Below are 262360 nucleotides of genomic sequence, written 5' to 3'. Positions count from 1 at the left end.
ACGGTATTGATTGGCTACACCTGCTTATTTTTCTCAGACAACTTATTTCTCTGATGGTAAAATGTGATTTTAAATGCAGGTTTTATTATTTGGAATTGGTAAATGAGTTTATCAGCTGCCTCACCTCCTAAGCATCAGTATCACTACATTTCAGCACGATTAAAAATAAATCTGTATGCCGATGCTCCTGCTTTCTACTCAAGGGAACAAGGCAAAGCTGCAGAGCAACACATGTGTTCAAAGCCTGGAGTTCACATTTGGGACAGTACTACAGACTCATTTCCCTCACCTTGAGGACTACACTGAGGCACTTCTGTTAGGAATGTTTCAACTTTGATTTAAGCCCTACCTTTTTTATTTTTTTTTTTTGATTTAAGCTGTACCAGGTGATGGAGGGGACTCCCACTAGTGGGCGGATGGATAATGTGCGCACCCCTGTGCTACCCCAAGGGCTTGGCTGAGGGGGAAGGCTTGGTGGCCTCGACATCCTAGTGCTTCAGCAGTTCTTGGCTGAGGCACTTGGGATACTTCAGGTGGCTGAGCTAGTGCCAACTGTTCCTGAGATAATCAAAGTGGGCCTCTCTGAACTTTCTCCTCAAATCTGCTGTGTTGTTTTTTTTTACTTTTTTCCTCGAGTACGTGGCACTCTGCTCCCTGGAAACCTTTAACAAAATTAGGCGTTGCACCTCCTTTGCACTCCACGCTTCTGAGATGCAAAGTATCTGGGAACATAACATACAGAGTTTACAGCCAGTGCTTTCAGACTATGGAGATAAAATTCTTTGTACGAGAAGCTACAGAAAGCACACAGTTACCAAATAATCATTAAAGACAGGGCTCTGTAACCATCTGTCAGTGCCACAAATAGGTAACTAAACCGCCCTTTCCAGAGGTGGCCATCTGAGCTGCAGGGTGAAGCACTGCTGAAGAGACTTGCAGCGTTAAGGTGTGTTTCATCTAGCCCAAACTGTGCAGACTAAAATTTCAGGGGGTAGTTTCTGCTGATTGTCTGGGCTCTGTCTCTATGCAAAAGAGAAACAATAGATGGGGAGGACATCATATCCAAAAATATTTGCTTGAGATATGTGGGGTGCATTCCTTCTTTCTTTCTGTAGCCAGGAAAGAGAGTGGAAACATTATTTAATTCTTATTGTCCTCTTTGCCTCCATTTTTAGGACATTTGTGGACTTTCATCTTCTGTAGTGACAGCCTGATACCTCCAATCATACAGTACATGAAAGAAGGTAGCATTTTTTCTTCATGTTTGCAGAATAGTGATCTACCTGCCCGGGGAGAGAGAGCATTAGCTATTTGCACTTCCTGTCCACAGAGTGGGAGAACTGTCTGAAGAGCTGATCCTTCGTGACTTTGAGGTCTGTCATGTCATCTTCAAGCTTTTCCGGCCAGCAAATCATGCTCTGCACAGTGCTTTCTAATGAACCTAGTTAGTAACCTGTTTAACTCCTTATTCTACTGGACTGAAGTACTGCTGTAGGCAGATTTGGGTCTACAAGTGATCAAATTTTACCAGTTTTACACAACTTCTTTGTTCTTTGTATGAACAACTTCTTGCTAGGAGATTTATCTTACATGCGTTCCTGTTTTAACACCACTTAATGTCCCCCTTAACCCACCAAAAGAACATAATGTTTTTTTGTAAATAATACCCAACTGTGCTCAGGATATCTCATTTTACTTTGTATTGTTCTCTGTTCTCAGAGAAGTCTCTCACCAAGGTTTGGACTCTGCAGATACTCTGGACACAGTTCTTGCAGAACTGGTTATGTCTTTTGTTCTGTAGCTGTTCCAAAACACCTTCGGCAACATGTGCTCTTTCACCTATTTTAACAATTTCTTATTTATTAGGTACGAATGCTCTGTTGCTCGTACGAATTACAGCCTGCACAGACATAGCTAAAGGCACTCCTGCCAAAATTGCAGGAAGGCTTATATCCTCCTGCTAACTTTTGCTAAAGCGAGTTGTCCATGACATCATTGTATGTCATTTGTTTTGGTTTGGTTTGGCTTGGCTTGGAGCTCTTCCAGGCCCAAAATGATGGCCCTAAAGCAAAATTTTTGATTATTTTTGATTTTTTTTTCTCAGTGTTTTCATGTTATGAAAATGAATTTAAGTGTTTTGTTTGTTTGTTTGTTTGTTTGTTTTGTTTGTTTGTTTGTTTGTTTGCTTTTTATCCAGGTACAACTCATGGACATATGTGGGAGAAGGTGTCGCCTATTGGTAATGATCCATGGAGTCTGCTGTCCCCAGAATTATAGCCTGGTTTATGGTCTGGTCAAATCACAGAATCACAGAATGGTTGAGGTCGGAAGGGACTCTGGAGGTCACCTGGTCTAACCCTCCTGCTCAAGCAGTGACACCTACAGTCATCTGCAACAGAGATCCTGGAAGTGCACTGAATGACAGCGAGGACAACGAAGGGCCTGATGAAGAGCCAACAGCTGTGTGAGCAATTCTATTTCTACCCAGAGCACCTGGAGGCTTCAGGAGCCCAAACAGCTGCTTGCTGCTTTGAGTCACTAGGAGCAAGCTAACACACTAAGAAGGAGCCCCGCTGTTGCTTCATTACTGTCTGATTAGAGCAATTACATTGGACAAAACAACTAAGGAGCAATTTAGAGATCTAAACATATGTGGATAGTGCCATATTAAATGCCCTAAGGCATCCTCCAGTGCCCTGACTGCAGTTGGAGAGTGAGGAAAGTCTCAGATATTTTAAGGACTTTTAAAATTGCCTGTGCTTAAACACCTCATTTGATCCCTTTTCTCAAAGTTAAATGAGCCCTGCTCTCAGCTCCGATTTACCTCAGGAATTTAATTGCTCTCCACTCCCCACACAGAGAGAACTGGAGAGAGAGACTCAGTTTACCTAAAATCTGATCCCCCACACTGGAGATGTCTATGCAGTGCTGAAGTTGAGCGTAAATGCTGGTTGATGACATTTATTACTCAGATTACAAGTATACTTAGTGATTATCCTATTTTTCACAGTCTACCCAAATAGAAAACTGGCGAACCTTAATCTCCTCCATTTTTTTTTTTTGGTGTTTTGTTTTGTGTTTGTTTGTATTTTTTTTTTCCTTCTCTTAAATGAGCAGACAAAATTACTAGCTTTTCAGCGTGCTTCTCCAGCTTGGGCTCCTTTTTATCCACAGTGGAAGTCCACTGCCTCCATTAAAGCTCTAAATTTCATGGCACTTACATCTGAGCCTCACTGCTCCAGGGGAGGTAGCTCTCACATTTTTAAAACCAGAATCTTGACTCCGTGCTGAAAGAGGCTGCAATCTTGTTGATTTGCAGTAGCGTGTATGTTGCTTGGTGAAAGAGATGAAGTCAAAGCGTCCATCCTACATTTCCCCATCCTTCGTTATAACCAATTTTCAAGTCCAGCTGGCTTACTTTGGTATCCCCGGAATTCGCCTTAATCAAACACGATGAGTATGAAACGTAGCACATTAAACAGCAGTTTCAGCTTCTGAGACAAGACATTGCCCAAACTTTACTACACCAGAAAGTTCCCTACCTAGGATCACGTGGAGCTGCAGTAATACTGCCGGTATAGCCGAGAGGTCAAACACCCTTCGAGCAGACGTCTGGGAGTGAGGACAGCCAGGTCCAGGTCTCTGCCCAGGACAAGCCAGTTCAGCTCTGTGGTTCACCTTACTGTACTGTAGGGTACTACTTCAAAACCAGGTATCCTTGAGACTTAATTTCAGATAAACCTATCATGAAGAATTCCACTGGTTGATACAATTTATTACTTTACTTAAATCTTATTTCTTTTAAGCTCTCTTACAACAACAATAAAAAAATAACTTCAAAAGTATTTATTCCTCTACTTTCTAGAGCTCAAACGCTTTTCCAGATAAGGAATAGATCAGGGCATTGATTTTGTATGAAAGACTTGATTTTATGGGCAATAGTATAATTCATTGAATGGCCTTTAGAGGGAAGCAGATCCAAAGAATCCATGGAGAAAGAGGAAAGGATTTTGCAAGAACAGACTGCGAGATCTTGGGAAACAGAACCAGAGTCTGAGACACTTTGCTTGTTCTCTTGGGCCCTGCTTAGTTCTGGTTCACATTTAAACACTTTTCACATTATTCTAGCCTGAAAGCTCTCATATAGCAAAAGAAGCCGGGGATAAGTTATCTTAATTTGCTTCTGTAAGGAGACCTTGCTGCTTTGTCGCTCTTCCTTTAGCCTTCAAACACTCCCTTGACAACAGGATTTAGGATTTGGGGATGCCAGAGAACCACAGTAGCACAGAGGGCACTGTCTGGGTAAAGCACTCTGCCCTTGCTTGGTCCTCTCCATGTCTGCGTGACATGTTGGCAGGGCACGAATGCCCCCGTGGGGCACAGTGCGCCTGTGTGCCACACTTCTGGCAGACCCGAGCTGTTGTTCTATGGGAGGAAAACAGATGTCCTATATATAGCCTGGAATGAAGTCATGAGTCTGAAGCAGTCTTAGAGAGAAGTTCATGCATTTCCAGCACATGCACTTCTAGATAAAGAATGTCCAAGCAATTAGCTCCAGCATCGGAGCTCTGACTGAAATTTCTGCAACTTCGTGGCTCAGTTTGGGCCACAGCAACTGTTCTCCACAAGACAAATTGCTCTGGAGCGTGCTCTGAGCAATCCCAAGCACCAGTCTGGCATGTTTTATTTCATGGTGTAGATGAAGCCTTACAGGCTCATGGAGAACTTGTAAAGTGGCAGAAACCTGGGAAAGGGCAAACTGTGCCAAAGAAGAAGAAAGACAAAAGCAAAAGCAAAACCAAACAACCCAACCCAGAAACATCAGGGAATTATAAATTCATACACTTCGATTGTTGGATTTTTTTTGGAACATGTAGTCAAGTAAACTATTTGTAAGTACTATTTGTAAGTAAACTACTTGTAAGACAATTAAAAGTCACATAAATGCCAGTACAGGTTAGTCATGTCAAACCAATCTTACTTCTTTCCTGACTAGAAGGCCTTCTGAAAAGAAGTCCATACTTAAATGTTGTGTACCTTGAGTTTTTTTGCACTTAAAAACTTGAGTTTTTTGCAGCATGAAGTTTGACAAAATCACCCTAAATTTGTGGCCTCAGACTCACTGAATCATCAGTGGCTTTCTGTCAGCGATGTCCTCAGAAGGGGTTTGCAGGGATCTGCCCTGAACGTGCTAGCCTTCGGTGGGTCCTTAACATAGCTAGCAGATACAAACTCTGTTACTGCCTGCAGCACTACAACACGAGCAATTGAAGCTATGTGCATGGAAAATAAAGTTTTCCCGATTTTGTTACATGACTTGCAAGGTTATTTTCAGACTTCTGCTCTTCTTCTTCTAGACTCTGCCTCTCTGAATGCAGATGCTGCCCCAGCCAACACATGCTACCTCGCTGCCCCTTGTCTCTGCCGCAGTCCTCAGGCTTATGAAAGAAGATGCTAACTGTATTACAAATGAGATATCATGCTCCAGAATTACATAAAACCAGGTTAATTACATCAGTCTTGGTGTATCCCTTTTCACCGATATTGTTGAGGGAAGCTGTAAGCAGATTAACGAGTGCTGGGTGTAAGTTTAAACTTTAATAACATGTGTTAACGTTCAGGGGTTATGTAAGAATGGTGTTTCAGAACAAAACATGTAAACAACATTTGATAATGTTTTATGTGTTGTAGAAACATTACCAGGTTTGTGTACCCCTACTTGTCTTAATCAAAATTGGACTGATCATCCTAGCACGACAATTTCATTTTTTTACCAGTGAGCTTTTGAATCTCTAGAAATATGAATTAAATTCATAGGGAAAAAAAAAAAAAAAAAAAGGCTCACATTCTCAGGCATTTCAAGGACAAAAGGATTAGCAAAACTTCTGCTCCTGCCAAGTAAAGTCCAGTTGAAAATGCCAGCATAAAGATCAAGAGGAACGTGAGAAAGAAGAAACACCTCTGCCTGGATAATGTGACACTTCCCTGTCCTCTTTGTCTGTAGGTGAGAAAGACCTTTTCTGCATGCCCAGTAATCTGGATTTGAGTAGTCAATCCTAGCTGTGGCTATTACAGTCTTTCCATTCTTGGTGGCAAGGAAGGAAGATAGATTCTTCAGACAGTAATGAGAAAAGCAATTGGGATAACAGTCAGCATTGTCTGTCAAGCAGAATTAGCCCACTCTTTTTTATGACTAATCTATTAAATATCTGATCACCTTCCAGCCACTCAATTAAAAATGACCTACAATTATTAATTCTAGGTATCACTTTTCTAGCATATACTCAAAATTTAGCTGAAAGTGAAGGCAAAGAGAAAAATGAATAAGGTTAACTCAGTGAGAGCACAACATAATTTAGCAAGTGGATCCCAAAATTAAATTTCATTTATTTATTTTTTTCCCTGAGGATAAAAATAAAATAAAAAATCACCCTACCACCAAAGCCAGTTCTTGATGCATTTACATGAAGTTCTTCCCCTAATGGTTGTTTCTTGGACTCTGGCTACAGCAGCAACTGACCATATAAAAGCTTCTGTTATAATCACTGTTAGTGAACAATGGTATACGAGTTACTAGCACAAAAGCAAGACATAAAATTAAAGAAATAGTCTATTTGTTCTTAGATATAACACAGAAGCTCAGATAAGTGGCCGACAAAAATTGTAGCTAAGATAGTTAGGACCGGGCTGGCTCCTACGCTGATGCCTATTTCCAGTGCTTGTAGATTAATTTCTCCGGATACACAACAAAAGAAGAGCACAGTGAGATACAAGAACTGTTCCAAAGGGGAAGTTCTAAACAGCTTTTTGGTAAATAGTTTTGAAATGATGCAATTTAGAGCACATTATCAATGAAGACTGCCATCTTTATCTCTTCCTCTGTTGTATCAGTTGAAAACATCCTTGAAAATTTTGGAGAGCTTCTGGGACAGCATGGGGCATCTCTACCACTGAGACTTCTTGGCTCCCTGGTTATTACTGGGAATCTCTATTATCAGAATTTCAGTCTTAATCTAATTATATTTATGCTCTCCGTGCATATTCTTCTCGGCCTTGGATGTGTTGTTCCAATAGTGTAAAAGTTAGGGACATCTTTCTCCCAGGAAATCTTTGTTGTCTTATGTCCTCCCCTCAAGAAACTCCATTAAAATCCAAACAGCCCCTTAGGTTTCTATAGGATCATGCCCTCCAAAGCCCCATGAACACTGTGGAGCAGGCAGGGACTGCTGAGCTCCCGGCCACCACTGCTGTGTAGGCTGCTTCCTACCCGGCAGTCACGTTGCTGCTAACGCTTCTGGCTCCCGTCTTATTTTTGGGTGTGGTCTGACTGGATATTTTGATCCTTTTCTTCAAGACACAGAATAACTATAAACTATAAAACGTTTCAGAAGGAGAGCCAGGGTGCTGCACTTTCTAGATTAGGACAGAAATAATTCCAAACTGGGAAATGCAGAGGTGACCGATGGAGAAACTCCCAGCATGCTGGAGGAACAGCTTAACAAAGAGCCTACAAACCCCACCAATCCAAAGGGCTTTTTCCTTTCACTTTTTGTAAAGCAACATGATCAAACAAGCTTGATCTTCTTCCCCCTCCTTCTTCCTCCTCCTTTGTGGCATAAACCTACCCGCTTCTTTTGAAGTTTACTCCCTAGATTATAAACTCTCGGGACACAGTCGGCCTTTCTTTTCTGTGTTTGCACAGTGCCAATTACAAGATGTACTCCTAGAAGCCAATAATAATAATTAATAATAAACATTTGTTCTGGTTTCATTAGTTCCTGATAAGAGCAAGCCAAGCACAATGCTTGTGTTTGGTTCCTTTGTGGAGCACTGTATGAGCAAGATGTAATCCTGAAAATATGCGAATACAGCAGCTGACCATCAGCTAATTCCAAAATCTTTGTAGTTTTAGGGTAATGATGGAAGTGGCACAGCCTTTCCAAGGCAAATACAGTATTGATCAATCTGATCATTCAAGAGAAAGAACACAATGTTATTGATGGAGGTAAAATATAAATATGAAATTCAGTAATAAACACGCTACTGTAAAAGGGAAGTAACATAAGATAAACTTGACTATTGGCTGGATCACCTATTCCCAATGAGGCTTCTACTTTTCCATGAGGAAACATGAAGTATCTCTGTCTTGAGGATATTCCACTAAAGAATTTACCTCTGAAGCTTGTTCCATAGTCATTGTTCAGTAGGATTTGATGGGTGTGCAGAGGTGATGGCCTGTCCCTTCTGTATACACGTGCTGAATGAATGTACTAAAGGCTGTTACTTTTAGGATTTGCTCTATTAAGGGACTTGCTAAGTATTTTCAGTTTGGGGGAGAGGTGTCTCATGGAAATAAATGCCCAGTGATCACACCTTGCTCAGAGATCTCTCTGTACTGCTTCTTTTAGGAATCCATGCTGCAATCTGAACTCAAATGTACAAGCAGCTCTTTGCTTTAATACTCATGTGCATCAAACACAGGCTGTGGCCAGACCCAATGTGGTGAATGATCGGTGTGCTGGCAGGAGATGTCTGCCCAGGGCTTGGTGTTTGCAGGGAAGGGGAGAGCCTTTCAGCTGTCCTAACAGCACAGCTGCCTGCAGCAGCATTGCTGAGACAGCAGCCTGGAGTTACGCAATGGCAGGCGTGGTTTTTACTTAACCAAAGTCATCTTAAGCCATTCTGTCCTGCGGTGCAGTTGCACTCTGTGTTATCACCCAGGCACTTGGCACAGATGTGTTGTTGGAGTTGTATCAGAGTAAGCAGTCATATCAGAGGCAGCTCCGCAGCTCCTCACAGGGCTCTTTGCCAGAAGGAGGTGATCATCAGCTGCACTTGGCACACAGGGCCCTGAAGCAGGACAGAGGTGGCTGCTGTTTCATTGAGCCATGGAATGGTTTGGGTTGGAAGGGGCCTTAAAGATCATCCAGCTCCACCCCCTGCCATGGGCAGGGACACCTCCCACCAGCCCAGGTTGCCCAAAGCCCCATCCAGCCTGGCCTTGAGCACCTCCAGGGATGGGGCACCCACAGCTTCTCTGGGCAGCCTGTGCCAGGGCCTCACTACCCACATGGTGAAGAATGTCCTTCCTTACATCTGATCTAAACCTGCCCTCTCTCAGTTTAAAGCCATTACCCCTAATCCTATCACTACACCCCCTGACAAAAAGTCCCTCCCCAGCTTTCATGACCTTGCACTTGGCCTTGTTGAACCTCATGAGGTGTGCACAGGCCCACCTCCCTGCAGCTTGTTGACTGCACCACACAGCTCGGGAGGGGAATGGCAACACTGGCATAGGGAAGCGTGTGAGGGGAGAACGGTGAGAGCCATGTCACACCTGTGAGACTTGATGTGCTTAGATGCACTCTAGGTAATGAAGAATCAGCCCCTACATCCCTTCAGGACCACATCCGCTACGCACAAGACCAGTTAGTCTGGGTACTTATCTAACTTTAGGCACCCAAAGCGTAATATTTTGGTCTGAGATAGCAGCTATTATGACACAAATGTTAACTAGATAAGAGGAGCTTCCTCACAACATTTTAAACTTTCTCCGCCCATTTTAAAAAGTCCTTCTTTGTTCTCACAAACTGCAGCCTGGTCGCGGTGCTGCAGCTGGTGGGCTCCTGTGCCCCGCTTTTCCCCTGCCAGCACTTGGGTCCTGTCTAACAGGCATCCCGAGGAGTGGGGTGGGAGCACTGGTTATGGAAGCAGCTTTTAAAAACTATACATGAAAATAGTTGTAAATAGTTATATATAAATAGTTAAAGTTATAAATAGTTACATGTAAACTTATATATGAAATTAGTTATTATAATATGAGCTAAACATAAGGATAACTGGGATAACTATGAACGTATCACTAATATCTTTTTTATTATTATTTTGGGACAAGAAAAAAAAGTAAAAGAGTTCAGGTTATTTGCATATTTTAGACCTAGTAAGGTACTATACTTAGGGTAACATGTTTGGGATAAGGCAGTCAAGTTGCTGCTATTATACTTCCCCTCCAATTTCTTCGTTATGAAATGTGTTTTCTGTAAATATTTCCTGATGTTTTCCTTTAAAAACTTTTGACAATGCTTTTTTAATAGGATGAAGTTCTGAGGGCTTGATTCAGCCTGAGCCTGGTGTAGCTCCATCAGAATTTGTGGAGTTTCCCTGGCATCAACACTGCAGCAATGTAGGAATGACTCAGGCTTTGAATTTCTTGGATTTTGCCACTAGGTACTTGGAACCAGCATTTCAAAAACTACTTTTAATAGCATCCGGAGATCCCCATTTACTTTCGAAGATACAATCTTCATCATCACATACTCTGGAACAGCACACTTGCATTCATGTTAGCAGCTTAATTATGCATCAATTACATGGGAGAATTTTAAACTAGATTTGCTGATCCTTTTGTTTCACGGATTTGACTAAAACATTCTGTTTATTTTGGTATCACTCTCACAGCTGGCATGACTGATTTATCTGATGACTAATTTATTTGACTCCAGCCCGAGTAATGCTGCCAACACTTCAACAAAGGGCTCCTTTGGACAGGGTTTATATTGTCTCAGTGCATTCCTATTAAATGCTTTATGAAAATGTCCATTGATTCCCCTGAGCGGCCTGCCAACTATATGGCTTTAAACAACTTCACCAGCCTTGATTAACCTTTTGGCCCACGGTAACTACTCCTCCACTGTCCTGGTATCAGTCTTTCAAGAAGGATGGCGTTATTTCTGCATGATGAAAACAAGCTGTGAGAGCCTGGGGGACAGCTTGAGTTTGGGTGTGCACATGCGCGCACACAGCGTGTTTTATGTAAGGCCATTCGGAAGAATAGGTGGCAGGCTTAGTTTCTGAAATAGCTGCTGTTCTCTCTGGCATGAGGGAGACCCAGGCTGCCAGCGAATGCCTGTCAGAAGCTTGTTTTCCATACTCATGCCCATCACCACAAGATGGCTAAAGAAGAACGTCGATTTCGCATCCTAGCTGTGTGGAAAAAGAGACAGTGACACACACTTTGCACATCAAGGATAGTTTGGGTCCCGCTCAGTTAAAGGTCTACTCAGTGAAGACCGAATACTGAGGGATGGAAAGGGGGTCCTCAATTTGAGGGGGCATTTTAATGGCTGCAGTGCTGTACCCCTGCAGCAGCTCGGGGTGAAGTCTTGCTTCCTTCGAGCAGTCTGCCTGTGACAAGGGAGGGACGTGAAATGTGCAAAAGGCATTGCAGCAGGAAAGGAGGAAATTGCACTTTTGTTTGGATTGAAAGGTGTGGGTATGAATTACATCCACCGGATCTGGGGTAGGGTAGGATTCACCAGCAGGTATCTGCTGAGTCAGGGTGGGAATCAGTCGAATTTCAAGTGCCTGAAGAAGCAGGAGAACATTTCCTCGACAGGGAAAAGGGAGAAATATGGGACCTACACCATTCAAGATTATTTATGAGTGAATCTTTGTTCTGTACACAAGATAGTAATCTCATGGCAAATCTCAGCTGTTATAGAGGACATTAAGCTTATTTGAAGCATTGCCTCTCCCTGCCAGCCTTGTTTGACTCTTCCGAGAGCTGGCCATTAGCTGGATGTTTTTGTTCAGATCCTAATCTACATGCTGTTTATATTTGATACAAGGAAGATACGTACAGCCTGAGTACTTCAAGCGTTTTGGCCTGTATTGCCTCCCTGTCTCCTCCAGTTCAGGCTGCTTCAGATACATTAGAAGAATATTTTTTGGCAATGAAAATAGCACAGAGAAATGACATAGAATAAATGTGAGTGTGCTGCCTTTGCTCAGGGCTGCAGATTACTCAGCAATATCTAGGCCAAATCAAAGCAACAAGTATGTTACACAGAACTATGTGTTCTACAAGCACAGGGGAAAAAGCCTACCCTGAATTCAGACAAAAAGTAGGAAATGTGCATAAAGAAAGTGCAGGAGGATTTAATATTATTAACCAACCTTTGCAGACCAGAAGTCCACTGAAAGACCTCTGTAGACCAACGGCTACCAACAAGTGGACCTTAGATAACTGATAAATCATCTTTTCTGAGCTAAAGCTTTCCAGCTAAGCAGGCTGCAAATGGGAGTCAGAGAGGGAAGAGGAAAGGACATTGCACTTCTGGTGACTTAAACAGACCACAGAGTACAAGGTTGAACTGGTTCAGGTAACCACAGGGTAACAAAATTAAGCTAAGGGTTAGATCTAGTCTGCTTGTAGACAGATGAAAAGGGACAGTTGTTTTTAGGGTACAATGCTGAAATTGATCATAATCTTCATAGCAACTCGGGCCCACCACTTCCTGTGGCATTGCCACTGGATAAGGGGAACTGATTCTTTTCTTCCTGTTTGCAGCCACTTTTTACGTATTTGAAGGTTATTTTCGTGCCTACACTCAGTTTAATCTTCTTTAGAGTAAACAATCTTAACTCTTCCAGTCTTTCTTCATAGGTCATGTTTTGTAAACCTTAGCGATTCTGGTTGAGCTTATCTGTGTTATTTCCAAGTGCTCTGCATGGTGCTTAAAGTGTAGTACCCAAACTGGACACAGTACTGCAGCAGAGGCTTCTGCCTGGGAGCAGAAACTCTCACATTGTAGAGACAGGCAGGCTCTTGCATTTTGATTTGTTTTATTTTATTTTATTTTATTTTAATTTAATTTTGCAGCAGCGTGCTATCTATATGACATGCTTTGCCTGACTCCTTACTGAGATGACCCTGGATATTGGAGTAATCCCTGTTGGTCCAGCTACACAGAACCAAGAGCTGGCCAGAAGCAGGTGGGATTGTTTTTAGTGCTGAGTTTCCATTAAGTTGTTTAGAGAGAAGAAGGTACATAATTTGAGGTAGAGAAAGGGTTAGATTATACAAACATTATTAGAGCAACTGCACTGGGTCAGACATGAGGCTGAACTGATTTACGAGCCTGTCTTTGCTAGTGGCATGAAGGAGACAGTAAGACTGCAAAGATGTTGAGAGAAGAAGAAAAAAAAAAACAAACAGGTCCATTTAGAAAATATTGCTATTGGTAGAACTGAGTGAAAGCAGATGTAACCCAGTGAACTTCAGACCTTAAAATAATGCTATTTCTTTCACTTACTGAGAAAAATGAGCAATGCCAGTGAGAAAATCTCTGGCTCTAAAAATCACTTTGCATGACTCATGTATAATAGAAATGAGTGTTTGGAAACAGACTTTTCCTTGTCATTCCTTCTTCTTTTAAAGCAATAACCAAGTGCTAAAAGACTTACATTTTCTAGTTCTTCTCCCTTGTTCACCAGTGCTTCCCCTTCAACATTCTTTGGGTTGAAATCTACAAGTTTTTGGAAATGATCTAATTTCTTCTGGTCAAGTGGTTAGCTTTTGCTGAGATAGCAGAGAGCTTGGCCCAATCTCTCCCATATTGAAGGTGGGGGCAAAAATGTCACCAGCAGCTCAGGGCAGAGCCTTTGCACCTCACAAACGTGCTTTTTGCTTTCCAGTAGCTTGTCTGCATGTTACCAGCTAAGAGCAGTGGGGAAGGGGGAGCAGTGATCTGAGTACACGTCCTTGCTAAGACAACTTCTGCCTCCAGCCTTCCTCCAGACATGGTCTCTGCCCTGAGCCCAGGCCAACTCCTCTGCTGTGCTTAGACAGCTCCTCTGGCACCAGCCTGGAGGGGGTGAATGTCCTGGAAATGGCCGTGCAGTGCAGGACTTCCCGTCGCAGGTGTACCATCACACCCACTGAGCTAAAATCCTGCACCCACAGCGTCAGGGACCCTAAGCACACTGGGGCCCATGCTGGTGCTACTTCGGGGGTGCCTATAACGGGCTTGCTCATGGTGGCTAGACACCCTGCAGCAGCTGTGACTGGGGCTCTGCTCTTTCTTCAGACAAAGCTACTGACCTTTTTTGTTTCCAGTGCCTCCTAATGATCTGCTTCCATTAAGCTGATGTATTTTGGGTGGCTGTGGTCTATTTGCTTTGTCAAGAGCTCCCTCCCTGCCCTCTGGCCCAGCAGTTCCACACTGGGCTCGCTTCCCTCGGCTGCAAGTGTTTTATCTCCTTGCAAATTGTTCCCAAGAATGAGGAGTGGGGCGAGTCTGGAGATGTACTTGCACACTCAGATCTTGCTGCTTGATTGCAAATCCTAGCAGATAGCTGAGAAAACCCGGCTGTGCCTTCATCTGCCCTGGGACTTCCCCTAAGCCTCCCCAGTAACCTCAGCAAGCACCACGCTGCAGCGCAGCTAGCGAGTGACCTGAGAAAGTGATCAAACATTTGCATATTACTGCAAACATAATAATAATAATAAAAACCTGTGGGACGTGTGATGGCGTGGTGTCTCTCTTATCAACAGGCTCCACAAAAGCTCCTTCTTTTGTTTATAAGGAACTATAGACCAGAGATGTCTGCTTCTGCAGACAGGAAGGGTGGGGGGGCGGGGGGAAACACCCCCACTTGTTTTCTGCTTTGAGCAAAAACATTTCTCTGAACCAAAGAAGGTAGCGAAGCCGCTTGGCAAACAGGCTCGTGTTAAGTACCTTGGCTAGAAATGTTTCCGCGTGTTCCTGTGCTGCAGGCGTGACAGCGCCCGGCTCCCCATGTGCTGAGGGGAAGGACTCCCCACCACACGCAGCCGGCCCCCTCGCAGCCCACCACGCCACATGTTTGAGTTCACCCAGGGGTGGTAGCCTCTGTCTGTGAGGAAGGATGCTGTTTCTGACCGCCTGTGTCTCCTGCTGCTTGTCTCCCTGAGCATACCGAGCACAGCCCCTCACGGGGGTCACCAGCACCAGCCAGGGTAAGAGAGCTTCACCCCTAGGAAGTGAGTTAGCGGAACCGCAGGTTGGGATATGGGTATGGTCTGGGCTTCCTCTGTGGCTTGCTATCAAGGTAAGAAAGGACAGGGAGCAATGAAAAGCTTGAGGTGCTGTCAAAAAGCATGACGGAGCTGTGGGGAGTACCTGGGTGCCACAGCAAAACTGGGCTCCAAAATCATGAACCCCAGGCCAAAGCACGGCTTTGGCAGTGCAGAAGATCCTAATGCAGAGACCCAAACAGCCATCGACCTTTTAGAGGTGAGTCCTCTCTTGTATCACAGTCTGGAAAGTGACCGAGAGGCACAGGGAAGCACAAGCACATGTGGAGAAGCACGGCCCTTTTGTTTCCTGCCATACCCTGGCACTGACCGTCACCATCTCCAACCATGCTGCCGTGGGTGAAGGCTGTACACAGCCTCCTGCTCCTCTAGGAACACGTGCTTACAGCCGTAGATTATTTCTTTGCCCTTGGCTACCTCGGCTTGGACCCCAGCTGGGCTCCCTGTGGCTCCTGGAGGATTTACCCCTCTCAGATACCTAACAGAGGCCTGCCCTCCACCCAGCCCTTCCTGGGCACTGTTAATATGGTGTTTCCTCTGTGGCCTTTGCTGCCAGACCCCAGGGTCAGCCAGAAACACCAAAGAAGCCCTGTGACGGAGATGCCCTTGGAAGAAGAGGGCTGAAGGGGATAAAACAAAGAGGATGAAGTCTGTGGTGCCAGCAGAGACCGTGCTGTAGCAAGCACGGATGTGCACAGACCCTAACAGAGCTGGGACAGCAGGGCACGAAGTCCTGGCTGCTGGCACTTGGCCAGGGCCACAGTACATCTGAGCTCCTGACTCAGCAGGAATTGACCCAAACCCTGGCCAGGGAGGAAAACTAATTCTCTGCCTTCGAGTTACATCCTGTCCCCGGCTCTGGTGAAGCTCTGGCTAGGACACTGGGTGGCTTCTGATCTGGTGTGTTATTTTTTTGGCCAGGTGGCATCACCTTGGCATGTCAACAAATCCCACCTCTGGCTACAGCTGATGTGGAGATCTTGTAGGTTGGCAAGATGATACCCAGTTTATCAGAAAAACTGAAGAAGCTTTGGCTTTTGCTCTTGCAGGGACCTTCGATCTGAAATTGGAGGTACTCATGAGGGTGAAAAGGCCTCTTGGGTCCCAGCCAGAAAAAAACAGGTCTGCTGGAAGGGGGACTGGGCCTTGCTGCACATGGAAGCACAAGAGTTATGACTTAATAAAAGCTGACACTTAAAAATACTGAATTTTTGTGAAGACTAAGCATGAACCACCATGTTTCTAGAGAGGATATTAAGTAATCATGAGATTAGAGGTTTTATGATAGCCACTGAGTAAAACAAAACTACTCGCAGCATGAAAACGTTGAAAGGTGGTGCAAATTAAAGTAAAATTGTCTGTTGCATTGGCTTTGCTGGGATATAATCATATAATTAGTTTTGTAAGCTGGAACATGGCCATTAAAAACATGCTATGGAAAAGCCAGATGCCATTAACTATTACTTAGTTGATTAAATTGCCTCTCTTCACCACTTTGTGAGATAACCACATCTGCTTTTAACAGCATGGCTGACTCTGGGCCCAGCATGTAGTGGGATGCTTGCATGGGGTGGGATGCCAGCCGTGGGCAGCTGCTTGGGTTTGCGGTGGGTTTGTAGCAGAGAAGCTGTTTGTGCCTTTGGAGAGGCTGTTTTTCCTGGTAGCCCAGCTAAGCACGGCGCTGAGATATGGGCAGTGAGTCACTTTCACTGTTTCTTAGTGGCTGAGGTCGGGTTTCTGCTTTTGCTGCTTCCAGGACGAAATATCAATAGAAAGGCTTTTATGTGATACTTTGTGTTATTGTTTATACATTCATTTGTGAAGAAGGAAAAGGCAGTCTCCAAATAAAAGAATATTTTGGCGGATTTCCATCTGCGGCAGAAACTTAGAACTTCTGAGCCCTCGTTTCCTTTGGAAATGCGGAGCAGTGTGCGTTGCCCTGAACACATTTACGGTGTCACGGAGTATAAGTCCAAGACATCCCTTTACATCTGACTGATAGCTGCAGAAAAATAGCCATACATCTTAGCTGGTGTTTCATGGATACAGAAATAATAGCGAGTATAAAGGTTGGTAGAGTAAACCCAATAGAAAAACAGCATGTATATATATACTATTGGGAAAACAAATTCCTAAGACTCATCAAATATTCAGTTTTGCTTCTCGTTTTGGCTGTAGGGTGTCAGACCTGGTCTTCAATACCTCTGCTTTTTACATTTTTTCCGATCCATTTTATTTAATTTAAAAGACGAATATCTAGGTGACCAAGTTATTTAAGGTAAGAGATGAACAAAAGGTTCTCAGGAGACCACATGTGGCTAAATTCAAGTACGTGCTGTGCTGAATTTAGGCCACAAATGTTTAATTTCTAGATTTCTTTAATATTTGGGTAGACAAAGGTGTCTCCCAGCATCCCATATAAAGCCACAGTAGTAGCAGAACAAGAATCTGGCTTTCCAGCTGTCTCTTCAGGCCAGCACATTTGCTCATCCCCTGTCAGTCCCGTGCACTGCATGAACATAGAAAGGCCACCTTGTGCTACAGGCCCATCCTACTTAGCCACCACCCTTGTTCCTGAGTGATCCTGCTCAGATAAATGCCAGCAGGTAGGGTCTGTACACCAACAGATTCTGGCAGATATCTGCTCAGATGATTATCTGTGCCATTAAGTGGCTCTTTTTGACGTCTCCTTCATTTTGCCTCATGCCTCTTGGTTCATTTCTCTCTGACAGAAAGACTGTGCTGGTTTGTTGTTAGTAGAGAAACTGGTGAAAGTTGGAATGCTTGGTGTTGTGACTTGAATTTTGTCTTGAATATATGTGTTTTTTAACACACCTCTGCCTCACCACCTGCACCCCAGGTCAGCAGAGCCATGAGCAGCTGCGTGGCTGCTCTGGAGAAGTGAGGCCATGGAGTGAAATGTGCAGAGTGGCGAAGAAAGTGTCCCTGCACACGGCGAAGCCCTGCTTTATGGCACAGCCATCAGAGTGATTTCCTGTGGTAGGAAATACATCCCGGGAGGGGAAGCCACGCAGAAGCACTGGGTTCCTGGTAACACCCCTGGTAACACCTCTGCTCCAAACCTTTGCTCTCATTCACGTCAGCGAGCCACCCGAGAGGATACAGTGACCAGCCTCGAGAGCATCATGGCATCCAGTCCAGGGAAGGGTTACAGGGAAAGCCAGGCACTGTAGGACTCGATGCATGTGGGCTGTGGAGAGGAATACCCCAAGCACAGCTCCATTGAAATGGCTGCACTCATCTGGCATCTTGCACTGGAAAACTATGTGTAAGTGCCATGAAACACAGAATAACACTGACACTCAGGAATTTTATACCCCTCTTGTCTCTGTAGAGATTTGTTTTCTCTACCAAATTGGCATTTAACTCACACCTGCCCAGCCAGCTCCATGTGGTGTCCACAGCAGAGATTTTTATGCACATAGATTTTATTATCTCTGCAGTTTCTGTTCTCCTCACTGTTGGCTGCACTCATTCCCACATGCCCAGTCCCAGGCTGCTCATTGCTCAGCCTCTCTCACCCCCTTTCCACTACTCCCTGTAAGTGTCATATGTGCTAGAAGGCTCCAGATTTTACATCTCAGCAATGTGAATTCCAAAACCAGAAGCTTTAATGGTTTGCAATGCAGTGTCTTCTCTCCCATCCATCTACCATGGCTATTTTTGCCAGGTTTCCTCTCCCCTCCTGCTGCAGGGACTTTCAAAAAGGAGATGAACTGCATCACCATGACTTCAAGTGAAGCTCTGGGTGTTGCATGATTGCCAAAAAATATAGAAGAGAATATGTGGAAAGAATGGGCCCTACAATCCCCAGTGCATGCTATAGGAAAGCTCCTTGCACCCACCTCAGTGCTCCCAAGGCAGGCCAGGGTAACAAACCTGTTTGAACAGAGGTATTTTAAGACATTGGCTGCAAACCAATTGCTGCAGAGACCTATTCATTTTGCAGTACACTCTCTGCTGCTATGTAGGAGTAATCAAAGAAAACTGAAAGCAAAGCAGAGATAGCAATCTATTCTGGCGTGTGTATTAGAAGATGAAAGAGCTTTGTTATTAATGCCCCAATAACAACCTTTGCATTCCCATCCCTGCACCAGCTGCATGGAAAATACGTTGGCAACTAGCAGCACTTCCCAGACTCCCCCGCTGACTTTCTGCAAATGAAGACCACATCTGGGGGACTGTCCCAGGCCAAATCCATCAGAATAAGGATAACTGAAGCACAAGAAGCACTGCTTTTGCACAGTTCTTGACAAAAGTGTGAAAGATGCTCAGCACCTTAACCTCTGCCCATGTACAGAGGTGGGAAGGTAGATGGCTCGTAGCACAAAAACACGACTGCAGAGATGCTGCCAAATTTCCAGGTATAAACAAGAGCTAAAAAGGAGTCTGTTCTGCAGGGCCTTATCTTCTCCTGGAATCCTGCAAATTTTAAAGCAGTATCAGCGTCTGTCCTATGTAAGCCAAGGGTCAGCTTTTCCTCCAAAACAGGCAGCTGGCTGTGAAATCCTCCAGTGCTTTCCACCTGGTCCCACACAGCCTGGCCCTGCAGGTCTTGGACCCTCTTTATGTATGTTTGTGGCTGCAGATCCCCCCCAGCAGGCACAGCTCTTTCCAGTCTGCCCCACAGCCCTGGACCATTCTGGTTCAACTAATTAGCCAGTGCCAGGCAGTCTTCATGGTAAATCACAGTAAACAGTGATTCATTGTGGTTTAGATTATTTTTCAGAGTTTATAGATTAAAATCTTAGAAACAAAAGGCTAGAAGAGAAAACAAAATTGGCAGCAGGATTCCTTCTGAACCACTTCAAAATCTCTATTCTTCAATGCCTCAGCTCTGAGATCCAAAAATCCAGGCTTCACAGAGCTGTTCTGGCTCTGCATGTTTCCTCTGGAACCTTCCACCTACAAGGAAGCCCTGGGCTTTGCTCTGGATCTACTGCTAAGCTGCTGCTGGAGATCCCTGAGGGCAAATGTCTTGGGTACTGGGCACAAGCTGCCTCCTCCTGTTCATACATGCTCTGCTCTGAGTGGCCCTACTGCATCCAAATCAATTCCTTGCCTTACTTGAAACCACCCGACCAAGGCCCATTATTTCTCAAGCCATCTCCTACCTAGGCTGAACTGTTTAACTCACTTTCTTACTTCACTTTGAGGGGAGATGCAGTAACACGCAATGCATAACAGATGTCCCAAGCCATTTGCTGTGTGTTATCACAACATCTTGGGACCTCTAGGGTGTTACCAGCTTTCTTTAGGGACACAGTGTGTTCAAAGCTATCTCACCTGACCCAGTTATCTAATGTCAGGACTGAGGACAGGAGCTTGGAAAGCGGCTTGCTGCCATGGAGGAGCAAGCAGTGAGAGTGGAGAACAAAGATTAAATGTCCTGTTGTTCTGGGTACATGAGAGTCTGTGCCGGAACAAACATTTCAGACAGTCCAAACACTGACCCTTCTGCCTAATGGGAAACAGAGAGTACCTTGGAAAAAAGCCATAAGCATCTGGGGGGAGTTGTGGCCATGTCTCACGATCTTCATTCCCAAATGTGAGGTCTTGATCCTTCTTTCTTTTCTTTTCTTTTCTTTTCTTTTCTTTTCTTTTCTTTTCTTTTCTTTTCTTTTCTTTTCTTTTCTTTTCTTTTCTTTTCTTTTCTTTTCTTTTCTTTTCTTTTTTCTTTTGTTTTGTTTTCTTTTCTTTTCTTGCTTTCTTGCTTTCTCTCTTTCTCTCTCTCTTTCTCTCTTTCTCTCTCTTTCTCTTTCTTTCTTTCTTTTTCTTTCTTTCTTTCTTTCTTTCTTTCTTTCTTTCTTTCTTTCTTTCTTTCTTTCTTTCTTTCTTTCTTTCTTTTTTTTCTCTCTCTCTCTCTCTCCCTCTCTCTCTCTTTCCCTTCCTTCCTTCCTTCCTTCCTTCCTTCCTTCCTTCCTTCCTTCCTTCCTTCCTTCCTTCCTTCCTTCCTTCCTTCCTTCCTTCCTTCCTTCCTTCCTTCCTTCCTTCCTTTCTTCCTCCCTCCCTCCCTCCCTCCCTCCCTCCCTTCCTCCCTTCCTTCCTTCCTTCCTTCCTTCCTTCCTTCCTTCCTTCCTTCCTTCCTTCCTTCCTTCCTTCCTTCCTTCCTTCCTTCCTTCCTTCCTTCCTTCCTTCCTTCCTTCCTTCCTTCCTTCCTTCCTTCCTTTCTTCCTCCCTCCCTCCCTCCCTCCCTCCCTCCCTTCCTCCCTTCCTTCCTTCCTTCCTTCCTTCCTTCCTTCCTTCCTTCCTTCCTTCCTTCCTTCCTTCCTTCCTTCCTTCCTTCCTTCCTTCCTTCCTTCCTTCCTTCCTTCCTTCCTTCCTTCCTTCCTTCCTTCTGTCTCACATTCCCTCCACACAACTTTGCCTGTGCAGTTCTGACCTTGTTTTCCTAAGCAGCCCATGTCCGGCACTCCCTGTGCAGCAGACCCTGCAGGAAGACAGCTCAGCCCGGCGAGCTGGGGTCTGGGGGAGCCGGGGGCTGAGAAGGAGCCGGGGCTGCGCCTGCAGCACCATGGAGAGAGGAGCAGAGGAGCACGACCGCGTCCCGCCAGGCAGCGAGCAGGGAAGGGAGCAAGGAGCAGGGAGCAGGGAGCAAAGCACGAAGCTGCAGCCCCAGCCCTCACCCCAGCCAAGCGAGGCTGCTCGGGGTACTGCTGCGACAGCAGTTGTCGTGTTTCAGCTTCCTTCCACCCCTTGGATGTGTCACATCATCATCATCATCATCATCACGCAGTGGCAGCTCTGTGTCTGCCTGCCTGCGTGGCCCAGAGGGCCTGGGCATCGTCCTTTTGGTACAGGCACTGCTTGCACCACTTGGCCCCGCTAAAACAAGCACCGGCAAGACCAAGAGACGTCAGCAGAAGATCTGAGGCTCACACAAGCAGAGGTTGAAGGAAGCACGTTTCTTCTGCTTTGTGGTACGCCTGCCTGGACGCATGGCACAGGGAGACAGAGAGCACAGAGGAGTCATGAAACAGTGCCGTAGGCTAGCGTGACAAATGCTGAGCTAATTATTTGGAGAAACACAGTAGCTGCCCCAGCTGATGAGGGAAGGAGGAAAGGGGACAAAACTGAAGAATTCTGGTGTATAGGAATTCAGGATGATAAGCACAAGAGGAAGGAGAAGAGAGGTGACTACCACCCATGGAGCACTGAGGAGCTAGTAGGAGACAGGGTGGGTAGAAACTCTGCCATAAAATTTGTATCTTATTGACGTCCTGGCTCCAATGGAGTTAGTGGCCTTAGTTCCCAGGCTCTCCCTTTGATGAAGGTACTTTGTGGGTCTTATTTACTGGTAAGGACTGAGAGGTTAATCAGAGGTTAGTGGTTTCATAAAGCACTATTCTCTCCGTTAGCTTTAGTTTATGGCATTAATTGACTGCATGAATTTATGCCTATGAGTGATGGTCACTTGGTTTTGATATATAGAAGTATATACAGAAGTATATATGGTGCACTGATAATCGCAATCAAGCTAACTGTGGAGACAATGTTCCCAGGTAATATTCAGCTTGAAGTTTGCTATATTTGTGTCAGATCTGGTGAATGACTTTGTTGCACACTTCTAAAGCAGTTGATTTAATGAAAGATATTGCCTCTTCCCACAAACATCACCATAAATGACTGTAGCTACAGCATATTTGTGCTACAGTGAATACTCCATACTCCTCCAGGATCTTTCATCCTCATGTTTCAGTCACTGCAGCTGATTACCCCGGCTGTACACGTACAAGTACATCCAGCAACAGCCCAGCTAGCTGGGGTACTCCTAGCCGTGTGGCTGTGTTAACTCAGGCTTCAAAAAACAAGAAGCCCTCAAGGTTTGTAGGTGGGCTGGGTTGTACACGCTGAGATCTTCTTGCCTTGGTTGTGCTCCTGTCAGCACAACTGGTCCTTTAGCTGAAAGCCAGTTCTGGAATATACCCGCTCACTGCCAAGGACAGCAGGGTGGTACTGCTCTGAGGAAGACCTTTGGAGTCTGTTTTGTTCTCGTTCTTCTTTTATTTTATTTTATTTTTTTCTAGGGGAAAAAATCTTAAAGCTTCATAGAGGTTGAATAGAAGCCTTTACTGCAAAAGACCCTGAAAAATGCAATCAAAACTTTGATGATCAAATGAATCTGTGTTGGAGTATCAGTGACCTATACTATTCACTACTTTTTTTTTTTTGGTGAGGCAGTATGGTAGCCTAAAGATGGGTAGGAGTGCAGCAGGAGCTTGTGTAACAGAGTTATCTTTGGCTGCAGGACAAATTGCAAGTAGATTCCATAAAATCATAAAGGTGCAGTACAAAAAAAAAATTATTTTGCCAGGCCTGCCTGAAGTCTCTAAGTCAATGATGATGATATATTGAGGGTCTGAGTACAGATGGTACTTCATTACTTCTTCAGTACGAGCATTTTATTGTTTTACAATGTAGGACAAAGTGAGAGTGCAAAGCTCTTTCCCTGTTGAACTCCTGTTTTCCTTGGATTACCAGGAGTTTATGTTTAGCAGGTTTTCCAAACAAAATACCTCAGTTTTTCCCAGTAGTGTTTATGCTACGTGTAACACTACCCTTTGCTACTGCCTGCGCTGGCAAGTTAAAATTAGACTTCCTAAATGTCAGTTCAGCTGCGTGCTACCCTCCTATTTTAACAAGCTCATGCTACTTTAATTTGCTGCGAATTTCTTGCCTATATTACCCAAAAGAGCAAATAAGCAAAATCTTACTCAGATGGTTAAGTATATATTTAAGGGGTATACACATACCGATGTGTAGTTTGTTTATTCAAGTTTCAGTCTGCCAGCGGTCAAAATAATAGTAACGATACAGAACACAAGTGGCAAATGGAGTGCAGCTGATAATTCTGAGAGCAGCTTTTGTATGAATTATAATAGCAATAATGGAAGTCTCTAGTTACCAAAGTACTTTACATTGCTTTAAACAAATTTGAAGATGTGTGCCTGAAAAGAATAATCACTGTTTTTTTCCTTTAAATCTCAGTAAAAATAATGCGTGAATTGTTATTTGCAAAGGGATAATATTTACATTTAAAGCAAAGGAGGTTTGAGTTTCTATGCCTTTTAGTTCCTGGTGACCAGCATTCTTGAAGCAACATACAGGTATTCTTATGCACACAGATCTCTCACGTGTGATTTGTGATGGTGTGGAGCAGAGCATAGTAAAACGTGTACAAAACTGATGCTGAGTTTTATGTCAAAATCCTCTGTAACATGTTGGAGTCAATCTGTGTACCCCAGCACGCAGCCTGATGTGGCAGGGGGTGAGAGGCAAGAGAAGGCGTGGGTCTGTAACCCCCTCACATTTCCATGTTTCCACGTGTGTGTGTGGGGTGTGTGTGTGCGTGCATGGCCCTGTTTGTGTATTATGGCAAAAACCATGGAACAACACATTTTGTGCCTCATTCACCCACTGATGGTTTGCATCTTACAATCATGCATCTTGGTGGTCTCATAAGAGCTTTGTATGGCTGGTTCTGTCTTGGACGGATTTCTGTTCTGTTTCCCTAAAATACCAGTGTCTTAGCCCATTTTTTTCCTACCCTAGCTTGACTTCCTCATGCTCACACACTGACTACATCCAGAAAAGAGCAGTCCCTCTCCCCTTGCCCTCAGATGTGGTTAGGCACAGTTTCACTGTGAACACTACTTTTCCTGTTGCCTCAGGGCTTAACAACAAATAGAAAACAAGAAGTTTAGAAAACTAAAGTTGAAATATTAGCCTGTGACACAGCGAGCACAGACACATGCCCTTAATTTCCAGCACGAATATTTGCATGGTATTCGCAGATGTAGTGCTTTGCTATCGAGTTTCCGTGCATATGAAGAAGTACTGACAGCTATCACAGATTTTACTATCTTTCCTCCTCTCCCCCCTCCCGTACAAGCAAGCAGCATACTTATTTTGCGTGGAAGTTAGTGCTGGAGGACAGTTTGGTCCATCTCTCTGCTAACAGTGGCTTGTTGCTGATAGTGTATTTACTGGCACTTTGTCCAGTACGCTTATCTCACGTTACCAACTGCACAGTAGAGCTTACTGTCTTTCCTGAAATACATATCACTTCTACAGAGTTGTTTCTGATATTCTGCCTGCACTACCCCTTACTTCCATTCGTAACAATGCTTTAATCACAATCTCTTGCAGAAGCCAAAATAATCTTTCTCTCCTCGGGCTCCTGTCTTGCAACGCACGTCACTCTCCACACGTTCCAGTTAAATTGCACGTACCTTCCACTTTGAAGATAGTAAGGTGAGGTCTGCAGTGAAAAGCACCCAGCGCGTTGCCTGCACAGTTCATCCAAAGGCCCTGGAAAACCCAGGTTGCGGTGATAACAGAAGATGCTCGGCTGGTGACCTTCCACTCATTCGATGCAGTAGCAGCAATCGCGGCCGCTAGCCCACAAAAACAAAATATAAAAGCTATGATCTGTATTCCTAGCATGTTTCTCTGTAACCCGGGGACTTAGTAATGCCACTGTGCGGAGAGGAAAGTACTTCAGTCATGTGAGTAAGCAAAAAGACATAACATAAGCAAATTATACTTGAACAAGTTCAGTAACACTTGCTACAGAAAGTTAATGTGGCTGAAAGAAATTGTCGCGCTTGAGTGATTTTGAGAAAGGCCTTAGGCATTACAAATGTTTAGAAAGAAAGACAAGGTACAACTTTATGGGAGCTAATTACCAGCACTTACTTACTAATTTCTAATTGTAAAAAATAATTAAAACGTTTTCATACTTTTTTCAATTATGGTATTCCAGTTAATGCTTAATTTTTAGTTAATTGGAAACCTACAAACATCGCATCTAGCAAAAAAAGTTCAGAGTCCAAACTGTACAGTGCTACTTAACAGATTACCATAACATTTTAGAAGGATCACACAACACTTGAACAACGCATTTTGAAAAGGCTGTGAAATTAATTCAGCCATAACTAGCCGCCATGCGAGCAGCTGTAAGACAGCAACGTCTTGGAGGCAGTGTCTGTGAATACAATTGTGGAATAACAAATCTGGAGCAAGAACAGAAATAGCAAGCGGTCCCTTTGCTGCAGTAGTGAGGAGAATTAACTTGAAGTAGCCTCCATCAAGTTTTCTTCTCTGGTCTCCAAAGAAAATTTACTGCTTCTTATAGTACATCTGCCCTGCTCGGTGAACATGGTGCAGGAACATCTGTCCTACCACTGACTGAGCTCCCGCAACCTCGTGCCATGAAGAATCCCCAAAGAATGCCACAGATTTAATAATGTGTCGTCCTTACAGTGGTAGGCACTGATTTTTAGCAGACCTATTCAGCCTGGGCTCAGCACCACACTGAAGCAGCTATTCTGCTTCCAGTTCCTGAGTAAACTCAGCTGACTCCTGTGGGCTCTGCACGTGGTTTCACAGACATATGTGGTCTTCAGGCTTCTGAGATGCCAACTTCTAGCTTTATTCTTGGCTGCCTTCATGCTCTGGCCCTTCTTGGCCTCCTTTCTTAAGAAGAAGCATATGTCTCCTCTCTCTGGTCTTACATTATGCCATTTGGTGACGTGCAATCACGCAGGGTATTGAGTATGCATCATCACTTTCAACAGTGACAGCAGTCTGTTTTTTTTTCCTCCTCAGATGCTTCTCATGTTGCTTTTTCCTTCTGCAACTGTGATAAATGCCACACCAAACTTTGGCATCTGAGCTTTTCTGTAGACTTCCCAAATCTCAAGCAAAGGTCACCAAGGATAATAAAACGTTGTTGATATTCTATGTAAAGACCAAGAGGAGTTCTAAAAAGACTCTTGTGTCTTTTGCTTGATACTTCCACTTCATTTATACTTCCCAAAAATATCGTTATACAGATCAGAGAATTACACTATGAGAAGGAATTTCTTTTCAGAGTAGTAAACCCACATCCCACACACCAGGTGCAAACAAAAAGATTTTTATTAACACGGCCAGCCTCAAATACATGGAAAGCGGTTTTGCTACACAGTGACACTACTATATAGCAGGTAATTTTAATGATGAGGACCATATTACACAGACAGCTATCATTTTCCCTTTGCTGTCAAATAATTCAGTGACATATTTGTCTTTTGGCAGGGGTTAACCTTCATAAAATCCTTCATATATCTTTTCACTAACTTTTTAAAAGGTATCAAGGAGAGCACAGAAGTGGGTCATATATATATATTCAATATTTGACCCATATATTAAATATTTGAAGTAGAGAGTTCCTGAGAGTTTTCTGAGAGTTAACATTACTTTATATTCAACCTCTGCCTTCCAATTTTACTTTTTTTTTTTTTTTTTTTTTGTCAAACCAGCTCTGTGACAGTGGTGTTGGCTGAATGCTTGGTGATCAGAGACATATTTTGCATCTGATACTGAATTCAGGCCCTATTCTGGACTTTTCCTGAGTGCTCTCTTGGCTGATCTGGAAAATCATGAGAAGCTGCTTGTTTGGGCTCAGAAACAAAAGGTGGCTGGGTACAAACACTGCCCCATCCCTCCCTGCTCTGCCTTTTGCACTGCACAGCAGTGAGCCTTAGCACTGTGGCCTGTGATGAGCTTATGGGGGCTCAGCAGGACAGAGCTCCCTGGTTGCTTCTTTGTGACATGGGCTAAAGAAAGTGATGCCTCCTCAGTAAGACCACCTTGTTTTAAACCACAGCCAAGCTAGGAAGGGGCTGTACATTTCTGCTTCTAGATGATTGTAATGCAAACTCCTAAGTCATTTTCCCTTCTCGCTCCTAGTTGATAGGCCTATAGCAAGGCCCTATCCAGAGCATTCAGTCAGGAGCATCGTGCTCATGGGACACTAAAAGTGACTCACTTGATCATAGAATCATAGAAATATAGAATAGTGGAAAGCACCAAGCACCACTTGAACTGCAGGCTATGTTTTTTAAGGCTTGAGGAGGACTTAGTGGTTTCTTGGCCTTTATCCCAATTCTAGTGGATGGCTTTGTGGAGCTCATGGTTAGAAGCACTTCACTGTGCATTGTTTCGGGGCAGTTACTGTGTAAGTGATGAATAAATTAAACAGATACTTAGGTGATAAGAAAGAAGTAAGCAGTCCTGTTTACAACCCTCATTTCTTCTATAAACTGTCAGGAAGTAAGTTAATCAGTCATTTAAGAAGTTCAAGGTAAAGTTGAAAATTAACCTGTTAATGGTGTTTTCCATTACATCAAAAACTTATTTTCTTTGTTACTGAACACACACAAGTTGGAAAACAGTTGATAGCTTAGTGAGTATTTAAATATGAAGTTTGGAAAGGGAAAGCATTGCTATAGGCCTTTCTTGAACCATTTTTCCAAAACTCCACAAAAGACACTACCTGATCATGTGATATATCACCAGCTCTGTTGCACGAGCACCGCGTGATACAGACTTTACTGCTGATAGCTCCTTTTGAAATCAGTCCAATCCCAGTTTTTAAATACAGCTGACACTTTTGCAGCAGGGCAAAGATGTTATTAATACCGGTAAGCTATAGCATGCATCTTATGATTTTTACTTCAGCCTATGTTAGCTGTCGTAACCTGCTTGCTGAATGAGTAAGTTGGCTGATACAGATCTGTCAGCTGACAATATATGGTTTCCTCATGAAGATGTACACACTTTGCTAAGCTGAATTAGTAGTGGGAATAGCTATGGTAAAATAAAAATAAAAGTAAATTAAAAAATAAAGGAAAAAAAAAAGAAGAAAAAGGAAAAAAAAAAAAAAAAAAAGAACTATATGCAATCCAGATGTCATCTTGATAATTGGTCCTGGGCTGTGTGGAGGGAGTTATGAGAGGACTAAACAACCATGGAGAAGTTGGACAAGCAGTAAGACAAGAATTTACAGGGACAGCGTAAGTGACTCAAGACTTGTGGGGAAGCTGAAGAAGTAAAAGCAGTGTATAAAGTGGTGAAGAAATCAAAAAGCCTGGAGGCATCAGTACATAATGTAGGCAATGGCTAAGTTCTATGGAAATATGTCTGGGATAATAACACAAACACAAAACTGGTTCCTGAGAACTGGCAGCAAAGTAAGAGATGGTGTTGAAAGTAGGAAGGGTGCGTTCCAGTTGAGCGCCCAATCCTCCCGTGTCTTCCAGATGGATGCACCCTAGAAACTCTGGGTAAACAAGGTAGATGGAAGAGGGTGAACGGGCACAAAATACAGAGGAGATTCAAGGAGCAATGAAATCACTGAAAATGGGAAAGTTGAGGAAGTAGACAATTTCACAGCTTGCTATAACAAAAGGACAACATCTAGTTACAGCAGTATGAAATAGTTTCAGTTTGAGACATTTGCTACTCACCTTATTGTTCACAAAGTGCTGGGTGACATACACAGCTAGAGAAGGTAATCTCAGAGTCTTATGCTCATTACAAATCTATTGTTTTTATTGAGCGTTGCAGACACAGATCAATAATATATGAATACAGGCCGAACAATGAGTGGATAGAGAGCAGCCCTGAGGAAAGGCCCTGGGACTGTTGGTTGATGAGAAGCTCAACATGAGCCGGCAATGTGTGCTTGCAGCCCAGAAAGCCAACCGTGTCCTGGGCTGCATCATAAGAGATGTAGCTAGCAGGTGGAAGGAGGCAATTCTCCCCCTCTACTTTGCTCATGAAAGACCATGCCTGGAGCACTGCATTCAGCTCTGGGGGCCCCAGCACAAGAAGGACATGGACATGTTAGAATGAGTACAGAGGAGGGCCACGAGAATGATCAGAGGGCTGGAACATCTCTCCTACAAGGACAGGCTGAGGGAGTTGGGGCTGTTTAGCCTAGAGAAGAGAAGTCTCCAAGGAGACCTTATGGTGGCCTTCCAGTACTTAAAGGGGGCTTACAGGAAAGCTGGGGAGGGACTCCTTGTCAGGGAATCTAGTGACAGCTAGGACAACAGGTTAACAGTTTAAAATTAAAAATATGTAGGTTTAGAATATATATAAAGAAGAAAATATTTACTCTGAGGGTGGTGAGGCCCTGGTACAGGTTGCCCGGAGAAGCTGTGGATGCCCCATCCCTGGAGGTGCTCAAGGCCAGGCTGGATGGGGCTTTGGGCAGCCTGGGCTGGTGGGAGGTGTCCCTGTCCATGGCAGGGGGATGGAATTAAATGATCTTTAAGGTCCCTTCCAACCCAAACCATTCTATGATTACAGTATAATACTATTATTCATTAGTACATTTGCTATATTGCTACAGTACAGAAAGAGAAATCTCATATGCTCATCACAGGGAGAATTGTTTTGAGAATATATAGGTACAGCAGGTAACCCAGTTCAGGATTTAGACTAACTTTAAATAAGATAGGTATATATACATTTAAGAATATACATGAATATGCATATCTGTAAATGTACATATCAAATATCCATATAGATAGAAACTATGCTTTATTACATTTTTAAGCATTTTATAGTTAATAGGCAAGCTACCAAGTCTTGTACATTACTTACATTATTACTTTATGAATATTTGAAAAGAATGGCTGGGATTTCAAACAATCGGTTTGAATTAGTGTTTGGTGGAAGAATAAAAATACACAGGATTAACCTTATTTTTTTTCATCATGTTCCTTACCTGGACATTAATGATAATAGATGAGCTGGGCAATATGACTGTTGGTCGATCTTGCATTAGTCTCCTTAGTTTATGCTGTTGACACTGAACATTAGCAAACATATTTGGATTAATGATATTTGCTATCTTTAAGTGTACTGTTATTGTTGGCCTACTCCAGCTAGACTTGCAGTGAGTAGCAGAAAGTCAAAATGGCTGTTGCATCTGTATAAAACTACAAAATGCAAAACACTGAAATGCAGCAAATTAGAAATTGTAGGACAAGTCATAAATTTGATCAGTGCTGCAAGCCAAGATGTAATTAAAAGTAACTGTGCTTTGCTGAGAACTTCTGAGCAGACATTGATGAAATGACGGGCTCGAGGAAGACATCGTGTTTTTCATAGAGTGAACTCATCAAATGAAGCTATTAGACTATTAGCACTATTAGAAGTGGTCTGTGCTACAGTATGTCGATGGCATTACTGAAATCAGTAGGATTAGACATAAACAAACATCAGGGTGCTGTGGACCCAAGTGTTCAATGCTTCAAGAGATGGCAAATGCAAAGTGAAATGACTGCAACACTGATGAAGAAGGAAGGAGACTAGAAAACAGGGAAATAGGATAGTGACAGAAATATTGCTTCAGATGAACATAAACACTGAAGAGAAACATCCCAATGCTGAAAAGAAACACATTAGTCTGTAATCCAAATGAACTCAACCTCAAGAAAACCCCTGTGAGGGCCCATGCCGGAGGTTTGGCTGCTGGGGCTTGGGGCCACCTCATGAACAGTGCAGCCATGCTCCCACCGGAGCTGTGGAGAGGCTTCCAGCCAGCATTGTGCTGTGGGAAGGCCACATCCAGGGTCCCTCCCCTCCCTGTGGGATCTGCTTTAAGCTGAGGCTCTGGGGCTTTGGCCCTGCTTGAACTGCTGCTCCTGCTGCCTCGCAGCCCAACCCGCACCGGGCCATGGGCCGCTGATCCGGACCTGGACCCTGTCCCTGGCCTGCTGGCACCATTTCCCAGCTTGACCTCGGACCTGCCCCATCACCAGGGGCCTGCCATGGATCACTGGGCTGTGTCTGACCCGGGTCACTGTCACCATGGACTATGGCTCCCCAGGCTGCCCTGCTCCCAGCTGGGGCTGTGGGACGGGCCCTGGCTGCTGGGCCCTTCCCTGCCTCCTCCCCATCCTGGGGAGCCGTGTCCTCAGAAGCCATTATCTAAATATCTGTGCATTAGCGGCCGAAATTACAGTAGGACTGACTAATCAGTAATCCTGACTATACATAGTTCACGATATCTGATTGCGTTAGTAGTTATGAATGAGTGCATTTAAAAGCATATGCAAATAATCGTTCCTTCCCGAGTGCTGTGTCACATCATTGAGTACGGGCACAGAGCAGGAAAAAAAAAAAAAAAAAAGCATAATGATAAGAATATACCAGAAGTAGGAGTGTAAATTTTTAAGATAAGTATCAACCACGTGAGTTCACCAATTATATTGAAATTGCATAAGATAGTTTGGCATAAAGTAATGATATGAAAATTAATGGTGCAAATGAGTTAATGGATGACTTTCCTAATACTCTGTTTTGCAGGTCCGAAGACATTTTAATGCCTTCACAATATTCCAGCTGATAATACAACTTTAAATAAAATTACAACACCTAATCAGATTGTGAAATTCTCTTTCTCCACATCTCCTCTTCAGCCTATCTCATAAGGAACGGTGCAAACCCCTCTCTTCCCCCTGCCAGCCTGCCATGGTACCAGCCCTCTGAGATGTTATCACTTCACATGGGATTTAGGCAAGAAGGAAAAAAAGGTTGTTGCTTTCCTGCAATGATTCCCCTTCCTACCTCCTTCAATGGGGTGCTTCCCATTCTGGTGTGGCAGGGAACCAGCCTTTCCACTGAATTACTGCATTTATTGGGCACCTGCCAGTGTGCAGCTCTGAAGACTTTTGCAATGCTGCTCAGTCATTCTTTTCCCAAAGGCAGTAGAAACGTATCTGCTCATAAGCACAGATATGTATACCTTTTGTCTTAAATAACCGAGATACTGAGTGTGATAGGCAAGTTCACTTGAGCAACACCAAACTCTCTTACTCACATAAGGCCCTTTACTACCTCTTTGACAATAAAGGCTAGGCAATTTCCACTAAAGCTGATGCACAAAACACAAAACTATGTATATACATTCAGGCATCAGTTCCTGTGACTGTCTCATACGATCCTGAAAGAAGAATTTGGTAGTTAAGCACTTTTATGTTGTTGAGAATTTATCTTCAGTAGGGCTATTAGCATTTTGCTTGTCACTGTTCACATCCAGTGTCAGTCTCCACTCTTCCTTTCAAATAAAAGCCTATTGCAATGCACAAGAAATCTTCCACCTCTTCACTTTTCAGGTCACAGTGCATTAGGCCAAGCTATGACACTGTCCAGACCCCAGGAGTATAAAACTGAAGAAAGCCAGTGTTGTTCACACACTCTTTCTGAATGTCTCAGCTCAGTGAGCCAATGTCATCAATCTTGCCAGGAGCAGCGAGGTGACTGAATACATCTGCCTCACAACTCCAAACAGACCAGGTGGAGAGCATGTGCGAGGAGCTAGAGGTGTGGCACAGCTCTTTGTTTGCTGGCATGTAAAGAGCTTGCCACCCAACTGGACTTATGCCCAGCGGCTACAGCTTGTTTCTTAAATCCACCCCCGCTGCTAATTAAAACCACATCCAGGCAGTCCATTGCCCATGACTCACACACCTGACTGGGAACCGCTAACCACATTAATGCCTCCCAGAATTGTCAGGAGCCAGTCAGGCATGATCACAGTGCTCCACGGGCTGAGCCCAGCTTCACCTGTCTTGTAAAAAACACCAGATGAATGCAGTGACGGGAAGCTACTCAGTGGGATCTTGACCTTGTTCAGCACTCTGTTGTTCATAGGGCAAGTTACTGAATAAAAGAGGAGTTGCTATGCTACATCTCCATCGCTTGTTACCTGTCCTCCATATGTATTGCTGATTCTTGGTACTGCAGTACCTTAAAGTCATCTCATACGTTAGTATGTCACAACCTGAATCAGATTTCAACTATTTCCCCTTTTTGCTGAAGCTAGTCTGACTACAGCCTATCTTTTGAGAAGGCATTTGCTTCTGATTTAATGGATGAAGCTGCTACTTTATCCATTGTAGGTTGATGTTACTGAGCAGTTTGCTCTGAGGGTGGTTTGTTCAATATTTAAATTCATCTATGGCATTCTCTGTCTCTTCTTTTGCTTATCAAACAGCCTCAGCATTGGCTAATCTGGAAATAATTTTATACTGGAGCAGAGTATAATTGACCCTCAGTTATGTTTTTCATAAACTGAACACATTAAGCCCTTTTAGTCTCTTGAGTGAAGCAACTTCTTTGACTTCCAGAAAATTTCTGGGGCTCTTTTCTGCATCTTTTCCAATTTTTAAGCATTCTTGTCAAATTATGGGCACCAAAATGCAAAGTTATAGTCTGCTATTTCCTGTCCCAGTGCCTTACTCTAGTTTTTATATCCAGAACAATCTCTTTAACTTTATTTTCCACAGCACTGCATTGGAAACTCATATTCAGTTATAACCCTTGGGTACTTTCTAAAGGCATGATTTTCCAGAACTGGAAATTGAGCAATCCCCCATGTGTTATTTAAAAATGACTGTTAAAATAAAACAATATTTGATGTTAACTATGTCAAAGACTTACTAATTTACGATCGTAAATGAAATACAGTAATTGATTTATTTTAAAATTTATTTTTAAAGTACAGAAAAGTCCTGGTAAAAGTACTAGTACTTGCAAATTAAGAAACAAGGTCATGTTAGACAAATCAGTTTTGCACAGGATCAACGTCTTTGGCATGGTAAATCCAGTCCAGTTGGAAATAACTAGTTGGATGACTTTTTGTTGTGGTTTAACCTGGCGGGCAGCTAAGCACCACACAGCTTTTCACTCACTTCCCCCTCAGTGGCATGCAGGAGAGAATCAAAAAAAAAGGAAAAGAGTTCAAGAACTCATGGGTTGAGATAAGAACAATTTAATAAGAAAGGGAAAAGAAAAAAAAAAGAATTTAAAAAAAAAAAAGATGCACAGTGCAATTGCTTGCCACCCCGCTGACTGATGCCCAGTCAGACCCCAGGCAGTGGCAGCCCCCCAGCCAACTCCCCTCGTTTTACTGCTGAGTGTGACACCGCACAGTATGGGACATCCCTCTGGGCAGCCTGGGCCAGCTGTCCTGGCTGTGTCCCCTCCCAGCTCCTGGTGCACCCCCAGCCTCCTCGCTGGCAGAGTAGCATGAGAAGCAGGAGTCCTTGGCTCTGTGCAAGCACTGCTCTGCAACAACTGAAACATCAGTGTGTTACCAGCATTATTCTCATCCTAAATCCAAAGCACGGCACCATACAAGCTACTAGGAAGAAAATTAACTTTATCCCAGCCAAAACCAGGACACCTTTAAACATTAAAACTTATTCTTTAAGATTTTAAACCTTGGAATCATGTCAGATGTACCCTTTTAGATTTACTGACCATCCTTTCCTGTTCTCTGCTATGTTTAATTCCACAGAAGCAGCCAGATGTGTCTCATGGTGCTTGAAAAACAGACTATTGTCATGCTCCCACAGTTTATCATGGGGAATACATGATTTACTTTTGTGTTGCTCTCTACTTTGGCAACCAGAGAAAAATAAGCAGCTTCTTGTGAAAATATATTTAATTGTTGCATACATTGCCTAGTGTTGGTAGTTTACTGTTATTATTACATTTGGCTGGGGAAAGGAAGGATGGAGGCAGGAAAAGGGAATGATATCACTGGGAAGCTCTTGCAAGAACAATTGAGAACTGACAGTTTTGTTGTTGAGAAGCTCTGGCAGGGATGAACATTTTGTATTCCTGTGCGGAGCTGACTTCTTAGAGGTTCAGGAGTACAGTGCATGCCAGAAGAGCTGTGCCTTCTCCCAGCTAGTTCTTGGCCCCGAGCTGAGGAAAATCTCCTCTCCATCTTCCCACCTCCTCCTTCCTGAAAGACAAGCAGGACCATGAGAGGGGAGGATTTGTATTGCCAACATTTATTGCTCCTGGACATCCTGAACCAAATCCTCACCCTGAGTGACTGGTATGATCAGCAGTACTCTTTGAGTCTGATGGAGCAGCACCATGGGGAAGAGCTTTGAAAACACTTCTATGGTCCAAGTCAACATCACCTTGTTGTCTTAATCGTCCTTCATCTTGCATGAAAAAGTTGCCTTTGTGTCTTTCTTTAATATTGAGTTCTTTCAGGAAAGAGATAATTCAGCCTGGAAGCTTTCACATTTTTTGGACTCTAAGAGTAAGCAGCATATAGATGTAAGGTAAAATAAGACTTCTAACAAATTTAGTGACTCTAGAACAACAACAACAAGAAAAAACACTTTTTCATTTGGTCTAACAACTACAATCTTTCCAGTTTTTTATCTCCCTGGCACTGCCAAACTTGTTAGCTATCGTTTGCTTTTGGGATTGGCCAAATTCCCCAAACCAAATGGTTCTCAAAGATTTGGAAGGGACTAAGTGGAAATAGCTTCTGCAGCAGGTATTTTACAACTGTTTGAGTGATGCCATGCCAGACTCTATTATTTTGCACATGCACGCCAAATGTTCCAGTATTTCCCCCTGTGCCTTTCAACAGATTTGCAGTGGGCTTAGAAAGTAGAGGACTTCAGCTTTGACAGCTATAATCAGGTGTCAGTCCAATCTCTTGTTTCCTGTTGATAGGTTGCAGATTTCAACAGTGGTGAAAAACATGCTCTTCAGGAAAAAAAAAAGAAAAAAAGAAAAAAAGAAAAAAAGAAAAAAAAAAGAAAAAAGAGAAAAAGAAGGAAAGAAAAAAAAAAAAGAAAAAAAAAAAAACACCACACCTCTGATTTACCACTCACTCTTGAATAACATTGGTAAACACCACCAAGCTCAGTCTTTGCAGAGGAACACTAGCTTTGGTGGTTTGATCCAAAAACTGAATAGCTGTGAGAATTTGGAATCACTATGATGGAATTAAATTTTCTAAGAACACAGTGCTTTGGCCGCAAATGCCAGTGTGCTTTCCTGACTGTTCCCAATTTGCCTCTTTTGCTCATCTGTGTTCTTTGTTGATCCTTTTGTGCCAGCTCTCCCTGTCTTGACCAGCCCTTTACTACAAGTCTGTACTGTAATGTAAAACCTTTTGAGACACAGACAGATATCATCTCCACATGTTAGCCAACTGAGCTGTTTTATTCCTCCACATGCTCACAAACTTTTCAGATATACCTTGAAAGTATGTATTTCCTGTTTTTGGTAGCAGTAGAGCAGATTATTTCTGACCGTGAGAAAAGACAGATTCTTCTCTGAATACTAACTTAAGCATCAGGAACTGATGTAATTTTAAACTTGGTTTTGAAATGTGTGCTTTACAGAAGATCTGGTTGTGGGGAATTACCTTTAAGTGGTCATAAGATGATTCAGCTTTAGATACAGGGAATAATTAAGGTAGTTTTGCAACTAAGTTTGCTGATTTTGAAAGCAGAAGTGGTGCTGAATTCATGGGACTTATCGGTAAAAATTATCTGCATTAGGAAATTTAGGAGCTTGAATGTAGAGGAAGCCGGTAGCCTGTAGCTATAAAAGAGGGGAAAAAACAGCTTCAGACCTACTGAATGAATAGGGAAAAATGAATAACAGACCATTTTAGCCCACCAAAATATTTATCTGTGGTTCAGAATGCAAGGGAATAATATTAGGAATGCCAAAAATCAAACTGAATCAAAGCTCGCAGAGGACCTCAAAGTAAACGACAAAAGGTCTTGGAGATGTACAAAGTAAATGAGGAAAAAGAAAGAAAATGTGGATCAGCTGTATGTAAAGAAGGAGATAGATGTTAACGGTATGCCAGTATGAACCCAAAATGAAGGGCTGGAGCTGATGGGGACATGGGGTTTGTGATAGTCACCATCCACTCAGGAGTGCCTGTGCAGGTACCTGAGTTTGTTTTGCATTGACTGGGGAGAGATGAGCACCAAGAATGGGATTTGTATTACCAGAAGGTTTTAAGCTTAAGGCACACGTGGGACTGTTATGGGAGAGCATCAAAGGGCGGTTTATAATGCTGTCTCCTGGGTTTAAGCATCCGATTAAGTGCCCCAGTGAAGCCTGGATCAGTTCTATGCTTAGTACATAAATTATATATTAGGATGAAAATGACTGGCTTGTCACTTCCTTAGCAAAGATTGGGAAGAGGAATAAATGGGAAAAAAAAAAAGGAAGTAATCAGATTGTAATAGTAACATATTAATCAAAACAGTCAGCAAAGAAGTGGAAGTCCCTTCTGAAACTTCTGTTAAACCAAACCCTCAACTCCTAGGTAAATCCTGCAGACTATGTGACTAGTGGATTATGGAGCAGCTGGGATTATGGAGCAGCTGGGATGGAGATACACTTCAACCCGCAGCTGCCAGTGCAAGATTTGTGATTTCAGAAAAGACACCAGGCCTGATCCTGGGGTCTAGCAAGTAAGGGACTTAGTTGGATGGACAGACACCTAACATCTAGTTTCATCTTTCTGTTCTTTTGTGTCCTATGTTGTCCAGTGTTACAGGATAAAGAGCTGAAATAGTTTTGGTGTGAGGGACTATCTAAACAGAGGCTGGTGTAGACAGTTTGTGTTTGCATTCTCCTTATCCCTCAGAATTGGTAAAGCAGAAAAGCTTCCATCTGGTTTTGTCTCCAATCCTAATTGCTATCAGCACTTAGTGGGACAACAACTCCTTCTGCAGGGTGCAAAACTTGTTGGGATTCTTCCGGCCAATGTTAAGGCAAAAATAATACAACATCTTTATAATTTCCACATGAGTGAGGAAATCAATACCTTCTGCCATACAGTGCAGAAACAATCTGTGCAGGGTTCACTTTCTGGATGCAGATTTGGGCTCTTTCTCTTGTGGCAATGCTTCAGTGCCTCCTTATCCTTCATTTTCCAAAAGGTGCCTGCAGCGTGACCATGCTGCTGGAACCACTTCTTTCTCCTAGGGTCTTAAGGGAGTCATTGTCACTAGGCCAGCTTTACAAATTAAAAATTCCTGCATTGCTAATGACTGGATCATCTGCAAAATCTTTTAATCTAATTTCCAAATGTTTCAAAGTAACAGAAGTCCCATTCTTTGTTGCAAAGGAGGAACAGCAGGTCTACCAGTTCCCCTGTTTCTTGAATAGTTTGAATAGGAGCAGAGATTTTACCTTCCTGGGGGATAGTCTTAAATCTTTTGATTACCTCCAGGTTCAGATGGAGCAAGAACAACATTTTGCTAAGGTGTTTGACTTAGATTGTATTTGGAATCTCAGGTTTGGGGCTCATGCAAATTGTATCTCTTTTAAAATATCTATCCCATGTATTCCATGCAGTTTCAAATGGATGTTGTTCTTGCAATTGATAGGTATTAAAACTACTCTCTATTTAAAACACAAAAACTCCAAGCCCTGTAAAAAGCCCTGTTCTTCTTTTAAACTCTGCTACAGTGATTTTGTTGAAAAATCTGTAATGGAGTCAATTCAAGCTTGTTACAGAAGTGCCAATGATTGGGTCTGTGGAGGATAATATATTACCTAAGAAGCTTATTGCATCTCACAAAGTATCTTCTAAAAACTCACGAAGATAGGGACTAAGATCCTAACCCTGCAAAAGCAAAATATATATATATTTTTTTTCAAATTATCTTGCAGTGCAATCATGTGGATTGCCTTAATTGATAAGCATCAGTAATCATTGCTCGTGCTGATAAAGCCCACAAACTCAGTCATGCAGATATTTACACTATATCATTTAAATTAATATAGGGTCCAGGCACCTAGGTACCCCTGCCAGTTTTAAATCAAGGGGCTTCTGTCCCACTAGAGCTCTTCTGGGAAGGCATCCAAGGCCAAAGCCCTGTATAAACAAATATAACAGGAAGAAGTAAGCTTATTAAGAACATATTAATGTCAGAAGAAGGGGTAGATAAAACAGAAAATAATATTACCCAGTTCAGAGGCACACACAGCTCTGTGAAGCAGAGCTGAATGATGACCTCCTGCTGCCCACCAGCTAATTGTTGTGTATTAGCCAGTGCCATTAGACTGATGTCATTTTAATGCAACATTGCATTCTCATGGCTTGTGTTTGCCTGGGCATGGCCCTTTTTCCTTTATTTCTTCAGCCAGTAGCACCTGGCTCAGCATTGGCACCTGAGTAGGCATCAGCACCATCAAACGCTGGTCTGTAAAACACATGGAAGAGAGAAGTCAAACATTCCCCATATTTCACGGCCTTTGCTGATGCTTCCCATCCATCTCTAACCAGCCTGCATCTTGGAAGCCTCAAAGCTTGGCTCTAGGCTCATCTTCTCCAAAAAGTGCAGTGGTAATGCACTTCAGAGGGATGAGGTGGGACAAGGTAAACCACTAGTTGTCGTACTCCTAACTAGTTTCTGGCTAGACTGTATGCATAGGAAGGGAACACCATTCAGCATAGTCTGTGTCACCTAGATGGCATAGTCACCTCTTTTAAGCATCTCTTCTATTTATTTCACCTGGTTCCTTGTACAGAGTTACTTGCCTGTGTCCCCTTCCTGCCTGATGTTTATGTACTGGTAGGCAGGTGGGTAGGAAGGAAGGAGGCACAATTCCTTTGTTGTGGGGTGAGCTATTTTTCCTAAAGAGAATGAAGGAGAAAGCTAAGTGAGAAGGAGACAGGCTTGACGCTCACCATTTTCTGAGCATATCTGCCTGTCGCCTCCATAGCCGCTGCTGCCTGCCAGAGGCACCTGCAGCCTTGCTGGCTACATCTGCTGTGGTAAATCAGATGTGCCAGTGAAGCCAGGTGGTACTGATCAGCTCACATCCACCTTGTGAAAACCCCTTTTACCCCTGACCAGGTGGCTGCGTCCAGGCTGCCTGCTGGTTACGGTCCTCTCTGCACCAGCTCCCAAACCATGCCTAGCAGGGTCAGAGTTTGGCACTGTCCTAAAATCGTGTCCCTGGTGATGCTTATTTTACTCTTACAGATGTGGTGGTGCTCTGTAGAAGGGCATCAGGAAACGAGGCCTTCGGTGCTGGCTGGGTGTCCTGCCATGCCAGGGCAGGGATGGAGCCGCCTCCGCAGCCCGGCCTGCTTGCTCTGGGGAATTGGAAAATGCTTCCAGGACTCTTAGAAATGCACTCGGCCTGGCAGGGCTGGCGATGGGGAAAGGCACCACCTCTGACAGAAAATAAACTTTGCTTTCCTGTGTGTGAGGAAAAAAAAAAAAAAAGAAATTATTCGTGGATTTGTCCTGGAAGAACACCAAAGCCTGGTTTTGGCAGAGGGCTGTGCCTGAAACAGGCTGTGAGCTCCTTCTGCAACAAGGGTGAAACACAGGAGCAGGCCCAGAGGCGCTGCAGAGAGCTTAGATATATTGTTTTATCCTCAGGGCTTTCTCATTAGATAATTGTATGCTGTGCTAACCATGTTACCTGGCTGAGTTGCCCAGGCTGAGCTGGCTGGAGCTGAAAGCCATAGGCAAAGAAGACATTATTCAGGACTCTCCTGTGAAAGGCAGAGCCAGGGAGGTTTCATCTGATATTGCTGAGTCTTCCAGACCTCTGGCAGTGAAGACCTGATTACCCTGTTAGATGCCAAATTTCTGTGTTGTCTGCACCAGACTGGGCCTTACTGCCCAATGTTCGCCCTTCTCCTGGCTTCACTCTCTGTCCATTTGGCCCTCAGGTAGCCTGAGCTCTTCTGGATTTGGAGCATCCAAAAAGAGACCCAGATCCCCTGGCAAAGGCCAGGGGTGGAGGGAAGCACACATCTCATGGTGGGATGGGAAGGCAGAAAGGTGCTGCCCCAGGCCAGCATTTGGGCAGGCTAGGCCTGTAGGAATGAGTTCAGGAGTCTCCCCCAGCAGGGCTGTCAGGTATACCCCAGGGAAACCCATGGAGGACAGCAGGGAAAGCTGTTACCTCTTGCTGCTCATCTTTCATACCATGATTAAAAGCCCATGTGCACGAAGCATGTATTTAATGTTCAAGATGGCAGGCTAGGAGGAAACTCTTTCTTTTAAAGCTGGTCCCCACCGATGTGGGAGACCCCCACCCATTGAAAGCAAGCCATTGGTAATGAAGTTCTGCGTGGAGGTATAGCAAGGATAAGTGGCATATTCCTCTGTAATTTCTTGAAAATACACTCATGGTTAAATATTTAAGAATTACTTTTACCTGCTGGGATCTTTCATACATCAGATCTGTTTGGGGGGCAGGAGAGGAGGCGATGGCGTGTAGTTTCTTTAGGGTACTAACTGGATTGGCAGTTCTGTAAGAATATGCGCAGTGCGTGCTCTTGATCTTGACTGCAACTCTGACTAATACAGCAATGCCTATATGTAATCAGAAAGATCTGCTTCTAATAAAAATGCAAAGGTTAATTATTCCAGTGTTTGTGCAGATGTTACTGATAATTTCTTTTATGTGAAAGAACATGAACAAAGCAGAGCTTTTACTTTCAAAGAGACAAAGGAGAGGAAAAATCCCAATACTGCGCCAAATTTCAAAAAGAGAAGCCCTTAAGGGAAAGAAAAATAGAAAGTTTGAGGGTGCAGAGTGAAAAAGCAACTATTAAAAACTATGGAAAAAATCTTGCCACTACCACATTCATTAGAAAAATTCTATTCTGAGTACCCTTCATAAACTATCAAAGCTTTATAACCCTGCAACAAATAAGAAACATAAATGAGACAAGGAGTGTTGAGTTACACTGTACAGTGCTTCATTTAAGTTTTTCGTTAGTTCTGTCTTCAGCCTGAAAAATGCAGGAAGGACAAAAATGAAGGACAAAAATGCTGCTTTATATGATCAGGAGTAAAAACCTTTAAGCCAGGTACTGCCTAAATCCAGTGATAAATACACCATCCTCAGTTTGAAAAGCTGTTTGAAAACCATCTTGTTTGGCATTTTACCTACATTTTTATTCCTGGTCTCTCAGAGTCTATCTGTTTTGCTTGTGGTCCTACTTACAGAAGCAATTTGCAGAAGGTTTCATACAGGAGGTCATGCGAGGTGTGAGTGGCCCCCAGAGCTGAGTTACGGGCCCAGCAGGCTAAGTCAGGAATATCTGCCATTTGCCATCCAATTTTAGTTCAGAAAAAAAAAAAAAAAACACAAAAAACATGAGCCCCATGTACCACAAGTTTTGGAAGCACTGGTTTGGACTCAGTTTAAAAACAACACATGAACCTGTAGTCCAAGAGGAGCTGAGAAACAATGCCTGCTAGTCATGGAAAGGTGATGTTGATAAAAAGCCAACCAGCGATAAATTTAAATGTGGGCCCAGAGAAACAATTGCAGTGAGAGATTGCTTCAGGCCTAACAAAATCTAAATGAAAAGTTTCAGGTCTAACAAATTCTGAATTTATTTATTTATTTATTTATTTATTTTTTGGTGGGGATAGGCAGATGAGCTCTATCACTGTTGCTGAATCAGCATGAAAAGAAAGACAGGGCAGGGAAAGAAATATGCCAAATAGAAAAAAAAATAAATCTGATGATCTCTCAGATCATAGTTTTCTTTAAAGACATTGCCAAAATGTTCTGATCATAGTCTTTTATGGGAAAAAAGGTAATTCTGGGAACATAATTTGTTCTTGATTCACTAACTTGTGTCAAAAAATAAATGGGGAAAAACAGCAAAAGAAAAATAAAATACTATTTTTATGTTTAAAAAAAAGGTTCTGATGGTCTATTTGAAATTACTTGTCCAGTCTGGAAATTCTTTTAAGATTAAAAATGAAACTGCTCAGATTCACAGGCTGAAAAAAAAAAAAAAAAAAAAAAAAAAAAAAAAAGCTTTCCTTAACCTGAAATTAACCTTTTATTTGAAAACCATCAAAAAAAAAAAAATATTATGTACCTAGGTTCATCTGTCCATCTTACTACCAAAAGAGCATCCCTTTCCCACTTCCTTTACAACTCTGACTCTCCATCTTCTGTCACTCATTATTATTTAATTGTGCTGCCATTCATCCACGCCAGGGCTCAACTGTGCTGGTTGCTGCATGGTTAGGTAGCAAAACCTTTAAATTTACTGTTTCAATATATATACCCTTTAGATTGGAGACATAAACAGAAAGGATTTAATCGAATATTTATCACAGTGTAGTCAACCAGAAAAAGGGGTTGCCATGGCAGCTAAAATTTCCCTATATAAGCACTGGGAGCTGCGATAGGTCAAGCCACAAGCTTGGGAGCCCCTGCTACGACAGATTTCTTCTCTGGCCTTAGGAACAAAGTCCAGGTTCCTCTTTACTTTCTTCTCTACTTGTTCATCTGCCACCAGATTTAGGTGTGGGTTTTTTTGTTTGGTTGGTTTTTCTTTCTAAGTGGCAATCTGATACAGAACATGTAGTTTTCTGTAGTATTGGTTGCATTTGCACAAGTTCTGTCTACCCTCAACATGCTCTGGGAATGATGCTTTTAGCATCAGGTCCTGTTGGAACAATAAGGATGTGCCAGGCCTAACCATTTTGTTTTATGACTATAATAGTTCTCAGCTTGAAGCAAAGCTCCAAACTTGTTTACTGTCTACTGTAAGACAGCACCAGCAGAAACTTCAATGCAGACCTCTATCAGTCAGGCATTTATGGAATTAGGCTGTATTATACCACCACTATGCTAATGTGTTAGTTTTTCCTTGTGGTGAAGAACTGTATTTGCATGTTCCTTTTGTAGTGTTGCCACACCTTTAAACAAGAGATGCGCTGTCTGAAATGCCACCCAGTTCATATAGAAGTGGCAACATGTGGCACTTCATACCTGATCTGGACTCCCAGCAGCTTAAATCTTTCTGAATAAGTATGAGTTGCAGGGATACTTGATGATGTATTTCATCTTTGGACTCCTCTAAAGGGTTGTACAAAGAGTGGGAACAGGCTTTGGAGCCTACAGAGAGCCCAGTATGTTGCTTTTCTTTTTTGTTTTCATTTCCACAAGAGCTCTTTACTCATATTTACACATTGGGCTCTTTAATTTATGTGCAGGCATGTCCAACAAAACAACTGGGTGTACCAAGTCACTCCCACTGAACAGAAACTCTGCAGGAGGAAGCACACAGCACTTACCCATTTTGCCTTCTCAGAAATGTTCCAGTGCAGAAATGCCATGGTCTTCTTATTCTGGGTGGGCCTTCCTCCTTCAAGGAATGCCCTTCCTATAAGGAAATGTCATTCTTACAAAATTGCTAAAGGAAAATCTCTTTAAAAATTTTACAGGTTAAATGACTCATTCAAACGCTCATTACTTGTCGTGTAGAACAAAAGCTGGCAAGATTATTTTTAATTATTTTTTTTTTATGGTCATAATGTTGCTCCTGGGAATCCTGCTCCTGAAGCAGAAGCACTGTGCCAGTACTGAGCAATTAAAATGCAATGAAAAGGGTAGTCAAACACCAAAGGAGCTCAGTGCCCGAGTATGAAGACAGTGATATACCATATTTCTTCTTCTAATCCTCGTGAAAACTCTGTATTATTGTGGTTACCTGGTAGAAAAATGACTGGTAGGGTTCACTATGTTTTTTTTTTACCCACTGTTTTCCGGTTTTCACAGCTGAGAAGGAAATGCTAGCACAGATGCCATGTTGGAGGGGGGTTCAAAAAGATCCCACTTTACATTGTTAGCAGCCCGGTAGGTTCATGGAAAATGAATTCAGTCAGAGGTTCCTGTTGGGAAGGATAATTCTGGTGCTGCTTGCACTTGTGAGGTGGGACACCTTGGCGTTTCCTCCTAGCTGCTGCACGTGAGAGGGGTGGGACTTCACGCATCTCCTCTAAAGACAGAGAAGAAAGGAGCACACAGAGACTTTCTGTGTCAGTAGGGGTGATGGTGTAACAGTTTGCTGCTGTGGAGTGTGTTTAGAAGGGTCTGAAATGCATTTAGCTGCAGAAAGAGAACTACTGCCATGGCGACTGATACAGCCCAAAGCTATCCCATGCACAGCAATATCAGCCCATAAATATACAGATGAATTTATCCCACCTATTCCCGCCTGCCCTGGTCACAACTGGAGGGATTTGTAAAAGAGCTTCCTCTTCATCAGTCTGGTCTTCAATTTCAGTTCTTGTCAGGACATGGTGCAAAAACTGTATGTGTTGGACAAGGCAGGTTTTCCACAGTTCACCATCTGCTGGTCATCTTAGTGCTCGACACAACCATCCTTTGTCACACCCTTTTCACAGTTAACTTCATCCCTCTTATTTTACCATGCCCAGTCTTCTATGTTTCTGTCTCATTATTCTTGCTTTTCTCTCTGGCACCAGTTCAGACTCACCCCACCTCCCCCACCCCCCCCAAGCCCTTCTTTTTTTTTTTATTTCATTTTTCTCTGTGGTTCACCCAGAAGTCCTGACTGCCACCGCTGTTGTTTTTATGCTGACATTTCTAACTTCAGGGTTCCTTCTCCTCCTTGTGCTGTGTCTGGAACTAGCACTCCTCTTCTGAAAGCGTCTGCAGCCTTTTCCTATCTTTCTGTCCCAGGGTATAATGGTTGAAGGGCCATCAGGATGTATATGCAGGCAGAGGATTTGATCAGAGAGCTCAGAATGGTTTGGCAAGAACAAAGGCACTAATGAAGAAAGAAAATTAAAATGTAATGAATGGAAACATGGCCACAAGATTCCCAGGAATGCTTGGCAGCTTAAGATATGTATACATCTGACCAGAGCAAGTCATGGCAGGGAGGTGCTCCTTTTTTTTTTTTTTTTTTTTTTTTTTACTGATGCCAGCCTTTTGCAGATTCACAAAAATGAGGAAAACTTTGTTATTTCCCGTAGAAGAGGAAACTGTGACTTACTTCGGTGTGACACAGCTGAGGCCATGGCATTCTTCTCTTTCTTTTACGTTTTTCCACGTGCCTGTTCCCTCTGAGCTACGCCCACTCCATACACTTGGACGTGACGTCCTTGGCCCGTAGGAAATACCATGACGTGCAGAATACAAGGTGCACACCCCCAAGGTAACACGGAGTATAATATACACATCTCTGTGGTCTGTTCTCTGCTTCGCCTTCCAAAAATTATCACTGAATGCAAGGCCTCAGCTTTTGCCCTCCAAGTGCACTGTTGCTTGCTTCCTGATGCCTAAATAAATGACTAAAATACTGAGATAAAGACCAAACTAAACATCTTCCCACCACAGAGGAAGCAGAATGTCCCTCTGTAACAGCAAACCTCCCTGTGCAGGAGATAAAATTTTCCATGTGAGCCTGCCTGGCCAAGAGATAAGATTTTCCACCTTGGTTTGTTTGAGGCTGAGAAGCAAATAGGCATGGCTTGGGAGCACTAAGGAAGACCTGACTGCCTTCTGCTCTAGCTGCAGTATGTATTACTCCAGCCTTCTTTTCCCCAACCTAAACACAGCTGTGGGCATATTAGCCTGACGCTGCGCTAAATCAAAACAGATTGAGAGCAAGAATAAACAACACTTGACATGTGTTAGTAATGGTGCTTAATATGTTGCTAGAAGATACCCAGATGCAACAGTGATTAGGATGTCGGGGGAATCTGCACACGGAAGAACACTTCGTGTGTTTGAATACCCTTGGTGCTGTGTATGTGTATGTGCATACACACATACACACTCATATATGTATGTGTATATATACCTATTTGGGCTGAAATTTACTATTTTAAAGTAACCCAAAATAAATAAGGAATTCAGCACAAATATAGCACTATAATTACAGTGCAAATCTTATAATACAAATTTCTGACTCACAAAATGCATGCAATTCAGATAAACCGTTCCTGCTGTCTTGTTGTCTAGTCTATCCATGCTTGCAACACCCAAGTGTCAGGATATCATGAAAGAATTCATGCAGAAGAGCCTGGTGAGGAGGATGCTTGGGGCCATGGATATGTGGACCAAAAATTTGCTTCTTGCCTGCTTTGCGTTGACAGGTAACTGGTGCTCTGCTGAGAACTGTACCAAAATGCGTCAGAGAAACTTCAGTTTCTACTCAAACTCTGGGTGCCCCAGAAAAGGTTTAAATTCTGTGCGTCCCAGCCATGGGCATGTCCTAGACCTTGGTGAAGCTGCTGAGAGCTAAGGAAGGAGAAGTGGTAACAGTGTTGACAGACATTTGGCCAAGGCTGAGAGTAACTGTGTTTGCCCTCATTTGATACTGTTTGTGTTCTGATTTGGCTGTCTACACTTGATGGTAAGTGCCTCATATCCAGATCAGTTGTGACATATTTTGAAGACAGCTTATGTTTCTACATGCAACTAATTGGCTCCCATCTCATCTCCTGACATATCTACGCTTTGATGGTCTGAGCTTATTTGTTTTACGACAGAATTACCTTTCCCCTTTCCCATCTGTCACTAGCTTTCCAGAAAAGTATTGAGAACCAAGTAAACCATCCTGTCCTGCCTCAGCAGAAAAATAAAGAAAAAAATATAAAACAGATACATTTTTTAATTATTTTCCTGTCCTTGTCATCTTGCTAAAATAGGTGATCTTCTGTGCTTGTATCTAAAGCTAATGATGTATGCACACACTGCATTTGACTGTATTTTAGCTGTATTTGGCTTAGCATTGTGAGGTTTAATTAAAGGTAGGAATCGAGTTCTTGGTATGCAGCACTATAACACATTCCATTTACTTTTAAAGCATATGTGAGTGTTTTAGTTTGTGACCTCTAAATATTATTGGACCTAGCAGTATTCTAGATATTTTCTATCTTCATTCAGGATGCTGAATGACGTTAAAGGCTGCTCAGAAAAAGTAAGTAAGTAAGTAAATAAATAAATAAAAAGATATAATTTTAGGTTCATTGCTGCTGGCATCATCTGCAGTTTCTATTTTGAGGTCAGAAGTACTGTCTTATAACAAGAGAAATTACTTTGATTACGTCCAACATCACATTGTAGTTGATAATGTCCAGTAGGGTAAAAGTCACATCTGTGCCTTTGAATTTAAGCAGGTTTTTCTGTGACTTTATGTTTATGAAGTAAAACCCTCAGATCTATTTAGTAACTTAGGAATTTGTCTGTTTGTCTTCTGTGCCCTTGCTATTGCCAAATACAAGTTTCTTAAAAGTAAGCCTGGCAATGCTGTATGCAATAAGATGAGGATGCAGGTGATTGTGATGGTGACATTTCATGCTGGAAAGCAACTTACATGCCTTTTCTTCTGGACGTTGGTGATTATTATTACTAGAAAGAAATGAGTTCTTTCAGGAAGAAAGGCAGTTCTGTCTGGCCATCTGTACAACGTCTGTATTTCTAATTTTAGCATGGAGGCAGAGTGGCATCAAGAATGACCAGAAAAGTCTGGGGTATAATAGCAGATCTGCTGACTGATTTGTTGTGTGACTTGTAAATGAGTGAGTGCTCACCATCTATTTTTTCCATATTTAGTCCTTAGGCAAGGGAGAACTGCCATGCTTCTACTTTCTGTCCCTCTCCTCTCCCTCTTGGCTACTTACGTTGACACCAGATGAAAGAGACCATGCAATGGAAAGCACGTTCATGTAAAGAAATGTGGAAAGTGTAAGGGAATGCTGTAATCAAGAAAAACATGGAAAGAAACACAGGTTTTACAAACTCGAGTGGGCAAGTGTTTACTACTAGCCTATTATGTCTTAGTCACTTTTGAAAACAGAGCTTTTTTACTGAAGCCACTGGAATTTTGCTTTTCTCAGTCTTGCATATCCTAAATGCTGCTTTAAAACAACAATAACAAAACAACAAAAACAAGACAAGACTCTTATGCCCACGGTCCTCATCTGCGCAGCAAGAGCACTGTCATTAAAACAGTCTTAACGGGAGCTGAAGTGGAGATATACCACTCACATCCGGGCTCTGAGAAGTGTTTCTAAAAATTAGTTTTCCTCTTTGTTGTGTGGAAGTCATGGCAACACCCTGGGAATCTTTCCTAGTCAAGTAAATCCACAGACAGTGGCATTCACAGAAGACAGAGGTGTCAGGAGGTCAGCTATCCACTTCCTACCCTCGGACTAGGTTACCTATGTCGATCAAATGTCACGACAGAGATTCATCTGTGGGTTTTTTAAATGCCAAGGATGGGAAGTCTTCACTTTCCCTATGCCATTAGTCATGATCAGCACAATACTCACAGAAGTTTGTTTTCTGTTTGCTGACTCACCCTCGCCCTGAAACTAGTTCGGTTTAATTTTTCTGGTACCGTTGCTTGGAGATTATGCTGTGCTGTGCTGGCTAGTATTAAGCTAGAAAAGCAAGAGGCCAGGTTAGGAAGAATGCAAATAAAGGTAAAAAATTTCCACATCATAGCAGTTGACAGAGAATATAAAGATTTTGCTCTTCAGAAGCTGTATTATCAATATTAGAAATATGGGTTAAAAACCAGAATTCTTGAAACTGTGATGAACAGAAGCACAAAAGTTTAAAGTCTATTACCTGATGAAACTAGAATAGCAAAATAAGCTCTTGGCTGTTTGGGAAGAGATCAAAGAGGGGTATGTAGCTCAGGGCGGCAATATTGTAAATACACCAGAGTCGGAGTTTTAACAATAAGCACAACAAGCTGATGATGAAAGCCCGCTGGAAGCTCATCCAAATCATCCCATAGAGTTATCAGTCTTTAAGTATCTGCATGAAGTATGGAGAGCTAACCGTAAGGAGAAATGTATAAGTGGAAGGTGTTGCAATTAAAACTTTTAACACAACTTTTTTTGATTCTTTTCTATTGCATCAAAATTTTAATTTAATAGAAAGTAACCGTTTTGAACCCTATCTTAGCAGGCAATCAGTAGAAACTACTATTTGCTATGGCTAAATGATCGAAACATAATTTTGTGTAAAGAACATAATTAGACATACAAATATGAAAAGAACTAAATTATGAAAGCTAATAAAAATACCGTGTGCCTGTATGTGTGTGTGACATTTAGGCAGAAAAATGTGAATGGAAATTATAAGCTCTTTACAAAGAATCATAGCAGACAAAATGACCTTAATGCTGCAATCAGAGATGGAGGGGACTCTGGCTTAGCAGACGGGCTGATTCAGTAGTGAAGTTTGTATGAGTGGGACTCAGTGGCGCCACAGAGGTGCCTCCTGTCATTTGAAAGGGGCCTGAGACATCACCATGGGACTGGCAGATATGATGCAATTGACAAAAGACCTTCTGGAGCGGTAACTTGTGGCTAAGCAGAATACCCCAGCATGTCTAAAATGGAAGGAGGCAGCTACGTTTAGGCACCTGACCTGCACCTTAATTGAGAATGAATAAGCCAATTAGTATAAATTAGAAAGTTGATTAGGCAGTTAGAGATACGGGGAAAATACAGATGACTAGCAAAGCAGCAGGAAGAAATACGAAGAGCATCGGAGGAAGAGCATCAGTATCACAGAGTGACGACCAGCTGGGAGTAGCAGCTCACTTACAGCGTGGTTCCGCAGCTTTGACATTCCCATTCTGCAGCTGAGCAAGAACAGGCTGATATGACTGTATTGCAAAAGAATGAGAAACTGTTCCCCAGAGGATAAGTCAGCAAGATGATGAGTCAGGTCACAGATGGGCTAGTGACAAGCTGGGCTTGCAGCCAGTGGACAGCCTGCTCTCTTGCCTGTGGCATGGCAGGAAACAAGGCGGCTTGGTCAGCTTGTAAGCGAGGCATACGGGCTGCCTTTCTGTCTGGCTTCAATCACAGAAATTAAACAATGCTCTGTTGTAAAGCCTTCACATTCTGCCCTCATAGCTTGTCTTTGGGAAACTGCTCCCTCAGATGTCTTTCAAACAGCTTGTAAAACGATTCTGTCCTCACAGATACCTCACAGCTGCCTCACAGATACTTTTCAGACACACTCAGGAACGTGAGTTCTTGGTGTTCTGGGTACCTGCCTTGAGGCTTACGGGTACAATCTGCAGAAACTGCTCAGTGCTGAAGTCCTTGGGAGCTTGCCCGAATGTGAAAGGTTATAGTGCTACAACCTCTGAAATATTAAGCTTTAGGTTCCTATTGCATAATCTGAATCAGTGCCGATACTTCATCTAAGACCCATTTGCTTTTATTCACCATCTGGAAATTAAAACGCCCAATTATGTTGTAAGGGTTTTGTCAAAAGCAGATGTTTGTGAACTCCTTGTACTGAAGCGATAAGTGCCACAGAACACGTGCATGAAGAAACTTGTCAGCCTGGCTGCATCCAGATGTAAAAGAGCAGAACAAAGAGGGCTGAAGGCTGAACATCACGCAGATGCTTGCCTACTGAGTATTGTCCTTCTTCTGTGTTGAAGAAATAGGGAATTTTGTGTGTTTGTATGTTTGTGACATTTCATCACCATCTAACTGATTACCTAGCACAATGCGTATGCACATTTTAATTTAATTAATTTAATTCAGCTGCCACTGGCTTAGTTTGGCCATTACCCTGTCTGAGGAGCTGGCTTTGCTGGAATGCTCTTCTTACCATCAATTTACTAAGTTGCACCTTGATCACTTTATTTACATACCTTGCACTTTCCATATTGTGAATATACTGCTGCCATAGCAAACTATTCAGTGGATAAATTGGCGGTAGCTTTTCTTTTCCTACAAAACAGAAAAGAGATTATTAATTTCATTACTGTGATATTTTGCCTCTCCCCTCCTCTGCATGTGCAATCTCAGATTTTCCTGAGCATCTGTGTTGCTCTTTCAATTGCTTCATATTTCTGCATTACTGCAAAAGTTTCTACTGGGTACTTGCCCACTTGACAGATAACGTTACAGCTTCTTTTAGCTTTCAGTGTGTTTTTTCTTGTTGAATTTTATTGTAATTCTTTGTGCTTGCTAGATCCTTAGTTCTCCCTTCTCCAAACCTTCCTGGAGTGTTTTGGTAGGGCATTGAATTCAACACCGGTATTTATTTTAAAATTCAATAGCTTCAACATTTGTCACTGATAATGCTGGCAAAGAAGAAGTTTACTTCTTACATGTAAGGTTTGTTCTTTGTCCTTTTCCTACCATTACAATGATCTTGGATACAATTACTTTAATATTCTGCTTTGATAGTTTAAACTTTTTATCTTAAAAATAATTATCCTTATTCATGACCAGTATTTTACTTTTGCACCCAAACTAAGAAATGTTTGGATAACCTTTCATTGCAATACAACTGGCCTGATACTTTACTTCACGAAGGTAATGCTTCAGGAACAGAAGTCAGTTTTAAGGCTTACATCCTTCTTTCTCCCCCTACCTGATGCAAGCTTTACTGAAGTTTTGGGACTTGCATTGGGCTGCCACTCCTTTTAATTCTCTCATGAAGATCTGGTTGGAAATACTGACTTCACAGAAACCTAAACCCGCCAGATTTTGCTGATAGGCAGAGCTTGCCTTCATATGTTTTGGGAACCTCTGGTATACATACGCACTATTTCGTTAAAGCTCATCCCTTCAAATCACCACACTATTTCCTTATTTTAATCCGAAAGGATCTGTAGCCAGCTGTTGAAAAGTGTACTACTTATTGCCTGCAAAACTCTGTGGCACATTGTCTATGCTCAAATAGCATGTTCGTGCCGTGCCAGCTCTGTCAGTGTTTACTGACAGCAAGCTTAAGCTTGATTTGTTTGGTTTGTGGTTGTTATGACATTCTCGCAAGCATGAACTGATGCTGTTCCTTCGGTAATACCGCGAATCCAGACCCTATCACTCCTTTATCCCAGCAATTTGTGTCAACTACAGTAACAGCCTGATACCAGCCCTGTTAATTGTTATGCAGATCATTCATTTTAGTAGGAAGAGACAGGGCTGGTTGCTGATGGGGGCAAAAAACAGAGAGAATGTAAGAATGGTGCTAGTCCTGCAGCTGGCTCAGCTGGAGGGGGAGGCAGTCTAGGAGATTAGGGTTGTGATTAGTTGCACAGTGTCTACTCGGAGGTCAGTAAGTAGTAGGGTACCCCCAGGAGTCAATACTGGGTGCAAACTGCTCAATATCTTCATTAATGATTTGGATGATTAGGCAGAGGGCACCCTCAGCAAGTCTGTGGTTGATACAAAATGGGAGGGGTGGATGAGACAGCAAAAGGTCATGCTGCCATTCAAAGGGACCCGGCATCCTGGGCCACATTAGGCAAAACATTACCTAATGGAGGTGATGTGGAGGTGATCCTTCCCCCATATTCAGCACTGGTGAGGCCACACATGCAGTGCTGTGTCCAGTTCTGGGCTCCCTGGTACAAGAGGGACGTGGACATACCAGAAAGAGCCCAGGGAAGGGTCCCAAAATGATTAATGGACTGGAGAATCTCTCCTATGATGAAAGGCTGAGAGCGATGGGACTATTTAGGCCAGAGAAGAGAAGGCTCAGGAGGGATCTCATCAGTGTATACAAATACCTGACTGGAGGGTACAAAGAGGGCAGAGCAAGGTTCTTTTCAGTGGTGCCCAGTGCCAGGACAAGAGGCACTGAGCACAAACTGGCCCCCAGGATGCTCCCTCTGGGCACCAGGCAGCACTGCTGTGCTGTGTGTGATGGAGCACTGGCACAGGTTGCCCTGAGAGGCTGTGGGGTCTCCTCCTTGGAGACCTTCAAAAGCTGCCTGGAGATGGTCTGGTGGCCCTGCTGGAGCAGGGGTTGGACCAGGTGGCCTCCTTTCCAACCACAACCACTCTGTGAAACTGCAGAGAAGCTGCAGCATGGCGGGGACCCATTCTGTCTATTGTTTTTTCAAGGAGATGAACAGTTCTTTTGTTATCTTCAGGTACACGCCCCACGCTCCTATTTTTTTAGGCCTCTAGCAGTTTACTTCTTCTGGCCACAGCCCCTGTGGCAGGCCACGGTGACAATACCAGAGAGGATTATGGTGATCACTCACGACATAGGTGCTGAGCTTCTGAGAATTGCTTCAAGGATTCCTGTGACACACCACCTCCTGGCATTCAGGAACTGCTTCACCTCGTGCCACCACACTCTCCTAAACGTCCCCAAACTTGAGCTGGAGATAGCACTGACGATCTGTAGTCACAGCCCTGTCTCTGGCTCATCTCAAGCCCCTGTGATTGCAGTCCTGACCCATCTCAAGCTCCCCGAGTGCCCCTGTGATTGCAGTCCTAACACAGCCCCTTCCTTCAGGTCCCATGGCCCAGCTGGACAGATGATGCCGAGTCCTTTTTCCAAGAGAAGGACCGAAGCACAAGGGGTGAAAGGAAGCGTTCCTGGTGGTGTTTAGCCATTCAGCTGGCCTTGCTCCTAACTCACAGAGTGATTTTATGTCTCAAAACCACTGCACCATGAAGACACTTCAGGCTCTTCACCAGCAAGGAGGTTGTGGGGAGCTGGGGGTCGGCCTCTTCTCACAGATAACTAGTGACAGGACTGGAGGGAATGGCCTCAGGTTGTGCCAGGGAGGTTCAGGCTGGCAATGAGGAGACATTTCTGCTCAGAAAGAGCAGTCAGGCACTGGGATGGGTTGCCCAGGGAGGTGGTGGAGTCACCGTCCCTGGGGGTGCTCAAGGAGAGGCTGGACGTGGTGCTTGGGGACATGGCTCAGGGGGTGACACCGGGTGTCAGGCTCGGGCTCTGCCGGGCTCCCAGCGCGGCTCCCGGCCCCGCGGGGCCCCGCGGGCGCCCGGCCTCGTGTCGGGGCGGTGTCGGCGGGGGAGCCGGGCCGGCAGGAGGCGTCGTGCGGCGGGAGGAGGGCCGAGGCGGCTGCCGGCCCTCCCGGAAACGGCGCCGGCCGGCGGCAGAGCGGCGGCTGCCGCGGGCTGCGTGCGGGGTGGGTGGGCAGGAGGCAGGGAGGCAGGGCCGGGGGGAGGCCGGCCGGCCGGCGGCACGATGGAAGCGGTGCCCCGCGAGGAGAAGCCCAACCCGCTGCGGGATGCCAACCTCTGCTCGCGGCTCTTCTTCTGGTGAGCGCCGCGGAGGGGTTGTGTTGTGTTTCGGTTTTTTTTTTTTTTTTTTTTTTTTTTTTTTTTTTTTTTTTTTTTTTTTTTTTTTGCGGGGGGAAGGAGGGGAGAGGCGGGGATGGGGTCGGCGGTGCCGATGTGGGTGTTGGGGGGTTAAAGCAGCGAGAAACGGCGGCCCGGCTGCCGGGGAGTGTAAATAGGAAAGGACACGGGAGGGCGCCGGGCTGGGCTGCTGGGGGAGGCACACGGGGAGAGAGGGCTCCTGGAAGGCTCTGAAAGACGGGAGCAAAACCCTCGCCGAGCCCACGAGCAGGTGCAGGGAAGGTTTGGGGGATGGGAGAAGTCCCGGCTCATCCTTGGCTGAATTATTCCTAGCGCAGATATGTCCTCAAAGGGGGGGAGGGAAAAAAAAAAAAAAAGTGGTAATGTGCTTGTGTAGGAATGCCCGAGGTCGGAGTTGTGCCTTAACGCTTTCTTTCTGAGCACCAGGATGCCCGTGCTGGAAACCACCTTGCAAGGAAATCCCGGCCGAGAGGGGAGAGCCCGTGCTGGCCACCTCGCGTTCCTGGGCTGCTTCGGGGCTCCTCGCTCGCCCTTGCTGGGATCTTGCGGTGTTGCCGCCGCTTCTGCCAAAACCAGCCCCGCTAGATGCAAAAAAGGAAGTGGGCTGTGTTCTGCTGCTGCTTCTGTCACCCTAGTTTTACATATATATTTTTTAATCGATCGCCACGCATTGCTCAGCACCGAGATAAGAATACTTTAAATGTCTCGCATCCGAGGCGAGCACCTGACGGGGTTCCCCTTACCCCAGCCACGGATGTGGGTTCGCAGCGTGCAAAGGGCAGGACGAGGTGGAACCCCTTGCACGTGCACGTGGGGTGAGAGGCCTGCTGAAAGTCCAGGGAGGCCACGCTTTGCAGTCTGTGACATGCCTCATTCATCAGGTGGTGGCATAAAACTGCTTTGCAAAAAGGGTTGGAAGAAGGGGAGAAGCTTTAGAAATTGCCCCGTGTGCTCTTTGTCAAGCCTTCAGAGCAGTCTAATTCACAGCAGTGGGTGCTCAAACAGTGCTTGAAGGAGGGCTGTCCGGGATGTAGCAGCAGCCACTGCCTTGTGGTTGCTCAGGTGTGCCTGCTCTGCTCTCCAGATCCCAGGCACTGGCTGCTTATTGGCAATAAGGACAGAAGGTAGGGCATTGCAGGTAGCTTGGCAAAGGTCCTCCTTTTTTTTTCTTCTTTTTTTTCCCCCCAAAAAAAGCTTCAAAAGTTCAATTTTGCCGTTGTAAGGAAGCACCCCCCCTTTTGTTGCCAGCAGTGTAGAAGAAAAGCTAAAATTATTCAGCCTTGCAGGAACAGGATCAAACTCACAGGGGAAGAAAAGAAGTCATGTTTTCATTGAATTATAAAACTTAAGGTAATGAGTGTGTAGGCTGAAGACACATTCTTCTCCCATTGTTCAAAGCTTGTCTTCTTGCTTTTGGGGTTGTGACTTTGACAAGTATGAGCTTGATGAACATTAAATGCTCTAGTAGTACATTCATGGGAAAGAGGAGCATCTGAATTGTGTGTGAATATTGTTATTTTACAGGGCACCCCTTGTGTAATGCTAGTCTTGATGTTATGAGAATAAAAACACATTTACAACGGAAGTATGAAGGTGAGGGTAGTTGCAAAATGTTCTTGTTTTCCATCTCTCTCAGTGAATTATATATAATAGTATAGATTACTAAAACACAAAATGTTGTTTTGGATATTGAAGTTATTTGGATATTGAAGTTATTACTATATCTACTGACCTTCAGAGTCCCAAGTTCCTGTGCTCACCAAACTTCTTGGAGCTCTGGCTGCTAGTTACGTAGTTAGCAGCACTCACATTTCTGATTTACTTCATCTACGTGATTTATTTTATTGCTGGCTCAGCTTGCTGGTGAGAATTAGGTCTTCAAAGGATTGATAGAAGGATTTGTTTTCTTTCTCAGAGGGACCTAAAATCCAGGCAATTCAGTTCAGTGTTGTTCGTGTTTAGACAGCTATTCTGCTGTGGAAAGCGTTTTGAGATTGAAATGCTTTAGACTTCATACTTTATGAAGTTGAGACTAGCACTTTTCACATCTTTTTTTTTTCTTGCTGTGGGGGTTCAGGATTATGAAATTAATAACTGCGTACAGTAAGGGTATTTCTGTTTTATAACTATAATCCTGTCTTCGAGTTTGCATGTTCATTAGTAGCTAGTGTACTCGTATTTATGTGTATTATTTGCTCCCTTGAATTATCAGAGAAGTTCTAGCTGTACAGTAGTTGGATTTTTAGGCTGTCTTTTGTTCAGGCATTGAATCCGCTTCAATATTAAGGTATAAAACATGCTACAACAAGATTTTTGAAAGGCTGGATAAATTTTAGGCCATTAATAATGTGAAAGGGAGAGCAAGCTGGAACACCCCGAAAAGATAATCCAGTGTTTTTGTTCAGAGAAGTAAAAGAAAGTAAAGTCCTGTTAAATTTCACATACTTATAATTTATTATATTTTTAACAATTACAGTTAAATGTATTAATAAGAGTAATTATCTGACACAGCCTAGCAGTGACACATCTGAAAACTTCTTCCATGGCTTCTGTACAGTTACAATTCCAAGGAGTAAGTAACTGTTTTAACACTTTCGGGTGTCTGACAGCATTGCTCTCGGCGTACTAAGGAAGGGCTTTAGGGAAAAGGACAAAACATCTAAGGCCTCTTCACCAGTCTGAGTTGTAGTATAGTGGGAGAAGAAAAAAAAACACATATCTTTGGTTTTAAGCATGGCCAGAGTGTGGTAAGCACAGACAGGGAGGTACCCAGGTTTGTGGTGATGGCTGCACAATGTGTAGCTGTCTGACCCAATACAGTCGTGCCGTGCACCCGTCTCATACCACTGTAAATAGCTACACACTTCTCTTAACTTCTTCCTCTGAGAGTCAGGAGGGCCCCGGACTGCTTCAGGTGGGCTTCTGAGTAGGTGTCACCTGTATTTTAGTCCTGGGACTTGGCTCCCTTCAAATGCATATCCTGCCTTACTTTGAAATAAGTTAGGAAATGAATGTATTGCCTTTCTAGGAAGGTCCGGCAATGCTGCTGGTAAAAGAGGTGGGTGCACCTTCTGGTGTCAGTTGAATTGTGTTGCCTGTGAGGATTTTAAGTTCACTGCAGGTAACAAGTGAAAATATCAAGCAGCATCAGGTTTTGTGATGTATGCGATAATCTGCCCTGATATCTGGTGAATTTCCACTCAGAATGCAACAGGTTAATAATTCCTAACAGTTTCCACTTCAAAAAGATCTGAGATAGCTATTCTTTAGTTCATTTATTGGTAGAAGATTTTTTTTATTATTATTATTTTTAGCAGGACTGTTGTGGTACTGTAGGGAACTCTAAACAAATACGTGAACATCTTCAGTATAGATGAACAGAGAATGCATTTTCAGTAGCCAGAGAGTGAAATCAAACACATTTATCTTTTTTTCCTCCCAGCTGAAAGAAGACTGAGGATCATACACACAACTTTTTATTTAAAAAAGCCTCGTTTGTTCACTTGTTAGATATTAAATTACCTGTAGTCACATTTGAATCAGTTTTATGAACTACTGCATCCATTTATAAGTTTTGCTTGTTTTATTGCAAGATAACTGAATTATAAAGAAGAAAATCCTGCTTGACAATCACAGTTTATGTATAGATTATGTCAACTATGGCAAGTGTGTACACAATATAGGAATGTTGGCATTTGCTATCTGCAGTAAGTATCTGTGTTTAGATACACAATTAGATGAACAATTTAAGTACAACAAAGCGCTGAAGCTATTTGCCTTTGAAATGACCTAGGTAAAGCTTGCTGTACCATTTCTGAGAAAAAGTCCCTGCTGTAATCCCTGCAAAACAACAAAATTAGGAGCGCATTGTACTGTTGTGTGGCCTTTTTTTTTTTTTTTCCCCAAAATGATTTTTTTGCTCAGTTCTAGAAAATTCTTCAACGCCGTAAGAGTGAAGGAGACAAGCAACTCAAAAAGCGTAATCTTTTTTTTTTTTTTTTTTGTATCTATGTCATCCAACCACTTGTAAGATCAGTGTGAATCATAAGTGATTTTATTTCTCCCTCTTACCACTACTTGTAAAAAAGGAAGCTAATATAAAAATTGCTGCCATTAGGTTTCATCATTTGATTCATCATCAGGTTTCATCATTTGCATTTTTCTTTCAGAAACTGAAATCAGAGACCATTATGCTCAACTGTAGACCTCCTGAGTAACTTTGGTTTCAGGGTTTGATGGATTGTGTTGGTTTTTATTGGTGGTGGTGTTTGCTTTTTGTTCTGTTAAGCACGTACGTACATGCGTATATATAACAGAGCAATGATGGTTTTCAGTTGTATTTTTAAAATGGTTAAGAAATTGCCCATTCCAACTAAATTGCTTCGATAGTTGGTTAATCTGAGGTTAAAAACTTGTTTGGATGACCAACTATTTTCTGCTAAGTTGATGAACTCCCTTTGTTTGCTCTGTGTAACTACTTAGGCCCTGCTTCAATAAGTAGCTTGTACTTAAATTTATCATTACAAGGCATAATCCTGAGACCATTTTATCAATTTTTTGGTACATCTGATGTTCTCCCTTGCACGTGGATGCCAGATTTTGAACCAATATTTTAATAATTTGAATTCGTTGGAGTGCCATAGTTAAAGGTAATGCTGCCCTCCATTCCCTCTTCCCAGACTCTACAGAAAACAGCAGCCACAGCAAGGCAGTGCGTCCTGTTTTTTTTTTCTCTTCTTTTTTTCATGTCCCTCACTCTGTTTGTACTTCTTGCCATATGGACTTTCAGGAAGTATGTTACAGTAATCAGATATTTTGTACCTGGCAGTGGAGATGAACAACATGAAAATAGCCTGCAATAAGTGCAATCAAATGCTGACAGCATCGGTAAGTGGATGTGCAGCAGCTTGGCTGCTTACACTGCGCTGTGAAAAAGCAACCACGCAGAAGACAACATGAAACTGAATAGCAAAGGTTAATACAGCCTGGCATTGTAAAGGGGTTTTTGGGATCAACATGACTTTGAATTAATTTAATTGTTTTTCTATTTTTTTCTATTGCAAGCAGTAAGAAAACCTACTGTTTAAGCTGTAGTAAACAGGGGAGGGAAGTTGTGGCTAAGGCAGTGGTTGAAAACCACCTGAAGAAATACCGGAATTTATTCTTGTGTCTATTTCAATGTAGATGTCTACCTTGGTAAGGGGAAGTGGGAAAAGGCAGTTTATTGAAGAGAATGGGTGAGCATGTGAAACAGTGATAGCGTAGGAAAATAAATCCCATGGTGTGGTGACATCTGTGATTTCCTGCAAAATAAGACTGTGTGTGTCCTTCTGTCTGTACATCCCACCCCAACAGTGCTCCTCTGGGCTATGAGCAAGCACGTAGGCCTGCTGGAGTCACCTCATGAAGTTGGGTAGTGATCAGTACAGAAAGGCACCTGAGGTAAGCTGTGGAGGATAAGTAACGTGCATTTGTAATCAAAAGGTCCCGTGAGGAAACGCCATTTTTTTTTTTAACCAAAGAAAAAGGATCCAAAATGTGTTGTTAAATAGAGAGAAATGTGTGTTCCTGTGGAGCTTAGCTGCTGAAGTAGTGCTTCCAAGCTGCTCAAGAAGGTGAAATCCTGGTGCTGTGGAAGAATTTGGGTAAACAAAGACTCTCCTGTGCAACTCTTGAAAAGTAACTGGACGTTGAGTATAAACAGATGATGCTTGTAATGTAATGCACAAATAGGCTTAAGAGGAATGGGGAAAATGCAGTTTGTAAACCACCTCCTTAAGGAATTAGCTGGTGAGTGTACACAGGATGTGGCTTTTACTGGGCACTGTAAAATTACCCAGAAGTTCAACTTCATTTTTTTTTCCTTTTATTTGTAATTTCAGTCCGAATTGCTTCATCAGAAAGATAGTCCACTTGGTCCTTTTTCTAACTGGTCCAGTGATGAAGGAAAGGCTTTTGTGAAGCTGGTGAGAGCCAAACCTTAGGCTCGCGCAGCTGAAGGTGCCATAATGTCACAGTGAGTGACTTAGGTGCAACTGTTGGGGGACAGCAAGAGGGGTGTAGGAGCTGAGGGTGCCCCTGTCCTGGCAGTCCCCTCACTGTACCCCCATCAGTACCCCAATTGGGGTGTCAGTAGTGGTGTCCATTGGCAGTGAGGGGATGCAGCCCTGGCTGGTCTGAGAGGCGGCTGAAGACAAGGCTGTGGGTAGGTCGGGCCTGGCTGGTAGGTCAGGCGCTGTGGTTAGTTTAGTCTACCTGCCAGTAGTGTATATCTTCCTTGGCTGAAAGGGCATGCTTTTGGGATGCTAGCAAACCTAATTTAGAAGCATTTAGGAAGTTTATTTCATGTATCAGGCAGAGCAGCGTGACTATTGCATAACGAGCCTGCCATTGGGACAGCAGGGCCTGACGCTCTGCCGTGCTGTGGTGGTGAGGAAGCTCGATACCTCCCCGCAGAGTCTCACTTCTCTTACTCTGGTAAGAAAACTATTTCTATGAGAAAACTATTTCTTAGCCTTTTTTCTGCAGACCCTGTGGAGTCTTTCCCAAGTACTGGTGTAGTTGTTCCAATTACAGCTGGTAAAAAAAATTGCGCTTTCCTGAACAACCACGTAAACTGTGGCTGGTTGACGGCGTTGTAATGTTACAGGGCGTGTAGTGTCAGGGCCCAGGAGCAGGAGGATGCAGGAAGCGAATGTTTATGTTACGGTCTTTGTCGGTTCCGAAATGGATGGCTTTATATTTTTATCGGTGCCCAAGGTACTGCTGTAGAGGAGGAAGGCTTTTTGGGGTCAGAGCAGTGAGTTACTGCTTTGCAGTTGGCCGTCTCTTGGGTTTGCACCAGGTTGCCAAGTGGGTTTTATTTTCCTTTTTTTTTCAATCTGTGTGCCTGGTGACATCAGCATCCTGGCAGTCACAGGGCCTAACTCTGGGCTTCTTTCCAGGCTGGTGTCTTTGATCAGCTAATCGTCTTGATAGAACAGAGGCATTCCCTGCAGAACAAAAGGTACTCAGGATTCTTCCAAGTGTTCCCGTTTGCACGCGTAGTTTATGCTAGCAAAAATTCGGGCTGTGCTCTTTGAAAGGCATCGTGTGCACGCCGCATTTCAAAAGAGTGGCTAGAAGGAGGTGCTGCTTGGCTGATATATCAGAACCAAATAATTATTCCAAATATTTAGCAAACAGGAAAGTACCCATTGAAACTGAAGATGATGACTAAACACACCTATTTTTGTTCAAGTTGAATAAGCTGAATAGGGAAATGTGAGGCTAAGGTGCAAATTCTTCCTACCAACCACATGGCATCTTTCTTCAGGCCAGACATGAGTAGTGAGCCCGTTTTATAGGCTTGGGATGAAGGGAGTAGTTTGCATCGCTGTCTATATATTCCCTCCCTTTTTCTAAGTTGTCTTAATATTTGTGGGTTTGTTTTTTTATTATTATTTTTTTTTATTAAAGAATAATGTAGCTTGTGTACTTCCTGCATTCATGACAGATTCTACTTTTCTGCAGGCCTTTCCCTCTCCTCTTTGAAGAGATCAATGTTAGATGATATCTTTTTGGGCAGAACAGATACACCACTATAGTGAGCGGTCTTCCCTTTATGGCTACGTCGGACTGTTAAGGTCGCAGGGATATTCTTTCTGCTGGCAACTGCCTTCTATTTCCGACTTCCTTTAACAGCCCTCTTACAGCACTCCTTAATTTAACTGAGCCTTCGGGCAAGGAAAGAGCCCATTTTGTTTTCCTGTTAGGAACGTGTGACTTGAGTAACCACGGGCTGTGTGAAAAAAATGGGCTCAGTGCTCTCGGCATAGGGAATCGCACGTGGTGCAATCTGCCCTCGTGTGTTGCTTCCCGATGGAAATTCTTCCTTTAATGACTGCATATGAATGTCAAGTCTCCTGTCTGAAAGTAGGCCTTCCAGCTTGAAGTTAGGACACATCAGTGAGAAACTTGAGCTGTGTTTGCTGTACCAAAAATATGGGGTGGGTAAATAGAAGACCTCGTTCTTGGGCTGAAAGCTCTTCAAGCACTAAACATAATTTGAAAAGAAAAAATGTTTTAACTGTCTTCCAAAGATCTTCAAGTATAGTCTACAGTAACACAACAAACCTTTTTAGCAAGACCTCATAAAGATCAATACTTTGTGGGAGAGAGCAAGCAAGTGTAATCAAAGGTATGTGTCACAGATGTATAGGGAGCTTACATTGCTCAAAAACTATTTATAAACGATTCTGGTAGATATTCCAGTACATAACTTTATTTGCATATTAGAAGAAGGAAGTGTACATAGCTGTTGCTTACTTGATCAGATGAAGAGTGATGGTTGCTTTAGGTTTCTGCAAGATGTTGAGTATTTTTCCAATCCGTATGAAGGGAGTCAGACTAGTGAAAGTAATACCATCATCCCTCTGTTAATTATGAGGCTTTGGGGAAGTAAAGTTTTAGTTGAGGTTGGTGTAAGAATCAAAGCAAGACCACAAAGCACAAGACTATGACTTACCCTGCTGCATCCGTCCAACATCTAAAGTAATGTTTAAGTGTGTCAGTGTTGGCTGCGTGCTTGGTGCTCCACTGGACAGAAACTCTTTAGAGATGTTTAATTAATTAATTTATTTATTTTAGTATGCTTTTTTTTTCCCTAATCTCACCATAACTTGTGGGCTTCCGAGTCTTTGCCATGTTGTCCAAAAAATCAAATGAGTCACAAAATGAATTACCATGGGTTTCTGCACAGTCTGGGTTGGTTTCCGTAGCCTTTTTAGATGTTAAAATTGATGTTACAGGGCAACATATGATTGTTTTCAGGATTATAGTTTTGACTAATGGAAAGATGTAAGAAGCCCCGAATCTGTGGTACTTCTGAGTGGAACCAGGAGTCTTAAAAAATTGAGATTTTGGCAGTTTTTACCCTCCACTGTTACCTCCATCTGCTACTTAATTTGGAAATTAAGTCTCATAGGACATACATTATTTAATTAATGTGAACCATGTAGAGTTGGGGCAGAGGAGATATTTGCTGCAAACCAAACGTGCTCAGAGGAGGTACAGGTACCGTCAGTAAGTGTTTTGGAGAGTTTAAGGCCAAAGGATGAGCTAGGATGAGCTCTGGCAATCCTGTAGCCTTGAGACTGTTTTGTTTCATCAGTCACTTCTCAGGTGGGGTCTCAGTCTTTCTGTGCTCTTCCTGTGTTTTCCTGCAAGTGCAGCCTCATCATGGGTCTGATGCCAAAGGAGCTGGGGAAGGTTACATGCTCCCTAACCTATTCTGCCAGAAGGCAGCCCTCTGACTTGTTCAGGGAGTACGCTGGAGCTGGTACAGATGCTGCAAGAGGAGGAACACTTGGTATCAGCCACAGGAGCGGGCTGAAATCTGCACAGGTTTCCCGTGGCTGTTCTTTAGAGAAGTTGTGGCAGTGATTTGGGCCCTGATGCTGTGCTGGCCATACAGTCCAAGCAGCAAACTTGCCTGACAAGAACCTTCTATTCCTCATCGTACATTTAACATGCGCTGAGGACTTAGCAGCTCTCACATGATACAGATCTTCAGTACTCCTTCCAAGAGTTCAAAAAGGGCTGTTAAGCATCAAAGATGGTACTTCAGGGATAGATTTAATCCTTGGATGAGTCACGCAAATGCTGTGCGCTGACATGCTCAGTACCGAAGGAGAAATACTATTGATCCCATCTGTCTCGTAGTCGTGCCATGGGGCCTGTGAGAAAGGTTGTTGTGACATTTTTGCCTTGGAAGAAACTCTCTGGCCCCCTCTTCTAGCATTCATCCTTCCTCACCACCCTGTCGGACACTAAACAACAAACTTCTCATAAGCCAGCGTACAACATTAAGTTGGAGCATGCCCGAGCAAGAAATGCAAAGCTAGTTGATGAGTATTCGTAACCACTGTTGTGGTTGGGAATAAATAAATGCCCTCGTTGTAAACCATCACAGCCTTGAATTCTCACATGCACGCCTTCCAGAAAGTAATACACTTCATGCCGTGCGCCAGGTGCTCTTCTAAAAACCGTGTTGGTGAAGTAGGGAAATAATCAGGCATCAGAAACTGAACTTTGACAGGCAATCGACACCAGACATATACCTTGTCACGAGTGCAAGAAATGTTTTTTCCCAAAACAGGTCCATCCCTGACCTCTTGGTTCTGTTTGTGTTTGCCAACCTGGCAAATAGTTCAAGGGAACAAGCACGAGAGCTAAAATTCACACTTTTCCAGGAAACTTAATATCACATATTCAGAAATACAAGCTAAGTGTCAAACTGCAGTTCTTCTAGCTTCCCTGTTCCCTCTCAGGCATGAATGTTTCATAGATGTCACTCGCTTTTTCTCCTTCTTATGGGTGATGTTGTTGCTTTTGTTGTTTCTGTCATGCATCTCCTGGATGCCTGGGAGTAAAGTGCTGTGGGGTCTGAACAACTTTAGGACCTTGCTTGGGGATGACTTTTTAGGGTTTGTGAAGACAAATGAGGTAAAATGTGAGGATGTTGAGGGATGCTCAAGAAGAGAAGGGAAGAAAGGGGTAAAAGAATGAAATTAACATGTAAAGAAATTGCTGTTGTGGTCTGCTGATCAGTTTGTTAATAATCTGCATTTAAACAGGTGGTTGAATCCCTTATTTATTATTGGCCACAAACGGAAACTTGAAGAAGATGATATGTATAAAGTGCTGCCAGAAGATTCCTCAGAGAAGCTGGGAGAGGAGTTGCAGTGGTAAGGAGAGTCATTGTTCTATTTCGTTGTATTTCAGGTGGGGAAGGTGAGGTTTTATTCGTGTTATAAAATTTGAAGAGGCTGTTGTAAAGTTTAACAAGGTCTACTGTTAAAAATGCTGGAGAGTTAGGAGTAGCATTTAGAGGTGATACCATGGAAGTGTTTTCATTTCTTTACATACATAACGAAGGGACATTAGAATATTCCTATTATGATCATTTGTAATTTGTCTGGGTACTTTGCAGATGCTTGACAAAGAAGATTTTTTATCAACTGTTACTGCTCTAATCCTAAATAAATGAATCCAAGCCTTCTGGTCTGTGGAAGAATAGCTATGAAAACCTTAAAAAACACTCTTCATAAAAGTGAGGAAAAATATTCTCGTTGTTTTGGAGAACAAACTGAACTGAGAACTGTGTACGCTTTCTACATGTGTACATAAACATATGTCTGTTGAAGATACATCACTTTTTGACAGAGTGGATAAAATGCCTTGGACGTCATGTACATCTAAAAGCATGCTTCTAGGGGGTGTTTTTATTTTATAATAAAATACCCTTTTTATTTTATAATAAAATACCCTTTCCTAGACTGCTTACCGGTTCATGTCATCATGGACCCAAAAGGCTCTCTTTCTTTTCCACTAACAGTGAAATATCTCCCAAGAATAGTAAATTACGTAAATTATCTTGAACCTTGCCTCTTGAGAGAGGTTTTTGGTCATCAAACAATCTTTTGTTAAATACCATTAGAAGAAGAGATCTCTTGTAGTGAAGAGGGTGGCCTTTATATTAATAAAAACGTGGCCTTGCCCTTGTGCTGAAGGATGTAGAACAAATCAACTTTCCTAATGGTTTGGTTGAGACAAGAAAATGCTCCTAAGGAGTAAAGAGGGTCCAGAAACTAAAGGTTATGACCAGTTCCGACATCACCCTGCTGTGGCTGAAGAAAGAGGGACGGTGACCAACTCGTAGGAATGCTGCTTTTAACATCTTCCTAGCAGGAGATCTTTGCCAAACTCCAAGGACGTGTCGTGAAGCGGTTCAGGGAGTTCACTGTAGAGGAAGGCGAACACTTTCCAGTGATTCTTACAGTAAAAGCACACACTTTCCATGAGGCAGGAAGCGGTAGAAAACACAGCATGCCGAAAATATTTTGTTCTTTTTTATTCCTTAGTGCGCTTGGCCAAGAAGCAAAGAATATAATTTCATAAATAGCCACTGAAGGAAGCAGCCTTTTTTCTTTGGCCAGCAAACAGAACCTACGCAGATTCAGTTCTGATTGTGAAGGATTTAGACAATAGCTCTAATCCTTCTAACAAAAAAAGAGAGTAAAAATGAATCAGTTATGTTTCCTTATCTGTACTGCATGCTTCAAACTTGTGTGTGGGGTTGCAAAATAAGAAGTTTGGCTTTCATGCCTTAGACTTATTTCAGCCCTCAAGCTAGCGAGGTCAGAGAGCCTGGCAGAAAATACTTAGCCTCCAGGAACAAGGGGGGACGTCTTGTCTGACAACAGCGTGCTTTAAGAAGGCTGCTTAGGTTCTGGTTCTTCTTGTTCATATGTAACTGAGCAGTCGTGCTTGTTATTCCTGTCTTTGATTTTAATGTGAACAGATTGTGTCCTACTTGTGGGTAGGCACACGGTAACACAAAGGCCTCTGCCACTCCGCTGTTGTAATCCTCGCTTTCAGAGAGCCGTGGAGAGTGTGAAGTGAGGGAGCTGCTGCAGATGGCTCCTCTTGCTCTGGTGCCTCATCTGCTCAGCCTCCTGGAAGCACGTGGTGGAGACGAGGAAGGGTCAGACACGAGAAAGGGTTGTGCACCACAACCATTCCGGCTTATAGAGTTTATAGCAAGAACCTGTGGTACTCCGTGCTGCCCCTGTTCAGCCCTTAGTCTGGAGATCATACAATGACAGGCTCTTAATGAAGGTGACTGGCTGCTTGAGCTGAGAGGAGAACAAAGAAAGAAAGGGTTCATCGGCTGCAAATATGTCAAAGGCAGTAGTAGTCAACAGTGGCAAATTGTTTGCAATGATAGGAGAACAAATAGGCCTGTTATACTAAGTGCAATGTGTTTATGTGGACGAGGAAACATGACTACCTGTTATCTTGTTAATTTCTTAAGGAATGTGGAGTATAAAGGTGATCATGGCAGTCTTGCTGCAAGTCTGAAACTGTTTTATTCCAGGTAATTGCCTTACGGTTTTACTTCTGTCCTCCAGCATGTTTGCCTTTTATTTGTCAGGTACTGGGATAAAGAGGTGCAAAAAGCAAAAAAGAGAGGAAAAACACCCCATTTAACAAAAGCGATAATTCTTTGTTACTGGAAATCCTATTTAGTTTTTGGAATTTTCACAATGATTGAGGTAAGTGGTGTAAAATGCGACACAACACATTTCTCTTGAGATTGTGTGATTCATAGCAGTGATTTCACACTGGGCTGTTCAGAGAACCCGTAGCGCTTGTACTCTCTCTCAAAAATACTCTCTTTTCTAAGAGCTGCAGCTCTTTGAAACTGAAAAAGTGAGTTGTAGCTGCAGGATTACGGACTTGGAACAGAGAACCGATTTCAGCGCAATACTTCTGAGACATGACAAGCCATCTGATCTGCTTTGTAATGCTTGGCTGGATTTTATGTTGAGTGGGATGATGTCCTGTAGAAGAAGTTGTTCTTTTTTTGCTGTGCGTAAGTGGTTGTAAAGGACGCACTACGTCATCTTTAAAAACGCTACTGTGGTATATACTCATGTAACTTTAATAGCATCAAAGTTTTTATTGGTAATCGAGAGAGTTCATTTTAAAGATTCATCCAAATTTTTATGTGGAACATTTTTGTTTTGGATATCATGTTCATAAAAATTGGCCTGATGTTTCAGAGCTTAAAAAAGACCAAATAATACAAGGGTGTGACTTGCAGCAGGAACTTGACTCTTATTTGCCCAGGCACCAGGTTGGGTAGCGTGTTACGATACGAAATTGCTTATACTTTTTTCCTTTCTTTCTCTTTTAGGAAACCCTCAAAATAGTTCAACCGATACTTTTGGGAAAAATTATTAATTATTTTGAAAACTACGATGAGGTAGCTTTGAAATTTGCGTATTGCTACGCAGGTGCTCTGTCTGTGTGCACACTTATTCTGGCTATAATGCACCACCTATACTTCTATCATGTACAGCGGGCTGGCATGAAGCTGAGGGTAGCTATGTGTCATATGATTTATCGGAAGGTAAGCAAACGTTTGGCGTTTGATTGCTATTTCGTTTGAGATGGAAGGCTAAAAATATGTTTGTTGTATTCATTCCTGCAATTCCACTGGAATTACTCATTGTATACATTGATCTTAAATGAACCCGTGTGCTTTTTTTGCTCCTTCTTCATCAATACCGTGTCTGAATGACCACTTCAGTCCTTGTAGTGAAAGAGGTGGTAAGTTATCCTGGCCCTAAAGCCTGGGAGGAGCTGCTGATTTTCACCTGCTGGAGCAGCAGGAGGTGGCCAGCCTAGGGCAGAAGGACCAGGAGGTGCTGGATCCTGCCTGTCACCTGCTGAGCCCTCAAGTGTCTTCCCCAGGAAGGATTTTGTGCTTGGCTGTCACCATCTGCTTTGGCACTCTTAGTTGCCAGGGAATTGCTTCGCTGTTTGATCTTCTCCCCCTTGCGATCAGTGGTGTGATTCATTTACATTCTGCAGTGCTGCTGAGTTTAGGACAGGGGGATTTCTCCCTCTCTGGGTGCTTGGGATCAGTTCGGTGAGCTGCAGGACTGCTGCTGCCCCCTCCAGGCTGCAGGGGATGCTTCTTCACAGGCACCCAAGCCGCTGAGGCTGTCTCCACTTCTAAGCAAGCAGTCGCTGCTGGGGATGCTGGAAGGGAACAACGTGTCCCGTCTTCCAGCTTCAGTGCTACTGGGATAGTGACCTGCCAGTGCTTGCCGCAGCACAGAAGTTTAAGTAAAGGATCAGGAGTGTAAACCTTATTTAGAATGTAAAAAAAAAATCATGTTATTTTAGCCACTGAACATAGGTGCCGTCCACCTAAGACTGCTGCTGCAGGTCTCACGTCAAGTTTCTGAGCAAAGCAGTAAAGTGGGGAGGGTAAAACCAGCCCCACTGGAAGCAGCGATTGTTTTTCATGCACATACTTATTCTCCTCCCTCTTCTGCTACCTTGGAAATTATCCTTTGGGAACTCGGCTCTAAGATGGCACACTGCTTTCTTGTACATAAACATATCTCTAAGGTATTAATTTACTAAACTGATTATCGCAGCACGGTTTGAAATTCATGCAATCTGTACATAGCGGCCTTGGTTGTTGCAGTGTTGGTATTAGCTGAGAAGCCCAGAAGCTTGGAAAAGAAGTGTTCGTAACGTGCACCCTTATTTCTAGGGATGTGATTAAATGGAAAATTAATCTCCCCTCATCTCATAAATGTTTACTCCTGAGGGTGAAGGCTGAGGTCGGGCAGAACATTGATAAACCTTACTAATAACACTGATAAACCTTACTAATAACACTGATAAACCTTACTAATCAGCTGTCTTCATTATCTGAGGTTTAGAGATAGGTCATACGTTGTCTTTATCCTCCTAGATGCTTCTGAAAAAATCTGGATGCTAATTTACCAGCACTTCTGTGGTGACCATTAATTGCTGTAGTAAATGGAACATCGGATTTGTGAGGATGAGTGGGTTGGATGAGAGGGTACCCTTGATACAGAACCTAAGATGCTGGTCATTCTTAACTTTAAGCCCTTTTTTGGTTCCTAGAAAGTTAAAATCTTACCTTGTTTGCAAACAGCCCATATTCAAACTCTGAGATATTTTGTCATGACTAAGAAACAGTGGTGATGCACATGGGAAGAGATGCAAATGGGATCTGTTGCATGGCTCAATTCTGTTTTAAAACCAAAGGCTGTGTATGGAAGGCTGCTAACTTTTTTGAAGAGTGAAATTGTGCAAGTTCTTCCAGGTTCAGAATAAACACTAAAGTAGTTTAAGCCGCGAGGTAGTTGAGACAGAAAGCAACCAGAAGGGTGTCAGGAGTGATTTGACTGAATAGTTACAGTATTCTTTTGCATGTTCCCTTTTTCCCCTATTCCTGTGCTTTTGAATTAACAACGTGGGGCAGGGAGAGATTGAAACACTGAGATGAGAGCGCAGAAAACAAAGAATAGTTAAAACATTGAAATTGGGCTTGCACAGTTTCATCTGAAAGAAAGAATAGAGTTTAAACTAAGACATAAAGAGTACAAACATCTCTCATTAGTCCATGTAATTAAAGCCTGTTGTGTTTGAGAAAGGTTGCTTGCTGGGAAAGACATCCGTATGTCAAATTTATGGGCAGAAAATGAAGCAGATCTTTGTGCTGAAACCAGAAAATTGGCAAACATAAAAGAAAACGTAAATTCAATCTACAGCTGCTTTTTAAAAAGGTATTAGCTTTAATTAATCTTCAGTTGTAGTCCTTACGTTCAGCGTGCGTTTGGAAGTGTCATGATCAAAGCCTTATTTTAAGCCATGAGTAGTGGAAAGGGAAAGTAGAAGTGTGCCACAAAAAAAAGCGAAATGTTTTTGAGGCGTGAACTATTCCTGGTCCAGGAAGATGCGAAGCACATTTTGTTTGGTATTTCACTGTGCTGCAAAACCGTGTTTTCTTAGTGGCAGGTATGGAAGGAAGCAGGCAGCGATCTGCATCTTTGAGCTATCTCAGTTTGGATCTCTGCAGAAACGCCCTGACTGCATGCTTATAGATAAGATGTTTGGGGGGATATTGTTAAATCATATGCTATTTTGTACCGATTAACCTACTTACCAGCCTGTGAAACTATTTAATATTTACTTATTATTGTGGCCTTTCATAACACATGCTTAATTTAATAAAATCCAGAAATCATAGGATTTTACAGGAGCTATGAACAAGGGAAATACTTACACTTTGTGAAGGGACATTAACTGATTTACAAAAACAGAAGACAGCTTGCAGTGTTATTAAGGAGTGGTCAGGAATTTCACTTAAAACAGAATTATTTGACTGGCCAAACGTTGTCCCAATTTTAGTTTGGTCTTCAGGTTGAGTTTTCTGTTCTCATTTTGTGCTGTGGTTCATAATGTGGGTGCGAGAGCAATGTCAATGAAAAGTTACAAGCTTTTTTTTTTTAGTTTTAACAACTTTCTATGCTGGTATTTTCCCACTCTTAATCACTTCAGAGAAAGCAAAGATGGTGTTTTTTTATGGCATTTGAGTTCTTGAAGTCCTTGTCTAGGCTTTTCTTACGTGCTCTTCTTCAGGACTTTATTCAGAATGTGAACCAAACCAACATATGATCTAAGGTTTTTTGATGGTGCCCAGATGCTCTCAGGCAAAACCTTTTTGCCCCAGAGTTGTATTTGGGTATTGAGTATCTTAGAAGACTAAGTATCAGTGTGCTGTGCTGTGACAATTTGGGACTGTTTTGATTTTTTTTAGGCACTGCGTCTCAGTAACGTAGCTATGGCAAAAACGACCACTGGCCAAATAGTAAATCTTCTGTCAAATGACGTGAACAAATTTGATCAGGTAAGAATTTTACAGATCTTTCCAAGGGGCTGGAAATGAAGAAGTTGTGGGTGGGGTTTGAGCTTTTGTCTACAGCTCTACAGCTGATGATAGGTGTTTCTTATGAACATTTCTTGTTGTTGTTTCTCAAATATCACAGGAAAAGAAACACTCACTTAAAACATTCCTTTCTGCCCTTTTAATCCTTTCCTGCTGTTTTCCTGAGCTCAGAGATATGTGGTGTGCATAGATACAAGAAGATCAATGTGGTAATTTCGTTACATTCTGGAGGTTAGGCATCTCCTTGCAGACTGTACATCTGTCAATCTGGTTCAAAATTTTCACCAGATCTTCTGAGTGAATGCCTTAGTACCTGCTGCGGGCAAAGGTGCTTTCTCAGCTTCATGTTACTAGGATTTAATGTTTTAGCTAAGACCGAAAGCTGATTTTTGCTTCTTATGTGTTTGCCTAGGTAACAATTTTCTTGCACTTCCTGTGGGCTGGACCAATTCAAGCTGTAGCAGTAACTGTGCTTCTCTGGATGGAAATAGGCCCCTCGTGTCTTGCAGGAATGGCAGTTCTGATTATTCTTCTTCCTGTACAAACCTGCATCGGGAGGCTTTTTTCTTCCCTAAGGTAAGGTTGCTTGTGTTGGATTGTAGGAATTTTCTGGCCTGGGTTTGAAATTGTGCCTGCTGGATTGGCTGAGGACTAGATGAAGTTATCGTACAGCTCTGAGATCAGCTCCCATTTGGTGAGGTCTTGTCCTTTGCCTTTTATTTTTGTCAATGTTTTTCATAGTTACTAATGTGAAATTTCTGAACCCCTGTGTAGGGATTTGAAGTGAACTTTACTTCAGAGATGCTGAAAATACCTGGCACTTCTTACACATCAATTGTATTAAAGAACTGGGCTCTTTCTATATATATATATATCTGGGCTCTTTCTATATCTATATATATCTGGGCTATAAGGTTTGAGACTGTGGATGTATAAAATGAGCCTGCAGTAGTTTTCCATTGTCAGGCAAATTTAATTTATTTTTCTGTGACTTCCTCTTAAAAAATGACTTAACTCAGGTTGGAATATTGAATTATCTTCAATATTCTGGCTTCCTAAATTTCCTTCTCTTGTATAATTAATCATGTTCTAGTTGCATCCTGACTTTTCTAAAGTCAGGATAAAGTATTTCTACATGGAAATATTTTTTATGTTCCTTTACCAGGTACTCATATGCTTTGTAGTTTTATGCATCTTTGTTGCTTTTCTGTTCAGGGTGAGTCGGTTTCTTCCAGCTTTTCAGATCAGTAAAACTTCTTAGTGAGTTACTGTAAGGTGTTTTTTGTTTATTTGTTTGTTTTCAAGTTGTATTTTAAGACAGGTTTTCCAGAAGTATTGAGACTGGCATTGCCATTGCATGGCTAGGTATGAAGAGAGAACTGAGAATTACAAAATTAGACCAACTCACAGATTTCCCTCTGTTTGTAATCACTTCAATTATTATGCTCACATGCTATTTCTCAAATAATGAGTCATTTGGTGTTCTCCATCAAATTCTTATTTATGATAAAACCTGTTAGTAGGACACTTTCAATATATTCTTACATATGCATTTTCACTGTATATGTGCTGTGCATGCATATGTATAAAGCTACTTCACTTTTTTTTGTTGTTTTGTTTTAATTTTAATGTCAACAGTTTAAATACTTTGCACCTAAATAGTGCCTTATCAGTGGTGTTCAAAGTGCTCTTCCAAAGTGGTAAGCATTATTATCCCCATTTTACAGATGGGAAACTGAGGCACAAAGAGATTAAGGGACTTGTCCAGGGTCAAACAACAAGTGGCAAAAATCTCTTCTATAAGGTATGTATTCCAAAAGTTAGCCAGTGGCATTGTAACGTTCTTTGGGATGTTTCCCATTTATTTACAGCCACTTTATTGGATGCAGAGCAAGGGAAATAATTTGTTAACTTGATATGCATTTGCTTGCATATGTGTGCACAGATCTCTGTATCTTTCTGAAACACGAATGCTCAGTGAGCAGAAGGAGTTAATGGAAAAACTGAAGTGGATTCCAGCTTTGTAATGATTTGTACGTTCACATGACAATTGCTGGGAATCTGCATGGATTTAAGGAAATCATTCTATGAAGAAGTGATTTAAGGATTAAAGCTTTTGCTAAAATCCAGGCACACTCAGCATGGCAGCTAATCTGTGCTGTTACTCAGCAATGCACTTGTGACCTGGTATTATAAACCCATGTCCACACCAGTTTATGATACAGATGCTTCTCCCATTAGCTGTAGAAGTTTGTAGAAATAGATTCAGTGTCCTGCAGAATGGTAGACTCTGTATGATACGGTATTCCTTATACCTCCACAAGTACTAGATGTTGTACAAAATGCACACGACATGCTATATTATTTGAGAAATAGTACGAGTATTGGATTGAAGACCCTTTTTTTTTAATATATTCAGAAGAACTCAACTCTTAAAGTGCTTTGCCATGCAATTGTAATGTTGTCATTTAAAGCTTTTTAATTTTTTTTTAAGGAAAAATACGTGGAACAGTCATGTCAAACATGATCAGAAGAGGAGAAAAAGAACTTAGAAAAGATGCTCTAGTTCCATGCCAGTAAGGTTGGGTTAGGGTAACCGATCTTCCTCAGTCATAGCAAGACACCTTAGGACTAATTCCCATTATTTCATATCAGTTTTCTTATGCAATTATTTCTTAACATTTTATTTAGCCATCCCAATGTTTATAGATCAGTGGTGCTGAGAAGTTAGAACTTCAGGGGACTGCTTATCATTTTTAAACTTTCTTCTGATGTGCTTTGATTGTGGCTATTTTTTCCAGAGCACCAGAAAAACTTTATGGGTATCAAATTAAACTGTCAAAACCAAGCAAGCCATTCTAAAGAGTTTTTTAATTTTTTCTTTTTTAATATGGTTGCCAAGTTTCATTAGATACAAATAATTTAATAGAAAAAAATGAGTTTTATTGAAAAAAAGCTTGTGATAGCTCATTATGTGCTAAGTATGTTTATCTACGTGAATGAATTCAGAATTGTATTATGGTTTATTAGCATGGTTTATGCATTTATTACATGGCTTCTAACTTTCAATGCTTTTTCCTAATTAATACTGTGACTTTGTTATTTAATTATATTATAGTTTATCAGTGCAAACATAATGTGAAGTTAGAATAGATATATTGAATTCAGCATTAATTACAATTAACACTTAAATACTATTTCTTAACAAATCTACATAGGTTTTTGTTTCTTCTAAATTATAGCTCATGCTCTAAGTAGTCTTTACTTTAATTAACCTTAAAAAGACACAAGCCAAGGCCTATTTCTTTAACTAAATCAAGATGGCCTTTTGAGAATGCTTGAAATTTGAAAATGACAATATTTTAAAAAATAATAATTTTTCAATTTTTAATTTAGTTCTAAATTTAGTATTTGGCAGTTTTATTATTGTGTCTTTTAATACAAAAATACGTTGTTTAAGGAAGACCATGTGTTGCTGCACACTGACATAGTATTCTGAATATGAATCAACTGACAGTTCCCTGAGGATAGAGAATGCCAGGAATACTGATAGACATACTAAATCTGTCCGCTGTGTGTCATCTGCAAGATACTGTTTTAGGAAGCTTCTTTAATGGAATTGTGGTTATGTGAACCCTCTAGAAGTAAGAGCAAAAACTTAATTAAATAAGTGTATTATATGATTATAACTAGTCTCTCTGCTTTTGAGAATCTGAGAATTTTTGCTTTCTGCTATTTACAGAAGCAAGACAGCTGCGTTTACAGATGTCAGGATTAGAACCATGAATGAAGTCATAAGTGGCATGAAGATAATAAAGATGTATGCTTGGGAAAAATCATTTGCGGAACTTGTGAGTGGTTTGAGAAGGTAATCCTGGAAAAATAAGGCTTGGTATATGATCTATATCTGTTTACATTTTGACATGCCAATAAACGCTGTGGAGAGAAGTTTCCTTGAACTTTTTTGGCTTTTTAAACTTTTTTTTGGCTTTTTAAACTTTCTATAGCAAGAGTGAAGGAATGAAAATACGTCCTAAGGGATAGAAGAAAAGGAAACTTCCCTTCCTAAGGGAAGACAAAAAAATCCTTTGATAGTTATAAAAGGTGTTTTTTAATGTTTCCTTTTACATTTGTGTTTAAGAACAACAACTGATAAATAAGATAGTTGTAGTTGAAGATCCTCACAGTCCTCTAAACAAATGGAAAGGAACCGATAAGCAGACTTCTCTCTTCTGAGAAATACGTGGAATCTGACTTTATGTCCTACATGAATAGCATCCTCAGATACTACTCCACTTTCTGCATTTTGAAGTATTGCTCAAACCATCTGGAAAGGGTGGAGGGCAGAATGAAAGCAGCTCAGAAATTCTCGAGTTGTTCAGCTGGCAAGGCCAACTGGCTCTGGAGTCATTTCATTCTAGAGGTCTGTCATAATCTGGATCAAAGCTACTCATAAACTTGTTTTTCAACACTACTTATTCTTTTACTTGACAGGAATTCAGGTGTGTATTTCCCATCACTTAGTTTTCATGTTAAGTCTGTCTCCGACATACGAGCTGCTATTCTGCCTTAGATTCTCTGATTTCATTTATTTATTATTAATTTATTTGGGGTTCAGTTTTTTAAATCGATTTTTTTTTTCCTTTACATACATGTGCAGGTTTGCAGACTTGTTAATGTTCCCTGAGACGTTTCCTCCCACGCACAGAATGCTCTTTCTTCTTCTTCAGTATATCTAGGATCCTCTGCTGAGTGAATACTCTTGATTGCTTGAAGGCTTCCTTGTCTTGCATGGAGCCAGAGAGTGTATTTGTTTATTGAAAGCTACCTCAGTGGGAGTATTCACCTTATGAAATTCAATGTCTCATTAGGATTAGAGATTTCCTATTTAATGATGGAGAGAAATGAGCTCTACCAAAGCACATCTTGAGCCGTCTTTTGTTTCTTTCAGTGGCACACTGTTAGAAGTCTTAAATTCATCCACATGATTATTGCTCAGTACTTCCACAGTGGCCCTTGCTAGTTGTTAAGATGACATCTGAACTCCTCTGCTGTTGTTTTTTTCCTGAGGCTGTCCGTATTGGTTTCCTTTGATACAACTCGGTGCCGTAAGACAGCGTAGTATATCATATACGGCCTATGGGTGGGCTGTAATTATCTGATACTTACAGAGAATAGCACAAAGCACTGGGTGATTATCCACAGATAGCGAGAGGATTATTAAGGACTATTAGAGAGTGGGAAAAGAGTTTCTTCCAGGATTGTAGAAGTAATTGAATTAGACCCAATCCAAATAGTTTACGTACAAATGTTCTTTCACCGTACTCTGGAAGAGATCAGAGATTGTGAGCCCTTAAGCTGAAAAAAATGCCTTTGAAATCCTTTGAAAGTCTGTCAATTCAGCCAATTTGGCAAGTACAGTGTGAAAGTTGCTTAACTAGTTTTCTAGTAGTACATCGTGCATCCTTCTCTCCCTAAGTGAGAACCGACTGTACTTCAAGTGGTGTAAGCATCATTTGACTTCCTAATCTTTGTATGTAGTTCCAAGTGGAAGGTCATCAAAGTGATTAAGATTTTCCCTAAGAATTGCCAGAATATTTGAGAAAATAGATATATAAAGTAAAATTCTGTGTCACTTCAGGTAAAATTAGACTATATGGGGAAGGAGCAAATTGTTATGGCTCTCTTGATGAAGGAAACCTTTTATTTTAATAAGAAGCTAAACCTGAAGGTAGCCACATTGTAGATAGTGCAGTAACATTTTGAGGATTGGACTTGAGTCATACAGAAGGGGAAACTGGAGTTTAACTGAAGTGAAAATAGAAAACATATGCATCAGCAGCTTTATTGGTTGTTGCAGGGGTCTTTATGTCTGTCCTGTACATCAGGGACTAGGTAGCTGAGGAAATGGTGGGCAGCACAGCTGGCCTCGCAGACCTGTGTTTTCTGAATTACAAACCAGAACTCCCAGAGCAGTGGAAGCCAGGCACGGGGTCCAAATCAGGAAGGATTTAGGCAGAGATCAAAGGAAATACTGCAAATCCTGTGATCCAGCTTGAGGAACAGCCACTGAGTAGTGGTAAATGCTTGGGCCACAGGTGAACTCCTCATGTTTTGGAAGTTGCCTGTTTTACAAGTTGCAGAGTGTGCATTGATGTTAGCAAGAGTTTGTGACTGAACTCTATTGGATTTTTATGTTGGAAGGATAAGGAACTGCTGGACGCTTGGCTACTGTACAGAAGTTTTTTTCCTCTTTGCTCTTGTACACCATCTAGAAAGAGTCGAAAGGTTAGAATTGGAATTAAAATGCTAGTTTGACCAAAACAGGAAAAGAGAGTATTTGGATTTTATGTCCCTAAAGAACACTTTTTTTTCAAGGAGCTATCAAAATATTAAATATTTTAAATGTTTGTTTTCCTCATTCCTAAGCCTTTTAAATGATCATTTATTATTTGCCATATGCTGTGCTTACTTCACAGTTACTTTTGAGTACAGTTCTTCACGTGCGAGTTGGGGTGGTGCAAGGGGAAGAAAGGACATAAAAGTGTAATCTTGAGAGTGGGGTCTCCCTCATCCTATCGGTGAGGGCATCTGTGATGAGAGGGGTTGATGCGAATGTTTGTATTTTGCATTTTTTAGGAAGGAGATTGCCATGGTTATGAAGAGCTCCTACCTTCGAGGACTGAACTTAGCCTCTTTCTTCGTGGCGAGCAAAATAACAGTGTTCATGACTTTCATGGCATATGTACTACTTGGCAATGTTATCTCCGCCAGCCGGGTGTTCGTTGCCGTGTCCCTGTATGGTGCAGTGAGACTGACAGTAACTCTCTTCTTCCCTGCGGCTGTTGAGAGAGTGTCCGAGGCAGTGGTTAGCATACGACGAATCAAGGTATGGTTGTGGATTTCTTCTCTTATTCTAACATTATATATCATCACCAGAAAATGCAGCTTTATTTTAGTTTTGCAGAGTTTCAAATTTTTACTGAGATAACCTCTTTGGAAACTGAATGTGTTCCTGTGTAAACGTGCAAAAACCCATGAAATGTGCTCTAGGGCAAGGTGAAATGTAGGAGAAAAATAAGTGCAATGAGGCAGTGTAGACATTTCTGAAGTAAGAGGATCATGTGTGCAAATATGGTGGGATTGGGAGTCTTTAGTCAGGAAATATGGATGGCAAAAACAGCAGTGGGAGATGTATCTGCTCTGCAGAGGGAAGGTGTGAGCCCTAGCTGGTGTCCTGTAGCTTCTTTCAATACTGGAGGGCAGGCTCAGAAAGGATGAACATGCTGCTGTTTTTGGCAGAAGGACCTAATTTGTGTTGTTTTGTTTTGTTTTCCATGATGTTTTGAATAAAATAGTAATGTTTGCTGTATGTACCTGTACTTCAGCATAAACTTCAAGAGTGAAACATTTACATGCAAAACGTGTTTTAAATTTAAGACTTAAGAAGTCCTAAATCATCAAGCTATTGAAATACAGAATTAGTATTTTAGAACTTAAATTTGGCGGGGAAAAAAGTTAATCTTGCCTAGAATGGAGTAAGCAGAAATGTGGTTTTGCAGGGTGTCACTATGTCATTTATTGATCAAAGTACCTAGAAATGTCCTGTTTTATTTTCTTCTCTGTGTATCTGGTTGTAATAAATCTTTTTCTTTTTTTTTTTTGTTATTGATGAATTTCTAATTGTAATAAGCCCACACATAACCCATGTATTAAACAGGTAATCTCTGCTCTTCAGAGAAACATTTTGTAAAAGTCGATGCAAATGGAATTAGAAAAGCCTAATGTGTGAAAATCCCCACCACAGCGAAATGCAGGCAGTAACGTTTATTATTACTGCTTCAACTAAATTGTGGGAGGGGAGGGAAGTGCTTGGGATGCTGGATGGTGCATGCTGGCTTTTCAAGACTTTCATGTAGCCTGTGTTCAGCTCCAGGGCAGTGCTCTTTCAAAAGATCATTCAAGCTGTGCAGGTTGAGGGACGTGGATGGAAGGCTGAAAAAGATGCCTTAGGAACAGGAGAATGACTGTTGAGTGGAGGCAGTGGCAGGCTGTTCCCTTTTTCTCCTGTCTCAGTTTCCAGTATATCCTACGGGTCACAAGATTCTGCTCCTAGCAGCTGGCTCCAGCTCCCCCGCGCTTCTGATTATGAATTAGAGAGAGAAGGAGAGAGTAGAAAATGTAGGGAAAAAATACAAAGCTGATGGCTAGGTGTATCTGCGCAAGACTGAAAAGAATGTATTTTTTTTAAGAAGGTGAATTTTTGAACCCTTGAACGAGAGCAAGTGGGGTTTCAGCACTGATGTTAAAATATGCTCAGATGGAGACGTGGAGGCAGGAGATAGCATGCTTCATGTGAGAATGAATTCCCCTCATAATCAGAGGGGAATCAGTAGCCTTTCCTCCATATTGATGCATACACACATAGGAACTGAAGAATATTATGGTATTTAATTTTTTTTTCCTCTAAGCTGTCTTCTCCCTTCACCTAAGCTACACAGCAACGTCTGCATCTATTCCTGAAGCTCACCCACTATTTTAGGATGAAGCGATTGCCTCAAGGTCCCCTTGTGAAACAAAGTGAGAGCAGTTGTTTTTCAGAGGGTTATTTTGGTAGAGACTGGGAAAAGAGGATAAATTTCATCTGGGTAAAAAAAAGATAGTTGTTTTTTCTCAAGGACACAATCCTATCTCAAGCTAGTGTTTGCCTCTCAGCATCCTGTGGATGCTAGCAATTCTGTTTTTCTCTGCATGGTAGACATAAACAATTCAATACTGGAAGAATGGAAGAATGTCTTAAGAGAACTTAAACAGTGTTTAAAGCTTACATTGTTTTACTGCTTTTGAACATTTTATTTCTAGTGTTGATTGCTGTCCCCATCCCCTGCTATGTTAAATCCTTAATGTTAGCCATATAATTTTTTTCTTGATTTGTGCTATTTTTATTTGAAGCCTTCCATATGCGTTACTGTGGCATTTTTGAATTAAATGGCTAGCTAGAATTTATACCTGATACGAACACTACTGCTAGAAGTTCCTGGTAAAAGCTGAAATGAGACCGATTCCTTGCTAATAACTCACTGATGTTTCATCCATCATCTAAATCCAAATCACACTTCAAAGGCCATGTGCCTCATTACAGACACAGTCTATGTCTGGAATTCCTTTCCCTGACTACCACCTTCCTCTCCTGAGCCCTCTCTTTCACACGTAACATTTGCAGGTACCTAAAACAGGGCCCAGCAGTGCTCACCTGGCCAGAGTTCAGACTTGCTTTGCCGTTTGGTGGAGATGTGGATGTGCACTGAGTTTGGAGGCTGCAGGAAAACGTTTGACTGCTTGCAGGTGTCTTAAGTGATACCAGCTGAATTCTGAGCAAGGTCCCTTGTGCCTGCTAACACATCACAGTGCTGTTTGTGCCCCCTTTGTCAACTTCATTCCGTTTCCTCATAGTTACTGACTTTCATAAGTCTTCAGCATTACTCTCGTGTGTGCAGGCCATTCAGTACGTGTTAACTACTCATCTTCTCTCAAAATGTTGTGTGCTAGAGGCCTATTTCAGGTCTTCATGGTCGATGATTCAAATCATGTTAGAATTGTTCTGTCTTCTGTCTCCAACTTGTAACTGTTACCCCTGATTTTTTTTATTATTATTATTATTTATTTATTTTTTAGTTCTATCTGCTTCAGGAATCTTGTTATTGAGCAGGTTGCTGGTAGAGTTCCACAGTACTGTCACGCTGTGAAATCTGCACTTCTGGGTGATCTCTGGGCTAGTTAGCTCTTAGAGGTGCATTGTTTGAATGGGTTTTGCATTGCTTTGGAATTCCTTTATCAGTGTGTTTATTTTTTTCATCAATAACATGTTGTATGCTGCTTAGAAAAACATGTGTTTGGCTTCCTTTCTCATTCCCAGTCTCACATCAGTAACCCGACCTTTTCTTTTATTGCAGAACTTCCTGATACTTGATGAGGTCTCACACTTCAAGCCCCAGCTGCACGGTAGTAATGACAATGTCATTCTTCATGTTCAGGACTTGACTTGCTATTGGGATAAGGTAAACTTCTACTAAATGTTAAGGGCGTACTGGTGGTGCAGGCATGTTGAGCCTACAAAGCAGTATGTCTCTGTGTGGTGTGCTGTTGCTTTGTATTGGTGCAGGAGAAACCTTTTAGTATGTTAAACTACCTCTGTTGAATAGGTTTAAAACAGTATCAAGTGCATCTTAGAAGTAGCTGCTCTTGAATTTTATACTAAATGAAAATCTGTATGTTTCTATGGGAAAATATCTCATTTAACAGCATCGTACTGCAGCTTAGATGTTTACATTGGAATTAAGGACAGACAGCACAGTACAGCAGGCCTTAGTGTATGATTTTTTTTTTTTTTTTTTTTTTTTCTGTGAACAGAATGCTTGACTGGTTTGTTAGTGTAGAAGCAGTAGAATATTATACTTCATGTAACAGATTTGAAAGCTTTAGGGACGAATCTCCAAGAACTTGTTACTCTATGTGTTTTAATTGAGGTTGTTCAGCTGCAAATTGTTCGTTCTTAAAATATGCCAAAGCCACCAAAATGACTAGAAAAGGGACAATACGGAGGTAATAAATCTGTTATGTATCCTTTTCTCCAAGAGAGGCAAGTGTTGATTCTGTTTTTTAAAAATACAGTTGTTACGAGAAGCAGCAATTTGTGGTGAGTTGCTGGAGTTATTATGAGCTGCCAGTGTCCTTGCACAAGGGAAGCTTCAGTCTCCATCAGAAACGCTGGAAGCTCTAAAAATGAGTTTTGCATATAAATGTAATGCAAATAAGACATCTCACGGATCTCCCCTTATACACCCTCCTCCCCTCACATGTGCTGTGTCCCAAGGAAGATAAAGTGTGAAAATATATGAGAGGATCCACCTTACAATACTACTCAGCTATAGAACTAAATTGCTACGTTATTATGCTTTACTTTCTCAGAGCTTCTCTGTGACATGAATTCTTTCTGAGACATTGACCAAACTTTTTAATTAAGTGACGTGGAATACTTAATAGTGAATGCGTTCTGATGCAGGGTGGAATGTATTTCTCAGCCTTTGTTTTCTCCTCAAACCAATATTATACAACTGCTAACAATCTATAGGAAATGGTTGCATAATATGTCCGTAGAACACCTTTGGGTTTTTCAGGAGTTATTTATATTAGGTGAAGTTGAATAGCATGGCTGGAATTAACTAGATTCCTTTTGGTTTAAAAAAAAAGAAAAGAAAACTTAATGTAATTTTCATTTTGATATTTAAGTGAAATGTGCAAAGCAGAAGAATAGTTCTCCTGGAACTATACCAGCAGTTCAGAACATTTCTCTTACACACTTCTACAATAAGGCAAAATAATTTTATGGAGTTTCTAACTGGAAAGATGGAAGAGTTCTGTGAGAGGGAAGTTATAAAAGGAATAATAAAAATATGCTATGCTTTGTCAAGTAACCAATTCAGCCTGCTGCTGCTGTGTCTGGGTTTCTCATGACTCTTTGGCTCTCTGTATAGCAACCGTACAGCTGGATTGGATTATATTTTTATTTTATTTTTAAAGATTATGAGTCCAAATAGGTACTTAAAAAAAACACAAAACAAACCAAAAAAATCCACAACAACCCACAAATCCAAAATCACTGGAAGTAAAAAAGGGATTATTAGATAGAGTTTTAGGAAAACAACTTAACATGGTGTATTACAGTTTATCAAAAGATAAATAAAACCAATTAATTCACGGTCACACTCTTGTTTTACCGAGGCAAGTCTTATCTGAGTTCCACAGGCTGGTCTGATAGCAGCATGGGACTGGGGACTCTTCGATACGGGTTTTTTCGTGACGTGCCTTTAGTTTACAGAACGGTCTGTCTGCTTTTCAAGTGAAAAACTTGAAAATTCAGGAATTTGAACAGAGGCCAAATGTACCCCTTGTAATTTTAGTTGCTCAAATGAAGAGCTTAAGCAGTGTAGTACTTCTGTGTAATAGATCAGCTCTGAAGCCCTTAGAAGGGATGAATTACTTCTTTCATTTGGCTGCAGGGTGTGAGGTCTGCCCAGGCTCACTGAAGGAGTTGCTGCCGCTGAAGGGATCAGTCCCGTATCTTTCTGTCCTCCCGCTCTGTGCCCCTGTTCCCTGCCTTGTGTTGGCGATGATGTGTGATGTGTGACCCCATGGTGAGCCTGCTCACAGGGATAAAGCAATGAAAAGCTTTTTCTGTGATTTGTTTTCTGACAGCTGAGTCCTGTGAACAACAACCCATCTGCAAGGTCAGGCCAGGAGAAGCAGCAGCAGAAGGGAGGTGACAGACATGGGTAGCTGACAGGGCGCAGGGGAGCTGGGACATTTGGTGGCAATTAGCTGTCAGGTGAACTTAGCTGTAACATCAGTCTGGGCTCTAATTTTAGTGCCTCGCTGCCTAAAAATAGAACAAACTGCCTTTCATTATGAGGAGTGCTATTTTGCAGAAATACCATGCCCTCGTGGCCGTGCTTTTTGCTTGCATTACCACTTTTCTGTAGGGTCTGTGACATCTTGGAGTACTGCTTTAATATATAATAATCTGGTAATTTAAAAACTTTTATTTTGATGTTTTTCTAACATTACTCGTAGGATCTTACAGTATTTTGTTTTGAAAACCTTGGCATGGGTGGAAGTCCCCTTGCTCTCTTGTGAGTACAGAAACAACATCAAGAGGTGTGGAGGGGTGTGTGGAACAGCTTATTTACTTTTCTCAGTACTTTCTTCTAAGTAAAATCGATTTTTCAGATCAATTTATTAAAAGATAGTTTCTCATCCTACAAACCTTGCAATAAAAAATGCATTGGCTGCCACCAGCTAGCGGAGTTCTCCCGACCTTACCTCCAGTTCAGTACCTGAACCGTGCCCGTGCGTGCACTCTAGGCTGAGAAAGCATGTTCATGGCAAAATGCTGATGGGTAGTGTGGAGAAAAAAGAAAAGATCCCTGTTGCTGCCACCTCGTGGGGATGGGTAACAGCAGCAACAACAGTAGGTGTGCGGGGTGGCACAGCACACACAGGTTTGGGTTCTTGATTTCATACAGAGAGCTGGCAGCTGTGATGGGATGTGTGCCACTGGGCTCTGAGGACCCTCCTGCTTCACCGAGCATTTCTCCTGGCCTGAGGAGGCACGTGTGTGTCAGTCTAGCTGTCACAGGTGGGATGGATACCGCACCCACGTCTCTCCCAGATCATTTGAAACAACCTTCCCCTTCGGCAGTCCCAGAGCTGGGTCACCGGGCAGCTTCCTTGCAGGGACAGGTGACAGCCTTACTCAGCCTCCCGCACGTCAGAGGTTGGCTGGAGACTATAATTAAGCAGCCTGTCAGTAGCTTGGAGGGGCCATTGTGCCCTTCTTCTGAGTTTTAGGGCTAGGCTTTAATGTGGTTGTTTAATAGAAATACTAGCAATAGCTCTTTTTTTTTTTTTAATGCTAGTATTTTGCTGTTTGCATTTTAGTGTCAGTCACGCTTAGGGCAGCCTCAGATGCATTTAAGGGCAGATCCTGTTACAAGGGATTTTTGCTTTAGTGAGAGGGAGCTGCACCAGACCCTTAGCTATGTGACTAAGGTCTAATAGCTATTAAAGACATGAGGATCCTTCCATTTCATAAGAAATAAAGGGGATGAGGAGGGGGTGCCAACATCTGTCAATGACCAGCTGCATGGAGCTCCACCTGGGGGTGGATGAGGAGCTGACAGAATTTGTGTGTCAGGACTAAAGGGAGGGCTGGGACGGATGACATTAGAGTGGGGGTCTGCTACAGGACACTCACCAGGAAGACTGAACAAGTGAGATCCTCTACAGGCTGATAGGAGCAACGTCACGTTCTCATAAGCTCTGGTCCTCGTAGAGGAGGACTTCAACCACCCCAATATCCGTTGGAGGGGCAACACAGCAGGGCATAAGCAAACCAGAAGGTTCCTGGAGTGTGTCAGTGTTAACGTCTTTCTCCACATGGTTGAGGAGCAAATGAGGGCAGGTGCTATGCTGGACATCATCCTAGCCAACAAGGAGGGGCTGGTGGGGAATGTGGAGCTCAAGGGCAGCCTTGGCTGCAGTGCCCATGAAATGGTGGAGTTCAAGGTCCTTAGGGCATTGAGGAGGGTGCACAGCAAGCTCGCTGCCCTGAACTACAGGAGAGCAGACCTTGGCCTCCTCAGGGATCTGCTTGGCAGAGTACTGTGGGATAAAGCCCCGGGGGGAAGAGCGGCTCAAGAAAGCTGAGTAATACTCAAGGGTGACCTCCTCCAAACTCAAGAGTGATGCATCCCAACAAAAAGGAAGTCAGGAAGAAACACCAGGAGGCTGCATGGCTGAACAAGGAGCTCCTGGCCAAGGTCAAAAACAAAAAGGAAGCCAACAGAGGGTGAAAGCAAGCACAGGTAGCCAGTGAGGAATAAAGAGATATCATCCGAGCAGCCAGGGATCAGGTTATGAAAGAAAGCTGAAGCCCTTTTAGACTTAAATGTGGCCAAAGACATCAAGGGCAACAAGAAAGGCTTCTATGGGTACATCACTGATAAAAGAGCAACTGATGTCATCTATCTACCTGGACTTGTGCAAAGGATTTGAAACTGTCCCATGTGACATCCCTGTTTCTAGGTTGGAGAGATGTGAATTAGAAGGATGGACCACTCAGTGGATAAGGAATTTTCTGGATCACAGCTCGAAGAGCTGTGATCAATGGCAGGATGTCCAGGTGGAGACTAGTGACAAGTGGTCTTCCTCAGAAGTCAGTACTGGGGCCTGGTGCTGTTCAGCATCTTTGTTGGTGAGCTGGGCAGAGGGACTGAGTGTGCCCTCAGTGGGTTTGCTGGTGACACCAAGCTGAGTGGCACGGTCAGTAAACTGGAGGGAAGGGATGCCACCCAGAGGGACCTGGACAGGCTTGAGAGGTGGGCCTGTGTGAACCTCCTGAGGTTCAACAAGGCCAAGTGCAAGGTCCTGCACCTGGGCTGAGGCAATCCCAAAAATGTATACAGGCTGGGTGATGAGTGGATTGAGAGCAGCCCTCAGGAGAAGGACTTGAAGGTGTTGGTCGATGAGAAACTCAGTGTGAGCTGGTAATGTGTGCTTGCAGCCCAGAAAGCCAACCATGTCCTGGGCTGCATCAAAAGCAGGATGTCCAGTGGGACGAGGGAGGGGATTGTGCCCCTCTGCTCTTGTGAGACCCCACCTGGAGTGCTGCGTTTGGCTCTGGGGTCCCCAGCACAAGAAGGACATGGACATGTTGGAGTGAGTCCAGAGGAGGGCCATGAGGATGCTTAGAGGGCTGGAGCACCTCTCCTATGAAGACAGGCTGAGGGAGTTGGGGTTGTTCAGCCTGGAGAAGAGAAGGCTCTGGGGAGACCTTATAGTGGCCTTCCAGTGCCTAAAGGGAACCTATAAGAAAGCTGGAGGGGGACTCTGTCAGGGAGTGTTGTGATAGGACTGGAGTAATGGCTTTAAACTAAAGAAGGGTACGTTTAGACTACATATCAGGAATAAATTCTTCACTCAGAGGGTGGTGAGGCCCTGGCACAGGCTGCCCAGAGAAGCTGTGGGTGCCCCAGCCCTGGAGGTGCTCAAGGCCAGGCTGGATGGGGCTGTGGGCAGCCTGGGCTGGGGGGAGGTGTCCCTGCCCATGGCAGGGGGTGGGACTGGGTGATCTTTAAGGCCCCTTCTAGCACAGAGCGTTCCATGGTTCTATGATTTTTACAATCACACCTTGGTAGGAGAGGTGCAAAATATGTTGAGAAATAAACTCTTACCAGTGGTGTAACATAAAGGATAGGCATATTAGTAAGGACTATTGAACAAAGAATTCAAGGTCATGTATTTCCACACAAATAGTATGCAGTGTTGTCTGACAGAGGCCTCCAAGATGCGTGAGACGAAGCTGTGTCAAAGCAAATGGTACTTTCCTGTTTTGACTTTGGATGCAGCCTTGAGAGCAAGCACAGACCTAGCTTTCCCAGGCTGTGAGAGAACTTCAAAAACTCTCCCTCTTACAGCTGGTAAGAGGTGGAGCTGGACGTGTGGGGCCAGGTTGGTGAATGCCATGGAAATGTCCAGATGAGACCTCCTGTTACTGAGGCTGCCATCCCAGCTCTGTGTTGAGCTGCAGCCTGGAGGTGTGGGCTCGGAGCAAGTACTTCTGCTACTGTCTTTAGTTTCCTCATTCCCTGAACTCAGTTTTGTCAATTACTTGTTTAGGGTTAAGGATCAATGCATTTCAGAGGTCTGTGTGAATTACTGAAGAGGTAAGCAGTGTGTCTGAAAATACAGTTGTCATATGGGTTGCTGATTTAGAGTCACTTATGTGCATTGTTCTCTGTTTCTAAAGAGTTATTTTGTTGATGTGTATTTCATACTGATTAAGTGTGACTTTTTCTTAAATCCACAGAGTTTAGAAACCCCAGCACTTCAGCAACTTTCATTTACTGTTAGACGAGGGGAATTGCTGGCTGTGATTGGGCCTGTAGGAGCTGGAAAAGTAAGTCTCGATGCTTACTCCATTCTGTGGGGTTTTTGAGTCTCTTAAACATGTCTAAAACTTGAAAATGTGAAGGTTTTTTTGTGTATAAAGATACACTTTACATTGAGGTACTGTCATTCAAGGAAAGCAGATGGTCTGTGAGTGGAGAGGAGATGGTTCAAAGTTAACCAGTACTGCGTGTTTTACTTCTAGACAGCATGTAAAGGGTACTAGTACATTTATACAATTAGAGTGGCTTGAGTGACAGGGTGAAGTAGGCCATCATGACAATAAGTACTTCTTAGTTTCCATGGTGTCTTCAATGCAATCAAACTTTACATTTTTTATTTTTCAATCTTTTCCAGTCTTCACTCTTAAGTGCTGTGCTTGGTGAGCTGCCTAAAGACAAAGGTTTGATAAATGTTACTGGAAGAATTGCTTACGTTTCTCAGCAGCCTTGGGTGTTTTCTGGTACAGTAAGAAGTAATATACTGTTTGACAAGGAATATGAGAAAGAAAAATACGAAAAAGTTTTAAAAGTCTGTGCTCTTAAAAAGGTATGTGTGTTTTTTTTGTTTGTTTTTGTTTTATTTTCACAATCTCTATTGTTTCCTTCGTGTTCTTGCAGTCTAGTGGTATGTGCTGTAATATAAAATACACAGAATGGATTTTTATTAGTATAATGGGAGATACATTTCTGTTAAGTGATAGGATTTGTGCATCATTTTTGACATTCACGTGTAAGGACACTCTTGTAATTCCCAAAACTTTCACTAGAGGGGGATGTCGTTTATTCGAAGCTCTGTCACGTTTGGAAAAAGCTGTTCCCAATTATTTAATTTCATAATCATGTTTTACCCCATTCATTGATGTTATGGTAGATACATGTGTAGATGTAAAAAAATGTGGAAAAACAAATGATCAAACTAGCACCATTTGTGACTTTCATTTTGCAAATATCCTTTATGCTTTTTTTAAAAAACTCATGTATATCATGTATTATGCATTGCTAACGGCTATCAAAAGAACCTTAGTGCTATGTATTGGATAACTTCCTGAGCCCAAGTAGTTTTATGAAAAAATATTTTTGAAAGGTCTGTGTGTAAAGGAGTTTGTGACATGAGATATAGAAGAGGATTAAGCCAGATTTGTCAAGAAACAGACATTTTGCTTGGCAGCTAAAAAGGTTTTATGCAGCATGTTATAATATTCCTGTCAGCAGCAACACAGGTGAAAAGCAGATGGTTACCGTGATGAAATTTTTTTGCAAGGTTTTTATACATAGTAGGTAGAGTTTTAACATCTTCTACTGATACTCAGTCGTAGGCTGTTGTCTAAACTTAAGGTTTTAGTGACTTTAACAGACAGCAAACTGCATTAAAAAAAAAAAAAGCTTTCATATTTGATAGTAGATTTGCTTTCATAGTTTTGTTTCAAATTTATGTATCTTATAGAAGTTGTGGATATGTTTTGTAGCTCAGTATAAAACTTTCATATTTCCTGAAGAGGAAATACAGTAGTATAACATGGAACACTGTACAATTTTGTTCTCTCGCTCATAGTCCCAAGCCCCATAAATTAATCAATATAACACTAAGAATAGTAGTGCATTTTCCTCTGGCAAACCTGTTGAAAAAGTGAACTTTAAGATCTCACCTATTTTTCCTGCTTTCTTAGTTATCTTTTGCTGAAGGTACGAAGTCATAAATTAACTATGGATATTTCATCCCGTATGAGTTCTTGTATTTTAATGTAAGGTGATACCTTAAACAGTACTATTTAAATAAGAAAATGTTACGTTGAACCAGGTTTGTTGGAGGTTAAAATGATTTAAGAAATGCTTGCTGCCTGTTCTTTATGTCCACAGGACTTGGAATTACTAGCAGATGGTGACCTAACAGTCATAGGAGATCGTGGAGCTACACTGAGTGGGGGACAGAAGGCCCGTGTAAATCTGGCCAGGCTAGTATTTTTGTTGTTCCTAAAATGTACAAGTTGACAGACTTTGGTGGCACTTAAGGTCTTGTGACGCTGACTTTGCTTTAAACCTTGTAGAGCCGTGTATCAAGATGCAGACATCTATCTTTTGGACGATCCACTGAGTGCAGTAGATGCTGAAGTTGGAAGACATTTGTTTGAAAAGTATGTTGTTGCTTTATTTTTCTTTAAAATATCATTGCTATCTTTCAATTTGTAATAGAAGAACTCGAGAAAACATTTTTGGGTAGATGGTTCTCTTCACAAAACTTCGAATGCATTCACTTTCTGTGTATACTTTTCTTCTCTTTCATATATTTGGAATAGGTATGATTTTTTTTTTTCTGTGTGACTGTTATTATTTATTTTTAAAAGCCTTGTAAAGCTCTGTTTTGAAGATATTAGAATTATTCCTAAGGGAATGTGTGCTGTTTTCTTGAAGAAGAAAAAAAAAAGGTCGTATTTTGTACATCAATAACAGGTTTTTATGAATATTTGTACCAAGTAAAGAACACCGTAGAGCAGTATTTTCAATCACTTCTTAGTTTTCTGCAGCTTTATTGGTGTAGTAATAAGCACTTCAAGTGGCTGAAAAAAAGGCTACAACTCTCTTAGATTATTGAGTGATTTTTCATTTCAGTTCTTGACTGGTTGAAATTTCTCTTAAGTGAAATGGGGAAATACGGCCTGCAGACTAGACTGTGGAGAGCGGAAATAGAGGAAAAGAGAATGCATAAGCTTACCATAAATGAGAGAGAGATTAGACCTTTCCCCGTTTCTGAAGAAATAGCAGAGTGTTCATTAAAAATCAGGTTCCCTTCTCAATAAATTTCCTCTTCTCCGTCTCTTCTTTCAAACTGCCTAATCTACAGCGCATTGATAGTACAGGAATAATCCAGTTATTCCCAGCCAGTGTTTTGTCCTTGCTTCTTCATAGCCTACTCCTCTCCCTATCAAAAGGTATGATCTAGAATTTATTAAAAGTGGAAGGAAAATCTTCCGTTGATTGAATTCACAGGGCTTTGGTTGAAACCTTACATGAAAGCATTTTCTGGAGCACACTTACCTGCACTGAATTCCACACTCCTACCACATAAATTAATTTACTTTTACTGTTGTTCCCCACTCCCCACCCCTAGACAATCATAAAAACTTGTCTTGAAGACGTGGTTGTAGGATATGCATTGACCATCATTGCGTGCATGTTCTTTTATTGCTGAGTGGGGAAGCTTTTAGAATCTAGATTTGAAAATTACGCATCTGGTTGACGTTTGCAGTTTCAAATCTCAAGTTCCCTTTAAAACTCCATCAGCATTTTATTTTATTTTATTTTATTGATATATTCCAATGGCTGCTGTTTCTTTCCATGAGATTGCATGGAGTTTGTGTCTTGTGATGCATAGGCTTTATGTTCATTATTCCACGTGTGTTCATTTTCACCTGCCACAACATAACCATCATTACTTCTGTAGTTTGTATACTCTGTCAAATTCCTTCAGTGCCAGTTGAAGCTGTCTGAGCTTTAGCTGCTGCTTCTCTGTCTTTGTGCAGCATCACTTGACAGCTTCAGCTTCTGAATGTGTCTGTGCAGCGCTCTGAAAGTGAGCGTGCCTAGGCTGTCAGGCTGTCTCTCCCTTAAGCCTGAGGGTTTATTCACTAACAGGGAAACACCGAAGTACAGTAGTGCCAGCAAAAGGGGTTGGGTTGCCTCTTCATTTTTATTTTTTTTTTTCACTTTTATGTGAGCTTTGACATTGGGAGTCTGCATCCTGCTGCAGAACTGCACGTCTGGATTCTTGTATGTGCAAGAGCGTAAAGGAGCTAGAGGCCATTGCTCTGTTAGCATAATGTAGGTTTTCCTGGTAACTCTGTGGAGTTGAGAAGAAACAAGGAGATGAATTTGAAACTTGGAAAACTGGCAAGGATTCTTCCTAGCAGCATGTGTTTTCATTTGCTTCTTCCTCTGCTCAAGATCAGCTTGACCTATACAGATAAAGTACAATAAAAGCACTTTGTGGGGTAAACAGGCTGTGTGAAGTAGGAGTGGCAAGGAAAACTGAACTGCCTCCCCTGATCAAGATGTTAAAGGAGGTTGTCTTCCGAGGCTTGCATGGCAGCTGTAAAAGGTGCAGGGGTAGTGGGGAGAATCTTAGGTTCGGTAGCTTGCCTTGAATAACAAGGCTGGGCTTGTTCCTTAGTGCTTCCTCAATAGTGCTAGAAATCTGCAGAAGAGAGCGCTTGGGCAAGAACGATTTCTTAGAACATCACGCTGAGGAATGTCTGAGACCACTTCATACAAACTGCCCCCAGGAATCCAAACCGCAAGGCGTAAAACAATGGGCAAGATGGAAGAAATAGGGGGTTATTTAATGAGAATCTGAAATGGATATTGTTCAGTTCACTTGCTCTTTTTTTTTTCTTTTCTTTTCTTTGTAATTTTATATTAATGCTTAATTTTATTTTATTTTTTTTAGAAGTGCTTGGCCTATTTGCTTACATTTAGAGATAGGTATGTTCCTAGCACTTCCCTGAAGCTATGGTCTGTGGAGAGCTGCTTCGTTACATTTGCTGCTTCTCTCTGCTCTGTTCAGCTACTGCAGTAAACAGTTTTAAAAAGACAAATTCTTTTCAAATGAGGAAGAATGAGAGTAACACAGCTCCGATGGGAAAATAGTCCATGGTATTATTAATGAGGGACTGGGTCTCTTACAAATTTATCCATAATGGAGACAAGTTGTTCTGTGGATGGCAGAACAGATGAAGCTCGTTTCCCAGTGAATTTCTCTCTCCTGCTCAGATTCCTTGAGGCGTAATAAAGTATAAACTGGAGATTTCCTATTTTTCTGTTATTTGTGTCCTCTTTTCCCGTGAGTTCTCTGAAAGGCAACACTAGATGTGGATCAGCCTTCTCACAGTGAAGGGTACCAGTATAGTTCTGCGTTTTGGTTTATCAGTGTGTATATACACACATATACATAAATATGTATATAGACACATGCATATAGTATATTTTCACTAGCTTTTAGGAAATGTGGCATTTTGAGACCTTTAGCTTTTCCACCAGGTTTCAAATGAGAGACACACATTACAGATACTGTGGCACATTTCCTTGTATGACAGAATCTGGAATAGCCTGTGGTGCTCTAAGAAAGTCAATCAGTCATGCTTGGACCCCAAGAAATTTCCTGCTTTCCCTGTGCATCTTTGTAAACATATTTCTATAGATTGCATGGTTTCAGATCGCTTTGGGACAGAAATTATGTCCTGCTGACTTTAAAAAGGTGTTTTTAAGAGTGAGACCAGTGTATTGAGACAGATACTCTTCTCCAGGTATTGTTCTTCCCTCATATCTTTCCTAGTGACAGGAGCTGTGCGCCCGGTCCCAGTGGATGATCAACCTGATTTCTTTCAGTTTCTCCTCAGCACCTGTGGGACTAGACAGCTGCAGAACAGTTTGGGAATCTTTGTAAACCAGACCTAAAACTGTGGTCACGTTTGGGAGTAGTATGCACGTTTGGGAGTAGTATGCACAGGTGCATCATTCCTACTGTCCAAGGGAGTTTTACACAAATTGTTTTGAATGTGTGGTCAAGCTGTTTTGAGTGTAGGGTCATATGTCTTTTCTCCCTCAATTTTGCATTTAGAACAAGGCAGTAATTTTGTCTATTACAGGAATAATGATGAAGTAATTGAACTTTAGCATTTATTCAGGTGGAGCATGTTGGTACCAGGGGGTGATAGCCTCCAGTAGGAACTCAAAGGGCTTGTGACATGTAACTGAGCAGTGGATCACTGAATAACCGCATGTTGAGGCTGACTCAAGAGTCACGTGGCAACTTGGCCAGGTGTTTGCAAAGATAAAGTCTCTCCTTCGCCATCTGAGATAACTGAGAGTTCCTCTGCAAGAGAGGGAAGGGAGCAGGCATGATTTGTAGCACAGGTGTCCTTTGTAATTGCAAAAAAAAAAAGGTAAGGAAGAAGTGATCTGATGGCAAAGGAGAGCAGGAAATTCCATCATGTAAAGTGCATGGATAAGATGTCCTGAATTCCTTAGTGCATTCTTACCTCAGACCCAGAAGTGCTTGAGGGGAGGAGGAAAATGAAGTAGGGAAAATGAATAGAAGGATTTTTTTTTTCAATTACATGTACAGATCTGAATATGTACTTAGTCTCTTTAAAGCAATTTAATTTTTGGAACGCTTAGGAGTGTGCAAATGCTTCTAGTCTCATCTCCCTTGAAGTGGGCTACACTTTAAATTTTGTCTAACGTTGGAGCTTTGAGGAAAAAGAGCTACCATGGTGGTGTTAGACCTCCAAAGCAAGTGAAATGCATCAGTTCTGTAAAACTAGCGGGCAGAAGCTAGAAAGTCCTTGCTGTAGAGGAATTATAGGCAGAATCGTTGTGTCGGAGGAACAACAGCCCTGGCAGGTACTTAGTGATGTGTTTAAAGGCATGTGCTCCTTCCATTGATACCAAATATGCAAGGGAGCTGTTGTGTAAATTTGAGGATTTTCCTCAGCTCCCTTTTACGTAGAATCTCTTGAAATTGCAGATTTCTTGAGGATATCTGTAAGAATTCCCACTTTGATTTACACCTGGTCCATGCTCGTTGTGCCTCCAATATCACAGCAGCTATTACAACCCTTGGGTAGTACTGGGCAAACGTGAATGCAGCTCTTTTTTTGTGTTACAGGTGTTGTTCTTAAAAATGTATTAGTTATAACTTTACATGGAGGTGATAAAATAGGAATTCCTTGGACTTCATTACGTTTATTGCAGATTATATGCTTAAAAGATAAGAATATGTCACAGTGATGTTGCTTGTTTTCTTTGTAAAGAGGAAAGCATAACTGTGACCACTGTACATTGTGTTTTCCAAAAACCATAAAGCTTGACTTTTTTTTTCTCCTATAAATGTGTTTTGGTTGGTTTTTAGTCACACAATATAGAAGCCAAAATAAAATAAATTAAAAACCCAAACCACTTGGAGAATCCCAGTGCAGTTGTGTGCTTTAGTGGTCTGTGGGCGTAGATGCAGAAGAGCGTTGTGAATACCAAAACAGAAGCGGTCTCAAGAGGGTGCTGTACAAATCCGTGCAGGAAAAGTTCATGAAGAGCTACTTAAACACAAAGATCTCTGTCGCAGAAAATCCCTAACGTATGGCCTCTGGAAGCTGGCAGTGTGCACGAAAGAAAGCAGCATTGTACGGGTGCGTATAGATTTCAGCCAGCCATTCACTGCTGCCTGGTGTCTGGGGCAGGAGCATGGGTCTTAGGGACCATTATTTCGTGTCAGTACAGTTGTCCTTACGCCTCAGCCCACTGGAGGCTGGGGCTTGTCATCAGATGGAAATAAATGTTTAGCAAGATAAGCATAGGAACAGAAACAGCGTAGTATAAGGAGATGTGGGCTTTGTGTCTTTGGCAAATGCATTGTGTTTTTTTTTTGTTGTTGTTGTTCCGAAGTTCTGTAAATTTCAAAATGTACAAAAACTGTTGGTGGATTGTTTTTCCTAAACTTTTTAAATTTGAAGGGAAATGAGAGGAAAGCAAACGAAGTAAACAAATTAATATAACAAAGGCTTTACGCCTGTGAGCACTTCTGCATGTGCTTTCATTTCATTTCAGGGGTGATTTCCATTGAAACCAATGTAAGTATTAACTAGAATAAAGTTAAAACTTGCATGTGAACTTCCCAAAAGGAGAGGCGAGAAGAATAGGAAGGAAGAAAGTGTAATCATTAAAGAAGAAACACTTTGCAGAGGTGAAAGAAAGCTGGTTCTTAGAGATAAAAACTTAAAAACGATTAAGGAACAACTTGTCTCGAAGAAAGGCATACCTGATACGGAAGGAAGAACAAGTGAGGATTCACACACATGAAGGTGCCAAGATGCTGCCTCTACCTAGAGGAGCAATTGTGCTCTTGTAGGCACCCTCCTGAGCAAGTGTCTTCTGCCACGTGCCCTGCATTATCACAGCTCAAGCTACCGTTTTCTAAATTATAATTGTTTTCTGTCAAAGTGCAGTGGGTTTTTAAATGGGTCATAATACCCTGGTAACTTAAAATATTGTTTGTTTATGTCAAACTGGAAGAGTGCGATTTTTAGAGTGACCTGTCCGGAGTCTGTCCTCAGTGCTTCGGATGAAGGTGGTGGTCACTGGTGCTACATTTTTCAGGCATTGGAAAACAGGGCAATGCTTCAAGGAGTTCTGGAGACAGACAGGGATTTGGGAAGTCTTGATTAAAGGGTGTGAGTTAATAGATGCCCACAGAAGGGATAAGTGCAAAGAATGGCTCTGTGAACACACAATAGGCAGGGATCAACTGTAGCAGTCTTGTGGAAGAGGAGATGCATGTTATGGAGGGTCACAAATCCAGGATGAGTCAGCAAGTCGTGCTCTTGTCAAGGAAACTGTGCCCTGGGATTTATGACCGGTAACCTATCTGGCAGAACAGGTAAAATAATCTTCCTGTTGTGCTTTGTCCCTGTCAGGTCTCAACTGGAATAATGTGTTCGATTCTGTGCACTTCCAAAAAAAAGTAGACCAGCTTCAGGCTCCAGTGTAGCCCATCAAGGAGGTTGAGATGTCAAAGGAAAAAAAAAAAACTTCTGTAGTTCCTTGTAGTGGAAAGGCTGAGGAACCTCTGAGGCTTCACTGTCTGCACCTCTCCTGGCTGCCTGTGCACATATGTCTGTGTGTGTGTGTTTTTAATGATCTGACGACGTGATGGCATTTTGCGTGGTAATTCCTTCTGCTGTAATCCACTGAAGGTGCTCCCAGTGTAATTAAAAGATGATGGCCCTCGGGAGAGTAGTGGAGGAGCAGCACAATGAAGGGGAACTTGGTGGGTTTTTAAGCAGCAGGTAAAACGATAGAAGCGTTTGGGGGCATAAATGAGACTGATTAACCTAGAATTGGTTGTCTTTGATGATGGTTGTTTTTTCTTCTATACACAGCAGTATTTCTAAAAGTAATGAGAACGAGACTGAGCCCTAGTGTGCCACTTCAAAACACAACCACTTATGGAAGATTTTGGATTTTTTGTGTTTCGTTCCTGTGACGATACCAAGTTTTCACAAATACAAATTCAGGGAGCTGTGAGTCTTGTGCTGGGCCTTTTATCCCATTTGGCTATGCTGCACTTCTCTTTGAACCCTGACTTCAGTCTTCTGTGGCAGCCGTGGCACCCTATAAAATTAATGCTCACCGTACATTGCAAAAGAGGTTGTTGTCAAAGACAGGTCTTAGATATTTAAAAATTTAGAACATAAAGCTCCAAAACAGCCTGATGTGTTGAAACAGACATTATGTATATACTTACTATTTTACTAGTTTTGCAGCTTCAGTGCTTCCTGATGATACTGTATTTTAAGTGGCAGAATTTTCTAGTGAGCTGTCTGAGCAGTGAGTTGTTTAAGTGAGTAATAGATGGAGGTCTGTGCTCTTTGTGGTGATTTTTCCTCCCGGTGCTCATGCCAGTGAATTGTGACAACAATTTTTCTACTCATCTGTTATCAACAAACTCTTCAGCTAGTTTCTTTCTACCCAGATAGACATCAAATCGAGAGGTGTTGTTGTTGTGTGTGTGTGTGTGTGGTTTTTTTTTCAGTTCTCATTTGAGTGATCTGATCTATCTGCGGAAATTTATTTTTCCACAGAGGTCATTTCTGCCTTCTCTCCTGCGATCAAGTTCGTGCTGGATGCTGTGCCGAGGGCGCTGACAGTGCTAATTGCTTTGCTCTGGCGCTGAGATAATCCACTTTTTTCTTTTCCTTTTTCTGTTTTTCAAATGCTAACTTGAAGTACGATGGGCTCACCATGACGCAGGATCGAGGTTTAAAGGTTTTCAGCCCTGAGATTTTGTAGAGGTCCAGCTTGTCCCGGTAAGCTGTTAGACACATACCTGGCACACAGAAAGTCAGTGATCAAAGTAGGATATGGGCTGTAGATACTTTCTACCTATCCTGTAGATAGTAAGGGAAAGCCAGATCTCTTGACAGTGGATATCTGATATATTCAGCTTTCCTACTAGGTGATGAAATATCCTGCAGTTTGCCCGGTCCTCTGGAAAGGTTGTGCTGAAGGCTGATTGTGTTGCATGCCTTAATTTGGCGCTCGAGTTCCCAGGTGGCTCCTTTCAGGGCCTGCTCAAAGGGTAGGCAGTCTCCACACCCAAAATAATACTCCCACAAAGAGTTTGGTGTATAAATAGCTGCAGCTGCTCCAGTAGCTCTGCTGCTGCAAATACCTGGTCTTGATCAATTGTTGCACCTTGATCATTTGAGAACGGCATCGCTGGTTTATGGCTACTTCTTGAATGCTGCACAGGAGGCAGACAACTCGCTCCGTGAGAGTGTTGGTTTTAACTTACTGCACAGTCTATTTGGGACTTTGCAATACATCTTCTGCGTGTAATTATCCGGATTAATACTGGCATTAACCATGTTATAATACATGATTATAAACAGTCATTGGCAGAGTGATAAGTAGATGTAAAGAGCTGTATGTAGGGAGTTAGCCTAAGAGAGACAGGGTGCAATATGGTCTCATTGCTAGTCAGCTGCTGTTCTTTTTCTGCCTTCCTCCCAGTACTGCTTATTTGCATTTCTTTATTGAATTTTTCCTATTGGATTGCTGTGGTTTTGGTTGTGTGTTTTTTTTTTGGGGGGGGAGGGGGAGTGAGGAGATAGAATTGGTGTATGGGTTTTTTTTTTTGGTTTGGTTTGGTTTGTTGTTTTTTTTTCCTTTCTTTTCTTTTGTGCTGAGTGTCACCCCCCTGTGTCATGATAGCAAAAAATTATTACAGTAGGAGTGGATCTGTGGAGGAAAACATGGTGCCAAGGCCCACATGTAGGTCAGAAGGTTCTGCTTTGAACAAGCCATCATCTGCCCCTGTGAGCTGCTTTCCTCTTGGTGGTTGAATACGAGGTGTACTCCTGCAACATTTTCCAGCTTGCTTTCATCTAGGAGAATTCCAGCTCATGTGCCCCAGTGCCATTCACCAGTATGAGCCACAGCAGGTCGAGCTGAGACACCTGGGAGATGATCTTCAAAAATACACACCTGGTCCAAATGGAAAGTGCTAATGCCTGCGCCTTCACTGACCCCCTCAGTTCTTGGCAGTATGAGTTGTGCATGTTTGTTTTCCTAAGGAAGCGAGTGGCTGAGAAGCAGGAACCCTCACAAATGGTTGGGAAGTGTTGGGTATTCACTTGTGTCGGTGCTGCCCCCCTTCCCTGTTGCATACAAAGAGCAGCAGGCTTGCAGGGTTCTGCACATCCAAACCTCTGTTCCACTGCTAGGATTTATTTTTATTTTTTGTGTCTGGTGGCCTTGCAAGGACCTCCTGAAAGACACTAGTTTTAGCAGGAAAGATATCTGGTGTTTTAGAGGGGGCCAAACTGCACGTACTGACTGGTTCTGTTGTTCCCAGTCCCTTCACTTCTCTCCCTAAATCCCAGACTTCAGGGGAAGCCCAGAGGGTGCAGTGAGGGGTGGCGGATAGGTAAGGCAGTGGAGGGTAAGCTCTGCTTTCATGGGAAAAGGTCAGAGGCGTTTGAAGGATCTCACTCCTCCCCATCAATATGTACCTGACTGCAGCTCAGAGCAGTAGTCCTGTCTGCTTCTCCAGCCCTCTCAGTAACTTGCTCCAACAGCTGCTCTGAAAGCTCATCTCACTGAAGTGACTTTTATTGGCGGTGTTTTTCCTTAGTTGTCCGCAGGATGTTGCCCTCCTTTCTCTTTCTGTGAGTTTCATTCTTGTTAAAAAACCTCTTTCTGATCAACTTGTGGTATGTACGTTTGGTAGGAGGATGGCGAATACAATTTTAATGAAACGTCCTTAAGATATTTCCTTTTCTTTCACCCCAAGACAGAAACGTGAATTTCCTATGTCCTACCATTAAAATGTCAAAAGTTAAAGAAGCAGCATGTTTGTTGAGCATAATTTTGAGACATCCAAGATGCATGGGTATTATTTTATATTTTAAGTTTAACACTGTATAATTGAATAGAAGTTCATAGGAACCATCAAAATGTTTTTTGCCTTTTTATTTAAATATTTTTGCATCTCTTTGCAGATGTATTTGTCAGGCCTTACATCAGAAGATATCTGTTTTGGTGACTCACCAGTTGCAATATCTCCGTGCTGCAACTCAGATTCTAATCTTAAAAGATGTAAGTGATATCAGTGTCTACACTTTTACATCTCACATGCTTTCTAATTATCTTTAATAATCTAAGAATGGAAAAAAACAGTTAAACTTTTTTATTTTTTGTTTGTAAATTTCCTGTTTACTGATGACTGTGTATATTTTTAAAGATTTAGAATTGAATTCTTTTTAGTATGCTTTCCTTGAAAAATCTGCTCCTGAGTTTTATCATATATATGCACTTTTACATATTAATTTTGTCTTGATATCTGTATTATGTTGTGAGAGAATTATTTCTTTTGAGACAAAATTAACGCTTTGTTTTTCTTCTTGATTTTTTTTTTACGGTTGTGTGAATAAAGAGCCCTGTTGGTCCTGCAGCCTTAGCTTTTTTTAAGCTAAGGCTTGAGAAATGGTCACACAGCTTTGAGAACAAGGAGTCCATCAGTGAAACTGGTTTCTTCCAAACTTAGTTGGACCAGATGTTCAAGGGTAGAGAGGAAATGCAAGAGCTTCAGAGGTTTTTTAATGTTGGGTGGTGACAACCCAACGCCAACTTCAAATTCCTTTTGATGCATCACAAAGTTGTGAAAAAGTACCTGCCTTTTTCCTCCCATTCAGGTGTCTCTAAAAGTTGCATTAGTTTTCTAGAAGTGAGTTTGTGACAGAGCTGTAAGAAGCCACACAGACTGTGAAAACAGCCTGGAGTAATTTAAAGACCGATGGTCATGTACGTAGTTCAACAGCATGTCCTAAGGCTGCATGGCTGCTTTCCACAGCTTCTCCAAAGAGGTAATTCTCACCTGGCTGTAACTGGGACTTCTGTCATCCCGTTTGTGTCCTTGGTTAGCTGCCAGGAAGGGACTGGAAGAGAGTGAAGAGCTTGGTTTTGCTCTTCTGAATGAGGAGCTGATGTTGGAGGCTTCATTTCAGTTTCTGTGGAGGGACGTGCATCTGCAGAACTCCTGAAGCAGCCCGGACAGGTACACAAAAATTGTCTGTTACAGCAAGTGTATAATGAAGATAATCAAAACTTGTATTAATTGTAGGGTAAAATGGTGGGGAAAGGTACCTATTCAGAGTTCCTGAGGTCTGGCATCGACTTCGCTTCCCTTTTGAAAAAAGACGAGGAGGCAGAGCAGCCATCAGTCCCAGGAACCCCCAACCTGAAGGCCTCCCGCAGCCGCACCTTCTCCGAGTCCTCTGTCTGGTCCCAGGATTCTTCTGTCCACTCGATGAAAGACGGAGCAGTGGAGCCACCGCCTGTGAGTGCTCATTGCAGTTCTTGTTTGGCTGTGTTTTTCTGACTTAGGCTGTGATAAAGGCTTTTCCTGCTGGAATGTCAGTTGGATGCCATTAGCAGGTGAGAGCTCATTGTGCAGAGTCTGCCCAGCGCTGTGCTTAGCTGGCAGTCCTACCACCTGGGCTGCAGAGGGCAGGCATCCCACAGCTCTGTGCAGCTGTGTTCACACCCAGCACGCTTTGTTTAGGTTCAGCATCAACTCTGCTGGCTCTGGGAACCATTCCTATCGGTATCCAGAAGAATTTTTCTGTGCTTCCCATGTCCTGTCCTCTGACAGTGGTACTTTGAAGGGACAATACCGCGTTATTGAGTGGATTCTGTGTGTTCGTACAGTGCTGAGGTCAAATTAATACTTTCCCTAAAATCCCGAGCTCTGGCAAATGCGTGCAGAAGCAGCGGCTTCACACAAAGTCGACATTTGCATGGCTGGCATTAACATACCCCACATGATCATGAGCAGGCCCTGAGGGGGGAATCTTGGGATGCCACTGCTCGGCTCTCCCTGGCTCTGCTGGTATCGAAAACAGAGTGTTTTTATGGTGCCAGCTTGACTTCCAGGTGCCTTGTTATCTCTTGGTCTGCACCGTGCAAAAACAACCATAATGGTTTTGTACCAGAGGTGGCCTTGTGATGGGGTGTCTGCGTTCATACAAAACAGTGCAGGAGCCCTATAACCATGCTAAACTTATGCTGGCACTACATCCACGGAACAGATAATCTGCGTGTCCTTGACGCTTTTCATCTTTATGCTATGAGTATATTTTATTTATTTTTCTATAATAAAGATGAGAGACACCCGCCCAGAAAGAAGAGAAAAAAAAGGCTGCTAACTTTTGTTTCTTTAGCCTTTTTGGAAGAATGTTTTTATACCAAAAAGCAGTAAACTTACCTGCTTATCTGATACTAATGTCTCAGTGGCAACTCTGCCATTAAATCCACAAACATGTGACAAACTTCTTATCAGCAGTAGAGTTGTTGGATGGGTGGAAAAAAACAAACAAAAAAATGAAAGGTAGGCTTCTCTTCTCTTACGGGCACATAATCGGGACTTCTCTTCACATCTGAGTTGGATCTGTTGATTCCATACCTATATCCTCTGACAACAGTATCAAATGCTGTATGTGCACTGAACTGGCACCTCTTTTTCTATCACATATGCTCTAAAAAATAAATAAATAAAACTGGATTTTGTTCATTTGAACAATATGTTCTTCTACCTAATTTATTCCTGTTTTATTTTCTGTCTTTCGTTGTTCCCTGTCCATTGTTAGCTTAATATGATTTCTTATTTGTCATTTTATTGTTTTTCCCTATTAACAGGTGCTTTGTTGGTACTTGCAAGGAGGTGATTAGAACTTTATGTGTAATTTGTTACCTTTGGCAGGTGTTGACTGATTTTTGGTGCACACTTGCAGAAGATTATTTACTTTAAATACCTTTCTGAAAAGGAAAGGTTATACACACTTGGACTCTGAAAACAGATCTTTTCCCAAGTCAAGGCCTTAGCTTTCAGAGTCGTGATGACTGACGGTGGGGTGTAAGAAAAGAAAAAATCTGATTTAGTATTTAGCAGTGTTGGCAGTTAGAGCAAATATTTCTGACTGCAAATGAATTCATGTTACATGCCACGATGCAATGCAAAATAAAATCCTCCCAGTGTCATTTAGCAGAGTAAATTTTTCAGTGTTACTGCAATGAGACTAATTTTATTTATTTTTTTTTTGCCAAAACTGTAGTTGGGATTGTTTTTTTATGTGTAATCACTTTATCTTATTATTTAATTGTTTACTAATTCTGAACCATGTCTTTCAAGTAGCTTAGTCTGAATCTGTAACTGCCAGGTTAATGGTTTTTATTCTTTTTTGTTGTTGTTTTTGTTTTTTTTCAGGCTGAAAATGCATTGGCTGCAGTGCCAGAGGAGAGTCGCTCTGAGGGAAAAATAAACTTTAAAGTTTACAGAAAATATTTCACTGCAGGAGCAAACTACTTTGTGATTTTTATACTTATACTATTTAATATTTTGGCACAGGTAAGTTGCTGAGAACCACAGATAATAATGATTGTATTTTGGTTTTGCCTTTCTACTTAATGTAGTGTATGCTTGTTATTGTGATGTTTCAACTCAAAATGTGGGGGGACGTGATGTTCTTTTATATATTAATTTTGTAGTATACTTGGTCAATTTTTAGGTATCAGCATGGAGTTTTTATACAGCATTGAAATGTCTTGCACTGATTCTTATTTCAACAGTCATAATTATTCAATAAAATTATAAATCTGGCAGTGCAGCACAAAAATTATAAGCCAGTCTAATTTTTTGAAAATACAGAAAAAAATCATGAGGTATACAAAATATTATTTAACAAATCTGAAGAAACAATACCTTCCTCAACTGGAAATACAAAGAAATTGACTGGTTATGGAAGGATGGGGTATTATAGAATTAATAAAATAAAAGCTCTTTTGCTGATAAGTGCAGGTTAAAAGAAAGGCTAGAAGGAGGGTCACTAGAAGAAGAAGAAAGTGAAATATTGTGCGTGATGCAGAGTGTAGCAAGTATGTGAAAGAACTTTTAGACAAGGAAAATAATTTTGAAACTTACTGCAAGAAGTAGTGAGTTGAGGAAGCTGTGTGAGGACAGCCTGTTGCCTTTCTCTCTGTTTCCTGCAGAGAAAACTCAAATTCATTTCATGGAAATGATTGGTCTTGGCAGTAAAAAATGGTATATTTAGACATGCTATGTTCTTTTTGCTTCTCCTTGAATTGAGTCTGTTTGAAAGGTAGCTGAGCAAGATCAGATCTGTGCAATAGAGTGCCCAGAACTTAAATTAGTGTGAACAGAGGTGTATTTTGAGATAAATAGTCCTGTTATAAGTTTATAGTCACCTCTCAGCACAGAAGGAAGGTGGCAGTAGAAGTTTTTCCCTCCCTCTCCTCTCTCATCTTCCTTCGATCCTGTTTCTGGTAATTATCTCCTGTAAACACAAATTTCTGGACTGGTAACATCAGAAAGTTTGTTAATCAAAAAGCATTTTGGAATATCTGTAGCAGCAAATTTAGGAACTGAAAAAATGAGTTCTTTAATGTGCAATTAACATACATTAGGAAGAGCTACTATATTTTGCTTGCTTAAGTGTATTGCTTTCCTTTAGTTTGCTATCATGTAAGGTAATTTAAGGTAACTTCTTTCTTTGTAGAGGATTCTAATGCACCTTCTAATGTGCTTTGCAAATTGCTGCTGGTCTTGAAAGACTGGATGGCATACTTTTCTGAATATGTGATGTTTTCCCAGAGAACATAAAAGAATAGGAAGGAAATTTAATTTTCTAATGTTTTTTTCATTTTGTAAAATGATTCTTGTATTTGCTTCTTTTATTCAAGGTGGCATATGTGCTCCAGGACTGGTGGCTTTCTTACTGGTAAGTTAATGATAATAACTCATCAGTCATTTCTGTCTTTTGAGTCAAGGAAAAGAGTTGTTTGTCAAGTAGAAATCACTGTTGTATAGGTAGGGGAAAAAACTGTGCTGGGAAACTTGAGAATATGCTTGATGTTTTCTAATCTCTACTCATTCTGTGAGTGGAAAAAAAGTAAAACTTTATGCTGAAGCTGTGATAGCTTCTCATGGCGTGATGCATGACAGCAGCAGTACATGGGATCTTCTGAACTGAAGATTTCAACACAGTTGAACCTAGAAACAGTTAAACATACTCATGAATATTTGCAGAATGTGATTTGATGATCACTATCTTCTGTATTTCCACAGGGCAAATCATCAAGAAAAGCTGAATGTCACAACAAATGGAAATAATGGAGCAAATGAGACTGAGCATCTAGACCTTACGTTTTATTTGGGAATTTACGCAGGTAATGACACACGCATGTGTGTGTCTATGTTCTAAAGATCTATTATTTATTCTACTGCAATAAGCGTTTTTGAGAGGTGCAAAGCAATAGCAATATGGGGAAGTGTGATTTCTAGCAGGAACTGAGTAATGAGTGTCCTAACAGATGAGGAGCCTGAGTCTTGCTTCCTGACTAAATTTATGGGAATAAATAAATAAATAAAAGCAACAAAAGAAATCGGTTGAATGCAGGCTCTTAATTTGCTTTGCCTGGGTTTTAGAAAGTAAATTTGAAACAGAGTATTCAAAATGTCAGTGGTCAGAAGGTTGTGGTTGTTGTCTGTACTAACAGGTCACTCAGCTAAATCTTCAGCTGTTACATGGATGGGCAAGAGGGATTAGAAATTGATCCTCATTCTTTGCTGTTCTAAAACTTGGCATGGCAACATTGCTTCTGAAGTGCCGTAGCAAAAGAACCAGTTTTTGAAAAGCCTCCTAGATGGGTATGCAAAGCAAGGTGTTGAAAAATCATTTCAATATATAATATTATAATATATCTAATAGGTAGCCATCTGTTTCTGAATATCCGGAAAAGGGCATTGATCTTTGTCTTCAAACACCAAACCATATTAAAATGCTACTCTGAAATGCAGTGAAAATTGACGTAGAAAAATGATGTGTAGAAATACACTCTCACTCTCTGCTGTTCAGCACTTTTAGCTAGTTATAGTTTTGCTGGGGACAGTAATTTCTTGATTGAGATATGGATGGTAGGTCTAAGAAAACAGGTGGGATACCAGGAGCATATGCGCTGAATGTATTCAGAAACCTCTGAATACATTGGGTGAGACGATAGGTGGTGAGTTCTGTGTTTGTTTTTTATAAGAAGCTATGGGATTGAAGTACTTAACTGTGTGTACTTAACTGATATGGTGTGCTTGGCCTGGGAAACAACTATGTGGGAGCCAGATAACTTGCCCTATATTTTCAGTGTAATGCCTTATTTCATGAGCCATTCACTGGACTGCACAGTATGATGAAGGATGTCAAACTTGGCTTTCTTTGACCGTATAACCTACATCACCTAGCAGAAAATTTTACCCTTTAAGGCAAATTTTATTCTAGATAACAGAAAAGCAAAAATTAACTTTGATACTGAAATGTGCAGATGATTCAATGAAATATTTGCAATGGTTGAAGAGAAGACATTGTTACTTACATAGAACGTAAGTGAAATTGAAAAAAAATTATAAGAAGGTAGTAAATGTCATATAGAGCACATAATTTATTTTTTTCTATAACTTCTGAAACTGTATAAAGTAATTTAACAATTTTATTTCTAATTCTCAGTGTTTGAAAAAAATCACTGTGGTAGCTCCTTCCTCATCGTTGTTGTTTCTATGAGATACAGATTTAGTATAGGCAGTAAATGGTGTGCAACAAGCCGAGTAGTTACACTTTTTCTTGCATTCTGGCAGGATACATCTGTAAGCAGCACCTACAGCCCATTGACCTAACCACATGGTAGCATTTAAAACCTCGCTCTTTATTGCTACAGCTGTTCCGGAATTGCATCCAGTTTTGCCCTGTCCTTAGGACAGGCAACGTGTTATGGTGATAGTTAAAGCCTAATTTCAGGGTGTCCTCGAGGCCTGAGCATCTGGGCTTGCGGTGGCTGTGCTCAGTTTCTGGAGCAGATCACCTAGAGCCTGGAAGGCCTTGCAGCCCTGCCAAATGCAAGGTTTACACCTTCGCTCTTCACCTTTGGGCTCTGCCCTTCGTCGGCTGGGAACTTGGGCAGGCACGTTGCGGGTTACACACAGCAAACAGAGCAGCAGCGATCTCATTGTTCTTCCCTTCCATCTTTTGCCCCGTAGCTCCTCTGTCTCGTAAGTGGAGGAGTGCCCAGAAGAAAGACAAACAGTCTGCAGACCAATTCCCTAGAAGGGCTCTATTCCACGTGGCATAAGGGATGCATCTCCTGCCGTGTTAAAGGAATACACATCATTTAAATGATTTGATGTGGTTTACAAGGGGAAGAATGGCATGAGTGGTTTGGGCTGATTGAGAATAACTCGGGGTTGTCTCTAAATAGCCATGTGTGTATTACTTGGTTAATACCTGCTGGCAAATGCTGAATCTTCACAGTGACCTCTGCAAGCCACAATTATACATGGCACTGTGAAATGAATTTCTTAGCTGAGCTGTTATGCAGACGGTTATAATGCAGATTTATTTTGTGGGTTAACAGACATTTCCTGCATTTCCATAAAGTGCTGATTCTTTCAAACAGAAAAAGATAAATTGTTTAAATTGACGATATGACACTAACTGAAGCTAGTGACAAATATAAAGAACCTGTGTGCTGCGCTCAGTCTGAGTCCCTAGGCTTACATTTTAGATTCTTGCTATATGCAGAAGCCAACAAAACCAGGTTTTAGCTCAGTTTTGTTTTGGAATGTGCTTGTGAAGGATAGATATCTGTACGAATGCTCTGGTTTTTCTTTTTTTAATTTCAGGTTTAACGGTGGCTACAATACTGTTTGGCATAATAAGAAGTCTTCTGGTGTTTCAAGTTCTCGTTAATTCTGGTCAGACTTTGCACAACAAAATGTTTCAAGCCATTCTGAAAGCTCCTGTCTTGTTTTTTGACAGAAATCCTATTGGTAAGTTTAATAGTCAAAAAACCCTGAACATTTAATGTACCTCATTGATTATGTTAAATATACTATTTCTGAGCAGTTATGAATTTAAAGTATTTTTGTACCTTTGTGGTTTTTGCTTCTTTTAATTAAAAACAAGTGTGGTATTTTTAAATTAAAAAGTCAGAATGTTAACTGCTTATAGATAGTTGATCTTACTCTTTCCAAAACTGTGGCTTTGGTGTTGTACATCGAACTGCTAGTTGTTAGTAGCACCAATTGCTAGCTGGTGATGATCTGATCGAGTTAACACAGGTCTCTCTTTGAAATCCTGAATGTACATGCACGTACTTTGTGGGGATGCCTTTCGTGTGCTTTTCTTTGAAAGATTGACCCCAAGAGTTATTTGCCCTTTTAATAATAATTTCAAGCAAGTGTGGTAAGTGGCAGTTGTTGAGAAACTGAGTAGCTTGGTGTCCTTCCATAGTAGAAACGGTGTAAAAAATGCAATTTAAGACTGTAATCCAGTTCTTCAAAAGAAAGAAGAGAAAAAAGCTGGAGCAGGGTGAAGAGTGTTGGGGAAGTGCGGTGGTGCTGATTTGATGGCTGGTGTTACATGAGAAACAGAAATCTGATGTGCCTTCTGGCCTTCATTCTTGTGAAGAAAATGAACCTTGGCCTGATCTCGTACTTCCAGAAGCTGTTCAATAGCTGTAAGGGTATGTAGAGATGGCTTTATTGTTTCAGAGAGATCAGTAATATTTTCAGGAAAAATATTAATGTGGAGAAAAGGCTCAGGTCTACAATATGATGAGTGAAACATGCATAATTTCCCCCTTTAAAAAAAAACAAAAATGTACAAATGCACAAGTTTAAGGCTGTGTTGTATGGCCTGCTTGTACTGTGAGGCTGTGGTGGTGTAAACTGAAGGCAGCTGCAAAGGGTTAGAAGTAAAGCTGTAAGCTCAGGAGGCCGGTTAGCGGAGAGTTAGTGAGAGCATATACATCACAAGCAATTGTGGGACTAATGGGGTTTGTTGTCAGATACGCAAGGTTTATCCTTTTCCCTCTTAGGTCTTTGTATGCAGCGTGCAGTAACTGTATTTTTGAGGCAACGCATAATCATCTCGTAAGAATGCCCCAAAACCTGGCTCATTGTAACAAATGAAGTCAGGGCTATAGAGTAAACATCGGGGACAATGCAGAGTAATAAGAAATGGCTTGCTTTGTAACATACTGTGAAGCTCAAATTAGCAGCGCTTTGTAAAAGAGTGGCATTCCTGCAACCTGCCTATCGCTGGTATTCACACACTGTCATGACTTGGTGATATGTGCTTCTCTTTATCAGGAGGCATTTTAGAATGGAAGATTAACTTCAGTGTGCATAGATGTCTTTTCCTTCATCTTTCTTTTAGTCATGGTAGCATGCAAAGGTACAGCTGTTCTGATCTATAGATCTTTTGAAAAAGGGAAAAAGGGAAGGAAAAAAGATTACATGGGAGACTTGATGCTCTTGTTCCGAACTGCAGCATGTAGCAATTCCGAATTCTCTTTTGAATGTCTTTGTTTTACCAGCTGATTTAGGTGTTTGTTTTTTTTTGTTTTTACTGTGTATCTATCTTCTTTTAGACCTTCAGATAGTATTTGCATTGGGGTAAGGTTTAAGTGCAAGCCATTTTTATTTTATTTCATGTTTTCTTCTTGAAGATGCCATACTGTGAAAGACGTACTGAAAAGAAATTGAAATTACTAAAGCCCTTTTGTAGCGTTTTGATTGTGATAGCCAATCCAAGCTGTTAGTTAGCATATCGCATATTAGCAAAGCTGATACCGTAGTGACAGAGCTGTCATTTAAGCATCCAGTGTGTTCTCAGGATTTGTGTGAAGTCTCTGAAATGACTGCAGGAGCATTTGCTGAACTGACTTTTGCTGTTTTATTTCTCCGGAAATAATCTGCAATTAAAAGTGCCGCCGTCAATGTTTTGAATACACAGTGATCCATTTCCAAAGTTGAGGAAGGAAAGAAATTAATAGACATCCCGAGCTCTAGATAGTTCTTACTGGGGAAGCAGACTGATGAGCAGCATCAGGGAGTCGACATCAGGAAATGGAAATACGTGGTGAATCATGACATGTCTGTCAACTCCCAACAGTGTAGATCCAATCAGTCGTGGTGAATAAATGAAATGACTTCTTTCTTAAATAAAAAAATAAAAAGGCATTTTGAATCAGTTTAGGCACGAGTCCAAGATTTCTCTTTATATGTTGCATTAGCAATATATAGAGAGGCCCGTAAAGGGAATAGTAATGAGCATCTTACTCAGTGTAAGAATTCAGATGTATTTGTAGGAATTTATATTATATAGCACAAACGGTACAGGAATATGAGGACCTCTCTCCTTTTTGCCTTGCCACCCAACAGTATTCTTACATACACAGGTTTCACCTTCCTGTAATTTGACATAGATCTGTAAACAACTAGGCATGACTTCTTTAAGAGTGGTTTGCATTAGAAGAACCTTGTTAGTAAACGTTTCTTTCCTAAGCAGTTAACCTGACCCTATAGAACTGATCATCTGAAGTGAGTAAAGCTTATTTTGTTATTCAGGATTCACAAATTTATGACTGAAATTCAAATTTATCTGTAGATACCTGTACAGCACCACTTAAACAGCTACAGTGAAAGCTTGATGGGAAGTTTTAGACTACATGGCTGTATTTTAGGATTTATCCCATCAGACAACAGAATTGTTTACTTTCTCCTTTGGAGTGTAAGGTTGACTTTCTTTTAAAACTTCCTTTGCTCTTCTATCCAAATCCCACTAAGGGAATCGCATGCGTGTCAGAGTGTCTGTAAGGAGGAAAATGTGGACGTTTTCTACTTCATAGTGAACGCTTGATATATATTGCTCTTCGTGTGTCACTTGCAGGAATAAAGGGGTTGGTTTCTGTGCAAGTCTAGCACAAGAGGGCAGCATGATCTGTTTTATCCCAGCCTAGGATTACAACAGCTTGTTAGAAGGCTACCAAAATTTATCTGTTATGTTTTTAGAGATGATCTTTGAGGAATGGATTTACAGCCTCTACACTGAGCGGTGTAGTGTGATTCTGTTCTGTTATCCTCATTATCTGCAAGAATAATATTTTCTCTTTTACATGGCAAGCTTGTTGGCCTCTTGTAACGCTGAGTTCAGGAACTTTGTTGGCTTTGTAATTAGTGGCCAAAAGTCAGATAACCCTAAAGAGTCTGATGCTTTGCTCCAGTCAAGGAGACTTCAGACATTTTTCCTGGCATTTCTTTTTCAAAACGTTTGCATCATTTTAAAACACATTTGATAGAAGGCTAGGTAAAAGGGAGCAGGACTTCAGCAGCAATAATTGTTGAATTGGGAGTTCCTTCTTTTAAAATTAGTTTCTTATTGATAGTGTTGAAGATCCTAGTTTTGTCAAGCTTCAGGATTTGATTCGAGATTACTTGCTTAGCTTGTAAATAAATTGTTCTTTTCTGGGATTTGGGGACAGAGATTTCTTTAGAGAAGGAATGCTAATGTATAACTGCATCACTTTCGGCAGTGGTAGTTTTAGTGGAGATTGAGAGTAATTTTGAATTGCATTGAGTTTAGGAAACTGAAACCTGCTGCTGCTGTGCTGATGGGTGCTACAAGAATGAATGAATGAATGATATGCATGAATTTGTTCAGATAAAATAGGAATCTCTTCCCCCTCTAGAGATCTGTCTAAAATTCAAATTGAACCAGAACCACTACAGAAATGCATATGAAAGCTTTGCTTTTTTTTTTTTTTTTTTTTTTCCCCTTTTCTTTTTTTAATGTGTCTCTCCAAACTCTTCATTCTGACAGTTCATGGAAGGAGGAGAAATATTTTGGCAGGCATTACAGCATTCCGGCCTTCCTAGAAACAGAAAACACTGAATTGTGTGATGGTTGTCCTCTATCTGTTAAATTAGCAAAATTAGCAGCTTTTCTTTTCTTGTCTTTTTTTTTTTTTTTTTTTCTTTTTTTTCTTCCACAGATGCTTTGTGGAAGCTGTAAATAAACATTGATCCCTTTGGGTGCTTACCCAAACTTTGAGGATTGACCAGGTTATATTCTCCTGTCTTGGCAGCCAGAAGTGACATGCTGAAATGATAGCTAATAACAGGATATAAAAGCAAACTCCAACTATTAAAAGATAAAAATGTGAAAGAAAACTGGTGTTCTAATGAAGAGTTTCTTTTTCTTTAAGGCATAAGGATTTTAATTATGGTGTTCATAAATCAAGTGGTGAAACACCTATAATTTGACAGAGAAAGTTTCTTTATAGGATTAAAAGCTTGTTCGTCAATGCACAAGTGCCTATCTGCATTTTATCTGACAGAAGCTTCAAATGGGCAATGTTGTTAAAGTATTTAAGCTGTATAATATTTGCAACAAATATGGTATTTCAGCAGGCTGAAAATTACAATGCTGATAATGAGGTTGTTAAATTATAGCTCTATCAGTTGGATAGTGAAACTGCTCTAGTTAGTGTACATTAATGTCTGCTTGTTCACACAAGTGATTCTGCTGAACAAGTAGCATGTTTAAACAAGAAATACTGGTCTTAAACCCTGTGATTTATAGTAGGTGGTGTTTTGGCATATCATGCAGTTAACAAGGCAAAGCTTCATGTTAAAATATTTCGTTTGTAGTCTCATTCATCACCGATATAAATATTCAGTAGCGATGCCAGAAAAGGTATTGTATTCCTATTTGACTCAATGACTCAATTGCTTTCTTTTTTTTTTCTGAAACAAGATCTATGCTATCTTTCCGATGCAGTTTTCAGATATTTCCTTGTGGTCAAGGCGAATTCTGAGGGATTGTGAAAAAGTATCCTAGCTCTCTTGACAGCTGGCATGTTCTCTTAAGCTAATACAAAAGGACTACATTGTCCTTAACGTAGCAGAGGCTTTGTTTGCCACTCTCTCTTCCAAGCTCTGAAGCGTGTTCACGTGTGCATAGGTTTGCTAGTTTATTTAGGAAAAAAAAAAAAGTCCCTACAGGACGGCCTCTTGTTGTAAAATAAAAACAGCCTCTCTCTTCCTTGTTGGTAATCACTTGCATTTGTTGGTGGTGAGATGACAACACAATACGTCCCATCAATCACCGAGATCCTTAACAACCGCACAAGGTTGTAAATATTATGTTTGGGTGTTTGAGTGGAACAGCTCGTCACTGGAGTAGGTGTGGTAATTAAAACCTGTTAGGTTGCTACATGCATTCACACACACACACACAAAAAAAAAATCTTTAATGTTTTTTCATCTAACAATGGCGATGTGTACTTTAAACCTTATCAGGGCGTGATTATTAAATGATATTTTGTGGGAGTTGCTCATTTACTGCTCGTATTATCGTGGCTTTTGTTAAGAGTTTAAATAGCCTTACGCTTCTCTGTATTTTATCGCTATTATGATTCTGTCAGGAGCCTTATAAAGTTGATTACTGTAGGAGTAGTCTTCAAAGTTAGTAAATAGCACTGCGGAGTTATGTTTACATTTATTATCCATTAGCATAACCCAATTCAACTCTATCCTCTTTTTCTCTACAGTAATAATTGAATGAAACTTGGCCGTAAACTGATGAGACAAGCCTATTACATTTCCGGTTCACCAAGTCAGTGCTCACCCTATTTATACTTCGTATGTGAGATAAAATTGAAAGGTTTAGAGAGAAAGCTTCTTTGTAGGAGGGGACGGTGCGTTATTTCAGACAGAAATAGTGGGAAGCCTGTGCCGATGACCGCTCCTGAGCGCAGTCTCCTGCTTCCCTGGCACGAGATTTCACGTGCCTTCACAGGGATTTTCTATCTTCCTCACATTCAAATCCCCTGCTGGGGAAGGTGGCCTGCTGTGAAACTCATTTCTGACCATAAGTTGACCTGCCCAGGTACTTCATTTCGGGTTTTTCATTTGCTGAAGCCACCACAAAGCAAGCTGCTCCCACGCCTCAGCCAAAGGAAAAGGAGGCACAGAGGAGCCGACGAGGATAAACCTAATTGAAAGTATGGGGTTTAGAAGGCTGGACAGAAACCATTCGGGAACATGGCAAGTGAAGTGAAAATGGTGTTATGTTTCAGTCTCGCATAGATAGCAAACTGTTTTGATGAGACTTGAGACAAGTAGGAAGGAAATGGTGGTTGGAGGCACTTGAAAACTGAGGGAGAGGCCGCAAAACATCAGTGAAAAGCTGTGAAGGGGTTAAAAGAAGGCCTCGCTGACGTGATGCTACTGCAAATCTGCTTTTGGACATTATCTGAAGCATGAAGGGCTTTTTGGTTTTTATTGTAACTAGCTTAAATATATTTATATTTTTGCTATTTTTCGTTTGCTTAAAATTTGCTGGATGTTGCCATGGTTGTTTGTGGGGACTGGAGGCTGCATGTGGCTAGGGCCTTCCCTCTTGCTGTTTATGGACACCAGTTCTAGGTAGGGAATGAGCATTTTTGAAAAATGAGGAAAAAGTTCTCCAAAAAAACCCACTTTCATTCTAACTTGGAGTAAGGCAGAAGCATTTCCAAAGCAGTTATTTTGGGGAAGAGCAGTGCAGGGAGAACAAACAGCCAGGCTGTGAGAGTGTGGGAAGGGAGGCCCAAATCTCCTTGCTCTCCAAGGGTCTGGAAGAGATGGGGCTCCCACATCTCAGGATAAAGCCCCACACATCAGGCCATTGGCTTTCCTGGCCCCTTTCCCAAGCCATAACCTTTTATTGTCATCTGTTAGAGACACACAGATACAGTTAGACCACTGTGGTGTTTGCGGAAAAAACAGCCCATTTTGTTATTTTTTTTATCCGAATGGCTGATAATTGAAAGAAAACAAAGACTATTACAGTGCAAACTCATTTCATTAGCTCTGGTTTTCTGCTTTATAATGCACAGAAATCTCTCTCCCAGATGATCCTAGGTAATTTGCACTGCAGCATCTGGGTGAATTAATTACTCTTTTTTTTCCAGATTGCCAGCATCTTGCAGATTATGCAACAAGTGAAGATTAGTTTGTGCCTGTGGTGATCTTAGAGAGTGTTTGGAAACAAAAGGCACTTCTCGATCCAAAATTAAAATTTGAGTGTAGGAAAGAATGGATGTTGTATGTGAATCTGCCTGTTCTGGCAATCCAGGGTAAGAACTGAATGATAGAAATCTAAAACTAGAGTGGGGTGCCTCTGCATTTGGAGGTATTGACTAGAGCACTATATTAGCGGGCTTATTCTATTTGAAAAACACAAACTTGGTAGTCAGAATTAATTACTGAACTGTTTGTGAATAATACAAGCCAACATTGCTTGATTGCTTCCACCTTGTCTTCCCCTGGTGTTCTTTTTCTAGGAATCAGTTTGGGCAGATATTTCACCAGTAGTTTTTTTTATTAAGTATTCATCTGAATACATACAGAGGACCTCCTACAAGTTTAGATTTTTTTTTTAATGTTATTTAAAGCAAAATAATGCTATATTTTCAAGAATCAGTGGTACAGCAAGCTGTAAATGTTGACTACTACCAGTCTTAAGACAGCTTTACAGAGTATTTTAAAATAGTATCAAATACTTTCTTTTTTTTTTTTAAACAAAAACTTTTTTTGTTTATTATCTACAGAACAATAGTCCTATAAGTAGAATAGCATTAGGTAATGGACATTTTAATTGTTGCTTGTGGCAATACCTGCCTTGAGGTAGATGCCTTGAAACTGGAAACTGCATGTTCTTGGAGGTTTGATTTTTGTTAATGCTCATTTCAATTTGGGCACTTGTTGAACACTTTCCTAGCTGGTTCTCACTTGCATGTTTTATTGGCACAGCTTTTGATTTCTGCTGAAGCAGAACATTTAGTTGTGGTAGACCCTGGCCAGAGGTTGTGGAATGAGGGGATTTGTGAAATGTATGAAGAGGCTGAGGCTGTTTTATCCACTGACCAGCTAAATACTAGGTAGGAGAATGTACTCACAGAGCCAGTGTGTAAAGCAAGCTGAGTGGTATATAGGAGAAAGGTATTTAAGTCTTCAGTCTTGACTGGTTCACAACAGAAGTGTGCTGTACGCTCATGAGGTGTTTTCATTTTCCTGTTGGACTTCTCACTGCTGCAGAAGATGTGTGAGTGACTGCTGATGTGCTTGCACATGTAGCTTGCCTTCTTCCTTCCTCATTCTCCGGTTAAAAAACATTTATTGAGGTCAACAATACACCGTAAACTTTTATTGTGAGCTACTTGGGCAATGTATAGGACACTAGTAAACTCAAAGGAGGCTGAAGTTAAACTCATAAGGTCATGCTTTTTCTGTACACCAGGATGTCCCTTGAATTTTACCCACAGTGTACCTGAATTTATTCTCTACTCTTTGTGTCTGGGAATGCTGTTCTTCATCTCTCCCAAGCTCTTTGCGCTGTGTTCTGCATACATCCTGCTTGCTTCCAAGCATAGCTATTCACCCGTATGTGTTGGTGTTGAGCTACAGAGTGCAGAACAATCTGACGGCACATGGAAAAATGAGAGGGTGAAGATTTGGAATATGAACGTTATTGTTGGCAATTATAAGGTATAACAGATGGAGGATAGATGGCCTAACTCTTTTCTTCGTCAGTTTTCTTTTTATCAGATGTGATGAGATTTTTCTGTGTGTGTGGTAAACCTGTTTTTTCTCAATGAAGTTATTGTCTGTTTAATATGCAAATGATGCAATGAAGAATATTTCTAATTCATGCGTGGGCAAAAAATAAAAAGAAACACAGCTTTGTGGTAAGCTTCCCTTCATCAGGAATACACGTTCCTTGTCCCTGCGTGTATTCATTTCTCAGTGTCATTTCATGTTCATCACTTTTGAGTGTTCACAACCCAAAACACAGTTCAGTCTGAATTTTCAGACAAAGTTTTTACATCTGTTTTTAAGATGTCATAACTAATTTCTCATACCGGAGTACTGTTTCCATCCCATCCCTTCTAGGACATGAGCAGAGGACAGCAAGTAATTAGATGCTGGGGGAATTTGCTCAGTATTGTGTTTTTTTCTCCCTTATTTTTTAATGTGAAAATTTAAAGTGTAAATAAATAAACTTTACACGACCTCAGTCGTCTCTTCTTCCAGTACACTTATGTTTATAATCTGTCATGCTGCTCTTTAGAGAGAAGGTGGTGAGCGTCTGCCTTCACTTTGAGCATTAAATGTTTTATACGTGGTGATCATCTCACTACGTGGGATAATGAACAGTATCAGAAGTACTGTTGCTGTCTATCACCAGTTGTGTTTGCTTTCTTATTGAAACAGGGGGCATATTCTTAATGCTGGGCAACTTAGTGAAGAGCCTTCTATTTTTGTTATGACCTGTAAATGTGAGCAAATCTTTGCAGTGCCTAATGAGGTAGGACCCCAGCTCTTTCAATTTACAAAAGGAGAGACTAAAAGCAAAGTGAAGTGCCGGGGTTCCTGTGCCCATTCAGATCAGGTTTGCTGTATGCCATTACTTGGTTAAGTTATTGTTAAGTATAAAGTAGAAATGGCTTGTTTGTTCAAGTAAGGTTATCCTTTCAATAATGGAGGTTAAGGGCTCGGTGAGTAAAATAATGGAACTTCTTCAAATCCATGATTACTTCTATTTTCTAGTAATTTAGGATTCCAGTTTGAATAACATATATAATGAGAAATGACCAGGCAAAAAAAGGGTATTGACAGAGGTTAACATTAGCTTAGGTTTATCAGGTACGTGATAGAGAGGCAGACTTAGGGGGCATGACTTGGAGCTCCAAAGTTAGATTTCTGCCCTGAAGCTTATGGCAAAGGAGCTGTATTTCTTGTACCCGAGTGTGGGAGCTCAGGGTTCCTAGCTGTCTTATGGGCTTACGGATGGGTATTATACAGTACTCAATATTCAGATTTTCACCACCAAAGAGAAAGGAATGAAAAATAATTTAAATATATATATATATATATATATATATATATATACATATATATATGTTTTGCTTGATAGTAGTATAATGCCTCTTTCCTTCCTCTCTTCCTTCATTCCCCAGACTCCTCTCGGAATAACAATTACTCATTTTGCCAGTTTCAACAACCAGCCAAAAGTAAACCATTGCTCTTAGCCTTCCAGGATATTTTTGGTATTTCCTGACTTAAAAGGATGGTAAAAATGGCTTAAGGAAAAGTTGATGGCAGATACTTTCAGTCAGCTGATGCTCCCCTACTGTTGGATAAAAAAAAATACATGATGGTCATACAGGGCAAAAGATACCTACAGAAATCTCTGCAAATTTAAAGTACAAGAATTGTTTAATACAGATGATTTTAGCTTTAGAAGTGTCTTTTTTTTTTTTTTTCTATTGAAGTAATAATATAGAGGAACATTTTCTTCCCAATATTTTCAACAGAAAACTAGTTATACTGGACTTGGTCTAATATTAAGAAATCTTATCTAAGGAGTACTTTATCTAAGGAGTACTTTCAAAATACAACCAAACTTGAGAGAAAAAAAAGTGCCTTGAGGTTTTTATAAAGCTTACAAGTTTTAATATTCCAAGTGTGTAGTGACAATGATCTTTTTTCATAATTAAGCTACGAGTGTGGTTTAATGCTGAATTCAAAGCCGTTCACTAAATGCTGCTTATATTTGAAAACCAAAAATATCCTCAGAAGAAAAAAAAAGAAGAGAAAAACAATCCCAACATTTTTTTTTTAATTGAGATAAGAAAAACTAAACTCTGCTGCACCTCCGTTTAATAATGAGTGTTGCTCAGCTACTACCAAAGGCTTAAGGAATAGTGTTTAGAAGTGATTGTTCAGAAATAAGTGTTTCTCACAGATTATGAGGGCTTATACAGATGATTGTGTTCACCTGCTGAGTATTTGAGAGTGGAAATGTCCAATCTGTCACTTTCCAGAAGTGGTCTTTTGCTTAAAACTAAGAAACATTCCTATGAAAAAATAAGTTTTCGTTAATTGTTTTCCCATCTTAGCCATGCAATAAAGAAATATTATTATGGACTTCCAACAAACACACAAACATTTTTTGAAATGCAAAGTCCAGACTTTCTGAAATGATCTGAGCCTTTTTCAGCTTAAAATGTACTCCTGTGAGGACAGGTGAGTTTGTTAATAACTTTGTGCTTTGCTTGTGTTTTTTGTAATTCTGCTCTGTAAGATATTCAATTACCGTTTGAATGCTTTTTATTAGTTGTAAAGTAGGCATGGAGATGTTTTGAACCTTTTGTTTGTCTTTACCTTTTTTTTTTTTTTTTTTTTTTTTTCAATTAAATGTGTAGAAGGAGAGCAAGCTAGTATTACATTTCTTGGAGAAACAGGATTCGTTCTTTGACTCCACAAGGAGGAGATGCAAGCTAGTGACCTTTAGTGCTAGAATAAGTCAGAATTTGCAACCTTCTTTGGGTTGTTTCTAACTAACTACAAAGTAAATGGGATGGTTTTCAGCCTGGAAGAAAAAGACTTAAAAGGCCCTTCACATCCCTTAGATACTGTGTAGAGCAGCAGCTTGTACTTGTTTTTCATCTGGTCTTTGAAGGGATGGAGGTTCTTTGTAATGGGCCTTGACCAGCAGACTAGACAAACAAAACCCACTGTTGATCTAAGAGGAGATGCAGTGGGTGTAATGCTTGCTCCTCAGACCAAATTTGCCTCTCGCTGTATTTCTGTTTCTGCTCTAACACCCAAAGTAATTCAGAGAGGGAACAGAGCAAAGCAAAGCAGTTATTTCAATTCCTGAACTCTAGACTATCCTCAAAGGCTCTGATACTTCGATCTAATTTGGTCTTCTGATTTTCTGTTGATTCTTCCAAATGCTTCAGACTTACTGAGACAAAAGCCTCTTTCTTCACAATTGTCAAATTTCATTGAATCTCAAGTCTTGGTGATAGAGCTTAATTGTCAACAAAATAAGTCTTGGTTTCTGTAAATTGTTTGATCCTCAATTGGTTTAGAAGTGACAATATACTTTCTTTTACAGGGTTTAGATACTGTTTCCATGTGGCATATGGAGCAAAGTTGGACCAACTAAAGAAATTATTTCAATTGTTTTCTGTCAGGAAGGCTTAGACAAAGAGCTTAGTCTCAGATCCTTTAAAGTTCAGGCATCTGCCACTAGGGGCAAAAATTATTTTCCTGTAGGCATTCGCCTTTTATTATAGATTTACTGTGCTGCTTCACTTTGTTGATAATCTAATTTAAACCTCAGAGATGAGTCATACCTCCTCAATGGGATTCAAATCCAGTTTGAATTCTCTGATGTCAGAACCTTTCAGTTCTTCTTTTCTCAACATAATGGTCGTTTGGGAGCCTGAATGCGCTGAGGAGGAAAGATTGTGACCCGTGCAAGCAGTAGCACATTAGTAATATTATTTTACAGCATATCTAAGTCTTGTTATCAGTGTTCATTTGAGTTTCTCGATCAGGTAACTTGTGATATCTTGACTTAATTCAAGTCCTAATCCTGCCGGGTGGCCCATTGTGGACGGACCTCTGAAGGTATGAGGGTGGTGGTACCCTGCTGAAGTAAGGAGTCTTCTGTAAAGTGGAGTAGACCTCAACGTGTGAATCAAGTGCTGTTCTAAGGACTTTTGTTTCATGAGACTACAACTTTCCACGCTAATTGTGATATGACAGTTTTGCAGGAAAATAACAGATTATGAAAGAGCACGAAACCTTGATGTTGAGACATTTCAGTGGTCTTTCTTTGAAAAAATTAAAATACACATTTTTTTTAAAGTGCAGTTGTCCAGAAGGTCCTGAAGGATTTTAGAAAAATCCAAACACTTAAACTTGTTGTCCTTGAAAGCGTGACCACTGTACAGTTCACCACTAAAAACTTTAGAAATTGAACTTTCATATTTTGCTATTTAAGGACTTCCACTCTGGAGGCAGCCACAGACAAAACAGACATTCAGGGAGTTAAGAGGCATTGGATTATTGGCATATGATTATCCAACTTCAGAACGCATACGAAAAGCATCTAATAAAGTTGAGCTATGTTTTGAAAACTATTAGAGCCAACGCTTGTGCTCTAGATATTATAATTAAATATATACAATGCTAACTTTTAATAATTAATACTCTGTAATATTAGCAGTGCTTGGATTATTGACATGGTTTGCCTTCCATAGAGTTTTTGTTGGTGGTGTTAAAGTTACACTGCTGTTTCCTATTTTTAACAGTATCCACGAATTGATACAGGAGCAAGTTCTCCGATCATGTGGTTACGTGAGGAGGGAAGGAAAAATGTAGATATTTTTCTATAGATATTTAATTTTATTATTGGATGTGTGTTTTTCCATCGTAATCCTACTTTATCAGGAATTTTGTTAATGCCTTTTTAAAACGCAGAATAACATTAATGTCTTTGTTTTATAACAGCCTTTCCCAAAAAAAGTCTAGAATCAGTTTATGAGCAATGATCTTCTGCAAAATCTGTAGTATTTATTCCAAAAATATAACTTGTGCTTCAGGTCCATGAAAAGATTTAAAATTTAAATGCATTAGATACTAATAGCTGAAAGTACTTTTGTTACTGTCGTTGCATTGCTCCTCAGTTGTCCGGTTCCTTGCAACCCTGGAACCTCCTTTCATCTTCCCTCAGAATGTGTCTGATAGAGTTTCTGCAGATAAGCTTTTAAGATTTTAAAAAAGGAAATATGTGTATAAAAATTAAAGTTAGGTACACAAAGTGAATGCATAAAATAATTGGAAAAGTCAACTGTTAAGACCCGAAGATGGACATGTTTGTTTTGGAGGAAGGAAGAAAGCTTTTACTGAGAATTTCTCTACCTGAAATCTTAATCGGCCTTGTGAAAGCTTAAGACCATGTGTGAATGAAATTAAAGGAACTAATTGGAGTATACTCTGAAGACAGAACAGGCTATTACCCCTACAGTTTTGTAGTTGTGTAGTGAAATATGCTCCGGTAAGAGCAGTTTAATGCAAGAAGAAACTAAAATCCTCTGAACTGTTCTTCAAAGGCATTGCTCTCAACAGATTGTGAGTCTTGCCTCATCTGTCTAAGTATAACCTTGTGAATAGTCAGCATATATCAAATGACTTATGGCTGTGTGGTGTATTCTGAATGCATTTTGCAGTCCTTCTTTAAGTGACAATGGCGTTGTGGTTTCCGCAGTTTTAATTTGGGAACTATTTCACAACCCGATATCTCATTTGCTGTAAGGATTTCCCATGTTTTTCAGTGTAAAGCATCCCTTTGTTGCTTTGATGACTCACGTAGCTGTTGCCATTTCCCTATCTGGCTGGTTTTTTTGTTACTCTGCATTTGCAAAACATTAATTCAGGCACTCTTCTGCTTGCAGTCCCCTTCTGTTTGCCTTCCCTTCTCATCGGCTTTGTCCCAGCTGAGTCAATGTCATAAGGTGCTGCTTGGGTTATTTTTCTGAAGGAACGTCTCCCCTCCCCACTACCTCAATATCCTCTGTACCTCACCTTGTCTGGCTGCACGCCTTGGTTGTGCTTGGGTGGTATTCTGTTCTTAAGCATGCTTGTTTGTGCCCAAGAACTTGTGCCATGCCACGGTGAAGGGGAATAGAAGAAGAAATGTTGAAGGAAGATGAAGACGAAACGAGGAAGGCAGCGAATGAAGGAGAGGGAATGTGGAAACAGCCAATCTGCACAGGGCTAAAATTGAAATCAATATATGCCAAGCTCTTGTAATATCCAAACATCTCAGGTTTGGCAAATTCTGGGACTGTTACTACCAGCTAGTCTTTTGTCAGTGCTGTCTTGCAGCTCCTCCCCGGGGCCAGATGGAGAGAAGGCTCCTGATCTCACAGCCCCGGTGTATTTTGAGAGCAGACTCCAGGAGGTGCAGAAATGAGCGTGGCGTCATTTCAGCATTAGCCCTCTTTCCCTGCAAAGCTTTTACTATTTCTGCACCTGGTAGCTGGAGCTGTTGGCACATTCCTATGTTTCTTCCACCCTCCACCATCGTTTTGCCTGCTTATCTTTCTTGCTTACATCTTTGTAACTTCCTGCTCCCTGTGCAGCAAAGTTCATCCACAAGCTGCCTTTCCTTCATCTTCAAATCATCTCTCAAGATATACCAGTATCATCCTAACCGCATTTATCTGCAAACTGACACGAGTTAAACATCTGGGTGGAGAAACTCATTAATTCCCTGACCCCTTTGTTTTCCCTCATTTAAAAAAAATAAAAAATAAACGAGAAGGCACACATCTTGTCTTGCAACTTTATGTTCCAGCTTACTGCTGCATCTTCCCTTTGCTCTTTGTTCCTTTTACAGCCGATTGTGTTGGTTTCCCTTCACTGACACAAGAAACTCTTGAGGGAAGGGCACGCCGCTGGCTATGTGATTGTCCAGCATGCATCCTAGTGGCTTTGCCTCCCACTTCAGATATATTAGGCCTTCTTTGGGAGTTTCTGTCATGCAAATAACAAATGATAGCATTCTCAGGAGCCCATTGTTACAGCCTGCACTCTCCTATTTTTGCCTGTTTATTTATTTAGGCGTTCAGACTGCTGGACAGCTGTAAATCAGAGCTTCACATTGAAGTCTATCTTTGAATTGAACAAAGACAAAATAGACTGTAAATTTTAGTCACTTTTGCTTGAATGATTGCTCAGAGAAGCCATTTTTTTCCCTCCTTGATGTGTGTGAAATTCTTTTCTCTGTTTACAAAAAAGTGAAGAAATGTTGCTGTTAGCATAATTCGGTTTCCCATTCTAAGTTTGTTTCTTATTCTTTAAAAGGCATAAAAACCAGAATTTTATAGGGTCATACCGGATTTTTCCTTAATTTTGAGCAATGTAAACGTCGGCATATGTTTTTAAGTAATTTAACCTACGTCCTTAGGTAAAAAGCAGCATATGTTTCTCAAGTAATTTAATCTACTTCCTTTAGGTAAAAAATCTCCAGCATTCAGCTGTCAGGGATTCTAGGGGGATGAACTTAAGCTATACTTTTATACGAACATTAAAAGTTCTTCAGGTTTGATTTATACACCAGTGGTGGTTTAGTGCAGTCATCACTTGCAGCTACTTGCTCCTCATATGGTTTTCTTTTTTTGTTTTTCAGGTGAAGCTTTTTAATAGTTGCCCAGTAGAGGGGGTACAGTAAAGTCAGATGCAACTTTTCACAGTGCTTAGCATTTAATTATTAAAATTTCTTTCTTTTAATGTAATGAATCTAATAGGCAGTAGAGAAGAGGTCATATTTTACCTTTTTCTTATTTGAATGTATATTATACCCCGCATTTCCACTTCAGTGTTGTTAATTATAGTTTGGGCTGTAAAGAAGTTTACATTATAGTGATTTTTTTCTCCCCTGGAAGCTGATGGCCCAAAGAAATGCATTGTCAGACTCTATCTAGATTCCTTTGGACAGCACTTCTTGCTCGAAGAAAACGCTTGGGAAGTGGTTGTTGCCTTCAGCTGTTCTGAGACAAAAGATTTTTTTTGCTTGTTTCTCAGGCGAGATTTGCAAGGGGAATTTGATGCCAATCACAAAACTGAAGGAGGAGGTGAAGTCATCCCTCCTTATACCCTACAGCCCAGTCCTCAGGAAAGGATCCATGCCCCAAATTAGGGGAACAAAAAAAAAAAAAGGATTTGAATCCAGGTGAAGTCCCTCCCATGCTGATTGCCGTAGCCTTCAGGCAAACACTCATTTGCCTTCTTCCGCTGCCATACTTGCTCGCTGATTCATCCAAGGGGAGAACAGCTTCGACAGGCATGACCGAAGGAGGCCTGCTGCAGAACTGCCTGCAGAGGAGCAATTACGTGCTCACCAGAGAGGTGGGTGACCCACATTCTGTGGTCGGTGAGAATGATGCCTCCACTGCTCGTGGAAGTGGCCTGACCCAGGGCTTTGGCCGTAGGATGACAAGTCTCCCAGTATCTTTTTCCTCTGAGGTTTTGTCAATGATACCGAGTCTCATTGTTCCCAAATTTTCTGTGATTTTTGCTCTAAGATGTGGCTTAAATTGTCCTAAATTGAAGCAAAATTTTTGAGTTTGTGAGGGAGATGTTCCTTTTTTTTTTTTTTTTTTTTTTTTTTTTTAATAACACAGAGAATTTTAAAAGCAAAATGCTTTGATTTTTGCATAACAAACAAATACACAGAGTTCTAATTTTCTGGTAGTTCTACCAGCATTTCTCTTGGGTTCAGTAGTAATGAATTTCCATGGGAGACGGGAAAAAGAAAACAAAACCAAAAACATTACCTGGTTTCATCTGTTGTTATTTCTGGCTAGCCAAACCTGGAGGTTTGCAGTGGCTCTTTGAGTAAAAAAAAAAAAAAAAAAAAGGTATTTCCAGACTCATTAAATGTGTACATATGGAATGAACTTTGGAGAGAGTCGTTCCTGGCTAAACAATTCACATTTTCCAGGAGAGGAGAGAAAGAAAAAGAAAGCGATGCTAAAGAAAAGAGAATGATCGAACCAAAGTAGCACGCCAAGCAGAAGATGAGCGTTTTCAAAGTCAGATGAGGACATAAAATGCCTCTGCTCTTTGAGCTGCCCAAAGACTTTATCCTCCAAAATGGATGGGCTAGATAGAGGCCAGAAGTCCTGGCTCAGTTTTCCCAACATTAGTCTGTATGGAATTCCCTTCCGTGGCTTCAGAAAAGGCAGAAAACAGGGTACATGGGAGTTGTTTTCTTCAGTATGTGGGAGAGCTTCTGATTACATCTGATTGGTAAAATACAGGATAATACTTGTTTTCGGGATGGTCGGTCACTCTATCAGCCACACTGAAGATTTCAGGAAGGAAAAACTTTCTATTCAGTGACGTTCTACTTGGTTATTGTTGTGTTAGACTGAAGTGTTGATTTACCCCATCTAACTTTGATGCCTAAGAAAGAGGGGGGAAGGATGGTAAGAAAATCAGCAAATATGAGCAGATTTGCAGGAGTTTTGTGATTTTTTTTGCCTGATACCTTTCTGAAATACAGTATATATAGCCTATTCTGATACCATCTCTATAGGGTTCCTTGATATCACAGGAAAACCACGTTCTGTTGGAAAACCTTACCAGAAAGGTGGCTTGTTCTTCCTTTTTTTTTTTTCATTTTAATCCTTGTATTGATGCATATTGATGTATAACCCCCCCAGACCTGAAAGTAGCTCTAAAGTACCTCTTCTCCTGTCATGTAAAAATTGAAACAACAAATTGAAATATCAGAGCTATCAGTCCATCCTGACTTCTGATGTGTTTAGCTCAACTCATCGGGCGCCTTAAAACAAAAGCAGCAAAGCAGCAACTGGGATGTATTTCAATCCCAGCTGGGTTTATAGCAGAAAGGAGAACTGGACAACACAAATGCTCTTTCACAGGTGGATGTGTTTGTGGTTTAATAGTTCCGTAAAGAGTTCAATCATAACCTGGCCTGTAAAAAGTCTACATAGGCCTATATTTCATATATATACTCTTCCAGGTTTCTATTATGTTATGCTTTGTCACATGGTGATAAATTTGCATCTGAAGTAGAAAAAGTTGGTGTAAATCAATAGGAAATTCAGTAGATAGGGTGCTACTTACCCACTGGTCTTGAAAAAGATGTTCAGCATTTTCAAGGAGTTACTTTTTTTTTTTTTTTTTTTTCCTTCAGGAGGGAAAGGGGGAAAGTGTCAACTTCTGTTGTAGCCCCTCTTCTGTATAAATACTTATTTTATTAACTCGGTCTTGGGCCTTATTTTGTTAATTTCTGCTGTATAGTACAGTATCAAGTTGTGTTTTCACGTATTTTGACAGGACATTGCAGTTGGTGGCTTGGTTTTAGTTTTATATTTTTTTCAGCATCCTCAAATGTAGATTTTATTCATTAAACTCAGGAGAACAGCGAATGTGTAAAGAAAAAAAAAAAAAAAAGGCAGAAAATGTCCAGAATTTAACTCGTGGAATTGTTAGAACTTTGTTCCAGCAATCTTCATTGCAGATTACATATGAAAAAAATTAGAATTACTCTGGGGGGGAAGGCAGGGAGGCAATGTGTGCCACATCAGGTGCCCGCTTTCATTGTCATTCTAATTACGAAGTGGCGATGTGGCTTTGTACTTGGGTTATAGGATAAAGCAGTGTTATATAGCCAGAAGATTGTTACTTTAAATGATTCCAATACTTTCTTTCACAGTAATGTGAAAAATAAAAAGCTGTGAATGCCAGTTACTGTCATAGGAGCTGATATTACACTGATCAATATTTCTTAAATTGCTAAAGGATATATTATCCCAGATCTATCTTGCTTTTGTAAAATAAATTGTTTTGTTACTGAATAGGGTGTAGCACTTAAGCTAAAAACGTACCGTGAATTCTGTTACGAATGCTGAAATGAGAGCTAACATGGTTAGTTGGTAATGACATACAATATGAAAGGCAAATGCAGTGCAGAAAGTATTTTGAGACTTTGCATGAAATCAATTTAAGAAAGAAGGAAGGTTACAATTTTTTTCATAGAGATTTTTTTCTTTGTGTGCTTCTGTTTTTAATGAAGAATTTACATACGCTTTCTGCATTGTATCTTAAATGGAGAGAGAGACTTTCGCTGGTGGTAACCGATGTTAAAACACATGCTTTTCCGACATCGGGAAAGACAAAACCAACAAATTAACTGTGCCGCATCATTTAGAGAAGGGATAAGTGGGACTTGGATGGAGCACTGATGTTTTTTGATTTTCTACAAGCAGGGTAATTCTACTTGGTAGCTCATTGGAGTCCTGAGTGATTCTGGTGGACTGGAAAGCTCAAGAAACAACTGTGTAGTTGGGATCAGTGTATGTTTTCTAGTAATGTAGACATCTCCATTATCAGTTAAAATAGAAATTTGTTTGCAAAGAAGCCTGTTTTCCTTTCTTACCATCATCAGTAGTTACCCTTTTTTATTTAAAACTTACACTCAAAAATAAGAACAATCACAGCATTCATATTTTCTTCTCATTTATTAAGCTGTTTTCATGTTTGACAGCATTTGTGTAAAAAGTCCTTTTCAAGTAGTAAATTAATTTGGATAGAAAGCATCCCACCTGAATTTATTATGTGCTGGCAGTTTAGATAAATGGATATTATGATCTCAGCATATTTTGGCCCAGCACCACTGTGCCTATTTGCAAATGTCTAAGAAAGTGATAATATTCCTGTCAGAGTCAGGCTGCTGAAGGAAAAAAAAAAAATGGGGTAGCATTTCTTATTTATATTTATAGGATGCCTGTGGGGAAGACAGTAATGCTGTATATGGCAGTTTATGTGGACATGTGCTGCTAAACATACATTAAAAAAAGATAACAGACCTATTGACGTTTCTTTGTAGAAATATGGAAAAAAAGCCGGAGCAGATCTGTAATTGACAGCTATGCAGGAGATGCATTTCCAGTTTTCTTTCTGAAGAAATATTTCACAAACTTACGATTCCTTTCAAAGTCAGTAATCCATCTTTAATTACTTTGTTGATTTCATAGTTGTATTTTACAAGGTTGATGTAATGTCTGCTTCCTGCCAACATTTGATATGGACAATCCACTTTTGTCACTGCTTTGATGGAATGGAAGGCTCCTTGTAGTTACAGTACTTTTTTCCCCCCCATTTTTTCTTTTCCTTGTGTGTGTATGAATTGAGCATGGGTGAAGACTTATCAGTCACCGAATGCCATAGCTTAACAGCAAGATAGGCGGGGAGCTGTCGATTTATGCTCCTGACAGAATGGGAAACGTTCAATGTAGCTAAACTGGTGCATGTTTAAACAGCCTGCGCAGTCATTTCTTTTATTCCCACCTTTGAGCGTTGTTTTATTACCATACATGCATGTCTGAGGATTATTTTACTGCCATGTGTCTGTTTTAAAATACTTTGGTTTTATAGTCTGTAATTTGGGCTGTTAAAGTAGATTATTTCTCTCTTTAGGGGAAGTTAACGCCTTTACCTGTAGCTCATCTTGTCAAAAAGGTAGGGATGGTCTGTTGTAATGCACCTTCGCAGGATGGAGAATGATGACAGCACCGTAAGGTGGTCGCCCTGCTCTGCATCCGTTTCCAGCACCACTCCGGAGCCTGCTGTCAGCAGAGCACGGTGCACGGGGGCTTTCTCCTCCTTGCTGATTAAAGTAGGTAGCTGTGAAGTGCAGTCCCTCCAAATTAAAGTTGCCTTAAACCAGGAGAGCGTTTCTTTGGCACAACTGATTTGGAGCAAGTGTGCAATCACAGTTAGAGTCGCAGTGCACATTATTTGTGCAGATATGACTAAGTACCTTATTGAATCCATTCCTAGCAGTGCAAGCTGCCTTCAGACAGGTTTCTGCTCCTTTGCAGTGGGGAGCAGGAGATAATGGTGTTTAATTCGTCACTTTTTCTTCACGGGGACTGGGCAGTGGGGAAGCATCCCTGTCTTCACTGTTACACTAGATGAAGAGATTTTAAATACTTTTTTTCCCGGGGAAATGCTGTGTACTTGTAGCAAGAAGATTGGTATTTAGAGCAGTTGCTATGGAGTTGTCTAGATTACTACGCAAAGCAGTATTTATTAATAAAATGTGTAGCGAACTAAAGTGTGATACATTTAAAATTGCCTGGATTGGGGATTAGCCTGAGATCTGAGGGGGGAAAACATTCGAAATGTGTGCACCCGTGCACGCACACACACAAGTGGCAAAACCTTTCCATCCCTAGAAGGTCCTGCTCTTTAAACCTTTTTCTTTTCCAAAGAGATGAATCAGTGGACTAGAGAGGTAACAAAGTATTTCTGCAATGTATGGGGAAGAAAGTGGGTAGAAAGGCTTTGCAAGGTATATAAAATCAATCTGTCCGCTTTATTCTGTTACATAGAAGAATTTCAGTGAATGCAGCGGCCAACAAAGAATACTGGAAATGCCAAATACATTTAGAAATAATGTACAGCAGCTCTTAGGGTCCTTGATGCTTGGAATTTAGGTTGCACAATAGCGAATGCTATTGGTGGCATTTGGCTTTTCCTGTGGAGGATCCTAGTTTCTGGCTTAAAAAAAAATCCTCCTCTTTTCTGGTGTTTACATCACAAGTGTTGGTTCAGTTTGGATTATATTTCTTTCATCGTGAAGTATGTATAAACATTTTAAGTAGGTGTGGTACACTGTCAAGTGTTTTCATTATTTGGATGATAGGTTTGAACATCGATTCCAAAGTATCAGTAGGCACCTGCAGCAGCAAAGTGGGTATATCGCACCTGAACACATTCTGATTCATGCAATTAAAGCAGTTTAGAGAGTTAGTAAGAAAAGAGTATCACTTACTGAGGTTAGATGTCTTTTTCATGGAGAACAAAAGAGTTTTGATTCTTTCACTTCAAGTTTAGCCTAACTATTGTGTAGTGGAGGAGGTTTAATGAATCATTGTTTAACTTTGATACTGCCAAGTATTTGACCATTAAATAGTCTCAAATGTGTACATAGCACTTTGGTGACAGACTCTTATTTAACTGAGATTAATTGGCATTGAATAGTTATTTAATTACTTTGGAAGAAATCTAACAACAGTGTGTGTTCTGATTAAGTTACTCGATGTAAAAACAAACAGGGAATTGTTGAGTAGAGCACGTTCCCTTCTGCAGCTCGCTACTGACACAGCACACTAAGTGGAGGCTTGAGAATGGTTAAAGCAGCAGATCATATCTGCAAATCTGGATGCTGTTGTAACATCAGCATTATCAGCTCTTGATTTTTATTTTTTTGTAGCTGTTTAATGAAATTTCAATCACCTTACAACTTTTAGACTTAGTATTTCTTTTGTCCTTTTAAAGCTCAGACTGAAACTCTCTGGGATAAGTAAAGGGGGCAAGCATTCAGTGAGCTGGAAGATTTTTGTGAATTGAAAATACCATCTTAGGTTTAAGAAATACCGGCTCTTGGCATGTGTCGCTCACTTAAGGAAAGCTCACTTCAGGATTTATTTACATTTTTTTTTTTTAAGTATTAAGTATTGTGTGAAGGTGATGTTGATAGTCTGTGGATTTGGGAGAACAGGATGTTAGAATCTTTGGAGAGATTTATTTATTTATTTATTTATTTACTTATTTATTTATTAACATGAGTTGTGCAGATTCTGTCCTTGAATAGCAGGTGCAACAGTTTCTTTGGTCTGAAGAACCATCTCCAGAAAGTTAGGTTTGCAAATACTGGTAGAAACTGTGGTCATAATTGCAAGCATTTTGAGACCTGACTCAAAGTGACTCCTGTAACTTTGCTGTCTGGAAGATTTTCTCTTGCATGGTTAATAATGCATAAACATGCCACTGATGTGCTGTGCTTCCAGTAAATGGGACCAGTTGTTTCTTCATACCTTGCAAAACAGACCTTATTTACTTGTAGACATCCTTGTAAATGTAGCAATTGCTCTCAATGCAACACCATGATGGCTGTGGGGTATTTTGTGGGTATTTCCAAAGTACAGCACTTCTTAGATCTGTATTGCGCTCTCTGCTCTCATGTGTTGGAACTCGCTTACTTAAGTGGGTTACCATTAGCTTTCTTCTGTGTAGAACATGCTGAATAAAATGCCAATTCAGTTACATCCTTATTAGCAGGATCTGAAATAAATCTCCAGTCCTGTGTCTTCCCTTATACACTCAGATGGGTAATATTATTGAAAACCAGCATCAACAAAAATAGAAATACATGGCTTTCTTTTTATTGCAATTATCACCGGAATAACAGCAGCATCATGAGAGGGAGAGGCAAACCTCTTAGCAAGAAACAAGGTGTTTGCTTAGACGTAATGATTTCAAGGGCTGTTTTCTGTAAATACTATGTGCAAGCACTAAATAGACTGTAGACAACTTTTTTCTTTTTTTTTTCCAATAACTTGAAAATTCTAAAGCAATAAAATTCAGCTGTCAGAGGTTCACCTCAGTATTTATCTGGGAACCAGCTGATTCATGTTCCCCGTGTTTAAACCATTTTAATTGTATGAGGTGGATTGTAAAAGGTTCCACTATTTTCAAGTTTTGTCTTCTGTACACCATTTCTTCTGCTCACTCATATTTTAGTCCATGTCATTTTACAGAATTACTGTATTTACATTTTAAAGAGGATTAGGCAGATTAAAAGATGTTTTCATGTTTTATTGATAACGTCAGAGTAATTTCCACTTTCCTAGTGGTGGTAGCTTGTAGCTCTGTCAAAACACAGTCTGTGGAGGCACTGAATGGAATTGTTGAGTGTAACCTTGCTTAAAGGCGATGGCCAAAAATACAGTTTTGGCAATTAATTAGCAACTTTATGACTCATGGGATCTTGAGTTAGTGGATACATGGAGGAAAGAGTAAGACCAGAGGAGTACTGAGACTGAGCTTTTGTCACTGTATTCCTCAAACTGCTTCACCAGAAGAGGTAGATGAATTACCACAACCACCCCTTGTGTGCAGAATGAATGCCAACATTAGGCACTTCTCATTTATATCTGTCTTGGCTCTGATCAACCAAAAGTGCCAAGACAGATATGTAGCCTAAAATTCATTGTTGCAAAAATTAAACTTATTCAGGAAATGGTTGAGGATGGTCGCAGCTTCCAAACAACTGCCAAAACCCGAACCCAAACTCAACACCTGCAAAATCCCTCCTTGAGCAACTTTAACTGGTGATTGATCAGGAGAGATCTCAGATGGGGGGAAAAATGGGAACTGAACTCCAGGATGCTGCTGGAAGTGAAAGTACAAAAGAGTTAAATCGCTTCTGACAGTGAGCACTTTGTAAGGGTTTCTCTCCTCTAGCCCCTAAGGCCTTGTCCTCGCTGTCCAAAGGGAGTGTAAGCACTTTTCTAGGAAGGGGTTAGGATGTGCTGTTCCTCAGGAGGGACTGTGGGGGTGAGGAAGATGGTGCTCGCTTCCCCAGGGCACTGGTAGTGACCCAAGCTGTGCCCTGGCTGCAGGGCAACCCCAGCGACATGGCGGCCCCGGCCTAAGCAATATGGCAGCCATGGCCCACTGCCATGTCAGACAGCCTTCGCAGACCAGCTTCTTATATTGGGCTGCCACTGCTCTGCAGTCGTGGCAAATAAAACTTCTTTGGGGTTAAAAGATGAAGGAAGATTTTAAGACTGAATTAAGTGAAGATTTCCAGGCTGTGGGACAGAGCCTTTCCTCCTGTGTGCAGTTTGTCCTTGGTGCCTCTCATGGCATTTCACCAAAGGGCTGGGCACTGCTAACCTCCCCTTTCTCTGCCCTTTGTAATGTAAAATGAGGTTGTTCAGGAGACAGGAGGTTAAAATGGGGATAGAAAGCTGATATCCTGAGCCCAACTACGCTGCCACGTTGTTTCCCTCATCTGCCCTCCAAGACAGGCTGCTAAGGGAAACCCTTCCTGAAGGAAGCATTTCACCTCTTTGGATGATACATCTTTTTGCCAATGAAGTCTAGTTTCTTTGGAAAATAGCCTGGAATGTGATATTTCGAGATGTTAAGAATTCTTAGCTCAAGCATGTGTGCATGGTGTGCCTACTCTTCCACGGGCAATCTCCAAGTAAGGAAGTCACAGGAAAAGGACGCTTGAAAAAAAAATTTCCTTGGTGTTCCTTCTGATATATCTATCCCTTCATAACATAAATGAAATCAGTAGAAACTGATGAAAGTTTTTGCTAAACCTCGTGCTGCTGTATACCCTTCCTCTCTGTGTGCAATGGCTGTAAATGGGGTGAATCCTCCTGCTGTCTGCTGAAGGAACTGCCTTGGTAAGAGCAGAACAAGCTGTTCGCCACCAGCATCTTTCTTCGGAGTCATGTCCCAGGCCTGAGGAGAGGATTGTGTTGGATATTGGTTGGTGTGGAACAAAAACTCCTTTAAAAAATATATATATATATATCAGTGTTATGCAACAAAATCTGTAATTCCAAGACAGCTATGAGCACAAAAATAGAGTGACGGTTGCTACAGAAGTTACTTCAGTAGCTTCAGTGTAGGCTCTTATCTCTGAATTACGTCTCCAACGTACTGCATAGAAACTTTAAAAAAACTACTTTCAGTCTAATGAGCTCCTTTGAAAAAAGAAAAAAAAAGTCTTTTGTTGCCAGTGAAGTGAATGTGTTTGTACCAGTTAGAAGTAATAATTGAATCAAGATATATGCAGATAAAAATGCAATGCGAGTGCATGTACAGGCATTGCACACCTTATAAAAGGACAGATTCCCATCCTTAGCTTAGTTTCTTTCCTGGTGAGTCGAGGCATCAATAGAGAAAGATACTAATCCACTTATGGGTGGCAGTGTTGTGACTTTAATTATTAAAGAATTATTGCTCTGATTTTTTTCACTCAAGTAGAACTTGGGAAAATAGAGGAGTGTAAATGCTTCAGTGATAGCAGATTAAAAATTGTTTTATTAGTTTTAATGAAGATCAGTATTGTCAAGGTTTTGAATAAGTATAAATATAAGGCTGCGTGGAAACAAATCTATCTCAAATTTTATTTCAGAAATGCCTGTGATTTGAATTCACATAATGGTGAAGGGATGAGAACAGAAATACTAAAAAGGATCATTTAGATCAACTATGATCTATCTAAGACATACATGCATGAGTGAGTTTCAGTCAAGGGCAGGAACAGATTGTGACTGATGTTACTTGATGAAACTTGTATTACGGTGCCTGTACTGCAAACCTCTTTACCTGCACACATTGAACACAGAAAGCTTTTGTGTTTTGCCTGTTAAATTATATTGAACTATTACCATAAACTGCTAGAAAAAAAAATAAAATCAACTTTCAAGTAATATTTTGTATTTGAGTGAAAGGCATTTGTTAAAAAGTATTCTTCTTCAAATACATTGCACTGGTTGTAAAAGATCTCCTTCCATAATGTTTTCAAAAGGTGTCTTTTTATCTTTAGATTCCAGCTGTTTCCTTTTAGCTGTTACTAAACTGGTAAAACATGGTGTGTTTAAGATATTTTGATCTTTCAAGGAATTGTATTTACTTTTTTTTTTCCTTTTTTTTTCTCCAACTCTATTTCTGTAGGAAGAATCTTAAATCGTTTCTCAAAAGATATTGGCCATCTGGATGACTTGCTTCCATTGACGTTTTTGGACTTTGTGCAGGTAATTCAGTTGCTTCTGCACTGCATGCTGAATTTAGATTCCTGTAAGCTTTGGTGAAAATCAGCTATTTGTCACAGATGTAGTTTAGTTTAAGGAAAGTGCTTGTTTGTGAAAGAAAGGTGCGGTTGAAATTTAATGTGTCAGTAAAAAGCTAACATGAGTAATAACTGGCAGGTAGGAGTGGCTATACACAGCTTGCTATTATGTCAAGATTTCAGTTCATAGTAGCTACATGCTTGGTAAATTGCTCCTGATTTGCCTCCAAGCAATCTGGCAAGCTTATTGCTGTTATAAGAAATATGTCCATAGTAAAGAAACAATCAACTCACATGAAAAGATAGCACAGATTAACCTAATTATGTGTCTACTTCCACAAAGAATCAAATGCTTACCACACCATTTTGGATTAAAATAGGTGTGGCTATTTACAAAGAAAAGATTAGTAGTAATAGTGTGAATATAATAGCCTTAATAGGAACAAGTGAAATAAGTTGCTGCAGACAAAAAAGATGGACAAAGCACTGAGATTTCAATGATGATGAAAGGATAAAGGATTATATATGACACCAAGGTAGTTTTACTGTTGCAGTAACTATTAATCCTCCTTATAAAATTCTGCAGAAAGCTGCAAGGAAAAAAAAAAGAAAAGATCATAATGTATCAAAGTAACATGAATCACAGAATACACAGAATCATAGAGGCTAGAGAAAGAAATGACAGTGGATCATCTGGATCCACATAGTCGATCAGACCTGTAATGCTCCTGTCAGAAATGTTTCTTAAGGTGTTAATGCTAACTTTACTTCATCTGTTAGAGATAACTTAATCAGGATTTCAACCTTGTTTTTGATGTTTTCAAACTGAAACCAAAGACATTTTAGGTTTCTTAAAAGCAGCTTAATGACATTGCTAATGCTGAACTCTAGACAGGGGGGAGGAGAAGGTTCCAAAGAGTTAGTAAAAAGACACTTCTTAAGATAAACTCTTTTTCTTAGTTTAGTAAAGCTCTTAAAATTGAAGTATATGTTTCTCAAAGCTTTACAAGTGCCACATACCACTTGGGGGAAGAAAGGAAGGTATTTTACCTACCAATTGCAGCAAGTGCTGTGTGGTTTTTTTTTGTTGTTGTTGGTGGTGGTGGTGTTTGTTTTTGTTTGTTTGTTTGTTTTTCTTGCTGCTGTTTCCCCCTCTCCCCCCCCCCCCCCTTTTTTGTTTGTGAGTTACGGAGTTGCTTATTGCAAATATTAAGACTTGGAATTTTAAGTCCCTGATAAATTATTTCCTGAAAGTAAAATATAAACATCTTTTTATAGTATACTACTCATTTTTTACTGTTTACAGAGATTCCAAATTTTCTTCAGTCTTATTAACTGTCCTTTATTAGACAGAATACTTTATTTCAGCTCTCTTTGGACAATACATAAATGTCTTTCTATTTGTCTGGAAGTTCAGGCTGTTGTGCAATCCTTATCCTCTCCTCTTTACATAGGGGTTATATCCACAAAGTCAAAACCATTTCTTCTGCGTAAAGGTCCTTTTCTATTAGACTAAGCAATGCAGAGGGGTTTGTGTTTACACAAGTTTGTCGTCTTTATAGAAGACTGGATAATGTACATTCTACATACCAGTCTTGGCCAGAGCATCCTCTGGGTCCTGAAATCTTGAAATAAAATGATTAACCCTTTTTCCTTCGTTCTGTGCATTTATAATAATGTAATAACACGAGAGTTGTGTTGCAGCCCACTTGCATGGTGTTTTTATTGCAAGAAACTGAGTGGGTGTTTTGCATGCCCTGTCATGTGGTTTAAAGGCATGCGGGGTTGTCTGAGGATGCAAAATTTGCTGGGAAAATGTTAGAGAACTCTGTGTAAGCAGAGGGAGACAAAATTGGTGTGGTCTTGTCCATACTTCCTTTTGGGAGCAGACCCTGAAGCAAATTGTCTTGAGAACTACACAGTGGTTTTTGTTGTTGTTTTCTGAGAGGACCAGCTGCTTTGCTCCAGGAGCAAGCTGGGGAAGGACGTAACCTGTGTGCGTGGTACACGAGCAGAGGACCACATCTACGACTGAATTGGAAAGCCTAGCAATTTGACCAGTGAACACATAGTCCAGGCAGTACATGATTACCAAAACTTTACTGATCTGGGATAGAAGAGTGAAGGCTGTTACTGTGAATGCGATTGTTTTCTTCTTTCAAGCTCATCCTGTAAACTGCATCTCCCCTCATGCTGATTACTTCAGGCATTTCTGTTAACTACGCTATTTAAAAAAATGTCAAAAATTATGTAAAAAAAAAAAATATATATATATATATATATTGTTAAAATACAAAAGTTTGTGTTTTAAGTGATAAGTTTTCTTTTTTAAAAGAAGATGTTATATGTCCAGTATGCTCCAATAGTGCTCTGTACCCTTTGGCATCAGGGAGAAAACTTAGGAACTTGCTGCTGTTTAATAATAGGCTGCTATCCATAAGACAAAAACACTTCCTTTTTGGCAGGTTTTTGAAAACTTCTAATTCTTGATCAGCCGGCTTGCTGATTAGTTGATGCCTTTTGAAATTCGATAGCAAAGATGTAACATTTATTTCTGAAGAAGCACAGATCTCTACAAAGGATAACTGTTATCAATTATGATAGAGATCTTTTGTCGGTTGTTTTGTTTGCAGGTGTCTTCTATAAGACCTCCTATAATCCCTTCAGGAAGAAATATTTTCTCCGTTCTAAAAACAGTATTAGCTAAATATAAAAGCTCTGATCCCGGCCATTGTCATTGATTCTCTGAGAGACATTTCCCAACATTCATTGTTTAAATGGTTGTCAGGAGGAATCAAGTGAAACTTCATAAACAATGCAGTAACTGGTTCATCTTACTTTGTGTGTAGAAGCTTTTCTTGAGCGGATTTGCATTGAAGAAGTGCTCCTTTTTCTGAGTTATTGCTGAGACCATTGTGAAGCATTCCAGCCTTTTACTATATTAGCGAGTGTGTGTGTGCATCATTTCTGCACAAATAAACACAGCGTGATTGGGCACTCGAAAACTACAATGTGAGCCCATTTCAATACCTATAAATTAATAATTAAAATCTATTAGTTTGGAGAATTTCATAATTACATTGAGCACAGATTTTAAGGCAATGCTAAAAACTGATAATGTTCTTTTTGAGTCCCTAATAAGATTTATACACTGCACTACAGTCATAATGAGCATGATTAGTCTAGACAGCTATACTGGATGAAAATTAATTCCTTAAAGTAAAAGAATCAAATTTTTACATTTTCCAAAGGACCAATGAAGAAGAAACAATCACTTATGTTCAAGACAGTGGATGGATACTGTACGCTTAGCCATTAAAGCAAAACTAGAAGGTCGGTGTCAAGCTTAAAAATGCATCATAGGTCTTGTGTGTTTTTCTGAAAACCTGGTTGGACTTTGTGGAACTGCTGCTTCACAGTAGCTCCCAAACGAGCAACTCTCACTCTGTCTAGAGTTTCCTTCCATCCTTTCTTCCTTAGGTTTTAAGTGCACTAAAATACAGCATACCTGTCTTTGGAGAGGCTGAGGGAAAGAGATCCTTCCTAGGAGGAGGCAGTCACTTTTTCATCTTAACTTAGGAATTTAACAGCTTATGAGAAATGTCATGTTAGTGCAGTTGACTATCTATTTGTAGAAATTACTGCATCTGTAAGATTTATAAGTCAAAAAGAAGTCTCTTTTATGAGAACATGTTTATGGCTATATTTAACTATGTGGCTGTTGAACAGAGCTCAGTGGGTAGCAGCTGAAAAAGAAACAGAAAAGAAACCAAACGTAAGTTATACACTTCAACTGAGATACCTTAAATTGTAAATTTACAGCCCAGTTCAGAGCTCATTAAATTAAAAAAGAAACAGTCCTCAGTCCTGCAAATGGTCTAAATGAGCCTGTCTTATCTTCTAGAAGCTCTTCTGTGTGAAAAATAAAACGCGATGTTGTGTTCTCTACAATGCTTGCTGTTTTACTAAATACAACACTAAATATGTTTGCAAAATCAGATTTTAATTAAGGTTTTGAAGGTTGCTTCTCAGATAATCAAAGAGCTGAATTAACTTGTTTGGCAGTGGTGGTGTATTTTTGCTGGTGAGCTTGCATATTTTTAATCCCTTGCTTTAGTGCTGTTAACCTCCTTAGCCTCACTTCTCCTTTTTCCTATTCCAAGTTACCTTTTTTGACATATCTTAAATCTCTTCAGGTATGAGTCTACTTGTATAAATGCCATTATAGTGCTTTAAAACCTTCTAAGAGGATTTAAACAACTACTTCATTTAGATCTGTATGCTATATTTATATTTTTATTAGCTTAATCAGAGGGCAGGCCTAACAACAGCTTAAAAGTGCTACCCAAATATAAGTAATGGCAGAAATGGTTTATTTGGTTGATAGGAACTTGAGCATCCTATAAATAAGTTCAAAGGGCCCTAAGGAAGTCAGGTGCCATTTCAGATGACTGGGAAATTGTTACTTAATTTTCTTAGGCTCCTCTGAAAATACCAGCTGATGTCCCGAGTGTTTTAACCAGCTGTTGTTCCTCCTCCTGCCTTCAGCCCTGTTGATGCAGACTTCACCGATAGGTGTGGGGCTTGTAGTTTGAAATATCGTGGTTACAATGCACAGCCACATCTAACTCAGCGCAGCACTGATAAAACACACTCTGCTAGCTCGAGAGAATATCCATCAAGGAACAGAATAAAAGCATTTCATGAGAAAGTATTAGGAATGAGGAATCCAATCCATTCAGTAGTGTTTTATACACATTAGCCTGGATATTCCTAAGTGGCTGGTAATGTGGGTGCTACATATGTGAGGGCTCATCACAGGCTTGTTTTCAGTACCTGACTCCCACTTTGATTTGAGGTAGATTTGTAGAGGCTTAACGTCTTTGAAATGGGGTCTCAGGGTGATGGAGGATGAGCACACAGAGTGATGTGCTGTTAGTTGGAAATTGTATCTATAAACTGACAGGATATATATAGGATGCTGAAGTGTATTCCAGTGCTGGAGTGTATTCTTCTTTTCTGTTAATTATATTATAAGTTTTAAAGGGTGGCTTTTTTTTCCCTGTACCTTCTTGTCCTTTTAATTCTTCATTGATCTCATTACCTTTTAAGAGAGTTGATCCTCTGCTTTAGTTTCTAGTGAATTTAAGTAACTCCATGCAATGGCCCCTTCACTTTGATTTCTTCCCCTGTGTTGGACTGAGGGGGGGAAAATCATGATTTGTTTTGTTTCTGGAGAACACTGTGAACATGTGAACTATCTGCAGCTGCCCTTGGAAAAGGGCAGTGATTTATTGAGGAAAACTGAATTGCAAAACCTTTTTCCTCCCCAAAATCAACAGCTTGACTGCGTTTAAATAACTGACTTTTCATATCCTTTCATCACACACAAAGACCTAATCCTGAGACTACTTGAGCCACCAATGTAGGCTGTGGCTGAGACCACCACTGAATGTGCCATTCCCTTCTCACCACACACAAAACACATTGACTGCAGCTTTATGAAGTGAAAATGCTGAAGAAAAGGAAAATGTGAAGGAGGTGTCCACAGTCATTTCTTTTTAAAATAAAATAAAATAAAAGGAGGAGGAAAAAAAAAAAAAAAAGAAAGAAAGCTGCTGCATCTGGATATTAGGAACAAAAAGTGCCTCAGACTGGAATAATAGCTTGGGTCACTTGGTTTCATATGTGCAAAAGGGTGGAACTGCCGTTGCTTGTTTCAGTACCGCTGACCCCTGCATTTTATTGTGTGAAGATGTCAGGGAAAGTGTGTAGAAGGAATTCCAGTATCTTTTAGTTTAACAATGACTTTGTTATTTTGTGATTCCTATGAGGGGTAGGGATTTTTTTTGTTGTTGTTGTGTTTTTTTTCAGTTTACTGAAGTTTGTACGTATGTACGTATGTGCAAGATGGTTTCAAGAGATCCTTGTGTTTGTAATAGTTCTTTGTGTGTGTTTGTATGTGAAATATAATCATAAAATACATCATGATAACACAACCAGTGGTGAGATCTGCATTAAACGTCAGCAAGTTCTTTATAGCCTGCTATGCAAACCCATATCTTGGAGACGCAATTTGGTTACCCTTCTGGTGAGTCCTGATAGTTGTGTATGATGGTTATATCCGAAAACTCTGCAGTTATGCTGAGATTTAAATGATAAAAGCATAGTTTAAAAAAATAAAAAAGTTTCTTACTGGCACCTGACTACTGAAATCTCACTGAACTTTCCCTGTCGAACTAAAATTCTAGCTGTACATTCCCAAGATGCACATTACAGCATCTGCTAGTACATAATGAAAAGCCAATTAAAACTGAAAGAAAAATAGGGCTTTTTATTATTATTATTATTATTGGTTGCTTTTGAACTCTAATTTGAGAGAAGATTGAAATGATCCTTGTAAAAATAATAATTTCTAGCGTAGTCACTTGATACTTGTATGTACTTTCAATTTTGCCTTTTTTATCTGTTGAATTCAAAAGGGATTACTTTAGAAACAAACAAACAAAAAAACCCCTGTCTATTCTGCCCACCCTGTCATCGTCCATCCCTCCCCCCTCCCCAAAAAGAAGAGGGGTGGGAGAGGCTTGGGTTGCACTTGTGCCTCCAGGACCAACCTGCAGGAGCCATGAGTTTAGCATAGACACTTGTCTAAATAATGCAGTTCTTCACTGACCTTTTGCTCCTCTGTCATTGAATGCCTCGATTGTTAAATCCCAGTAGCCAATTAGTCTTCTTGATGGCGACCAGCAGTGGAGATAATCTATGCCAAAGCTATGGCTGGTCTTTGCTCTGGACCTGTCATCATCTACCTTTGAACTGAAGGATGTCTTGCATCATATGAGCTGCCTACGTCCTCACGTCGTTCATATGTGGATCAGATAAGGCACATAGAGTCCAGAGTCACTGCTGAGAGATAAATTACCATTTACATGGACCTCAATGTTTATGAGGAAGGCTAAAGATCTCTTTTCACAAAATCATCTGTAATCCATCCCAATCCTTTTCTTCACCCCATTTTTTTTTCCTGTTTACATGAGTGCACAGAATTTTTCATAAAAATCGACGTGTATCTCGTTTTCCACATATTAGTATCAAGCCAGCAGATATCACTGCAGTAACAAAACAAATCACTGTGGGAACATAATGTAACTTTTAAAGTATTTTAGGGTTTATATTTATGTAGTATTGGCTGTACTAATAAAATTGGAAGGTGTAACCCCATATTTAACATAAGAGGATAAAATAATAGTGAAAAATGTGATTTCACTACGTTTGTCATCTTGCTTCCTTGTGTGTCCTTTAGTGCTATTCTCTTTTTCTTGTTCATCTTCTGTCTTTTATTTTTATTTTTTATACTTAATTTGAATGGCAGATACAGATATTACTTCTGTTACTGGGGTATTGCTTTCTTTTTTTTCAATGACATGTGGAATAGTGACATTCTCAATATAGGACTTTTCAGAAAAATAAAGCCAGCTTTCGCTTAGTGGAAATCTGTATTCTTTGTCTAGAGCACACAAGTCCTGTAAGATGCAGTCTTCCTCTTAATATACCTAAGATTTTCTGCAGGTTGTGGCTTAGTGATAGAAAGTCAAAAATGTCGGTTTTCTTACAGTATTTTGGTATGTCTGACTGAAATTAATACATACAAAATGTTGATCAGGTTTAAATCATCTCTTCTCCATTTGACTTCTCTTTGTTCTTTATAGGGTTGCTCTCAGTTACACTTTCAGCTCCTAGAAAGCCGTAGAGTCCTATGGAAGTCCACTGACGTGGCCCAGCTCTGTGTAATCTGGAATTTTCTCCCCTTTTGGTTAAGGTGGAATTCGTAAGAATTTCAGAGAGAGGTTCAGTTTGGCTGAGGCTCTTTGTATGTGTCGGAAGGTATTTTTTTGGTTGCTTTTCTTACTGTGAAAGACAGTGAAGAAGTGCTCTGATATAAATGAACTTAATCTTTTTGGTTCAACTTTTCCTTTTGGTGTCCGAGAGGGGATTTTTATTATTATTTATATATGTTTACCTGACTTTTTAAGCATTATTGTACCCTTTTCATATCCTTAGCTCAAACTGATTGTTATTTTTTAAAGACTTTAGAAGATCATTAACATTCCCAACACTTCACAGTAGCTCGAAATCTTTTAATTCTGCTGTCAGTCATAGAGTGTAACAATCCTGTTCCAAATGGTGATAAGTACAAATCTTCTAGATTGCCTTAAACTACTGATATGCTACAGATAGGACGCGTGTGCTTACAAACAAAGTAGGATTTCACTGTTTGGCAAAAGGACCGGAGATTTTACTGTTGATTCAAGAGGGAAGGGGAAACTTCGAGGTAATTGGAATTACTAAGCCATATAACTGGTGCGTGTGTTAAATCAGGATGCATAGTGATGCCCAAAACAAACATGTGGGACAAAGAATTATCTTCAGCAAAAAAAGGCTGCATCTCATAAAAACATGCTGCCAGGGTTGTGTGTACATGGCATGCAGCATGTAGGAACTGTTTTTGTGTTTTTCATGAGATCTGACGCTGATACTGTGGCTGGCTGGGGAGCTCTACATCTGATGTAAAAATTCCCAATGAGTTCCTTCTTCAAAAGGCAGTGGCTGCAGAGTGGGCAGTTTCATACAGCAGAAGAAGAGAATTCACTGGGGAACTGAATGTCAAATGTCCTTGGGAAGCTTACAGCCCTTTGTCTTATGTTTACATTACAGGCTTTGTATCACTTACAATTTTTGATTAATTTGGATTGCAGTCTTGAAATCATAAAATTCTGTGTGTGGGGATAAGCTCTTTCAAGGGGTAGCTGATGGCTGTTCCCAAACAGTTGAAGAATAGGGTGCTGAGTGCATTTTCTTCCACAGTCATGTCCCATTTTCTTTTCTTTTTCTCTTTTTTTTTTTTTTTTTTTCACACTGGGTTTTGAAATCAGTCTAATGTTTAAACAAGCAGAGCTGCTATTATAAAAGTCGCTCCTTTCATGCTAAAAGAAAGGGTTTAAATCTTCCCTTCCAAAACTGAGAATGTGCTGGCTTTGGCATCTGATCAAATGGTCCATTCTTCAGTTCAGCATAACATGAGGGGGAAAAAAAAAAATCAGTTACTGATAGAAGTCTGAATTTGAGGGTCAGACCTGGTATCAGCTGTTTGCTCTGGTATGTATGTGTGGATGCTTTGCCATAAATAAACTCGTAAAAGGTCTTTTTACTTGCAGCCGTAGAGAATGGCTGAACTGGATGAAACCTGTGGTGGTGTGCAGGTGAGTTACAGTGTGGGTGCTGGACGTGTCAGGCCACTGTTGGGCATCCCAGCACCAAGGGACTGCAAAACAGTATATAATTCTTCAGAATTATGAATCAAGAGTTTATTCTGAATAGGAAAAGTTATGTTTTGTAGCACTACTGGAGCTGCAAAGCTCTGGGAAATTGGGGGGGGACAAAAATAGGCTAAAAAGCATTTTTTGCATCTCTTCTAGGAAGGGGAGTAACCAGTGAAGAACAGGAGGTAGTATGTTTTAAATAGCAAGAACAAACAGTAAAATGCTTAAAAGCTTGTAACTGATGTCAGGCTGAAGGACTGCATTACTGAAGAACTGGCATCCTTTCTAACAGGAGAGCCCGCAGTTCAGATGTAACAGAAAGCTTTTAAAATGGCTGAGACTGAATTGAACTCACTTCTGGCCCAACACTTAGACTTGGCTGAGCAGAAAAGGCCACAAAGTTGAAAATGAGGTATTCTTAGGGAGGGCGGGGGGCTGCTCTGGCATCGAGGACAAGAGGCCTGGGGCGGAAAAGTCCATACAGCTTCAAGCTGGAGTTGCAAAACTGCAACATACGGAGCAGCTGCATTTGTGGTAAGCAGAAATTTGCCAGACATTGGGAAGAACTGGGGAAAAATACGCACAGTAGAGACAAACAGGTTACACTAATGCCATCATGACAATAATGTCATCAGACAATAATGGCTCAGAAGAATCCCTTGCAGGGGCGGTGAGTAATATTTTAGCAAGTAAGTGAATGGACTGTCACATAAGTACATACAGCAAGTAAAGCTGATGGCCTGTCTTGATCAGTGTTCATTCCCCAGCAGTGGCAACGGGAGATGCTGCTTGGGGAGAGCCCTGGGAGCCTGACTGCTTTCTGTGGTCCCTTCCCTTCTTAGTACCTCAGCATCCAGCGTGTTGTACTGGAGGTGTCAAACTGTCCTTTTTGTATCTGCTTCTTTGCAGCGTTTTGTATGGCTGTGAGATCTGCCTCCTATAATCTGTTATCCTGAAAGTGGTGAAGTAGTTATTGAATTTTGATTTTATTCTCTGTAATATATATATATATATATATATAAATATATATATAATTTATATATATATATATTTTTATATACACCACTGAAGGAAAACCCCCTTTTAGAAGAGTTGAAAGTAGATTAAGGCCAAGGACAAATATTGGTCGATCAGTCTTTGCTGATAAAGTACTGAACATATGAGTAAGAATGAAATAGGAAATGCACCATGTGTAGTAGTTTCTTAATTTCTTAATTTCTTTTAAAAATGCCACCCATTTGGCAGCAGGGACTGGCCGAGGAGCTATAAAAGCGCACTGGGAACCTTGGAGCAACTGGAGCAGCCAACGAAGTGACCACGCATGCTGGTATTCCTGGGGGAGCATGGGGTGTGTGAGACCCCTTGTTCACATATAGATCACAAAATCCCTAGGCTGATAGGGTGGCAAGGGATGTTTTCCGCTACCTGAGAAGAAGAGAAGCTCTGGGAGGGTTGGCTGGTGCCAGGCATTTTTCTGTATCGTTTCGGGCAGGTTGTGGCATGAGCTGTTGAGAAAACAAAGCGTGTGTGTACGCGTGTTGTACACTCTTCTGGTTACTGCTGTTTCCTCAAACGACCATGTGAAGTTGTGCTTGGCATCTCAGCTGTCCCGCAGGAGGATGTATTTTTTGTGGTACAAAGGGCACTATCGTTTATGGGAGTCGTTTTTGTGCCTGAGGATTTTTTTTTTCCCTTTGGGAGAGGAACAGTGTAAGTATAGCCAAGGGAGTGTGGACGTTGAAGGAAGAAAAAAACAAACCTAGCTGAAGAGCAAAATGCATTAACTTGTTGTTAGTAAGGGGAGAGAAATCATTTTTGTAGGGAAATCCAAGTAACGCTATGACTAACTCCCCACTAACTTCAAGAAGAGGATCTCTCTCCTGTAGATCCTCTTGGCAAAGCTGTGCCTTGCTTGCCCAAATCACTGAGAAGACTTTGTGCTGAAATGCTTAGCGGGCACAAAGTGCAATGGTAGCAAAGCATTTGAGAAAATCAACTTAGAGGTCCTAATGGGGACTTTTTAGTGCTCATAAATAGAGAAATAGGTTGTGCACAGACATCTGCAAGCTCTGCCCTTTTTCCTGAACAGGTCAGTATTGGAGACGATGAACGGGAACATACGAGATGTGTAAATAGGGGCTGTGGCTTTGGCTCTGCTAAAAGCCTGTGTTTTCATGGAGAATTTCTATTAGCTGGAACTAAGTTATTGCCATGGCCAAAGGACCCTGACAACGAACTTCACACACGGGTGAAGATAATTTATTTTTAAAAGGAAAATAACCTCTATATGATGTAGGAATTTCATGCAAAGTTTTAAAGGATGGATATTTTGAGTGTCACCAAGTCCAGAGCTTGGTTGTGCATGTGTTTTCTAAAACATTGGTACTTGGAAGACTCAGACAATGTACGGATTTTGGGAGCTGGGGCTGAGACCTGCGTGAGATCTCAGCACAAGGTGCCAGAAAGCCTATTTTAACATTTATTATGGGGTGAAAGATTAGTGATGACAGGATGCTGTTTAAATACAACAGGATGGTGGCAGTGCCAGTGTATTAAAGAAAAGACCCTTTTTGCTATAAGGTCACTTGTTGAACTTGTTAAAGAACGCTTGGACACAGTCCAACATGATCTCAAACAAATATTAAGGCTTCTCACTTAAACGCATGCCAAGTCAAATGAATAAGCATATTGGTGGCACAAAAAAACATCTGCCCTGAGGAGCTGAGTGTATGCTTGTTCACTTGGAAAAACAACGATCCAGAAAGGCTAGCTCACAGAGACGAGAATAAATGGAAGGTACTAGCATGAAGGACGTGAGCGCTCGTTTCAAACACATTTCCATGGTGAATCTGACAGACGTGTTCGGGCCATTTGCAGTGACATGGATTTAGCCACATAACCTCGTGGGCTTGTTCTTACTGACAGCAAGGTTCTGAGGAGGAGAGAGCATCGTGTACAAGATAACGTGAGCTTGCTGGTTTTGAAGCTTGTGGAGCTGGCAGTATTTAGCTCTTAAGTTTGTTTTTTTTCTTCTTTCAATCACTTTATCTGAAATTAAAATGTTAATTTCTTTCCAAGCTGTGCCTTTTTCCCCACTTCCAGTGCTTTGGTTGTCTTGTCTTGTCTTTCTATTCCCAGATCTTCTTGTGGGTGTGCATTTTCCTAAGGTTAAAGTAATGCTGACTGAGGGCTGTCATTCCTGTCAAGGATTCATGTCACTGGCCCGTGTCTGGGATGGCTTTCAAGTGTTGGAGTTACACGCAGCATTTTTCCTCCTCTACTCATAAGTCTCGCTTTTTCTAGACAAATCTCTTGCTGATGGTTTGATGCAAGCAATAATGTAAACAACCATATTTCTACCTCTTTTAATCAGTTTGGAAAGAAAAAAATGTAGATTTTATTCAAAAGATAGTTTAAAGACAAGACAAGACTACACAATCAGTCACTTTATCTGAGCAAAACAAAGTAGGGCTGTTTATGTCCGAGGATTATTGTACAGAGGTGATGGGTTTCTGTGTGGATGTTTTCTGTTTGAGCAATAAAGAAGGAAAAAAAATGTACAAATCTACAGTGTGGTTGGATATGCTGTGCTGGATGCAGCTGGGCCGAGCTCTGATCTGCTCATTACGATGTCTCCTCGCCCCTCTGGTGTGCCAGCACAGCCAACCATGCATGTAGTCGGGCTGTAACAGAGCTGCACGGTCGCTTCAAACAGTCTTTTTTTGAAAAAACACATCCCCAAACAAACTAAAACAAACAAAAAAAAGTGTTCAAGGAAAAAGGAAAATGTCAGAAGTGGATCAGGGATTGATTGTGCGTGCAGTTATCTGGCAGAGCCAATGAGGAAATAATTTTAGCCAGGGGAAGGGGAGGAGGAAGGGGATGCCAAGCGTGTACGGACAGAGTGGGGTTTTGTAGTTTCTTGACCTGGCTTTGTTTCAGACAGCAGAGCCTGGCTGTGAGTGCCCTACCTTCATGCAGTTAAGGCTGCTAACTCGAAATCCTGATCATGAACAGTTGCTGTTATTAAATTAGTGGGGCTTCCTGGCAGTGTCCATGGGCTGATGAATCTTTGGAAGCGCATTTTGGGGTCCGGGGAAGAGGAGCTGGGGGGAGGCGTGTTTTGACTTCCACTTAAATATTGATAAAAACCAGTGCTGGGTCACTGCGGTTGTTGGGTGGGAATTGACAGCACGTTCAGTCATCAAAATTAAATGTCTACGTTTTATGCTGTCGGTGCTTGGGCTGCAGTTAGTTCAGTATTTCTCTAGAGCCCACTGTTGGGTCACTAGGTGTCTACTTCATGTTTCACTCTTATCACTTTGTAAACTTTTAGCTCTGAAGCTCACGTGTGGACTCCTCCATTCAGGTTTCTGAGTCTCAAACCCCACCTCTTGGGCTCCACGTGTGTTTTTCAAAGTCAAGCACGATACATCGAGCTCGGGGCATCACTGGTGTGGAGTGGCAGTGATCTGTGGATGGAGGATGGACACTCTTCTGAGACATCTTGAACTCTCCAAATTTCACCTCTGCGTTTCAGTCTGTTGACTTTAATGAATGGCTCCAAATGGTTTACAATTTCTCGTAAGATTTCTGCCATTAGCTAAATGGTGTAGTTTATGCAACAAAGGGAAAGGCTGATAGCTTGCGATTTGCAAGTCTCGTGTTTTTCCAGATTTTTACGGTTCTTTTCATAACCTGGAGTGAAATGCTTGTTCTGTTGAGTGGTTGGGGTACAGAAATACCTTGTTCTTCCTACAGCAAAACCCTTTCGAGACAGAAAGTCCAGAATATCACTGACAGTGTCTGTAAGAGTTACAGATCTGTAGATGACCAGAAGATGAAGGGAAGGCACGTGTTGCACACATGGATGTGCTGATCAGAGCGTTCACTTCCCCAGAGGTTTCTAGGAGACTAAGCTTGCTCTGCTGGAGGACTGCGGTAAGACAGGAGCTTTCTTGAGGAAAAATAAGCTACAGTGAGTGGTGTGGCTGACCAAAGTGTGAGGAAAGCCTCAAGGCGATGACCCCGACAGAAACAGCACGGGTTTTTCTGTATTCTCAGGATAAAGTATGTGATCTAAGGACTGGTCCATGAGTGTGACGTTCTTCTTTCTCCAGGGAAACTGAAGCAAATTTGAATGTGGACACGTTTGGAAGCAAATTAATTAGATTTTCCCTTTTTTTTTTTTTTTTTCCCATTAAAAAAGATTTTTAAATGCTGAAATTAAGAAGCTTGATAGAAGATGCTGGTTTTATAAGCCATATTTCTTGGATGCAGGGAAATTTCCTATTGTGCTTAGCCTTTTGATTCCCAACCCTAAGCTGCTTCTGCTCGACAAGGTGTAGACACACTGAGCGTTTCTGGCTGTGCAGACTGGCTGCCTCGGTCACTGCTCGTCTCCAGAGAAGAAAGTGGTCCAGCTGCTCATGTTATCATTGTCAACCTCCTGATTTTTTGGGGTGGTCCTGCTAGCACGCGGCGATCCTGCTGGAAGCGCGGCCGAAGAGGTTGGTTGTCTGTTGTGAAACGCAGGAACTGGAACCTTTGCCTTACCTCACACGGTAGCTGCGTGATTACAGCCTGCAAATAGTTGTGTCTGGCTTTCAGACGACTTCATTAAGAGTTAATTTATATGCAAGTTTGGTTTTCCAAAAAACAACACACATGACTGATCCACCCTATCATAAATTTTTATAATGATAAGGTGGTGCAGGCTCATCTAAAATTCCTTCCAAAGGCGGTGTCAGATTTTTATTTTAGTCATCCTAACCATCTTTTCCTTCCCTGTGTTTTCGTCCTAGCAAGGCTTTGTTTACTTGAGCTGGATCCTAATAGTCTTACTCCCACCTCTACCGGCTCTTCGCAACATATTGTAGATTATTATCACTAAAACTTCAGTTTAGCGCCTTTTTTTAAAGAAATGTTTTGTTTTCCTTGTAATTCTTTTCCTTGAAGCAGCTTTCCTCGATGTTTCACGTCTTGTGTGTGGCTGGTTGTGTGAGGAGGCAGAACAGACTGCTTTTCACGCCTGCCTGGGAAGCAGACGGCTGGCTCGCAGTACAACAGAGCTTACTGAGGGAGAAGGGGAAGGCAGGAGACGAATAAACCAGGTTTGGGAGTGAGTTGTCAGAGGGAAGGAACTGTCTTGGGTCTCTGTTGAGGATGGAGGTAAGGGAGCCTTCAGAAACTAGGTAATGTGGATGGCCGAAAGGCTTGGCAGAGACGAGGAGTAATGCTAGGGGAAGCAGTGGTCTAGACAGTAGAAGATTTGAAGGAGGTCAGGAATCTGCATTTCCCTCCTTATCCCTTCTTCACAACAAAACCAAAATAGCTCGTGGGGTTCTGGAGAGGCAGAAGGTGCAGGGAAGGGCTGGCAGCAGCGCTGCTGAGGAGTCAGGGTGCTTTGTTTCGCCTTGTGCTGACATAACCACTGGAGTAATTGATCCGAGTGAAATCCCGGGCACTCTCACTGCCGCCTTACCTCTCCGTGATGAAATCCAGGTAAAACGTTTGCAATCTGCCCTGTGTATCTCGAAGGTCGAACAACGTGATGCCATCGATAACTTCACCCACTGATGAGCAGTGGAGTGGTACAATACGGCTTCCTTCAGAGCTCCTGCCCCACGCCTACCCTGTAGCTATTTTCCTTAATGGATTTATGGGACCCTATAATGTGCTTTGAGGATCTGTGACATGCGAGGCTGTTCGGCTGATAAATCTTCTATCGTGAGCAAAGATCTTGCCTAGAGCCTAAGACTTGAGTTGTGCTGACTCGTGCAGTTGTAACGCACAAGGTGTGTGGGTTTGCTCTTTGGTCAGGTGAAATTCGGGTGAAGTTGGAGAAACCTCGAGAAAGCACAGATGTAGGGGAAAAGGTTGTGCTTAGTTTTGGTTGTACGGGGTGTGGGGAGGCTACAAGGAGCATAACAGGAAGCACACAGCTTGATACGCAGTTCCACCCAAAGTGTTTGAAAATCCAGGCAGCTCACTGCTATCCAGTCTGAGCGCTTTCACTGCTCAACTTTTCCAACCTGATGCATCGATAATGGGACAGAAGCCTACAAGACACACGTTCTCGAGATACAGTGGTCACTAGTGCATTTTTGGCATCCAGATATCAAGCAGAGAGAAAATTCTGCTGAAATCCACTTAGGCATCATATGTGATGATGAAGAAGGTGGCTTCTGTGCAGTCATTAAAGAAGAGACATTTTGGAAAATGCTGCCAGCTCTAAGAAATTTGTTAATGAATATAATAGAGGAATTTAGCATTGAACTGGAATTTCTGTGGTCTGTTTTTTGTACAGGGTGGGTTTCTGTTTTGTGTGCTTAGATGTTTTTTTTCCCCTTTTTCAGGAGCAAACAAGCACACCCCGATTTCAGTATGCCAGGAATCCCCGAGCTGGTGTCCTGAAAGGAATTTGTGTGCAGATACTGTTTTTTTTTCACAATATCTTCAACTGAAAGTTTGATGTGAAGGATGTAAAATGGTCTGCAGTGGTCTATATTTTTAACATTAAATTTAATTCCAAAATTTGGGCTGGCATCCACTGTCCTAAACAACAAAGTTTCATTCCACCTTATATCTGGTTTTCTAAGAGTAAGTTCAGGCCCAGCCCAGGCATCTAACTTGTACTCCTAAGTGAACCTGGTAGAACTAGCCTCTTGTGAAGCTTTTCCTGGCAATGTTTGATGTTTTCTTCTTATTTGTAACATTTCACCATACAGTCCTTTGGAAAGAGAAAACTCACTTTCTCTGATACCATGTTTTCTTCTTATATGAGGCACAGTTGTTTCTATTATAGACTTACAAGTCTGTGTTGAAAGTCAGTCTTTTAACTGAAAGTCAGTCTTTCAACTGTCTTTCTTTTTACCTCGAGTAAAAACAATCTCAGATTCATTCACCAGATAGCTTGGGTTTATCAAAGATGATTTGTCTGTTCCATTAATTACTTTCTGTTTTGTTCCAGCAGTCACAGAATAGCCCATAAAGTGAGATGCTGATGTTCAGTCGATTAATTTTGTAAAGATGTTTCTTAAATAAAAAATAATTAATAAGAAAACCATAAACTGCACAATTAGTCAATTTATGTATTACTGTAAATTCCTCAAGTCGCTTAAAATTAGATGTAGTTCATGTTACACAATGCATCCACTCTAAAATTTGGTAGTTTTGTTTAAACGTTTAAGTGTTTCAATAGTGTTAAACAGTTTTATACATGTTCTAAATTAAGTTCTTCTGGCAAATAATTTTTTTTTTATTTTGTTTCTATTGTGTTGCAGACTCTCCTACAGATTTTTGGTGTGGTAGCTGTGGCTGTGGCAGTGATTCCTTGGATACTCATCCCCTTAATTCCGCTATTTATTCTTTTCATTTTTCTTCGACGATATTTCTTAGACACTTCAAGAGATATTAAACGTCTAGAATCCACAAGTATGTAGCTTGGTGGGACTTGATGTCAGCTTGAACCCTGCTTACTATTATGTGAAATGCTAGCATTTTATAGACAATCCATCAAAGGTTCTTTTGTTATGAAAATAGCTTCCTTATTGCCTTTCTTCTCAAGCAGTGAATTCCATGCTTAACTCCTGTTTCGTGTAATGATAAACCTTAGGTATGTCAGTTTAACACTCTAAAAGTAAAGTTAGTTATGAGCACGCTAGGTCTTACATGCACATCCTAATGGTGTTTCTGACGTAATCTGTTTCTCGTGCCTGACTTGAACTTGTCTAGGTTAGGAACTATTAAGGATTACCAACAACAAACATGTTTGCCTCATGTCATTAATAAAGCTCAAAGAATTCCTTCAGTGACAGTAATTGTTAAAAAATTGAGGATGTTTTTGTACAAATGAATTTGCCTGTCTGATTCTGACAGAGTAAGAGGACTTTGGTCAAAGATATAGCATATTTATTCTAAAAGTATGCAGTACAGTAACTTGTATGGTTAAATACAAAGGATTAAAGATTAGCATGGTACAAAAAGAATTAAATGTTGCCCTTCAGCTATTGCTACGTTACTCTCTTTTCCCTTTGTAGCTCGAAGTCCAGTGTTCTCCCACTTGTCATCATCCCTCCAGGGACTTTGGACTATTCGGGCTTTGAAAGCAGAGGAAAGATTTCAAAAACTATTTGATGCACACCAAGACCTCCACTCAGGTTTGTGATGAATTGACGTGAAAAATCAAATACTTGCTTTGTAGGAGGGAAATATCTTTTGCCCTCAGCGACATGTATATAATGTACATTAAAATCAGTAGGAGCTGTGCATTTGTCTCTTTAGGGTCAAATTTCTCTGTTAGAACAAAAAAGTTATTATCTGTCTAGATTTTGAGAGTTTACTTTGGGCTGTGATATAATTTGAAATACCCATGCTTATGTTTTAACAATGTCTAAGATAAACATTTTAAAGTGTGCCTGATAAGAATATTTAAAGCGTCATTTTGACATTTTCCTGGATTCCAACTTTAAAAGGGGGGGGAGATGACAAGTTATATTATGAAGCATTAAATATTAAGTAATGTGCTAGGAGTGGGCAGAGATATTTAATATCTAAATGATCATCTTGGAAAAGTTTTGTAAATCCCTCTTCTTTTTTACTTTGAGTGGTACTCAGGGCTTAAACATAAAAACAGTATTAACATGACCAGAAGTTATAAAAGTATTAGTATTCTGCAAGGAAAAGAAATGTGATTTAGGTTTGCACTGAGTTTTTACTGTCAATTAAATACTCTGTATAAGAACGTTCTTCAAGGTGCAGCAGAATGCAAGCTTGCAATTCGGTGTTTGTTAGGTAAGACCTTGAATTTCCCTGTCATCAAGTATATGATAGTATATCCTGTGGCTTTTTTCTCATTTATGGACTGCTAAGTTTCCAGACCAGATGATCTTTTCTGACTCAGTGTTTATCCCATGCCGTGGAAACTTGCCCACCTAGCTTTGTGTTGAGCCCAGTCATTTGTGACTGAGGACACACACCTTCCAGGGAGGCAGCTCTAGATCCGAATTTCCCGTTTCTTAGTATTTTCATCTTGCTACTTATTTGGCCGAATCAATTTGTCAGTAGCTGGTAGTAAGAGAACACGTTGTTTAAATTTTATATTAAAAGGCATATTTATAAACTGCATATGTAAGTTTCACTACGCAAAAGGACTGTGACCTTTTTTATAAATGTTTTCTTGTATTTTAGGGTCGGGTCAAAGGAATATAAACACTGTTTCTAATCTAGTTAGAACAGGATTACCCTTTCCTAGTAGGTCAGAGAGTTGGAGTGTTGGCTTCTGAAGTGCTCCAAAGAGGTTTGAACTATTTCTTGCATCACAGAAGGCTGTTCCAGTCAGCAGTGTTCTTGTTTAGTGCTTTTGCTGGACTAGTCTCCTCCACTCTATTTAAGGCTGAGCCTGGAAAATGGGACGCTCCCTTCAAACCCCGGTTCAGGGGTGGCTATGAATTTGATGTTAAATAACCTGTAGATAAAAAAACATCTAAAAGACTTGAGGTCTGACCGAAGCCTGAGCTTCCTTCCTGCCAGTGCAACATCTCCATAAGAGAGCTCTTGAGTCATCAGAAGTTGCATCATGGTGAGTTTTTGTTAGGTCCCAAGAATGTCATGTTCCTGCACACGGTGGCCCCGATTACACAGGCAGATTGCGGAATGATCCATCTCCAGCAGACAATTCAGTGCGCCTTCCTGTAAAACAGGATCAGTGGAGTAAAACCTTGGAGCTGAAAACCTACAATGCAGGTGGCCCATTTCCTGGTCTTACAACTGTGCTATCGCACTAAAAATGACCTTTCATGTCACCGGGAAGCCGGCCGGCATCAGCTCTGTTTCCTGGGATACTCAGCTCCTGGGTTTCAGAGAGGTGCTTACGTTTTGATGGTAAATTGCATTTCTCAAACAAGGTTTGTGACAATGTGTCTCTCCTTTCTGCATATATCATTACCTGAGCCTAGGGATATGACTGTCCACGAAACCATACCCAGGATCTTTTGTTTAATGAAACCAGCTGCTAAATCAGGCACAAGCAGGTAGAGCTGATGCAAAGAGGTCACCAGCTCTGGCTTTGACCTGGCTGCCTATTGTCATCCTCACTCTTTCCCCCTGCTGCCCTCCAGGAGTTACCTGCAGCTCTGTTGGCTGAGTTGTTGATCTGGTCACTCCATAACTCGACTATCCAAAATGATCTGGCATAAAAACAGACTTAACCTCCTCCCCCCCCCCCCCCCTTTTTTTTTTGTGGAAAGGATTTTTCTAGTTTGAATCTTTCCCAACGCAGGGCCAAGGAAAAGTTGCTCGGTTGGAACAGGACTGATTTTTAGCATGTAGTAATGACAAGCAATGCAGAAAGGGTTGGGGTGATAATCTTTTACTGTGACTTGGTAGCAGCTGGAATGATTCATCTGACTGCATCGTAAGCAATAAATAATGCCATACTTTGTTACAGCCATTTGACTTCTGTTTTTGGCCCTGAGTTCAAACACTTTGCATTCTGTATTCGATATCTTTTGCTGCTGTCTCTTGTATTTGTTCTCCAGAATATCTGTCTGGGATGGAGTTTAGCACCAAATTGTGGAATCCTAGATGCAAGTGCCCAGTGGAAATGTCCACCTGTGAGCTTCTCCAAAAGTAGCTATGTGCATTTGGCCAACTGAATAGCTCTGTAGCTCCACTGAATGTATTGAGTAGCTCTTCTCTGCCTATAATGGGAGCTTAACCAGCTGCAGCTGTCTTCTAAAGACTTGGCTCTGGCAGTTGTGTTGTGATACACTCTGTTTAAAAGCCTAGTCTGGCTACAGCAAATGTAGTTGTTCTTCTGCTTTTTGTACAAAACTCCCATCCCAAGTCCACTACAGTCAGGGAAAGGCTTCCATTTTAAATAAATGGGCTGTGCTTCAGGCCTTGAATGTTCTTCTTTTTATTACTGTGTTTTATGCTAGCCCTGGTTGCTGCTAGTGTGAAAACTAGGTCAGAGTATTCCAGGAAAACTGGACAATATTCTGATCATCATCTGCCCATAAAGATGTGCACTTGAAGATGACAACTTTAAATGAAGGGGGGGGAAAAAAAAAAAGAAAGGAACACTTACAATATCAACATGAAATAATTTATTATTATTATTATACAACTCAGTTTTCTAATGATCCACTAATGTCTTTGTAAAATACCATTTAGAGGCCTGGTTTCTATTTTTGACGACCTCGAGGTGGTTCGCTGTGCGTCTGGATGCCATCTGTGCCATTTTTGTTGTAGTGGTTGCCTTCGGTTCCCTGCTTCTCGCCAAGAGTAAGTACAGATGTTAGAAAGAGTTCACCCATTAATTACCATGTATAGTGATGTCTAATTCTTTTTCATAGTTTACTGTTTCTAATTGTTTAAGGACTGTAATTAAGTTAAATGTTTCTTTCTAGATCACGATCTCTTCCTCAGTCTAGGGCATTGGGTCCGTATCTCCTTTTCTGCAAATACTGGAGGCAGTTCAGACATCTTCCAGGCTTAGGCATGCAACTGCCGTCATCCCCAAATGTGCAAACAAACTTGCAGATCTGTAGTCTTCGCTTTTGTTGAGATTCTGGCTTTCAGAGCAATAACAACAAATAAATCTTTTTCCCCACCTTTGCCTTTCTTTTTTAGCCCTACAGGGCTTTGCTTTTCATACTGAAACACCCACAGAGCTGCTTCTTAACAACTTTTTTCCTTTCTGCACATGGCACAGTAGGCCAAAAGGCAAACTAAAATTCCTAGGGATACTTGTCTAATACCTTGGATCAGCAGGATAGGCCAGTTGGAGAAAGAAAATCACCTTGTAATAATACATTTTATATTCACTGTCACTCATGAACTGTCATTAGTATATGCATCATCCAGGATGTAATTGTGTTAGATGTACTAGAACAAGATAGTCATCTAAAGTATGAAGGAAGAAGTAATTATCTTGGACATGAAAATTAGTGCTAATTTGCTGTTTTTGTTTCTTTTCTTTTTCTTTTGGATGTGTTCTGTATATGCATGTGTGCTTTAAAATTTGAACGCTCTGTGCTGCTTGACACTGAAAATTTTGAGCTAGGTTTGAATTTATTAGAATGCAAAAAGACAAGTCAAAACAATGGTCCTGAATCTTTCCTTGCCTCTGGATAAGGAGTAGCTCTCTTGAAGTCAATAGAGCTATGCTAGGATAAAGTTCAAGTTAGTTAGAAGACAATCATGCTTAATATTGGGGCAGACAAAATTAATTTATTTTATGAGAGCAGACCCACTGAACACAATGAAAGTTTATGTAAATAGGGGAAGAAATATTCTGTCCTGTTATTTTATCTGATCACTTAAAACTGTGCAGAGTTGATATAAATGTTTGTAACTTATTTTGAGATCATTTTACAGTCCTTTTTTGCTTGGGTTTTGGGGCTGATGTAAATCCCTTAGAAAATGACTGAAAATGCTTAGCTTGGGTAGGGATGACCTTAGCAAGATATGTAAGTATGGTTTCGAGATCGAGCCTCAGTTGCTAGATAAAGTGCAAAGCCAAGAATCAAGATTGTCTTTTCAGACATACAGATAATTTCCAAAGCTTAAAAAAAAAATAAAAATAAAAATGCTGCAAGTAGCTGTTCTGCCTGGAGCTACTCGTCAACGCACAGATGGTAAGTATGGTGTAACCAAACAAAATTCTGGCTGTGATGCTTCCATCATGTAAGTAACCTCATGAAAGTGAAGTTAACTCGAGTTTTGTGTAATTACCAGTGTACCTATTTGATTCTGTTTTTCCTTTGTTCTGCAGCTTTGAATGCGGGGCAGGTTGGTTTGGCGCTATCTTATGCAATCACTCTCATGGGAACGTTCCAGTGGGGTGTTAGACAAAGTGCTGAAGTCGAAAACCTGGTAACATTTACTTCTTCCTTTTTTTGCTTCTTGCTTCCTTTTTGTATTTGTGACATAAAGCCTCAAGGATGGGATTCTTCTTAATTAACTTAGGACATTAATACCTTAGCAAGCAATTGAGGCACCACTTAGAGTCAGCAGAGTAGAGAAAAATAGCCTCTTCTAGGGTATAATTTGTCTGACTGATTTTGAATGTCTATTCAGATGAATCATCCCTCTCCATTGATAGTAGGGGAGCCTTTATAATCACCCTTTACAGCAGAAAGGAGGCTGTCTAGTTACAGTGGGGATATCTGCATTGCATGTAGCTAAAATTACGTAAAATTAATCCCTGTACCAGTGAGATTTTTTTCTTAAAGATTTCTTGGATTTGGGGTTTTTAATTTTTGTTATGCATTATTGCATTTAAAAAATTTGTTTATATCTCTCATTGCAATTTTTATGGTCCTGTTAATTGCTGCAAAGGCTTAAACCTTAAATTGGTGCAAGTTAACAAATATTTTCAAGTATTTAAGCATGTGTCCTGCTCAGAGTTTGTTTTTAAAAATAAATGAAGTAAAATACCCTCCACCAATTTGTAATATTTACTAACGTGCTCTGTTTTGCCTATCTACTCTTTAAGTTAGTGTATGAAAATAAAAAAGATTGTAAAATGAACATACTATGTAATAAGCATGCTTTTCTGTTTTCTATTGACAATTGGAGGTTACTTGTAATTACGATTTGCTGACCATACTGCAGGAAATACATGTAGTCCTCTAGCAGAAGGAATGAAACTATGTTTGATAACAGATAAAATAAATCATGATAGGTTTGTATTTATTTTTTTTGTCTAGCACACTGCTTCTTCGGAGCATTTTTCAGTCATGAATAAGGGAATGGTGACAGACTGGTGAGAAATGGGAAGAAAGCTTTCAGAGTTTCTTTCTGTACCGGTTAGGAAGATTCAGAAGTGTAAATCTATGGGGTTCCTGTGTAGCGAGTGTTTGAGGCCGTGATTCAGAAATGCCTTGGAGGAGGAAGACTCACCATTCACTAGCTGCCTTTGTTGTGGAAAGTTGATCATTTTATGGAGCTGTGATTAGCATTAACTTCTTTGACAGGTGGATATCCAACAAGAAGCCCCTGTTATTACGGGCTGATTATATTTGAGGGAGGCAAGAACAGTTCCTCTCTATTCTGCTGTTAGTCTTTCTTTGCATGCGTCTCTTTGGAGCTTATTTTGTAGTGTGGAAAGGGCAGGTGGCAGTGAGATAGAGAACTGTGGTGGTCAATGGCTCTGTGGCCTGGTGGAAGCCAGTGACGAGCGGTGTCCCTCAGGGGTCTGTCTTGGGACCAGAACTGTTTAGTATCTTTCTCAATGACATAGACAGTGGGATCGAGTGTACCCTCAGCAAGTGTGCAGATGACACCAAGCCGAGTGGTGCAGTCGATACAGCAGAAGGAAGGGATCCATCCAAAGGGCAAGCTTGAGAAGTGGGCCCACGTGAACCTAGTGAGGTTCAACAAGGCCAAGTGCAAGGTGCTGCACCTGGGCTGGGGCAATCCCAGCCATGAGCACAGCCTGGGAGAAGACCTCACTGGGAGCAGCCCTACGGAGAAGGACGTGGTGGTGCTGGTGGTCAAACAGCTCGCCACCAGCAGCAGTGTGTGCCTGCAGCCCAGCAGGCCGACCAGAGGGGTGGCCAGCAGGGAGGGAGGGGATTGTGCCCCTCTGCTCTGCTCTGCTCTGCTCTGCCCTGGGGAGGCCACACCTGGAGGGCTGCGTCCAGGCCTGGGGGCACAGCACAAGGAGGGCGTGGGGCTGTCAGAGCGGGGCCAGGGGAGGGCCACGAAGGTGGTCAGAGGGCTGGAGCACCTCTCCTGGGGAGACAGGCTGAGGGAGCTGGGGATGTTCAGCCTGGAGAAGTGAAGGCTTTGGTGTGACCTTATTGCAGCTTTTCAATAGTTAAAGGGGGCTTATAAACGAGATGGAAAGCAACTTTTTGCTCAGTCAGGCAATGGCAGGACAAGGGGGAATGGTTTTAAACCTTTTCTAGAGGGGAGATTTTGATTAGATGTGAGGAGGAAATTCTTCACTCAGAGGTTGTTGAGACACTGGCACAGGTTGTCCAGAGAGGTTGTGGATGCTCATCACTGAAGCTGTTCAAGACCAGGTTGGATGAGGCCCTGGACAACCTGATTTAGTGGATTGCATCCCTCCCCATCATGGTAGGGGGCTTAAAACTAGATGGTCTTCAAGATCCTGTCCACCGAGCTATTCTATGAACTCATTGCCAGGTAACTTCTGGCCTTAAAGCTACTCGAGGCAATGTAAGCCTACTAGATGTCTTTATGATGGCCTTTTCAGAACATACCTGTGCATAGATACAGTTAAGTAAAATGAATTGTACAGAATACATATATAAGTGAGGGATGCACACCAGAGCCTAAACAGAACTTCTGTTATTTTCCTGAGGGAGAAGAAAAAGTGTCTAGATAGCTCAATATTTGTTTCTCGTCCCTCCCACAAGACGAGGGACAACAGCAAATACTGCACTTCCTTCCTATCTGGCTTAAAGTGCTCAGGAAAACAAGTTTTGCTGCATATTAAGGCCATGATATGGTGAAAGCTATCTTAGATTTTTGAATTACTTGTGACAAACATATTAAAGATTTGCTAGGGGTTAGTGCAGTGGTAATGAGGAAGACAAAAAAGGGAAAATGAAGCTGGTAACTTGATGCTAGTAGCCATCATGGATCTGCCTGTAGCTCATAAGGCAGTTTAATTTCTAGCTCTGTCTTCACGCAGTGAAGTGGTGGCATCTTAGCCAGGATTGACAGATAACTACCATAGCTTAAATTTCTTAACAATTATGCACATTCTTAAAATTGTAATTTATCCCACTGATTAGAAATTCATGCTTATGTATGGATTTAGGGATCGTGATATATTGGAGTCTGTAGTAGGACATGAAATTTTTTTCTTTTTTTTCAGTAGTATAAAGTAAGTATAGGACAGTACCAAGCACTCCTATCTGTACCTGAGAGAAAAACTCTGGAAAAATTTGCATTGAATCTTTACAGTCAAAATCAATGTACATACATATATATATATATATATGTATGCAGTGTGTGTGCAATAAACTGAATTTGTAGATACCTGTCTTCTTTCTTCCACTTAGATGATATCAGTGGAAAGAGTGATGGAATACACAGATCTTGAAAGAGAAGCCCCTTGGGAAACCAACAAGCACCCACCGCCTGAATGGCCAAGTCAAGGAATGATAGCGTTTGAAAATGTTAACTTCACGTACAGTCTAGATGGACCTTTGGTGTTAAGGCATTTGTCTGTTGTAATTAAACCAAAAGAAAAGGTATGTATATGGCTGTCTTTGCATATTACAGTAATTAAGCAAATATGATAATTGAAAAGAAACTGTTATAAAAACACATTATAAAAGAAATGGATGTTAGGAAATCAGATAAGAATTATTTTAAAAAATAAGTCATAGTCATATTTAATAACAGAAGTTGGAGCCTATTGATTTCCTGTAAATGTAGCATAAATGCATCCGTGAACATGACATTTCTATGTATCAAAACAAAGGGTTAAACATTCGATAACTTTCTGATAAAATTTGGGTTTCATCAAAAAGTGGCAGACATTCAAAATGCCAACAAAACCCCAAGTGTTCGTTCAGATCCAAAGCAAATGGAGCTGCGTTAGGAAATGGGGAATTCAGTAGAGGAAGCATACATGGAATGAAGGATGTCAGCACACAAGGTGAGCAGAGACAATTGACAAGAAGGAATGTACATGTTCCCGCACAGAGCCCAGAATGGAGAAGAGAAGAAAGAAACACAAATCAGTTGCATAACTTTAGAATTGGGGATTTTATTTCAGTTCCTTTCGGCTACCAATCCAATTAACGGTTGCTGTTAATTAGATTGGTAGCCAAAAGAAACATAGAAATAAAATTCTTCCTCCTCTGCAAATTTGACTCTTCCTCCCCAGTTTTGACACTATCCCCGTATTAAGAGTGTTGCAGTGAAGGTCTCCCCCACAGACAAAATTAAATTAGAGCCCTGCAGTGTTAATTCGTGCTTTGCTACATTTCAAATCCACGTGCACTTTTTTGATTAGGATATCTTCCCTAGGAGGCTGGTTCAGCTCTCTACAATCACTGCCCTGGCCTCGCTTGTAACATGCTTTTCCATTCAGTCCCAAACCTGTTTCATTCCTCAAGCGGGCCTTTTTAGTAACATGCATGTTACAAGACTTCAACCCAACTTTGTTTCGTGGAGACAACCTCATGGAATTAGGTACGGACGAGTTCAGAACGATGTTTAAGAAGAAGAACTGAAGAGGTGTTTATCTGCTGTCCACCTTTCTTGCCTATGGGCCATCTCTTCAGCTGTTATATATCACTCTAATGCAATAGCAGACAAGAAGGTTTACATTTCTTAGTGAGAGATGGAAATAAAATAATAAAAAAGAAAACGGAAGCAAGAGATATTAACAAGGTCTTATTCAGTCCTTGGTGGGGGAGGAGGAGGAGGGATGATGACTGGGGGTATTTATTTTTGCTGAGTGGTTATGCTGTGGTTTTGTCATCCTGAAGTGAATTTGTCCAGCTTGAAACTGTTGCCAAGAATTTCATGTTTGTTTTCTATGATGTTTTGCACAATACTGCAGTAGACTGCCACTGTGCAAAATAAATCTCCCAAGCATCTGTGCCCCGTACGTTGTTTTTAATTATGGAGAAATGTCTCTTCAAAACCAGGTTTCCAGATGCATGTGGCTGTCAGTGAGAACTGTTGTGCCAGCTTAAACCCCTGGCTACTTCAGACTTCTGGTAGCTGCAGTGCCTCTGATGGAACGAGTGAATTTAAACTTCTGCCTGCTTGCAGTTTTTCCTATAGCTGACCCAGCACCAAGTCTGTGAGGCGGTAGGTGCAGTAAGAATGGAGGAGATCATTTCTAAGGGATCACTTAGGGATTACGGTGCCTTTACAGCTGCCACCTAAGCTGCACGTTTAGTATCTCCTTACAGTCAAAGCAGGCTAGGAAGGTCTTTCTGTTGAACCATCTTTGCTAACCTAGCATGGTCTGCCTCATGCAAGGAGCTCTGCCAGCAGCCAGCTGTGATTCACCTCTTCAGCCTAGCTTAGGTTAGCATGTGCAGCCTTGATTTTTAAAGACCAGCCTTTGTTTCAGGGGGTGTAGCTGAATTCAACAACTTGCGAATGAGTATGGACCAACATTACTAAATACACCTTGCCCCAACAGATCCTGGATCTGAGGATGTGGCTACATGAAAAAAGTTAGGAGGGGTGAGGGTCTAGATTTACGGCATGGCAGCTGTTTGCGCAGATACTCAGGGAGGTTGCCTGAGGGGTAACAAGGGCAGTTTGAGAGGAGTAGCTGACATGCTGTAAATCTCACTCTCATTTTTTTGTTCAGCTCCACTTTGAAGTACAAGTGACATTTGAGTAATGATGAGCCTGGTACAGCAGGTGTACTCTCGTGTATACACATGGTGTACATCGGGCTACGAAACCGTGCCCAGATGATTCCTGTTAGGCGGCTGGAACTTCGATTTGCAGACCCTCCTCGTGTTTGCACTGGTTATGAACAGAGACCTCAGAAGAACACAATGTATAAAAAAAAAAAAAAGTGTATAGGGAGAGCTGTTTCAAATTCATGTCAATTTTCAGCAGCCTGTAGTCAATTGGACCCAAAATACAAATAGATTCCTCTAAATGCTGAAGAGCACAGTCCTTTCATTGGATGCCAAACTGAAAGTGGGATTTTGACAATATGCAGAGCAGCTGCATTTTTATTTTAAGTATCAATTTTTTATGTTTTTTTCTTTATATTCTTAATACAATACTTTATATCACTGACATTTACAGAGAAACAATTGAACTTTTGTTTTCATAACTCCGTATGTCTGTATCCATTCAGCATTCGCTTTTTGAGCGGTGCTGTAACTGTTCGTAACTATTTTCCCTTTGTTTCGTATCATTTGGTTTGACATCACTTAGAATAGAAGGTATTTTATAATTTATTGTAACAGATTTGCTTACATTGTGCAGTATCTTTACTAATAAGCGCTGTATAAATGTTAGTTAGTTTATGTACAATTGTACAATAATGAATTTTTGGATGAAACTGTTCAATCAGAAAATAGAAGTAGGAAACGCTGTTTAGGTCATGCATTGTGAGTTGCTCCTTGTCGTATACCTTTTTAGTGTTATTTTTGCTTAAATGTGGGCACTGCTGCTTTATCTGGGGTCAGTGTCTCTGGCTATTGGAAAGTTTTTTCCTTGCTCTTCAATGTAATGTTGCCTATGCTTAATTTCATTCCAGCAGTCATTACTGCATACATCTGAGTCTCAGGCAGTGGGTAATTCCCTCTGGTGTCTGTACGTATATTCATGAAGGTTTTCATGTTTCTTCCTCCTTTCTGCACCCAAATCGCTTTGCCAGGCTATATTGTACATGTTTAATCCTCATAAATCCTTCCTCGTAAAATCAGTATCTCCAACCCATATTAATTTTATGTTGCACTTCTCTGAACTCTTTCCAGTAGGTTGATTTCTTTCTGGAAATGTAGCAATTAGAACTGAGTACAGGAAATAACAAATCCTGCCAAATCAGATCTGTGTAGAGAGCTACACCCATCACCTTCTATGATACAATTGATTACTGCACATTGTTTTCTCTAAGAATCCCTCACCTGAAGACAACATTTAAAAAAAAATAAAAAAGAATTTGCTGTTCAAGTAGTGTTTAATCACCACTAATTATATGTCTCCTCTTACTTACTAATGGCCCTACTTTCTCCTAAGTCTTGATTTTGTATAAGTACTTGTAGATCTTACCCCTTGTCATTAAAGTCAGCAATCCCATATTTTGTGTTGTCTCTCCCTCTTTTTTTTTTTTTTTTTTCTGAAAGCATTGTTTTTTCATGTTGTACACAGTTTCTTATTTTTCCTTGGGGAGCCTATAGAAGCCTGAATCACTATGATTTTATTATTCACTGTTTCACGTGTTTGGACAAGAATTTCAGCTTGCCCACGCAGTCTTGTAGTTTCAATGCTTGTATCCTCTCTGCTGAAGCTGTCTGAAGCATGAATACTGTTTGTAATCCTACTGCTAGTTTTAGCTTTATTTTGGCTCTCGAGCTTGACTACTTTACAGAACTTCACCTTAACAGTACTAAGCAAAATCAGTCTTAGTTATGTAAATTGGGAATAGCACTCATAAATTATTCCTGAAATGGTTTGTAAGAGGCCTTTTTTGGATTGAGAAGTGGATGCATGCCTGAAGTGATTTGCCTAATGTCAAAGAGCAAACGAGGTTTAGTGTAAAATTGGCTAGCTTGAATCACATTACTCTACTCACTGAGCTCCTTTATCTTGTTTATACAATAAAACACAACACCTTAAGAGAGAATCTTTGTTAGGAAAATATTTCTTTCACCTTTGAATGATAAGATCCAAGAAATCACTGAGGATCCAATTGTCACCTGAATGCCAGCTGATCTGGGGGGGAGGTTTTTTCCTCATGAAAAAAAAAAAGTTAATTATAAAGTAGTTTTATTTGGTGCTTGTTCTACTATAAATCCTGTGATGTAGTAAAACTATTGCTTGACATATTAATTTATCCTGCAAGGCTCTTGGTTTAATTGTACGAGCTTGGTTTGTTCTGTAGGTTGGAATTGTGGGAAGAACAGGAGCTGGGAAGAGCTCTCTTATAGCAGCCCTCTTTCGGTTGGCTGAACCTGAAGGAAGAATCTGGATTGATAAGTACTTGACATCAGAGCTAGGCCTCCATGACTTAAGGAAGAAAATTTCAATTATACCTCAGGTAAGAAGCTGACTTTGCCATAAACGTTTCTTCTATAGCCCTGTAGTATTTAAAACGCTTTGCCAGGATATGTTCCACATACACCCCCGTATTCAGTAGGCAGAGAAACTTCTGCAAGGCATTATTCTGAGAGGGTGGCTGGGCACTGGAACAGGCTCCCCAGGGAAGCGATCACGGCACCAAGCCTGTCAGAGTTCAAGAAGCGTATGGACGTCACTCGCAGACACATGGTTTGATTTTTAGGTGGTTCTGTGTGGAGCCAGGAGTTGGACTGTGCGTGATCCTTTTGGATCCCTTCCAACTCAGGATATTCTATGGTTCTCTGATTCTTGCTAGAACAAGGTCTTGATTATTTTAAGATAAATGGAATCAGCTTTGGGAACTGGAAGATTTTCTTCCTAGTTTTGTTCCTTGTCTGTTCCTCTGGAGTAAGTGCAAATATATGTTAGCAGTATGCTGTCCTCCGTGACTGGGAATGAGCGAAGAAAATCTGGTGGGAATACACCAAGCTTCAGCAATCCTCTGAAAGCATCTCCAAAGTTGATCCTTTGGCAGAAACTGCCTGATGCATTGCTGAAGCTTTCTTAGTAAGGGAGTTTAAGGGGACACATTCACTTCTGTAGTCACCCCTGTACAAAGTGTCTGAGGCTAGATCTTGAAAGAGCAAGTTTGCTTACTGGAAGTGAGCTAACAGCCTTTTCAGGGCTGGAGAGGAGGAGAGCAGAGGAAGGGAGAAAGGGGAGTCATTATGACCTATAAATAAAAACTTGGTGACCTTCAGAAGCTGAATGCAGGAAAGGCTGCAATGAAGGAAAAAAATAAGACAATATTGGGAATAACCTCATCTCTGATGTTGGAACAGAAGAATGAATGTTCCAAGAAATCCCATAGACCAGAAGTGTTGTCTTCTATTGTCTGCCTTTCAAATGAGACAATGAACCAGAGAAGGGTTATGTATTACCTCAAAACTTCCTGAAGGCAGAGCCTGTGCAGGTTACCATGTTTCATGAGGGCTCTGATCTCTCCTGTGATCCTCCCTCCCTCTCCAGTGGAGAGTAAAAGAAGAGGGAAGAGCTCATATGTTGGAAATGCAAAGTCATCTTTCTGGCAAATAATTCATCTCAGTTGTTCTAGCAGGTAGATAGAACAGTAGGCTGGAAAGCAGAGGAATTCATTTGCCATGTTTAGCATTAATTCTCTGTATTTTATTACAGGAGCTGTATTTAGAATCCTTTGACCACGTTTGTATCTGAATGTTTGCTAGCCTGTTGGCAGGATGGCATTCAGAGTGTTTATATTACTTTCTTAATTTGAGAATCTGATAAAAACGGGAATGAACAGTGGTTCTAAGCCTCCCTGCTTACCTGCCTTTTTTTTTTCCCTTTCCCAAGAGCAGGAGTCAGAGAAAGTAGATATGCTTTTACTAAAAAATAATAATAAAAAAATAAAAGGCCAACAAACAAACAAAAAAGAACATCACTTCCCCAGCAACTGGATTGCTGCCTTATGCAGGCTGCCTTTTTGTTTCTGCATGCTGAGGTATTTGTTTATGTATGGCAGAGGTACCCAGTGGGACTAGTCACCTTTTCATATCTAAAGAGAACTTTATGTGGACTTAAGTTTTTTTTTTTTTTTTTTTTTTTTTTTTGTTTTGGTTTGTTTTTTTTGTGTGTGTGTGGTCTTTTTTTTTTTTTTTTTTTCTTTTTACACTTGTGCACAATGTTCGTTTCTCCTGAAAACAGATGATCATCAGTTCATTCAAGGTCTACAGCTTTATTGAAACCCTACCTGTAGCTATTGCAGGTGATTTCTACATTTGGAAGCATTCAACCCAGTTGAATAAGATAGTGCTGACACAGAAGAGCTGCTGGTCAAATTCAGTTTCTACACACTGAATAAAGCAGATGCTCAAAGTTCACTATTTAATTATATGTGGTGGTTTGTTTATTCATACATTGGCTTATCACATGGTTATAAAACCATTTCAATTCAGTAGAATATTGTGATAGGGTTTTCGTCATGGTCCCAAAGGGTTTTAATTGTCTGAAGGGTAGCAGGTAATATTTCTTCTCCACATAGGGGAGGACTTGTTTTTACTAAAAATATGTGAAACAATGAAGTGGTGGTAGTAGGAAGAGGACGAAGGTTTGGAATTAGGTTTATACTAGACTAAACTGAGTGATAAGCATTGTCTTTGTAGTGCATTAATAACAGTGATGTCAATAATAGAAATAGTCATGTAACATCAGGCAGTTGTTTTGCAGCAAATACCTCCATAATTATGTGGGAAGTCAAAAAAAAAAAAAAAAGCAACAACAACAAAAAGAAGAGAGAGAGATTCATTAAAATTATAACATAAGGCACGCTAAACTAACCCATTCCTAGAGTGATGAGTCAAGACTGATGTTTTCTTACATTTAAGGTTAAATACATACCTGGAGAAATAAAAATGTGCTTAGGCTTCTAATTGCTTGCTTGGATAGAGCTGTGTGAAGGCTGTGTTTGTAAATCTTTCCTATGCAAATGTTGTCTGCCTCCCTGACTGCAAGCATTTTTACAACAATTATTTACAGGTTTGTCTTATTACTTTCCTCTCATAAACCAGGCTATTTTAAATAATAATCTGTGTCAGAAATGATAATTAAAAAATATCCTTATCTACTGTTGCAGTACACGTCTGTTGTTAGGACTTTTATAATAGTTATGAACACTTTATAAATTCAGTTGCTTATTTTACCAACCTATAAAAATAGATTGAAAAGGAAAATAAACCTAACAATACCTTCAAAAAACACACCAAGTGGAGTATTAAAATAGTTATTGTTAAACAAATTACTTCCTAAGGTGTTTTTTTTTGAAGAAAAATGTTCTTTAGCCTGCTAATGTTTTCATTAAATCCTTTTGTTCATTCAACAGGTTTTTAGCGACATGTTTTGCCAACTCAACAGATACTTTCAAATAATTGGTGTGCCATGTCAAGAAACACATATGTTCTTTTATACTGCTTGTGGCATGTTTTGTCTCAGTTAATCCTTTTATACCGTTCAGAATAGTTTCGATGTGAAGACAGTAAGTGAAGGCAGAAATCCCGTTCTGATTTGCTGCTGCCATTTGGGTGGAGCTGGCCATCACTAGGCTTAGGTGGGATGTCAGTCAAGACAGAAGGTAGTCTTGGAGTAAGCTGAAATTACCAAATACAACTTTAAACATTCTTTAGGAGAAAAAAAAAAAAAAAAAAAAGCAAAAGATTTCTGCAATTTAAACGAGACTCTGATAACATTTTTTCCATTTATCATTAGTACTGGTACAGCTTTTGGTTTGTTGTTGTCTTTGCGTAGCATAAAGAGGAGTTCTGTTTTGTCAGTGCACAACTCTCTGGTCTGTCAAATCCCCTTAGTGAGTACTGACCTGATGCTTAGGGAAGGCTGGACCAAAAGCCATCTTCCCACTTCTCAAATAGTACATTTTTCAGTGTGCATTGATTTCTGCCAGTTTACTATCTGTTACTGGTCTGAATGAGAACAGTGGCTGCTTCGACCACAGGTAAAGCCACACTGGTACCTGAACTGGGTGACCGTACTGATTTGACTCCTTAGTTTATTTTGAATTAGCCCAGGAATACTCCAGATCTCGATAAGCTTGGTATAATGCTGAAGCCATATAGATGAACTTATGCGTGAGTGTAAGATACACATTTACACGTGTAGATTTAAACATTGCACGGAAATGGTGAAATCTGTTTCTTTTAGGCTCTGCTGGTAAAATTGAAGGGGGTTTATGGTATGAAATTAGGAGTTAAAAAAAAAAAAAGGAAAATGAAAATGGCACTGGGAGCAAGTGAATTCCTCTCCTGTTTTATTTAGTGTAAACATAAATTTTCAAAACTGCCCAAACATAATTTAGGAGTGTGACCCCATTGACAGCAGCAGTTTCTGGTTCTCATTAACAATACCAGGATAGCAGTGATTGCATGTGAGTATATATATAGCTTGTGGCATCAAAACAGTGGGATGTAAATGCCCATTTGAGTACCGACATAACTGTGTGCTGTCATCTGCAAATAGACCTGCCCTGTTTGGGAAATCAGCTCCACACAGAGTGGCCAGACACTTGTCTCCCCCCCCTCTCTTTTCAGTGTGCTAAATACTCTTCTGCATTTCATAAAAGATAGCTTGTTGTAGGATGTTTCTATGTTACTGTTGATATAGGTTAGTTCTGATTATTATTAGCTAACCTATTGTGATCTAAAACCTGTGTTTATAACAGAATGCTAATTTTGTTGGGTTTTAGGAGCCTGTTTTATTCACTGGAACTATGAGGAAAAACTTAGACCCTTTCAATGAATACACTGACGAGGATCTGTGGAATGCCTTGGAAGAGGTGACTTACTAAGTCTATATTTACAAGCCAAGTAACACCATTATGCTTGTGTGCATTGGGTTTTAGATGTTTTCATGAGGTTTGTTACGGGCATAGCTGTTGATGGAAAAAAGCAGAGCGTTGTGTGAGTGTTTGTGCATGTGTGTGTTTGTGCATGTGTGTGTAGACATGCATATTGTTATATAAGTCTTTTATGAAAAAATTATCCCTTGGGATGATGTTTTGGTTACGTTTTGATTCATATCTTAGTTTTAATGAACATTAATAGATTCTTAACAATATGCTTTTTTAGAATTCTAATAACTGACACACTGTAATCCAACTTGGCACTTAGTCATTTTGTGTCAGAATATAAAAGGCAAACCTTGCATAGTTATTGTTGTGTCATCAAACGTACAATAGCTGATTTAAAAGGGAGTTACTCATCCTACAGTATGTTGACATGTCAACAGGTGCAACTGAAGGAGGTTGTGGAAGATCTGCCTAATAAAATGGAGACACAGCTGGCAGAATCTGGGTCTAATTTTAGTGTTGGTCAGAGACAGCTGGTATGTCTTGCCAGAGCGGTTCTAAAAAAAAATCGGATCCTTATCATTGATGAAGCAACAGCGAATGTGGACCCAAGGTAAAAACAAAATGTCATGTTAAGATGAGCTGTTTTTCTTCGGTATGATCACCTGTGCTGTAGAGATGAACTTAAATACTTTGTGTTTCTTGTCGTTTGTATTGCTGTTCTATGTTTTCCACAATCCTATCATAACTGTCTGTTCATATTGAGATGGCTCAGCTTCAGGCCCAGAACAGATGATATAAGCTGGATATGTGCCCAGAATATCCCTGATTTCAGTGTGGAATAGGAAGATTAATATTCCAAATGGATCTGTCCCGCAGCCATCAACAAGAACTTCCCTGGAAATGCAGATCAGTAACATCAGAACAGCCATGAAACTAAGCTGGGTTCTGTTGATTACAGGAAGAAATGTCTCTGCAAAAATAATTAATAATAATAATAATAAAAAAAATCTTCCTCTCTCTTCCACCCCCCAAAAAAAGGCAAAATCAGAAGGGTAACAAGCGGTTGTAGGCAAAACCCTTATGGTTGTGAGGTGCTGTCCCTTCAGATGGCTCAGATACCAATGTAGATAAAGTAAGGGGAAAAAGGTAAGCTATTCTAAAGACCACAGCAATTGCAAAACAGATTTGGAGGTGTTTAAAGCTAGAGGAGGAGCTCGTTTATCACTCATTATTTTGTCTTGTATAACTCAGACCAGCAGAACTTTCCTGAATTCGTTCTTGTTTGAACTCGAGTGTACTTCTAGAAGAACATCCAACCTCAATAGAAAAAATTTTCAATGACAACCCTTGTTAAATTGTTCCAATAGTGAAGTACCCCCACTGTTAATTTTTGAAACATTTGAAACGCTGGTGGAAATATTTTGGAAACAATACTGCAAACGTACTGCATCAATTAGCCTGAGCTGAATATATAGTTCCAACAAACTATGGCTTGAGGGAAAACTCAAAGTCCAAAAAGGACAATAACACAGCAAGTCTCTCAAACAGATGCATTAAGGATTTTGTATGTCATCTGGGCGTGACTCATTTTTATAACATCTTCTTGGGGGAGAAGTGGTGCCACTAGGGTAGCTTTGCAGTTCAGCTCACAGTGTATTTCTGAAACCTTTAGAGCAATGTTTTCCCTTCCCAGAGGTTCCTTTTTTTTTTTTTTTTTTCTTTTTTGACTATTAGTATATTTTTGTGTAAGCACTGATAGATTAGTGTGATTAATCTGTGATTAATCATAGCTGTGGAAATTTAATACCATCTTACTCATCCTCCCTATTTTGGCATCTAACGTGTGTGTTCTCAACTTGCACTATCCATTTAATTGATCTTGATTAATGTGCGCTGCAATATATATTATAATAAGGTAAATGTTTGTTTGTATCAACTCTAGGCATAACAATAAAAATAATAACTTGGAACTTCTCCTTTGAATTCAGTTTGCATTACAGTCATTATTACCTTTTCCTTAATGTGTTGCTAAAACTAGAGCAAAGTATTTTTCAGCTGTGCAATCTGATAGGACGTTCATCAGGAAATGCTGATGTGTGTTGCTTAACTGAGCAGTTAGGGAGGCATTTTTGGCATGTAAAGAAAACCTCCTCCTCTTCTGATGCACAACCCCCATACCTGGCACCCTTGTCTCTAGCCTGGCGGCAAGCACACATCGTATCAAGCACCTGGGATAGGAAACCATGGGGAGCTGCCGCCGGCTCTGGAGATTATTATTCCTTTTTCTGTTGTTCTGGCTCTTGATCTCTTTACCTCAACCGCTGCTGCAACCATGTCCCTCCTTCAATTCAACCTGGAAGCAAATGTGAGAAGCCAGGGTTTGAGGGTGGGAGGAGGAGAGGGATGGGTGAGATGCCACGAGGCAGTGGATATGACATTTCCCTGGGCTGAGGGACTCTTCACCATGGTTCTCCCTCTTGGCTAGGCCATTCTTGTTTGCTGTTGAGTGAAGCCGAGCAAATGAATAAAGGGAAGGAATTTGGAGTGTATCTTTCTCCCTCCTGTCTATGTCTTCCAGCTCCCATAAGTACCCCTATTACCTCCTCATAGCGACTGGCTGCTCTGCATGCTGCAGGGGTGTCGGTGCTGTTCACAGGGAGAGGAGGAGCCTGCCATAAAGAAGGTTCTCCTAAGTCAGACTGCCCGCATGTTGTATGCGATGACTGACAGGCATTTAATTTGATGTTATCTTTTTGGTCCTGAAGCCAGAATTCTTATCCCTAAGAATGGAATAATTTTATAGCAGTTAAGTGATTCGGGAAAGTTGTGTGAAAGCTGGAGGAGAAGAGCTGAAAAGTCTTTCTGCAGTCTCTTTGGTGATATATTGAAAAAAAATCCCTAGTAACTGAGGCTTTTTCTTTCTTTTCTTCATTTTTTTCTTTTTTCTTTCTTTAATACTAAGGTCAGTGCTCTCTGAGTACAGTAGTATTTATTAACTTGTATTTTTACTACTTGCAGAGGACACAACCTTTTAGGGCCAGACCACCATCACATTTTTACACTGGTTGTTTATTGACTGTGGTTAAAAGCAGTCGCTGCACATGGTTCAGTTCATTAGTCGGTTTAACCTTGTAAGGTTTAACTTTCTGTTGCATCTAATTGGTATCTGTACTCGTTTCTCTTTCGGAGCAGTTATCATCAAGTGTTGCTTTCTCCGAGGCCGCTCAGGAATAGCGCAGTGAGAGATATGCTTCCAGGACAATCCCAGGAGGACACTAAGCTGAAGATAACGACTTACCCAGTGTTTCTTTCAAGCAGCTCAGTTGCTTCACACTCAGACTGTGTTTATTCTTGCTCTTCAGCCAGTTTTCTTCTTACACAGTCAACTAATTCAGGATATACCAGATCTTGGCTTGCTGTGAAACCTGCTCTTAGATCCCCGATCCGTGGTGCCAGCGGGGCAGCCGTGCCACCATTTTGTGCTTTCTTATTGTGTTGTTCTTTGTAATGGGGAGCATCGTGGTTCCCATTTTCATATTATCAGATTCGGGTTGAGCTTTTGTCATCCAGCAGCCCTGGTTTGGTATTCAGGTTGTATCTTTGGTTTATAATGTGCCTGAAAGTTTGATCCACTGAAGGGGATGATGGAATCCTTTGGCACTTGCTTGGCCGCTTTATCAGCATGGGTTGGCAACCCAAAGGCGCGTACAATCTGTGGCCATCAAAAAAGGACAGAAATTCTGCTTCCTTTGGCACTTTTCTGCAGGGTGGACAGCTCTAACTGGCATATAATATAGTCTCTGCACCCGTCAGTGCTTCATTCTACATGCAGTCCCATTTCATAGTTAGTCTGAGATTTTCACGCCTTTCCTACCTTCTCTCCAAGGTTCTCTGGAGGTCACTGACAGTGCTTCTGCCTAAAAACTATACTTTAAGATCTACCACTAACCTTAGAGAGGGTCTGGTCTGGGTCTGCCGGTGGAGAGAGCTACGTGAGATTTCATACTGTGATATTTGAGGATTGAGCTGTATTGTCTTTCTGTGATTATAGTCCCATTTGAGAACATTTGTCACATCCACAATACGACCAGAGGGATAAGTTTATGTTCAAGAAATATTTATTTAAGACAATAGGTTGATAGTATCTATAAAAGAATGAGAAATGTTTTCTATTGTAAATGCAGGGAGGGATGGTGCTGTAAGGAATGCATGTGTTAAAGGCAGGTATAATAAATGAATACAGGGAACAGAGATGTTCAAGGATTATGCATTCTCCTGAGATAACAGTGGGAATAACCTGAGAGTTGAAAATTGTTTTGAGCTCTTTTAAAAGTTATTTTCAAAATTCCTGAGCAAGCTACAATTCTCTGTGCTCCTCAGTAGCTCTGCAGGAAACCTCACCTTGAGCTTGACTATAGGGAAAGAAAAAGGTTTTCTTTACATTATTCCAGGTCGTATTGAAGCTTTTGTTTCCATTTTTCTATTCAGTGTAGACTATCTCTAACCATTGCAGAGAATGCATCCTGCTGTCTCTGTAAGCCTCTTCCCTACTGAGTGTTATCATGTGTGGCCCTGATTTGCTCAGTCGAAATAAAGAGTAGCCAGGTCATTGAGGTAGCGCTGAGAAGACAGCAAAAAATATATGTGTGCGTTAACAATGGGGTGAAAGCACCGGTATTGCTGTGATCTGAACCATGCACACGCTAGGGGAGTGTTAAGGATGCACAGCTTCCTTCCCTTAAGGACACGGTTAACACACGGGGCCAAAGAAACCTGTCCTGACTTCTCCTCCTGTCCCTTTCCCTGATTGCACAGCGGCCTTGGTTCAAAAGCAGAAGTTGTGAAATGTGTTCTCTGGTTGCAGAATCACACGGGATGGTTGAGGCTGGAAGGCACCTCTGGAGGCCAGCTGGTCCAACCCCAGCTCAAGCAGGGCCACTTAGAGCAGGCTGCCCAGGACCGCGTCCAGGTGGCTTTTGAAGATCTCCAAGGAGGGAGGTTCTCCTGCCTCTCTGGGTGACCTGCTCAGTGCTCAGTCACCTGCACAGTTGAACAAACAAGTGTTTCCTGATCTGATGGAGCCTCCTGTGTTCCAGTTTGTGCCCCTTGCCTCTTGTCCTGTCAGAGGGCGCCCTGAAAAGAGCCTGGCTCCATCTTATTTGCACACTCCCTTCAGGTATATGCAGATACTGATAGGATCCTGCCCTGAGCCTTCTCTTCTCCAGGCTAAACAGTCCCGTCTCTCTCAGCCAGAGGAGAGATGCTCCAGTCCTTCAATCATCTTTGTGCTCCTTTGCTGACCTGTTAGCAGCATGTCCATGTCTCTCTTGTGCGGGGGAACCCAGAACTTGACTCAGTACTGCAGGTGAGGCCTCACCAGCACTGAACAGAGGAGAGAGAAAGATTTTCCTAAGTCTTTCCTGTCTCTTCTCTTACGAAATAGGAGCATAAAGACCAGGCTATCTCAGACAGAGGCCAGGAGCCTGGTCCTCTCGTTTCCTTAGTGAGTGTTCTTACTAGTAAGCTGGTAGCAGGAGATAGAGAAGATGGGCAAAGGAGCCTGCTAGATTCCAAACCTGTCTGGTGGTCCAGGCTGCACTAGGAATTTAGGCAAAGACTGAATTAATTCCTGTCTGAAGAATCATCTCCAGCTCATGACAGAGTTAAAATGTTTCTATCCCCAGTAAGCTTTCACGGGAGCTCTTACTTAACTGTTTGTCTTCCTTCTCTCTGATGATTTATCCTGTCATCTGCAGTGATCTGTCTTTTCCTCTGTCATGCCGATTGCTTAAGCAGTTTGTAACAGAAGTTCTGATCCGTCCTCAGAAGCACAAAGTTGTGCTTTCTGCTGTGGAAATTTAGAGGTTACTCCATTTCTCCAAGTCATCCTGTTCTTCCAAAGTTACATTTGCCCCTTTTTATTGTTAGTGCCTCCTGACGTAGTGGCAAGAGAACAATTCTTTTTGCTTAACTAACGAGGCAATGTCAAATATTTGTCATGTCCAGACAGATTCACTGTAGAGTACTATTTCTATCTAAAAAGTCATAATTTGTCACAGGAAGACACGCTTTGCTTGCATCTTTGTTCTATTGTATTTGATTTTCTGGTTGCTTTTAACAGTTTGAGGCTTTGCAAGCAGCTGGTTGAAGCTAACATGGCTCCCCGAACATATCAGTTCATGCAAATATATCTCCTTTGTCTTGTTTTAATTTTATGTACAGCATTTTTTATTCTCCAGTCATTATATAAAATTACAATATATTGTTCCAGTAGAAATCTTGGAAATGAGACCCGTGCCTTCATACACCTCAGTTCTAAGCTGCAGCTTCCCTGGTCCCACTAACTCCAGTATATTTTGAGCTGTTTGTGTCTTCCTTTTATCTTGGAAAAAGAATTTTAACTTCTCTATCTGCATTCCCACACTGCCTTTTCCCTCGCTGTTGCCACTCATCGTTTTATTGACGGCTGGTGCACAATATTTGCATAGTCACCTGGCATGTCTTTGTGCCCAGGTTGGGAACTAAGGCTTCCTCTGCACTGTGGGCTGTCAGGTGCCTGTAGAGGGCATTCATCACCTGATGGCTGCCTAATTCAGGTGCTCTAATTCACCTTCCAGCCATTCCTTTCCTCTTTTCATTGATTCTAAAGTGGACTAAGTAGATTTTCAAATTTAAGCCTTACCGTAGTGCTTTAAGTTAGGTGGTGTCAATGCTTCTCCTGTATGTTTAGCTTCTTGAACAATCTCCAGTTTTATCATTGCTGGTCTTTTGCCTTAATACTTGTTTATACAACTAAGGAAAGACACTAAAATATTCTTATCTTTCAGTACAATTATATCTCCTTGTCAGCGTTCTCAGCTTAACTTGTGACATTTTCACATTAACACTGTGCTTCAGTGTCTGTGCTCTAGCTTAATTTTCATTCTTTACAAGCCTAATGTTTCCACCTGATACCCTTCCTTAGGTGGCTAATTCATATAGTAGGGTAAGACTATATGAAACTTAAAAGCTTTTATCCCTTTCCTTGGATTCTGTGGGAGTTATTACTTTGCATTTATGGAGTCTGCCATTCTGTATTCAAGTTCTTGAGCTACTCCAGTTCTAGTTTCATGTACCAACCAGCTCTGCAATTTAATCCCCTTTTGCAGTTGAAATCAAGAACCTTGGTTATGGGCTGTCTCGTGTTCAATTCGTTTGCCATGAAGGATATTTACTTCCACCATCTTTTCTTCATTGCTTGCACAATCTAAACCTTAAAAGAAAATGACAGTTGAATTTTGGTGCAGAAATCTGTAGGAACATCTAACCCTGCTAATAGGAATGTTGCTCCATCTGTAATCAAAGCCTGGGAATTTAGTCTCTTGAAGTGAAACCTATTGCTCTGCTCCCAAGAAGAAGTTCTTTCCTCCTTAACCATTAGTGGATAGATTTTGGAGCCATGCTTCATGATAAGCCTCCAAGTCATGTAATGTAACGAGGGGAAGAAGCACTACCATGACTTCATGAGAACATTTCCTGATATACAGTTCTGTTTGATGAAGTCATAAAACTTGCCTGTCAGTCAGTTATCCATGCAAGCATCTTACTTTTGTCTGCACTACTCTTTCCGTGTTTCAGAACAGATGAGTTCATTCAAAAGACGATCCGTGAAAAGTTTGCTCAGTGCACGGTGCTGACCATTGCACACCGCTTGAACACCATTATTGACAGCGACCGGATTATGGTAAGAGTTAACTGCTTAAACGCTTCTTTTTTCTTTTACTGAAAATGAGTAATTGTATTTATTCAGCTAACTTTTGATCCAGAAATGGGCAGAAGTTTGTTGTGTTTTAGACTTATCCTGCTTACTGTGATTAGCAAATCATAAAACTGTAGAAGTAATGACCTGAAAAGACTGCTTACATTTTCTGGCTCTGTGGTTTCCAACCTGCGAGGCATAAACACGTTGTAGGTAAGGTGCACCACCAGACTTGAGCAAATAAGCTCTGCCAGTAGTAGTGAAGACACACCCAAGTGGCTCTGGATGGAGTCAGCTGGATTCAGTCAGGTTTATTAATTCAGTCTCGGTGGGCTGAGGGAGGCAGTGACAATAGTTAGTGGTGTGGGATGTGTGAGAAGGAAGTGGTAGAGGTTCTGGGGCAGGAGACGTGGTGGTAAGGAGGCAGCAGCTGCCCTGGGGCAAGGGTGGTGGTGGAAGAAGTGGAACTAGACTGGTGAGGTAATGAACATGGCCAGCTTTCTAAAGCAAGGTTCAAACAGAAAAGATGAAGCAGTACCAATCCAGCAGCCTCTGCCATCTTTGTTCCCAACAGGGCAGTGATACACTGTGCCACTGTGAAATACTCTCTCTGCCATCATCCCTGCCCCATAATGTATTGTGCACATGTAGAAAATAAAAAATCCTTGCTGATTATTTTCATATAGGCAATGGTCTTTCATAGGCTCTCAGGAATCAGGCAGGTTTGTGTCCTTGAAATGATGTGCAGTCTGCATTTTTGCAATTTTCTGCGCTAGGACCAGGAGCCCATTGGAAACGTTTTCCTCACAGTCAGTTAATGAAGTGACTGACGTAGTGGGCAAAGCATGTTCATGAGTGCAACTCAAATTTAGTTGTGCTTCAAGCAGACATTACTCTTATCCTCTCAATGCTAACCCTAAAATATTTATGAAGCTTTTGTTATGTTAAAATGAAGCTTGTTAATTCTTTCAGTGCCGTGTTTTTTTTGTCGTTGTTGTTGTTTTTTTTTAATTGGATGCCCAAAACATCTTAAAATCTGTGATTGAGGTACAATGGTTGCCCGAAGTATGCAAAATGAAACAGTTGGATCTGCTGAGGTGAGTGGTGTTCTGAAGAACAGAATAGAGCAGATCGTGAACCGAGTGATCGTAGTTTACGTACAAAGAGAGAAACCAGCAGAACTGCCATAATAAGTTGTATAATTGCAAGCATTTAAGGTATAATAAATAAATATTTTCTTCACTGGTGAATACCTCCCCACAAGTCTAATGGGTATGTTGGTGTTCTCTACAACTAAAGTGAACAAAAGACTTGTGAGGAAACAACTGTGACCTAATTAATGGCTGTGTGTGTTTGTTAGCTGTCCAAAGGGATTTCTGTGGGTTTTGGTTCATTAACTACAATTAACATGTTATGCACAGAGTACTCTTTCCATGAAGATGTTTTCTTAGTATTACCTTTAAAATCATGCAGTTCAGATGAAAACTGGATGTTCTTGTGTACTGTTTTTGCTAAAATCATTTGAATATGACATGAAATTTGGAAATCACTCTTCTCAAACTGTTCAGTATTATTGCCAATGGTGTAACTACTCTGTTGTACTTTTAGAGACAGTGTCTTATTTTTAACCTTATGTTTTTTCAGTTTAGCCACTATTAAGATTCCTACTTTCTTAAAAGTCCATTTATGTTCATACATTGTCTAATACAGTCTTTATGGAATGGCTTTGATCTCTTTAAAGTCCATTAAAGAAGAGATTTCATGAAAGTATACCTTAAGAGTCCACAGCCATTAGTAACTTAAATATTTTTCATCTTTTTACATTGCTTTATTTTGATCTTCTTACAGATTTCTGTAATTTTAGGGTGAGGGGAGAGTGAGAAGCATTAGGCAGAAAAAAGAAGGAAACTGGCATGTTGACCCATTAACAAGCTGGTTTTCTCGACATCCTTATTCAGAGGTACTGATTCTGCTTCCAAACAAATCAGAAATATTACAGCATGTTTAGAATGATCAGAGTTGTGGCAGGTGTGCTTTTGTTACACTTTTTAATTACTTGGCTTACTCAGGCATGTAACTCCTAGTGGAAATAAACAGAATTTTGGAAGAGTAAGAAAAGTGTGTGTTAAAAATACAAAGAACAAGAATATTCCTCTAGAGAACAAACAATTAATGAGTGCTATTAACAATAAAAACAGTATTCATGGAAAAATAATCATTTACTTAAATACCAGGAAAATTGAGAAGACTCGGCTAAAAAAGCTGCGTATTTTAAAATTTGGTCTCTCGAAATTACAATGTGTTTTAGTAATTCACGAAATTAACTTTGTGCAGTAAAAATGCACAAACTGCAGTGCATTGTTCTTCCACTATCATGTATTATTATTAAAACTTTTGGGTTTGTTTCTTCTTCAACTGAGACTTCTAGATGTAATAATGCCTTCATTTGTGAGCCATCCCAAATCTCTGATATTGGCTGTCCTGGTAAGTTGGATAGAAAATGAGTGAAGAACAACAAAAATGGAACCTCATAGTTGGAATATTAACATATTAATATTGTCTTTTGACAAACAATGAATGAACTTATTTGTCATATAAATTTGGAGCAGACCTATTCAGCTTTCTTGACTTGGTCACAAGTCCAAGCCCATTCCTGAACAAGTGTACGTAACCTGGGCACAAACTAGGATTTCCCTCCCTCCCTCCCCGCTGAATCAGTAAGATTTGGAATGGACCACAGGAGGTCTCTAGTACAATTTCAGATCAGGTTGCTCAGGGCTTTATCCAGTTGGGTCTTGAAAACCTCAGAAGGTGGAGATTCCACAGGCTGTCTGGGCAATCTGCCCCAATGCTTGATTATCTGCCATGAAATCTTTTCTTCCTTATATCCAGTTGAACCCTCCCCTCAGTTTATGGCAAATGTTTCTTGTTTCCCCACTGTACATCTCACTAAAGAGCCTGGCTCTATCTTCTGAGTGGCTTTGTTGTAGGTATGGGAAGATTTCTGTTCGCTCCCCTGAAGTCATCTGTTCTCAGGGATGAACAAACTGTCTCTGTCAGCCTCTTCTCACAGGGCAAGTGCGCCAGTGCCCTGACCACCCTGGTGACCCTGTTTCAAACTCACACCAATTTGCCTTCATCTTTCTTGTTTTAGGGGAAAGAGGGTGTGAATACGCTGTTGATACCCCTGGCACACCGGTTGACTTTTGTTCAGCCTGCATCTCTCAGGACCCCAGCTCCTTTTCATCTGAGCTGTCGCCCAGGCACTTACTGGTATTGCTAAGAGGGGGGTTAGTCCATTCCAGATTCAGGTCTTTGAATGTCCTTTTCAGGACATTCATCTGACCTGTTTCAATGTCCTGAAGTTCCTGGTGACCTATTCTTTTAGCCTGTCTACATCTGGATCCCCTTGGTTGTCATCCCTGCCTTAAGCATATTGACTGCAGTCCTCAGTTTGACGTTGTCCACATGCTTTTGATGTGATTTGATTTAATTGCTGGTTAAAGCAGAACTTTCCAAAAAGAAAACGTTCATCGTTAGGGTTAATTTAAACCTTAAAAAAAAAAAAAAAAAAAAAGAGAGAGAACAGAAAATAATTTTTCGAAAGTCATGAGAAAATGTCAAGTTGGATGAGTATGGAAATAGGAACTGAACGTGAACTGTTGCATGTCTGCTCACACCCATTGTAATAACCGGTTCTATTTTAGAAGAGAAGAAAGCCTACTGGAATAGGAAAAAAAAGGAAGAACAGAATACGTTTTATACAACTGTAGACAAATCTGGCCTCGGGAGTTGTTTTAATTCTCGTTTGTTCCATTCCCAAAACCATACCTCTGGTTTCATAATCCAGGTCACGCCTTAAGAGTATTTCCATTATATCTGTCTCAGTGATAAATACATTTTATCAGAACTTCAAACGCATAAAATCATTGAGGGAAGAGCTGTATTGTGTAATGTGATACTCTCTAACCCAATCACCTCAATGAGTAATACTACATTGCACTTGCATGGGACCTTTCATCTGGAAATTGTAACGCTCTTTACAAACATTAATTAATTAAACTTCAAACACCTGGGTGAGATAGGGAAGTATCCATACAATCTTTGGAACCAAAGTTGGAAAGACTTGTTAAGTCAGGCCATCAAATAATGCTACCATAAAATTATAATCCAGTGGTTTTCGAACTTCTTTTTTTTTTTTTTTTCTCTCCCGTGCTCCTCATAGGACATTTTCTCACTCTTTTTTCCTCATTTGTTTGAGAACCCAAGTTGTTTCTCCTCCCATCAGGTGCTTGCAGCATCCCATTGTAGCCCTTTGGCACAGGCAGACACCCTTCTCCCTGGCAGAGGAGAAGCACCACAGTTGCCTCTCGTTATGAAGGCAAATCCTGGCAAAAGTTCAGTTCAGGCTTGCTCCACTAGCCCCTCATTCCACGTGGCTTCCCCACCACCACAACAGCTGCTTCCTTGTCCTTTCCTCACCTTAGAGGGCGAGGGCCTTTTACCTAAATTGCATCTGCAGCTCAGTGAACCCAGCCAGGAGTAGCCTGGGGCAGCTGGGAGGCACCACTCCCAAGACTTCCAGTGGGATCTCGTAAAATCCCCATCATCCATTCCTCCCCCTCTTCTCTGCTTCCTTCTTCAGGTTGAGAAATACTTTTTAGAAACTGTATTTTTAGAGATGGGAGGGGGAAAGTCGAGGCATACAGAAATTGAGGCTCACTCGGGGCCGTACTGAATGCATCTGCCAAGAGTCTCATGTGGTTGTTTGCCCTATATACCATCCTGTGGCCTTTCTATAGGAAAGTCTCAAAGTAGCCAGAACTTGTGCATTTCCCAATGACAAGGATGTTTTCTCCACAGAGATTTTTCATATCAGTGTAATGCTTCTTTGAAATGGAAACTCTTTATGCAAGCAGAACTTGATCTAGTAATTAAAAACTCATTCAAATTGGAAGTTTTTGAGGAAGAGAACCATGGGAAGAGATTTGATTTATTTATGGGAAAACCTGTTGTGGTTGCATACTGAAATGACTAATATTCAGGATAACAGTACAATGTGCTTCACAGCCAGGCTTGAGGAGTTTTTTTGTTTTTTTTTGGTTGATGGAAATTTACTTCCCACATCTCCCTGGTACACCTCCCTCATTCAGGTGTTCCCATTTTTCTGACATTACATTGCATTTACCATGGTGGAACATCTGAGCCTCATAAATCAGGCACTGTGGATAAAACATACACTGTGGACATCTAACTGCAGCAGGGCACATCAGTCCATTGAAATCACGCTCAAACACCTTGAAAGGAAAGGGGAAACTGCAGGGACATCTGGGCAGTTTGCAGAGTGACAGGGGAGTCACCCACAGCTAGACACAACTCTGTGCAGCCGACAAGAGAGAATAAGCTTGGGGGAGCCTGAATCTGCAGCCCAGGTAGAAGCAGAGCTCTTGAAGGAGGGCAAGAGCCCCAGCCACCCTACTGACAACCTTCATGTGAACTTTTCTCCAGTGGCCCATCTTCAGATGGGCATGTGGAGAATGTAGAAAGGTGCTGGTGTTAGACTAAAATTGATATTACTGAGTGAAAGCTATAAATGCCGTGCTCTGTTGGCTCTTCTCTTGGTGGCTTTTTTGCTGCTTGTTTAAATATCAACACTGGAAAATGGATATGCTTTACAGCAAATCTTTGACATTATCTTAAGGGGATTATGTAAGTTACAAGATACAGAAATTTGTAGTCCCAGCTGTAGAGCAGTTCTTTGTGAAAATTTTGTGTTATGATTAATGTTGATGTTCTCATCCTAAGTATGTGTATGTAGGGTTTCCGTCGGCAGAGAGCTGACTGCTGTCACATACAGACCCTCAAATGGATAAAATGTCTAAGGCGAGCCAATGGACAAGACCACAGGTATTCCTGGAGCCTCAGATGGTTAAACATGACACTTTCTGAAAAGCAGGAAAAATTAGAGGTAGATTCAGAGCTGTTGTTCAGTCCCTCAGAATTCTGGAGTAGGAGATCTGGAAGTGTATTAAATTGATAGACTTTTTGTGCCCAGAAGCTGAAAGGGGTTTTGACCTTATATGAGCCCAGTATCCTGAGTCTGGTAAAATATTAGTGGATATTATTTTTGTGCTATTGAAGTCTGTTCTGTTAAAGGAATACACGGAAGCTTCATGGATTACAGTATCTTGAATGGAACAAAAATTTTCAAAACTAGGAATCAAATCTCTGAAGATACTTAGGTACCAAATTCTTCACTGAAACCATAAAGTGCCTGTGGGTCTGAATCCAGGAACCCACGGTAAAGTCGCTACATTCACATTTGTGCACCTGTCCTCATTATTCAAAGGGAACAAACACTAACAAAACTCCTTTTCGGACTGAGTCTCTGTCTTGAGAGGCTCAAATACAGACTAAGGAATATTAGAACTAAATGTTTGTGCTTTTTTATTATTATTCAACCTAAGAAAAATCCCAGCAGTGGTGCGGGACCAAAGTCTTCTGAGTTAAGGGATATGTGACAATAAGAATATGAAGGATAGTCATGGAAGGGGACTGGTGTGGAGCAGAAGATTGGAGTTAATGATGCTAGCTGAGATGCTTTGCACAGGGATAGGGAAAGAATACTTGGTCTAGGATAAATGAAGATCAGTATCCTACAAAACAGTGTTTTGTATCTATGTATTCTGTAAGGTGACAGATAAATTGGATGTCCAGGTTTTCAAAAAGAGCAAATGTGATAATTTAGGAAAGGTCTCACCACTTCACTGTGAGGGCTGGTGAAATATTTTAGGGACACTTCTGAGAGAATGAGAGAAGTTCCAGTGGACCCTGGATGTGAGTAATATCAACGTATTAGCTATTGACTGTGTTGACCCATCTGTACAGCTGATGGAGAGCAAAGGCTGTGGGAACCTTTGGTTTCTCCTTTCATTTGGTAACTCAAGACTTGCAGAGTTTCTGGAAGAGCTGAGCAATAGCAAGTGATTTTTCAGAAATAATCAGTTTTGGTTTTAATCTGAACAGAGCCCATTCCCACGGTTCTCAGATCCTCTGAAACTGGGTTGATATTTAGCAAACCGGAAGAGAAAAAACAGATCCATCCATGTTCTTGCTTGGAATTGAATAATTCAGTTCAGCAAATATCAACAGTGAACGCCTTATTTTCAAACCTGAGTAATTTATGCATCTTTACCATTAAAAGAGGATCTCATCTTGATGTTCAGTCCAAGTTTGCATATGATACTTAGTTATGAGCCATGTATGAGCAAGTGTTGTCAACTGAAATAAAGTACATCTGCGATAGCTGTAAATATCACACCTGGCCCAGCTGTCTCTAAAACAAGTCAACATCCCAATGGTCTTGAGAAGGTACTAACATTGTTGATTCTCTTTGACAGTTTGAAGCCACACCTCTCCAAAATGTTGTCATCTTTAAGACAGTTCTTACAAGCTGCTCCCAGTTTCAAGAGGGCTGCCCAACAAGATTCTTCTTTTGCCTAAATAAAACAACTAATTACCGAGGCAGTACTTCAGCTGGGAGCATTCAAATGAAGAGCTGGATTTGAATTACTGCAGGAAGTGAAGCCAATGTTTGATGAACCTTGATCTCTCATTCTGTCAGGCATTTGCCTGTGAATGTATTTCCATCAGTATAAAGACAGGACAGTCAGATCATCTTTCTTTAAAGACAGTGGTAAGGAATGCAGAGCGTACTAGAAATGCTAACACATCTTTAGAGGATGTTGTTTTGCTCTCTCAGAAATACAGTATTGTTGTTTAGAAGCAAATTAGCTCTGGACATGGTAGTGGCTGATGCTTTGAGCAGAGCCTTTCTGATAAGGTAAAAATGTGCATGGCTGCTGAGCCACAAGTTCATTGTCATCAGAAGCTGATAAACCCAGGAGAGATGCCCAGTCATCTGCACCAATATTCCTCAGCCTTTTGAAAACTACAATATCTTTGTTATGTATCTGACTTCCTGTGACCCTCAAAAGCTTTATTAGAGAGTGGGTTTTCTTAAGCAGGAGTATATCTTCTATCACTTCATGGCCATGTTTGAGCCGTTCTGCAATCCAGGTTGAGAAATGTGGCTTTACGGTGTTGGAAGCAGTCATTAGTGATTGACCAAGGAGGAGTTTTGTCAGCATGTAGAGCTGTTGGTAAGAAGTGGCATGAGGTCTCTTCGCCCTCTCTAAGGGAAAGGTTGAACTCGCACTGGTGTTATCAGATGTTTTGAGGTGACTGAACAGCACAGAAAATATTTGCAGTGACTGGTTAACAGGTTTCTTTCCTCCAACAAGATACAGAAGGACTTAATATCAAATTATTATCAGCAGAATAAGACTCATTACTACATACATAATTGATATTTTTTCCCCGCAACATTCCAGTCAGCTTACAGTGGTGTGCAATCTGATGAAGAAAAACAGAAGGGTAGATTTTACGCCTCTGTGAGAAAAGTAAAGATAACTCGTATGTAGAACAATTTACCAGCCAGTGTTACATGCTAAATCTTCTCTAAGTGATAGCTGAAAAATAATTTCAGTTTGAAGTAATACACTGCTTCTGGTTGCAGAACAAGATGTCTGAAATTGCCTTTTCTGTGAGGCAGGGGCACATGTCAAATCTCAGAGACCAGGGGCAGACGATGTTGTTACTGCAAAGTGAAACTCTGCTGAGGTGAAATATTTGGAAAGGCTGAAAAGAATAATTCATATTACAAAGAGGTAAACACCCAAGTGTGCTCTGCTTTGTTAGAGGAAAAAAAAAATAAAGTTGTTCAGAGGAAAAAAAAAAGTATACAATTGATATGATGTGTGAAACATACATTATTTGACATAAATTTTTTCTTGATGTACTTGTAGAGTAACTTGTACCTTTCCTGAAGGATCTTGGGGAATGCTTAAATTTAAAGCTGAAAAGAAAAAAAAAAAAAAAAAAAGCCAAAGCCCCACCACTAAAAAAAATCAGAAAAAAAAAATAGAAAATATTTTAGAAAACAGAAACATAGAAAAAATAATAATAATTAGAAAAAAAATTAAATGGTTCTGGAGTTATATTTTCAGCTTTTTCAATGTTCTTCGATGTTCACAAACCTGTTCAGATAGGTTGATATTTACAAATGCCTCTTCAGAGAAGTATGTACATGTTTCTGATCTGTTTTGACAAACCCTTATGAGACGGAAGAGACGGAACATGCTTGCATCTAACTTAATGCCAACTGGGGCACGGGCTGTTGACTCTTTCCCACAAAGCTGTGTATTGTCTTGGGTAAATATATTTCTTTTAATATGATGTAACCAGAAGCATCTCCTGAATACTCTTCTCTTCCCAGGAGGAAGAGGGTCTTATTGAAGATCATCTTGATGTATGCTCTCTGAGGAAAACATTGTTCAAAGTTGTACTCCTAGCGGAGTTTTGAACTTTAATAATAATTTTGTTGTTTGGTGATGCCTTCTCCAACTCTAAATTAAATCAGATGTATTCCCTAGGAGATAATTTGCTTGAATTATTTTCCTTTTGAATAGGAAATAAAAACATTTATGATCAACTCTTAAATGTCTCATTTTCCCTCTGGCTTTATGGTGAAGATGAACGTGAATAGGAATACTAGTCATTCCTCAATAATAATTGAAATAAATTCCCATGCCCCCCTCCTCTTTGGCTGAACACTTCCAACCTTGGACTTTTTTTTTCTCAGAGTGTTTTATAACTATTGTTCTCTTGGTTTGTCTGCTTTTGTTGCTGAAAGTTAGAAAATGCAGGATTTAAAACTTTCTTTCTTGTGTCTATGGATAGCCATAAGTACATGCTGCTTGTTACAGCACTTTTAAGGGCGCATGCTCTTTTTGTGCCTAATGAAGCACTTTTTACCTATATTAATCTATATTAATCTACACAGATTTTAAATTCCCTTACAAAATGAATGCTTGCTTTTCAAAACCCTGTGCAACATAAGAGTGTAAGCTAGTTGCAGGACTCATCAGTCAGAAAAGGTACTGTCCTCGTTCTGCTGCTTAGGTCTGTGCAGAAACCTGGACTAGCTTTATGAAGTTTTGTCCTCCTTCATTGTCTTGTTCCTCGCTTTTTGTTGTGAAATGGATCTCAGATTTCGTTTTCACTGTTTTGTGTGTGTGTTTTTTTTTTTCTCTGTTGTGCACACACACACGTACACTATTGAATAATAAATGCCAGCATGAAAACAGTCACAGAAGTGTATTGGGCATCTAAACTGATGTGGCCAAGAGAGGAATTCTACGTATGAGTAAAGCTCACTTAAAATAGTATTTAAGCCAAATATTTATGTGCAATGCCTAGGAGATATGTTGTTGGCCTGTATTTGCTTTAACTTTACTTCACTGTTCTTTAATAGCTCAATTACTAAGCCATCTTTCCTCTACCTGCACAGAATTTGTTCAGAGAGGTCATGGTTAATACTTCAAACTCTGAGGTAGCTTAATGGCAATACTGCAAAGTTTGATTTTTGAGGGGTGGACCCAGGCCGAGTGAAGGTAGATAAACAGGCAGGATAGAGAGGAGGCAAAAAACAGGCAACTATTTTGTAGCTGCCAGATCCTATACAAATTTAGTTCGGCAACATTTTTGTGGCATAAGCAAATAGTCCTTCTATGCTAGCTAGATCTATCATAAACAACACATTTAAATGGCTAATACTCTCCTTTCATGTTTGTTTTTACAGGTCAGTCAAATTCAAATAGCTTCTTTTCTGGTTTTCTGCCCCTTCCCTGCCATGTTTTCAGTGCCTCTGTGTTATTCTGTGCCTCCATGTCAAACAAAGTGCTGGTGGAAACTGTCTTGCCTTCTGCAAATCTGTTCAACCAGTCTGTTCAACCCAAATGAAACACTAGATGGAGTGGAATTAGGTGGCATGAGAGGGTTTTGCTCAAGTACAGTATAGCATTTAAGCCCTGTTTCAACACAAAATGTCTTAGTGCTGTTTTAAGGATAATTTGGATAGCTATAATTAAAGATCAGTTTCACCTTCAGCTAGCAGGTGAGTGAATTCCCCTGAATAAGAATCTTCCTCCATGCTCTCTTTTGCGTGGTCACCAGCATCCAACTTTGTAAATTTTGCACTGTTGGAGTTACTCTTTAGTTTGAGAAAATCCTCTTGAAATCATAAGGATCTGAATACAAAGGCAAGAACAGCGCAGCTGAGGTAAAGAGGCTGCCAGTGCAAGACAGTAGAGAACCAGTTTCCATGTGATTGCTTTGGGTTTATGAGATTTCTGTGCTGCTTTTATTTTACTTTGCGCTGCTGAAGTATTTCACAGACGGCTAACCACCACAGGATGATTACGAGGCTATCCTTGGTATACTTTACAAACAGACTGAAAAGTTGAATGATTTGTCCACAATCTCCCCGGCTCTCAGCATCTATGTTAAAGCGTGGCATGAAATCACAGTCTGATTTAAAAAAAAAAAAAAAAAAAAGTCCCATGCTCTTTTGTGTGCTCTCCGTAATGAGTGTGCTGATCTGATTTCAGTAGCTACGAGCTTCTCTGGCTTTCTCTATCAAGTTCCACTGGTACAACTGCCTTGGGATGCATCTGGGTTCGATTCAGTCACATTGCGCAGTGATAAGGGTTACATGCAAGTTGATCAGAAAGTATGTGGCTAGTAAACACCAGATTCCACCTTTCCTGAATGATTAGCTTGCTTTTTGAAGTCCTAATGATTTTAATTTGGCTTGGAGTCAGTGACTAAGAGTATGCAAAGCATTAGCCAAAGCACCTATTTATTTATTTAAATTTTATCAGTACATATTTCTTCAAAGAAGAATACCTATCTCTTTGTCTAAGCCCTTTTTAATAAATATATAAATATTTAACTACCAAGTAAATCCGCTTAAATTCTCTCTATTGTGTCACAGATGGCAGCAGTTAGTAGAAACAGGTTTTTTCCTTAGTTAATATGGTTTACAGAGTATTCCTGGCTTATGAGAGTGATGTTGTCTCTCGGTTTCATTATTTTTTTTCATTTCAGATTTAAAAAAAGTAACAGGGCTTGTTTTCCCTATGCTTGTTCTGTCTATTTTCATAACACAAGTTGTTTTTTATTCCCCAAGAAAGGATATGAATAGCTTAATGATTTGTTTAAAATGTGAATGGAATTCTTCTAGACACAAATGGCGCTAACTATCTGTTCATCTTCTGGACTTGGCTGTTTAAAACTTGTCAAGGAAGAATAAATTTTTCCTTTCTCCCCTCCCAGGTTCTTTGGAGGAGAACGAGTGTCCGTGTTTGTGGTTGTTTCAGATACTTGCAAAATAGAATTCAAATACTGCAGTAATATAAAAAAAAAAAAAAAAAAAAAAAAAAACTCCACTTTTTTATTATATTTCTTTACTGGCGAGGGAGACACCATTTAACGAACATGCCTCTTGGTTTGTTTTTGTTTTTTTGGAAAACAAAACAAAAACAGGGAGTGGTTACATAATCTAGTGCTGAAAAAAAAAATTATTCAAGGAACCAGAAATCCCCTATGATGTGGCAGCCCAATTTAATTATTATATAGAATTGTGTGCGATAGTTGAGCTTATTGCATTGTTAAGGAAGCTGTCTTTAACTCCGACTTACTGTAGTGTATGAAAGCTGGCGATTAAATTTAAATTTACAATGAATCCTTAGTCCTATCCCATTTAATTTGAATGCACTAAGTATACTGGAAAACCTGCATATGCACCAGTGTACCTGTGCAGGTGAAATACTGCATCTGTTGAATATTAAATTACTTTATATTGTGCTGTGCAACATTAACAGTATTTGAATGTTTTCCACTAGCACTTTCTTCAGCTATACACCGAACAGTATGGGAAGTTGCTTACAAGAAAATCACAGTATATGCTGGGTGCTCAAAGATACCAGCTTTTGACAATAGCGAGTAACTTCTTGTAGGTTTCTGGGCATACAGTTTATAAAATTGGATGTAAGTACGCTGTTACTGCTCAGTTGAGTTACTCTACGCTCACATGTGATATACTGAATTAAAGCAGAAGTTAAGCAGTGGGAGTCTTTCCCCTGGTGCTTGGTCCTTGGTGTCAAACAACTCCACAGAGATCTCAGCAGCCTGTGATTTTCGCACTAGTGCAGCCGAATGGATCAGCTCAGCTGCCCTACATCCTATGTTAAGTCTTCAAAGGGGGTCCAGTCCGCCTGTGGGTTCTGCTGAGCTCTTGGCCATTAAGATGCTTTGCTTTAATGAGTGGCACAGTCAAATTGCACATTTGGAAATTTCCTCCCAGGCCTTGGAATTTATCTCCAAGCTTATTGGAGATCCTTCTTTCAAACATAAGTTTGGAAACTGGTTCTGTTATTTTGGAAGTTGTCCTCATAATACCTTTTATTCATTTCTTTCCTGAAATCAACAGATGTAGCCTTTTAGATTTTTTTTTTTCTTACAAGTATGTACACCACAATTATGGCTTTGGTTGCAAGTCCTTGAAGTCCCTCTGTTGTGGCAATATCTTTTTCAACAGTGTGCCATGTGTAGTCAGTTCTTTATTTACATAAGAACAAAAATATTTTCTGAATTACTTTTTCTCACATAACCTCTTTTTTTTTCAACTTCACTGCTCCTACACATGGACTAGAGCACTGAACTTGTAGAGTGAAACCTAAATCTCTTTCTTGAGTCAATACCATTAATTTAGAAGTCAGTGAAGTATCTGAGTGTATTGCATTTGTCAATATTGACTTTTCCCTGCTATTGTGTTTCTCATTCTCTTAGGTTAGTTTAGTTGTACCTGAAGCTTCTCTGGTCTAGACTTACCTGCATGTTTTTGTGTCATTTGCAGCTTTGTCACTTCTCTGCTACCTCCTTTTTCTGATGAAGAACAGATACGTAGCTACTGCAGAGTGCTGTTAGCTACCAGTTCCTACCCTTTCAGCTTTCCAAACAGCAAAAATGCATTGTTTACTTCTAATCTTTGGTTTCAACACAAATTCTTTAATAATTTTTGTCCCTTGTAGCATAACTGTTTAGTTACACCAAACACCCTTCTGGAAATTCGTATAAAATGTTCCTCCCTTACTCTTCATCTGCTGCATTAAGAATTTTGTCGGATTTATGAGGTACAATTTCCTTTAGCTAAAATCATGGTGAACAAATTCTACCTCTGATCTGTGTGTCTTCTGCTTGTGTTTTAAAGATTGTTTTGTCTAAATCACTCTCCTGTCTAAAAATACATATGCTAGTGTAAAAGGTCCCTGAATAATCCCCTAAGGCTCTTAAAAATGTAAGTGCAATATTTGCTACCATGCAGTCCTGAAATAGTCACTAGTCTGACAGTATTTTCTTACAGGTTCAATCAGCGTATTCTTAAATTCTTCTAATGGTTTTGACTGTGTATATCCTCTGTGGCATACTGACTTAATGCCTTTTTAATTTCTCTGTGATTTTTTCCTTCTCCCCTCCTTTTCTTGGGTACCTATGTCCCTCGTGGCATCTCATCTTCTTTATCTAGAAAGAATAGGTTATGGGTAAGTATCTTTCTAGTATGTAGTTGGCAAAAAAGCGATGTGAGAAATTGTTTATCTTTTCAGCAACACCCTCAATTTCTTTAATTACATCTCCACCTCCTCTAATCCGAAAGACCTACTTATTCTCCTTTAACCGTCTTGGTGGTTATTGCGTGGTTTATACCTACAGCTGTTTACTTCAGAGCCCATTTTAGGCTGCTTCTTTCGTTCTTACACAATGAATCTGATAATCTGCTTTGTTGGCTTCACAAACATTGTATTTCCATATTCTGCATAACTTTGCATTGAATTCCTATAGGTAGAATGGCTGTAGGGCACTCTAAAATTGTACAACAGGTCTATAAACTAAAAAAGTGCCATGTTTGTTTGAAGAGGATATATATTTCATTTTCAGGATACAAAATTCATTCCCCTTTTGCTTATAGTCTCTAATATTTGCTTTTTAATTTCTTATGTTAATAAGTTGATTTCTGCTGATTTAACAGGTTTTAGAAGCTGGAAGACTAAAAGAATATGGTGAACCTTACATTTTGCTGCAAGAAAAAGATGGCTTGTTTTACAAAATGGTGCAACAAGTGGGCAAGACTGAAGCAGCTTCTCTGTTTGAAACAGCAAAACGGGTAATTTTAGAAGTGATAATTAAGTTTGCCTCTGCAGTTTGTTTATCACAAGTTAGCATATTCAAGGTTATAGTAGGCATTCCACTATATTTAAGAATCTGTTGGCTTTGCAAGGCTAAGCCATCATTTTTTGAGCATTTTTAGTGGGATACGCACAGGCTTCCAAACGATAAGTGTGTTTATATACTGAGTTGAAAGACTGTTTGGATTTCTTGTATCCTTATGTATGTACACACACTGGTACGTGTAAACAGTATATGACATACGCACCTGTGCTGGGCATGTGTCTTACAAAAACGTGCTTTAAAAACATGTTAAGGTTGCAGAATACAGCATTTAGTTCTCTTGTTTCTGTATTTTCTACAAGGCCCATCCAGAGTTAGTGTGAAGTTCAGTGCCAGTACATTATATTATGGTCACTGGGGGTGTGATCAGTGTTGTTTTTTTTTTTTTGCTTTCTCTTACTTCATTCTTGTACCCTTGCTTTGTTCTGCACATAGGATGAATAGCGCTCAATTAAGAAACAGCTGTTGAATGTTTTGTTGCCTCCTTGTTCCTTACGAGGCTCTGCCTGATTTACTGCTTACTATTCAAATCCTACTCTTGAGTATAGAATTATTAATGTAATTGTGAGCATTCCTCTGGCAATCAAAGTGTTTAAGAAACATCAATGGATTAATTTTCATAATATGCCTCTGAGGTGAGGCTATATCATCTTCACTTTTCAGATTGAAAGCTGAAGCAGAGATAAGAAGATTAAAAAAAAAAAAGAAAAAATGACCTGTGATCGAGGAACTCATTTTGAATAGCTTTTGGCTTGTGCTTTTTTTTTTTTTTTTTTTCTTTTGTGATAATTCAGTGCACGATATGTCCAGAGCAAGGTTATATTTTTCTTTCTGCCAACGAAGTTTCGGCATTGCCGCAGCGGAGACTTGCAGTGTTTGGTTTGGGAGCAACTTGATCCATATTCATGTAACTTTACTCAAGTGTGAAAGGAAGATACAGATATTAGGGATCTAGTGACCTAAGAGAGTTTCCACACAAGAGGCAAAGGTCTTAGTCTGTCCTCTAGGCTTTCTTCTCCTCAAGCTGGTTGGTGCACACGTAAGAGTGACACAAATTGCGAGCTCTTTCCTGGGGAGAAAAAGGAGAACACTAGGAAGGAAGCAACACGTAAAGGCAGGAAACAAAATGGCAAGTGCCTTGGCTACTTCTTAGTAAAAATAGACAAGAAATAGACCCGTCTGGCAAGTTGGAAAAACGTGAAAAATCGTGCAGTCATGGAGGTTGCGTGCTCAGGTATTGGGGGTGGATGTTTTGAAGATCAGGAATGCGGTCTGTGTCTGTTCACACTCAGTCTTCTTTTTGTTTGTTTTTATACCTACTAAACAATCTTTTTTTTTTTTTTTTTTTTTTTTTTTTTTTTTTTAAGAGTTTTTCAAGTGAAGCTTTGCAGCTGAGAGCATACACTATAAATTCTTGTATGGCACTGATTGCAGAACTCGGGAAACAGCTTTGTCCTTAACTGGACGGCATGACTCCTGCTGTCCTTCTCCATTACTGCAGTGTTGTTTCTTTTATTTTATTATTAACAGGAATGGGTTAGATGTGTTTTTTGTGATGTGTATGACAATCTGGAGGTGAGGTAAATGCTGTTTAGAAAGGTGGCTTCTAATTCATGAGGCCAGTATTTGTCTGCAAAGTGAAAGCCAGCTTCCTAGGACTTGATCCTTGCAGTGGCTAGAGGTGAAGCCGTTCAGCTGTCATGCAGAGAGGTTTAGCCATGTCATGCTGTCTCTCCTTCCTTCCCTGCAGCCCTCCCCAATTGCACAACTGCACTCAAAGATAATTCAAAATATATAAAAATAATTGCCTGATGTTACTTGCCCATATAGTCATCTGCAGTTACCACATCAATGTTATGTGATTTTGTACAGGAAGGGAAGAGATCCAGGAACCAGTCTCTGCTGAAATGTGGTTTGATGAAAAAGTTTGCTAACTCCCAGGCTAGAAGGCAGATACAAGCTTTAGCATCTGCCAAGAATGCAAAGCATGGTGCTCATCCACACTCAGCCCAAAAAAATGGGAATCGAGAGACTATATCTCCATTCAGCAGCTACCCAGAAGCACAGTTACAGCTCTTTCTGTTTAAAGGACTTGGACATAATTCCAGGATTTTGTTACTGCTGCCCCTTGTGCTTCGTGCATACGTTCAGAGAAGTTGCTTAGTCAGAAGAGCTGATTCTGGGGGCTGCTCTTTTTCCACCAGTGAGTCTGCTGCATGTACTGCTGGTCTCATACATTCCTCCTGCGGTTACTAAGAACTGTTTTTATGAAGAACAGCTTTTTTCTGTTGCTGAAAAACAGCATGCTGCACATAAAAAGAAGTGGTAATATGGCAAATATACATACTTCTCAAAAGGCGTTACAGGAGGCTGCTAAGTAAAATGGCTTGGAACGTGGCCATGCCTTGACAATGACTGTGTGATTTATTGCACCTTGGACCTGAAGCTTGTGCAGAACAAACTTGTTACTAAGAGCTTTTCTTTCAGTAAGGTGAGACTTTAAATAAATTTTCTGAAACAGTATGGCTTCTGCATATGTCCTTTAGGTGCAAATAAGAGAGGCTACACGCCTCAAACCGAAAGACTAACTCAGGACACCTTTGAAAAAATTTCCTGGGAAAAAGAAATCATGGTTATCACAGCCAAGCATTGAAAGATTTAACTCTTCAGGATCACCACACTTGCTGAAAACTTAGCTCAGGCTTCTGAATTGATCCAGGCTTGCTCATTGCATGTTTCTTTTGCTCACTCAATATCCCTGATTTTTGTGCAAATATGAAAGAAAGCAGTGCAGGCAGGGCTCAGACTGGAGACTGCTGAGTATATTGTAAGTAGCCTACGAGCTGCAGTGGAATCGTGCTAGGCATCAGGAGACCGTATTTCTGTCTTGATTCGGTTTACAAGAAGCTTATTAGGAGAAAATCCTGTGGGAAAGTGAGAAATTAAACAGTTAAAAAAACTGTTCAGTTATTCAGATTTAAAAAAAAAAAAAAAAAAAGAAAAAAAAGAAAAAAAAACTTGGTATGTTCTCCGTGCTGCTGTCAGCACAGAGAGGCTTTTCCACAAGCTTTGGTGGCATCAGGATAGGGCCTTTTTTTGTTTGTTTGTTTTGATCAATCAGTTTTTAAACACTTTGAGGGAAAAGTGAGAGTGATTTTATTTTAAAGCTCTGACAGATGTGTAAATACTAAAACACTAGGTGTTATCTGACCGCAGTGATTGCTTACAAGAAGGTTGCAGCTCTGTTGGCAGTGGAAGAGGCTTTATACGAGACTCGAGCGTTGGTATCTTGAGGGATTGGGCTCAGGGGAAGAATTGCAATGAGACAGTTGAAAAGCAGCTGCCATTTCATTAGGCCTCTAGTAATGTGCCAAGGTTTTCTGTTAACTCTGAAAAAAAAAATCACACTCGGAAGCTACACTAAAAGTATGCTGGAGTTTTGTATTTTAAACTGGGCAAAGGACGGGAACACACCACTGAGGCTGCAGGCTCTGCGGTGTGAGTGCGTTGGGCACCCCAATAACTCTCCTCTGTTGCATCCCATCGGGGCTGGTTCCTGAGGAATGCCTCCACCAGGCCTCCCAGTCCTGCTGTTGGCTCAAATCACACCTTAATATTCTCCAGAAATTCTGGAGATACGTGTATCCCGCGTTAGTGTGTGTACACAAAGGGTGACAGTGGTACTTACTGGGGTGTTTCCGTGGAACAGCTATTTCTCTTTTATCCCCCATGTCTTCTACGTGCATTCATACATACGAAAAGGACATTATTATCAAACAAGCCAAACTTTGTTGACAACGCTCTCGAATACAAATTGGAGAAATATTTCATAAGCTGTAGTCAGAGCAGTATGACTGTGAGACCCAACTCATGACATGTGTCAGCTTCAGAAAGATAGTGTATTTTCTGTTTTTAAAGGCTCAAACAAAACTTTTCACATTCTTCTTTGAAAAAAATGCATTTGAAGTCCTTTTTCACCCAAACACATTTTTAGATAAGAGCACACAAGTCTTGACATTATTTCATTTTGTTATGCGCATCTGTCAAGGAACAGAGATATGATACAGCTACTAAAAACTGATGATTGTGGAACAGTGAAACTTGACAGCATTTCATTTCCTTTATGTTCTGATTATACATTTATCAGGAAACCTGTATCTCTTCTAGTTCAGCTAGAAATTGGTAGAATTCAAGAACTCAAAGGCTTGGCAAAGAACTGTCCTATTATTTGGTATCATCTTACATTTTAGAGAAGTTGCTTGGTTGAGTCATTGTTAAAGCTTTTGCTTCTTCTTTCATTATTGTGGCTCACTATCCAGAGATCACGTTTCTATAGGCCCTATAACTGCTCTGCAGCACAAATTAAACGCTGGGATATTTCATACATACACCTCGAAGTTTCAATGGTTGTCAATCATAGTTTGTAAAATATAGGGATTACAACCCGATATTAACATCCGAATCCATTGTGCTCATTTTATGTGTGAAAATGAGAAACCCTTGTGCAGACGCAAGATTTCACAGCTTCTTTGTCAGCCTGTTTTTAATTTATCTCCATGTTTTGAGCTAGTAAAATGGTTTTACTTATCAGTTTAATGTAAAGCGATAAAATATATCTATTGATCTGAATCACCAGGATTTGAGTGGATCTACAGGTTGTGTGGGGTTTTTCTTAGACTTTGTTATAATAAGATCATACAGTAATTTTACTAATTTTTCAGTGACACACAGTTACCGAGTACTCCTAACCTGAAGTTCCTGTTTGGTTTCCTCAGGGGCATGTATTTATCTGTTCTGTGTTTATCTCCAGAAAGTGTGTTTTAAACTCAAAGATGTTTCAAGTATAGTGACATGCAGAATCTGCTGTTTTCCCTAGGTTTACTTCAGTAAGAATTATCCAGAAGTTGTTCAGAATGGCCAGCTTGCTGCAGACTCCTCGCTGGATCCTTCCTCAGGATTATGCATCACTGAAACTGCACTGTGACTCCTGATAACCACGATTGTTTTCCATGGAATGTAAAGCTGAGAACATCCAAACTCTCGATGTTTTCAAGGGTCAACGGGAGAGGAAAGGGAGGGGGCGATTCTTTGCACTGGACATCCTTTCTATTTAATACTGAGAAGAAAATCTTTGCTGTCCCTGTTTGTTCAATTTCAGTGCAATATGTTTTCCTTTCCAGATATAATTATGTTTGTATTGCCAAGGAAATTAGGAAGGCTCAGTTTTTATTTGGAAGTTTATTTAAACAGGTGCAGGACACCTAACAGGTCTAGGGTGCGTATTTGGAATTTGTTAAAGCAAAAGATTGGAACATATCCCTTTTCTCTTTCGGAGATATTTTGAGAGCAATCAAAAACAAATTTTGTTGAGCATCACTTGACCTTGACAGCTGTGCCTAAGCAGTAGATTTGGTAGCAGACATCTTAGTTGTTTAACGCGGCTGTCTTTCTACCTGTCATAAGTTGTCATGCAGGTTGATAGAAAAAAGAATTGAACAAGCCAAAAATACTTTTCCTTTTTGATAGCAAAAAGTACTATATACTTATTTTTTTGATAATTCAAGTAGTGCTGTTCAAGATGAATGTAAATACAAGTTTTATTTTGCTGAAATCCAAATGCTGAAAAAATCAATCTCCATCTTCTATACTCTAGAAGAAAATTACCACATTTGCACTGAAGAAATATTTAAATAATTTAACATACATTCCTCTTTTTATCCAGGTTATCAAAGAAAAAAAGTATTAAAATAACTTGAGGAAATCTTTGAATGACATGTCATTATACCTAAATACCATGTAGTACAAAGTTATCTCCAACACAACACATTGAAATGTATACGTTATTTGCATTTATTGTGCCTTAATATTTGTGCCTTCAAGCCAAAGCTGTAACTGCAGGGTACACAACAAATTCATTAAATACATGTTAAAAATATTTAGCCTTAGTATATTTAAAATTTTGCATCAGGGGATCTGTTGAACTTGAGCTGTTTGAAGTTACCATCCTACTGGAATGGGTAGGGAGGTACAACCTGTAGATTTGAGTGGCTGTTGCTAATAGCGAGGAGAATGCAGTGAGAGAGAGATTCTGTATTTGTAAGTTATGTCCTGATTTAGCAAAGCACTTTAACATAAAGGCACTATTTCCCTACTTTACAAAATCAAGCAAGTGCTATGCTGCTTCAGATTTTTTTCATGTTTCGTGAGATAGCTACCCTTTGAGGTCCAGTACCAAATAAATCTATTCATCTTACTGTTTAAAGTGAGACACTAAAAAGCAACACATCTCTTCAGGACACAGAAAATACCGTGCTTAACAAAATGTATTGAAGATGCTTGCATTACCTTTGCAAGATAAATGTGATTTACCCAATGTTCACCCAGCAGTCCAGAAGTTAGGCAAACACAAATGTTTCTCATTTCAAGCTGCTCTACCAGCAAATAGCTGACTGAAATACAAAATTACTCTCTCCTTGTTGAGATCTAAAATGAGGCCAAAGCCTGTGCCTGAGGACTGGGGCTCAAGTAGGACTTTGTCCCGTGTAGAAGTTGGTGGCAAGGGGCAGAATCATCATTCTCCTGCTGCAGCAGCTTCCCTGCGTGGGGCTCGCTGTTCTGCTGTGAGGTACCAGGAGAAGGGGGAGGTCTTCTTACTGCCTCCGCTCCCACCAGCTGGGGTGGTGTCGTGGTTTAACCCGACCGGCAGCTAAACACCACGCAGCCGTTCGCTCACCCTCCCCCCTCCCTCTCTGGGACGGGGGAGAGAAATGGAAAGTGAAGCCCGTGAGTTGAGATAAAGACAGTTTAATAAGACAGGAAAAAAAAAATAACAAAATAATAATAACAATAATAATAATGATGATACAATGGTGATAATACGAAAGTAATAATAGTATGTACAAACAAGTGATGCACAATGCAATTGCTCACCACCCGCTGACCGATGCCCAGCCTAACCCCGAGCAGTCCGGCCCCCTCCCCCCGGCTAGCCACCCCTATATATTGTTTAGCATGACGTCAGATGGTATGGAATACCCCTTTGGCTAGTTTGGGTCACCTGTCCTGGGTCTGTCCCCTCCCAGCTCTTACTGCACCCCCCAGCCTGCCCGTTGGCAGGACAGAGCAAAGGCTGAGATGTCCTTGGCTTAGTATAAGCACTGCTCTGCAACAATTAAAGCATCGGGGTGTTATCAGCACTCTTCTCATTCTAAGCCAAAACACAGCATTCCACCAGCTACTAGGAAGAAAATTAATTCTGTGCTAACTGAAACCAGGACAGGTGGAGGGGGAAAAAAGACAAACATTGGGTGTCTGGCTTGCTGCTAACATCCTCCTGTACTGTTAGCAGGAAGTTATAAAATGAAATGCTGCTGCCCCTAGCTTTCTCCTGGCAGGTTCGGACCCTTCTTCTGTGGGGTGCAGCTGACTGCAACAAATGTCTTTGAGAACAGTGGAATTGGACTTTGTGCAGTGATGCATAACACGAGTCTTGTGCTAGGTCTGGTGCTAAATAAAAGGCAGTCAGGGACAACTGCGTGTCCCCAAAGCCGAGCAGCACAGATTGACTCACGTAAGCAGCAAGCCCATAGCTAATTCTTAGAGCACACCAGCCACATCCCCTTTTCTCTACCACTTTGTCCTTGGTCTTTGCTGGGCTTGTAGGGTCCCTTTGTGTTCATAGCACACATTTATCATCCAGTGTGTGCTGTTAACTTTTCTTTTCAATTCAAATTGTCTGAAATAAGGACAGGTCTATTCTGCAGCTCAGTAGAGTGGGGTTTGTCTTGCGGAGGTATGTGAAGATGTAGAGAAGTGTTTGACTGTGTAAAGTCACATGGGATAATGCTGGGGGACTCTGTAGCGTGAAGAAAGCTCAGCCTGGCGTGCTTGTCTGTAACTGCCTTTTGGAAGGGATCCACGGCATGAACCATGTCCAAACTGCTCGAGCATTGAGGAGAGATCCAGCTGGAGTGTGCCAAAACAAAGCTGGAGTGAGCCGACTCCAGGTTAGCACAGACAGGTAACAGGGGCTGGCGCTTGAGCTCGTGTGCTTTCCTTCTTTATTGAGCGGTTTGGACATTTCCACGGGGTCTGGCTGTGTGCTACGATGCTGAATTCTTTTGATTTCTAAATATCTCTTCCGCGAGAATAAGTATGACACTAAGACCTCTAAACACTCTTAAGAGAACAGCACATTCTCCTGGCCATATACCTTGGTTTTAATTTTTATCAAAATCAAGGAGATGTGCACGTGTAAATCAAGGGTATAATTACAGTTTTCGTTCATTTCAGCTCTGAAATGAATCTATGAGAAGTTGTATTTCAGAGCAGAACTCCAAAATGCTGGCTGCTGCACACTCGCTGGTATGAGACCCTGACAGATCTAGCTATCGGTCTATGAGCTAGAATTAATTTGATCCTGTAGCTTTCTGAATGCGCACAAAAAAATGCAAGGAATCTCTGAAAATGCTGATTCTGCTTCTTCACGTGTTTTGACAGGACATTACAAGCTGTAGGTATCAAAACCCAAATTTTTAAAAGCACTTGAAAACCATACCCTTCTGAATAGAGCAACCGATAGCGAGTCATCTGTGCCTGTTGTTGCCCTTTATGTCCATCTTCTTAGTTTAAAGTGACAAAAATGTTTTAATCAGATTTTTTTGTTTAGATTTTGTTTTTTGTTGTTGAGAGTTGTTTTTGTGTAGATGACTATTGTGAAGATTGACCCACCCAGTTAATTTTATCTGAACGAGAAAGTGCACCGTACCTGCATGGCCAAACTCAGGTCAGGTATGAAAAAGGTCTTCCTCTGCTGGAAGTCTTGATCTGTTATATGTACAGATTAGCTCTCCAGCGAGGTGTTTTATGTTTCATTTTAAAGAGAAGTTCAAATGGTTGTAAACTTCCACGTTGCAAAATTTCATGCTTTATTTGGGAATAGTAAAGCTGGTTATTTTTAGCTACATTCCTTCTTGGGGATCTTGGAAAAAGAACTCAGTCTTCTGAGTTATTAAAGCCTTTAAAATGTTTCTTCACCTTGAGGTGCCTTAAAGTATTCCAGAGTCTTATTTCTAACGGGTATAATTTTATGCAGTAATGCTGCAAATCTCCAGTTGTGGAACTGCTCTTTGCTTGGTTTAAAAGTCTAGGAACAGCCTCTACTTCCCATCTAAAGAACAGGGTGGTTTTTTTTTCAGACATTAATTTTGGTCTCTCTTTGCTCCACCCCTCCTTAAAGACCACTGGGAGACTCAGTGCCAACATGGTTCTTATGAATTGGTTATCTCAGGTTTTGCTTAGTTTAAGGGCAAAATTTTGCCTGGGGAGCCGAACCAGAGCTCGTTTGCCAGATGGGTGTAGTCTTCTGCTCATACCCCTCTTTGGAAGGCGGAGGACCTTCTTCTGACCAAGATCAGAAATGATGTTTATTTAAGTGATATTGACACAATTTCTTTTCATTTTCCCAATACGTGCTTGAACTAAGATTGCAGAAAGAATGAGAAGGGGACGAAGGATCCAAACGGTATAGATACTTTACTGAAAATGCTGCTTTTTGTATTAATCTGACCCTTCCAAACATCTCCCTTTGAAGTTTGCCCCTTTTTTTTTTTTGAGGGGGGGGGAAAGAAAAATTATTTACTTACATCACCTGCCCTCTGTGAAGGTGATGAGCTTCTGACACTTCAGCAGAAGAATGTGGCTTTTTCTGTATGTTTTACATTGTGTAACATCGCACTGCTTTTTCATCATTTTAACTCTGTTTTTTGTTTTGTTTTGTTTTGCATTTGTGTAATAATTTGATTTTTTTTTTTATTGCTGCAGAATGGTTTCTGTTGTTGACGTTCACGTGACAGCTCCTGTTGGACAATAAAAAGCGTTTCTCAGAAGCGTGCCGCGTTCTGTCATCATTGCGGCTGTGTGGGTGAAGGCAGAAACGCGGGGCTGAGCAAAGTACAGGTTGTGCCCAAAAGCTCCAAGCACCTCTTTGTGTCATTGCCAACTCCGAGGATTGAAAATCCTCCATTATGAGATACGGCACAGAAGAATACATTTCAGCTCATTTTTCACCGTTCTTCCGCTGGCTGAGATCTCACAGATCACATTTTCAAGCTTTTTGCCTCAATGGCAGCGAATAAAATGTAATTGCAATAGATTTTCAAAAATCATTATGTGACTTTAAGGAGGAACCCCTGCAGTGGCAAAAGTACAGATCAGAGACGATCTGTGCCTCAAACAGCTAACGAGCTCAATGGGCTGGATATTGTTAATAGACGCAGAAGTGAAGTGGGTTAGCAGCACAACTCCAAAATCTGGTGTCATCTCTCAATCCTTTACTTCTGAGTTTGTTAATTTAACAAGATGCTGTAAAACTACTCATTTCTGAAAACTGCTCCAAGTTTCTCCCTGGACCTACTAACTCTCAAGCACTTGTCCATATAATCATGATGCAGTTCTTGGTACAAGATCTGTTACGCATTTGTCAATAATCCCCCAGGGTAGCAAGTTCTAGGATTGATGCAATGTAAACTGCCACCCGTCCTTTTATAACGTGGTGCTGGAGTATGTGTTAAAAAATTCTCGTGTTTCTACCAGAAGTCCACTTTGCAACCACAGCGCAGCTATCGTAACCTCGGGATGGTTTTGGCAGCAACATTTGCCATGATTAAATGAATCGTGTGGTCAGCAGCACAACAGTTTGGGGGCCATAGGGGCCCCAGTTCCTCACTGGGGCTGGCTGCTGGGGGTTATGTTTCTTCAGGGAAAAGGAAATCCCAGGTTCTGGTCCCGGTTCCAGGGAGTACACCTGCATTTCATTCAACAACAGTTAATAGAAATTGCATCAACACCAGGAAGAGCTGGGGACTCTACTCCAGAGCTCCTGCTTCGGGGTATCTCGGGTCTCCCCATGCAGCAGGATCAGTTTGCTTTTGCCACCCACCAGGCTGGGTGGTGGCAGCCGAGACTCCAGCTCCCGCAGCACACAGGCCTGTTGTTTGCAGAGTTGGTGCTTTAGGACTGAGGCTGCCCTACAAAAGGAAACACATTTCTGCTGCTGCCTCCCTGAGGACACTGCTGCCCTCAGCGCTGTGATTCCCAAGTGGACATCTGCTTTAGGACAGGATGCTCGATGTACCCAGAAGGTCCTGCTGCAGCTGCTCCTCGTGCAACATAGGGCTGAGCCTCCCTATAGACCAAGGTTTTCCTTATAATCAGTAAAGCTCCTAGCAAAAGAGCTCTGCAATGCGACCTGAAGCCTATGCCTTAACTATACCCAGAGAAAAGTTCCCAGTTTACATTGTCTAAATTACCTTATTGCAGCCAAGGACACGTGTATCACCTGGTCGCTCCAACATGTGAATTTGATACGTGTAGTACGGCTGTAGGATCGTGTCAGACACATGAGACTTACAAATAAACTGTGGATTTCTGTTTCGTTTGTGTGTGTGTGTATTCTTTGTTTTTGAGGTTTTTCGAATTGCTATGAGAAATTAAGGTGCGAGGCAGTGAAAAATAGTTCCTTTTGTTTAATTCCGGTAAATTTTGTACCTTCAATCACAAATAGGAAATAAAAGAGGGACTTATCCTGAGCCTGAAGCCTGAAGAAAACAAACCTTGCTAGTATTCTCACCAGCTGACATTCTTCACAGAGCTCTGCATTTTCCAGAAAAGAACCATAATTACCTTTTATAACATGAAATTGAATTGGGTGGGAAATACAGCCTAAGAATTATTAGTTAAAGTTTCACTGTCAACAAGAGCTTGCTCTTGAATATTACAAGCCCAGATTTTCTTTTTAACATAAATGCCAGGCATGAATAGGGCAAGTAGTGCTGTACAACTTTCTTTTGGAAACATTGCCAGGACAGCAAAAAAGAGGATTTCTCCCCTACCTCCCTGCCAGGCTGAGAGATTAGCTAGATTTTTTGTTCATTCTGTACTGGCAAGAAGACCACATTGTACCCAGAATATGGACCACTCTGTGCTTTGGTTGATTTAACATGTATGCACTTTTGCAGAGTAGTGATTTCCGCAAGTGGAGTTATGCAAGTAATTCACCGTGAGTCATTCATGCAGTGAATTAAGTAAGTGCCTCTTCCCACAACCAGGTCATCTCCTGACAATCATTGCTTTTTTTTTTTTTTTTTTTAATTTTGAATTACTCAACAAATCCTTTTGCAATTACTTTTAAGCATTCTGCGAAGATCACAAATAAACGTAGGTATGTGGTTAATGCTTATATAGATTTCTGAGTAATATTCATAACAGATCAGAGAAACTGCGTGGTGTTGTCTCTGCATCAGTGGGTGTAAATGTCCGTACTCGTGAATTTAAAACTTTTACATTTGTTTTTGGGCCTGCACGTGTGTGTTCATTTCTGTGGGTATCCATGTCAGTAGAGCTCGGTTTGCTTGAATGGCGTGTCACGTCATGCAGACACATCGGCGCAGAAGGGAAGCAAATCTGCATTTTTTAAATAGTTTTATGGAAAAGGCTCTGCTTCCATTTCTTGCAGCAAATGACAGAGGCGATCATGGCCTCGAGAGAGCGTGGAGGTGCTCTGACCGGGGAGACAGCGATGAATTGCCTGCGGTCCATGGGGACGGGGAAAAGCGTTTTGGAAAGTGCAGGGCCTTGAAGGAGCCTCACTGCTCTGTGTTTGCCTGGGTCAGGCCTTCGTGTATCGGGGTGTTTGTAAGAAGTTGCGACAGACGCTGTGCAGAACCCGTTGCTGAAAGCAGAAAGTGAAAGGCCCAGCGCTGCCAGCTGAAGCCTGCTCCCCGCGGGTGCCATCCTGGGGAGTGCACGGACAGGGCTGGGCCCGCTGGGAGGCATCAGGGGGGCTCCTTTTGGCAGAGGCAGAGCCCTCCACATGGGAGACATTGCTCGGGACAGAGAGCTCCCCGGGGCATGAGGGGAGCAGCAGCCAGGCCTCCCTGCCAGGCCCCAGCATGGCAGACCAGGTCGCTCCTTCCTCCTCTCCGGAGGCCGCTCGCTGGAGCAAAGGCTGGGCTGTGGGGAAGGTGCAGCAGCCAGCAGTGCTCACAGGGACCTCCTAATGGCTGGGTTAATTGGCTAATGGGGATTCCTTTGCTGCAATGTAATGAAGGCGAGCGCAGCGATTACTTAACAGAGGGACGTGTAGATCTCTGGGAGATGGCTTTGCTGGGCTGCCAGGAGTAATGGCAACAAACCAGTCCGAGCTGCTGATGCTGTTGTCACAGATTTACCAGAAAGGCTGCTTTTCCCTCCAGCATTTTTTTTTTTTTTTTTTTTTCTCAAGAGGCGATGATCCTTTCCCTGAAACTGGTATTGAGGCAAACTTCTATCCCGTATTAATATGCATAATGTGCTTTTTTTTTTTTTTTTTTTTTTTTTTTTTTTTTTTTTTTTTGTGCCTTCTCCTTGCTGGTGAGAGTTGCCAGGCTCAAATGATATTTAAGCCCTGTTACTGTAACTGTGGCTACTGTTGTTGGTAGCTGTTCAGGGCTTTCATTTGCCCATCCTGAGGGGACTGTAATAAAGACTGGCCCCTGCTGTTAAATTGTTTGCATAATTCCTTTTTTTTTTTTTAACTGAGAAAGTTGATCTTACACTGGGAGAAATATCAGCCCCGCTAGAGTTTTAACACCTAATCGTATCATAACTGAAAGAGTCACGAGGCTTTCTTAAAAGCTGAATGTGTTTCTCTTCTCTAATCCATTGCCTTGAAGTTTAGGAAAGAGCTGAATTTCCCACTTTGATTTATCTGGACTGCGCTTAATCCCGAATTTTGGTGAGGAGTTGATTTATTGTCTAACATCAGGGAGGGTACATTAGTTCCCCGCCTGCCACCCAGCATGCCCGCTTGGGCAGAAAGAAACCTCCTCTGCTGTAGGTAGGATCAAAACCAAGGAGAATAAACTGAACTGAAGTGCATGTGTCCAAGCAGTTTTTCTGGAAAACTCGACTCAACTGCCACTTAACCCTGCCATTGCCTGAAAACCCTAGAAATAACTTGCTTACCTTAGGGCTTACACAGGTGCTAAGATCCACATTTCTTTGTACCTCCAGCGTTGACAAGGGTTGGCAGCCTGTTGCCTGACTCCTACCTAAGCCTTCCTGGCATGAAGAAACCAGGTATTTCTTTGTTTAGGGGCTTGCTGGGCCCCTGATAGCTGTGCTTGGAGTCTCCCCATGTGATGAGAGCTGCACGTGTGCACACCCACCAAGCAGATGGGGAAGGGGTGAAGGAGGGTCCCACCATTTCCATGCAGCCTGGGGCAGAAGAAGCACTCAGCCTGTGAAGAGCAGGCCTGGCCCTCTTCACTCTTCAAGGCTCTGGGTTTGCATTTACTGTCCCCTGGGAAAGTGCCATCAGGGTGAAGGGTGCCCAGGGGGCTGGGAAGAAAGACAGTCCCCACTTGGTTGTCCGTACTGAACACCTTTCCTAGAGTCATGGTGCCAAGGAGGGAAGAGAAAGTTGGAGGCTGTAACCATTCATCTGCGTGGATAAATACGTGACTGCGCCTGCAGTCAACACGCAATAGTCCTTGGACAACAAAAGTCTGGGGAGTGTGAGGAGAGAGCCCAGGGCTCCCACTCCCTTGTGACTGGCCTCAATTCGAGGTTTCGGAGGCATGCACGCGCTCCCTCACTCCCTCCCCTCACCCCCCTCATGAGTCTTAAATTCCTTGCTGCAGAGTGGTGCAGTTTCAAAGCAGGGGTGGAGGATCCTCCGCCCAAGGTAGCCTCCAGCCTGGTTGTTAGGGCACTCTTATGGGATGTGGGAGACATGGGTTTGAACCCCTCGGGCTGAGGCGGGAGAGGAACCCAAGCCTCCCACTTCCTCAGCATATACTTTGAATACCAAGGCATTATATAATAAAAGCTATCACCACCTTTTCTTCTTCCTGCTTTGTTTTTAAAAGACTGATCTGTGTGGAGTCTTTTGAAAGAAAGGGCGTAGGTACCAATCTCCAGGAGAAGATTTCAGACAATGGATCCCAAGCAGACAGGATTGCCTCACTCCAGCCTCAAGGGGCTTTTAGTGCAAGAGAGAATTGCAGATACACCCTTGTCCTCCACTTTTCCTCGTGCTTGAATGTAAGCAGCTGAATGCTCCCTTCAGGAAGATCCCACTTTATCCTGCGGACTCCTTTAGGTCAAGCTATGAAGCACCCAACTTTCACCATGAGCCATGTTGGTAATCTGAGTACAGCTCACAAGATGCTGGTGGCCAGAAACCTAGAAATCAGGGATTTCCATACCTAAACCTCTCCTGAATCTAACCCTAAGTTCTTCAGTTAAATCGGGTTGTCAAATCCAGACAAAACTACTTGCCTCTTTGAAAAAGTGCTGGGGATGGAGGCTAGATCAAGCAGGATGCGCTTGTATAATTGCATAAGCAGGTAAAATAATTTTTGTTGCTTTGAAAACTTTAGACTGAAAGAGACTAAAAATAAACCTCCACAAGAAGTCTTATTCATTGCAGTCTGTGAAGACTCGTTTGAAACAGTCTGGGCAATCAATTCTGATGTAGCTCTTTGGCTGTAAAAGCCCAGACAGCCAGTCCCAGATGTCTCTTTGATGAAGAATCACACAAAGATTCAAGTTTCCATTGCTCTGATCAAGCAAAATGTCCCCTGCCCTGACTGAGGGGGAAGAGCTCTGTGCTTCCCAAAGCATAAATGCATTGCACATGGTGCCTATTAATCAATGGAATCAAGTCTGGATCAGCATCAACTCTTATAACTTGTACTCAGCGGTGAGATTATACAAATAAAGCTTATGCAAACGCAATTTTGCAACCTTGAAAAGTGTGAGTGTAACCTGTTCTTAAAACATTCCACCTATGGAAATCCATTATTCCCCCCCCCTCATTTTCTAGGCAGAAACCTCACTCTAGAGGGGATGAGGCCAGCAGTAGGGTCTTCATGAAAGATTGGCATTTTTGGCTTATTACAAAAAATACTGTAAATCAAAGGAGAGCAGGCAACCAAAATAAAGAAAAGATGTCACTGTCCTTGCCATACTTTTGCCAAGAGAGGTCCCCAAAGGGAGACAAAGACCCCCTTCATTCATGTTCTCATTATCATAAATTGTCAGTGGAGTGATCATCAGCATCTGATGAGGTTCATTTTCAGCCATGCTGCTTCCCATCTCTTTTCTCTGTAAGCATTTTTTCAGTGTTGATAGCTACTACATGAGGGACACCATCTCTTGTAGAAGGAAATGAAGTTTTCTCCACTTTTGGAGAGAGTCAAGAAAGCTGAGCTGAAAGCCATTAAATACATTCTTTATTTTTTTCCCTAAAAGGCTATTGTACATTTGAGGAAGTCCAACCACAATAGAAATGTCTGCTTAGCCTGGACCTGGCAGACTGCCTAGATATGATGCTGCACGGACACTCAGGTAGTTTTTGCCAGGTGCTGTGATGAGATACTGCTCTGATACCATCAGGAGAGGATCAGCACCATGAAATAAAAGAAAGGAGGTATTATAAAGGATCATTTCAATACCTGACACTCTTATACTTGGCTAATTGTATTTGTTCATTAAGATAAGGATCAGCATTCAGCTTCTCCTACGTTTAGGTCAGCCTTCCAGTACATTTGCACTTGCAAGGGAGAACTGCTGTAATGGTGGAGAATGAAACTGCAACGCATTGCATCATGACTTCTGCGTTAATATCACTTAAACATGATAAAATGCAAATAGTATTGACTGTCAGCACACAATCATGCTTAATCCTCTAAGCCCACACACATACATGTGTTCAAACTAATCATCTCCTTAACAGTAAACACAGCGTGCATCCATGCACCTCTCTGCCTCCCTGAGAACATTCATCCTGCCCAAACTAAAAAGTGCATCAGCTCTACGAGCTCAGCCAAACAGGTAGGTTGCCACTGGCCAAAAAAGTCTGACTCCTATAGGTATCGGCATACTCTTTCACAACTGGCTTTTGTAGCTGGAATGGAGTACAAAAGGCAAGATATTAATTTGCAGTGGGATCAGTTAGTGACTGGCCATCTTCAGTGAATAAATGTTCCCTAGAGGTTAAACGAGCCCACATGCATTTTAAGAAATGCAGATTAAGCACATGGTGAAAGTTAAATGTATTTAATTGTAATTCTCTTGTGGGAAGTTCAGTTTGCAATGGCAGAATAACTGAACTACTTTCAGGTATCTAAATACCACATCAGTGTTCATATTTACAAGAGAAAATCATCTTCTGTTGGCACTGCTGCTTGAGAGTCTTGCCCCTGAGCTGTGTGATTTTAGGGTCCATCTCCATCTGCCATTCCCTCAGAGGTGGGATACTTCTTCTACTTTCATTTAATTTCTATTTTTATTACTCTTTGAATGTAAACAAAGAAGCCTTAGTTTGGGACTGCTGAGGTATCCTCTTTGGAAATCTCTCACTGGCCTTGTGAAACGCGGGGTTGCAACAACTATTTCCTATTTCTCAGTGCTATCGGCAAAGTGCCGCCTTGGGTTTTGAAGATCCAGAAAAATGTAGCAGCCAGTCAGCAGTTGTCTGGAGAAACCAAGCTGTTGTGTAGGACACGATCCTTGGAGTGGCACCCGCTGGTGAGGAAACCCTGACGTCTGGTCGAGCAAGGTCAGTGTCTTTCAAAGTCGCTTTTCTCCTTTGGTTACACAGGCTCTTCTTTCAGGAGGGCTGCTTCATGAAGCTCATAAAACTTGGCTTCACGATGCCTACTGGCCAAGTCTCACCACAGACACTCAAAGACTTTTGGCAGCCAAGGTCTGCTCTGCAGACCAGGGACATGTCCCAGTGTCTGTCACTAGCAAAGGTCACAACACTGTTCAGTGCTGAATGCAGGGGTGCCCTTTGGCACTTCTTTGCCCATTCACAGCTTGCAAATCTATTCCTATTCCCACCTGTAATCACTTCATATTCCCACAGCAGCTGTGAAATGAAAACTTTCAGATATTATCCAGCATTTATGACGCAGCTGGGAAGAGGAGCGTGTGTCGACAGCATGTGTTAGAAAGCAAAGGACCTTACACCCAGAGTGCAAAGGAACACGAACCCATGAGAAGCATTTCGTCTGACTGAACAAGTCAGCCTACCACAAGGGTTTGAACCAAGGACCTGAAAAGACACTGCCTCCTAATAGCAGCTGAATGTGGACTCCTCCCAGCTGGACGGCGTGCTCAATTTGGGGATTATGCTTGTTAGATCCTTGCACTGATACCTTCACTCGGGCAAAGCCTTGGCTTCATTCATCCCAGCAAAGTCAAACTTGGGTGAATCAGCCTCCCTCAGACCATCCAGCCTGATTCAAGCGCTAGGAATCCAGCCTTTAGTTATTGCAGAATAACTAAAGCAAGCTCTGGCAGAGGAGCCTCCCTTCACAGCAGCCCCACGAGCATTTTGGTCCACAGATGGTGGGGATGAAACCAATGCCCTCCCGCAGCCCCAGTGAAGCTGATGGACGGGGAGCTAGGGATGAGCCTGTGCACCCCAGGGTGAGCCTGCACCCCCAGGCAAAGGACACGGAGGCTTCCTTCCTACTGCCATGCCATCATGTCCCAGGCACCCCATTTTGCTACCTGCCTTTTGTTTTAATTCTCTGGACTCATCTCCAGCAAAGACTCACTCACAGACAAAGAGTGCTAACAGGCTATTTGCCTAAATTCTCATGGATGAGAAAATTAACAACCCCCTCCTTTTTTTTTTTTCTTTTTTTTTTTTTTTTTTTTGTTGTTGCCATGGTCACAGGAAAGGAATTAAAGCATCAAAGCCTTCCATTTCCTGATGATGGATTAAGGAAATTATTAATTTGTCTTATAAAAAGGCAGGTTGTGTCTCTGCAATTAATGTTAGAGGGCCCTTCATGAGGGGAATTTCAGCCTCCTGGGCGGAGAAGGCTGACGCATCTGCTTGTTCACCAGCTTAGACATATGGGGCTGCTATGGGGGCCTGTGCTCTACCTCCTGCCTTCATTACTCACTGCAGATAGGATTTGGCTGCCTAGGCAGTGGTTTCTTTGGGGCACAGGATTAAAAATTGCAGCTCCCCTATAAATTAAGCCTTCTTTATCCATTTTTTTTTTTTTATGCTCCATCCGTGATCTCTCAGGATTTTTCCAGTGCAGGATGAGGAAGAGAAAACTTGGGGAACAAAATTACAGGTGACTGTCTGCGACATGTTCCTGGTCACTCCTTACCCTGCTTTTCTGGCTCCCCAGCACCTGCCTACTGGGGAGGCTCATTTATGTGTGAGCTCTTCACAGAGGTTGGCTTTGCCGTGGCCACCACACCTGCCCCAGAATCGGGCATAAAGACGCCGTCCCATAAAGACTTGGTGCTGGGTCTGGGCCTCTTTTCCCAGCTCTGTCTCTCCAAGTTTCTCTGAGAGCTGTCCCGGCTGGATACCCTGCAGGGGGCAGCTGAAATTCCTGTGTTTCCCCTGTCTTTGGAGCTGCTCCAGCTTGCAGAACACAACTGGGAGAGAAATAGATTAACCTACCTGCTTCTGTTAATAGCTAATTCATTCATTTGCTTCACCTTTTCTTCACTGTTTCCATTTATTTTTCTAAATGACTGCAGAAAATATAGTTCTCAATTCCAACACTTGCCTTCACAATTAGGAGGGGAAAAAGAGGCATCACCAGAACAGGCAGATTTTGATCTCGAGACTCAGCATGAATGAGCCCCATCATCTCAGACGTTGTTGCAGCAGAGAGGTGCTGCTCTGACCTTCCTCGGCCAGGAGCCCGTCGGCTGATGACAGAACCTAGCAAGCCCCACAAACTCTTTGTTAGATGTGTCCTTTCATATTTCTTCCTTCTGCATTCAGGTAATTTGGCCCTTTTCTTTGCTGGAGCCCTCTTTCTTTTCCCCGAAAGGGGATGTTGTGTTGCTTCCTGTAGAAAGCCATGGAGTTAAATTACTGTGAGATGGCACCTGGTGAGTTTGTGCTGGCAGGGGCAGAGCGCGGGGCTCGTGATGCAGAGCTGCGCCTCATGCTGACCTCCCAGCTCGTCCCTTTGATACGGTGTCAGGCGCTGTGCTTTGCCTACCTTGCCGTAGGAAATGTAGGAACTCGTTTGTTACTTTTCCCTACGCCAAAACAACACAAGGAAGGAAAGGATTTTTTTCTCCAAGCGGTAAGCTCCCCTTCCCCTTTGATCTGCTTTACGCCAGCCCCTTTCCTTTCTGAAAGAAAAACTGCCAGGACTTCTTCTTGGAAAACCTGAATGCAGTTTAGAAACTCAACAGGAGTTTGCATACCTGCCATATTTCTATGAATAACACAGGGCTGCTCTCCCGCTGACCACATCCAGACCTCACTCAGCTCTGATATCTCCCTTTAAGATACTACCACAGCCAGGAAGGCTCCTTTAGTTGATTGAAAGATATGAAACCCTTGTTCCCGGGCTTGATGGGTCTGTAATTAAGAGCTTTAAAATCAATGTTGTAACTCCGTGAAGGATGTTTCTGTAGCATTAAACATGCTAAATGATTTACTGCTCTCAGATGCTGAGCTATAGTGCTTAAATTCTCAGTTGCTGGAGTCAAAACCCATATTTACCTTTATATTTGTGTGGTGGTGATGGGTCCCGGTCATATTGGTGTTATAATAACACTTTTATGTGCAAATACACAGATGTACAACCACACCGGAAACCCACACAGTCTAAAAAGGTAAAATGTCTCACCATGTGCACCCCAGGTGTGCCTATACATTAATTAGGCCCACCTGTGGGTGTTCCATCATTTCCCACTGGGATTTATTTTTCCTTTGGCCAACAACAGGTGCACAATGTACGAGGTTTAGAACATGACCCAAAAGAGTTTACCTCCTCTACAGTTAGCCTTTCAGGACTCAGAAACACTGGTGCCATGCCTTTTACCCCTTGTAGTGCTCAGGAATTGAGTTGGTAGCCCAGGCAGTGGCTCATACTGCAACAAGTCCACAGCCCTTGATACCCAGCTCTCCAAATGTCTTCTCCATGGCAGCCTTGCTATGAGCACCATGTGCTTTATAGGGGATTGGGAGGGTGCTTTGCACCACATAAATTTTTCTTACTTGCTTTTTTTTGCTTTCTTTCATGGACTCCTATGTGAAAATTTCCAGGTTATGCCAGACTTCTTCACACAGCGGGGGAAGTTAGGACTGGAGAGTTCAGTCACGGAGAGAAGCCACTTGTCATAGATACAGGCATGCATCTATGCCCATATAGATCTGGTGACCCGTTTCCCATGGGATACACATCATCTTCTGGAAGCCTGTGGAAAAGCAGAAGGAGAGTCAGTGTGGCTTAACTTAGACCATAGCTTTTTATGCTGTGGAAAACTCATTAAGAGATGGGTTTCTTCCCTGAGTGGTATGGAATGAAGGACTCAGGATAGAAATCCTGACAGGACAGGGTCATTTCCAGGTTGCCGAAGGAAGAAATCTGTCCTGAAAGCTGAAGTTGTGCACACTCTGCTTGGAAGGGTGAAAGTTGATTCCATCTAGAGACTTATTTGGGGTAAATGCCTCAGGAGATCTCCAATGCCCTTTTCTTCTGCAGCAGATCAAACCTATCCATGCAGGTTATTGGCTGCTGCCATCACTGCAAATTCCTCTCCTCCTCTGCAAGATGCTCAGCTCAACTCATATGCTATAACAAGACCCTACACACCAAAAAAGTAACTCATTTGCCACATTTTTTGTCTCAGTCAATGCATCGACCAGGAAAGCATCTGAGGCCTGTGCTGCCAACCTCATCCTTCTATATAAGCAAAAACCTTCTCATTAATCAATCAGACAAGGGCCTCCCTGCATGTCTCTGGATTAAATACTGAAAGGAGTGTAGCCAGAGTCACTGCCACAGAGTAGAGACATCACTGCCTCCACCATTGGTTGCGTGGGAGCTGTTGATGGAAATGAGGCAGAGCATTTGCATTCATTTTGTAATAGAAAGTATTTTCTCTTGCAGAATATATTTAAATGGCTGCCAATTTAAAAGATAAAGCCACTGCAGTTGTCACACGTAGGAGTGTCACATGGGGCAGGTTGATAGGACACAAGGCAGCAGGAGGCTTGAGCAACAGCTGGGGAACAAGTGGGTCACCCTGCTGCATCCAAAGTAACACCAGGTACCTGGAGTAGATACACCGAGATTGGGTCAGATACCTTAGGGACACAAGTTGCTCTGGACATCTGGTGCAAAGCGATATTTTACTTGGCAAAAAGGGTGAATGGACGAATAAAAGGAAGGAAGGAAGGAAGGAAGGAAGGAAGGAAGGAAGGAAGGAAGGAAGGAAGGAAGGAAGGAAGGAAGGAAGGAAGGAAGGAAGGAAGGAAGGAAGGAAGGAAGGAAGGAGAGGGGGAAAGTTTAGCTACACAAGATTTCAGTGCAAATTCTAGAAATTATTTGGCTACAAAAAGAGAAAAGCAGGTTACATGGGAAAACCTAGCTGGTATATATAGAAAAAAAAAATAGCTTTATTTATTTATTTATTTATTTATTACGTTTTGGAGATGACCAATGGGGAAAAAAATACCAAAACCACAAAACACTGAAAAAGGGCTTGATGAAAGTGGATTACATGTATCGGAGGGGAAAAAAATGCAATTTCCTGCTCAATTTACTGCCAGTTTGCAGCTGACAAAATAATGGCAAAAACTAGAGCAATTCTGCAGGAACACACCTTGTTCCTGCAGGATGGAGGATCAATATGGAAGAGCAGATGGGGTGCCACCATGCAGGCAGGTTCTGCTTTCAGAAACAGGAGGGTGATCCCGTTTCCCCTCTGGCACTGTGGCAGCGTGAAGGAAATCACCAGAAAGCTGCCCATTTTGTGATGGCTTGAGCAGAGCCATGAAACCAGGCGTAAAGGTAGAACCACTGCTGACGAGGTGAGGACAGCAACTGAGGCAAGCCCCAGATTTTGTCTTGCTGGTGACACCGCTGTGTCTGTGGAAATGCAGCAGGATCGGTGGGAGAAGTTCAGCCTAGACAGAAGGCGAGCAAAGGAAAATAATCACAGCGGATGCAGAAACACATCACTGTGTACGAGGGGAGCCTTCCCTCACCTGCATGTGCATTTAGGGTGGGTGTTTGAGAGGGCACAACAAAAAGGGGTGCATCCCAAGGCCCTGCTGCTTCAGGAAAGGTAAAGAAAAATCACTCCTGAAGGGTGGGAGCCAAAATAAAAATATGCATGCTGCGGACACAGCTAGTGCTGCAGACTGTGAGACTGGGATAGCCAGTTTAGAAATATTCATCTTGCGCAAGATGGATAGAAATATAATCTGGTTAACACCCTGGGTAGTGGGGAGAGACTGAAGATGCAGCTGGATATGGGATCTTCACACAGCAGCTGTCATCCTGCTTTGGCAGTATTAAAAAATCCCTCGGTGGCATTGTGCTAATGCAGACACCAGGGTGGCTGAAGATTTAAAACTCCAGAAAGATGCAAAAAGCTGGGATAGGTTCAGGGTGTTTGTGTATTATCACAGGGGGATATCCAGCACTGTGAGAACAGAAGAAAATGGGGAAATTTAGCTAGACTGAAATGGCCCTGCCTCTGCCCAGCACCCGAATGTGTGCCACAGTTAAAACCAGATGTGTCCCTACTCTGGGCTGCCTCTTGGAGGAGCTTTGCCACCCCAGGCACCTTCACTGGGGCGAGGGCTCGGGCATGCGCCTCTCCACGGATCTCAGCTAGATGCCTGGAGTTAGGTGGTGTGAATAGGGATCCAGCTATGCGAAATATTCGAGGAGAGGATCGCTGAATCCTGGGGAATGTGAGTCACTGTCTCATATTTGGCACTCTCGGTCCCACCGCAAGAGCATGCTTCAGCACATAGCACAGAGGCTTTCATGTCTCGGGTTATGGCAGATGGTTGCAAAAGGCTGTCACGGATATTATCTCAATAGCAATTTCTGGCCACACCAAAGTGGTTGGTTTTCAGAATGGTTATGGTAATAATTTACCAGGTTACTAATTAGTCTATTAATTTTGAAATGGTTTAGAACAAGGTTGAAAAAATGATGATTCATATGTATTGTTTATCAAGGAAGATTTCAGAGAGGACAACTACTTATTACAAGTATATCACATTATGAAATCAATGGAAGAAGAAAAAATGAGAAACCACAGAAAATAATAATATAAAAAAAACACTGAGGAACACCATTAACCTGCTGGGATAAGAGGAAACAGACCACATTATATGTACAGGAAATTAATATGAATGATATGAAAATAAAATATATCCATAGCATTTGTTAAGTGTTGTAAGGAGAAATAAACTTGCACCTCTCATCTTGTGTGCTTACCATCAATTACGTTTCTTTTGTTTCCTGGTGTATGATTATGCACAACTGCCTTAAAAGAAAGGGTCATGTCCCTTGTTCATTAGTCTCTAATCCTGGTCTTGTGCTCTGCTGTAATGCCAGTTCTCTGCCTGACTTCTAAACGATTACAATCCCCCTCTCAGGGTCACATTTGTGGACAACCTCCAGGAATTAGGGCCATGGGAAGACTGGTTTTAAACCCAATGAAGGGTAGAGGTGTTGATGCTGGGTAGATGAATATGGGGCTCTATCAACAGCTCCTCTTGTACACTTGTGACAAGGGCTGCTTTCTGTGATCACTGGAAAAAAATTATTATTCAGTATAAATACTATTTTTAATATAATCCTAAATACACAAAATATAAAAATATATAGTATTCGATACTATTTCTGATGAAACAGCTTCTCTAATGCAGAAGGAAGCCATGAGAACAAATGGTATCAGCCCTGGTAAATGCAGCTTTTTTAGAAGTTCAGAAAAAAAACCTTCAGAACAAGGGGTTGGTTCACTCCTGGTTTCCAAGGGGCTACAGTCCAGGCAGCAAGATGATTTTGTAGATACAGTAAATGGGAAAGCACCTGCTTTTGTTGTGGGTTGGCCAGGCACTGGCCACCATTATGGACTCCTCGAGAGGAAGTGAGCAGCACTCCCATCCAGGGGCCTCCTCAAGGTGCCCAGAAAGCCGCCTTTAACAGCTGCTGACTTCCAAAAACGCAAGGCTGTCTGCTGGAAAGGGATGCTGTGGCAAAGACATCAGAGGGCTCTGGCTTAAATAAGGTAAATGCTACTGATGGGACCTCTGGTGTGCGCTGCCCCTGTTGCTGGAAGTGGCTGTTTTGTGCTGCAAGGGGTAGCACTGTCCCAGGCGAAGGAGCCTGACTCCCAGCCCCTGTTTCCCAGCCCAGTAAGTGCAGTCTTAATTTACATTCCTCCTGAGTTAGTAAGCTCCAGCTCAGCCTTGAATCCTTCTTGAAAATCCTGGACTGATTCATTTTCCCCCTGAAGAAGCTCCTCATAAACTCTGGCTCACCCCACATACATGCATTTCATTTTAATTAAAAAATACCTTGCTGGCATGACAAGCTATACAAGTTTTGCTAAAATATTAAATAATAAAAAAAAAGACCTCAGAACCCTCAGGACTCTGTCATAGAGAGATACAATGCATCAAACATCTGTCCAGAGCAGAGCTGGGGATAGTCACAGCATTTGGAGTTTTAACTTCTTCCCATTCATCATTGTGACTCGTTTCTGACGTGGAGGCAGGTTTCTTTCCAGCACGATCGCAGGCCATCTTTTTCTTCTCTCCCATAGCTGTGCACACATTTTCCTCAACATTTTTTCTTTGCTGGGGGGTCTTTTTTTTTTTTTTTTTTTTTTTTTTTTTTTTTTTTTTTTTAAATCTCTTCCTCATATTTCCACCTGCTTTGGAAACGCATAGAAATAGGATGCATTTCTCTATTTCGGTTCTTCCCCCATCACATTAGTTGCTTGGTGAGCTCTTTTCAGTTCTGCACTGTGCTTTGCCTCTTTCAATTTCCACTCCTAGTTTACAGTCATTGATTCTTTATATGATGAGGATCTACTGTAGGCTGGCACATTTCACCCTGTGAAGCTATCCATTAGTCTCAAAGAGCTATTTAAGACTCTTCAGCAAGTCCATCTTTGGTGCTTTAGGATAGCTGTGGCCGTGACCCACATATAGTTTTGACTTTTGCTTAGGCTTGGGGATGGAGACACATTTTTGCTCCACATACACCGGAGCCCCAGGCTCCTTGTCCCAAAGCAGAGGGAGGAGATAAAACTGACAGAAACTCGTGCAAAGCGTTGAGAGCTGTGTAAGCAAGCCCATAGGAAATGTAGAGCAATGAGGTGGAGCGTGTGTACCACCTCTGGTATGTGGTCGGGCAACTCCAGCTGCTGGGGTTCTTAGCCAGCATCTTTTTTGGGTGTTGGGAGAGGGCGAGAACAACGCTCAGGGAAAGGCATACCGTAATGCACACCAGCACGGGGACACTGCCAACTGGGTGAGCCACGGGATGGAAAACCGTAGAGGTCTGCTAAGATGCTGCTCCACCTGGGCAATTAGCCCTGATGTTATAACCCGAGGAAGCTACCAGGGCATCTCGGTGGAGAACAGTGTTGTGCTGTGCAAGCATGTCAGCTCGGACCTCCCTGCCTCCTCAGTGGAGGCAATTTACTGTCCAAAGAAGCCTTCAAGATGTGTGGGACCAGGGAGGCAGCGGGCTGCTGCTGAAGGCAGTGTATGCAGTGCCACAGGGCAGCCCGTGAGTGTTGCGGGGTGCTGGGTATTAGTGCTGTCACGTGTTGGATTATCAGCTGTGGTGGCTCCCCCCTGCTGATCCCAGGGCTTGGCTTGGCTCGCCTCAAATTGCAGCCGCTGGTGAGATTCAGGGCTGAAACCAGGAGCAGCACAGCGAGGTCAGTGTGACACCATCCTTGAGTGGCTCTGTTGTCCCTCTCGGCCCATCCCAAGCGCTGTGCCTTGCTGACAGCCATACCATGCTCAGCTCCACCACCGCCTCCCCTGGTGCTCGCTTAAGGATGTCCCCAATGTATTTCAGCTCAAAACTCAGACATAGGATGACAGAACCACAGAATGGTCTGGGTTGGAAGGGACCTTAAAGATCACCCAGTCCCATCCCCCTGCCATGGGCAGGGACACCTCCCACCAGAGCAGGTTGCCCAAAGCCCCATCCAACCTGGCCTTGAGCACCTCCAGGGATGGGGCATCCACAGCTTCCTTGGGCAACCTGTTCAGTGCCTCAGCACCCTCAGAGTAGAGAATTTCCTCCTTATATCTAACCTAAACCTACCCTCTTTTAGTTTAAAGCCATTACTCTTTGTCCTGTCGCTACACTCCCTGATGAAGGGGCATTCTCAGATATGACCACAGGGAATTTATTCTGGTACTAGGGTGTATGTTGGCATATGTTCTTATCATCCAAACTAATATTTTAATTCCTTTTGGAAGCTCCCTTGCAGTGACAGTCTTCTGGAGCACATTTCTTGGCTGTATAAATTCATTTGCTTTTCATGCATGTACTCAAGTTCAAGAGCAAGTCAGCCACGAGGCAGAGGCATTCCACCTCTGAGCCATTTTGCTGAGGCTTACAGAAGTGTGGTCTACTAGATTTAATATTTATTGTTATTTGTACAGCATTTAATACTTATTTATTGCCTGTATAGCAATAAACATGTTTGAGGCATGCATTAGCTCAGCAAAACAAAGTCCAGCTAGACAGCATTAAGAGACTGCATAGACAAAGAGGAGGAGGACAGACAGCAAAGCAGTATTGCCAATGTCACCACATTTCACGTCTTTGTAGTGAAAGAAAAGAAAAAGCAACTGCAGATAGCCTTGTGTTCTGTCTGAAATTGTGGCCTGCTATGTATATGTTGCAGAAGGAAGAAGAAACTGCATTGTGGAGAACCCCAGTGCTAATTGTTATTAAGGGAAGTTTGCTTCTCAACTCTCATTATGGAGTTAGAAAAATGGTGTGGGCAATACATGGCTCTGGCCAGTGGCATGGCCATGACCCTCTTGCCTTCCCTCTTCTGTCACAAAGCCTCAGTTCAGCATCCCCTGGTCCCTTGGCCCTCCCCAGTGCCCTTGAAGACTTGTCTGGAGCATTTTGTGTGCCTCAAGAGGAGGTGGGTCAGGTCCTTACAGCAGAGCAGGGAGCTACCAACAAGCCGCCAGAGGCATGAGCCCGTGTTCAGCCTCCATACCAGCCTGCCCAGCTCCGGTATGGTATTTCTGTTCAAGGCCCCTGGCTCCTCCTCAAAGGCCTCTGCGACTGCATGAGGTGGACATAATGCTACATACACTTCTAGGCAGTTTCCCCATATGAAAAGTGTCCTTGTGTTTGGGTAAATTGGGAACGCAACTCATTTTTTATTCTGGCCAATGTAGCACGACTCTCGATGCTCATGCCATCCATATTAACACTAGCCCATTTTTTAATCCTCTCTTTCTAGCCTCAGTGGTATCTGTGGCTAAAGGACCCACACTTTAATTATACTTTATGTAATAAAGTACTTCCTTTAGCAGCTCCTTAATTTATACAGCAGAAATTGTCTACAAGGTATCATTTCATTTACCTCACCCCTATTTCCTATTATTCATTTCTTCTCAAAACTAGTGCTCCAGTTTTTCAGTCTCTTTGCAGCAACCTTCCATCTCCTCCCTTCCTATCAGCTTTCAAGCCAAGGGTCAACCCTGTGCACAACAAGCATTTCATGGTGTGCTTCAGCGTTATTTCCTAAACAGTCTTGAAATCAGCTCACATTTTGTTGGTGCCATTTCTTTGCACGGCTGGAAGCCAAGCACGGATTTTCAACATGACGGTGATGGCCACATCCCACAGCTGCTAATTCTGCACAGAATATAAATCTTGATGAGCACCAGGAACTTTTCTGTTCAATTTTGTGTGCAGCAATGTCAAGCACTATTCCCAGCACTATAACCATGAGCTGTTTCTGAGTTTCTCTGGTATTCTTAGTATTTTTCCATGCTGTTCCTCACCCATCTGCCATGGACCTTTCCCTCCACCTCCCTCAGTGTTTTCCCATGCAGAAACTCTCTCTTTTTTTTTTTTTTTTTTTTTTTCTTTTTTTTTTTTTTTCTTTTGAGACTCTTCTTATCCTGTACACAAGCTGCAATGCTGTACATGCTACCAAGACCCAAAGTCTTTGCTGTTCTTGGAAAAACTGCCAGCAAAGCCAGGGGGCTCTCAAGAAGCAGGTGATGAAGCAAGCTAATCCTCATCAAACACGTGGGTGGTTACTGAATGGGGGCTTCTCCTCTCTTTCCAGACTTTAGGGCTTAGGTAAGGATGGAAACTTTCACAGCTTCTGCTTTGTTTTGCGATTAGACAAAATGTTTTGAAAAGACAATGGGAAACACACGCTCATCACTTTTTTCTTGGGGCAGTGCAAGGAATTTGCCATCGTTCCCAGCTTTACGCTCCTGTTCTGAGACCTTCTCAGAGTTCACAGTCGTGTTGGTGAAATGGAAGCTAACAGGAGGAACCGACAAATTTTTTAGGCCCAGGAGAGCTTTGGTGCTGTACTTGTGGTAAACCCTTTCACCGTGCTGTATGAGCTTGGCATAAATACAGTATGGCAGGCCTGGGAACTCAGCTGCCTATGTAAACACCGGCAAAATTACAGTCTAACTCTGTTTTACTTCTATGGTGTGACTTTCATCCTTTTACCTTTAAATGCTGGTATTTCCAATTAAATCAAATTTTCAGACTTAAAATAGCCATAAAAATATTAATTCCACGGATGTTTAAGCTGCGAGGTTCCCATCCAGATGTGAGATTCGAAAATGAAATTCTGTGCAACTGTCTTAGTGCTGATTTTTTTGGAGGGTTTTCTTAGCATTTGAGAAGTTTGATGCTTGTGACCGTGTGTGTGTGTGTATATACACATGCATCTGTGGTCTCTGCTAATTTAAAACTACAGCACAGAGGATGCCTCACCTCTTTATATATCAAAGGTCACAGAGAGTTTTGTGGGTAAAAAAAAAAATAAGAACCTTGTCTCTTTATCTTTCTCTTAGAAAATCATTTTATCCATATGCACAGTTTTCAACAGCTTCTCTCCTACCTGTAAATGAGTAAATGCATAAACAAGCAGGTGCTGGGGTTTATCGTGCTGTGGGGGGTGCTGAACTTGGATTTGTGCGGCTGAGGCTCCACGCACCGAGCTGAACATAATTGCCTCTAGTTCCTATGCACAGCATCTAATTTGTGGATTTAAAAGTCCATAAGTGCTCATTGCCATGATGGATCGTAACAGCTTTCAAGGCAGTTTTCAGCACCGATGTGGTAAAATATTTTCGTTTAAAATGACTCTGAATGCACGCATTTCTCTCCAGCTGTGGCAGACCATCAGAAGTGACCGCCGTAATGTCGGGGGTGCATTACAGACTCCCTCCTGTTCCCAAATCAGTGGTCCTGGGGGACAAATAAAGGAAACCGTGCACACAAGTGCAAGGCGCACGCACACACACTTTCTTCCTACTGCATGACAGTCCTAAACCAAAACAAGACCGGAGCAAGGCAGCTTGGTACCTCCTCTAGACTAAGAGGTGACAGTGTGGGACTTCTGCCTCCGTGACCCCCCAGCAGCCCCACATTGTGCTGCCTGGGACTGGGGGCTCTCATGAGCCTGCTCCTGCTCACTGCACTGTACCTGGGTATTGCAGATAGTGGAAACTTCCATCAGGGGTCTCTGGCTAGCAGATGATCCGTTCACATCGTGCATGCGATACGTGGGAGCTGGGAGAAGCCTGAGGAAGGTGTCTGAGCTGTTTTCTGCAGTCTATTTTTGCAAGGGGTGCGCTGGGGGGCTGGCCCCACCGCCCAGCTGAGCCCCCGCCACTGCACATGAAGCATAAAGGCACCGCTGGGAGACACAAAGCAGAAATCAGCAGAAACTTGGGGGGACAGCCCGGCGACACGCTTCCTCCTGCCAAAAAAGCTGGTCTGTTCACGGCTGGGGAGAGCTGGCTGCAGCCCCGGCCCTGGCTGCCTGGGCATCCCCTGGTGCACCCCATGCCACACGGATCCAGGCAAAGCAAGGACCCCCTTTCCCATTCACGGCACCAATTTCAGCTTTTAAGAAACATCCAGGCTGCGTGCAGTTATATTTAGTGTGTGGAGTGTGGTTAATGTGTGTTCATGTCCTTGTGACACCGGTGACAGAAAGTAGGCATGTGCATGTCTGTGGTGTGTGTCCCATTGCTCAGCATTGCCCTCGCATCAATACATATTGTATAGTGTCTATACCCTTATCCTATTCATTTATATTCACACTTTTGTGTGCATATATACTTACACATCTGTATTTTTCTATAGAGAATAGACTAATATTTTTATTCTGCAACATGGGGTGTATTGTTAGTACACACATGTCAGAGGACTACTTTGGTAATCTTACTTTTATTCCAATTAAATTAGAAAAATGTAAATTACCAAGAGCCCTGGGAGCCCAAGTCTCATTTTCAGAAGTGATTTAGGAACTCACCCTGAATGAGATTTAGGTTTGGTGCAGTCTTTTTTTCCAAACTGGAACCAGTTATATGTATTATTTGTGTATTTAAGAATTGGAAAGTGTTTATCTGTGATCTCTTCCTGTCTGAATGTAAAGGCCTGAATTTTTGGTACAGGCAGCTAGCAGCTCTGCTTGGCACCCTGGCAGCCAGTCCCACTGCTAGGAAAAGAAGACACACTTGGCAACCCTGGTACAAAGCTACTTGAAATTCAATTGAAACCTGCCAAAGCGTTGGGTGTAGGTAACCTTGTGGAAGAGCTTACAGTCAGAGAATATGGAACAAAGCTGTTTAAGGGCCGAGTGTTGTTAGACAGGCTTTCAGTGCGTGCAGGCTTTCGGTACGGTGCAGTTTCCACAAAATACTTTATGTGTGGTATAATTTTTTTCAATCACGCTTTGGGTCATAAGACATCAGTTATGCATCCTCTCCCAAACAAGTGCCAGCAAAACCTTTATTCTCTGCCCCAACACGGGCTATTCTGTGTATGATACCTTTTATTAAAGAAATATTTTGGAACAATTGCAGAGAGTTTTTAATAACGTTATTGGCACTCCAGCCTTCTGCCTCTAAAGCCAGATGACTCGGGGCTCTGTAAACAGCAGCAACACTTTCTTCATGTCAGTAGCCTTATTGACTTCAACTCTGTACAAGACCTGTAGCAAAACTGAGAGTGCAACTCAACCACATGAATCAGTTTTTTTCCCCCACTTTAAAACGTTTCACCACACATCATACTGTCATAATTTCAGGTTATAAGAAAGCTCAGGAATTTCCAGGATGACAAGGAAGCATCCCGCAGGAAGGCTGAAATTCCCCCTTGCTCGGCGTAAGCCTCCCCACCCCACATGTACTGTGTGGATAATCTTCAGGCTGGTCCCAGGCAAGCCTTGCTTTGAGCCTTGGCTATTGCAGACCTGGAGAAGTTGGAAGGCCTGGTGCGAGGTTTTAGCCTTGGGCAGGTTTCGGTAGCTTTCTGTATGGGATTTCTGATGTAAGGTCCACTGCAGCCAGAGCTGGATGTTGGCTGGAGGCAGGAGATGTGGTGCTGTGGTGGTCGTGGTGCTGGCGGTGGTGATTGCCACTCGAGCTAGGTGGGTTGGCCTTTAACCACCTGCAGAATCAGGGACGTGGTAGGCAAGGAGGGAAATTTTATTTGGCAGATCAAATAATAATAATAATAATAAAAAAGTAGACACTGTAAGCTGTTTTGTGCTTGTGAATAGGAACAGCAAAGCCAACAGAGAAAGGCAAAAGATGGGACAGAAAACGCAGGTGACTATGTCTGGAAGGCATAAAAATGTAATTCAGCATGCAGTTTTGCAATTTATCATATACCTATCACCCTGCATGCATTGTGGATGAGTGTGTGCAAGCAGACAGGAGGATGCTGAAGGCATGTGGATACACGTGGGTGTGCGTGTATGCAGCAGGGCCACAGGGAACTGGCTGATGCACTGCGAGTACCACCACCTCCACGGTCACTGCTGAGCCTTCAAGCAGGTGCGATGCAAAAAGCCCCCAGCCCCAGTTCCCACATCCTTTTGTCTTGATACCTCCTAAGGCAGGGTGAAGGACTGGGGATGAGGGACACCTTCAGGCTCCTTGCTGTGGCTGTTGGCAGTGCTGTGTGTTAGCAGGAGATGTTAGCAGGGTGTGTGGCTTCGCCCCTTCACTCACTGCACTACGAGGAAGAAAGCACTGTGCATCCCTACATCCTGCACCCCAGATCCCATATATTGTGTCCTGCATCCTGGGTCCTGCATCCCACATCTGGAATCCTGTATTCTGCATCCCATGTCCTGCAAACCATATCCCATACACCATGTCCTGCACCCTGCATTCAGCAACCTATATCCAGCATCCTGTACCCCATATCTAGCATCCTGCATCCTCCATCCTGTATATTGCAACCCATATCCCGAGTCCTGCATCCTGCACCCTGCATCCCACACCCTGCATCCCGCATCCTGCACCCCACACTCTGAATCCCACATGGGACCTGGCTGAGGGAGGATCAGTAGCCCTGCCCAGCACCGGGAAAATTAGAGAGGTCTCTGTCTGCTTTAAAAACTGCATGCAGCTCAGTCCCAACAAAAGGTGCTGTCGTCAGTGTCAAGGGAAAGACTTGGTGGCGGAGCTGGTGGTAGCCGAGCGCCGGGCTCTGGGAAAAGCATCCTATCACTGACTCCATCCCCACCTGCACGATCCTGGGGATGAGGCAGCATCCCCGGGGCGCAGCCTTTGGAAAATTTGCCGAAGTCCCTCCTGAGTGTGCCAGTCCCCTGGCGGGGAGATGGAAAGCAGGGCTGCCCGAGCTGGGAGGAGGAGGAAAGGTGTGCCGATGGCAGAGCTGTGAGGCAGAGAGGGTGCTTGCGGCTGAACAGCTTTAGCTGGAGCATCCCGAAATTCTCATTTAGGAAAACAAAAATAATGGTGTGGATCCACGGCTTGAGAGCCTTGCTAAAAGTGTCAATAATTTCCATATGCAAAGAATTTATCTGAGCCCGGGCTTTCAGTGTAAAGTGATTTGACTACGGTAAGGAGGACCACTTTACTGCTGTTCACAAATTCACATGCATTTATTCTGCTGAAAATTTGATATAGGGCATTTTTTGTATTCCCATTTATCGCTTGCCAAGAAATAATTAAGAATAGGAGCTAGAAGATTAATTTTAAATAAAAAATCTTCTCAAATGAAAATGTCAGGTCATAAAAATTCCTTTTAAATCATAACAGCATATAAATCTTTGAAATTAACCATGTAATTACAATGTCTATCAACTTTTACCTTGAGCTTTGAGCCTCTCTTTTTAATCTCCCATTCTTTTTTAATGAATAGCTATTTTGAAATTAAAAAGTACTGTTCATTACACATGCCCCACTATAATAGGGTTTTTATCATATTTGCTCTATTTAAAAATACTTGCTACTTTGTAATTATTCACACGCCGATCCCTTCCTATATTGAGTAGAAAATAAAAAATGAAATAGAAGTCAAAGGTGCTTTAGAGCTGAATGATTTACACAATTCATTAAGGACGGTGATTTTTCAGTTAGCATCAGATTAAATGGTTACTTACTCTCAAATAGCCCTTGGGGAGTTGAATTGCTGGGTAGCAAACAGATTAAAGTTTGCATTGAAAGAAAAATTGAATTCAGAGGTAATCAATAGCATAATAGGGGCAGTGAGTGGTGCCTGCTGCCTGAAATGAAATTACCATATTTTTAATCTTAATTTTCCACTCTGTTTATCTGACAGTGTGGATGTGCAATCCAAACAGATAATGAGAGAGTGGGATATTGACACTGCTGTCCTCTGGAGTGCTTGTTTTCAGTGATTAAATGCTGTGATCTGTGATTACTTTGTGCAGGGATGTCAGAGCTGCTGGCCAGAACTATGGGAGGGACACTAGCTCAGCAGCTGTAGCTCTCTGGTCTCTCAGGTCCTAATGTCTGAAATTCATTTTCTGCCGGCTATACGGGGGGAAAAATTGCCTATTTATGTATATACTTCTGCTGCACAAATTACAATAATTAATCCCATTACCATTGTTGTCCTGATTCAAAAACATTTAATTAGATCAATATGTAGCGCACCCTCTCTGTAAGCCCTATATTAACGAGCCACTGAACTTGCAGGCGATCGTAAGACATGAGTTATTGTACAAAGCGTGACCAGCAAAGTTTGGAGGTACAGTGAATTATCTGCACAGCAGAAGAAGATGGATAATGGAAAGCGCGATTGTATCAGACAGCCAGCAAAGCCAGTTGGTGCAGATATATGGAAATCTGAAATGTAAATAATGCCCATTGTAAGTACAACATCCGCAGTCTTTTAAAATGCAAATGTAATGATAGAGACGTTTTTGTTAAAAAAAAAAAAAAAAAAAAAAAGGGATTTGGGAACAAAACATGATCTTAAAAATCGTAATACATTTACATAGCTAACATGACTGGAACGCAGAAAAATATGGTGATGCAACCTCCTCTTGACAAACACCCTGGAAGATTACTTAATTTTGGGGAATATGAAATCTCAAAATATTCTTGGTGTTTGTTGCTCAACCTAAACATGGCAGGAGCCATTTGCATTTTGATTAGAACCAGCAAGATGGCATGTTTGGTATCAGGGCCTGATCCTGCCTGATAATGGGATTACTGGCATGTAGCAAGGTTATTTGTGTGCCTCAGTCCTGCAGGGACGAGGCACCAGGAACAGAGTTTAAGAAGGGTTAAGTACGTGCACATGTGTATGTGTGTTGGATGGGAGGATTACTTGAAACTGAACATGCCGGGCCCTTGCGGTGTGTTTATCGGTGACAACTATCAAGTTCCCTGGAGAATTAACATCTCTATACCGTATGATTTCCACATCTGATCACAATCTGAATCAGACTTCTTGCTCTTCTAGCATCACCAAAGGAAGATGCTCCTTGTGCACCTTCCCAAAGCTCTACATTGACAATTACTTTGATCTCATGAGAAAGGTTAGTATTTTATCCAGTTATTAGTTATTTATTTTTAGCTATTTTTAGCCTTTTTTTTTTTTTTCCCAAATCTTTTACTACAGTACAACATAGAAGGAAAGGCTTGATTTCCACAAATGTGTTGGGTTTTTACAGTTGCCTTTGGTGCCATATAAAGAGCCGAAGGACTTCTGACTGCAGTCCAAGCCCTAAGCACAAGACTCACAAGATGCACACTCTGTGTGCATCTGCACCTTCATGGGGTCACACTTCTTGATCCCTAGCTCTACTGAAGGAGCATCTCACAGAGGGGAGTTCAAAAATGTCTGGAGGTCAGATTTTTCTTTCCTTGCATATATACATGTAGATGCATGCATGCATGCACTATGTGAATGGCAGATTGGTTTACGCAGATGAAACCTGCAGTCCACAAGTGTGCTCAAACTTTGCCCCTCCATGGCTATCCCTACCCTAAGCTGCGGTAGGGATATCATGCATGAGCTTCTGTGCAGCTGTTGCCTGATCAGGTCTCACCAAACACAGCTCTTTGCCCTTCTTCTTAAAACTAATTCAAACAGATCTAATAACGTGATGATTCAGTCTTACTTTGATGTTCCCATCTCTTTTGGATTGGGTTTGGATGCTCAGGTGGAAACAAAAAAATAGTGCTTCTTTAACTAGAGAAAACAAATCTCAGGAGCTCTGTAAGATCAAATCCCCAAAGATTCAGAGAGTCCGGTGTTACCTATAGGGAGCAAAAATAGCAAAACAACTGCTACTCCAAGAATTAATAAAAGAAAGTGGAAATTGCCACAGAAATATTGCCCCCCATCAAAAGCTTAAAAATGACAAACATAAGGAATATCTGTAAATATAATACACATTTAAGATATCAAACTCTAACTGATGTCACAGGACTTCTCCGTTGCCTGACTTAAAAGACCTATAACTGCAGGAGTATTTTTTGGGAACTTGTTCGTACTCCTACAAACTGAGAGCAAAAAAAGACTGAAGAGATAAATGAAAAAGGCTGTTAAGTCAAAGAAGATATTGAGACCTCCTATGCCCAGTATGGGGGTTAAAGTTTACACCATGTAATGCCCAAAGGCACAAATCCTGAATAGCCCCTTTTAGTTTCTACATATGGCAAGAATTTAGAATTTGATACAAAGATGCATAATAAAGCAAATCGCAGTTCAGTGCACGCTAACAGAGATCTGCAAGCATTTGTTAACTCCTATGAATACTTTTCTTTTAAGTAATTTGTGATTGGTCATGTGTCCTGCATGGTGCTCTTCTCATTCCCTTAATGCTAACACAGATGAAGGCTCTGATTTAGCACCACTTAAATCAATTGAAGTTTTGTCACTGACTTCAGTGGGGGCAAGATTTTCCCAGTCTTAATTCCATGTTAGTGACTGGCCCAGTGAGAGGATGGGTGAGGCCACGACATTACCATGAAAGCTGTTGATTTTTTAAGGGCACTATTTTATTTTTTTTTCTAATTTGAAACCTTGCTGTTGGCTCAAATGAGGTAATTATACAAGTATTTCTAGCATGAATAGTCATGCATGCTAAATTATAATGCCTTTTCCAATGAATACCTAAATATATGACCTCGAAATTTGCTTTTTTTTTTTTCCTAATACTTATGTCAGTAAAATTAAAATACACTGCAATGCTTGTAAAGTGAGTACAAAAGGTGTGAGTGTGGCAGAAACAAATCCAGTCAAATGTCTGATCAAGCGTTCATGACAGTATTCATCTACCTTTAGTGAGAAGACAGTATCCAAAATATTCACATAATTATAATCCATGTTTTCAGCAGACTTTTAAGATGACATTATTCTCATATTAATCTTTGAACAGTGCATTGAGGTGATACTTTGTCACCTCCATATGGTCAATGACAAGAGTTCCCCTCAGAATTGCCAATATCTCACAGAGTCACTTGCTTTACCATATTTCTTTGAAACTGTTTTCTCCTGAAATTACTGTATCTCCTGTGTCTGTCACATCCATTAATATAAAACACAATGAATTAATATTAGCAATATTTTTTAAAATTGCTAAAAAGTCTTGACACGAGAAACTCCCTTGATTCATGACGCGGGGTTCAGGTTTGCTCTCCCTACTTTGCAAACTAATTCTGATGAAGATAAGATAGAAAGACAGGCATTTCCCAGTGTTATCCAGCATTTACAAGCCAGCTGAAGTCCAGGAGCTTCTCTGGGGCTAGGGAAATAAGAAACTATCCAGAAAAGACATCAGTAGGAGCAGCGATATGACTGAAGTTGTATTTCATCTATTCAGTTGTATTTCATCTATTCATCTATTTTCATCTATCATTCTATTTCATCATATTCTGAAAATAGTAAACTCAGACGTGAGCAGTACTTAACCTTCCAGCTTTCCTTAAAACAGGGACATCTATATTTGTTGTTGCTCTTTGCAAAGTGTTATCTCTGTGTGCATCAACTCCTTTTCAGAACTCTAAAGTGCTGACCTCTAAGACTCTGCAATATTGCTAATAAACACCCATTGAAATGGAAAGTGGTCAAAAAAACTGTTTGAACTTCTTTCCTGTCTTCTGACTATAGAGGTATAGTCCAAGCGAACGCTGGGGTTTATCAGAGCACAAAAGCTTTCTTCTGCCCGTGTACCTGCAGTCACCACTTTAAGTATATTGAGCTTCAGAGCACACAAAGGAAAGGGAGAAAATCCAAACCAATCTCTTCCCTTTCACTCCTTAAATCCTGACATGCTCCATCACCTCTTCAAAATAGTGAGCTGCCCTTCCCCAAAATGGAGAAAAGAAACAAAATCAAATGGAAAACAATGAAGAAGGGATAATCTGATCTTTAAGTAAGGAGACATGTTGCTTGGGGCTTAAGTGGGGTAAAGTTTCACAATGATGTCACCTTCTTCTGAGAACGTGACCCCCGTAAGAGGTGAAGGGTAAAATATAAATACTGCTAATCCATTGTGTTTGTATATCTCTTAAATATGTGCCAAGTTTGGCATGGCTGACTTCAACAACTGTCTGGCAAACTAGTAAGTCTTCACTATAGGATTTGAATGGGCAGCATTCATGGAAATCAAATACCTGCTCTCTCTCTTTTATTTTTTTTTTTTTTCTGATGGAAGTACAGCTTATTGATGTCTTTTTAATAAAAATTAGACCTTTTTAGTCTAATTTCTGAGAAAATAAAGTGTGATTTCCAAATGCAAAAACAGAGGATCTTTTCATCTAGAAAGCAAGATCCTCCACATGTAGCTGCTTCCAGAGTTGTAAGTTGAAAGTTATGTGTATGAAGTTGTTCAGTTGTTTGTTTTAAATATCTGCTCCAATCTAAATGGCAACGAGTTCAGGAAAGTCCCATTGACCCTTCTAAAGAGGGTCTCAGAGTGGGTGACACAACATCCGTTCTCACCTGGCTGTCTATGTCTCAAGGAGGTGGAAGATAACATAACCCTAAGACAAAGGTTTATATTTTTAGGAAACTTACATAAAATATGTTGAGAATAGAAAATCTTTTAAGATTTTTAAGGATATCAGTGGGTGACATTTGTTTGTTATTGGGATATCCTTGGAGACAGCCTTGTGTTAGCATAGCAGGAGCAGAAAAGGAAACCAATTGAGAAACCACTGTCCAAACTCCTTCTATTGTCCGTGTGACGTCTGTTTGCTTTTAAGACAAGCAACATATAAAGCAGATTACATTTTAATATTATTTTTCTTTAAAAGCACAAGTGCTTCTAGGCATAACAACTGGTAAGGGAACCAGAAGCTTCTCTCCCATCTCACTGAAAAGGAATGAATTCAGTCCCTGGTCCCACTTGGGCCAGGGAATTAGTTTAATCCAGCATTCTTGTGCAGAGAACTTTACTGAGGGAGACACAGACAGAAAGAGAATAGGAGGAAAAAGAGGAGCATTTATTTATTTTTAAGAGGAAAAACAACCTTTGGCAAAAATGTTGTGTGTCAGGAATCCCATTTTTTCCATGAAAGAACATATACTGCAAAATTATTTTCTGAGAACTTAAGAATTTATTTTTTTATTTTCTTTTTTTGTCATACTCTCACCTAGCCAGGTCTGTATATATTTTTCTGTATCTCTCCCACTAGTTCTTTCTTTTCTACTGCATGAAAAAAATATGGTTTTTGTTGGAAGCAGCTTTCACAACCTCTTGGCATCCAACCTTTCATCTCTGCTTTAAGTAGGTCCACACTAGTTTTGACTGGGCAAAATGCTCCTCTTTTCCATGTTAAATATTCACATAAGTACTCTGGGGCTTTTTCCAGTGCCTGGGAAGAGTTTCCTGTGACATCCTCAAGGTTATTTAACACCAATTCTTTTTAATTCCCAAGTTCTGCCTTTTCCTGACAGCAGAGACATGGCCAGTTTCTGTAGTGTGTGCAGTACCCAGCATAATGACGAGCACACCTCTAGAATTATTTCTGATGTCTTAAAGCACTGAAGGCATCCACATGTGCTATGAGGTACAACACAGGACTGACAGGACCAGCTGTGGGTAGGCCACGTAAGACACCCCAAAACAGCTTGCACCTCTTGTTAGGCTGTGAATCCCACCAGAGCTAAGTCTCCATGAGCTGGGGTGAGTTGGTGCACAGGTGCTCCTCCACACAGACCAGAAAGTCTGCCAGCCAACAACAAAAGTACTCGAGGAACATGAAAGTTTCAGCCTAACTTTTGTTCTGTTGCTAATTAGACCTCTGGCTGCGTCTAGACGATGGGACCTGGGAGAGCTGCCAAGCGCCTGTGCGTGGTGGGTACCCACCCTGCTGCATCCTGACTCCGACCTGGGGCGCAATGCCCAGCCCCACCAGCAGCCCCAGCACAGGCCAGATCTGGGGAGCTGTGGCCACCACACAGAGGGCCCAGCAATGCGAAGCCAAAAGTTAGTGAGGGCATGGCCTTTGTTGCCTAAAGAGAAGGTGATATTTCTAGAATAGCTTTATAGTCCTCTCAAATGCTAGGTTGAAAATGTTGGAAACCAGTCTTCTAGACATGCTAATGACATGCTAATAAAATGATGCAGTGAAGTCCCACTAGCTTTGGGAAATTAAGTTAACAACTGAGCTCAGCCTCATGGAAAAGTTAAGTGATATTTAGTGACTCTGCACAGACACCAATTATCTGCATTAGGAGAAGTTAAAGCCAGACATTGTTACCCTGTGTGCTGAACCAAAGATATGGATCAAGACATTAAAATATAGGGCTTCTTGTTAGGCAAAATGAAGACATTGGGTCACTACTTAAAAGCGGAAGACAATTTGCATTTGAGGACTCAAGCTACAAATATAGCTTGCTACAAAAATAGTGTTTTCAGTCTTATTTGGGTTCGTATACACTTAAGGATTTCTCCTCAGATGGCCTCAGCATATGAGGTACAATCTAAATAGCTTCATGATGTGGATCTCTCTGAACATGGACTAATACAAGACAACTGTGAAGAGAAAAAAAAAACCTTGCCTAGGAAGCAGTGCAAAATGCAAGAATTGGAAGCAGGACTCAGTGGTAGTCTAAGGACCAGGACAGAGCAAGTGGCAAAAATCAAGGAACCTGTGTTGCTTCAGTAGACCAATTCTTGTTCACTTCACATCACAGTGTCTTGCAAGGATTGTGTACACTTCTCAATTTAAAAGTGTGTGGGTTCATGATTTCAGAGTCACTCCTGTTTCCCCCTGAAGTGTGTGTGCCAGATAGAGCTGGCATTTACCCAGACATTGATGAGAGACAGAAATAAGCCATTTGAGATGAGATTCAGCACACCCAAAAAGAGGCATCTGAAAAGATTTTTCCAAGTGCACAGTTTTCTCCTTCAGATGAGATGATACTCCACAGAAGTCAGCCCATGTGAAGCCATCTGAAGGTCAGGAAAGATAAAGTTAGTCCAGATGTTCCCTGCCAAGCAGAATGAAGCTGCTCATAAGCCTCTGCTGCTTCTTCTTTTGGTCAGGTCTATGCATTGAACAGAAGTGATGTACCCCATGTTCGTGGTGTGGGGACTCTGATTCCTGAGGACATCCAAATAAAGCTGACACCATCACCTTAGTGGCAGGTCCAGAGCCTGCATTTATTTTGAGAACCAGAGACTGCTGAGTGGTCAGAAAGCCACTGAGTGACAAAAGGATGTCTAGTCATCATGTTGTGGCTGTGGGTCATTGGTGATAGCATCAGTCTGGGGCCTTGCAGAGCAGCCTCCAGAGACCGAGTCTGTGACAACATCTGACAATGCTCCAAATGTAACTCATATGCCCCAGTATTTGAATAGGTAAGAAAGTGTCTGCCTCTAAGGATCTCCACATAATTTCCAGCACTGAAGAGCAGCTATAGTTCAGGGATAGACCTCTAGTAGAGATCAAAGCAGGAAGAAAATTCCCTTGCTGTTCATACTGCTGTTCTACCTAATAAAGTATTACTGGCAAAATTGACTCTTTTTTTTTTTTTTTTTTTTTTTTTTTTTTTTTCCTTCTCCTGGAGTAAAAACTTGCTATGAATCTAAGAAAAACAATTTGGAACTGAGACACCTGCCAGAATATTATTTTCATTTGATACTGTATTTCATTTGAGCATAACATTAAAAGGGCACGTATGCCTATGTGCATAAGAAAATTGGTAGATTTAACTGTGGAAAGTGGAGTCAGTGGTCATGAAAACTTTTACCATGTGGCAAGTATACAATCTCCCCGTAACACCAGACCATAATACGTAATATATAGCAGGGAACTGAGCAGAAAGGAGAAAATCAGTCTTTTACAAGTAGTCCCTTGTGTCATACCTTTTTTGCAGAAAGGCTCTGCGTACTGTCTGCCTCGCCAACTTTTAGCTGCCACACTACAAATGAGAGGGAGGAGGACTGCACAGGAAGAGGGCTTTCTGGACAGGGGTTATAATTTCTCTCACTGTTAATGGTGAGTCCTGTGAAAAAAGAAAATAACTCACACAGAGTGGGGCACGTTACCGACTGTGTATAGAGGCTAACAGTGAGACAGAGCCCTGATGATGCTGGCAGATGAGGAGTGACAGTAATTGACCCAGACGGCTGCGGCCTTGCAGGTAGGGCTTACATTTGGATCAATATGTAACAGCGACTCACGTGCATTTTGTTGGATTGGGATCTTTAAAATTTTACTGGCTACGATTATACAGCTATATGGGATAATTCCTCCTGGGTGCTAGCAGTGGTAGTAAATATTTATATTTATATTATGATGGTGTCCAAAGGAACCAGTAGGGGAGCATTATGCACAGAACTGTATAAAAAAGGAAAGATATAATCTCTTCCCTGCAGAGTTAACCATCTAGAGGACAAAAATAAACAAAGGGTAGAAGAATGGAAATAAAACGTCTATGCAAATGAGTATAGCAGTGAATTGGGCATTTTGTGGGTTGTAAGATGTATTTTTTTCTTCTTTAAGGAAGAGATAAAGATACACAATGGTTGCTAGCAAGTCAGTGGGAAATTCTAGGGAATTGGAATTCATTTTTATTTCAGAAGACTGGGTTTATTAAAACTTTTTATTATATTTTTGTTTATTTGTTGTAATACAAGAATTTTTAATAGAAGGTGAAAAATGTAAACTATCAGTTTCTGCTTCTTAGGATGTATAAACGTTGGATCCGGAATTTATTATCTGCAACACCACAAGAAATCAGACATAATTTGCAAGTCATGTGCATATCCATTCAAGTCACATAAAAGATCCAGCTGTTGGTCAGTGCCACACTTGCTTTTAGCACCAGGCTCACATGGATAGCACGTCGGCTGCATCCCCTGCCAGGAGCATCCGCATCCATCCCTCTTTGAGGGGCAGATCTCACACCAGGGCATGGGCACACTGGCTGAGCAGCCCTTGCTCCCTTAACAAAAAATAAAATAATTATAACAACAACAACAACAAAAAAGCATGGTTAAACTACACCTCTCCCCTTTCCAAGCACTGGTGGAGGAGGCAGGAGGGTGTTCAGCCTTAGTGCGTGGCCAAGGACCCCTGCCCAAAGGCCATCCCTGCTGTCCTAGAAGCAGCCCCTTCAGGAAAGAAGGGCATTCCCATCTTCATGGCTAGCTCCCGAGTTCAGCTCCCTGGCCTGCCTGCTGTTTACTGGTTATAGTGGAGATCTCGGGGTGGATATCGGCAAAGAAGGAATTAATTAAGCAATTTCAGTAATCCTGGCAACACTGCTCTGGCTTGCTAGCAGAAGCTGAGGCGTTTTCACACTTTCCTCTTTATTCTGGGCATTTTCCAGGTAGCAGTGAAGGTGAAGGAGACAACAGCCATTTCCCTATAGCTTACCTTGACTGTGAAAGGAAACAGCTTTTTCTTGTGTTTTCATGACGTAATCACTTCTCTGTTTTTTTTTTTTTTTTTTTTTTTTTTTCTTCATTTCATGGCAACCTGTAATCCTGGGGCTGATCTAGAGAGGCCTTGCTTTATATTTATCTGTGTTTTATAATGTCTATTCTTCAACCGTCTCTCAGAAAAAAATGATGCCCTAAAACAAAGCAAGGCTTTAAGTGACGCAGTAACAATTTCATTGTTTAACTTAAATAATGAAGGCTTTGGGGCTCTGGTTTTTATTTTTACATGTTGGAAGTGAAATGTGGCAGAGATGTTTGAGTTATGAACAATGCCACTTGTTCTTCTGCTTAGGAGTCAATGCAGCGACGTTCTTGCCTAGAGTGCTCCCAGCAGTGGGTCAGACAGATTAGCTAGATTTTGGACATAAATAGGTAAAAAGAAAGGTAGCAAAGATCCCAAATGCACTTGAGTGTGCTGCTTTTTGGAAAACTTGATTCTTGTTTATTGTAATTTGTCGTTTTTCCTACATCACAGGAGTAAGAGTTGATTAAAGAAACAAAGAACAAGCATAAGCATAATATAAAGTTGGTGAATTGAATTTCCATAACCTAAATTCTCAGCCTAAGAGACATAAATAAAGAAAATAAAAATTCCCTCCAGCAACTCAGACAAAAGTTCTTTGAGTTTTTGTCTTTTCAACGTTATGAACAAAATCCTCATTGCCCAAAAGCAAAAGAAAACATAAGAGTTTATGGCTGTAGGAAGGAGAAGAAGGTTTAAGTTTCAGACATATCCAAAATCATTCTAAAATTAGAAGGACAGACATTATTATCTGTTATGATCCTAAATGCCTTTGTCTGATGTTTCTTTTCTTTCAGGAGGCTGCAGAGAACTGCTCGCTTGGAGAAGGCTGTTAGGTAACTACCAGTGGCTCTTGCTAAATGACTGAGAGGGACAGACTCTTTTTAACCTTGCTCTGGTCGAGTCGGGTTAGAAATGAGGCTCATCATCATTTCTACACTGGGTATTTTCTGTTTCTGTGTTTTTCCTTCTGTTTCTTCTTGTGGGATAAACCCTCGTCTCCCTCCCCTATAATAGGTTTTTATTATATCTTGGTTTAGTACTGTATTTTTTTTTCCTCAGTTTCTTGTTTAGTTTGAGCTCATGCATGTAAACAACAACACCTCTTCACAGCTGAAAGTATTACACATAACCAAAGAGCTTTTTGTTTTCTGGCTCAGAAATGAAATACTACAGGTGTGTCTGCAAGTGTCAAATGAAAAAGAAAAACAAAACAAACAAAAACAAAAACATGGAAATTGCAAAAACAATAACAGCATTAGAAAGGTTTGTTTATTCATATGATAATGGGCAGCTTTAATGTGAACTTTTTACATCGTCAAGCCAGTGAGATCAATTTAATCCGGGTGGGTTATTCTTCTCTTGGTGTAAAAGACCATTGATTCTTTCTATTGGCTCAGCGAGGGAGCTCTTCAGCATAGTGGCATGCTGAGGAAGCTGGTTGAAAGCCACTGAAATCAGCAGGAGTCTTTTAATTGACTCTGAATCAGGCCCCAACACTGTACATAGCTACTCTCCTTTCGCAAAACTTTCTGTTTCTTGAAGACAATTGGATTACCTAAGTAAAACTCAGCTTCCCATTTAAATATTCTGGGTGAATTGATTCTTTATGGAGAAAATATTTCATTTGCGCGACATCTTCTGCATGTTTAAATTCTGTAAGTGTTGCCATTTATAATCACTTCATCATCCTTTGTTCAGGTGACTAATTATAATAAAATATATTTTATGCATAAAACAGTATGAGACTTGGTTTTATACATTTCATTTAATTACTTTTTACTGTGACAAATCACATTGTTAGAAATGTACTAACAGATGGGGTGGATTTTAAAGTTGGTATAAATTATGACTCCTTAATTTTTGCAAGTGTTGAAGAATTTAATTGTCTCCATTCAAATTTTTGGCTTAACTCCTGTGGTTTGACTTGTTAGGATTCCAGACATGCAACACAAGGAGCAGGGAATTTCTGGACTGTGCAGTGTCTTTTTGGAAGAGAAGAAAAAAAAAAAAAAAAAAAGAGAGAGAGAGAAAGAAAGGAAAGAAAAAGAAAAGAAAAAACAACTAAGGAGAAAAGGAAGTTAAGACAAAAGGAAGGTCTGAACAGCAGTGTTCAGAATGGCCTGCCCCAGAGTGAGGTTTAGAGTGTTGAAGTGCTCTCGTTGAACAGCCCTGCTTGTTAGGGGCAGCAGAAGCAGGACCCTCTTGTTTTGCCCACATACCAGGTACAATGAAATAAAGGATTTTAGTATGACCCTAGTCAAGGAGTGGGGGAAACTCATATAAGAGTATAAAATCAGAACTTGGGTACCTCTGACTAGCTGTGAAAAGTAGTTAGCAATAGAACACATCTTCAGAGTGCCTTTTTCATTTTCCCTTCCCTTCCCTTCCCTTCCCTTCCCTTCCCTTCCCTTCCCTTCCCTTCCCTTCCCTTCCCGCCTTGCATTGCCTTGCCTTGCCTCTTCCATTCCCTTCCCCCTTTCACCTTCCCTTTGTTTCTTTCATTTTTCATTGTCATTCAGCTTCAGTTAAGAGAGGAAGGGAACCTGCCCCATCCTCTCTTTGAAAAAAAAAATAAAAAATAAAAAATAAAGGAAAAAGAAGAAGCGACAGAAGAAGACAAAGAAGGAAAGCAGTATATATTACGCTCTAGAGACTCTTCAGACAATTTGATCTGTTTCCTTGACCAAAGTACACACACCCATGGAGAAAGTATAAGTTCCAGCTGCAACAACTGCCTCTTACTCATTTTGTGCCTTCTGTCTGTCAGACTTCCAGAATCCCTCAGATATTTTAAATTTGGGTGTTCCTGAACGTAGTCTTTGAGCTTTTGCCTTTACCAGCCTTCTTCTCCAGTCTCCTTCAGTTTGCCCAGTGGCAGTGTCACTCCCGACAGTTCGCCCTCCCTCCTTTGCTCTTACAGAGCAGATCTTCCTCCCACAGATGGGCCACTGTGGGCAATGCCATGTTTCTTTCCCACCCCTCCTAACTTGTCACCATTCTTCTCAAATGCTCCCCACCATCCTTTGATCTATGTTATTCCTCATTTGATATATGTTACTCCAAAGACTGTTCCTGGTTTGCCCGGAAGAGCCCCATTTACGACCAATTCCCGATTCCCTTTCTCCATGTTTCATTTTACACCAGAGATTTTTGAAGCCTTACACCACAGATGTTTTGCAGACTCCTGTTTACAGCCTGTGCTGTGTTTATGACCAGCAGTAAGTTGCCTAAGCACAGGTGTGGAGTGTCCCACCACGCCTTGAGCCGTACTGTAAGGATGTGGGTCATGTCAGCAAGCTCGATGCAGCTGTCCTGGATAAGGTTGGACATCTAAAATGGCACAAGATGTTTGTGTCTGGGCACCCGGCTAGCACCCTGTGTCACTGAACATTAGCTGCCTTTAGTGACTGAAATATTGCACTACACAGCCACCAGAGGCTTGCAGGTCTTTGCAGAAATCATGATGGTCTTCAGACTACCCAAGCTTAAACTGCCTAAATCGCTCACTTCATTGGGCAAACTCAGGGCTCCCCAAATGTCTCTTCATGCTCTCACCTGAAGAAACACTTCTGCTCACGTTCTCCGAATATGACACAAGCAGATGGAGGATTTATGCCTGTGCTCAAAATTAAGTAGTGATAACATTCACATTGACAATTTGTTTTTAGTGTTACTAATTTCTGCCCAAGAGGCTTCATTTGTAAACAGAGTACACACAATACAGGTATGTGGAATAAATTCCACTACATGTGCTACTCTATTTCTGAAGATAAAAACTACATTAAATTAATGAGGAATGTCATCAAGCCCTAGCAAGTGATTATGCTCATAGATCTGTGGCTACAATGCTACGGTGTTGACTAGCAGGCTGTTTTTCCCATGCCTGCCTGTCTTGAACTGTTACTAGAGAATTTAGAAAACTTGAATGTAGAGTTTGGTTTTGAAAGTTCAGCTGATTCAGTGATTAGGAAGCACTAGTAGTTTCTGTACCCATTATCTCATGATTTAAATGCTCTCTGGTTTACATTAGCTAATGATTTAAGTGCCATAGATATCTTTGTTTGACATCCAATATGAAATAATCAACTAGCTTAGTGTAACACTGGTCCCATCAATCAAACTCTTTATTCCTCCCACAGCATTGTTAATGAAAAGTTGGGAAGAAAGCCCACAGACCCTAGTATAGCATTAGAATTAAGGGGGTGAGAGATGACATTTCATTATTCATTTTTTTGTCTTTGACTCCCGTTTGATTTCAACATAGTGTCCAGAAGGAACATTTGCTCAGAAAATGTTTTATAAGTCCTATGATATCTTTCCTAACTATTATTTGTCTTTAAGCTGATTTGTTGGTCATACAGCAACATTCAATGGACAAGAATGGCACCATCTCTTTTAAAAATATACCTAATGATGAAGCTCGTCATAGCTCCTTTGAGGGAAGATCCTGGTAGGTCTTGCTGTCCATTTATTCTTTGCAGTGGATGCCTTAGCCAGGGCACCAGGATGGGTGTCATCTTGAAAAGACCAGCTTGTTTCATTAATAAACTCTGTTGTTACAGTGGAGCTAAATATGGTCATCATTCCTTATGGGATTGTCTGACTGATTTGTAGGTGAGGGTGAAAAGCGTGTAGGTATGAAGCTAAAATGTTGAATACAGGACCACAGAGTTTTCTGTGGCCTCATTTAAAAATAACACACCAGTAAAACAAAAACAAAACCTGTATAGTTGTGTAATCACGTAACCGTGGTCTGAAACAGGAGAAAAGGGCAGGATGGTAAGGACCTTGATCATCTGTACAGTCACCTTCCTCCCAACTGGCTGAAACCTCCAGAGAATCACAAGATCTTCTGGTGACCTGGGAGGTAGTCAGGCTCTGAGCCAAGAGGCCTCTGGAGGCAGACAGGCTGAGGAGCTAGGGTGGAGGAAGGCCCACAGCAGTCTGAGGAGCAGTCAGTCAACAAGGGGCTGGTGTTTATTTTGTCAAGTTATGTTTGGTGAAGTTAATAATAAAGGCAAACCCCAGGAGAGGCACGGAGTTGGAAAGCAATCCTGTTTGCAAGTCTCTTGTTCAAAGCAGAGCAGGGACTCCAGCTGCTTGCAGAGACACCTTTCTTTGAAGTAATTTTGAGGTGAAAATTTCAGCCCTTTGTGGAACCAGTTAAAGCTTTGCTAATTCCCCTTTAATTTGGGAGTACTCAGAAAGCTCTCAGCATTTTTGCAGGTAACTGGCAAGGTCTTTGCAATTCTTTCATGAGCTCTTTTGTTTTGCTGAGAGATCAGGATTGAATTATTGTTCATATAGGTAAAAGAAGGACATTAATTAATTCCTAGGAAAAAAGGATATTTAACCTATTCTTAAAATTATCACCTAAAGTACATAAACCCTCAGCTGGGACTGGATTCTTTTAGGACTGTTTCAGATTATCGTGAAGTCTTTTTCAATCAGCCACAAGCTTCATTTGATGCTGCACAAAAAGCCAAATTCTCCACTATACTGCATTGTCTCAATACTGTACTACAGCACAGGCAACTTCATCTAGCCAGCTGTAGTGGAAAGGCTTGATATTACTGTTTTTCTCCTCTCAGAAGATTTATGTGGTATTAAATAAGCAAAAAAAATGTGTCCTTTTGCTTGTGAAGAAGAGGGATACTATAATAGGTTCAGACTTTTTTGTGAAGGAGTCGAAATGTGGCACCAAATTCTGAAAAGGGTTTAATTAACAGCTTGGTTTTGCCAGACTTTTCCAGTGAAGAACTAACTTAGCTTATGGACTATAACTCCAAAAAAGAACTATTGATATGTTAATTGTATATGATTATGAATGGTTATTTATGGCATTGGATCTCTCTGCTAAACCAATTATGCTCTATTTGTGAGATTTGCATTATACTGCATCCATGGCATTTAATTAAACTTCTATTTCTCTTCTTTCTTTTTGTTTCTTTCTTTTTGTTTTGCCTTTCCAGCCTTAAATGCATGATAAACTACACTAGTCACTCAGTGGTTAAAGCTGAAATCAGCTATTCATTCGATTGCCCTCATGCGCATCCCACTCAGTTTGCGCTGCCCAAGAAATCTTAACTGTGTCCCCCTAAATGTTAACTTTCCAGTTTACCAACTCCAGCTCAATGAATTTTTATAATCATTCCTTACTTATTTCTACAACTAGGCTGATCGGTCACTCTAATTCTACTGATGAAAACCGTCTTGTAACTGCGTGTTTAAATATATTTGTATAAACATAAAGGGGATGTTTAAAAACAGTGTAATGGCACAGCATGCTATGATCTGAGTGTTTCGTTTGGTCTCCTCCTGCCAGTTAATAAACAGCATAGAAAGTCAACTGCATAACCAATGCTCTAATTCAGAACATATCAAAAGGTTTGCGTGGGCGAGGTAAATTGGGCTGATAGTGAGTCAGGAGCTGGCTGGATCCCTCATTTGTTCATTCAGAGAATTTTTAATGTAGAACTAATTTTCAAGTAGTTGAATTTTTGTAAAGAAAATGAAATCCTTAAGGGAACAATTTAGCTGGAATCCTCTGAAACACAGTTCAACATGGATTGCCTTTTCACAGCTGTTTCATGTGGAAAAGGATCTTACGTTTTCATTCCCTTGACACCTGCTTTCCCTTTCTTTTCTGTAAGTGTATTACAGTGCACCTATTGAAAGAGCTGACAGGGGTTAGTGGAGAAGGGGGTTAAATGATGATACAGGATATATTTCTTTGTTACTTGAAACTCTCTTTGCCTCCTACTCACAGTGTCAGTGCCAAAATTTTGGTCTGGGGCTTATTGTGGTTGAAGTGTCCAGAACTGGGAGTAAAGAGATGCATATCCATCCTCCTTGCAGCCCCTTGTGTGCACTGGTTGCTGTATTACTGGGACAGAACGCTGAGAAATTAAGAGTAAAGGAGCTGGTCTTATGGTCCACATATAAACACATATCCACACACACACACACACATATATATATAACTCCACTGTCCCTGTTCTGGCAATGGCAAACAGCACAGAGCTAGTTCTTCAGTTTCAGAAAATAATAATATCCTCTTCCTGGCCACAATGCTATTCATCACAGCCTTTTGCCAAATAACAGGCCTAAGTGGCCTGAAGGTCTTTCTGTGGACACTATTCCAGATTCAGTTTCCCAAAGAACATTTTGAAACACGCCAGCCCTAAAATATTTTACGTCTTACTCAGAAAAAAACTCTCACTAACAAAATTCCTCTCCTGGACCTCTGTTCTCTAAGAACCTGAGTCCCTTCTGTCTCAGCTGAAGTCTCGACAGAAAGGAGTCTTAGTATGTTGCACCCTAAGTGCCCAAATTAAAAGGTTAAAAACACAAAGCAAGAACAATTTAAAGTTGTTTTCTGTGTGTGATCACTGGGATGGGAGAACATACTTGGAATAATTGTATCAGAAGGGAATCTATTTAATTATGTTTCCTCTACTGTTACGCATTAGCAAATAAAGTAGGACAACAGCGAGGCATTTATTAGCCTGTTTGCTGGGGCAAGTACAAAAAAAGTGTTTATCGTGACATTCGTAAGGGAGCCATTGCTAAAATCTAGTTTGAGGTAGCTGGGGAAAAAAAGGAAAAGAAAAAAAAAAAAAAAAAACAAACATGAAGATCTTATTTCAACTGGGACAATTTGCAAGTACCAAAATCTTCTGTTGTTTGAAAGGTTTATTTTACGACACAGAAGCTATAGATACCGCACCCCAAATGTTCCTTTTTTATGATTATCTAAAGCACAGACAAATCATGAACAGACAATTGTACACTTTCTTGTGTTGCTTTATGGGCTTTAAGTGCCTACAAAAAAGGATTCCTTATGCTTTAATTTCTCTTTATTTTTTTGACTGTAAAGACCCATGGGGTAAATGCCAGTCCCACAATCCTGCAGTTATATGGTTACTGTCAGCCTGCTCAAATGATGCTTCCTGTTCATTAGGCGTCCTTTCATCTGACAACAATGTACTGGCTTTGCTGCAATTCTTAGTCAACGCCCATCTCTTCAATAGCCTGTGAATAGTATTAAATAGTGTTTATGCTAGCTATTGTTGCCTTTTGTGTGGTTTGTCTAATTCACAGAGAAAAGTCTGCTTTTGTGGTCTAAGGCTGGCTACGTCATGGCACGCCATGTGCCTTCTGATGGGATCCATTCCTGCTGAGTGATAACATTACAGGCCTGAACTCCTTTGCAATACAATCCAGCATTCTTAACACAGTCAATACACTCACAGGCAATCTAGTTTACTCTTTATATTAAGAGGTTTAGGGAGACAAAGCTCATCTAAATACCTGCTCATGAAACAAATAAGAGGAATTCAACTGATTTGAGCGTTGCTCCCCAGCTCCCACACAACTACACAATGAGCACAAAAAAAATCATAAATTAAAAAATGCTGAAGCTGCACAAGCAATGCCCAAATATCCCAGGTAGAGCCATTCGGCGTACAAACACGGCACATTTCAGCAAAGAAGGTGGTATTATTGTTCCTGGTTATTGTTCAAGATGAGGCTTAATACTGAAGTCAAAGCAGCTGCTTTTCTTTGCTTAAACTACTCACAAAGGAGAAAGGATATTGTACGGATGATTACATTATCCCGTAGCTCAGGAGCCTTTGCAGGGCAGGTATGTTGCTGTGCCTTGAAAGGGCTTTTGATGTAAGCAGATCATTAGAGGCTCAATGTGTAACTGATCCTTAGCTGTCTCTGGCTTTTGGTGTATGTGGGTTATTCTTGTCTAACCGTATGCTCCCTGTTGTAGGTATCTAAAATCTTATTGTTCTCCTCCCTCCTTCCCTCCCCCCAGCCTCCTCGCTGCACAGCTAAAGTTGGTTTCCAGCTTTGCCTTGGGAAGCATACAAACACATACAAATACAACTGGAAAGTGAGGCTTACAATGCTAACCAGTGCCATTTGTTTGTCCCGGGAGTTGTTATCCTCTGCGCGTCACACTTTGAACAAGATCAAGAGTAGCTTTTGAAAATATGGCACTGAGAAGAATGCACACAAATAATAATTATTACTCTGTAGCTGCTCAAGCTATAATACCCTCCATGGCCAGAAGCAAGCAGGGAGGTAGGGGACAGGGTGGGGCTGGGAGTAGGTGGAGGCTGAACTTTGTTCTCTGTGCATCATAGGAGAGCATTGCAGATTGCTCTCCTGATCAGCATAACAAGGGAGGTCCATCATACCTGCTCTTCTCTCAGGTATTATGGGCCAGATCCACAAAGGCATTTAGCACTGTAAAGCTCCTGGCAAGCAAGAGGCACTGGGGTGAACACCCACAGACAGCTTGAACACAGACTTCTTACACCTGAGCTCGCCACCCTTTCAAGTCAGTTGGAAGAGACTACTTATTTCATCCTTATGATCACCTCTGACATTGGTCTGTTGAAACGCACCTTAGAGTGCTCATTTCTTTCCACTACTAGTAGACAGTGGGATAAGCAGCCCAGATGCGGACACTGCAGTATAAAGCTTGGAAAGATTAATCCCACCCATGCATATTTCAGTGCCTGTGTGGATCTGGAGCTCCAGGTTCAGCTGTCCTCCTAGACCTTGTAGTTAAAAGCTGGTTCTTCCAGATAGACAGTGTAGGAAAAGCATGAAGTCCTTAATAATTCTCTCTCTCTCTCCTTTTTTTTTTTTTTTTAAGTTTCTGAGTGCCTCCAAGCTATACAGAAGGCAGTCATTCTTTCCATCTTAGAGTGAAAAATGGATAAAAAAATATGTCTGTCATAACAACATAAAAGCATTTCCTGAATTACAGCTCTGACTTCTGAATGAGTGTGTTCAACTGAAATGAGTCAGTGCAAGTGGAAAAGCTCATTGCCAAAAAACAAGGAGGAACCTGGCAGTCTAGAGCAGTTGCTAGATAAGAACTTTTTCCCTTCTATTCAGAGCACCTTGCTATGGAAAGAAGTTGAGCAAACACTCATGTGGAGTCAGTCAATGAAAGAGAGCCTATGCCCCACACACATGTGTTACCCTATTTTGCTCCCGAGAATGAATGAGGTGGGCTTTGACTAATGCTTTCAGCAGAAGGCATGGAAATGAACTAGGGTTGTCAGAAAAGCTCATTGATTTTGCAGGACCCATCCAAGCTGTACATTATAGTTTGGAGGAAGAGTGCTCTCTTTTTAAAAGGTAATTTTTCAATGTACTGCCCATGTTTATGCTTTTGTGCAAGTGATAATGGTTTCATAAACGTTTTATGTGATCAGCACTTAGCAATACTTGGGAAGTTGGCAACTCTGACTAGATTTTACAGATACCAACTTTTTTTTTGCCATTAATACTTTTTTTCCCCCCCTTTCTGTTTATGTTCCTAGCTTGATTTCCAATAGTTAAAATTTAAACAATAAAGGCAACCTTAGTTTTCAAGTCTGCAAATAGGACAGACAATATATGCAACCTCCTCATTGATTGACTCTTCTGTTTTTATAGATTCACCCTCTTGAAAGAATCATTAAACACCAGGGAAAATGATTTGTTGCCATTGATTACATGACATACTGCTCTGACATACACAGTTTTTATATCTAAGTTATTAATTATGTTGTTAATGTAATTTGCAGACCGCAAGATAAATCATTCAGCTTCTGACTGGATATTACTAGATACATTGCATATATAAATACATCTTTGGGTGGGAAGGGAACTGCTACCAAGAATAATAGATTAGACGGCTACTACTTTGGCTTATAAATCATTATGAGCTAAGGAAAACTTCCTCTGCCCATTTATTTTATTATCTTGGAAATGCTGAGTTTCTCAACATCTCTGTTGTTTATGCGCTACAGTGATACACATAATCACTTCATTTCAATACAGAGGAAAGTCTTGCAACTGTTCTATTCATGCTCAATTCTCATTCTCTCAAGAATTTCACAGTTTAAGGTTAATAAGCTACAGGACACAGAAAGCCAAGCTTAATTTGGGTCTTCCCAAAGGCTTCACTGTTGTTTTTTTCCCCTGTTCTGGTGGTGGGTACTTTGTGCTAGCTTAATTCTCTGTAACTTTCTTTTCCCAGCAATGATTGCCAAGAAATTAATTATGACAGCCAGTGTCGTGAATGCGTGCTGCTGTCGTCTGCTGCCACTAGCGACAGGCTCACGCGCTTCAAAGTGGAGGTCTCTGCATTTGTACCAACAAATCGCTTCTCAAAGTTCCTCCTGTTTTGTCCTCCATTTCAACAGGTCTGGCTCCTTCCTTAGTTTCAGAAGGGTTTAGCAGCAACTATTCAGCAGTTACCCTGGGAGCACACTGCAGATTATGCATGCTTGCCTGACATTTGACAGATGCCCTTAAAAGGCCCAGTTTCCTTTTCACAGAGGCCAGGGGGTCGAGGAGGGTGGAGGGCTAGACACATTTTTGAAGTGAGTGACACATGTTTAAATGTCAAGGTGGTCTTACTGAATCGCTAAGCACAAGCCTTATACACTGAAACCAAGACTAGGTGTGAAATGTCCTCTTTAGCTACCGCTCAGAATTCACATCTTTTAATATTATTGAACCCAAAGATGACATAGTCCTTCATTTCCAGGGGAGCTGAATGCTGAAGATTAAATTTTGTTGCAAGTATATGCTAAAGCTCTTTTGAAAGTCTTTCCACATGTGAATAGTGAATAAAACATGTTTTTCAATAGGTACTGCCTAACGTGTGAAACTCTAAGAGGTAAACTTTCCCTGCTCCCCGCTTGGCTTCATCCATGTGGTGGTTGACATTTGGTGTTGGCACGGTAATGATGAGCAGAGCTACAGCAGCAGCTGGGATACGGGCTGGTTGTACAGAGGATGATTACTCATTTGACCTCTTACAAGAACTAAAAATTCTGCAGCCTAAGGTGAATCCAAACCCCTTCATTGTTTCCCTAAGTAGCTTTCTCGCTTTAGGAAGTGCTCAGCGTGTCAATAACAGGGCTTGACTTGACGTAGAGAACGTCAGCATCGTGGTTGAAATTTTTTAGTGTCAGCGTCGCAGTCATGGCATTCCCGAATCGAAACAATGAGGTGACCACAAAGCAGGGAGGTGCTCCCGGTTTCGGAGCTGGGCGTACATACTGGAGGAGTCCTGGCTGCGGGCTGGGGAAGGAGCAGTGCACACGCTCACCTCTTCCCCTTCCTTTGTCCTCAGGGCCAGCCGAAAGGAAACTCAGGTGCTCAAACCCTATGCAGGTCTACATTTGCATATGCCTCCAAATCCCCATGGTGGATGACTGGGGAACGGAAGTCAGGAGCACACTCACACGTGTTTCAGCAGGTAAAATGCAGAGACTTTGAAAGTTAGTAGTTTGTTTCAGAAAATGCCTGACACAACCATAACCATTACCGGGTATCCAGATCCCTTTTAAAAACCAATAGAAGAGTTCCTGTCATCAGTGGGATTGCAGGTTTGAACCATTTCAGCAGACATTACGTCTGATTTTAATTAATTCATAATTTTGACATATTATGCATTAATTTCACACTCCCACGGAACCAGCAGCACCAGTCAGAGTAAGGAATGTTGCAGGCAGCCCTGGTTCAAGGTTCAGCATGCAGCAGTCCATATCAATCTCAGACCTGATTTGTTTTCAGAAGATATCACCAATTATGTCATGGTAGCTGGAGGTAGATGGATATCTCTTTGGAAGGAAAAAAAAAATGGCCACCATCATTTTGACTTGTCACCTAAATTGAATTTGAACTCAGCTCTCTAGAGAAACACGTCCACTACATTAAACAACTGGGGGAATTAATGCTCTCATTGATCCTGCTCGTCATTACAGATGTGTGTGCTTTCATCTGCATCTGACTTTTCCATCTAAGGAGGTCAACCCATGGGCCTGAAGGGGCAGTGTGTGCCGGTCTCTCCAGCTGTGCAAAACAAGGACAGCCCTGCTGCAGGTCTCTCAGTGCCTCTGGGTTCATGCTGATGTGAATAAGTGAGAGCAGAGGTTGGGTCACGAATGAGATGCAGAAGCAATTTCCCCTTATTACCTTTAGTACCTCCTTTTAAACATAAGTATAAATATGAGAACGAAAGCAACATTTTCAGTTAATGTTGATGAACAAGTTTTTTAAAATATGTTATCAAATATATATCAGAAAAAATAAAGTTTACTGTACATTTGTGTGGCAGTTTCTAAGAAGGGTCTCTATAATATGAAAGTAGTTACTGCCTATCAGATGATACCTGCACACTTTGCAGGGCCCATGCCTGTAGCATAGTGTGCTACAGTCATATACCCATTGGCTGCATACAGAGTTGTCTGCTTGTCCACTCTTAAATAAAGGCCTTTATTTATATTTCTTGTGTCTCCTCCCAGAAGAGATTTTTTTTTTTTTTCCTAGTAAATTTGGTTAAAGATCATTGGAAGGTAGAGAACAAAACACACAAAACTTCAGAGAGATTGGATATTTATTTTGGATGTTTTGAAATCTTAGGAGGTTTCGTTTGTTTGTTTGTTGTTTTGTTTTGTTTTTAAAAAAAAGGTCTTTATGATTATCTGTCCTATCATATACATAGATATATAAAAGATTTAGTTGCTAAAACCTACTTTTTCTTCTTGCCCTTATACAGAATAGCTGCTATTTTTTTCTTAAGAGGATTAAAGTAGACATTGGTTAAAATGTATGAAAAATTTGTTCCAGAAAACTGAGAGCAATCTTTTTACTATATCAGTTTATACATACAAATTGACTTTTTGACTGATAAAGAGGGCAGGAGGTAGATGAGCAAGGAGGAGGGAACAGCATTCTAGGAGTGATGACAAAAGGTGCTGGAAGGATCCCAGATTATCAGCATAATGTAGGAAGGGGGTGGAGGACAGCATGCTAATGTCCTTTCCTGTCTGAAGTTGGTATGAGGGCCCTGGTGGATGTGAGGAACGACTCTAAAAAAACCTAATACTGGTAAGCTGTAAAAGGGGGATGTAGGTCATCAGAAAAGCCCAGGAAACTAAGGAAGAGGGGTGATATCGTTTAATTCCATGTTAGGACTGGTTAAATTGTCTTTTTTTTTTTTTTTTTTTTTCCTTTCTTATTAGATGTTTTCAGAGCTTCACTCTAAGGCTTGAAAACCTACTTCTTGTGTTCAGGGGAAAATCTATTCACAAGCTATTTTCTAATCCACCTTGAATTATAGCTAAGAAATTAAATCAACCTCCAAACCTCCTATAGCCTTCTCTTCTTCCCTCACTGTGCACTTCTCTCTGAGGAAGTGGCTAGGCAAACATAGTGTTGTCTGTTAATAAAATGCACATAGATAAAAGACACGAAATTAACATATCACTAGATTATAAAATCACAAATTCTATTCAGTTTTCTGTTCTGGTAGCCTCCCTGTCAGTTATTAATTTGACCTTTGCAAATACTCCTTGCAGTGTGTCATGTGGTTATAAAGCAGCAATGCCTTCAAAACTGCACACAAATCTCCAAAAACTAAAATAGCCCCATAGTGTACAGTCAAACATTCAAATGCTGGTAAAGCAATTTAAAGTCTATTGGTCTCCCTAGGCTTAAACATTGCAGGTTTGCCTAGTGTTGCATAGCAAGCTTGGGGCCTGGTTCACCTAGCCAGAAGATCCCTGGCTCTTGAGCCACCCTCTCTCTTCTCACCACAGCTCGCCATGTCCTCTACAACCTCAACAGACTTTGAGGTAATGTTTAAATTTTTAAGGTCTTTAAAATCGCAAGTAGAAGAAGGGGGAGGGAATATTTTGATGAACTGTATCTCTCACAGCTCCTAGACTTTCCTATCCAAGAAACAGACCATATTTTAGCTAAACGAGTAAGTGGCAGAAGTAAGATTTGGCCTTTATCAACCAGTCATGCTGAAAGAGGGAAAAACCTCCAGCTGCTAGTAGTTTATGCTGGCTACAGTCTGACAGGCCACAGAGGAGCCCAGGAAATGAGGGTCTGTATATACTCATCATGGCTTTTATAGGTAGGTCCAGTCCAGGGGGTACAGGCAAAACTAATGGTTATTTGGCATGTCTGTGCTGAGACTCAGTGTACTGAGTGGGTGACTCCTGGGTATGTCAAAACAGAGACAGCATTGTAGTTTCTATCTCATGTAGTCTGATGTGACCTAGTGTATGACCACCACCACTGAGCTCTAGCAGCTGAACAATTTGCTGTCTTTCAAGTGAGCCACCACACAAGACATGGGACATACCCTGAGCCTGCAGCAGGCACAAGGTAGGAGATCCCTGGGTAGACCTCCGTGAAAGCACAGCTCTTGGCAAGAGGCTTGTTGAGACAGCTTTGCTTTGCACCTTGCAAATCACTCCCTGCATATGCATCATCTTCTTTTTGCATTTTGCCTATATCCAAGAGCCCGTGGTATTTGGGCACCTAAAGCTGCAGATAGGCATCTATAGGCACTTCTGTACCTTTCCAGATCTGCCCAAGAAGCCTCCTGCCACGATGCTGTTACCAGCTTACTGAACTGTGTGCCTCTTTGCCAGCATGTGGGGCCATTTGTGTTCTTTTAAAAAAACGCTGTGTTACAGTTAACAGTCAGCCACAGCACCAGCTCTGGGAGGAACTGTTGACATTGCTAATGTTTACGGATTAGAAAATGTTAGTTCCGTGCAAATTATATTTAATTACTCTTGTAGAATAATAATTATTTTTCATTAATAGAGCCCTAAATCTCTAAAAGCCCTAAATAGTGTATATCTCATTATGTTACTCAGTACAAAACCGGTGAAAACCTTTAATTCATTAATGATTAGTTGGAAAAGCAATGTGACAGATTATTATACATGCCACCAAGTACTATTAGAACACTGATATACACAGCTTAATTTAGAACTTTTTTATTAGAGTTTTAGCTCTTCAACCATGGAAATTGAGTAGAAAATGACTATGGAGATAAATTTTCATTTGACATTTTTCTTCAACCATGTTTTGTACCACGTACTCATTCATTTTTAGTTTGAACAATGTGAAAAAAAAAATATATATATATATATATATACATGCCTTTTGCTTGGAGGACTGCTGTGTTTTGTTTGTTTGATTGTTTGTTTTTTAAATCCAGGTGTTGTTTAGTTAGTTCATAAGGCAGAATGTCAAATTAGCAGTGACATACCTTTTGAAAATGGTGAAACTCAAAGCATTTGTGCATGCTGAATCCCTGCTGGACCAGCAGTTTGGAGACAACTGGGTATACCTGGCATGTAGTATGTCCTAATACAGCAATCTGGGGTAGGCCAGACAAGTAGCACACTAAAAATGACTTAATCCCGCCAATAATTCTACCCTGCAGATGTACGCCTCAGGCACAGGTAGGTACTAGCTAGGGTAGGAAAGCTGGGACTACGTGCTGGGTGGTGAGGCTCTGCTCTGCTACACCCACACAGATGACCAGACCGTTCAGGTCATTGAGTCTAATTGAATTGGCATTATCACTACATTTCAGATGACCGAAGAAAAAGATGCACATATTTCTGTCTGAACAGTCCCTTGCAGCAAATCAAGCCAAGATTAAACACTGTTGCATTGTCACTTTATTTTTGTGAACTCCACACAAAATACAGAGTCCAGACATATGAGAAAATGTCTTTAAATGAAGGCTCTGGAAATGCCTATTGGCAAGGCAGGAAAGCCTGCAGTAACTTTTGCTTGGTGGGGAGGACTCTTTTCCTACTCTTAAAATGGAAGGAGAAATGCATAGATCAACTTGGCTGCTTAAATAGAACATAATGGGGAAAGCACATTAGGGTAACCCTTGGAAAATACTTGTCAGCCACCAGGCATTTTCTTCCTTTCCCATCCCTGCATGTTATTGGGTGTTTTTTGATGGTTGCAGCATTCTACTCAGTTGTACCTAAACTCAACAGGGAGTTTCAAATTTCCATAAAAACTTTGTCAAAATACAGGCTTTCCATTCCACAATACAGTTCAACCTTTTGAAATGTGCTTTGATCACAGTGCAATATTAAGTCACAGAGCTATTATTATGCCCATGCCAATTCTTTAAAAAAAAAGGTCATTATTTTGAAATATGGAAATGAAACTTTCCTACCATTCCACTCAAAATTTTAATGATAAAATGTACAGAATACACTGAAAAAAATGAAACCAGAATTTTGTGGCTTAAACAAGTCAAAGTTTCAACACTTTCATATAGAAAATATTGTTGATGTTGTGTGCCTACAAATATTTTGACAATTCCTTGAGTCTACTGTCCGGTAGAATGGTCTCCCATCAGAAATATTTTGTATTCATGAAGTTATTCAGAGCAAGCAGTTTCACACGCTCTAATGAGCTGTATGTGAAAACAGAAGACATGCACTTAACCAACAAACAATGTCTTTTTCTCCACCCCATACCGAATAGATTACAAAATAAATTGTATTATTTGCTTTATTTGTGTCTTTTGGGGACAGTAATATATGGTAAACAATATTAGTGCTTTACATTGACATCTGTCTGTAGAAGAAGGACTCAGAAGTTAGTCTTACCACAGGGTATAAATATGACCTTCTTAAAAAGAGAGTCCCAGACTGTGGCTGAGAACACCAGGCGTGGGGATGTCCCTGTAGGCCAGCAAGTCTTTGAGAATCTTTTATAATGCTCATTGTAAATCCTGAGGATGTACAGAAAACTTCAGTTTCTGTGATGCTTTATAAACCACAGGAATATAGTTAACACATTAATAAAGGGGAGAAAAAAAAGCCAAACAAACCCTAGGAACAATCCAGTTCCTGTCATCTCTCTTGATTTTTCACTTAGTAGACTTCTTTATGGATTAAAAAACTTTTTTTCTTCTTCTTCTTGTAAAGAGTGTTCATTGAAGCTTGGCCAATAGATGGTATCACTCTTTCCAAAGTCTATGCTATGGGAGGCCTATGGAAGCATATCTGCTCAAGGCATTCATGCAAATTATTACTTACTGCCCTATATGCTCATAAATTAATAGCTTTTCTGTGGATGAAAAACAGAAATTAGACAACCATTAAGGTTGAACAATGTATAAAGAATATTAAATATTAATATATGAAATGAAAAAATATTGCAAGAGATATGAATAGATATGCCAGGAGCATAACAAGCCAAACCTAGGAATGTAAATAATAAAAACATGTTTTCAGCTAGATATTCTGGATGGTTTAGTATTCAAATTAAAGTTTGTTTTCCCATTCAAGAAAAACAAAACAAAAAGTATTTACCGTTGTTGCCTGATTTGCATGAGAGTTCATTTTCCTCCTGTGAACAGAAACGGATCTTTAAGCTGAGGCCAACCAGGATGGAAAGGCCACTTTCTTGTCAGTGAGATTTTAAAGGAGCATTTCAGTGAGGTGTGGATAGCAGCTCTGCAAGTTCAAGAACAAGAATACCCCTCTAGAAATTTAAGTGCTATTTGAATGAATAATTGCGAAGCTAGCTTGCGCATTTTAATGACTTGTATCGGCAGGAACTATAAAATTGAAATGGAAATTGCATGAAGAGTTTACTTAATAGTAGGATAAGGTTGCCTGTTGCTAAAGTACTGCAGCTCACTGCATGTGTCACTTGTCTCTGGCAATGATGACTCTCGTTAGAGCCCCGTTGGAGCTACAGGATCTGTCATTTCACATGGTGCAGCAGCTGTAAACAATCAAGTCAAAAAGACCTGATTTCTTTGTGGATCCAAGTTCATTTCTGAAATTCATTACTCTCTGGCTAGCTCCAGCTTATTTCTGCTAATTTTGAATTAAATTCCACTGTTCTATGTCCATGTGAGAATTATTGCAAAGGTGGTCTATATGGGTTTTGACCTTGAACGTAGTTTGATTCAGACACGTCCTTGGTTCAGCCTCCTATTAGGTCTTGAGGAGTGACAAGCAAACCCATTATAAATACAGACTTAGTGAAACATTTGATGCTCCATGTCCTTCCACCCATAGATTCAATTGTATGCAATCTCATAAAGCTATTATGATCTTCGTATCCAAGAGTTCAGGTTGGACTGTATCACAGGATACTTTCCAAAAATGCTAGCTCCACTCCAACCTAAAACCCTAGTGTGAATCCTACCAAGCTCCATCAGCACCACACTTTTAAATTGAGTACATAAAATTACATGGACTTCAGTTCAGTTAAGGTCCTGAATCTGGGCACTTCCCATTCTGTGGGCTGTTTTGTGGGATTCACAGGAATGAGAGAACAGTAAGAAATAATCTGGTATATTTGGAGCAGGTAGAAATTATTTCTCAGGATAGTCCCAAAACAGTACAGGGAACATAGAAATCTGAGGATTTCAGACCCAGATACTTGATATATGAAACACACATGCATGCATGCATGCATGCATGTTCAAGTGGGACTTGAACACAGCACACCCTGTTCCAGAAAATTATTAACTACTAAAGCTTTTGACTAATATCTATCATGGAAAAATCCTAACATGCATCTTAAGAAGGAAAGCTCTTAGCTCTGCCTGCAGTTTGAAAAACTCTGAAACCTGACTATGTTTCAATGCTGGCAGAAAAAAAAAATTCAAAATGACTGCTGTATTTCTATAATATATAATAAACGCACAACACAAGATAGCAGTCCTTCTAAAGACACATGGGAGTAAAGTCGAGCTGTCATAGTGCTTGGGGCTGTGTCCAACGTTGAGAAAATCCAAAATAACATTGCGCAACTGTACTATCAGACATAAGGTCAATCAGGTTCATCTCCCTTCATTTTAAAGGAGGTAGCATCTGTTACCCACCTCATGTTTTAGTAAATAGTCTGTTTTTTATGTGACAAGTGCAAACACAGATACAAATTAATGGGAAAAGAAAAGCCCCAATTGTCCATTTGTGTCACATTGCAAACTGCTGGGTAAAAAACAGCCCAGCATCATTTAATCATCCTGTTTTCCCTTTCCTTTTTCACTCATTACATTCATTACTGGTCACAAAAGACTGCTCACAAAACAGCTAGTGATTTTAATTTAATGCATCCTTTCTAAAACCTGCAGGGAAATTAAAGGAGGGAGCAACCTGGAGAGGGCTGGGGAGCAGGAGGGGGAAGTGGGGCTTGGCACATCTGAAGCTTTAAATGATAATAGTCAAACATTTCCCAAATAGATCTGAGCTGACCCTAAACACACTGGGAGGGCTTAACTCATTAGTTTGCAAATTGAGTCAAATTGACACAAGGAGTTTCCTTCCAGTGCCTTTAAATCTCTGATGGAGGCTGCTGAGTGACCTCTCAATCTGACAGGCCAACAGTTGCCAAACCATCTCAATATCACAAAATCCAATAAAACAAAACAGCAAGGCAGATCACCAGGGGCTGGTGCATTTTATTCCCCACGTCATGCAAATGGTTGTTGCCGCCACCTCCACGTAAATTTACAGGCATCATTGGTTTACAAAGGGATAACTGCACAAGAGAGTCATAACCAACAAATCTAATCAGGACAAGGTGTAATATTTGGGAATACTAATCTAGTACTGCAGAAACCCAGTGGAGCACAGCCCACCAGGGGGGCATCGCTCTAACAAATGGCACCCTTCCAAATTGCTTCATGCTAGCCACTACGGGGGCTTTGCTTGTAGTTTTGCTCTTTAAAGGTTTGTTTCCTGAACCAAAACCAACAGAAAGTCTCTGCTGACAGCCAAGAGGCTGGTGCCTCTAGGGTAAGAACAGAGAAATGTGCACCGTGGGGGAGGCTGACATGGCCTGTATTGGCATGAACACGGCTTGGGATAGGACACAGCACACTGCAGCCAAAGGAATGGGACTTTGCTCCCCAGCAAGGTGTTCACACCCATGTGTCTGCCCAGGAGCGAGGCACCTATGCTAGTATAACCTGTTGCTCTGCTCATATGGAGGTCCCTGCCTCCCTGGGCCTTAACCCCTCCAACTAGGTCTCCAGCCCACAGCACCTTGCTCCAGCCCCCATTCCCCAAGTGGGAGGGTCAAGGCTCTTCTCTTGGTGGCTGTTTTGGGCAGCAGGTTGTGAAGAATGCATCACAATAGCAGTGCAGGAGATCTACTTAGTTTGCAAAAATAAAATCACCAAAAAAAAAAAAAAAAAATCACATAAAATCATAAAATCGATAAAATGACTTGGGTGGGGAGAAGAAAGTACAAATGTTTGAAAGGGCTGCTTAAATATTAGCTTATTGAGGCATTTTTTTTCCAAAGCATACAGAGTAAAAGTCCTCCAACACACTACTGTATGCAAACAGTGCAGAATGGAAGCAGGCTAGTTGTAGCTAGACAACATTTTCCTTCCTTAGGATGCAGTCCAAAGTCTATTGGACTTGACTTCCAAGTCAGTTGGCTTGGAAATAGGTCTTAGTGCTTTTTCTCATTCAAAGTGCAGTTCTGGTATTTTATTCAAGGCTCTCCAAAATATTTTGTCTGTATTCTCACACCTTCTACTCCCTTCTGCCAGGAACGTGTCTTCTGGGATGCCCCAGTCAAGTAACTCATCAGTTACCAGTTACAGAGTGATGCTCACTTGTAACCATAATGGGGGAACGAAGGCAAACAGCCTTGGCAGACCAATTAAGCCATGCAGCTTTTTTGACAGACCATGTCCTAAAGTGCAGCCTTTTGAACAAAGAAAAGGAAAAATACATACTTCAGAAATATTTCTCTGTGTCCTAGCACTAAGATTTTGGATACAGGAACTAACTACTGCCAGCTTGCTAAAGTGTGAATGTGCCTCAAAGCTGGCTCGCTTTAATCGCTCTTTTCCCCGCAGTAAATTCTCCTTCTCTAGGTTGGCAGTTTACCCCTCATTTATTTGTTGAAGAGGAAACTCTCTCACATGTATCCCACGGTAAGAATTTGTGCGCTGTCAGCTATGGTGGAGTGGCTGTCTCAAGCTAAGTACATGTCTTCTCCCTCACCATGACTCAGTTGTGTGGCCATCCCATAAACATAGCAAACTTAAAAAATAGGGGCAGCTGGATAGGTCTAATAAAGGACATCACATCAGCACTTCTGTGCCTCAGTGCCTGCTCAGTGTGGCGAGCAGGGCTCGTGAATCTGACAGCTCAGCTCAGTGCCACAGCTGCATCCACCAGCGGGTACCCATTTTCTGGTGGTAGCTTGGTATCGCCTGGTGGGTGACCACAAACCATTCCTCTGGTGCCATCAGCTCTGTCCCCTTTAGCTGACTCAACAATTTACCTACCAGAGCTGTTCTGCAGTGCAACCCGGTTTTGTTATCCTGGCTCGAGATCCTGTTTCCTTGAATTTTTATTTTTTGATAAGTATCTGGTCAAAATTTTCCTTTTTTAGTGAAAAAAAAAAATAAAAGCAAGCGAAATCCGTAGGAAATAACGTGTTTTACACTTCAGTTTTCTCTGCGTCATCGCTTATTTGCTCTTCTTTGCCTTTTGCTAATGGGCGCTATACTTCTCTTTATTCTCCTTTTATTTCTATTGTGTTGAAGAATCTCTTTAGTCGCCTCTTATGTCCCTTGCTAATTGAAATGCATTTTGTGTCTTAGCTTCTCTGATTTTATCTGTCATATAACCCTTGGTTTGGTGGGAGAATTTTAACGAGGGGGTTTCCAAGAGGCTTTGCAGCTTCTGCTGCCAATGCAGCAAACCATTGTGTTGTAAACACATCCCGGGCTGCCTGACGATTGTGGGTTATTGTGTTCCTCATACTAATGACCCTCTATAGGGAGAGAGTGTGCAGAAACGTTGTGAAAACCTTGTCTTCCCTTTCTGCGTTTTGTTCTTTTCTTTTGTTTCATCCTCGCACCCTCAGCGCCCGGCTTTTTGGCGCTCCCCGGCATCGCACGTGTTGCAGAGCCCTTTTTGTCTGCCTGCTGTTTCATGGTGAATGCAGCGCCAGCTTTCTTAACCTCCCTGCCTGCTGAAACACCTGAGGCCTCCTCTCACACTTGTTGCTCTTTTCTGCTTGGTTCCCACTGCTCCGATACCTGTCTTGTGAGACAGCACCTGGTATAAACACACGCTTTCAGGTGTGGTCTCCTGCTTTTCCAGCTGCTGCCAGGCAAGAGCTTATTTCCAAGTTCAAATCTGCTCATCTCGAGCCCTGGCTCGTGTTCAGCAGTGCTGCAGCTTTGTTGGGACCCTCAACCCGGTCATCCAACAGAAACCCTCCTGCCTATGCACAGTCCCAGTCACCATTTGCTTCAGCGAGGTGCCCTCTGCGCGCACTTGCTTCCATTTGCCTTTTACGACTCCAGGCGTTTTAGGACAAGAACTATTCACCAGGTCTTCCTGCAATAGCATCCCTCGCATTAGGGCTGCCGCTGTATGATGTATAATAATAATTGTTAATCTGCTGAGTGCCTGCATTAGAAGTGCTGCTTTGCTTCCACGGCTGGGAGAAGCTCTCTCAGTGTTTGAAAACCCACTTCTCCACATGGATGAAATGAAACCTGTGGGAAGAAGCTTTTGTATGAGCTTTTAAAATTTTAGACCTCCAAGAGGAACAAAGGGCCTGGCCCTGAACTCTCTCTGTGTGAGATAACCCCCCACTAATTTGACA

The 262360-nt window shown here is 41.2% G+C and overlaps 1 protein-coding gene and 1 long non-coding RNA gene across 5 annotated transcripts; one reads left to right on the top strand and one right to left on the bottom strand.

Moving 5' to 3' along the window:
• Positions 1 to 37921: 37921 nt before the first annotated feature.
• On the bottom strand, positions 37922 to 40185 carry LOC311430105. Its single transcript, XR_014688565.1, has 3 exons — positions 40056 to 40185; positions 39481 to 39717; positions 37922 to 39389 (listed from the first exon to the last, which is right to left on the bottom strand). It is a non-coding gene; the product is annotated as an uncharacterized lncRNA (long non-coding RNA).
• Positions 40186 to 55233: 15048 nt separating this feature from the next.
• Positions 55234 to 204497, top strand: ABCC4 (ATP binding cassette subfamily C member 4 (PEL blood group)). Of its 4 annotated transcripts, XM_084506830.1 has the most exons (32): positions 55234 to 55344; positions 66021 to 66131; positions 68381 to 68501; positions 69146 to 69361; positions 72599 to 72688; positions 73140 to 73303; positions 76470 to 76595; positions 79367 to 79616; positions 82681 to 82785; positions 89154 to 89243; positions 89591 to 89782; positions 91093 to 91187; positions 91281 to 91367; positions 101286 to 101382; positions 102407 to 102622; positions 104549 to 104689; positions 106042 to 106079; positions 106427 to 106527; positions 109025 to 109171; positions 136112 to 136191; positions 153835 to 153985; positions 154591 to 154710; positions 157727 to 157837; positions 159330 to 159430; positions 162595 to 162786; positions 167133 to 167288; positions 171579 to 171668; positions 172121 to 172293; positions 179301 to 179406; positions 194411 to 194545; positions 199487 to 201287; positions 201890 to 204497. In XM_084506830.1, exons 1-31 carry the CDS (start codon positions 55271 to 55273, stop codon positions 199592 to 199594), a joined length of 3984 nt encoding a protein of 1327 aa, XP_084362956.1. In that variant the 5' UTR covers positions 55234 to 55270; the 3' UTR covers positions 199595 to 201287; positions 201890 to 204497. The 4 variants fall into 4 exon arrangements, with proteins under 4 accessions (XP_084362956.1, XP_084362957.1, XP_084362959.1 ...); XM_084506833.1 differs by lacking the exons at positions 55234 to 55344; positions 68381 to 68501 and adding an exon at positions 68261 to 68323; XM_084506831.1 differs by lacking the exons at positions 194411 to 194545; positions 199487 to 201287; positions 201890 to 204497 and adding an exon at positions 181286 to 181444.
• Positions 204498 to 262360: the final 57863 nt, after the last annotated feature.

Source organism: Aythya ferina (assembly GCF_964211825.1).
Source record: "Aythya ferina genome assembly, chromosome: 1".
NCBI classification, from domain to species: domain Eukaryota; kingdom Metazoa; phylum Chordata; class Aves; order Anseriformes; family Anatidae; genus Aythya; species Aythya ferina.
Note: the sequence above shows the minus strand (reverse complement) of the source record. Positions and strands in the feature narration are given on the sequence as shown.

Coding starts and splice junctions, on each gene's coding strand:
- ABCC4 (XM_084506830.1), top strand. CDS start 55,271: ATGGAAGCGGTGCCCCGCGAGGAGAAGCCCAACCCGCTGCGGGATGCC. Junction 102,623..104,548: donor GAGCAGTGGAGCCACCGCCT/GTGAGTGCTCAT, acceptor GTTTTTTTTCAG/GCTGAAAATGCATTGGCTGC. Junction 172,294..179,300: donor ACAGCGAATGTGGACCCAAG/GTAAAAACAAAA, acceptor TCCGTGTTTCAG/AACAGATGAGTTCATTCAAA.